This window comes from Mercenaria mercenaria, chromosome 5, assembly GCF_021730395.1.
Source record: "Mercenaria mercenaria strain notata chromosome 5, MADL_Memer_1, whole genome shotgun sequence".
Classification (NCBI taxonomy): domain Eukaryota; kingdom Metazoa; phylum Mollusca; class Bivalvia; order Venerida; family Veneridae; genus Mercenaria; species Mercenaria mercenaria.
This window is the reverse complement of record NC_069365.1, coordinates 10,380,828-10,645,014: the sequence shown is the minus strand read 5'-3', so window position 1 is coordinate 10,645,014 and position 264,187 is coordinate 10,380,828. Positions and strand designations below refer to the sequence as shown.

The 264,187-nt window shown below is 35.2% G+C and overlaps 13 protein-coding genes and 1 long non-coding RNA gene across 22 annotated transcripts; 8 read left to right on the top strand and 6 right to left on the bottom strand.

Moving 5' to 3' along the window:
* The first annotated feature begins 1,429 nt into the window (after positions 1–1,429).
* On the top strand, positions 1,430–7,686 carry LOC123556436 (transforming growth factor-beta-induced protein ig-h3-like). Its single transcript, XM_045347110.2, has 6 exons — positions 1,430–1,680; positions 3,420–3,616; positions 4,037–4,301; positions 5,837–5,938; positions 6,192–6,299; positions 6,791–7,686. The coding sequence occupies exons 1-6, from the start codon at positions 1,533–1,535 to the stop codon at positions 6,922–6,924; spliced, it is 954 nt and encodes a 317-aa protein (XP_045203045.2). The 5' UTR covers positions 1,430–1,532; the 3' UTR covers positions 6,925–7,686.
* A 9,601-nt stretch (positions 7,687–17,287) lies between these two features.
* On the top strand, positions 17,288–25,054 carry LOC123556435 (transforming growth factor-beta-induced protein ig-h3-like). Of its 2 annotated transcripts, none has more exons than XM_053542645.1 (6): positions 17,288–17,525; positions 20,246–20,445; positions 20,765–20,976; positions 21,179–21,276; positions 21,968–22,078; positions 24,830–25,054. In XM_053542645.1, exons 1-6 carry the CDS (start codon positions 17,378–17,380, stop codon positions 24,949–24,951), a joined length of 891 nt encoding a protein of 296 aa, XP_053398620.1. In that variant the 5' UTR covers positions 17,288–17,377; the 3' UTR covers positions 24,952–25,054. The 2 variants fall into 2 exon arrangements, with proteins under 2 accessions (XP_053398620.1, XP_053398619.1); XM_053542644.1 differs by having other exon boundaries at positions 17,291–17,525; positions 20,765–20,972; positions 21,175–21,276.
* Positions 24,760–53,149, bottom strand: LOC123558105 (ATP-binding cassette sub-family C member 5-like). 3 transcript variants are annotated; one of them, XM_053542642.1, is made up of 31 exons: positions 52,711–53,143; positions 52,347–52,514; positions 51,891–52,013; positions 49,833–49,997; positions 49,204–49,351; positions 48,720–48,867; positions 48,405–48,490; positions 47,909–48,082; positions 46,950–47,097; positions 45,914–46,062; positions 44,788–44,895; positions 43,901–44,054; positions 42,780–42,856; positions 42,563–42,634; positions 41,537–41,661; positions 40,688–40,760; positions 40,045–40,248; positions 38,973–39,123; positions 38,445–38,576; positions 35,034–35,218; positions 33,942–34,142; positions 33,508–33,637; positions 32,951–33,233; positions 32,356–32,542; positions 31,869–31,958; positions 31,344–31,527; positions 30,520–30,679; positions 30,289–30,367; positions 26,919–27,032; positions 26,392–26,556; positions 24,760–25,432 (listed from the first exon to the last, which is right to left on the bottom strand). In XM_053542642.1, exons 2-31 carry the CDS (start codon positions 52,505–52,507, stop codon positions 25,334–25,336), a joined length of 4,275 nt encoding a protein of 1,424 aa, XP_053398617.1. In that variant the 5' UTR covers positions 52,508–52,514; positions 52,711–53,143; the 3' UTR covers positions 24,760–25,333. The 3 variants fall into 3 exon arrangements, 2 of the variants coding, with proteins under 2 accessions (XP_053398617.1, XP_053398618.1); XM_053542643.1 differs by having other exon boundaries at positions 38,445–38,570; XR_008370877.1 differs by lacking the exons at positions 24,760–25,432; positions 30,289–30,367 and having other exon boundaries at positions 26,417–26,556; positions 52,711–53,149.
* A 10,513-nt stretch (positions 53,150–63,662) lies between these two features.
* Positions 63,663–84,370, top strand: LOC123556434 (PDZ domain-containing protein 11-like). The gene is made up of 7 exons (XM_045347107.2): positions 63,663–63,825; positions 70,040–70,126; positions 71,249–71,305; positions 75,912–75,962; positions 77,275–77,322; positions 79,800–79,860; positions 81,413–84,370. The coding sequence occupies exons 1-7, from the start codon at positions 63,745–63,747 to the stop codon at positions 81,481–81,483; spliced, it is 456 nt and encodes a 151-aa protein (XP_045203042.2). The 5' UTR covers positions 63,663–63,744; the 3' UTR covers positions 81,484–84,370.
* Positions 84,371–112,769: 28,399 nt separating this feature from the next.
* LOC128556856 (uncharacterized) lies at positions 112,770–114,089 on the bottom strand. Its single transcript, XR_008370876.1, has 2 exons — positions 113,430–114,089; positions 112,770–113,273 (listed from the first exon to the last, which is right to left on the bottom strand). It is a non-coding gene; the product is annotated as an uncharacterized LOC128556856 (long non-coding RNA).
* Positions 114,090–114,184: 95 nt separating this feature from the next.
* On the bottom strand, positions 114,185–121,458 carry LOC123556433 (cytochrome P450 2J2-like). Its single transcript, XM_045347106.2, has 7 exons — positions 119,349–121,458; positions 118,705–118,834; positions 117,801–117,969; positions 117,306–117,442; positions 116,766–116,859; positions 116,362–116,565; positions 114,185–115,388 (listed from the first exon to the last, which is right to left on the bottom strand). The coding sequence occupies exons 1-7, from the start codon at positions 119,951–119,953 to the stop codon at positions 115,204–115,206; spliced, it is 1,524 nt and encodes a 507-aa protein (XP_045203041.2). The 5' UTR covers positions 119,954–121,458; the 3' UTR covers positions 114,185–115,203.
* Positions 121,459–123,415: 1,957 nt separating this feature from the next.
* LOC123556431 (cytochrome P450 2U1-like) lies at positions 123,416–131,092 on the top strand. The gene is made up of 8 exons (XM_045347103.2): positions 123,416–123,886; positions 124,518–124,743; positions 125,228–125,348; positions 125,801–125,978; positions 128,897–129,033; positions 129,344–129,449; positions 130,083–130,289; positions 130,606–131,092. Exons 1-8 carry the CDS (start codon positions 123,508–123,510, stop codon positions 130,785–130,787), a joined length of 1,536 nt encoding a protein of 511 aa, XP_045203038.2. The 5' UTR covers positions 123,416–123,507; the 3' UTR covers positions 130,788–131,092.
* LOC128556855 (uncharacterized) lies at positions 129,765–133,988 on the bottom strand. Its single transcript, XM_053542641.1, has 3 exons — positions 133,404–133,988; positions 131,228–131,427; positions 129,765–130,992 (listed from the first exon to the last, which is right to left on the bottom strand). Exons 1-2 carry the CDS (start codon positions 133,646–133,648, stop codon positions 131,235–131,237), a joined length of 438 nt encoding a protein of 145 aa, XP_053398616.1. The 5' UTR covers positions 133,649–133,988; the 3' UTR covers positions 129,765–130,992; positions 131,228–131,234.
* A 13-nt stretch (positions 133,989–134,001) lies between these two features.
* Positions 134,002–146,706, bottom strand: LOC123556430 (kyphoscoliosis peptidase-like). Of its 5 annotated transcripts, none has more exons than XM_053542638.1 (10): positions 146,275–146,705; positions 142,631–142,772; positions 142,116–142,297; positions 141,253–141,404; positions 140,822–140,899; positions 140,327–140,619; positions 138,366–139,837; positions 137,924–138,085; positions 134,482–134,517; positions 134,002–134,180 (listed from the first exon to the last, which is right to left on the bottom strand). In XM_053542638.1, exons 2-10 carry the CDS (start codon positions 142,743–142,745, stop codon positions 134,178–134,180), a joined length of 2,493 nt encoding a protein of 830 aa, XP_053398613.1. In that variant the 5' UTR covers positions 142,746–142,772; positions 146,275–146,705; the 3' UTR covers positions 134,002–134,177. The 5 variants fall into 5 exon arrangements, with proteins under 5 accessions (XP_053398613.1, XP_053398614.1, XP_045203037.2 ...); XM_053542639.1 differs by having other exon boundaries at positions 134,142–134,159; XM_045347102.2 differs by lacking the exon at positions 134,002–134,180 and having other exon boundaries at positions 134,366–134,517; positions 146,275–146,706.
* Positions 146,707–159,891: 13,185 nt separating this feature from the next.
* LOC123558104 (zinc finger and BTB domain-containing protein 24-like) lies at positions 159,892–160,515 on the top strand. The gene has a single exon (XM_045349981.2). The coding sequence runs from the start codon at positions 159,892–159,894 to the stop codon at positions 160,513–160,515; it is 624 nt and encodes a 207-aa protein (XP_045205916.2).
* A 1,093-nt stretch (positions 160,516–161,608) lies between these two features.
* Positions 161,609–162,235, top strand: LOC123558103 (zinc finger protein 227-like). Its single transcript, XM_053544429.1, has one exon. It carries the CDS (start codon positions 161,609–161,611, stop codon positions 162,233–162,235), a length of 627 nt encoding a protein of 208 aa, XP_053400404.1.
* A 6,454-nt stretch (positions 162,236–168,689) lies between these two features.
* On the top strand, positions 168,690–169,397 carry LOC128557246 (gastrula zinc finger protein XlCGF67.1-like). Its single transcript, XM_053544428.1, has one exon. It carries the CDS (start codon positions 168,690–168,692, stop codon positions 169,395–169,397), a length of 708 nt encoding a protein of 235 aa, XP_053400403.1.
* Positions 169,398–169,686: 289 nt separating this feature from the next.
* On the top strand, positions 169,687–170,304 carry LOC123558102 (zinc finger protein 454-like). The gene has a single exon (XM_045349979.2). The coding sequence runs from the start codon at positions 169,687–169,689 to the stop codon at positions 170,302–170,304; it is 618 nt and encodes a 205-aa protein (XP_045205914.2).
* A 9,744-nt stretch (positions 170,305–180,048) lies between these two features.
* On the bottom strand, positions 180,049–233,035 carry LOC123556423 (uncharacterized). 2 transcript variants are annotated; one of them, XM_053542634.1, is made up of 35 exons: positions 232,667–233,035; positions 232,185–232,331; positions 227,271–227,480; positions 221,973–222,176; positions 219,294–219,530; positions 213,739–213,951; positions 212,897–213,040; positions 211,829–211,951; positions 210,740–210,862; positions 210,434–210,571; positions 210,034–210,171; positions 209,749–209,886; positions 209,333–209,470; positions 207,362–207,499; positions 206,880–207,017; positions 204,588–204,725; positions 201,945–202,082; positions 200,552–200,661; positions 199,165–199,213; positions 198,448–198,656; positions 198,229–198,316; positions 197,434–197,510; positions 193,891–193,927; positions 193,412–193,509; positions 192,854–192,973; positions 191,917–192,074; positions 191,010–191,145; positions 190,258–190,404; positions 188,867–189,002; positions 186,563–186,636; positions 185,678–185,806; positions 184,593–184,718; positions 184,185–184,333; positions 182,596–182,731; positions 180,049–182,361 (listed from the first exon to the last, which is right to left on the bottom strand). In XM_053542634.1, exons 1-35 carry the CDS (start codon positions 232,734–232,736, stop codon positions 182,287–182,289), a joined length of 4,629 nt encoding a protein of 1,542 aa, XP_053398609.1. In that variant the 5' UTR covers positions 232,737–233,035; the 3' UTR covers positions 180,049–182,286. The 2 variants fall into 2 exon arrangements, with proteins under 2 accessions (XP_053398609.1, XP_053398611.1); XM_053542636.1 differs by having other exon boundaries at positions 191,917–192,071; positions 232,667–233,034.
* Positions 233,036–264,187: the final 31,152 nt, after the last annotated feature.

Genomic DNA, 264,187 nt, shown 5'->3' with positions numbered 1-264,187 from the left:
CTGTCGCGTTTTCACCATCAAACTGCCACATTAACACCATCGTACTGTCGTGTTATCATCATCGTACTGTCGCGTTATCACCATCGTACTGTCGCGCTATCACCATTGTACTATCGCGTTATCACCATTGTACTGTCGCATTATCACAATCGTACTATCGCGTTATCATTATCGTACTGTCGCATCATCACCATCCATCGTACTGTCGCGTTATCGTCATTGTACTACCGCTTTATCATCATCGTACTATCGCATATAGGTGCCCATGCGCACAGAAGAATTTCCCCTCCAGTGTTCTGGTTTCTATTTGTCTTGTTATGTAAGCAGTGGTAAAATTCAAAATGATTTTTATTGCTTGTTCATGAGTTGTACAACGTTTAATAGCTAAACCCAAATATGTAATTTGACAAAAACTTTGCAAAAACTCGCTTTGAGTTTTCTATATAGTATAAGATTAATAACAACAAAAGAGGGATAGTTATTTGTCATTTGCTATCCGTCTCCTATACAACATGACACAGCCTTAAGATTTTGGCTCTGTTGCAATACTGACTTGAGGCAATTATGCACACTTGATAAACCGAAAGTGATGGTGTAACGTCATTTTTCCGGATAACGCAGAATAAAGCCTGGATTCGGCGTACGGAAATGAAAATAAATTTAAGGCAACGCGCAAGTATATCTATTACAACGGCAACGCTACTCTCTTTCTCAGTGATATTAAACATCGTTACACATTCAAAATGATATCTTAAAAGCAGCTTGAAATGTGCGGATTACTTTAATCTTGGACAAATATCCCAAAAACAAGTGCACGGACCTATACATTTTATTTCACCACTTTATAGGTCATATCTTTATTTACGAATTTGAGAAGTTTCATTTAAATCTACATTATAGAAAAAAAATCTATTCGTGAAAATGTTACGAAAATTGAAATTTTCACATTGACTTCCTTTATGAAAGATTTAAGAAAGGTCCACATTTTTCAAATCAGTCTACTAGTAGCAGAAAATCAAGCACACGACCCTGTCTTTTTTATTCACTGAATTTTCTAAGTATATTTTGAATTTTGTTGAAGAGTTGAAAAATCAGGGTTTAATCAAATTCTAAAATGTAGGAAAAAATATCCGAGCGTGCAGAACTACCTTAAAAGTAGCATGATTATGTAAGTGCATACTCTTTCTCTGTAAATGAATAGCAACGGAGCTAGGTTTAACTTACGTTATTGTTTCTTATATCACTTTTATCTCTACAAAGTTAGGGGTTTCAAGTCCTCTGTTTACGTATGAACGAATTCCAGTGCAAAAACAAACAATATCTAGGTTTATATCTTGGCAGAACAGGGTCAGGTAAACACAAATTAAGGTGATTTAAGAATTTTTCGTGCTCCTTATGGTCGTTTAACCCACTTGTAAACACGTTTTATCATTCTTTTGAGGAAGCACGTGGCTTTCAGCCGAAATTACGTTATATAAAATATCGACATTTCAGTTATTTCGTTTTATTTTGAGTTTATTTCTTTTGCAAAAATGAGGTGTATTATACTGGTGTGTCTGTTAGGATTGTCATTTGGATTTGAGGACAAGACGGTAACCGAGTACCTTTTTGATAATAGTTACACGGTTCTCTACGGAGCCTTACAGTCAACGGGTCTCACGGCGGCTCTAAATGGAAGTGGTGCGTATATACCTCCGGATTTTAAACTTTGTTTTCTTTTAGGAGTCTTGCATATTATTTCAAACACTAGCATGTGCAATGTCTCGTAATGGCCAGTTTTTGAGCCTAACAGATAGATGCTGCTCTGACACAGTGCTGTACAAACCTATAGCATGTAAATTGATTGCATGTAATTCACTACATATTCGCGTCCATTCTAGAAGAATCGCATGTTTCTACATGTAGATGACAGTAGAACCATTTAGACATATGTAGTTTAGCGATACCAACAATAATACTATAATACAATGTACTTCTTGGGCGAAATTAGACATTTTAATATAATTATTCCAAATGGATTTATTTCCACATGAAATAAAATTGTTACATCTTTCTGACTTAGGACACTCTCATTATGTGCACTGTCATGAATTAAAAATGCAACATCCATATAATATTATGCCAAATGTTTAATTCATGCAATCTGTGTCTAAATATTTTTGATATTCATTCATGATTATTAACAAAATTTGATAAAAGCCAATGGTTTTGAAACGTGAAAGTTGTAAATCTGTGCACGTTGCGCTCGCTCGTGCTGTAATACTTCCATACAATGTTCAGGACGTACAATAAAAAGTAAACGATTATTACATGCTTACACCAACATCAACTGAACAGCATCCATTTTCTTTAAAATTGCCCACATTTTCTTGAAACAAGTGAATGTTATTCTTGCCAAGAGGAGGCTTAATCCACTCTTAGTGACGCGTGAGTCACTGAAAGTATACTAGGTATGCTGTGATCAAATGTTCATGTACAGCAAAATCTGGACAACGGCTTTCATTACATAACGTCAACGTTGCCGCCGTATGCATTTTGCAAAATGAAAAAGATCAGCCGTTTATAGTTGGTAAGCTTGGTCGATTTATATTCTTTAAAGGTGCCACGACCCTTACCAACATCACGATCGATATATGTTACAAACGACATCCGAATAAAACCTAAAACTTTAAAGGTGATTTATATAGTACATTCTGTATATGGCAATTCCATATTTTCTGTTTTTATAATAAGATCGGTTAGATATCTAGGTAAATTCACGTGGGACAAAAGACAGATTTTAGAGTTGACATTTAATATTTCCTTGATTATTTCGCTTTATAAAAAATTAAAATACCTAAAAGTAATTTGATTTTAGTGCGCAGTGCACTAAACTTCTTAGTTTTAACACATAAGTGTAAGTCAACACTTTGAGCCATTTTTCTTTACAGAAGTAAACATTAAGTCTATAATCCAAATCGTGCATTTTTGTTTTGAAATTCTAAAAATAATGCAAGATTTTTTTTGTAAGTTTATGGCAAATAAAATTGAGATCTCTAAGGCTGAGTACGTTTATAACTTACAATTATCGTTATGCACTTAGTTTTATCTGCTCAATACATGCCGTGTATGTAGGTATCTATACTGCTTGACGCTCCTTTCGGGTATAACTGTGATTAGGAATTTTGAAAAAGTTTGTTGTTCATTAAAATTTCCAAAAGATTCAAAGACAAGTCACTTTTAAAAACTCAATGTACCATTTTGAAATATATAATGCGTGTGTATAAGTTTGTTTATATTGGCCCCTCTTTGAAATATCAGTGAAATAAGTAGGGACGGAACCTACAACCACTGCTTCAGAAATCTGATGTCTTAGCGCTAGGCTAGTTATTCGCCCTTTCTGCTTTTGACAACTAACGAAGATTTTTCTTTTTATTCAGGACCATTTACAATATTTGCGCCAACAGATGATGCATTCCGAGGCGTTTCCTTAAATGGCCTAACCACAAACCAATTGGCCAGCATACTGAAATACCACGTAGTGGGAGAATTCGTGCTAGTCCCTATGATTTCCCAGTCCACAACTAAAACAACGCTTGATAATCAGGACTTGATCATTGAACCGTCGGGAGGAGGGGTATGTATTCTTCAGTCAATATACTGACACACTTGTTCCAGCTGTCGGAGGTTTGTTCACTTCCCGATCTACTACCAGGTACGATCACTAAGGCTAAGAACTTCCCCTTAACCGGTATGCTTGTTTTCGAATGTTTTGTACTAGACTAGGTATGAAAACAGCGTCCCTCGATTTTTTACATTTATAGAAAAACGTGAATATGACGGGTGAGGTTACACAGTGACCCCTTACGGTGACGAATTTTGACTTAAAAGAAGGGGCATTTCATGCAGGTCATACAGTAAGCTAGACGGTATTTCTGAACATTTTCATGTTTTCAAATAGTTTTATATAACTGACAGCCTTCGTTCTAGATAAATTTATTAGCTAGGGGTTTTTTTGTGTGCCTTTCACATACAAACACACTTATTGTCTTTGTAGAGTTTGTTGATCAACAGACTGACTTCTAATTCAGCAAATGTAGACGCTGGAAACAATGACATCATTGTTAACAATGGTGTCATACAGCCAATTGACGCAGTTTTGATGCCTCCAGTACTACCGACTGCAGCTCCAACAACACCACCTCCGACCACACCATCTCCTGCCGTTTACAACATATACCAAGTCTTGATTAGAGAGGATACACGTTTCCTGGACCTTTCCTTGGCTTTGTTGCTTGCAGATCTTACTTCTGTCCTAGAGAGTGAGACAATATCATTTATTAATTGCAAGAAAATATTGAGCAATATTGAGCATACTTCTTAAGTATGCACTAACTGAATAATGTATCGGATGATTGCTCATTCATAAGGAAAATTTATGTCAAACTTTGAATATGAAGTGGAAAAAATATGATCTTGAAGCGGTTAAAGTGAAATCAAAACAGCTTAAAAGCAACCAAACATACAACAAACTGTCACACGTATTCACCTTTATACACAACCCGACCAACCTCCTGTTCAATATCAATATCACAATACTTTGCCACTCATGCTTAGATATCGCACCGTTCTGCCACTAATGCTTAAATAATGCAATATTTTATCAATCATGCTTAAATCAGGCAAGGTTTTGTCACTACTTCTTCGATATCACAATATTTCACGCTTTTATATTGCAATGCTTTGACACGCGTGGTAAGATATCAGAATATTTTTGCTCTGGTGCTCAAGTATCGCAACTTTGGCACTCATAATTCGATATCACAGTGCTTTTTTATATTTAGATATCATAATGCTTTGTCATACTTGGATATCACTATGCTTTGGCATACATAGATATCAGAATTCTTTGTCACATACGTCATAATGCTTTTTCTCTCTTAGATATAACAATGCTTTGTCATTCTTTGATATCGCAATGTTTTGTCATACTTTGATATAGCAATTCTTTGTCATTATTGGAAATCGCAATGCTTTACCATACTTAGATATCACAATACTTTGCCATACATGGATATCACAAAGCGTTGTCATACTTTGATATCACAATGCTTCGTCATACTTGGATATCACAATGCTTTGTCAAACTTGAATATCACAATGCTTTGTCATATAGAGATATCACAATGTTTTATCATGCTTAGATATCACATGGCTTCGTCTTAGTTGGATATCACAATGCTTTGTCATACTTAGGTATCACAATGCTTTTTCATACTTAGATGTTACAATGCTTTGTCATACTTGGATATCACAATGGTTTGTTTAGCTTCGATATCACAAGGCTTTGTCATACTTGGATATCACAATGCTTTGTCATACTTAGATATCACAATGCTTCGTCATACTTTGATATCACAATGATTTGTCATACATTGATATAACAATGCTTTGTCATACTTTGTTATCACAATGATTTGTCATACATTGATATCACAATGCTTTGTCATACTTGGATATCGCAATGCTTTGTCATACATTGATATCGCAATGCTTTGTCATACATTGATATAACAATGCTTTGTCATACTTTGTTATCACAATGATTTGTCATACATTGATATCACAATGCTTTGTCATACTTAGATATCACAATGCTTCGTCATACTTTGATATCACAATGCCTTGTCATACATTGATATCACAATGTTTTGTCATACTTGGATATCGCAATGCTTTGTCATACATTGATATCGCAATGCTTTGTCATACTTGGATATCACAGTGCTTTGGCACTTTATTCATCTAAATGCACGGTATACCTTACCTCGTAAACAACTTCTTTATTTATCTGCAGGCAGTGAATACACTTTGTTTGCACCGACCGATGCCGCATTTGCAGTTTACAAAGACAACTTACTCAGCCCAGATTCTCCCAATGCACAGACAATATACCAAGGTAAGAATGTTAAAGGCTAACATATTAAACAATTATGGTATGGATGATAAATGTTGTTAAATCGTGGGAACAACATCTTCATGTAACACATGTATATCAGTCATTCTCAATGAATCAATGTATACTGAATGTATCAGTAAGTCGTTACACATTTATTTTAGTGAAAGTGAATTTTAGAAATACCATTTTGACAAGTTTTATTATTCCAAGGAAATTCATAAATTCAAATTGTATTAATATCTTTTTGATTCAGAGGTTTTAAAATACCATGTTGTTCCTGGTGGCCGACGCGCAAGCCAACTGAAAACTGGAGTACTTTATACACTGCACGGAACACCACTTAACGTCACCGTTGGATCAGGTACATTCTTAACATAGTTATTTATGGTAATAGATTAAATGATTGAATGATTTCAACAAGAGACATTCTTTCTTCAAACGTACAATGTTCCTATAAAAAGCGTAACCTTAGATATAGATTATAAAACTATTAGATTTTATGGAGGCAATAGAAAGGAAGTATGCAGGTCACAATATCACAAGGCAAGTTCAAAACTTACCAAGTAATGAATACTGAGTAAAACGAAAAATGATATATGTATTCTATGCATCGGTCATTAATTAATCTGTAAAAGTAACATACAATAAAGATGTTCTTTACTTTTGCATGTTGACCATGACGTTACCTAATGTCAATATGTATAAAATATTGGTTACAAAGTTCACTACATCCACTGAAAAGACATGGTACGCAGTAAGAAATATTAAGATAATACGTGTTAATATGTCATTGGGTATTAAACGAAACAAGGTGTGCTTTAATGTATTTCACGTAAATATTTGTTCTGACAGGTGTGATGATCAACAATGCTAATGTTATTGATGCAGACATTATGGCAACAAACGGAGTAATTCACGCTATTGACAAGCTTTTGATACCTCAAGACATCAACCAGATAGCCGGTGGTACTAGTGGAAAAAAATAAAAAATAAACATTTTATTAACCTGTCAGATATATAATTGTATACGTAGTCAGAAAGCTCAGTGTTACAATCAAACGTAAATATTGATTTCTGAACACTTGCTTTTTGATATTTTCATTTTATTTAAAACGTATTGAAATTAATTAACTGTACAGTAACAGACAAGTATTTTACACAAGTTGTCATATTCTAATTTTGTTGAATAACCATTAGATGGCAAAGTTAATTTTCCTAATGAGGCTCGTTTAATGGGCATGGGATATTTGGCGAAAATGCCCGCGAAAGATCGGAAGAATTCAACTTTGAGGAATATTAGTAGGGAAAATAGCGTATTTATTACATAATTATATACATCACATTATCGCATGGCATTTTCAACCTGCAAATTCAGTCGATTATACATAAAAAACGAGTTAAGATACTGGTTTCAGGACACTAAGTTTTGAGGCTGAAAATAGCTCAAGCTGCCAACCAAATGAGACCTGCACTGTATTATCTTCAAACGACTGACCTAAATCGGATATAATATTTTAGTAACATAAAACTAGACGTAAACAATGGTGGTCAAGAAAAAGTGACGATTAAGCCAAATTTGAGCTGCATCTGGTATTACCGTTCTCGTTAGGCTGACAGTCGACACCTCGGTCTAGATTTCGGACCCGGCCGACTTGAAGCATTCTGTCTTTTGTACAGCGACAATTCATTTGTGGAATCCTTGGTTCTATAATAATCATAACCAACTGAATATAAGAGCCTGAAAAATATATCTATTCTTTTTATTTAGAAAAAAGACCCGCGACTGGATCACAGAACGAAAACTAAAGATTTGTAGTAATTTAACATTCACTTAGGTGTATAAAACATTTGTTCTCTAAAAAGGCTAGCCATGAACAGGATCAAACCTAGGCAGTCTTACTGGATTTTAATGTTAAAAATCATTTAAGACTTAACGTTTTATGCTATAGAAGGATATTTTTAAACATACACACTTACTTAGCTCACAACTTGAAAACTTATGCAAGTAGCTATTAAAAGTATGAGGCACTGTTAAATTGCGGGGCTACTTTTTATAGTCTCTAGACATAATTGAAAACTGAAAGTAACCACATGTTACCATACTAACAAGTTCGTCAGATCGACATTAGCTGAATTATTACCTCCCAAGAATATCAAATCATCGTATTTCTATAAAGTACCTACATCACTATGTTATGTACTTCATTGTAGTTAAGTAACTGAAAAAAATAGACAATTCAATAACAAGTATAGGTACTTGTGTTATAGGTCATTTATTGACCTTCTACTTACATCAAGGTTTGCAGTAACGGAAAGTTGTGAAGGGAAAGCAATAAGTTAATTCATTAGTAGATCAATGAGTGATCAATAACCTATTTGTAGTTTAACAAGTAAAATTGCTGGTAACTATCTGCCAACAAAATGGTTTACTTAATAGATGAAGTGAGTCAAAATATGAAAATCTCTGGTTTACACTTAATAAACTGTAATGCATTCCAAGGAATCACGGAGTACATTCAATTTTACTACAATAGAATTCCGCTTAAGCCGGTATTAGGGGTTGTGAGGGGTGCTGTACATTTTACTACAATAGAATTCCGCTAAGCCGGTATTAGGGGTTGTGAGGGGTGCTGTACATTTTACTACAATAGAATTCCGCTAAGCCGGTATTAGGGGTTGTGAGGGGTGCTGTACATTTTACTACAATAGAATTCCGCTTAAGCCGGTATTAGGGGTTGTGAGGGGTGCTGTACATTTTACTACAATAGAATTCCGCTTAAGCCGGTATTAGGGGTTGTGAAGGGTGCTGTACATTTTACTACCTTTTTTAAAAAAGCTCAGTCAAACCGACTCTACTATCAACATTTGTATTTTGCTATATTGTTTATATGCTGGTTGAAAGGGTACACGTCATTTACTTTATATCATACATAGACAATGATCCTTACAGTCACGTTCAATAAACACTGTCCACTCAAACTGAATCCCTATAGCAGAAAATGAAATTCAAATGAAAACTTTTTTTCCGGTCATCTAAAATCCTTACACACCTTAAACACTTAATATTAACAATTTTAAAGGGTATTTAAATACAAAATAATGTATATATAAATAGCAAGCCCAACGAGCTATAAACGCATGTGCTATTAAAGGCCTTTGCAGAAGACAATTCATCAACAGTAACACCATAAATGCTCTATGAAACATTATAGTAGACGCAACTTGACCGCGATGGTTGACCTTAGGCTGATTATTCATATCGATTATTACATTATAGTAATCAAGGGTGCTTAGGGTAGCCATGTATATTTATATTGAATAAGTGTGTATACATTGCAGTATCAAAGTATATATACTTACATTTGATCAGTTAAAACTTTCAAATACACTAATTTATTTTTACATAAATTTATATTTCCTTCTTTTCGTGCAGCTCGTCTTTTACGTACAGTCCTTTTCAATAATAGGTTGTGCCTCATTATGTATTATAATGCAAAGGTCAACCATCGGGGTCAAGTTGCGTCCACTATACCAGACGATAGATATCAAAACAGCTCTGTCCCAGCGGATATAAAGTAATGATGGAGTCGTCCCCTTGTTCAGTCAGACAGTCAAAGAGGACAATTTTTACGACAGACTGCGCCGAGATTAAATGAAATAAATTCAAAGTTCTCTAAAACAGACGCACCTTAAAAGATGTAAAAGGCATCATCTAAAGAGTGAAGGAACATCAAATGATAGGAAAGTCAAAAGAGTTGCAACTGACAATTATTTTGTAACTGAAATTGCTTGAAGTACACATTGGAGATCAAAATTTATTTCGATGTAGAATCGTCTGAGTCTGTGGTACGCAGGGACAAACATAATAATGAGCCGTGCCATGAGAAAACCAACATAGTGGGTTTGCGACCAGCAAGGATCCAGACCAGCCTGCGCATCCGCGCAGTCTGGTCAGGATCCATGCTGTTCGCTAACAGTTTCTCCAATTCCAGTAGGCTTTAAAAGCGAACAGCATGGAGCCTGACCAGACTGCGCGGATGCGCAGGCTGGTCTGGATCCATGCTGGTCGCATACCCACTATGTTGATTTTCTCATGGCACGGCTCATATACATAATACTTCACAATTACTTCTTTTGTCTTGTTTCATGGGTCCTAACTGAGGTCAGTTTAGCAACAAGAGTTAAACCCCGCTAAAATTGAACTGTAAAAGCATTGACATGTCTATTTTATACCTTCAATAACTTCAAAAACAGAAAACGACTATACCATTCCAACAAAATGATGCATGGACATACTCGCAGAATTCAAAATAACTTACTTACTTGATGGAAAAACCAACCACGGGTGATGTTTTGTGACGTTATATCACCATTTTTGCAAGATTACAATCATTTTGCTCGCTTGAAATATGTTTGCAATTACTTCACGACCTGTCCCTCATTATACAATGTATAATATATTTGACATTTAGAACTCTTGGGTTTATTTCACGCTTTCTAAGTAAATGTGGTTTCTTTTTGGAACCAAAATAAGACGTCTTTATAGTTAAAGGCTCATAATGCCTTCGTTTAAAATGTGGCTGCCACATTATCGTTATGAACATAAAATGTATTAGTTTTTTTTAAAAAATCCTATTTGCAGTAATTGTTTTCTCTAATACTTGTCAAAGATTTGAATATTGATGACCATAGTAGAAAGCTTTATAGATGCTATTGTTTTTGATTACCCGCCCCCCCCCCACCCGCCCCCCACCCCCACCCCACCCCACTCCTTGATGGCTGTAGCGGTAAAAGTGCATGAGCAGCGCTTTTCTAACCATGTAGGTATGCATACCATCTATTTGGACAGCTGCTTCATCTGTTTTTTTAACATAAAATTTAAAGCCTTATGGAACTTCAAACATGACGTGGCTTGTATTGGTATTTTGCGATTGTCTTGGGTTATGATGACCGTGTAAGTACTCAGTACTTTGTTGACAATAGGTATTCGACTCTCTACAAGCAACTACAGAATGTCTGTCTAGATTGATACGATACTAGCTGATTGTTTTACTTACATAACAACTTTTATACTTGTCTGCCTTAAACATTTAAACAGAACAAAAATGCATTAAGATCCTTCAATAAATTATGGTTCCACTTTGAAAATCAAAGGATAGTAATATCATTACAGTTGATTAATTACTTGCAATCAAGGTATATGTTTCAGCATAACAACGCGGACAACTGTGTCCGTCAGTACGACCGCCCTCGATGAGATAATACTAAGCTGTATCGACTTCTTCCCTTTGTTAAACGTGACATATGTACGACTGACCCTGTAAATTGTAATGGTCTTCTTATCGAAAGATTATTTTATTCAATGTTGTTACATTTTCTAGTCCTTGGGATCATTGAGTGCACTTCTTTATACAATAATAGAATTCCGCTTAAGCCGGTGCTAGGGACGTGAGGATTGTTGCACTTTCCATTATCTCAAGCGAACAGATTCAGTCAAACCGAGTCTGCTATTATTTTGCTTGGTTGCATTCTATGCTTCCAAAGGATCTCTTTACAGACTTTTTTATTCGTGATCTCTCTCGAACGTGTATATTCAGAAATGCTAAATTCTTTCTCAGCGATGATCTGATCGGGATCTGTTTGAGTTTTGTTGCCAGTCCATGTTGTTAACTTGTACTGTTTATTAGTTACTTTGGTATCCTTATAATAGTTATGGAGTCTGTAATGCAATCCCTTTGTGGCAACTTATTCATTGACTTCGTTTTTTATCTAATTTTTCCCGTGTGTTTCCTTTACAAACATATCATACAGTGTTTATTTTTATATATCCGGATGCTTATACACATCACTTTGGTGCTTTGAAAAAAAATCGCGAAAGAAGCCTTACGTGGGTATCTCTCGACTTTTTTTTCACTAAAAGGTACAAGAACAGCTTAGTTTGTTTTGGCACTTCTTTTTATTTTATTTATTTAATTATTATGTTTTTGCAAAAGATAAAAAAGGTGCTCATGTCACTTTTATGTCATCGTAGTAATTTTTGGGTTTAATTGTATTTTTAGTTTAAAAAAAGACACTCTCGGTTATTTTTAAGTTACTGGCAAAAAAGCAAATTGAAGATAAACTGTTTTGTCACATATCTTTACTACAGTGCTCAAGTATGGAAAGCATTAGTATCAAGTTGGTCGAAATTTCGACTTGCAACCTCAAACTTTCCACTTACTTTACTCAAAATTTTGGCTTACTTAGCCTACTACCATAGATGAACGTATCTATGCATAGGTCCTGAACAGTAATATAACTTACATGGCATTTTTTTCGGCGACGCCGTCTAAATTCGTTTTCGTTTTCCTATGCCACGTGACTTCAGTTTGCCAATCAAACTACTTGATAACGCATTATAGATAATTCATCAAAACGGAAGATTTATGCAACACTCTGCCTGATTGGACGAGAGTGTCAATTTCTTTCACTCTGTTGACTGTGCTACGCTGAGTGAAATGTAGACAAAGCGTTTATCCTAAACGACGGTGCTCACAGTTTTAAAGCTAACTTTGGCTCAGTATATTTAGCAAGAATATTGATATATCTCAAAATAATAAGTAATGTTTAATAAATATGATAAAAACCTGTTCAAATACCATCATATATCAAATTAAAGAAAGAGCTGATACGGTTCTGGTATCACATGAATAAGGGATGTGAAGAGTCTTTTATGTAAGAAGTGCTTTTTAAAAGATTTTCCTGTTACAATGTCGTCTTATATGAAAAGGTTTCTGCTTTTGTGACTTAGTTCGTTTGCATATTAAAATGAGTACTTGTTTGCTTGATATATTTGTTACAAATTATTTAACTGATTTGTATATTGAATTTTTTTTGAGTTTTGTATGTCAAGTATTGCAACTCAGCTGAAATCTGTTTCATTAATATGTATGCTATTAATGACTGAATTCTCATTTAAAATGAAATGAAGGTACGTTGCTACAGTTTATCTATGTGATATAACCACGTCAAACTTTGCTTATGCGGTCAAATTTGCTTATGAAACAGAAATATTGAAATAATAACAATTTATGTTTTGCTTGACCTTCACTTATTTATAGGTGTGACGTCATGTCCAAAGATACACGAATAGCGAATATGCATTTGTTAAAGCGGATCATTGGCCAATTTTAGAAATAATAAAAATAATAAATAAAAAAAATCTTTAATTGATTTTTTCTCATGTAATTCTAATCAAACTGATTGCAGCATTTTATTAGGCCCGCAGCCAACTTTGTTCAGCTGGGACATTTGACCCCTTTTAGGGGCTGCTAGGCTAAAACTAGAAATGCTTTATACAGCGTCTCATGAACAGCTTGGTGGATCTTTGTCATACTTGGTCTGACATCATATAAGGTCCTCTTCCAAATTTATTTATATAGAATTGGGCCTATTGGGGACACTACAGCTAAAAGTAGATATGCCTTTCTTCGCATTAACACTAAAATGTAATGGTTTTTTTTACAAACTCAGTGTAACATATGTAAGGTCTCCTGCTATTTTATTACAATGGGGATAAGGACCAATTTAGTAAAAATATAACACGTTTAATGACCTCTTCTATGGACCGCTTTTGAATCTTCATCGAACTACTGGTTAAATATTCGTCTAAGATAAACGAAACAAAATTGCAACCTACGAAACCTTTGCGAAAATTAAAGAGAACCATTTAAATTGTTAAAGTGCGGTGTTTAGTTTTGCAATTTGAAAAATGTTAGATGAAAGATGAATGTTAGATGAAAAATTTATAAACTTCTTTCCTTATTACAATTCGCCGACCATCATTTTTAAAGATATTTCTTGTTTTTATTTACTCTGTTATCAGCAAGCGAACGGCGAAGACAGTGGACTTCGTCCAGATTTCATCAAAAATTTGCGAGGATTCAGTCGATTTAAATTACAAACTAATACCTGTCTGCACCACACAAATTCATTAGCATTCGCTCTCAATCAGTTTTATGACTCGATCTAAGACCGACAGTGATTCATTCATTCGTTAGACTATATTTATGTATTGAAAATATGCACGAGTTCTGCAGTGGAAATATTGCGTGACTTCAGGTGCGCAATATTATTCCGCGGAAGAACAACTGCATATTTCTCGATGCAAATTTAATAATCTTTTTATCACATACGCATCTGTACTCCTAATTATTACATAAATGATAAACATTTATTCTTAAGCCCGAGTAAAATTGATAATATTGTCGACGCGGTGAAACACAAGAAACTGACGTCACAAATGGCGTCACACACCCGATAAGAGGAAAATTATTGACGTTTCAGCTTCCACTGAAACTTTGAGTTTATAAATGAGTAGGGGACTAGTGACTCTAGTTACCCTAGTGACTCTAGTTACCTCCCCTGACGGTCTGTCCACAGAGTTACAAGTAACGACTATTTAAAGTACTTCAATCCTTTAGCTATAATTGCTAGCATAATGAAGATTTTATGGCGAAAAGAAAAATATTTCTGAATAGCAAATTTATTATTGGGCTTGTTTTTGTGTAATACGTGATAAGTCGTATCATGAGTACTTCGCAGTACCCAAAGAAAGTCACCCACTGACCTATATTATCAATTTGTTTTTAGCCATTGGTGACGTCACAGCTTTATAACGTCACTATTGACGCCTTTCATTCACTGCCATGTACCGTACCGGATAGCAGATAATGGGGAGCACGACGTCTCAGGCTAATTCTAAGTGTATTAGCGCAATATCATTTATATAGTTACAGTATCAAAGTTAAGTTACAACATTTGAAAACAAACGATCGGGAGAGATCTATTAATCTATTTCTGTGCTTGTTCTTCATGAACACCGAATAAGTTTGGTGAACAAATCGAGCACGACTTCAAACTGTGCTAAATGCTGTAAGTTCATGCACATATTTGCATACCTGTCAAGTTTCCAAAATATGAAAGAGTGAGATTTGTGTGAGTCGCGAAGCGACGAGTGGGGGTGGGTGCGGGAGGGGATGTGCCCCTCCCTCTGGGTGTGTGTGGGGGGAGGGGATCCACCCCCCTCCCACCCCCAAGAATTTTTTTCAAAATATACATGAAAATATACATTCTGGTGCTTTCTGAGGCCATTAATATGAATTTCAGGTCCACCCTTTTTTGCCTTGCTAAATTTGATAGCTGTTTTTCTTTGGGTGTTATGCAGAACATGTCAAATAACGTTTCTGTTCATGAGATAAATGTATTACCTACAGCAAATCAAAATATTTCTTTCGTTTTTTTATGCTGTGAAGCTTAGAAAATTTATGTTTGGATGTTAATCATTAATGATTAAAGCCTGTTTTCGGACGTTGCTGAGTTGGAAATGAAATGAGTGGTAATTACCGTTCAATTACGTTACGAGTTGGACTAGGAACAAAGTTGTACACTTGAATAGAGCAGTCAGTTTTCCATTGATTATTAAACAAGTTGCAGAATGTATGTTGATATGTTCAACGGACTTTTTTTGTCTTGAGTAAATGACCGAATAAATATCTACGGTCTCCACCAATCATTAAAAGTTTAAAGGGACTTTTCGCGGAGACCATCTGGGCTGGGCGCTTTATGGCAGACAGATTAAATGACACTTTTTAACTTGACATGGACACATAGGTACACGTAAGTGTCCGTTTTGTGTAAATTTCCCTGTGGATGTTTTTTGACATTTTGGTAGAATAAATGAGAAAGAAGATTGTATTTGTAGTTTCAGTAAGTGTGTCAGCAATTTATAGTCATTTAAACGACGGTGTCTACTTGTAGCAGCGATCCCTGGCCAACTTTATAGTGCTGCCTCACTGGAATAATACGCCGTAGACACGTGACATGATACCCCACCCAGTCACATTATACTGACACCGGGCTGATCAGTCCTAGCACTATCATCTTAATGCTGAGCTCCAAGCGGGAAAGCCACTAGTGCCACTTTTACGACTTTGGTATGACGCTGTCAGGGACCGAACCAACGACCTCCCGCACTCGAAGCGGTGCTGTACCACTAGGCTACCGAGGTCTTTGTTTCATTAAAAGTCAGTAGATTATGAGTAGTAACGGTACCAGGTGAAAACATTTTCATGTTCATTTAATACTATAGTGAGTAAACGTAACAGAAAAAATCTCATAGAAGATAAATCACCCCAACATTTTCAATTACCTTAAGCCTCTTCAAATAAAGTAAGGGATTGTAGTGTGAAATGGACCCAGCTATGTGACAGCTTTATGAATATAGAACGTATAGGGAAGAGTATTTAGTTACGATGAATTAGAAACCTGAAGAGTCGTCACATGAACTTCTGTTTGTCTGAATTCTGAATACCCATGTCGGCTATTTCTCACTTTACATCCAGATATAATTAAATTCATCAATTTGTAGTAAAGAATCCGTTTTGAGAACTGAAAATTGAAGAAAGCATGTTATATCTAAAGGCAAATATAAGCTTTAACATGAAAATATTATTTTCGGAAAGACGAACAATATATTTATTTCACGAGAAACGCTGCATTAATAACATGATATAATGATTGCACACTGACTAAATAAATTTAATACATGAAAATCATTGTTTTTCTGGTATTCATGTGGAAACAATATTATAATTCAGTTCTCTGAGACAAATCAAATTTTGCTATATTTTACAAATAAATGTTATTTGTGTTGTAACTGAAATTCGAAAACACCCACGAACCATCGGAATACTGCAGCTGTTACAGATAAAAGGTACGCGATTTACACCTAAATACACCGTTAATTAACATTTCAATTTATCTCAAAATATTCAACTGTTTGATGCTAAGTTATTAGTCGCACAAACGACAAGTCAAACGTCCTACTGCTTTCACGACGTTCTTGACGTCACGTCTCTAAATGCGTCCGGTGACATACTTAAAAGCATTGTATATCTTAAAAAAGTGAAGATAATTTCTTCAACGGTAAAAGAATTTTCTATATGGCAATTTGGTTACGTCAATGTTGATTTTTTATCATTGAAATATTGTCACCAACGCGGTTTTGTCAAATTCCATATACCGACTCCCACTAATCTTTTGTACCCTTTACATCAAGAAGTTCTATGGATATTGAAATTTTAGTTACGTGTGCTGAAAAAAAAATCAGTGGTTTTGAAAATTAATTTAATTTTAAAAGCTGGTGTAAACCGTGGTCGGATAAAACGCAGTTGGAATACATTTGATAATAACTGATGGGATACGTTACATTTTTACCTCAATAACCTAATAAAGAGAGATTCAGGAATGTTCACTTGTGTTTGAAGTTATTTCTTTTCTTATCGTCTAACCTTTGCATGACCCCAGTCACGCCGCCACTGATTACGAAACACTTCATACAGCATAAACGGGGGATAGTTGCTTTTCTGTTTACTGTATTGCGAGAGGTGCAAAAACGAAATGAAGATTTTAATATTTTCGTGTTTGGTGGTGGTGGGTTTGGGCTTTGAGGATAAAACCGTGACACAATACCTAGCAGACAATGGCTTCACAACGCTTTCTGCTGCCCTCTCTACTGCTGGTTTGTCAAGCGCTCTCGACGGAAGTGGTATGTAATAATACAGCAATTTATAGAGTAAATTATTACAAAACTTTTTTAGTTTGAATGCGATTTCGCAGTTGACAGAGTCTTGTTATTATACCGGTGGAACGTTAAAAATACTAAAATTAAGTTGGTACAGCTATATAGTCATATGCAAAACGTACCTATTCTACCTACAAACGAAATTTTCCAGAAGCTCAGTGCTAAATCATGTAGATCTACATTAATATATACTATTGACGGCAAGCCAATCAGTACGTGTTTTATTACACACATCAAAAATTAATTTTCGCAAATTATAATAAATGACTTATAAGCCCAGTAAATTTGCGTTGAATATAAACTGTTCATTCTGGAAGAACTATTGGTCGGTGATAATGTAAAAAAATATATTCTCAGATGAAGCATATTTCCGTAAAGTAAAACATAGGAATCTGACGTCACGTTGAAAAGTACTGTTATATTTGATCTGCTATTTTATATGAAAGACGTTTCAGAATCGAAATGATATAACCAAATGGTGTTACACTTAATTCGAACAGACTGTTATTAGGCGCGAAAAATAATTCATCCCCTGTCAACGCAATCTTAACTTATTCCGCGGGACGTGTTACTTCCCGTATTTCAACAGTATAAAAACCAAGCTCCTCACAACAGTTACCTTCCCTTGCGTTCATTATAACAGCTGCATTCATAAGATACCACGTGACGATGAGAAAGTCACATGACACTGCAAATAATAATATCAGTGAGTAAAATACATCAAGGAGTATTGTACACTTTATGTTCAAAAGTTATCTGGAGTTCTAGGTTGTGATTTATGTTTTTGATTATTATTCAATATTTTTCTGTTCTGTTCTGTCAACCAAATCTGGTTAAAACACCTCGTGATTTGATTTATGTACCGTAAGGGGAAGTAATATGTGTCAGTTCAAAATATTGTACAGACAGTGATATCATCAACAGATGTGACGTCATTGTTGTAATGGCATTAGGTATAATGATACGCAAGCATCTTGCCAGTATTCTTATTTACTTTTACACCAGCGGAGGACTCTTTGTCTGATAACCGATATGTTTATCGTAATTTGTATCTCTGAGGATATTTAGATTAATATTCTATTGGATTTAACCAAACCTCCACTGAGATGTTTGTTAAAGTTCATATGTTTCCTTTTTCGTATCAAAATTGTCAAATACAAACTTTCATCTTTTTGTGTCTCGGTTATTGGCTACATGTTAATTATGTATCTGCGAATTTTCTGTTTTAAATACGGTATATATTTTAGATCTACTAACGAATACAATTTTGTATTCAAAACAAATCGTATATGGAAAAAAATTCAATGGCAAAACTATCTGCTTTAGTTGTGACGTAAAATAAGACATTTTGACGTTACATGCGTAAAAAAAGTTCTCCATTTTAAACGCGTACATGGTCTTATTTTGTAAAATTATAGTCAGTTGACTATAAATAGGTATTTGTATATATAATATTAAAAATTCATCAAAACAGTAGACTCTTCAATGATATGCAATGATGCGTTAATCTCACGTGGATTCACCAGGTTGGATCACACTCGGTGTAAGTGCAATTATTATCATTATTACTACTACTGTTATTATTGTTATTGTTGGCCTATAGATGGGTTTAATAAGTATGTCCTCACTCTGATTTACCGAATTGTTCCGTATCTGACACAGTAGTACACATACTGTCGTAGCTAAGAACGGGATTGACTTTGCTGACCAACCAAATACTACAAAGGAATGCAAGTGCAGTAAACACTTGACAAAGATCAACCAGTGCAGTTACAACTTCTGCTTAAGTCTTTTAGCTTTAACACTACCTCCTTAGTTACAAATATAGACATATTGTACATTCTACTCATAGCAAACAGCTTTAAGCTTGTGAAAAAGGCTCTTTTTCAACACTAAATTAAATAAACAATGCGGGAGTTATAAATAGAGTACGATAACGAAAACATTATCGGAAAAGTCGATTATGTCTTTATTGGTAATTCAGGGTTTACTTCATGGTAAATCAGGGTTTTCTTTATAGTCAATACGATTCAAAAGTAGTACAAGTATTTTGTCACGGATAATGGTTTCACTACCCGGTTCTCCTTTTCTCAATAGTAACATTTAACATGTTGTTGTTACAAATACCGTGCGAGAGTAGTACCATGGTTACTTAGAAAAAATATCATCCAAACATACCGTTTCTGCAGTTAATCCATTTTAGTCTGTAAATAAGAATAATACTATGAAATGATATGGATAGTCAAAAAGGAGAAATTTGATATTTGAAGATTTAAGTTAGAATTAAAGGAAAATTGAATGGTCATACAGATCATAAGAAGGTAAAATGTGCAGGAACATGTAATTCTAAAGCTTAATTAGAACAATTAGAGAATTACTGGAGAGCGCACAGTGATACCTCCTGATTGGTAAACGAAAATATTTTCATTGGTATACTGGATTTAAGTAGTTTTCGTATATGTACGAGACAATGCTGCCAGTGGGAGGTTCAGATGTAATTTTATCCCTGCTAAGAGAATGTCGCCAGAAAAGTTATTACTTAAAGTAAATAATGCGAAGGTAGAGGAAAGTGTGCCCTTAAGCTTTATTGCAATCACTTTCGGACATTTGGTGCTTAGAAACGCCCACGTCTGCATTTCAACGTTCGGGTTTCCTTACAAGTATAACACATGTTTTGCTTGCAGGACCATACACGGTATTTGCACCGACAAACGCTGCTTTCGCAGCCCAAGGATTTAACATAAGCGCTTATACCAGGGAACAACTCGCCACAGTTCTAAAATACCACGTAATTGCAAAATTCGTATTAGTTCCAATGGTAACCACACCAAGAAATGAAACGACATTGGAGCAGCAAGCCTTACTTATAGAGAAAGCTGGAAGTGTAAGAAAATGCCAAATTCTGCTAAAATTCAAAATTAATGATAATTATGTAACCTGTGTTCGTCGCAGGGCGTTTACATTAGAAATAATAGTATGAAGTTAATCGAATCCCTCAGACTTTGTTGTGTTATCAATAAACTATAGCCGTTTAAAACTGTTTAAGGCTAAATGTATATATGCAGTATTTCTTTGAGGGTTCTAAAATGTAGAATTTTCCTGTTTTGCTTGCTTGACGCTTTCCTCCTTACAAGATGTTTCTGCTAGCATGTGCAACCTAATTAGTATACTTGTAAGTAAAATGTATACTGTCTTATTTTCAGAGCTTGTTGCTCAACGGTAAGGCCAGAGTGGACAGCTCAAACAACGACATCATCGTTAACAATGGTGTTATACAGCCTATAGATACAGTGTTGTCTCCTCCAGTTTTTGTTACTCATAACATATACCAAGTTCTTCTAAGAGAAGACACCAAATTCAACGATCTTTCTCTTGCCCTTTTGCTATCAGGATTGGTTTCTACAGTAGAAGGCAAGTTTACTATAAATGAATAACGATAATCTTTCTATATTTTTGATACTCGTGATAATGGTGAAAAGAAATAAATATGACGCATTCGCTGCTGAACATAGAAATATTGCAAAAGATATTTTGAATCAATCAATAAATGTTTTACAATTTCTTATTCACAATAGCATATATATATACATATACAATTTTATTGTTAAAACAGGAAGTGAATTTACCTTCTTTGCACCTACTGATGCAGCATTTGCTGTTTACAAGGACAACCTTCTAAACCCTGCGGCCCCGAATGCACAGCACATATATCAAGGTAAATGTTGAGATGACATATTTACATCTGTCACAGTATTAAATAAAATGAGCCGAGCCATGAGAAAATCAACATAGTGGATTTGCGACCAGCATGGATCCAGACCAGACTGCGCAGCTGTTCGCTAACAGTTTCTCCAATTCCAATAGGCTTTAAAAGCGAACAGCATGGATCCTGACCAGACTGCGCGGATGCGCAGGCTGGTCTGGATCCATGCTGGTCGCAAAGCCACTATGTTGATTTTCTCATGGCACGGCTCAAATGGATTACATATAGATAACTAGTAATACTATCTGCAGATTTCATGTTGCAGCTATTATCTATATTTGTAATACATGTTGTACTTTTAAGGCCAGGCGCATGTAGACATTTTCTATTGCTACAACTTGTCACATGAACATGATTAAATGTACAATGAAAATGAATGGGCGAGACAAAGCAAAAACATGTATGCAAGTCATATTTATCATGATTCTAGGCTCAAATTCTCTTGCTTGCAAGCCTAGCTTTCTTTAATCGTTATGAAACTGTAACATCACAGGAAACAAAATGTACGACCAAAGTGTCACAGATCAAATACCTTTATACGTTTTTCTACAATAAATATGCAATAATCACCATTTATTCAATCTAACTTGCAACGATAATCTTGTATTTATTAATAACAAATTATGAACAATATTTATCACAGAGGTGTTGAAATATCACTTAGTGCCTGGGGCAAGACACTCTTCTGAACTGAGAAATGGACAAAAGCTTTACACACTACATGGAACACCCGTGAATGTTACAGTCGGTGCAGGTAAAATATCAATGCAAGAGATCGGTAGTATATTTTTTTAAATCCCATCCGTTAGCTTCTTCTGCACATCTTCGTGTGCAAGTGTAATATGCTTTCTTGTATAAGACTTTAACTTAAAGTAGATATGTAATAAAAACACGAAACTTGGTGCCTTTTCGAATCAGAAATATCTGCTGCGAGTTTTTAATATGTGATGTAAATATTCGACTACGTAGATGTTACGCTTGACACGTACGCTTAAAAAGTGTTGGTCCAAATATAAGCATTTGCCAAGATATGACAAACAATTCTGCTTCATACAAAATGAGCAGCTGGACAGCTACAAAAGCATGTCACTACAGACGAAATCTTAATTCTAGCACACCGGACTGGCATTTCCGGTGATTTTACCCATGCCGGCAAAACCCATCTGGTACCCCCCATTCCAGATGACTCTCGTGCTGTTAATGAAAACTAGTGGTTCATGCACTGATAATATATTGTTTATGTAAAAATACGAAAAAAGCAGGTATCTTGATAGTTTCTCTCCGTTCCTTATAGTATATTTCTCGATTCAAAATACGTTAGTTTACCATAAGAACATAACGTTACGCTACAAACGATAAAACTTAAATAGAACTTTGTTATTGTTCGTAACGCAAAACATCATGACGTCACTTCTGCTTACGGACGCTCTACTATAAGAAAGAGTGCTACAAAGAAAATATTTCTGCCTGTTATTTGTAAAATACGGTATGCAAGAAAAATAATCTGCCAGAATAAAATGCTAACATGTAGACGATATGCAAGAAAAAGTTATCAGTCATGTGTTTACGGATCGGATGAAAATATCCGTCCCTCGGCCACCTGCGCATGGGCGGTAATTCGGCAAGCCTCATTACCGCCCAATGCGCAGTTGCCCTCGGGACGGATATTTCCATCCGATTCGTAAACACATGACAGATATTATTAATCAAAAGAAAATCGTAACGATGAACGTGGTAGATAATTAAAATATTTCAACGTCAAGCCCATTGATATATTTATTCTAGTGTTGATATAACCAAGAAATTTAAGTTTTAAGTATTTCAGTTATGCCCGTCTATCCAAGTATTTTGCGTAATAATAATATTTTGGAAATGATACGTTTCTTTCCTCTTTCATTAAAATTGTTTTAAATCTAAGGTCTTTATTCAACAGTAAAAGTGCACAAGAAACTCTTTACCAGGTAGAGACAGGTCAAAATTCACCTAAAAATTGGACGTAACATGCATATTGTACCACAGAAAAGTGGTGTCGATTTTTCACTATGGCCAGAAATAAAAATGTTACAATCTATTTATAGTAAAACAAAGGGAAGTAATTCTAAAAACAAGGCTTCCTCATGGTGTTGAACATTTGTGCCAAGTTGCATCAAAATCCCTCCATGCATGAAGAAAAAATGTTCCGGACAAAGTCTTTCTTGAATTTGATATTTGATCTTCATGTGTAACCTTGACCTTTGAGCTAGGGTTCTGGGTGTTGCGCATGCCACGTCATCTCATCATGGGGAACATTTATGCCAATTAATATTTAATACCTTGATGTATGACAGAGTTCTGGACCGGACAGGAAAATAAACTATTGACCTTTGACCTCCAATTTTGACCTTGACATTTGAGCTTGGTGTCCGGGTTTTATGCATGACAAGTCGTCTCATCATGTGGAACATTTGTGCCATGTAATATTAAAATCCCTTCATGAATGGCAGAAGTATGGGCCGGACAGAAAAAAAGCCCAACTCATGTTGACCTTTGACCCCCAATTGTGACCTTGACCTTCGAGCCAGGGGTCCGCGTTTGCGCATGACACGTCGCCTTACCATGGAAAACATTTGTGCCAAGTGAAAGTAAAATCCCTTAATGAATGGCAGAGTTACGGGCCGGACAGGAAACACACACTGTTTATTCCATGTGACAGCCAAGTGTGACCTTGACCTTTTAGCTAGGGGTCTGAAAGCTGTGCATGACACATCTTCTGATTATGAAGTAGATTTGTGCCATGTAATATTAAAATCCCTTCATGGATGGCAGAGTTGTGGACCAGACAGGAAAAAGTCCTATTGACCTTTGACCGCCAAATGGGACCTTGACATTTAAGCTAGGGGTTCGGGGTTTGCGCATGGCACGTCATCTCACCATTGGGAACATTTGTGCAAAGTAGTATTGAAATCCCTTTATGGATGACAGAGTTACGGACCGAACACGAAATTTCGGACGGATGGGCGGGCGGACGGGCAGACAGACGGACGGAATGACGGACGGAAAAGCGCATCCTACAGTCCACGAAACTGGTTTTCAACCAGTAGGGGACTAACAAAATACTCGTATATACAATTTTCAGAAAAGAGCGAATGTACTGCATACACTAAGCACTTCATCATCTGACATTTTCAGCCGCTTATATTTTATGATAAAAACGAGTAAAACTCCGGTTTTAAAACACAAAAGTTTGATTAACAATGATTAAGAATTATCCTAGAAACTTACTTGATTGTCAAAATCAAAGTAAAGTAAGTAACATATCCCCGCCTCAAATCTAGACTGTCACTTCTATCAGTGATATAACACTTTGGCCGATTTTCAGTTATCCCATTTACATACTTTATTGGGTTTATAACATTGAAACAAGTATGATGATCAAACTAAAATATACATCTTACATATATGTATAAGTAAGACTTTATTGTGTTTCAGTTGAATCATGCACAGTCCACATTATAATATTTTGCAGGTGTCGTGATTAACAATGCTAATGTGATTGAAGCTGATATGCAGGCGTCCAATGGAGTCATCCATGCCATAGATAAGCTCCTGGTTCCACAAGATATCTACCAAATAGCTAGCGGGAATTGACTGTCAGTTTCTAACTTATCTAAGAATCCAGATATCTTATGATAAGGAATGTCTTTATTCTCTAAATTAACGTTACAAGCAAATAAAGACTTATATCCGCAAATATCAAAGTTATTGTTTCATTTTCTTTAGTTTTCAACAAACAGTAAATTATTATACCAGAAAAAGCTTTTTTGCAAGCCTCCATTTTTATAAATAATATTATTTCAAAGAGATAAATGATGTGTTCTGCTTTATAAACCATCCACTTAATTTCAGGACCTGCAAACAATAATGATTCTTTGCTTCCTTTAGAAAACATTTCGTCTGATCATATTTTTCCTAATGACTAACATTACATTGTTTTACACATTAGTAAAGTCAAGAGCAAACATAGTCACTGTTATGGCGAAGGTGTTTTAACTGACTGGGCAGATATCATAGAGTTGAAAAACGAATGTGGATTGGACAGCAAGTCCTGTGGTGAAGCACATTCCATGACCTGAAACATAGAAAATGGTTGGACATAAATTACATATTTAAGAAAATATATTATGGCTTACATGAATAGTTAAAAAAGATTTCTTCTTAATCTTATACAGAAGCAAGTAATTTCATTCTGTTTGTGCAGAATGAAGTTTACGATGTACGCACGATACAGGTTAATTATGTTCTTGTTTATAGTAAAAAACTGCTTAAAATGCAGACTATATCGTTAAAATACAAGTTATAACTTTATGAACATTTAAAACAAACAAACTTATAAGATATTAAACAAGGCAGGTTTAGATTAACAAATTAGAAAAAAAAGTATATTGCATTTTCATGCCTCATGAATATAGACCGTGTCACTTCATATATAACATCCAGCTTCTTCGAATGGACAAAAATTGTTGGATTCTAATTTTAGTCAACATACCTGTCGTCCAGAATCGAGCACAATGAAACATACCTGTCTGGAATCGAATACAATGAAACATACCTGTCTAGAATTGAACACAATGAAACATACCTGTCTAGAATCAAGAACAATGAAACATATTTTCCAGAATCGAGCACAATGTAATACAACTGTCTAGAATCGAGCACAATGAAACGTCCCTGTCTAGAATCGAGAACAATGAAACATACCTGTCCAGAATCGAGCACAATGAAATATACCTGTCCAGAATTGAGCACAATGTAACATACCTGTCCAGAATAGAGCGCAATGAAACATACCTGTCCAGAATCGAGAACAATGAAACAGGCCTGTCTAGAATCGAAAACAATGAAACATACCTGTCCAGAATCGAGCACAATGTAACATACCTGTCCAGAATAGAGCACAATGAAACATACCTGTCCAGAATCGAGAACAATGAAACATACCTGTCCAGAATCGAGCACAATGAAACATACCTGTCTAGAATCGAGCACAATGAAACATACCTGTCTAGAATCGAGAACAATGAAACATACCTGTCCAGAATCGAGCACAATGATTTTGTCACTGTGTAAAACTGTATTGAGTCGGTGTGCAATTGTGATAACAGTACAATCAGAAAAACATTCTCTGATGGTTTCTTGAATCATTGCATCCGTAGAAGTATCTATGTTTGCTGTAGCCTCGTCCAGAAGTAATATCTGAAAGCAGAACAGAAATGTTGTGCGACATCAACTGACGTTTCTCTTTAATTAACAAATGTAAAGCAAATTAGTGATTATGCAAGTTTTATTATAAACACATTCGAAATAATCAACAATGTAATGGTACTGGGCAATAGTCTACATTGTTGAGACATTTTAGTCATACAATACTTTATCTACTATATGGGTACATATCTTCGTTTTCAAAAATAAAACACTCTGTTGTACAGATGCTTTATGCAGTAAATAGGAACATATAAATTAGAGAAAAGTTCATGTTATGCATTATTCAGAATCCATACACGCGCATTAGAATGACTGATTATACAATAAATAGGGATAACTGATTCTGAACTCACTTTACTACTACGAAGAACAGCACGTGCCAAACAGATTAACTGGCGTTCCCCGACTGAAAAATTCTCGCCGTTCTCCTCAACAATAACTTCTAATCCTTCATCAAACTGGACAATCTGAAAAAGTGTAAACAGTCAATATAAATGATGATTTATATTGTGTATGTATATCTCCGTATCATTTCTAACCAGTGGTCACAGCTGCGAATATGGACCTCTGCTTATCAGCTAAACCATCCAGATGCAACCAAGCACTTTAATATGCGATATCTCAATACTTAGCTTTAGTTGCACTGACCGCCAAACACTACTGGATGCACATACCATTAAATATGGTTAAAACCCTGTAAAATATCCATTAAAATAGGAAAAACCGTTAATTAACCCCATTAATTCTTGCATCTCTTTATCTAACAGGTTTCACAATATCTATGGGTTACATGTTAAAATACCATTAAAACACCCATTTTTGACCATGAATCATGCCGTTAAAAATTTAGTTCGGTAGCTAAAAAAAGTTAATGGCTTTGAAAAAAATAGTGAAATTCTGTATATTTTGAATTTAACGGGATTATTCATGGCCCTTAATTTTGATTTAATGCCCATTAAATGTTCAGGCTGTGTACCATTTCTTTTAAGAGTAAACTTAATGGCCCTTAACAGCAATGTGATGCCCATTAAATCCTACATTCTGTAAAATGTGATTCTTATATTTTCAGAAGCACATTTTATTTTTGTTGTTTTCGGCTTGCACTCGTCCCATTGAATTCCAGTCCCATATTGTTCTAAAATGGACTTTAATCACAATAAATACATACTACTCACACATCGTCTATAATATATCATGATGTTATATTTAGTTGCATTAAAGTTATTTCCCCTTGATGCAGTTACGCCATTTTTTTCAAATGTTTGCCAAATTGTGTTCCTACAAAAATATCGTATTTATTTTAATGAAAGTCGGATAAAAACATATTAATTTATTTGATAACAGCAATCTACATTAGTTTGGTAAGGGTAAATACGTATTGATGCATGCCACTTTTTCTTTTTTGTTTGTTTTTCTTGTCCAAATAATCAGCATTTGTAAAGTGGGTGGGGTAAGGAATTTACATTATAAAATGTATTCAGACCAGTTTAGATTTTCAAATTTTCCAATCCTTGAGTAGAAACTAAGGTTTATAGAGAGGTTAACAGTACACATGATTGTGAAGATTTACAGTCTGATTTAAATTCATTTGGGGCATGGGCAGATCAATGGCTTCTTCGTTTCAATTAATCAAAGAGTGTGGTAGCTTGATTGGGGGAAGCTACTTGTGACGCAATCCCTCAAACATTTGCTCTTAGCTGTTTAAGTGCATGCACCTGGGCACAAAGTACTGAAGACGAGCTAAATTGTGATCGCCCATTTTGCGCTGACATTGTCATCAACAGTTCCTTTTTGAATACACCTGAAGCCTAATGTATGTACCAATAAAAATTTGGTCAGAATGTTTGTCAATATAAAAATGTTGAATAGTTAAAACTACCCACATGGTCACTTGATCTATTGAACCGGTACCTGTTTGTTTGTTTGTTTGTTTTGGGTTTAACGCCGTTTTTCAACAGTATTTCAGTCATGTAACGGCGGGCAGTTAACCTAACCAGTGTTCCTGGATTCTGTACCAGTACAAACCTGTTCTCCGCAAGTAACTGCCAACTTCCCCACATGAATCAGAGGTGGAGGACTAATGATTTCAGACACAATGTCGTTTATCAAATAGTCACGGAGAACATACGCCCCGCCCGAGGATCGAACTCACGACCCCGCGATCCGTAGACCGACGCTCTACCTATTGAGCTAAGCGGGCGGGCTGAACCGGTACCTGTAAACCCTTCTCAGTACAACACAATACAATACAATATCCATTTATTTTCTCATTTCATATGAACATGTGACAGAATAAGGATACAATATGACAAATGTTTGTACGAGGCTGTTACATGTGTTTACATTACAAAATAATGAGAGAAAAAAGAAGAATCAAATATTCTTCTAGCATTTTATAAAACAGTACATATGTATAGATACTATTACGTGTGTAGTAATACGTAGTTTAAATCAATACGGCAGATATCAATATGAAGTTGATTATCTTAAGATGTCTAATTCTGATGGCAAATTTTCATGGCCCTTAATTTGATATACCATTAAATTTTACGAACTCATTAAAATTGAATCTGACATATTTAATGAGACCATTAATCAATTTTTAATAATCAACGGCCATTAACAGAGTATCAAAAAATTAATGGCCCAATTAGTATTTACTAATTAATGTGGAATTAAGGGGTACTTTTTAATGGCACATTAATTTCATGCCAATTAAAATTTTTCATAGAGTTTTAAGGAGCCAATTAACTTATTTTAATGGTTTATTTTAAGCAGCTATTCATGGCCATCAAAGTCATTTTAACAAGGTATATTTTACCAGGGTTTTAATATACTTATTTCATGGCATTTTAATATATGGCATTAAAAATATGGTCATGAAAATCCCATTAAATAGTAAGAAGTAATGGGTGAATTTAATGGTGACCTGTTAAAACTCTGTTAAAAACGTTTGAAAAAAATTAAGCCCAATTTCATGATCCTTTTAATGGCATGTGCATCCAGTAGTGAAAGTAAGAAAGTTAGTCCTGCAGTCGAATAGAGCAACATTAACATTTAATCTGATACAAATTATGCGTTAACAAGACATGCAAGATAAGAGATATGATACTCAAACAAGAAGCCATTTCAAAGTTTCAAACCATCTGCCTTTATAGATATACCACAAACAAAAGATTGTATGCAAGCTACGACTTTTACTTTTCAGATAGTCTTAATTTTGAACCAAATCACATAATTGAGATGCTGTCTAACAAATGTAACTTTGATATAGAGAGACAGACATACAGGTCATTAAGTTAAGTTTTGATAACAGACAATTACATATACCAGGGACAGCTAGGATTCTCATTTATGGTATTGTGTAATTATGAATATAACACGTATTGCACCAAAGATTCTCAAAGCTTGGTAACGTCGTCATATGCATTCGATGAACGGAATCAAACAAAATATCTGGTAATGACCTATCAAAATAGATTAAGTAACGTAACAAAACATTTGAAACAACTTGTAGTAATTGATATTCCAATTATCTTAAGTCCAATGTCTTGAGTATGTATGGTCTGCATTAGCTATGTACACTACATGACTACATATTCTAATGACAGACACTCTTCTAGTTAATGCCGTTTAGAATACGGAGTTCGCCATGCAAAAACGGAGGGAAAGCAATGTTACAAAAAACATGTTGGGATATCTGCATATATGGTATTGTCAAACCTTTTCCTTTATGTGAACTTTATCTAATGCTTCCCAAATACTGTCGTCCGAATAGAGGGAAAATGGGTCAATATTGTACCTTAAAAAACAAAACAGTCAAAACCATTTTGGCAATACATTAAGTTTCAATACATTTAAAATTATTACGATACATAGAATATGTGATTCTAATTCAAGCTAACGGTTGTCGTATTATTTTTAAAGGTTTTATCTCTTACTACCTCACCATACCTGATAGTTCCAGCAAATAGCACGGGTTCTTGTGTTATAGTAGACATCTTAGATCGTATTGTGCTTAGATGAAGTGCAGATATGTCCTCCCCGTCAATGACGATACTGCCAGCTCCTAACTCAACCAACCGGAACAATGCAGCTGCCAATGATGATTTTCCTAGAAACAAGAGTTAGTAAAAGTGTAACGAGAACCAACAATTATACTTATTCGATGCTTTATATGTACATGTAAAACATTTTGCAATTCGATGACCGAGCGCGAAACTCTTCTAGCACCTTAAAAATAAAGAACAAGATACAATGGTTTCGCGCTCATTCCTGAAATTATCTTTCTTGTGAGACCACAAAGTTCAGTCATGTGTAACACATAGGTCCACAGTTATTACACTAAATTAAATGTAAGTTAGCCTTGATCAGTTTCAATACTATGTCCAGACACGGCAAAACAAAAACTGGAGTTTTGAGAATCGTGTCCGAACTCGGGCTAATAACCTTCGACCAATGTATGTAGTCAATTAAACGAACTAAATTTAATATGTTTAATATTTTCCAGCATTACTAAGGGAGAAGGCATTGTACATAAATGTCAAAACTGTCCATACAGACCAACCGTTCTTGACGTCTTTAATGGAATGTAGTCTTTATATACAAGTTAAAATACACTATAAATGTAAAAATAAGAAACTAAATAACAGTCTTTACTGCTAGGTGGTCTCTATTCAGACGTTGTTTTATCAAAGGTTTGACTGTACATTATACGAAATATGCTACAGCTTTCGTGGTTGTATACACGAGGACAACGAACTTGAACGGTTGATTACCTGCTCCAGTCCGACCAACGATACCGACTTTCTCCCTCGGACTGATGACAAAATTGACACTGCTGAGGACTGGATCCATGTCTGGTCGGTACCGCATCACGACATTATGGAACGATACTGAACCATTCTCTGGCCAGTCTGGTTTTGCAAACTTCTTTGCATGTTGTGCCTCTGATGATAATGTCTGTTACAATGGTAATGATATAACCAATAAAATGTTATTTGTCCTTATTTTTACTAAGTTTAGCTATAGGGATAATTAAAAAATATTTTTAGCAGAGATCTGTTAATAATTTTATTAATGCCGTGTCACTGATAAAATCTTAAGCTGTTTGGATTGGTTAACTCTTGATATTAAAATATGCTATCTGTATAGATTGTATTGTAATTTCATTTAGAATAAATCCAGTGATAAATATTTTAGTAGTAAAGGAAGATCAAATATTAGGCCAAAAATTTACAAAGTGGGTCACCTTTACAAGATACGATGCGAATGTTGCGACATTTATCATAAAACAGACTTACTGTATTGTATTCGTGAAGTCTCTCCACTGATGTGAATCGGGCCTCTGTCTCATTCATTAATCTGACCAGAAACTGAACAATACTCACAGTCTAGATGATAAAACAGGAAAGATATTTCAATTTACATTTATATGAATTAACGTATAACATGATATCTGACGCCTTGCCCTATCTATAAATTTAAACTGTATTCAAATCGATGACACCTACTTTGATAAATATAATTCTTCTTTTTATTATTATTTACGAATATAATAGTAACAGAGATTCAAAAGAGGGCTATGGTCTAGTGTTCAGAGTAGAGGGCGCTCATCCGAAAAGTCGTGGTTTCCATCTTCTCATATAGCACCTGTACTGATTGTCCCGAGAGTTAGATTCGATGGCGATTCGGTTAAGGTTCCAGCTTTCGAAAATGATTCAGTAGTATAAAGTTAGGAACATGGTGCGAACAAAAATATAACATATTTAACAGTAGATATAGCCTCACCTTTCCACATAGTCCAAGAACAAGACCAGCCGACGCAGGAGGAATAAGACCCTTTGTGAGAACAAAAATAAGACTGGTTGATACTGTCATCATTCCTGCCATAAGGTCAAGTCGGAGTCCAATCCATCTCATACTTGCATCAAACAGGAAGATGGACATGGAGGCAACATCCCCGACTCCTGTACATCTACATCAATTAACAACAATATATTTACAGCAATGAAATAGTATCACGTTGTCAGATTTATCAGTTTTTTTTCAATACGTGTCATTTGCATCTTCTTAAGCATAAGGTCGCCGACTTCAAATCACTCGCTCCTATCAATGCGTGTTCGAGATTTGCTTGGGGCTTAGAATTGTTCAAGTGAAAAAGCCATCCAGCTGACTTACAGAAGGTAGACGGCTCTAGCAAGGTGACCCGCCTGGACAAATTAATGCCCAGAGGTCTTCCTCCACTACTAAAAGCTGGAAAGTCCTCAGGGTGTCTTTAAATGTGTTCACGTGACGTTTAATCTATCAAAAGCGAGATTTAGAGACCTTTTAAATTTTGATGTTAATGTCTTTCTTGTAGATGCTGAAAAAAATAAATACGTACTTTTCAAAGAAGCGTTCCTGTTGTCTGTATGCAACGATTGTCGGCAGTCCTTGGGATGTCACATTCACGTGACTTATAAGTGGAGATCGTGATATATTCTCTAAGCGCTTGAGCTGCCGCACAGAAACAGTAGAAATTTGTTTCATGATGTAAAACACAATAACCATTGGTACAATAGCAATCAAAATCCACGGTGTGATGAAAGCGGACATTGCGACCGATAATAGAACCAGCGTAAATATTTGTAAAAATGAGTTGGTTACTTGTGGTATAAACACATCACCTGAAATATGTACAAGTAACGGAATGAGGCAAACAAAGTGAAAAATTAAATCTTGTATATGTAACTGATACATCACCATGCATGACTCTCTTTGGTTCACTTAGAAGCTTTAATATGTAAGAATTGTTTTTGAAAATACATAAAGTTACAAAAGACACCAAAAGCAAAGCGTAACATTATTTTACTTTTAACCATTATCATTTTTCCTCTACATACTGCATAAATATCTATTTCATGTAAAGTTTATATTATGGACTATTTATATAGAAATTACCTTCGTCTAAATCTTTTGAGAAACGATTCAATATCCTTCCGACTGGGTTTGAATCGAAAAAGGACATTGGTGCCTTCATTACTTTATCCAGACACTTTGCGTGTAATCTGTTTGACGCCACAATTGAAGCCTTAATAGAAAATGTAGAAGTCAATTTGTACAGTATATGTTTATTAAACTCACACATATTTTGCTGTTGTAAATTTACCAAAAACATATTAAACTATTTTAGAAGCATTACAGTTTAACTTTTAATTTGCATTATATACGTGTAAAACCTTGTATCTTTTGTACTAAACCTATTTATCTGTATACATTATTAAAATTTTATATATCTTTATTGTGGTATATGTACTGTCAGAATGACTTATAGGCGAAATTGCGACTTTATAATGAGTTTATATAAATTAATACTATTAATGTATTTGGAATACTTTGGCGCCGATGAAACTCTTGAAAAGCTGGAGAACAATGATGCCAGCCAGGGATGAAATATACACAGTAAAATACGTGTCGTAACTAAACATCCCACTTTCTGAACCTTCCGGTAACTGGGCTGTGGTTCCAATAGATGCAGTGTATGCTGTACTCTCTGTTGTAGTATTTCCTTCCTGGAGATTATTCGGTTGCGAAGGCTGCAAAAGAAAGGGATAACGCTAAAAGCTAATTCATTCCACTATGTGTTTATAGCTCTTGTTCCTCATTAATGTTGACTTTAATGGGAGTACAGATTATGCATATGAAGTCAATACCTTCCGTAGAAGTCCCCTGCCAGTACATAGTGCAATGTCTACTTAAAGATATTACATTATATTCGTTTTTCACTGAAATATTTGCGGTGAACGCCAAGAAGAAGAAGAAGACTGAAATATTTTATCATTAGATATCAATTGAACATTTAACATGTAAAAACTGAGCATTAACTACATTTATCTTCACAAAATATTAACATATAATGAGTTTGTGAAGCTCCATTCTAATTCTAATGTCATGTAGTAACTGTCATTTCTTTTAAGCACAGTATAGGCTGATAAAAAATCTCTTGATATTGATGTAAAATTTACACATACATGTATATTGCTAGAAATATCATAGAAATAGAAATGTTCTATTTCGAATATCTGTATTAACCTATTGTTTATGTACTGTCCAGTAACATATATCAAAATATTACATATTTGATTATATATTATTATATATTAATATTAATAGCTATTTGCTCCTGGGAAGAGGATTTCTGCCATGTAGTTTAAACCTTTTTATCGATTGTAGAGAAAATTCTCAAATATCACATTAACTACATTGATTTCTGATCAGTACTCGCGCTTAAGGTCTGATCTCCCTCTACTTATGATTCAAACCCACAGCCCGTCGCTCTAAACCTGGCACACTGTATTTTTAATCTAGCATTATTGTGTATGAAAATTCACATTCAATTTGTGTTAGAATACCAAAATACCAACAAGAAAGTAATCGACAGTCTCTGCAAATCTGAACGCATTTTATCATATTAAAGAATGACCTACTAAACTAAGAGACGAGATCCATTCACTTAGCCACCAGTCACTGAACACGAGAGATCCAGCTGATACAAAATATGCAAAAATGACGAGGAAAGCAACACACCAACCACCTGCAGCAAGTATGTAAGCATTATACGTGCCGAAACCAATGTTACCAATAGCTGCTTCCTCAGTCAACACAAGCTTTCCTAGAATAAACAGAATAGTAATTGCATTAAACAGAACAGTGACTACAATAAACAGAACAGTGACTACAACAGACAATTGCAGTCACAAGAAGGAAATATCTTTAAAATCGATGTATGCTCCCCGAAGTATGATTACTGCATTTTAAAAGAACAAAAGCATCGACTGGGCAGATATCTAATCTTCTATGAAACTGTGCTGAATTCCAGCGGGTAAATGCTGAGAAATAAAACAGTAAAAAGCGCCCGACCGATCGTAGCATGAGGATAATAAGAGTATCTCATCTTCAGTTGACAGTGAAGCTTCCTATGAATTCCAGACAAAGGTTGCTGACAATGCTAAGGACAAGGATGGCGCTACAGTTTACAAATGTTGGATAATCAAAGAGCAATAACTCAGTGGAAAATTGCTGAGAAATACTCCGGACAAAAAATGGTACTTTAATAAACATACGTCGGATAATCAGAGGTCAATAAGTCAGTGAAAAATCATTCGGCCGGACCAAAAAATATGCACATCTCCTCTCGGGCTGGAATTCAATAAAACTTCATATAAAGTTTCTCTGCTAAATTCCAGCCACTGGTGGTTTAGAAATACCTCGGATACGAATTGTGGGATGGACGGACAGCCATACGAAACAGCGAAATATATAGATTACAATATACAGAACTGTGATTGCAATAAACAGAAAAAACGGCTACAACAAGAGCTCTGCAAAGCGGAAAATATACGCCGAAATTCTAGATCAGAGGAGGAGGAAATAAAATTCAAAGATTTTTTTATTTATGTCGAGTTAGGAGTGATTTAATGTGGCAGTGGCTGGGGGGTTGGGAGCTTTGTGTGGCTGTGGTGAAGGAATACTAAGTCAAAGAAACTAAAAATGATTTTGGGGAGGAGGCATTCTGTGTGAGGGGACGGGTGTGTGTGTGAGGGGGGAGGGGGGGTAATACGAACTCAATTTGGGACCTTTAACTTTGATCCACCACCCAAGTTCATGTATTCTGCACACCGTCCCATCATATATGGCAAGTTTGAAGTGGTTATTTTGTTATGCTTTGGACACAAAATATGATATACATATTTGACTTTGCTGTAACCCTGACTTTTGATCTAACGACCTGGTTCATGCGCTCGAATACAGAGGCACAATAATATAAAATTTGGGGCGGGAGGTTGGGAGAGGTTAATTCAGGGGAACGGTTGGGGTTGGGAAGTAATGAGGATTGTTGCACTCCTAAAATCAACTTATCCTCACCCACCTTTATTGTAAAAAAACAAAGACAAATATCAAACAGGGAATGCCACGTACCGAAATCGCAGCCTCTCCAAAACGAAACCTACAGCACGCAGACGTGCACACCACAAACACACACACACACATACACATATACGTGCACACAAACAAAGCCAACACACGAGGAAAACACGAACAAACAAAGGAACACACACACATACACGCGCACACACACAAAGCCTACACAAGAGGACAAAACGAACAAACAATGGAACACAGTGGGGCACCGCCTTGGAACGGTCAGTGGCAAAACAACCACTGTAAGTTCAAAGTCAATACCTTGAATCTTTTTGAAGTTGTGCTGCTAGCACAAAATACAAAGAACATATTTAATTAGTCGTGACCTTGACCTTTGACCTAGTGACCAAGTTCATGCGCTCTGTACATCATCCCAACACCACAAGTTGCCTATATGCCAAGTTTGAAGCTAATATCTTGATGTTATTCCCTTGACACAAAATATGACAGACAGATTTAAATGTGCTGTAACTTTGACTTCTGACCTGCAGTCCTGGTTCATGCTCTATGTACATTGTCTTATCACCACCTACCTATATACCAAGATTAAAGTCAATACCTTGTGTGGGTATTAAGCTTTGTTCCGGACACGAAAATTTAAGACAGTTTTGACCTTAGAGCTCTATTTGTGACATTAACCTTTATTTTATCGGCCTAATTGATGCACTCTGTACATCATTACATCGCCATCTGCCTATATACTAAGTTTAAAGTCAATAACTTGAACAGTTATCAAGGTATGCTATGTACATTTTATAGGAGGGTCAAATCTGAGCCTTAATCACCATTTTTGACATTTATCTTTGACCTACAGACCTCATCGCTACCTACCGATATGCCTAGTTTAAAGCAAATTCGTTGAATGGTTACTGAGTTATGCTCTGGACTAAGACGGTCAGACAAACTGAAAGATGGACAGACAGACAAACGCGCATTCACATAAAACGTCCGTTTTTTTTTTCAAAACGGGCGTATAATAAATAGATCAAAGAATACAGAAAACAGAACATTGATTGCAATAAACAGAACAGTGATTACAGTAAACATAACAGTTATTGCAATAAATAGAACTATGAAATGAATAGTATTGAATACTAACATGATCTGCATATAGTGACGATAATTTATCGTAAAATATTTCAATATTCAGTTAACGATGTTGCTGATTGCAGACCTGGAGCGGTCTTCTGCGCAAGACCAGAAGTGAGTGTCAGTTGGAGAGCACGGCAAAAATATGCAAATTATTGTATGTCCACACGCATTTAATGTTTAATATGCATGACATTATATTAACAGACCGCCCAAGGGACTGCTAAAAAGTGGTCTCTTAATGGAATAGTCTCTTAAGGAATTTCAGTCAGGTGAAAGGAAAAGTTATTTTTAACTGTTAATGTAACTGTATTTATTATAAACATACATATATGTATATGTATTTCACAAATTGTGAACATTATAGCTGTATTGTTTGTCAGTTCGGCTGTTACAAAGGCAAAACGTGCTCGCTAATTACACAAGTGAAGAAATGCCCGGCGGAAATTGGTACCCGGTTGCTTAATAGATACATTTGTCGAATACTTTACCTGTCGGGACTACATTAATGTGGTCGCTATTCGTTTAATAAAAAAACCGTTTAATGGAATGAATTTATGTATGAAAACGTTCGGGAGGGATTTTGACCGGTCGTTTAATACAAAAATCGCTTAATAAAGGTGGTCGCAAGTACAATGTCGACTGTACTGAATAAAGGTTAGGGTTAGTATTATCAAAATATTACAAAATGTATACACTAAAGATACTTTTCATTCAAATTGCTTAAATCCAGTGTATACCGGAGTCTGTAATTTATACAGGCGCTCCAGGTCTGCAGTGAGTGACAGTCAACAGTAAATAGTCAGGTCAGTGTAAAAGATACTAACCTTTTCCTCTCTTCTTTGATGGTTTTAGTATTCCATTTTTCTTCAGTTCGTTTTCTTCAGGCTTTGTACTTGCTGCATTAGCACCTTTATGCTTGATGTATGACCCCGGTTCTCCATCCCCTGAACCTGCATCTCATATAATATGCTTACATAAATAAAGTGTATTGAACTACTATTGTATCGAAAATATGATTTATAAATTGTCACGTTTCATATAAAGAAAGAAACACTGGAACTGGAGCGTCTACAGTATTCTGCACTATCCTCCCATTAAAATGTACATACAGTTTTCTGGAGGAGCCGAACGCACGGGATAACATCGGCGATAATAAATAAGCTTACACAAATACAGAGTTTGAAGTAGCTGAGAATGGTGTCTCAGATGTCGATTCTATGCCATGTTGAATAAAAAAAATATGATACAACATGTTGATTAACTTAAAAGCTTATATAAATAAACGTAAACTTAATAATATAAATAAACGTCTATTTATGCTTAATAATAAAATAAAACATTCGAGTACTTACTCTCTGGTTTTCTGGATTTCATGGTAGTTTGATCAAATATTCTAAACATATTGGAGTACAATCCATTCATTGCAAGCAGTTCTTGGTGCTGGCCTTTTTCTTCTATACAACCCTCCTCCATCACTACAACTTCATCACAATGTTTCAAGTACTGAATACAGGAACCATCAAAATAAAGTTAATATTTTTATTTTGTAGTATGTATGTACCAGCAGAGAGTAAATACAGGTATCAAACAAGAGTCAAGGATGCGGAAGCAAAATGCTATACCGGTATCAGTTTTGGTCGAGCAAATTTTATCAAAGTGAAAGGCAATGTTATTCTCAATGTTAATTCTGTCTGCTATGATTTCTCGAATCATTTCAAAAGTGAAAGAATTTTCAAAATAGGCTTTAAAAAAAGAAAATTATGAGCATTTAAATATTTGATCATTATGGCGGCCCTTTTATTTCCATTGCAACAAAAAACAAAAAGGCGGATTTATGACTTTCTAGATATATATTTGAATTATATTTACTTATTTCTTTAATAAATTCTCTACTTTTTCAGTTATAATGAAAACAAAATAACCATATGTTACATCTTACACTAAAGAGACATATGAAATTAACCTATTTTCTAAATAAAGAATTCAGCAGTGTGTAAATGGTGAGATAAATGCACTTAGATGGCTACATCTATGATCAGCCATTTTCTTAAATTTCAAATTGCCATATCTTTTTCAATAGTGGTCCGATTTAAAAAAATCTTTCCGCGTTTATGAATGTTTTTAGGGTGGCTTTTGTATAAAATTAATTGCCAGGCATTCCTTGCCCCTTAAAGAAATGATTTATAGCAGAACCATGTTTAGCATACCTCAACAATACGATGAGATTATACGTCTGCGGGCTAATTTCACGAGGGCGTGGACATTTATTGAGAATTTTTCGCGCCTGATATACCCAAACAGTTTGGACCTGAAACATCATTTATAGTAGATCAAATGTGTTAGCACTTTTTTCAGCGCCTGTTAAAATACGTTGGAAATACTTTATAATTTTCAGAATTATATAGAATTTCCCATTTTAAGTACCTGTAATTGATGTGTAACCAACAGCACAGTTTTATCTTTAAGCATGCTTTTAATGCATGTATGGAATATTTGTTTTCCAACTTTAACATCTAAAGCAGACAAAGGGTCATCCAAAATAAAGATGTCACTGTGACTATACACTGCACGCGCCAGATTCACGCGCTGCTTTTGGCCTCCACTAAGGTTTGCACCACGTTCGCCTATCTGCAATTTAAAATAAATTCACAAAAGTTTACCTTCGTGGTTTCTAATTGTACTATTTTACCAAGGTAGAGATAAAGATGTTTTATACTATAAAAGAATATTCAGAAGCTTTAGATTTATCAGGAAAATCAAGTCACAACACATTAAACTGAGTTGGTGAATCAGAACTAGGACAAAAATCTACAATGAACAGCAAACCTTTCAAAAATTGCCCAAACACTACATGATCAGTAGATGATTGATATGTCGGTAAACATACTAGTACATAGCAATAGAGATTGGAAACAAGGACAAAACAAAACAGACAGTACAGTGGACACCGTTTGGAACGTTCAGAGTCAAAAGCACCATTTGATAGGTATATGGTGATTTGAATATAAAGCCTTTCTCAGAAGCCATTCATTTTTGAGATTCATAAGAACTTTAAAATGAAGTGTACCTCTGTCTCATCTCCATCAGAAAGCAATCTTAAATCTGGCTCCAACCCGCAGCAGTTTATCACCTGTTTATACCTGGAATAAACGAAATAAAATTACATTCTATTCTTTTATCAGTGTTACACGTCAGAAGCTAATCATCCAATTCCGTAAATTAAATTGATATTTCCCTTTCATAGCTTTCTGGGGCATTTTCTTTGGGTACATTTCTACAAGAACGATATTTTAAATCTGGTGTGACAAAATAAGGTTGATAATTTGTTGAACCGGCCCCACACACACCAGTTTTTGAGAGGGGTGGGGGCAGTACAATCTTTTGCCCCCTACCCAACTTTAACCCTAAAAATGATTTTTGTCAGAAGTAACAGTAGGTGAAGATAAAACAGCATTTAGATGTTCTGATAAAGATTTGTTGTTATGTGTATTTTCAATAAAGGGAAGAACGTTTTTTTTATTTGTTTGTTTTTTTGGGGGATTGTTAGAAATATAGGGACAAAATGGATAGGTTTAGCTGGCCGGTCCCCCATTGCCCCCCACCCTTTCCTCAATATTGAGATCGCTCCTACGCCTATGCAATAAACAATGCCTTCGCGTGGTTTACTGTCCGACTGACGGTTCAGATTTAATATGTGCAGGAGTTGAACCTCCAGGGTGTTGGCCCGAGTGTTTAAATATCTTAATGACAAATGATAGTGTACAACTATTAGACTGTAAGAACCTTTCGATGGTTGAAGGTGCAGACTGAGTCTGTCCAACACTAGCAAAAAACTCGAGAAAAGCATGTCTGCCATGCCAGAAATATAGTTATAAACCTATAAATTATGCTAAATTGGGAAAATGTGAGAATATACCTATCTGCATCGAACTCTCTACCAAATAAAATATTTTCCTTCAATGTGGCATTAAATATCCAAGCTTGTTGTGCAACATAGGCAACGTCGCCATTGACAGCCAGGTGACCTTTCTGGAGCAACATCTAAAAGCAAAATTAGTGTAGTGAATGTGCTTGAAATTTATTTGTATTATGCAGTGCATGCATGTTAAACGGTGAGGTTAATTTATTTGATTATGAGGCGCCGCTTTAGTACTTTTAGACGTTTTTTATACCAAAACTTCATTTCAAGAAATTGTGTTCTTAACATAGATAATTATTTATCAAAACTATTTCTTGATATCGAGAAATTCATGTTCTGTTATCAAACATTATTTTTGATATTAATACATACATTTCTGAAATAAGATAATCAATATATTTTTTATCAAAAATTCAATTTTATATCAAGAAACAAAACCTAATTTCATGATTACGAAAGACACTTTCCTTCATATTAAGAAGACATTTTTAATATATTGTAATCAGAAATCCAAGCCATTAGTTGAATTCAAAATTGGATTTTTTTTTATATCAGAAAATCATTTCTTGATTCTTTGATATTTGAGAACAAAGGAAGTCGGGAAGTATGTCACGGTTTTAGATTTGATTCAATCTGGGAAGAATATTTGTAAGTGGTCTGAATTATTGATATAAAAATGTCTGAAAAGTAGTAAAATAGCTCCCCATATTTGATTTGTCTGAAATAAATCAACTAACTATACCACTGAAATACAGTCTAAGCCTATGTCAGACGATTCATCAATTAAGTTATGAAATAAAGAAAATTGATAAAACACTGTTTTGAGCAATGATATATCATCTAAATTTTACTACAGTTAGTTAAAAAATCTAAACTCAACGCACTCTTTTCGTCCCTGTAGCTGAAATTGTACAAGCAGTCAAACGAGTTGTAGTGATTTGGTTGTACATATACAACAAAAAATACAATTTCACGTCCTTGAGACGTTTGCCATTTCCTTACGGCCATTATTAAGTATCTTACCCTTCCCATAACTGCCGACATAAGTGATGATTTCCCGGACCCCACAGCGCCGCAAATACCGATCAGTTTTCCCTAAAATAAAAACGTTGAATAAAAATTCTGACACAGATTTCCAAATGTTAGCTATTTAAACAGAGTACAAATGTTTTCATTTTGATATGTATAAAGGGCCAATTGGGCACGAAACAAAATTTTAATGATATTGTGAGACTCATACCTGTTGTACTTCAAGATTGATGTCCGATAACGCAAAATTGCTTATACTTTCTCTCCTTGACAGGTCAAGACTTGTAACTGAAACATTAAAAAACATCTGAACATAACTTTTTACATATTATATGTCTGCATTGTTTAAACAAAGACGATGAGTATAAAAAGCACAGTTGCTATACATTTTTGTGTTATTCATTTCTTACCACTTATATCTAAGTTAAAAAGAAAGAAAATTCGTCTAAATATGTGCCAAATTCTGTTACATAACCGAAAAGAAAATAGACATGCAACCATGATTCAATACTTCTACATTCCTGGCCATTCGGAAGTAAATACAAAATATGCATGTGCATTCAGGACGGTGAGGCGCTAGTGGGAACACTATTAAAACGTTTTGTAGAACAAACTATTTGCATTCCATAAGTATTACAAAGGGATAAATAGAAGGAATAATTATGGCATTTCGTAAGGAGTAATTGTAAGAACCATAAGAACCAAACATTCTAAGTTTAGAGTTTCAGTATTCATTAAATTCATTGGTGTCAGCTGATGTGAGATATCTTCAGAACACTTGAATCAGTCCTTCAAATCCAATGTTTGAACGCTTTGAGTGGAATATCTAAGTAAAGATAAGCTTAATTCATGAAATATTCGAGCAAGAGTTATTGATCTTGTCACGATATGATGAGGATGGTTTTGCGAAACAACAGTTATTAAGTATATGAAGTCAATCCATATTTAACTCAAAAGTACACGAACAGTATTACCAACTATTCTTAGTAAAAAGGGCAAAATATTAGGAATATTATGGATATGATTACATAAGATGCAGACAAGATGACTAACAACACTTTAAAATGGCGAAAATACATTGAGTGATTTCAGAGATAATAGGAGCGTTTATCAAAACTTCCATTGTTAGAAAAATGATGGCGTAAGTATCAATGATGACACAGAGATGAGCAGATTATCTCTTCTTCCTTTAGTTTATCTAAAACATGTAGACAACCAATCTTGATAAGATAAAAATTAATTTTGATATACATGTACATAAAAACTGGTACATGGTTAGAAATAACCATGAAGTAATTAACAAAGACTGATAAAAAATATACGAATAAATACCGCTTGACTTTCTTTTATTTTTTTCTGCGTCTAATTGACTACTTTGGTCTAAAACAATGTCCCATATGAAATTGGCTGCTTTTATCTCTACGACATTGTCCTTGTTAAATACTTCAGTAGAGGGGATTGAATGTTCCTCCATCAACAACAGACGCTGCAAAACACCATGTAAAAAGGCAATGATAATGTAATACAAATGGCAAGTACTGTGGCTAATTTCTGCAAGCCTCGTGTTGGCTCGTCGGCGCAGAACGAATAAACGAGATGCCTCGTGTTGTCACGTTGGATGTGTGACATTTTTACAATGTCAAATCTCGTTTTTTTCGATCTGGTGCACAAGCCAACACGCTAATCTACATTAATTAAACTTCACATTTTCGTCCGGATGCCAGTGCCAACACCCTTAATTGAAACAAATTGTCTTTTTATGAGTCCGCCTTAGGCTCTAACGCTTTGTAAAGGAAAACTGAAGTATTTCCGTTCGGCACCTAGGATGTCAACTCCTTTTACAATAAGTCAATTCAAGATGAAGAACGGATGTTTTTCTAAACCTAGTGGTAACAATCTGTTACTTTCAATTATTTTATGACTTACATTTTTATATATAGTGTTATATACACTTACGTTCCAATAAAAGTTGGTTAAAAAGCTCAATAAAACTAACTTCTATTTAAGCATGTTTTGACGACTTGAAATATAACATATTTTTTGTTCTATCCAATGCATTCCGTATAATGTGGCAAAACTATGTATGCTTAATTCCGTATAACCATATGCGATGTTTTCATTTTTTCCTATATTTGTAAGAAAGACATATAAACGTACTAAGTATATTATCTCCGCTTATATATATTCAGAATATTATAAACTGTATTTAATAAACTTACTTTTAGTCTCGCAAAACTGACTTTGGCTTCTCCATATGCTCTCAATGAAAAGGGAATGAGCGCAACAATGATCCTCAAAAAGTTCATTGTACCTATAACAGCGAATGCCTACAACAAGAAACAGTAGGAGAAACAATTTACCACATTAATGATAATAAATACATGTATATATGCTCAAAAATGCTAAATAGAATGCATGACACAGTATGCAGATTACCTTATAAGAACAGAAAAATACCAGGGTCTACTTGGAAGAAAAACATTAAACTGACTTACCTATGATGCAGTGAGATAACTCGCGACAGCAGCGTAAATTGTTATTGTAATTACATACTGTTGACTTACCATAGAAGTCGTGAAATTACTCCCGGCAGCAGTGTAATAATACACAGGTAACTTACCGTTGACGTCGTGAGATATTCCAGGCCAAAGTGTATATTTTTGTGTTTGTTATAAATAGATGACTAACCTCTGATTTTGTGAGAATAAGCCCGGCAGTGGTGTAATGATATACAGGTGACTTACCGTTGACGCCGTGAGATTATTGCCGACAGAAGTGTAAATTATTATTGCAATTACAATTGTATATAGTGTAACTTACCGTTGACGTCGTGAGATTATTGCCGGCAGAAGTGTAAATTATTATTGCAATTACATTGTATATAGTGTAACTTACCGTTGACGCCTCGAGGTTATTGCCGGTAGAAGTGTATATTGTTATTGCAATTACATTGTATATAGTGTAACTTACCGTTGACGCCGTGAGATTATTGCCGACAGAAGTGTAAATTGTTATTGCAATTACATTGTATGTAGTGTAACTTACCGGTGACGCCTTGAGATTATTGCCGGCAGAAGTGTAAATTGTTATTGCAATTACATTGTATATAGTGTAACTTACCGTTGACGCCGTGAGGTTATTGCCGGCAGAAGTGTGAATTGTTATTGCAATTACATTGTATATAGTGTAACTTACCGTTGACGCCGTGAGATTATTGCCGGCAGAAGTGTAAACTGTTATTGCAATTACATTGTATATAGTGTAACTTACCGTTGACGCCGTGACGTTATTGCCGGCAGAAGTGTATATTATTACTGCAATTACATTGTATATAGTGTTATTTACCGTTGACGCCGTGAGGTTATTCCCGGCAGCAGTATATATTGTTATTGTTATAACTGACGCTATTGTCGGTGTGACAGGAATGATTGATCCAATAACGGCATTCAACAAGGCTGAGTACAGCATGTATTTCTGCTCAGACTTGCGAACATCTGAAATCGGAACGCAGAGTTCTTAAAAGAGTTTTATCTTTCCTCTGTGGTATATTGGTTAAGACCGCAGGAAAAGTTTAAATACTGTGGCGACCGGGGTTTGATTCCCGACTCGGGCATTTCTTGATTTGGCATTTTAAAGATAATTTACAAAACAAAAATGTTCTTATATTCATAATTTGACCAACTTTCAGTTTCAAAGTAAAGGTTTTAGCCGGCGACGCGATGATAGCATCAACGAATAGCTTTTTTCGCGTATAATCTTTGAAAGAAACATGATAGCAGTATCAATTCTCCTATGCTGAAATTTTATAATTTTATAGATACCTCTAGAAGCAACACTGAATGGCTTAATTATCATGCCTATATTTGAATGATTTTGACAAATACCAGGAAAGCATCATTGAATTGCTTCTCCCATGCAAACATATTAATGCATTTTAATGACCAAACAGAAACCTATATTATCATAACTGAATAGGTTCTCCGCTGCGATAGCATCCTTGAATGACTTCTTAAATGCCTAAATTTCAATGAACTGATAGATATCTATGATGAAGCATTCATTGTCTTCACCTTAACATAATTGGTTTGTGACATCGATCTTAGTGTCCTTTTCCCGGCACAAATGGTTAGGATTTGACAGATTTTGATGAATGCATCATTTAAAGAATTCCTTATGCCTACATTTTAATGCTTTGGAAGATATTATATCAGCAGCGTAGAACGACTTCTCACGTGCATATATTCATATGATTTGACAAATACCTATGACAGTATCATTGAATGGCTGCTCCCATGCCAACATTTTAATGATTTGAAGGATATTACAACAGCATTGTAGAACAACTCCTCACATAAATGTATTCAAATGATTTGATAGATACCTATGATAGCATCATTGAATGGCTTCTCCCAGGCATACATTTTAATGAACTTCATGCTATTCAAAATTTCTCCCATCCTTCTTACTCTCAAATCTGTGTATTGTGCACATTGTTTTCGCAAAGTCGAGATGAATTTTGTCAGGAGTGTCTGAAAGCAAAAACAATGACTTGATTAATAAACGTTGATACTATATAACAATGTATTGACAAAATGTGTAGTAACATTGAACTGAGGTGATGACTGCAAAGCAAAGCAGGTCAGAAATTTTCTTATGATGAAACAAATATTTCAAGACTTTTCGTCGGTAAAATTTACAATGTGGTTTGATATATGGCAGATGATTTAGACAGTTCTATAAGTATAATGATGTTTTTTATTTCGAATGCGTTTTATGTCTGTGAGTCAAGACGACAACGATTAGAAAAGATTTACTTGTTCTGATTGAATGATCCATATAATTTAAAATGTATGATAAATATGATTTTTATGAAAATAATAACCAGAAGACTTTCGTAATAAAGCAAGGATTGTATTCACAAATGTCACATTTTCTGCTTGCTGTAAACTAATTAGACGTTGCCAGACTATTATAGTACATTTGTATATACTGCCATATATAATACTGCACATCCGTGCATTTCTTCTCAGGGTAATAATGTGTTTGATTGGAGAATATCATGTTTCTTATGTCTACACTTGAAGCATGTACGTGTTGTACTTTAGTGATACACACCATAGAAAACAAGATACTTCTGTCATTTTGTCCCTAATGTAAACGAAACATTTCTGAGGAGGAGTCAAAGCGTATGGTACCAAACTCCGTACACTACCGGATGCTATGCTGGTGAAGTGGAAATATTGACATGGTTTAGCAACTATATTTTTCAATTGGAGACAAACACAATTTGACAAAACGAGATATACAGGAAAAAAATGTCAGAGGGTAAATGGAAATTACCTGCCCAAAATAACAAACAACAAAAGTTCCAATTGAGACGAAACACCAGTAGCCGATCAAAGTGTAGCAATACACGGTGCCAATAATAAGGTAGATTGGTACAGAAATCAGGAACGTTACAGCCCACGTAGCCATGTATACACGGTAAGAATCAACGCTGAATATATTTATTATCTGCGGAGAATACAAAGGAAAAGAAGGCTGTAAATCAAACCTTGTTTCATTGTAGTAAAATTCACAATAAAAAGTTTAGAAACGTTGCTGCATTTATAGTATGCTATATTATTACAAGTGCATAAAAACTACACTGCGCATTTTTTTGCCATAACAATCACATAATTATTTCTTTTATTGAAAGTTATATTTAATTCTATCTATACATCGTGTACGTTTTAGTCTCTATCTTACTTCAAAAGCATTCTGAAAAGAAACGTTAACTCTATGAAAGTTATTTTATTGTCCCTTATAGAAAGATAAATTAATCATGCGCATGAACCTCAGAGTTCGTTTTTCCTTTGACCACTCTCAATTTAAGCAGCTTATCGTACATGATTCCCATAAACCCTGACCGGAACCTCGTTCCTAGAATACAAAATTGACAAACTTATCATTCCTTTATTACATAGATAATTTAAACGCATTCCTTTAGCATTTCACAAAATATCGTGTTTTTTCTATCTTTTCTTTTTTCTCTTAGAACAGTAACACTTAGCGACAAGAATAGAAGTAGGAAGAGTTTTATATAATCACATCTTGGATTAAACAGCCTTTCACACAAAGTTATTGGGGCTTAAACTTATAAAGTTATTACCAGTCTGGGCACTGAATATCATAAGTGTAGAAAATGAAATAGCTCTAATCATTTCACAACCAAGCATTGCCGCTGTCAACCCCAAGCCGAATGCTATATTGTCTTCCGTTGACTCCAGGTATCCAACTACTTGATTTACGAGGAAAGCCTGCAATCAGAATAGATCCCCATATAAGCAATTAACAACTCTGCAAAAGAGAAGGCAAACAAAACTGGAAGAACAAATCTTTTAGATCCTGTTTGAGGCAGCCATTGTTAAGCATAAGTCGTAGCAAACGCAGTCGCAAGGGTCTTAGTCGTTCCCTCAGTCGTACACGTAACATCGTATTTCTCGTCTTTAACATAGCAATTATTGAAGTTGTAGAAGAAAGAAGGAAAAATTCTCAAATTATTCGTAGCTTTTGAAGCCGCGTACATAAGTCTAAATCTAGTCATGGTATTTCTTACAGGGATAGTTATAATAGTGATAATGATGATAACCTACTGAAGACGTAAATGTGGCCAGAGCGTTTAGAGTAAGAATACTCAATGTTATCAAAGTTCTCGTGCGAATAAATTGTATCCACACATTTATAAAGGACGCCTTTTTCTCTCCACGTTTCTCTATCTCTTCGTTCCAAAGTCGAACCATTCTGTAAAAGAAAATAGTGTTATCATTACCATAACTTGAAAATATTGTAAAGAGGACAATACAAATATTAAAAAAAGGAAACTTTAAAATAGTTCTCAAAGGATTTTTAGCTAAATGACGTCGAAACATGCCCTTACAGATAAACTGTATTGTATTATAAATGTCATCAGCATGCTACCACTTTGCTATAAAAACTCTGTTGGTTGACAGCTGACGCAGTGATTTCCATAAGGAAGTTCACAAATGATAGAATTTATTTCCAAAAATAATAGGATGCCGGTCCATAGTTTGTGCTGTATGACTGGTCTATACTCTAGCCATGTGGGTCAAAAGTCTGATGTCATGTAACAAAACGCACAACCGGTCAATAGTCTAAACTATTAACCCTTACTTCTGACTGACCTGTAAGCCATTCGATTAGTAAATGACACAGTTGAATAATAAGTTAATTTTCGATATTCAGTTATTGTATTCTGGGATACCTTTCTGTGTTAGCAGCAACGCCTTCCTGATCTGAACATTCCCAAATATCGCCTTCAGCTACAGGCTGCGATCGATTCCGAAACATTTTCCAGACCAGGGGAGATAACCATGTGACAAACAGGTAGGAAAAGAATCCTACTTTATTGATAGGCAGTTTACCGTCTCTACAATATGAAAATCATATTTTTGTTGAAATGGGGTTCTCTTATATATACACTAGTTTGAAAGGTGGGAAAACGCCATTTGTATCTACACTTAAAGCCTTGCTCCGCTGCTATTCAAATTCTTTTGTGTGTATGCAACCCATGAATACAATAGGTAACAGTTAACGGCCATGTGCCACACTTTAGCATGCAAAACCACAGGTATTTCATATAGAATTTTATATAAAATAGACTCTATTATGACAGGCGTCACTGTTCAGAGTCAGGATTTCCATGCTTTATCAGTGACAATTCAAGGTTAAAAGGTAGGACGGGAGCAGGGCTTTAAACAGATTTATGAATATTAATTATTGAAATTAAAACTGTTGTCTTTGTTTATAGCAGCAAATAAAAGTGCATCGTTGATAAGCAATTAGGAAGCGAAAGCGGTAATCTTTCCAGGCAGGTTATTTTTTCTGTTTTGAATCAGATGGTTGTCTTTAGTAAAGCTTCGACTATTTCTCTACACTAAAATGTACCGGGAATATCTTTCTATCAAACATTTAATGATGACATTAACATGCTGTACTAACAAATGTCCAATAAGTTTCAAGCGACTATTATTTCTAATAAAGAGAATCAGGTGCTCCACTTAAACGGACGTCAAACTACATTTTAGTCATCAGACTGAGCATAAATACAGAAAAATATACATGTTTCTGTTTTGTTTTCTTTTAAGGTTTAGGAGGATGTAAAAACATATTATACAATTATTGCCTTTTAGTGAGATCGATAAGCGGATTTATCGACCTGATAAAAGCGGTATGCGCCCTCGGTCGATATCGCTTTTATCAGGTCGATAAATCCATTTACTACATACTCGTTTCTATTCCCCGTTAAGTTACACTGGTACCGGAAACGTCAATATTTTTCCATACACTTACGCCTGAATTTCATATCGGGTGCGTGACGTAATTCAGTGTGTGTTGTTGCACTATTTTTTCTATTTAGTTCAGAATTGTCAATCCTATTCAGGCTATTGAACATATTTATGATATTTACATAATATTTATACGTGTATATGCGTATGTAATAAAAAGGTTATTATCTTTGCATCGGGAAATATGCACTCGTTCATCAGCGAAAATATTGCGCTCCTTAAGTCGCGCAATATTCCCGCTGAAGAACTCGTGCATATTTCCCGATACAAAGCTTATAACTTATAAATATCGACCGAACCTAAAAGGCAACAATTGTTTTATTATTAAATCCAGTCTACTTATAAGTATAAAAATTAAATACAAATATCTGTAGCCTTTGGTAATTTTTCGTAGTAAATTGTGTATGACGTCGCATTGTCTTGACGTTAAACCATTGTTGTTTACCGTGATGATACTGTTATACTTAGGTGGACTATAAAATATTTTATCAGGTGGGGATGATAACTATTTTTAACATTTTACAACTTCATGATGAAATGAGCCACGACATGAGAAAACCAACGTAGTGTATTTGCGATTAGCATGGATCCAGACCAACATGCGCATCCGCGCAGTCTGGTCAGGATCAATGCTGTTCGCTAACGTTTTCTCTAATTGCAATAGACCTGAAAGCGAACAGCATGGATCCTGACCAGACTGTGCGGATGCTGGTTTTCACATGGCGTAGCTCAAATTATGATGGTATACGACGTGCCTGATTGCGATATGTACGTCTGGTTTACTTAATAAGTAGGACGATATTCCCTTCCAAACTCTACGGCGTGATCTTGCATATATTAGAACAAGATATAAGATTGACACTAACATTATTAAAATAATATTATTTTATCACGACTGTAATCAACACTGGCATGCTTTGGTCAATACATATACGACAAAGTATTGTCATATAATAAAACAGAGGTTTACTCACTTTGAGGACGGTCTAAAAGGTTTAAGAGTCTGCAATGCCACGGAATATTTTCTTTTCATAGGTTTGTCCACACCGTATCCAGACATATCCAAACCCACTGCTGGTAGCTCAGCAAATCGAACTCTGAAATGATATTTCATGCTACTTTAGCATGTTAGAAGAGTAATTGTCTGGCTAAAGCTGAAAAGTTCTTTTTTTTTGTAAACACACGTACATTTTTATACAGTATATCATTTGGTAGCAGACTAAATTCAGAATAAATGCTAAAGCGATGTGTTATAGTGATTTCTCATAAAGTAAAATGATAATACTGTGGTTCGTATATTTGAGTTTTGTTCAGAGGGCGAATTATGTGTATTTCGCGGTTTCGCAAACATCTACTGGTAAAATAAGATCCCGAATAGAAACTGACTTGAGAGCTTCTATTATTCTTGTATCTGAATTTAAAACTCCTACCTGACTTTACTTTTGTCTTCATCTTGTTGCTGACTGTTGACGGAAACATCGAGTACAATGTTTGAGTAACCTGTCAGTGACACTCGTCTGTCGGTCTCTGACTCCGGGATCACCAGGCTCCCCGCGGAACTCCGCCTCCTTGCTAATCTTGAACTTGACATTGATTTTCTGTAATTGGAGAAAGATTTGTTCAACAAAATATACCATTTTACAAATAATCAAAAGACTCGCTATAAAAAATGATAGGTTTGGATACTTATGAATATAATGTTATAGTGGAAGATATTCAATGAATTTCAGCATAATTTTGCTTAAACATAAATGAGTGTAAGGAAAAGAATATACAAAATGAAGAAACACTTACCGTAACTTTCTGTAGCTGTTTTATTGAACATTAATGAATTTGATCCAGTATGTGATGAAATTTTATTTAAATACAACGTTAATCACCAGGTCACATCTATTCTTAGTGAGTGATGCGGCACGTTTATTAAACTATCCCACATATTTATACAACTTCATGTATACGCATTCATTAACTCGCAGATATTGTCTGATCGCAGGATAAATGACTCTGAATTCGATTTTTCTGTACTTGAAAATGACCATCATTTCACAATATGTCCTAGAAACTGCACGTAAGTGGTGAAACATCCCGGTTTCATTCTTTCCAACTCGGCAGTCCGTTTCGAATAGCAGTTGTGTGTACGCATCATCTCATAAACGTATCTCTGTAATTAAAGCCAAGTTCAGTAGAACGTTATATAAGTTAACTATCAAATTACAGACGTATGAATTAAGAAATAATTTATAGCAAGAGTGTTTTAACACTATTAACTTATGCACGATGGGTGGTTATACGCCGGGCGTAATAATTTCACGAAGGCACAGCCCTCGTGAAATATTTGTACGACGTATTACCGCCCAAGTGTATAAATAGTGTTAAAACACGATTTTGCTATCCATTATTTCGATTATAAAATGCCATTAATCTAAAACTGTAGATAAAATATAGTAGCGCTCTTTCTTGGTCGCAACAAAAACATTGACGTCACCGCACGTTAACGTGACGTCATTCTAGCTAAGTGTGATTTAAGGATGACTACCCATAATAGGCCTCAATATCACCAAAAGCATACATACAACTTGATAATGCAAGCTTTGAAAATGTCAAACGATAGAAATAAGGTGCATATTGACAAGTTAAATAGTGACAGAAGTTCTCAAAAAAATCCTTTAGATTACCTCCCCTGATAATTTTGGTTTTTCATGAGTTATCTCCCCTGAAAACTAGAAAAAGATAATTTTCTCCTTTTCCCTACGGGGAATTTTAGATTTCTTTTTGAAATTTGGATCAGAATCATATAATGCAGCTTTCTACCTTAAAATTTTCTCGAAACTAAAGTTCAGATTCTCATAATCAAAGAAATTATATATTTTCCATAGACATCAATGTTAACTTCAATACGATTATCTCCCCCCAAAATGATAAAATTTGAAAAATCTCTCGGTGAAACGTTTTTAATTTTGAATGTCTTTAAAGTGACCAAATTTCATTTGAATATTACCATCCAGTTACAAGATATGAAATATAGCTATTACACCATGTTATCCTTAACAGAGACATGCATATTAGAATGTATATATAAATGCAAATTATTGTGTTTTAATGAAGATCTTGTTTTCATTTATTACAAGCTAAAGGCTGTCATGATAGCATATACCTAGCAAGTTCTAAGCGACACCTAATTTTTACACATATAAATGATATCATGCACATGAGTGTCTTATTATATTTAATTTATTGAATGAGTAGGCCTAAAACAAAATAATAAAATCATCAGCAAAGCTTCCAATTTTATTCAACAAGTTTAATAAATTCGCTATTGAAAAGAGACCACTCATGGTAATAGTCTGTTTAATGCATTCTTGTTTGTTTGTTTTTTTTTCTGCTGAGACATAAAGATTTATTCTTTCTTAACCTATTTTATATAGAGATTTTACCAACGAGATACTTAATCCGACGTCATTGCACTTGTAACATACATATAAATAGATAATATGATAAGGTTAAAACACATGTAGTTATCAATCAAAGTTTTGTTTTGCGCATACAAAAATGACAACAACAACAACAACAACAACAAAAATAACATAAAAATAACAGTTAAATGTTCAAAGATAAGTTTTCTTTAATGCATTGTTTGTATGAAATTTTATTAATAATGTGTACCAATAACGGCAACAATCTCTGCATAGCTTCCTACGATAGTTATTCTCTCAATTAACTGGAATGGTGGCAACTTCTTGTACATAATGGTTCTGTCAGTCCACCTGCTTACTAACCTGTCTACAATTTAACATCGGAAGAGGAGCACTGAATACATTCCAGTTCACATCCATTCATGTATCTATACAGTAATTAGTATAAAAAAACACTACAAAAATTCTCGTGTCGTATTTTAACACGACCGTCTTAGAACTTGCGTCTGGACTGGACAAGTCCTCAGTAAATATTCTGTGTTTCAGCTGAGTGTCGTCTTCGCCAAGGAAGCCTCCTAGTTGTTCTTTCCAGTAACTTCCTAGTTATCTATCAGCGATAGGTCCATTCCATCATAGGAGAGTGATCTTACAAACCAGGATGTAAGACGAGTTCTTCCAGCCTCGGAAAAAACACACGGGAAAATCCTATCTGTCATGCAAGAGATGAACTGTTGACACGTGTGATATGTTGTTCGGACCTAAAGATTACACTTTTCTGACATACATTAATTAAAAAAGAACAGGCAAGCCTTTCTTTTGTATGGCGTAGTTGAATCGAGCGTGGTGATGGGACTGACAGACTGATGTTATCAATTGCCTTATGTCAATACACTAGATCTTTTGGTCACATGTAAAAATTTAGTACATTCCACATGCAAGCACGTAACATTGAATTTACGACCATGCCTTATTGAAGTAAAACACTAGCAATACACAGCAATAAATATTTATCGCTAAGTCAATTCTGCCAAAACGTTACTACAGCTTGAACACCATGGCATTTCTTTATCGTGCCATAATACACATGTGAATGTACCATATGGAGAATAATAACATATTGGACTAGACAACTGACCATCGCCTCAAAGTTAGCATAGTGTACAAGTAAATATTCGTTCTGTAATGCCTCCTTGTGATTTATTTCTTTAAGTACAGTCATAACCATGCCTTGCGAAAAGATACTGGCAAAAGTCATTTCGTTCAATTCGTTGCCAAATTCATTCAGTCTTACAGCTAAAGACTGTATAGTTTCCGCCCGCCGTTCTCGGCCAATTGATGTGACTTTACCAGCTTTCACAGCCATCCCCAGCTTTTATTATATTTGACTGGCTTATCGTAGTAGGTTGTTCCTTGAAAATTATCCGATAATCAATATTGGTTTCCCTATTAGTATTACTTTGAGCAATAGATTATATAGGAAATTTATTTTTAATGATTAATTTCAAATATGTCTTTTGGTTTGTGAATATTTTACCAGATATGACAATAAACTTCAATTTCTTTTCTTCAATTTAATGTGAAAATATTTATTCTAACTGAACATCTTCTTGCTTCCAATTTTGTTTTAAAAGTATCACCGTCGCTTATATTGAACATATAGTGCAAAACAGTAAACTGTTCAATTTCTTTTACTTTAGAGGCAAATAAATCATATTTTCCAAAGCATGACAATTTATTATCACATATGTAGGTATTCTTGACTTTATAAACACTACAATAATATAATTTTAAGTGTAATAGGGTAAAGGCTTCTTGCTTCCATTTTACTTCAAAATGTATCAAGAAATAAAAAAAAACCTGTGGATTTCTTAAAGTTCTGATGTAACTTAAACCTTGTTAATTTACGGAACTGCATTTACCAATAACTGACGTACGATTCAATATAGTCTTTTGAAATAATAACGTTCATAATTGTCTAATTAGTAAAAAAAAATTGAAAAATTGAAAAGAACAAAATAGAACAGAGCTTTGATTTTTCACCAAACTGTTTATGAGAACAATACGAATCAACATAAATTACATAATTTCCGACTGAAAGCTAAATATCTTTGGAATATTGAAACATTCGACGACAGGAAAAAAATTACTTCAACGAATAATTTTCTAATGAAATAGTGTAATTTGCAAGTTAGGCGCTCATTGAACGCTGGTGAGAGGGGGGAGAGAATGTGTACATTTATTTAAACAAAAGACACAGCATGGTTTCCACGATGTGCAAAGAAAGGGTGAAATTAACAGACGCGCAATATCATGTCTATTTTAGAAATGAAATCCAAGCTTGAAAAAAAAAATGGCACGCTTTCCATGAGTTTGCACGGTAGGATTATCTCTTTAGTACGACCTACATTTTTTGTCACGGTTTTGTTCGTGGGAAGCATGAAAAACAGCCACCTTTACAGCTAAAGACTTAGTTTACACGATAAATTTTATTTTATGATTGAATTGTATAGTATGTACAAACACATATCTGAATAGCATATTTGATTTATGTATAATCAAGTAACTTAGACACTATAAATAAGTAGACAGGATGAATCAAAGCTAATTGTTTAAAAAAATGAGTTAGAATCTCTATGATACACTTGCAGCAATGCTGATCAGAAAAAAATCAGAAACTTTATTCATAATTCAATCGATTCTTTCTTTCTTTGATTTCTATGGAAAAGCTTGGATCAAGACCAGTTAATAAAACATGTGTGTGCGTGTTTTAGTAACATGTATGTTTTTTTATGTTTGTTATTGCCTGTCAAATACAGTATTGCTTAGTTTATTACTTTATTTTATCATGTTTTAAAGAGTAAACTTCTAGGCATGAAAGTTAAACAAAAGTACCGTTATATGGACAAGAACAGTCAGTCAAAATGGGAATACATGTATCTTCACACAAGTTTCGTTTTTCTCGAGGAAAACTATTATGTATACATGTGTTTGTGGGAAAGCTCGTTTATGAAATAATTTTCGGATTTCAATGTTTGCCGGGATTCAAAGTTTCAAAAGAAAAGAAATTTATTTAAATGTTTTCATTTTCTGTTACATGACAACACGAATTTCGCAATATCATAAGCTAACATAATGGTTTTTTACAGAAATGTTTTATATCTTTACATGAATAATACTTCTATATGAATCTATAAAACAACATGATTTATATCAAAAACTGGCTACATGTTCTGTTGCTTTCTATGGAGCAACATGCGAGCTTAATTTCCGTGTATCACCTAAAGCAAAATATTAGATCAATGCAAAATCCATGACAAAGAATTATTGATTAGGTCACGAATGACACGACTTTAGCTAATGTAAGGGAGGCAATCCATTTGAAGGGAATTGCTTTAACACGGTCAATAATTAAGGGAGAGAATTCTTGCAAAATCTCGGTAAAAGCTGACCATGAAGTTAGCAGTGACGGCGAACATCAAAGGCTGGTTTCTGCGGTCTGGCGGAGCTTGAGTGAACGAGTATAGTTTAAAGCCAAAGGACCTATGAAATTCAGTTATAGTTTTTTATGGGCGGCGGTAACCGCCAATACACTGTACTGACTGACTTGTTTATGAATGGATTGTATATTTACTAATTTTGGCGGTTACCGCCACCCATAAAAAACTATGACTGAATTTCATAGGTCCTTTGGCTTTGGCTAAGGTCACTCCTAAACTCGTTAAGAGTAACACTGGATTTTACGTGATGTGGTAGGATGTTCCACTAGGAAAGAATGAATTCATGTGATACTGTGTATGAGAGAAGGGAATATGAAATTTATTGTTCCTATCTACACAGACAAAGGAGTGATAGATTTTATACAACATAATTTGGGATGTGAAATTTCTCCTTGTTTCTAACGTTTGCCATTTAAGTACAGATAACATTTCAGTGACACTTGATCTAAAGTCATAATCGTTGAGAACATATCTGGCTGCAGCCCTCTGCACTCTTAATTTCATGTTAGATTTTTTTTGCCATGGATGCCAAACAGTTGAGCAATATTCTATAGGGAGAGGGGGCGAACATGTGTTTTATACGCAGTTTCTTTAATTTTTATATTGTTTGTTTGAACATTTCTTTTTATGTATTTAAGGGTATTGTTTGCCTTGTTTGATGCATTTTGTAAGTGTGATTTCCAGCTAAAGTCCTCACTGATGCATACTTAGCATTCTAGTAGTTTTTAATTCTTGGTTATGTAACTTATATGGAAAGGTGATGGTTTTTCTCCCATTTTTTGATATCCTAATCACTTCGCACTTATCAGGGTTAAACTCCCTGGACCAGGTCTTTTCCCACAATCCTGCTGGAGAGTCTCACAATCATGAATGGTATTAATAGTGAGGTAAACTACTGTGTCATCAGCAAAATAGTCTTACACTACTTTTTAGTGAATCTGGCAGGTCATTGATATAAGCTAGGAAAAGGCAAGGCCAAGAACAGATCCTTAGGGTACCCCTGACATTACAGGTAGAACATCTGATAGACTTTATCAAACGTTTTACTAAAATCCATTACAATGAGATCTGTCTGTTTACCAGCTTCAAGGTTATCGAAGATTTCCTGACTAAAAGCAGTTAACTAAGATTCACAGCTGTGCTTTGAGCGGAAGCCATGTTGGAAGGGATTAAGCAATTTTTATCATCTAGATGATTCATAATATTTGATACTAAAATATGTTCCATCAATTTGGATGCAATGCAAGTAATAGAGATGGGCCTGTAATTGCTGGCTTTGCTGCGTGGGCCTTTTTTGTATACTGGGTCCTCCAGTCTTGCGGAACACTGCCAGTACTAAGTGAAGACATGAAAATGTGAGTCTAATAAGGGGCAATTTGTAGGCTTGTTTCTTTTAAGAGTCTTGGTGATATTTTATCTGGACCTGAGGCCTTGTGAGGATTTAGGTCTTTAAGCAGTTTTTAAGTACCCCTTCATTTTCAATGGTCGGATATTAGACATGACATCTTGTAAGGGTTGAGTTTTCCCAGATTCAAATAATTGATAATTCAGACAAAACTTTCAGACTTAAGGGTTTAGGTTTTGAAAAAACAGACTCAAACTGTTCATTTAATTTGTTTGACAAGTATATGTTATTCCATCAGAATGCAGTGGTGCTATTCCACTGTTTTTACTTTTCTTATGTTTTACAAAAGAATGAAACTTCTTTTTTTCCTTTGTTGAATCACTGGTAAAGATAACATTTTCTAAATAATTCCAGTAAGACTCTCTTATTTACCTTTTGATTTACCTTGATGTTGATAGCCGTCTTCTGAGTTGAAACTCGTGTTGGCCCAATTTAAATCATACATTCACAATAAAAGTTTATGTTACACATGTACGACCACATTAAGGCTGGTGAAATATTTTCATAGTCTACTGAAGGGTGAATTTATTATCTTTATTTTTCCATTCTGTGTTTAGTGCACTCTTAAAGGCATTCACATTTTCTGCTACTACTGTCTGTTGGGACATATTGTTCCAATTATTTACGACTCTGTTGGAAAACCTATGTTGACTCACTAGACTGTTTACGTGATTTTTAGATAGTTTGTAACAGTGACCTCTTGTAGACGTAGATGTTGAAAACTTTATGTTAGGAATATAGGCTTTGTCATATCCATGCATTATCTTAAAAAGTTGTATAATATCAGCTCGTTCACGTCGATAATACAATGTGGGCAGGCCTAATTTCTTAAGTCTCTCTTCATATGTAAAATCCTTCATTCCGCTCACAAGTTTTGTAGCACGCCTCTGGACATTTTCAATTGAAATAATGTCTTTTTTAAATTTTGGGGTCCACACTACACTTGCGTATTCAAGATGAGGTCTGACAAAACTCTTGTACAGAGGAAGAAAAATATCAGCATCCAATGAAGTAAAGGTGTTACGGATCATCCCCAAAGACTGGTTGGCTTTTTTCACTTTTTGTGCAATATGTTCATTAAAACTGAGTTCGTCATCGAAGATTAATCCTAAATCCTTTTCTTTTTTGATATTTTCAATAGGGGTATTTCCAGAGCTATCAGGCATATAATACTGTGCGCCACTGTTATTCTTCCCTAGATGCATACACTTGCATTTCCCGGCATTAAATTTTAGTTGCCATTTATCTGACCAAGTTGATAAAGCTGATAAATCCGACTGTATACTCTGTCTATCCATGTCAGTTGATATTTCACGATACAACTTAGTGTCGTCAGCAAATGATTTTACAATATTTTCAACAACCTCAGGCAAATCATTGATGTAAATCAGAAATAATGTAGGGCCTAAAACACTGCCCTGAGGGATACCACTTTTAACTGCAGCCCAGTTAGAGTGCATATTACCGACGCGGACTTGCTGTTGACGATTGTTTAAAAAAAATTCAATCCACCTTAACACACTACCCCTAATGCCATAAGCATACAGTTTATTTAGAAGCCTCTTATGTGGAACAGTATCGAATGCCTTCGCAAAATCCAAGTATATGCAATTCAGATCACCACCCTTTTCGAGGATATCTGACCATTCCTCAATTACTTCCAATAACTGAGTAACACAAGATCTGTTTGACCTAAACCCATGTTGTTGCTTTGTAAAAAGATCAAAGGTTTCCATATGTTTCATAACTGCATCGCGAACAAACGATTCTAAAACATTACATAATATAACTGTTAAGCTTACAGGTCTGTAATTCGCACATACATGTTTATCCCCTTTCCTAAAAATTGGTGTTACCTGTGCCTTTTTCCATATATCTGGTAAAATCCCAGTCTCTAAAGAAATTGTAAAAAGCTTAGAAACTATGTCACTAATCTCAGCACTGCGTTCCTTTAAAAACAACGGGTGAATCTGATCCAAGCCTGGAGATTTATTGATTTTTAAAGCATTTAATTTCTTTCTTACAAGCGATGCATCCATGTTAATACTAATTAATGGGCCAATGAACCCCCTATCTTCAAGTTCTGGAACATTATCCAAATCTTCATCGGTAAAAACACTTGAGAAAAACGAGCTCAAAAGTTCTGCCTTCTGTCGATCAGAATTTGATAGTGATCCATCCTCAGTTCTCAAATCGCTTATACCACTATGAGTTTTTGACTGTGAACGCACGTAATTCCAAAAGGATTTACTATCAGATTTAATGTTCTTTGCAAGAAGGCGTTCAAAATTTAACTTTGATTGACGACAAATCTTTGTTGCTTGATTTCTTTTAGCAGCGTATTTTTGATGGTTTTGTTTTGTCTGACACATGCGATATTGCTTCCAAATCTTCTTTTTTGCCTAGATAGCGGTTAGTGCTTCCTTATCAACCCATGTTTTTTTCTTTGTTCTGTTGGAGGGATTTACTTTAGGAATGTTCGCATCGACGCATTCATTTAATACAGATGTGAAACTATCCCAGAAAGTGTTTATATCGTCTGACTCAATACTGTCCCAATTAAAATTTGAGAGTTCCTGCCTCGCAGAGGCGTAATTTCCCTTATAGAAGTTAAATCTTGGTTCACTTTGGACCCTTCTTGAAATATAGCATGTGAAGTTAAAACAGAGACACGCGTGGTCACTATATAGCACCTATCGGTGGAAGATACTCTAGATCGTTAATCATATCACATTCATTAGTAAAAATCAAATCTAACCTCGACGGTGATTGGCCCTGCCTATGCCTAGTTTTCCCCATCACACGCTGATATAAAAAGTTATCCTTGATGCACTCTATAAAGTGTAAAGTGATGTGGTCAACAGAGTCATTAGACTGCAAAGCCTCCCAATCAATACTTTTATAACTGAAGTCACCAACTAACACAAAATGGGTGTCTTTACACTGAATTGCTTTACTAATAAGCTCGTGTAATAGTTTACTGTTTTCCTTAGTAGAAGACGGACTACGATAAATATTCCCCAACAGTAGAGTGTCACTACCTTTCAGATTAATGCGGATCCAAATTGCTTCATCAAAATGAAAATCATTGAGAACTTCTACCGATTGGGCATATAAACATGTTTGAAAATATATAATTACACCACGCCCTGTTGTCAGGGATTTAAGTACAAAGTCATATCCCTCAATAACAAAGTCTAAGAGAGTAAGTCTTTTTCTCTTACGTCTCTTTTTAGGCAATATTTCATTGAAAATCACTATATCAGGGTCTTTTTCATTTAAAAGAGTTAAAATTTCCTCTTTCTTATTACAAATCCCACTGTCAAGATAGCATATACAATTTTTAAAAAAGATAAATCATCTTCCTTATTTACATTATTAAAAACTGCAGATTGTCTTTTATTTTTACGCCTGAAATGAGTGGTCTGGCGAGGGATCAGAAATTTCCACTACCTCCCCATGCCGGAGTACAACATTTTTACCTTCCGACTGTTTTCTTAGTTTTTCCTCATATAAGCTTTTGCTTACTTTCCTCTGTTCTTCAGTGAGGTCCCTAGACACTATAATGTCTTTTAACATGGGGCCCGTCAACTTAGAAATATTCTTGGAATTTACCAAAAACTTACGGCGCTGCTCCTTGACGGGAAGTACTACTTTCAAGGGTTTGTCAGAGCTTATCCCAACAGGATTTTTCTTGCTTGTCAACCTAAAACAAGTTTTAATTGAGATATCCTCACTGTCTGTGCAGATTTGGTGATACAATTTTTGGACAAGGTCTATATCATGTTGTTTCTTTATTGACGCATCGGGCGAGTCTGAAGTTTTCACTTTGAACAAAACTAAATTGGAAGCCCTGTTCTTCCTGTCTTCTACTTCTTTCAGTCTTTGCTCAACAATTTTTTCAACAGTCTCTGTTTTTCTGTATTTCAGATTTTAATACTGACAGTTTGTTTTTCAGTGTTGTATAATTTAAATTTCCTTTTTCTTGTTTGACTTGACAATATAATTTATCTCTTTTATGAATTTTTCTAATTATTTGTTTTGTTAGCCAGGGAAGATCACTTTTTGGCTTAGTTTCTTTTGTAGGAATGTATTTGTCTGATAATTCTGTATCCTTATAATATTTATTTTTCTTTTAGGCTGTAAGGGTCTTCCAATTTGCATTTTTATTTCATGAAAGCCCAGGGAAGGGCCAGCCCGCTAATGTTGTTTAAACTTGTGGCCCAACCCTTTTGCTTTTATATGTAATCTGTATATCCATGCATTTATGATATTCTTAAATTTAGTTCGTAATATAAAATATTAATATATGATTAAATAATAATTTATGCAATCTGCAGACTGCAGAGAATGTCTGCAAAATAGGGAGACCCTGATTATCAGTTAGTAGAAATTCTGTTGCATCGATGATGGTGACAATATTTTGCTGATGCGTTAGCCTATTAATTTCAAAATGGAGGACATCGACTAATTTACTAATTAGTTTGGAATTTCCTATTTCTTGTAGTCAAAAATGAATACCGATACAAGAGACTTTGCTCCTCCATATCTGCCTCCATACGAGCACCCGCCGGCATGGATTCCGCCTCATGAGGTACTGATGCTAGCTAACGTTTCTCTAGCAAGCTTAATGTATTTAGTTCGGACAACTCCACTTTCGGATAATAAATACAGCCAGTGTTTTGATTTATTTTTAACTTGAAAAAGTTAATGATATTTGAAGTTGATAGTAGGAGTTTGGTAATGGGACACCTAGCCAGAGTTCTAGCATGTAAGGCCTTCCATAAAGTTCAAACATGCATATGATATAAGGCAGTGGCTACGATGAATGTGGGACTTTATGTACCAGTCCACTTATGTACCAGCCCTTTATGTACCACTTTATGAGACTTTATGTACCACATATAAAATAAAATAAAATTAAAAAAAAATCCAGCATTAATTGACTCTATGAATTGTTCCCAGGGGTCCTGAAATAAGCTGTCCGAGTTGTCCGATTCGTGGATTCCTCGGTCCGGACAAGCAGTTTTTAGAAGCTGGCTTGTCCGGGGACAAGTAAAATTTCCGTGGTAAATATTTTATGAAAATGAAACTAATCGGCGACATCTGTTATTTCCGCATGCCTAAAGGCAATATCTAATCTATTTGTGATCATTTATGACCCTTAAATTTATCAAAACAAAAATGTATGCAGCCATTTATAGACACGTGGACTGGTTTACTACATTTAATGATCATTATTGGAAAATTAAACCGTGAAGTTGAAAATGAGTGCCAGTCTGGGGATTCCCGTTATCTACTTTCATTTTTGATTTTCAGAAAAACGATTAGCTAGGTTGACGCTATGTAGGCATACAGACACTAAATAGAAAAATGGCGCGAAAAAAAATTGTAGTCGCATAATGGCGGATACAAATAGTCCTCAGTTTTTTCGCTGTGTAGAGCTATTTTCCTTATTTTCTTTGCATTTTTTTTGGTAAAATCACATGACAGATCTATGCTTGACATGAAGATAGCATTTTGATCATGAAATAACACCATGACAAAATTTTTCATGGAAACTTAGATCATACACCACCAGTATAATTTGGGGTCTCATTTTTTAGCTGATTTTGCAGTTTGTGTGTTTGACTGAAATTTTTTTTCTTGCATCAAACATGACCCCCACTTTTCTTTTGATTTTTAGTTAGCACTGACAATATTCTTCAAGAAAATGTAAGTTACAGAAATTTAAAATGGGTCCTGATGTGTGATGCGGTCATTGGAAATAGGTCAATTTTATATAGAATAAAGAACAACAACTATTTAGTGTGTTATAACCTATGTAAAAAAGTTTAGTAGCCAAAATTTGTGGCTTAATTTTTCGAGTCGATTGTTTTGACATTTAACAACTCGGACAGCTTATTTCAGGACCCCTGAAAGACCAGTGCAGTATTCATTGAATGTAATGGGACCAGGGTAGAAATTCTAGGCATACATACATGTACTGAGATTATTTTTGTCAATGGCATGTGTTCAAGTGTTCTTAATTATTCTCTACTCACTAAACTTGCTAGTCATAACATATTTTCAAGTGGATGTTGTAGTCACTTAGCTTGCTAGTTATAACATATTTTCAAAAGGATGGTTCTAGTCATAACATAAAAACTTTATATAAGTTAAAATAGAAGTCAACAGAAGTGTTTGTTTGTATTATTTGTTTAGTAATGATAATGCTGATCCTTTCCTTTTTAAACTAAAAAGTACGGACAAGTTCTTCTTTGGTACGGACAAGTGGATTTGTGGGCCCAACTTGTCCGTGGACAAGTAGACTCTGAAAATATTTCAGGACCCCTGGTTCCTTATTCCAATTTTGTGAAATGCATTGTTAAACTGTTTAATCACTTTAAATATTTAATTTAAGTCAATTTAAAATGTTGGCCCATATTGTTGATTTAATCAATTTCACAGTAAATTACAACCAAATTATCACCTATTATCACCTATGCACAGTAGGTATATAGGTAGAAAGTATAGCTACTATATAATATATGTGGTACATTAAGTCTCAAAGTGGTACATAAAGTACCTGGTACATAAATGAACTGGTACATAAAGGGTCGCACCCGGCTACGATTACGGTACTGTAATCGTAGCCTCTGATGCTAGGATTACGGAAGTTCCGTATTCCTAGACACACCTATGAGGATAGGCTAGGATTAAGCAGAGCAACAGATAAGCTGCGTATTTCCTACGGTACCGTAATCCTATTCCTAGCCTCCGATTCTAGGATTACGGATGTTCCGTGTTCTTAGACAATCCTTTTCATGGAAAACTCGAGTGACAAACTAATCTCAGAAAATTTTAAGTATAGAATTTTCAATTTTTTTTAATTTAACATTAACCCTCATATTTCTATAATATTGCCGCGCCGCCATTAATATATCGTTTAAGTTTATACTAACCCAAAATGGCGGATCGATAACACGAAATACACGTAACATGGTAGGCATGAAATACCCAATTCTCATCCTAATGCGTGTGTATCTTTGAAATACTAAATATTTTGTCAGCGTATGTCTACTGTTTGAATAATGTTACATTTGTCAGTTCTATCAGTCTCGGGCACTCGATAACAGCGATACAGTCCGAACCAATCCTTAGATCCTACTTTTCATCTGTATGATCAATAATGCGCGAACAATAAGCGTCTGTTGGCAAAATGGCATAATCGGGGTAGAAAAAAAATCCAGATGAATTAAAGCAGTCTAAGTGTAATATAACCAATTTTTTCCTGTTGGTCTCAGATGGGCAGAAGGTTGTTTTACATATATTAAATGATACTATTTCTAGTTGCATAAGTTATTCACCTGTAAACGAAGTAGTGAGTGATCTACTGGACCAACTACTGGACAGTTTGATATGCGCAGTAAACAAAAAATCTTATATAAAATCTACACATTCCAGCGTACATGTCAATAAAAAAAAGTGTGTGAATGAAAAATCAATTGTCCATGGCTGCTGATTAAAGACGAGTCAGATGGAATGAGAATGCATGGAAACCCAGTAAAAGTAAACATCTCGGGGTAATATGTGTTAGAATACCCTATTGATTTTAGGCAATACCCAATTAAAACCAAAATGATGGGGTAATACCCAATTCATTCTGAAAGCTTATCTATTGCTCTGGATTAAGGAAGTATTTAAGAGGCATCAGATATATTTTTATATGTTAAAACATGCATAAATGATGTTGTGAACTTACTTATTTTCACTTACAATAGCGAAAACGGAATACAAAAATGTATATGGGTGTTGATTTCGCCCGATTCTGTATGCTTGGAAATCTAATGTGACAGGCAAAATCAAATGTAGTTTTTAAGCTGTTTGTCATCTGTCACACTTCTGTATAATGTATGAAATCAATATCTACTTTCTAAGCACTGGAACTTTTGTCACATGGAGTGTGTTTTTGTTTTCTTCCATGTTTGCACACTTTGTAGCCTGTTTAAGTTCTGAAACTCAGGTGAGTGATCTAAGGCCACCATGGCCCTCTTGTATAATATTGATGAAATTTCAATTTGTATTTTTTACCATCCTGAATTTCCTTAAGAAATTTGTTTGAAATTAATGAAGTCAAGTTCCACAAAATTTTATTGACTTTTTAAGTCTGATATATCAGCATCTGTAAATACTACAAAAAAAACAACAATAAAAAGTTGAGATTAAAATCACCAGTTTGTTGAACATGACAGTTTAAGTATATCATCAATAATTATAACTATATTATAAAACACAGGTATATGAATTACATTGCCTCTGTGACAAATGGGCCCGCCCGCTTAGCTCAGTAGGTAAGAGCGTTGGTCTATGGATCGCTGGGTCGTGAGTTCGATCCTCGGGCGGGGCGTGTGTTCTCCATGACTATTTAATAAATGACATTGTGTCTGAAATCATTAGTCCTCCACCTCTGATTCATGTGGGGAAGTTGGCAGTTACTTGAGAACAGGTTTGTACTGGTACAGAATCCAGGAACACTGGTTAGCTTAACTGCCCGCCGTTACATGACTGAAATACTGTTAAAGAAAGGCGTTAAACCCAAAACAAACAAACGAATAAACTGTGACAAATGTAAGGTATCATCAATGTTTATCAATGTATAGACATGTATTGAATTGATTGAATACTTTCATTCAGCTTTAATTGTATATAACCATGATGTCTCTCACATGAAGTAGGGAGGACATATTTATCATGTGCAATCTGTCTGTTCGCTGGTCACAAAGTTTGTCCAGGCAACTCCTCAGATACCTGCAGGTGGATTTACTGAAAACTTCGCAGTAGTGATCATTGCCAAGCCAAGCCTAGTTGTGCATATTGTCTGCAGTAGTTTTCCGGTTCACTGACTACGTGAGCTTTTGTTATCATCAGTCGTCTGTACACAATTTCTTGTTAATACGATATAGACCACATTTTGCAACCAATTTTTAAATTAATTAAACTTGCAAACAACTTGTATTTGCATAATATCTCTGATCCTGTTGAAAACTGGCCAGATCTCATCATGGGTTCCAGAGTTATGGCCCCTTAAATAGCCAAAATTTGCTATTTTGGCTTGTGCACAAGATAGAGACTACATTTTGCAATTGATTTTTTATCAAATCTGCACACAACTTTTATTAGCATGATATCTCAATTCCTTTCAATAACTGGCCAGTTCCCTTCATGGATTCCAGAGTTATAGCCCATTAAAAAGCAAAAACTAAATATTTTGGCTTTTGCAGCCATATAGAGAGTTCATTTATAGTTTGATTTGATACAGACTTGTGAAATATCTTTAAAACAATAGATCTTGGATTCCATGATGAATTCTTCAGATCCAACTATAGGTTCCAGAGTTATGGCCCCTGATTGACCTCTGAAAGAGCCAAACTTTGTTAATTTCTACCTTGTGAACATGATAGGAGTGACATTTTACATTCAATCTTAACCACACTCACACACAACTTAGGTTACAATAAGATCTTGGTTGCTTTTGAAAACCAGCTAGATTCCGTCATGGGTTCTAGAGTTATTGCCCCTGAAATTAGCAAACTTCTCCATTTAGGCCCTTTCAGCCATATAGAGGTTTCATTTATGCTCTGATTTGATACAAACTTGCACAGAATGTTTATCTTGATAATTTCTAGGCCAAGATAGAAACTGGGTCATGTAGGCTTAAAAACTAGGTCACCAGATCAAATTCAAGCAAAAGCTTGAGGCCACATTTATGACCCTGTCTTCATCAAACTTTGTCAGAATGTTTTTGATGATTCCTAGGCCAAGTTCCAAACTTGGTCATATGGGATGAAAAACTAGGTCACCCCATCAAATCAAAGGAAAAGCTTGATAAAACACATGTATGACCCTCCCTATATTCATGAAACTTGGTGAGAATGTTTATCTCGATGATTCCTAGGCTTAAAAAATGGCTCATTTGGGATCAAAAACTAGGTTACCTGCTGAAATCAAAGGAAAAGCTTGTTAACACCCTAGAGGCCATATTTATGATCTAGTCTTCATGAAACTTGGTAAGAATGTTTATGCTGATGAATTCTAGGCCATGTTCGAAACTGGGTCATGTGGGGTCAAAAACTATTATGTCTCCACCCAAATTAAAGGAAAAGCTTGTTAACACTGTAGAGGCCACATTTATGACCCTATCTTCATGAAACTTGGTCAGAATGTTTATCTTGATGATTCCAAGGCAAAAAAATTAACTGCTGTGCAAAAATTAACTGGTGAACTATGTAGGGTCATCATGACCCTCTTATTTATATTTTACAGTATTTACACTATTATACTTTTATTATTTGGCTAAAGTTCACCAATTGAATGTGTGATCAGTGTGAAGAATAGTTAAGTGCATATCATTGGCATATTCTAGGTTTAAGTTTTTCAGTGGAGTTACGGCCTTTGATTTGTTACATTTTACATTGTCAACGCAACTGTTGATATACTATCAACTGGTATTACACCAAAGTTCACAAAAGTGATCATTGCAAAGTCAAGTTGTGCATGTCATTGGACTGTTACACTGTTCAGTGATATTCACCGAGGGAGTTATGTCCCTAGATTTGTGGCATTTTACATTGTCTGCCTAGTGAGTGGTAGCAGACGTACGTTGTTTTTTTTTTTCTAAAAAAAAAAACTAAACGATGTCAGTGCATTGATTAGTTCATACAACCAACACAAAACACAATTAATTATTTTTTTTATCAAATTTAAGTAAATAGACATTGATTACAATGTATATTTACAATAGTATCATAATGTCATTTTTATTACAGAGAGACCATCACCCAGATTATTGTTCGGATATTGAAAGATTCTTACCACGTAACATCAGTTTACAAAGAAGCAAAACTTCAGAACAGGTTAGTATACCGGTATTATCATATGTAAGTATCCACTGGAAAGAAAATTACAGCAAGACAGCATGTGTGTTTTATACATGTCATGCTCATAGTATACAATAGGGTCCGGCTGTAATAAATGGAATGCTGGCCAAAACTTGCATAAGTATAACAGTGTCACATATTTTGGTAAGCTTATTTGTTCTGTTGTAGACCTGTATTTAAGCTGTCTTGATTTCAGCCGACACCATCTTGTTTGTGTTTTGTATGATTGATACCGAATCACTCATTAAGTTTATGTAGATGGTCATTTTTGGTATTATTGCACCAGTGTCTCTAAGGAATAGTCAAAACAACGTACCAGTAGTCATTTTTGTCAATATTTTCTCACTTGTTTGTCACTCATTCAGATTATTTTGTTTGTTTAAATGAGGAATTCCTTTTAACCATATTCTATATAATACACAGACAGGGTATGACATGTACAAATCATGATTGTTTTGTTGTTTGTTTCCTCTTGGTCTGGCACCATTGGTCAAAATACCAGTGGTCAAACACCAGTGGTCAAGTTATCAGTTATGATCATGGCACCAAGAATCTAAAAAGTACAACAGTTTTTATGTTGTAAAGGCATGCCTTCTCATCATTATATTACAGATTTTGCTGAAAAAAGGGCACAACAATAGTTATGGTGTAATTTTACTGTTTTTAAGATGTACAATGTATATTGTGTTTAATTTGACAGGGTCAGTGTAAGTGTCTGTTAAAGTTATAAATGAATTGCATGATCTATACATACAAGTACAATTTAGCATTTTGTTTAACTTACTGAAGTATAATATTGTGCATTTATTGTTTATTACATTGCCTTAAGTACATCTGAGCCATGCCATGGGAAAACCAACATAGTGGCGGCTTTGCGACCAGCATGGAACCAGACCAGCCTGCACATCCACGCAGTCTGGTCAGGATCCATGCTGTTCGCTAACAGTTTCTCCAGTTGCAATAGGCTTTGAAAGGGAACAGCATTGATCCTGACCAGACTGGGCAGGCTGGTCTGGATCCATGCTGGTCGCAAAGCCACTATGTTGGTTTTCCCATGGCGCGGCTCATTTTCTAATCATGAAATATCATACCTTACAGCTTGGTTTCAACATCAGAGGTGGAAGGGAACACAACTGTGGTATTTACATATCCAAGGTAATAACATATATTTTCAGTTGCAGTGTTAGACTGAATTTTTCTCTGAATATAAGAGTTCTACATCTACGTCTGTATGTGATGCTGTCAAACTTGACCATTATATCATGGAGTTATCTGCTTATCAGGTGGCTGTAATAAATATGACATTTCAGATGTGTCCTACTCTATATCAGGTCATACAGACTGTTTCTCTTGTATGTTGGCTAATGTGCAATCATTACATGGGCATCCAATTTTGTGTTTTTTTACCAGAACTTCTGTTTCATCAGAATATCAATTCATGGATTTCAACTACCAAAGGTTAATTGAAAGAGGATTTTTATGTTCCCCAAAGGGTGAGCATATAGTTGTCACTTTGTCCGTCCTTCCTTCCGTCCGTCACACTTTTGTCCAGAGTATAACTTAAAACGTATTAATGGCATTTGATTGAAACTTCACAAAATCATAGAGGCCATTAAGACAAAGTGCATTGTCAAAGAATCATAACGTTACCTTATCTAGTTTTTGAATTATCTCACTTTATCATACAAAATAAGACATGTTCGGAGCATTACCTGCAAAGTATTAGTGGCATTTTATTGAAACTTCACAAAATGATAGAGGATGTTAATGGGAAGTGCAGTGTCAAAGAACCGTAACTCAATCTAGTTTTTTGATTATCTCCCTTTATTATACAAAATAAGGCTTGTCCGGAGCATTACTTGAGAAGTATTAATGGCATTTCATTGAAACATCACAAAATGATAGAGGCCATTGAAAGGAAGTGCAGTGTCAAAGAACCATAACTACTTTACCTTGTTTTTGAATTATCTCCCTTTATTCAATTTTCTTCTTTTTTTTATCTTCATTTCTTCATTTTTAGCTCATCTGATTTTTTGAAAAAAAAAGATGAGTTATTGTCATCACTTGAGCGGTTGTCTGCGTCTGCGTTGCCTGGTTAAGTTTTATGTTTAGGTCAGCTTTTCTCCTAAACTAGCAAAGCTATTGCTTTGAAACTTGGAATACTTGTTCACCATCATAAGCTGACCCTGTATAGCAAAAAACATAACTCCATCTTGCTTTTTGCAAGATTTATTGCCTCTTTTGTACTTAGAAAATATCAGATTTCTTGGTTCAGTTTTATGTTTAGGTCAACTTTTCTCCTAAACTATCAAAGCTATTGCTTTGAAACTTGGAATACTTGTTCACCATCATAAGCAGACATTGTACATCAAGAAACATAACTCCATCTTGCTTTTTGCAAGAATTATTGCCCCTTTTGGACTTAGAAAATGAGTTTTCTTGGTTAAGTTTTATGTTTAGGTCAGCTTTACTCCTAAACTAGCAAAGCTATTGCTTTGAAACTTTGAACACTTGTTCACCATCATAAGCTGACCCTGTACAGCAAGAAACATAACTCCATCCTGCTTTTTGCATTATTTATGGCCCCTTTTGGACTTAAAAAATATCAGATTTCTTGGTTAGGTTTTATGTTTAGGTCAACTTTTCTCCTAAACTATCAAAGCTATTGCTTTGAAACTTGGCATACTTGTTCACCATCATAAGCAGACATTGTACATCAAGAAACATAACTCCATCTTGCTTTTGGCAAGAATAATTGCCCCTTTTGGACTTAGAAAATCAGTTTTCTTGGTTAAGTTTTATGTTTAGGTCAGCTTTTATCCTAAACTATCAAAGCTATTGCTTTAAAATTTGCAACACTTGTTCACCATCATAAGCTGACCCTGTACAGCAAGAAACATAACTCCATCCTGCTTTTTGCATTATTTATGGCCCCTTTTGGACTTAAAAAATATCAGATTTCTTGGTTAAGTTTTATGTTTAGGTCAACTTTTCTCCTAAACTATCAAAGCTATTGCTTTGAAACTTGGAATACTTGTTCACCATTATAAGCAGACCCTGCACATCAAGAAACATAACTCCATCTTGCTTTTTGCAAGAATTATTGCCCCTTTTGCACTTAGAAAATCAGTTTTCTTGGTTAAGTTTTATGTTTAGGTGAGCTTTTATCCTAAACTATCAAAGCTATTGCTTAAAACTTGCAACAGTTTTTCACCATCATAAGTGGACACTGTACATCAAGAAACATAACTCTATCCTGCTTTTTGCAAGAATGATGGCCCTTTTTAGACTTAGTAAATCATGGGTAGGGCAATATTTCTATTATACAAAAAAAATCAGATGACATTAGCACCTGCAAGGTGGTGCTCTTGTTAGCTTATCTGATTTTTTGAAAAAAAATGATGAGTTATTGTCATCACTTGATCAGTGTCGGCGTCTGCGTCGGCTTTGCCTGGTTAATTTTTATGTTTAGGTCAGCTTTTCTCCTAAACTATCAAAGCTATTGCTTTGAAACTTGGAACACTTGTTCACCATCATAAGCTGACCCTGTACAGCAAGAAACTTAACTCCATCCTGCTTTTTGCAAGATTTATGGCCCCTTTTGTATTTAGAAAATATCAGATTTCTTGGTTAAGTTTTATGTTTAGGTCAACTTTTCTCCTAAACTATCAAAGCTATTGCTTTGAAACTTGCAACACTTGTTCACCATCATAAGCTGACCCTGTACATCAAGAAGTATAACTCCATCTTGCTTTTTGCAAGAATTATTGCCCCATTTGGACTTAGAAAATCAGTTTTCTTGGTTAAGTTTTATGTTTAGGTCAGCATTTCTCCTAAACTATCAAAGCTATTGCTTTGAAACTTGAACACTTGTTCACCATCATAAGCTGACCCTGTACATCAAGAAACATAACTCCATCCTGCATTTTGCAAGATTTATGGCCCCTTTTGGACTTAGCAATATCAGATTTTTTGGTTAAGTCTTATGTTTAGGTCAACTTTTTCTCTTAAACTATCAAAGCTATTGCTTTGAATCTTGCAACACTTGTTCACCATCATAAGCTGACCCTGTACAGCAAGAAACATAACTCCATCCTGCTTTTTGCAATAATTATTGCCCCATTGTGACTTAGAAAATCAGTTTTCTTGGTTGAGTATTATGTTTAAGTCAGCTTTTCTCATAAACTATCAAAGCTATTGCTTTAAAACTTGCAACAGTTTTTCACCATCATAAGCGGACGCTGTACATCAAGAAACATAACCCTGTCCTGCTTTTTAGCTCACCTGGGTGAGCTTTTGTGATCGCCCTGTGTCCGTCGTCCGTCGTGGTCAACAATTTGACTGTTAACACTCTAGAGGTCACAATTTTGGCCCAATCTTAATGAAACTTGGTCAAATTGTTGCCCTTAATAAAATCTTGGACGAGTTCGATATTGGGTCATCTGGGTCAAAAACTAGGTCACCAGGTCAAATCAAAGGAAAAGCTTGTTAACACTCTAGAGGTCACAATTTTGGCCCAATCTTAATGAAACTTGGTCAGAATGTTACCCTCAATAAAATCTTGGACGAGTTCGATATTGGGTCATCTGGGGTCAAAAACTAGGTCACCAGGTCAAATCAAAGGAAAAGCTTGTTAACATGTAGAGGCCACATTTATGACTGTATCTTCGTGAAACTTGGTCAGTATGTTAATCTTGATGAGCTCAGGGTTTAATTTAAATCTGGGTAATGTAGGATCAAAATCTAGGTCACCAGGTCAAATCAAAGGAATAGCTAGTTAACACTGTAGAGGCGACATTTATGACCATATCTTAATGAAACTTGGTCAGAATGTTAATCTTGATGATCTATAGGTCATGTTCAAATCTGGGTCATCTGGGGTCAAAACTAGGTCACTAGGTCAAATCAAAGGAAGAGCTTGTGAACAGTCTTGAGGCCACATTTATGACTGTATCTTCATGAAACTTAGTCAGAATGTTAATCTTGATGATCTTTAAGTCAAGTTCGTATCTGGGTCATGTGGGGTCAAAAACTAGGTCACAGGGTCAAATCAAAGGAAAAGCTAGTTAACACTTCAGAGGCCACATTTATGACCATATCTTAATGAAACTTGGTCAGAATATTAATCTTGATGGTCTTTAGGTAAGGTGAGCGATACAGGGCCTTCATGGCCCTCTTGTTGCAAGAATGATGGCCCTTTTTAGACTTAGAAAATCATGGGTAGGACAATATTTCTATTATACAAAAAAATCAGATGAGCGTCAGCACCCGCAAGGCGGTGCTCTTGTTAGCTCATCTGATTTTTTGAAAAAAAAAATATGATGAGTTATTGTCATCACTTGATCGGTGTCAGCGTCTGCGTCGGCTTTGCCTGGTTAAGTTTTATGTTTAGGTCAGCTTTTCTCCTAAACTATCAAAGCTATTGCTTTGAAACTTGGAACACTTGTTCACCATCATAAGCTGACCCTGTACAGCAAGAAACGTAACTCCATCCAGGTGTATTGAAGTGGTTTCCTGTTGTAAAACGTTTAACATTAGTTGTGTTTAATAATTATTAAGAATTCCTTTAATGCTACAAGTGCTGATATTAAATAGGACTTACATTAAATTTGAACATTTCCTGCAGAAATGTAGTTGTCGTGGTTTAATTTTCTAAATTGAACATTATAATCGAAACAAGAGTTAGAGAAACTGGTTTTACATCTATAGATCGTTATTGCTCATATTCACTTTTCCTAATTAGACCGTCTGTTTATTACAGGTGATGGCGAACAGTGAAGCTGACAGATTAGGACTACAGGAAGGAGATCAGGTAACTAGAGTAACTTTACTCTCACAAAATTAGCAGGCAAATATGCAGTTAAACACCCAGTCATTTGAGGTTGCAATGAGATGAGGGAATTCCTTGAGTTATCAACAATTACCTTACACAATTTCTTTAAAAAAACTTCTGCTCCTAAACCACTATGCCAATTTCAACAAACTTCACACAAATGTTCCTTTGGGGGTTCCCTTTCAGATTCCTTCTAGGTCATCCTTGTTGAATTCTGGTTGCCATACCAACTAAAAGGCTAAGATTAAAAATTCTCCTGTACCGCTAGCACAGTTTTGAAATAATTTCACAGAAATGTTTCTTTGGTGACTTTGTACTAGATTCCTTCAAATTTGAAAAAAAACTCCTTCAAATCAGTCTGTTATGTTTAGAAACATGGCTGCCAGGGATGAAAGTGTGGGGATCAGTTTCCAAAATGGCTATATGGAAAACTTTGAAAATCCTTCTCGGAAACTGCTCTCCAAATTTCAAAATAATTTCAGAGCATTGTACCTTATGTGAACCTTTACTTACTTCCTTCAGATAATTCTTTTTCGCCAAAAGACATTGCCCATAGCGGGTGGTTTTCTGTATGTGGCTTCTTCTCTAACCTGCTGGTTTGATTTGAAAATAATTCATAGAAATGATCCTCAAATCTTTCGTTGAAAAAACATGGCCCCAGGGGGAAGGCTAGTTTTCCCTATATATCTATATGGAAAACTGAAAATCTTCACTTGTCAAACAGTGGTTGGATTTCAAAATGATTTGACAGATTGGTGACCCTGCACAAAATTCCTTCAAGCCATATTGATTTGTTAAGATACATGGCTAACTGTAGGCAAGGTTACTTTTCTCTATATGGCTGTCTGGAACTTATTGTCAGATTGACACTTCTGTAACACATCCCTGTCTCCAAGCACTCTTACATAACCAAGTTGATAAAAGTTTTGCAAGCTGTTTCTCAGTGACAGTAACAGTTACATAATATATGGATTGAAACTTCTGCATGGCATTCTTCACATCAAATGTACTGACATAACCAGGTAAGAGAACACTTGGTTAAAATGATCTCAAATTATGGCCTTCTTTGACTAAGAAACTTTGTTTGGATTTTTGTATGCAAGGTATTATCATTGCCATAATAAAATCTCAAATTGTAATAAAAATAACTTGGTAACATAAGTGCAGTTATGTCCCTTGTTCTCCTTTATAAAAATGTTGAATTGTCAAGCATGCCATTATATGAGTAGCTCCTGTTTAGTAAGCAAATATGTATTATTTTATTGTATAATCCATGTAATATCTGTTTTAGATTCTGTCGGTAAATGATCAGAACTTTGAGGCCATAGACCATAGTGAGGTAAGTGCTTTACATCATCCTTTTTCCTTGCTTAATTTACAGATTGAAAAAAACTCTTATATTGTTGAGAAATGAATTGTGGCGGTTTTGATATGAGTATAAATTGAGCCGCGCCATGAGAAAACCAACATAGTGGCTTTGCGACCAGCATGGATCCAGACCAGCTTGTGCATCCGCCCAGTCTGGTCAGGAGCCATGCTGTTCGCTAACAGTTTCTCTAATTCCAGTAGGCTTTGAAAGCGAACAGCATGGATCCTGACCAGTCTGCACGGATGCAAAGCCACTATGTTGGTTTTCTCATGGCATGGCTCAATTACATTGTGTCGGGTAGAAGAGACCTCCAACATACTTCATGCATACACAGCAATCAGTCAATATGACCTACATGTTTACAGTTCTAACGAGTTCATGTGTCTGTGATGCCACATAAAAGCTAAGCATTCCAGATGTCACTTAATGGACACTAAATGAACTGAAATACAGTTGTTGTTAGTGGTCCTAGATGCAAGTGCACTTTTGAACCCCCAAAATTAGGGGAGAGGTTTTGTGCCCTTGTCAGGATGTCGGTATGCCAGAGTTTATGACATGCATATCTCTTATTTGATATAATTATAGAGTTATGAAACAGGATTGTTTTTCAGCATGTGAAGATTTGCATCTCGGATTTTGTTAGATATTCCAGTGGGCCAAACCAGAGTTATGGCCCTTGATTTAGTAGAAAAAAGTATGAATAAAAGGCCTGAAAGTTTGTAACATATGTATCTAAAAAGTATAATTTAAAAGTTCCACAAGGCTCTTGCTTTTATGTTAAAAACAGATTAATATGTTGCTGTCCAAATAGAGACTACACATAAGTAAATAGTTAGAAAAGTGCTACTTTTAATATTACACATGAAATTATGAGATGAAGGTCACAAAGGGAGATAATCAAAACAGTGCATTTTGTAGAACTTTCTATTATGTTAGCAAACCTACAACAAATACATGAGAAAATAATTATCAAACATCTGATTTAACAGGAAAATAATATATTTGAGCTGCACCATGAGAAAACCAACATAGTGGCTTTGCAACAAGCATGGATCCAGACCAGCCTGCACATCCGCGCAGTCTGGTCAGGATCCATGCTGTTCGCTAATGGTTTCTTTAATTGCAATAGGCTTTGAAAGCGAACAGCATGGATCCTGACCAGACTGCATGGATGTGCAGGCTGGTCTGAATCCATGCGGGTCGCAAACCCACTATGTTGGTTTTCTCATGATGCGGCTCATATTATATTTTATGTTCATTACAAAAAATGTGGCAGCCAAATTTTAATCAAAGGCATTATGACCCTTTAACATAAGGTCATTAATTCTTGTTGGAAAGTTGTTCAGCATGTGATGTTGTGAACCTAGGGTGTTGTTTGGGATTCCATTCAGCCAAACCAGAGTTATGACTCTTGACTTTAGTAAAAATCTGCATAAAGTTCCTGAAAATTTATGTCATGTTATCTGAAAAATTAATGTATTTGACTTAGAGCCATGAAACCATGAAGTAATATTGATAAGCATGAGAAGTTGTACACCTGGGGTTTTGTTTGTTATTTCAATCAATCCATAAGACCAGCATTATTACCTTTTCAGCATATTCAAAGGTATGCATTATGGGCCTAAAAGTTTGTGCTGTACAGCCATGCAGTCTGAACAAGATCTGCACTGTTCGCCATTCAGTCATTTTGGTAATCACCCCTTTTGACAGTTAATATTACTGCCCAGATTGAAATGCAGATAAGTTTATTATAGAAATTTAGCAGGGTAAGGGTTAAGGACATAATGCAGATTAATATTATCCAGTCTACAATTATTTTCTGGAACCAAGATCTAGACCAATCAGATGTCTGAAAACTATGTCTATAACTAGTTAACTTGGAGTCATGAAACTATAGGAATGTTGTTTAGCGTATGACGTTGTTCACCTAGGTTTTCATTTTGGATTTACCTGCTCCCGTCAAAAAGAAAGTAAATTTTTTTACTAATTCAGTTTCTTTTGTCTTGCGTTTCTTGATGATGTTTTGTATTATACTCCCAAAACCCCCACCCCCACAGCCCATGACTCACACCTCCAGCCTCAGGTCATATGAAAGTTTTATCTTTCATTGTCAAACATCAACATAAGACCATACAGTGATGGGATGCACCAATGTCCTATGGCACATCTCTTGTTGCTGGAAATATTAAAGCTGCTGGAATTATGAACTGCAGTCTTTTAGCAACAGTTATGTCAATAAATAAGTCTTTTGATTTAAACTGAAGAGACAGATAAAGTCATGTCAAATACATTGTATATGAATATTCGGTACATTCCTAAATAATGTTTCATGACTGCATTAAATTATTGAATGAATATTAGCACATTTTGTTATGTGGTTTTTGCTTGTACTTATTTGAGTGTGAGGCTGTAATTGTATTTAACATACATTCTAATGTATTTTACAGGCTGTGAAAATATTGAAGATGAACACGTCCATATGGATGGTTGTTAGATATTTCCCATACGGTAAGGTTGTTCTTTATATATCAAGGCACACTATCCAATGTTAATCTTTCTTTCCTATTACATAAACCTTTAATAGCTCAGTAGGGATACTAGATGTAATATTTAGATAACTGGCTTTGCATTTCAGCCATGTAAAGTTTAAAAGACTTCTTGGCTTCCTTACCTGTGAACCATTTTCAAAGTTCTAAACAGTTGTATCCAATGAAAGTTGCTGCCTTTTGAATTAACTTTACATGTATGTTATGCTTATTCATTCCTATGTGTTTTGGTCAAGGAGTATGAATATCTTTTTAGCTGAAGTGCTTGGTTATTTCTGAAAATGAATAGAAACAGAACAATATATGAAATAAATACATAATGAGCCATGTCATGAGAAAACCAACATAGTGGCTTTGCAACCAGCATAGATCCAGCCCAGCCTGCACATCCGTGCAGTCTTGTTAGGATCCATGCTGTTTGCTAACAGTTTCTCTAATTTAGATAGGCTTTGAAAGCGAACAGCATGGATCCTGACCAGTCTGCATGGATGCGCAGGCTGGTCTGGATCCATGCTGGTCTCAAAGCCACTAATAGTATGTTGGTTTTCTGATTGTGCCGCTCATAAAGACACCATGTTTTGATCAGACCTGAAAAATTCATGCATTTAGGAAACTTATCCTGTAAAAATCATTGAACTTAAGAACTCGTGATTTTCATATGGAGTAAGGAAGGAAAGTCCTCAAAAATTATTATAATAGCTTTAAATTTTAAAATACGTACTGGAAATTACATATCTTTTTTCATCAAAGAAACAAAGATCATAAACATGGCCTGAAATTGGCTGTATACACATTTTTATCATAGACAATTTTCAGGGTTGATAATTTGAATGACACTTGATTTCACAATGTTTTAGGTAACCAAAAGCATTTCTTGTTTTTCCATTTTTTGTTAGCACGTAAAATGCCATGGAAAACTGAAACATACCCACTATTCATTGAACCTTTTTGTCAATTAAAGTCTGTGTGAACCTTGACTCTTTTTATCAAATTTATAAATATCATGTAACTGTGATATACAAATGTTAAATTCCAGATGGTGACAGGGTTTACATAGATCATGAAAAGTCCTTGAATTTTATTTTTAGTCCTTGAAAGATCTTTGAAAATGATGAATACCCCTTAGGCTAGATATCTGAAAAGGTTTTGAATAAAAAAAAAACTGCTTTAATTTCACCCAAAACTCCAATTTATTGTTTTGGGAAAACATAAAAATTTTGAAAAGAAACAATAAAAGAAAATATGGTATTTCATCTCTGATAGATTTTAGTATGCACAAATAGCATTTTATAGCAGTTTACACAAGTGTGCAATTTCCCCAGTAACACAATTGATAGGTAGTTGATTTCAGTTGTTCTGACCAAGATTTCAGGAAACTGTTTCTAGAAAAAGAGTCCTTGAAAAAGTAAAGCTTGTACTTGATCAGTTCTTGAAAAATACTTGAATTTTGTCTCAAATGTCCTGTATGAACCATTGGGGATAATGTATGTTTCAAATTAAGTTCAATTTTCCAGGTTATAACCAGACATATTACAAAGGTCGAAGTCCATCGGGAGCACCAGACAGTCCACAGGCTTACAGATAGCACTTCATCTGAAAATGGACATATCCATTCTGTCAGAGAGATCATGCAATTTTTCAGCATTCCAAGTAGTTTTGACATTCCGTTTACTCCATGAAACTTTGGAACACTTGCCAGGAATATTTTGTGAAACATTCATATCTTTTATTCATTTGTCAAGACTAAGGAATTAACATTGCATTCATAATAAACATTTGAACATTCCATCTGAAATTTTCAGAGGATTTTTTAAATATATCAATTGTTATATTTTTAACTCTTCAAACATTCTTTTTCAAGATATGATGCATTTTGTAAATAGTTTTCTGGCTGGTATCAGGGCTTTATGAGTTAGGTTGATGCAGTTAATGGACCAGTGCTCAGCAGTTGTTGAGATATCTGTCTTACCAATTTGAAAAATTCCCAGTTCAGATGTGAAAATGTTACACAGAAGTTTAGATTGCATTATGAGACTGCCTTGATGTATCAGTTTCCTTTATTTTGTACTTGTTAGCACCATCACAGTAAAATAAAGCCATTTAATATTAAATTTTTTGTTACTATTTCCAGTGTAATACTATTTTCACTTTGACATTGTTTTTTAAAAGTAAAGAAGAATTGGTCAAATTGACCTTTTTATTCGTAAAGACAGAAGAAATTTTGATTTTTCAGCAAACTTCTGGAAAAAAGAGCATTTCATTTGTGTGTTTCTCTATTTTATCATTTGTTCTACTCGATATATAAATTCAGTATATGAAATGAAACTTTTTATTGAAGAGTATAAAGACTGTTTACATTTTTACATAGAATACACTAAATATTTAACTTTTTACATAAATTGTTCCAGACATTATTGTGCAGACATATTTTTCAAGTTTTCATGTGGGTCGATTTATAATACAGTGAATAGAGGCACCATTGTACAAATGTATGTGCAAAGTTTAAATAAATAAAATAAATTGTATAATATACAATGATATACATAACAAGTTCTCAAAGTCCACTCCTGATTCTTCTTTCAAATATTGACATGTCTTAACGGAAATGGGATAAACTGTCTAGTAGTCATTTTATTAGCTCATCTGATTTTTTGGAAAAAAAGATGAGTTATTGTCATCACTTGATCGGCGTCGGTGTCGGCGTCGGCGTTGCCTGGTTAAGTTTTATGTTTAGGTCAGCTTTTCTCCTGAACTATCAAATATTGCTTTGAAATTTGGAACACTTGTTCACCATCATAAGCTGACCCTGTACAGTAAGAAACATAACTCCATCCTGCTTTTTGCAAGATTTATGGCCCCTTTTGTACTTAGAAAATATCAGATTTCTTGGTTAAGTTTTATGTTTAGGTCAACTTTTTCTCTTAGGCTATCAAAGCTATTGCTTTGAAACTTGCAACACTTGTCCACCATCATAAGCTGACCCAGTACAGCAAGAAACATAACTCCATCCTGCTTTTTGCATTAATTATTGCCCCTTTTGTACTTAGAAAATGAGTTTTCTTGGTTAAGTTTTATGTTTAGGTCAGCTTTTCTCCTAAACTATCAAAGCTATTGCTTTAAAACTTGCAACACTTGTTCACCATCATAAGCTGAACCTGTACAGCAAGAAATATAACTCTATCCTGCTTTTTGCAAGATTTATGGCCACTTTTGGACTTAGCAATATCAGATTTCTTGGTTAAGTTTTATTTTTAGGTCAACGTTTTCTCTTAGACTATCAAAGCTATTGCTTTGAAACTTGCAACACTTGTTCACCATCATAAGCTGACCCAGTACAGCAAGGAACATAACTCCATCCTGCTTTTTGCATTAATCATTGCCCCTTTTGGACTTAGAAAATCAGTTTTCTTGGTTAAGTTTTATGTTTAGGTCAGCCTTTCTTTTAAACTTTCAAAGCTATTGCTTTAAAACTTGCAACACTTGTTCACCATCATAAGCTGAACCTGTACAGCAAGAAATATAACTCTATCCTGCTTTTTGCAAGATTTATGGCCCCTTTTAGACTTAGAAAATATCAGATTTCTTGGTTAAGTTTTATTTTTAGGTCAACATTTTCTCTTAGACTATCAAAGCTATTGCTTTGAAACTTGCAACACTTGTTCACCATCATAAGCTGACCCAGTACAGCAAGAAACATAACTCCATCCTTTTTGCATTAATCATTGCCCCTTTGAACATAGAAAATCAGTTTTCTTGGTTGGGTATTATGTTTAAGTCAGCTTTTCTCATAAACTATCAAAGCCATTGCTTTAAAACTTGGAACAGTTTTTCACCATCATAAGCGGACACTTTTCATCAACAAACATAACTCTTTCCTGATTTTTGCAAGAATGATGGCCCTTTTTAGACTTAAAAAATCATAGGTTGGACAATATTTCTATTATACAAAAAAATCAGATGAGCGTCAGCACCCGCAAGGCGGTGCTGTTGTATAAATATAAACATAACAGCAATAACTGTTGGACATAAATTCATTTACCCTCAATAGTTGCAAAACAAAAAGAACTGTGATCTGCCGGATTAGATAATTTTTTTGGCCAACCTTACACTTGTCAAGGGATTATTGGAACATGGGATATTATGCTGCTAGTTTACATTTATGTTATCAGATCTATATCGAGATATATGCACAAGTTCTGAGTTGACAGGTGGAAGACGGAGTTCACTGTATCCAAAGATTTTTATATGGAATAAAGCAGACAAAAAATCAGGAAATAAGAAAACTGTTGTATTATACAAGAGTTTGCTTTGTCAGAGTTTTATAGTTCTATGCCTTTATCACAGTATGTTTTTATAACCAAATAATATATTGTTTACATATGTGTCTTTATCTTTACTTGCAAGTGAAACTAATTTTGTTACTCGAGTTTGTAAAAATCAGTATCCATTGTATGTATTAAATATATATTTTTTGATGCTTTACTTACATTTTATCCCCCGCCGATGAAATCGGGAGGTGGGTATTGAAATGGCGTTGTCCGTCCGTCATGTCCGTGCATGCGTCCGTCCACAGCCATTTCTCAGTAACTGTCAGGTAGAATTTCATGAAACTTGAAATAAACATGCCCTAGCATTCTGCGATGATGCCCGTCAAGTTTTATTTTGATTGGTCAATTTTCCTTAGAGTTATTGCCCTTGATTTAATGAAATGTCCGTCCACAGCCATTTCTCAGTAACAATTAGGTAGAATTTCATAAAACTTGAAATAAACATGCACCAACATACTGTGATGATGCCCGTCAAGTTTTTTTTTTATTAGTCAATTTCCCTTAGAGTTATTGCCCTTGATTTAATGAAAAATCCACGTCTGCAGCCATTTCTCAGTAACAAGCTGGTAGAATTTCATTAAACTTGAAATAAATATGAACCAACATTCTTTGATGATGCCTTTCATTTTTAGCTCACCTGTCACAAAGTGACAAGGTGAGCTTTTGTGATCGCGCGGTGTCCGTCGTCCGTGCGTGCGTCCGTCCGTGCGTGCGTCCGTCCGTAAACTTTTGCTTGTGACCACTCTAGAGGTCACATTTTTCATGGGATCTTTATGAAAGTTGGTCAGAATGTTCATCTTGATGATATCTAGGTCAAGTTCAAAACTGGGTCACGTGCCTTCAAAAACTAGGTCAGTAGGTCTAAAAATAGAAAAACCTTGTGACCTCTCTAGAGGCCATATATTTCACAAGATCTTCATGAAAATTGGTCAGAATGTTCACCTTGATGATATCTAGGTCAAGTTCGAAACTGGGTCACGTGCCATCAAAAACTAGGTCAGTAGGTCTAAAAATAGAAAAACATTGTGACCTCTCTAGAGGCCATATATTTCACAAGATCTTCATGAAAATTGGTCAGAACGTTCATCTTGATGATATCTAGGTCAAGTTCGAAACTGGGTCACGTGCCTTCAAAAACTAGGTCAGTAGGTCTAAAAATAGAAAAACCTTGTGACCTCTCTAGAGGCCATATATTTCACAAGATCTTCATGAAAATTGGTCAGAACGTTCATCTTGCTGATATCTAGGTCAGGTTCGAAACTGGGTCACGTGCGGTCAAAAACTAGGTCAGTAGGTCAAATAATAAAAGAACCTTGTGACCTCTCTAGAGGCCATATTTTTCATGGGATCTGTATGAAAGTTGGTCTGAATGTTCATCTTGATGATATCTAGGTCAAGTTTGAAACTGGGTCACGTGCGGTCAAAAACTAGGTCAGTAGGTCAAAAAATAGAAAAACCTTGTGACCTCTCTAGAGGCCATATATTACATGAGATCTTCATGAAAATTGGTCAGAATGTTCACCTTGATGATATCTAGGTCAAGTTCGAAAGTGGGTCACGTGCCGTCAAAAACTAGGTCAGTAGGTCAAATAATAGAAAAACCTTGTGGCCTCGCTAGAGGCCATATTTTTCATGGGATCTGTATGAAAGTTGGTCTGAATGTTCATCTTGATGATATCTAGGTCAGTTTCGAAAGTGGGTCACGTGCCAACAAAAATTAGGTCAGTAGGTCAAATAATAGAAAAACCTTGTGACCTCTCTAAAGGCCATATTTTTCATGGGATCTGTATGAAAAGAATTTTTATCTTGATAATATCTATGTCAAGTTCAAAACTGGGTCACATGAGCTCAAAAACTAGGTCACTATGTCAAATAATAGAAAAAACGACTTCATACTCAAAACTGGGTCATGTGGGAAGAGGTGAGCGATTCAGGACCATCATGGTCCTCTTGTTTTTTTAATTGGTCAATTTTCCTTAGAGTTATTGCCCTTTAATTGTTTAAAAATCTATAGATTTGTACATAACAAACCAACCAATTGGTAGAATTTCATTAAACTTCTTTCATTCTTTTCCATGAACATTTATTATAAACATGTGAAGTTGTGTACCCACACCTGGTCACCACCTTGTCTTGGTCATCTCCCAGCCCCCCCCCCCCCCCCCCCCCCAAAAAAAAAAAAACCCAACAATTTTTTATTCCTTCTTATTTTATTTTTTACAAACCTTCCATGAATATTTATCAACATGCAAAGTTGTGCCACTCCCAAACCTCACTCCTCCACCCAGTCATGCCCACCACCTCGAGCATGCATCATGCCGCAGCCCCCCTCCCCCCCCCCCCCCCCCCCATTTTTTTTTTTTTTAATTTTTAAATTTCCATCAATATTTATAATCAACATGTTATGTTTTGTACCCTCACCCAGTCCCCCACTTCCACCCCCACCCCATTCTTCCCACCAAAAAATAGCAGTCATTTTCTCTTAAATTGATTTTGACTAAAGAAATTATATTTGCCTCTGAAGAAACATCCTTAACTTTTTGCCAGATATATTGTTTTGCCATTCCTCACCACAAACCCTTTCGGTGGGGGATACCAATTCATCGAATTTGCTTGTTTAACCTCTTTTGTATGAGAAGTTGAAAAGTTGTAGTCAGGTTATACTGATCATCCGAGGTAAAACAGGTTCTTTGTAAAGTATTTAAGATTGAATATGGCATACCTCATTACAATCAACATGGAAGACCGAGATGACAAAAAAGTACTATGTGAATGATATCGCTGGCAACTTTTCTCAAAAGCATACCATTTTTAGCTCACCTGATTTTTTGAAAAAAAAATATTGAGTTATTGTCATCACTTGATTGGCGTCAGCGTTGCCTGGTTAAGTTTTATGTTTAGGTCAGCTTTTCTCCTAAACTATCAAAGCTATTGCTTTGAAACTTGCAACACTTGTTCACCATCATAAGCTGACCCTGTACATCAAGAAACAAAACTCCACCCTGCTTTTTAGCTCACCTGTCACAAAGTGACAAGGTGAGCTTTTGTGATCGCGCGTCGTCCGTTGTCAGTGCGTGTGTGCGTGCGTCCGTAAACTTTTGCTTGTGACCACTCTAGAGGTCACATTTTTCATGGGATCTTTATGGAAGTTGGTCAGAATGTTCGTCTTGATGATATCTAGGTCAAGTTCGAAACTGGGTCACGTGCCATCAAAAACTAGGTCAGTAGGTCTAAAAATAGAAAAACCTTGTGACCTCTCTAGAGGCCATATATTTCACAAGATCTTCATGAAAGTTGGTCAGAATGTTCATCTTGATGATATCTAGGTCAAGTTCGAAACTGGGTCACGTGCCGTCAAAAACTAGGTCAGTAGATCTAAAAATAGAAAAACCTTGTGACCTCTCTAGAGGCCATATATTTCGCAAGATCTTCATGAAAATTGGTCAGAACGTTCACCTTGATGATATCTAGATCAAGTTTGAAACTGGGTCACGTGCCATCAAAAACTAGGTCAGTAGGTCAAATAATAGAAAAACCTTGTGACCTCTCTAAAGGCCATATTTTTCATGGGATCTGTATGAAAGTTGGTCAGAATGTTCATCTTGATGATATCTAGGTCAGGTTCGAAACTGGGTCACGTGCGGTCAAAAACTAGGTCAGTAGGTCAAATAATAAAAAAACCTTGTGACCTCTCTAGAGGCCATATTTTTCATGGGATCTGTATGAAAGTTGGTCTGAATGTTCATCTTGATGATATCTAGGTCAAGTTTGAAAGTGGGTCACATGCCTTCAAAAACTAGGTCAGTAGGTCAAATAATAGAAAAACCTTGTGACCTCTCTAGAGGCCATATTTTTCACAGGATCTTCATGAAAATTGGTCAGAATGTTCACCTTGATGATATCTAGGTCAAGTTCGAAACTGGGTCACGTGCGGTCAAAAACTAGGTCAGTAGGTCTAAAAATAGAAAAACCTTGTGACCTCTCTAGAGGCCATACTTTCATGGATCTCATAAAAATGGTCAGAATGTTCATCTTGATAATCTATGTCAAGTTGAAACTGGGTCACGTGCCTTCAAAAACAAGGTCAGTAGGTCAATAATAAAAAAACCTTGTGACCTCTCTAGAGGCCATACTTTTCATGGGATCTGTATGAAAGTTGGTCTGAATGTTCATCTTGATGATATCTAGGTCATGTTTGAAACTGGGTCAACTGCGATCAAAAACTAGGTCAGTAGGTCTAAAATTATTAAAATCTTTTGACCTCTCTAGAGGCCATATTTTTTCAATGGATCTTCATGAAAATTGGTCAGAATGTTCACCTTGATGATTTCTAGTTCAGTTTCGAAACTGAGTCATGTGCAGTCAAAAACTAGGCCAGTAGATATAGAAATAGAAAAACCTTGTGACCTCTCTAGAGGCCATTTTTTTCATGAGATCTTCATGATAATAAGTGAGAGTGTTCACCTTGATGATATCTAGGTAAAGTTCAAAAAAGGGTCCCGTACCTTCCAAAACTAGGTCAATAGGTCAAATAATAGAAAAACCTTGTGACCTCTCTAGAGATCATATTTTTCAATGGATCTTCATGAAAATTGGTCAGAATGTTCATCTTGATGATATCTAGGTCAAGTTCGAAACTGGGTCACATGAGCTCAAAAACTAGGTCACTATGTCAAATAATAGAAAAAACGACGTCATACTCAAAACTGGGTCATATGGGAAGAGGTGAGCGATTCAGGACCATCTTGGTCCTCTTGTTGTGAATATGACACTTTTCGGTACACACTGCCGAATCTGTACTATGAATGGTGTGTTTGTCCATGCTATCTATATAAAGAAGATTATGATGTTTTGTAGCTTTTATTCGTTGATGATAAGCAAAGCAGTTCTTGCACATGTACTCCTGACAGTCCACACAAAATCCATGAGCTTCTATATGTTGACCAACAGCCAGGCATGGTTCACAGCTGTGGTCAAAATCCGCTGCTGAACCTTTAAATACTGATCCTAGAAAATCAGAAACATTCCAACCTGACATTGCCATGATTTTAATACTCGATTATATTATATCTTATGAACAGCTTCTTATATTCTTTGTAATTAAAATAGTTTTTTGCTTATTTTTGGTTAAATAATGTCCTAGTTTTCACCTTTAAACAAAACTTCGTGTTGTCAAAAAATAGATAACTTCCTGTTTGTCTGACTAAAATCACAATTCAGATATTTACACCTGTTTAAAACTTCCTCTTTTTCTGTCTGAATGCACAGTCCAGATATCTACATGCTGATAAACTTAAAATATTTCCTCTTTTAATCTCACCTGTCACAAGAGACAAGGTCAGCTTTTGTGATCACGCAGTGTCCGTCTTCCATCCGTGTGTGCGTGAACTTTTGCTTGTGACCACTCTAGAGGTCACATTTTTAGCTCACCTGTCACAAAGTGACAAGATGCGCGTTTGTGACCGCTTGATGTCTGTCGTTCGTCGTCTGTCAACAATTTCTAAAAAAACCTTGAAAACCACTGGGCAGAATTACACCAAACTTCACAGGAATGATCCTTGGGTGGCCCCCTTTCAAAATTATTCAAAGAATTGAATTCCATGCAGAACTCTGGTTGCCATGGCAACCGAAAGGAAACACTTTAAAAATCTTCTTGTCCAAAACCACAGGGACTAAGGCTTTGATATCTGGTATGTAGCATCATCTAGTGGTCTTCTACCAAAATTATTCAAATTATCCCCCTAGGGTCAAATTTGGCCCCGCCCCGGGCGTGACATGGGTTATATAGACTTATATAGGGAAAACTTTGAAAATCTTCTTGTACAAAACCACATGGCCTAGGGCTTTGATATTGGTATGTAGCATCATCTTCATGAAAATTGGTCAGAATTTTTATCTTGATAATATTTAGGTCAAGTTCAAAACTGGGTCACATGAGCTCAAAAACTAGGTCACTATGTCAAATAATAGAAAAAACGACGTCATACTCAAAACTGGGTCATGTGGGAAGAGGTGATCGATTCAGGACCATCATGGTCCTCTTGTTGCATTAATTATTGCCCCTTTCGGACTTCATCAAATCAGTTTTCTTGGTTGAGTATTATGTTTAAGTCAGCCTTTCTCATAAACTATCAAAGCTATTGCTTTGAAATTTGCAGCAGTTTTTCACCATCATAAGCAGACGCTGTACATCAAGAAACATAACTCTATCCTGCTTTTTGCAAGAATTATTGCCCTTTTTAGACTTAGAAAATCATGGATAGGACAATATTTCTATTATACAAAAAAAATCAGATGAGCATCAGCAACAGCAAGGGTGTGCTCTGTTTTATTACGTGACAGGGTGAGCTTTTGTGATCACTTTCATATGTCGTCCATCCGTCAACCCGTTGTCTGTGCGTCGTCCACAATTTCCTTGTGAACACGATAGAGACCACATTTTGTATTTGATTTTAATCAAACTTGCACACAACTTCTAAAGGTAAATTATTTCTGTTCCTGTGGAAAACTGGCCAGATTCCATCATGGGTTCCAGAGTTATGGCCCCTTAAAGGGCCAAAATTTGCCATTTTCGACTTGTATAATATCTAGGTTCTTTTCAAAAACTGGCCAGAACCCATCATGGGTTCCAGAGTTATGGCCCCTTAAAGCCATTTTTGGCTCGTGAACACAAGACCAACTTTTATTAAATTTGTACACAACTTGTATTGGCATAATATCTTAGGCCTTTTCTTAAACTGGCCAGATCCAATCATGGGTTGCAGAGTTATGGCCCCTTGAAGGGCCAGAATTTACTATTGTTTGGTTTAGAATGCTATAGAGACAAAATTTTGCAATGGATTTTAATCAAACTTGCACACAACTTGTATTGGCATGATATCTCAGTTCCTTTCAAAAATTGGCCAGATCCCATCATGGATTGCAGAGTTATGGGCCCTTAAAGGCCAAAATTTGCTACTTTGGCTTTTACAGCCATATAGAGATTCATTTATGGTTTGATTTGATACAGACTTGCAAAATATCTTCAACAACAGTAAATTTTGGATTCCTTGATGAATCTGGCAGATCCAATCATAGGTTCCAGAGTTATGGCCCCTGATTGACCCCTAAAAGAGCCAAAGTTTGGTAATTTTTACCTTGTGAACAAGATAGAATTGACAAATTATATATTTGATTTTAACTTTAGTCACAATAAGATCTCGGTTCTTTTTGAAAACCGAATAGATTCCATCATTACTGCCCCCTGACAGGGGTAGAATTTTCTATTTTGGCCCTTTCAGTCATATTGAGGTTTTCTATATTAGCCCTTTCAGTCATATAGAGGTTTAATTAATGCTTTGATTTGATACAGACCTGCACAGAATGATTATCTTGTTGATATCTAGGCTTGCATCGAAACTGGGTCATGTCTGGTCAAAAACTAGGTCATCAGACCAAATCAAAGGAAAAGCTTGTTAACAACCTAGAGGCCACATTTATGACCTTGTCTTCATGAAACTTGGTCAGAATGTTTATCTTGATGATATCTAGGACATATTTGAAACTGGGTCATATAGGGTCAAAAACTAGGTCACCAAGTCAAATCAACGGAAAAGCTTGTTAACACTCTTGTTCATTTGATGTGCATGAAACTTTTTCAGAATGTTTATCTGCGTGAAATATCGAATTTATTTTTATCTGGCTCGCGTGGGGTCAGACACTAGGTCACCAGGTCAAATAAAAGAATTAGCTTGTTCACACCCAAGGGGGGCACATTTTTAGCTCGACTATTCGAAGAATAGTCTAGCAGCTATTCTACTCACCCTCAGCCAGGCGTCGGCGTCGGCGTCACACCTTGGTTAAGTTTTTGCATGCAAGTACATACAGCCATCGATTAAAGGCATATATATATTTTTATACGCCCGTTTGAAAAACGGGACGTATTATGGGAACGCCCCTGGCGGGCGGTTGGGCGGGCGGGCGGGCGGGCGGGCGGCGTCCACAGACCTTGTCCGGAGCATATCTTCTACATGCATGGAGGGATTTTGATGAAACTTGGCACAGTTGTTCACCATCATGAGACGGAGTGTCATGCGCAAGAACCAGGTCCCTAGGTCTAAGGTCAAGGTCACACTTAGAGGTCAAAGGTCAAATTCAAGAATGACTTTGTCCGGAGCATATCTTCTTCATGTATGGAGGGATTTTGATGAAAGTTGGCACAATTGTTCATCATCATGAGACGGAGTGTCATGCGCAAAAACCAGGTCCCTAGGTCTAAGGTCAAGGTCACACTTAGAGGTCAAAGGATACAAGAATGAAAAATTCAAGAATGACTTTGTCCGGAGCATATCTTCTTCATGCATGGAATGATTTTGATGTAGCTTGGCACAGTTGTTCACCATAATGAGAGGGAGTGTCATGCGCAAGAACCAGGTACCTAGGTCTAAGGTCAAGGTCACACTTAGAGGTCAAAGGATACAAGAATGAAAACTTTGTCCGGAGCATATCTTCTTCATGCATGAAAGGACTTTGATGTAGCTTGGCAAAATTGTTCACCATCATGAGACGGAGTGTCATGCGCAAGAACCAGGTCCCTAGGGGTAAGGTCAAGGTCACACTTAGAGGTCAAAGGATACAAGAATGAAAACTTTGTCCGGAGCATTTCTTCTTCATGCATTGAGGGATTTTGATACAACTTGGCACAAATGTTCACAGCATGAGACGGAGTGTCATGCGCAAGAACCAGGTCCCTGGGTCTAAGGTCAAGGTCACACTTAAAGGTCAAAGGTCAGATACAAGAATGACTTTGTCTGGAGCATTTCTTCTTCATGCATGTAGGGATTTTGATGCAACTTGGCACAATTGTACACCATCATGAGACGGAGTGTCATGCACTGGTCCCTTCTTTAAAATTACTTCCCTTTGCTGTTACTATAAATAGCTTATATTGTAACTTTTTCATTACAAGTCGTAGGGAAAAATCGAGACCACTTTTCTGTAGTACAACATGCATGTTACATCCAATTCTGAGGTGTATTTTGAGCTATCTCTACCTGGTAAGGATTTTTGTGTGGACTTGTAATTTTTTTTTTTTCGATTTTTTTTTTTTTTTTTTTTTTTTCTCTTTAAAGATTAACTTCCCTTAGTTGTTACTATAAATAACTTACGTTGTAACTTTTTTATAATTGACCGTAGGGAAAAACCAAGACCACTTTTCTGTGGTACAACATTGATATTACTTTCAAATTTTGGGTGTATTTTAAGGTATCTCTACCTGGTAAGGATTTTTTTTGTGGACTTAGAAAAATAAAAGAATTACAATAATTTCTAAAAAAAACAACATTGTAAACAACTAGAAAATTAAATTTCCATTTGTAAATACAGGTGCTAGTGTAAACAAATTTGCTGTGACGGGCGTATATTGTGACATTCTGCACCCTTGTTTTTTGTTGGATTTAATATCGCACCGACACATGATAGGTCATATGGCGACTTTCCAGCTTTAATGGTGGAGGAAGACCCCAGGTGCCCCTCCGTGCATTATTTCACTAGAACCACCGACCTTCCGTAAGCCAGCTGGATGGCTTCCTCACATGAAGAATTCAACGCCACGAGTGAGGCTCGAACCCACATCGATGAGGGGCAAGTGATTTGATGTCAGCGACCTTAACCACTCGGCCACGGAGGCCCCTCGAGTTATATTTAGTACGCAGTTGGAGTATGGATGAGTACGAACGTAAAGTCAAGCTTCCAAGCTGTTTATATAAATTCTTCGAGAAATTAGATAAAACATAGCGACTGATACTTACCAAAATCATAAATATGATTCCTAAAAACAAAGAATTGCACAGGTAAACACGCGATTCTTTAACATTCACGGTTGTCTACAAAATCTGAATCGACGCTGAGTTCTAAAAGGGAAGTAAACAAGGGAAGAAACGAGTACGAACAATGTTGGGGGCAGCGCATTTTGCGTTAGTTACTGATAGAGTAAATCATTCTATGGTTTAGATTGCATTTTTAATGCTTCAAGAAAAGTTTTTTATGAAAGAAACAAGACCCAGATGTCAATCTGCGCAGAATTACATATACGTCCCTGGGAAAGCATTTCAAAAATAAAAATCGCGTATTAACAGCACGTGAATTGCCTTGTTTGCACACGATTTTTCTCCCGTTAATACATGGGCGGATCCAGTGAAAAAAGTAGTTTTTATGCAAGAATTTTGGTTTATGTGAATTTATCTGGTTAAACAGATAAGCGGTTGTAAGTGTGTATTTTTCAGTTACTAAAATACACATTAAGTAACGTATCATAACGTACGTTACAATGTCAGTGCTGTTAATATGCATTTTTATATTGGACTTGATAAGATACTTGCATAATCTAAGTTTGAAATAATTATAAGGATTACATAAACAATCTATTGACTGAGAAATGAAAATCTATATATCGTAAATTTTAGTAACGTATATAATAATGCTAACGTACTTGTTCTTAAAACTGTTGAACAATAAATTTTTAAATACTAATGTATTGTGTATCTGAAAATACTATACTTTAGACATATCTGATATTTTCTGACAATTAAACCTATTGAATTAATTGATACGAGTATTTTTATAAATTATAATGGTAACGTAAATTACAAAATGAACTGATCGATTTAGAGAACAAAACTAGGCGGGAACATTGACAACAGCATATTCTGCATATCACTGAACCAACTTGCTAATGGTTCTGGTTGTTTCTACCATATAAATCACCACATTTCAGTTTCATTATTTAAATAACTGTTAAGGTAACGTAAATAACAGGCTGAAACTCATAGAGAACCCACTTGCCAGATGGCAGAATTCAGAAATATGATCTACATACAAGGGGCTTCAAAACTAATGGGGTCTACAAAAATCCCTAGAAGGGGTAGGGTTTCACTTTCCAGCTCTAGGCCTATGATCATGTGACAAAGTTGTTGAAAAATTAAAATGGAGAACGGATCGTAACGGGCCGTAACGGGCGGATCCTTTTTACCCTAAGACACACCAAAACACCAAAAAAAAAAAAAAAAAAAAAAAAAAACCATGTCACCCAGCATCAAAATAATCACTTAATTTGATTCAGTGAGTGGGTAACTATATAACTTGATAACTCAAGGGGAACAACCCAAAACCGCTTAACTGTAAATAAAGATGTTGCAGTTATTTCCCTCTAAATTGGTGCGATTAAAGTAGTTGCCATTTGACAGACAAACAAACCTAAAAATGAACACTGGGAGGTCCCGGGGTATAAAGACCCCCCCCCCCCCCCCCCACACACACACACACATCCGGGTCGTAACGGTCTTAAAGATGGTGATGTTATGAAGAAACACAAAAAGCGTTACAATAACAACATCAGTGATTGCTATTCAATAATAATATTGTAACCTAAACTGTCTGAAGAATGAACTATGTATAATTCACTATGACAAAAGATAACGAGTTGTTAGTACTGTTGATATTAATGTTTCCATGCAGGTATAATTGTCACTGCTTTTATGCAATGTGGGATGAGCACAATTAATAATTCCAATTGCCCATAAACACTACAAACAGAGCTGCTTTTTAGAAAAGGGAATGTCTCCCACAACTGCCTAAACTTCTAAATTGCAAGTCAGTCTTTATATACTGTTTACTCACTACAAATCAAGGGCCCGAACTCCAAAATGCCTGGACCGCTTTGGCTCATTATCGAACTTGTCCGAGGTCTTATGGTCAAACACATTTTGTACAAATTTGGCGAAGATCGTATTAGAAATGTTCGACTTAGAGTGCGTACAATAGCAAAAAGGCCGATTTTTCTGTTATTCAAGGGCCGTAACTCCAAAATGCCTGAACCGGTTTGGCTAGTTAGCCAACTTGGCCCTTTATGGTCAACACATTTTGTTCAAGTTATATGTAAAGCATTCGACGATTAAGAGTCTTCTTGTATTGTCTTTTGTGACATCTTGAAGGGGTTTGACAAAGTTTGGCAGAAAGGTGCTTTATTTAAACTTAAATTACTGGTTCTTTGTTAGCTTGGTTTTCACATCTCGCAGGCGTTTGACAAAGTTTGGCATAAAGGTTTTTTTTTTCTTTTTTTTTTTAACTTAATCAAAATGGGATTACTGGTTCTTTGTTAGCTTGGCTTTTAGATTACCTTATAGTCCGATCGATTCGTAACAGAAAATGCCAAAATACTTCAGAAAATGGGAAAAGCACCAAAATTGGCACAGCTTTTTATTAAAGCATAAAAAAAACATTTTTTCATGGGACCCATTTGAAATCTGTCACGATGGCCGATACGGCGGCCATTTTCCAAAATGGCCGCCAAAATTCAATATTTACCTTACAAGATTCTACAGAAAGGTTATTATATTTACATTCATCCCTAAAATGCACCAAATATAAATGTATATGACAAAATAAATCCTAAATTTGCATCAAATGCAAAAATAACAATTCAAATGATGTTAGTATCTTTCTGTTTCCATGGTAACGGCTAAAATCTAGCCTTTAATCTTTAGTTTAATATTATCATTGTGTGGGTTTCATATTTTAAAGGATATTTTGTTTTCCCCATCACTTCGTTTTCAACCAGCAATGGGTAAGATCGCACATCATTAGGAATTGCCACATAATCAAGGACTCGGCAGCACTGGCAGCTTGTAGTAGACTTCTGGACCTTCGTATACCGTTCCAGCTGCCTTTGCTTTTTCCACCACGGCTTCTCTATAAGACTGCTCTGATTTCTTCGTGGGGGTGGTGGGGGGAGTTGAGGGCCTGTCGTATATTGTATTTGAATGTTGTTGAGTGTGGATGCGGACACAATAACTTGCAGAAGGAATGAAAAAGAGGCGCGTGGCGTAGTATTTATAATTAGCCGACGAACGCAGTGAGATGGTGATAAGCGTATGGTTAAAGCATGGTAAGCGAGGGGTGCAATCTGACTGTTCGTACTAAGAATGTAGTAAGAACGCATTGGACGTTAAGATGCGCGTGGTAAGAAAATTAGTACCTGGCAAGGATGTTGTAAAGGCGCAGTATGAACTTTAGAACTGCACATTTTTCGAGTTTGACCCACATGGTCTGTCGCACTAACAGAGTTAATGAATTATATATTTTACAAAGTGTCATTAGTTCTCTTAGTGTAAATAAATTGAAATGAATACAGCAACACTAACAAATTCTGAGTCGCGGAAAGTAATGACAAAGTGAAACACATGTCATTTATTCACTAATACACACTACAGACAAACTTCGTTCGCTAAAACTCTGATAATTCGAACACCATTCTTCACTTAAACCTATCCTCAGGTCCCAACCAAATTCCTTATAATATATTCCTCGATCACTCAAACTACCGATTATTCGAATACATTTTGTCGGTCCTGACGGGTTCCAGTTAACGAAGTTTGAATGTATTTATAATAATTTACAATTGTTTTAAAGTTCTGCACTGGACTGTTGCCATTTTAAACATTCTTGATATGCCAGTTACCATTATATACTTAATTTTGACTCAAATAAATGCATTCTGACTTTTCTTCTGCTTAATAGCAAATTTTATCAAAGGGAGACAACTTTTTTCATTTTTGTTGGAAGAGCGCTATTTTTGTTAACATAATATGTTTGAATTTATTCAAACATGTGATTTTAGCTTATTATACTGATGACTGTAAGTGTCTATAGAAGTTTTATAGATAATATTAGGTATTTCTGAAAATATATACATGCATGGCGGCCATCTTGGATTTTTCGGCCATATTGGATTTTTCGGCGTGGATCTCATGCTCATTTTTAGTGTTTTGCCCTAAAGTAGTTATGTACCAAGTTTTGTGCTTTTCCCATTTTCTGAAGTATTTTTGCATTTTACTGGACTATTAGGGAATGAAATCAAAAAGTATTTATTAATACATCTTAATCTAGTATTAGATACCTAAACGCTGGAGTACCATCAGGGTCAGTGCTAGGTCCTTGGCTTTTTCTTATTTACGTTAATGATATAGCTGACAATTTGTTGAGTCTATCAAGGTTATTTGAAGATGATAGTTCTCTTGCCATCTCAAACTGTAATGTAAACATAATTGAAAGTATTCTTACCAATAATTTAAAAAAAAATAAACGAATGGGCGAAGCAGTGGTTGGTTCAGTTTAAAGACTGAAGTTTTTTTATCACTGATAAATAGTAACCCTTCTAAGGTAGTATTTAATGACGTACCATTAGATATTGTCGAAAATCACAATCATTTTGGTGTAACCTTTAGTCAAAACGAAACATGGCTTACCCACATATCAAATATTGTTCAATCTGCACCTAAAGTATTAGGATCAATGGGAGCATTTAAATTTGAGATAACTAGAAAAACCTTCAGCAAATATACATTTCTTATATGAGACCAATACTTGAATATGCGTCAGTTGTTTGGGATAGCTGCACACATAATGAACGAAAAACAATTTAAAAACTACAATATGAGGCAATCAAATCCACGACCGGTTTAACCCGCTCAGTTTCAATAAACAATTTAATAGAATAAATAGGCCGGTACTCTTTATCCGATCGGCGTAAAATACAAAAACTGATAAAACTGTACAAAGGGAAGGACGGAACATTACCAGTCTACTTAAATGAACATATTTCATTACCTCTTAGGAACAGATCAAATCAAACCGAGTCTGCTATTATATTGCTTGGTTGCGTTCTACAGACATTTTACAGAGAGCTATTTCCTTAGCAACGGGAGACTTTTTTCGCGCATGCGCACTCTACGTAGGACAAAAAGACATGACCGCACAATAAATTATGTTAAAGTTATATTGCTTTTCAATCCATTTGATCAATAATTAGTTCGTTTTATAGTAAAAATTCCACCACAAGATAAGTGAAAATAATCAGCTTATTATTTTTTTATTTCTATCGATTCTTTGAATTTGAAAGTTTTTATTTTGCAAAATCAAAGTGATTCGAATGGTGAATGCAGCGGCCAGATTATTAATTTACGGGTAACGAGTGCGCACGATACATTTTCGATATGAAAATGATCCAGCATGTGTCATCGCACAGCATACCCGAACCACAGAGACTTGGGGTTCGGACCCCCACGCACCCCATTCTCATCCGCCTCTGGTTAAGTTTAGCAAATGTTTTTTTAGCATTTTACCATGTATTGAGCATAGGTGACGATCATAAAACGCATTTTGTAACATTTCACCGTGTTTTTTAAAAAAAATGTATTTTTACCATAAGTTCTCTCAATATTTCAAGATTTGAAACATACCACGAACACTAGGGAAAGAACAGCCTTTAACTTTTAAATGAGCCCCTACCAATGAATCACCGGCATCAATCGACTGGTCTGTTGCCATTCGATACCGGTCCCGACAACTGTCATTTGTATTCTGACGAGAAATCAATGAATATTATAAATCAATCAGTCTAAATTTTATGGAACACTTCCTTGCGAATTGATCCCTGCTTTGAACTGCGCATATCGTTGCCGGGTACCACAATCAATGCGTTTCGGCTGCATTATACCGGATTCAGCACGTGTTACACGAGGTTTGCTTACATAAAGAAGTGATGATCTGGTTTAACTTAGTTGTAAGAATATTAATTGTGGTTCCCGGTTTATGACATGCGCTACACAAAGCGAGGGTCCAGCGCAAGCAAGTGTTCCCATTGTTCGTGCGATGTTTCAAATCTTGTAATATTGAGAGCATTGATGGTTAAAAAATACATTTTTTAAAACACGCTGAAATGTTACAAAATGCGTTTTATGATCGTCACCTACGCTCAATACATGGTAAAATGCTAAAATATTGGCTTAACTTAACCAGGGACGGAGGAGAATGGGGTGGGCGGGGGTCCGAACCCCAAGTGTCTGTGACCCGAACATCAGAGATTTAGTTACAGGTGACAGGTTAGTAACTGTTAAGGCATCGCCTACAGTGGCGGCCATTTGACTCAAAATTTTACATGCAAATTTTCATAAAAATAAAAGATGATTAAGTGGTAACAATAAAGTCAATAAATTTGTCATAATTATGTTTTAAATATCTATGTGAACATATGCAAGTAAACGGATGTGCATTTCACTACCTGTATTATGCCTTTATTCGATATTTTTCTATGACAAAATTTTGCAATTTTACGTGCAGTCAAACTCAATATATATTCAATACATTGCAAAGATAATTACAGCCAATTGTAAAGCAGACTGTGAAGAATAAAGTCTTCAGAAATTATTTTGAAATTTTACCTGATTACTGAATTATACACAAAAATCCCAACACCATCAATTTATTCAATTTGTGTTAACTGTTCACATATAATTTACATGTATATAAACAGGTGATATTATAGGATTATGTGTAGGTTTACCTGGCTACCTGTGGTCAGTAATGCATGTACAAACAACAATTTAAATTAAATTTACATGGGGTTGTCTTTTTGTGTCTTATGCAATAACCAGAAACAATTTCGACAAAAATCCATAGGAGTTTGCAGTATACATATTGTACTATGAAATTTACAAATTTTGTCTTTGTAATATTTTTTTTAGTTTGATGATAAATTTCAATATTTGGTAATTTTCGGTCTAAAATAGACTCTAAATTTTACAATGGATATGTACTTACTATGCTTTATGTGATGAAATTGACAGCTGTGAAGTTTAGTGCAATTTCAAGAGAAAATACTCGGCCTGAAATATGAATGATTACTGAGTTGTGACTGTGCTATGATTAATACAGGTAAAGTAGCAATAGTAAAAGGCAATAACGACTTTGGGTCCAAGATCAAGAACGAATAACAGCAGTACACTGATATTTAGATTTCATATGTATTAATAATTCAATACAATGTGACACAATTCAAAGCCAAAGAAATAAAACGCGTCGGTCCATGACAATTGATCATTTCATATCGAATGACTCGTTCAATTACAATGTGACAACAATTACAAGACCAAAAGAAATAAAACGTGTGTCGCGTCCTATGACTCATGTAAACATAAGAGATAAAGAACAATAGAAATTTATATTAGGTATTTTCCTTCAGTATGTAGTTATAGTCCTTGATTTGATTCATATCTTACGAACTTAGAGATTTTTTTAACTTCACTTTCATCGTTATAAAAATCAATGTCCATTAAATTTCCAAAGTATAATTCTTATAGATTTTAAAACACTAGTCTAGATATCACGTGGAATGTTTATTTTTGATTCACAAAACAGCTCCGCCACGCGATATATAAATCCGAGTGCCTTCGTGACCGAAGGCGTTAAGGTAGCAGTTGGTAGTTTCCAGCCACAGATTCGAATTGGCCAGGGTCAAAATCTGTCATTAGAGATAAAACCTTGAAGTGAAGGCAGTTTTGATGTTTGAAATATTTGTTGATGTGAGTTTGTGATTAACAAGTTTAAGAATGGTATGTTGCAGAAATTCTGGCAGATGCGAATGTAAGCTTGATGGCATCATTTTCATATAACTGCTTGAAATGCATATATGCCACTATCAGCATTGAGCGTCTCGTGAACTGTCAAATGTCATATAGGCCTCACACAGTTGAAAATAGTGAAAAAAGTAACCGGTTGGCAGGTATTTTTGTCCAGCTCTGCAAGTAATACTTGAAACTGAGTACAGAATGCAAGTGGCCATTTGTCTCTATCCATTCCCCTAACATTTTAAGGCCAGTTGGAGATATGGCTAATTTGGGCTGAAATGTCATGTATTTTCGCGGGCTGAAATTATCTTTCAGGTGGCTTGTAGATTTAAAAATCTGTGCTTTGTATGAAGTTTACTATGTATTTTATTTCTTCTTCAAGTAAGATGTAAACCGGTATCTTTTTATTTTCAGGTCTGCATCTCGTAAGATATCGGAAGCCGTCTGACTTGGCCACATCGCTCGGAAGTCCGAAGTACTAGAAAAAACCGCCATCTGCTACCTAAGGTATTTCCGCAAATTGAAATTAGAAATTCATGTGAAAAATCAGAACCCTCGAAACAGCTTTCGAAATGCAAGGACACAAAAAATGTATGATAAAAGTTGAAAAGATATATCTGTAGGTAAACTTGCGAGCATGAAAGCTACGCTGAACCCTATCTCCACGGTGTTTTGGAAGAAAATGAGTGAACATTTTTGGTGCAAAATTTTGGTATCGTATGCAACCTAAATTGCTATAAAATATTTATTTTCAAATCAAAGAAATGCCAAAATAGTGCACACGAGCGTTACTTTTTCAAGAAAATGTCGTTAAACATTCTAATGCGCAAAACACGTGCACAGTTTTTCTAAAATATTTCGCCGCCATGTTTATTTCAAGGAATAAAATATATGATTGTTCTTTTACCTGAGATTTCCTTACTGAAATATGTATGTCTCCTTATTCATGGTTAGAGATATCCATTTAGTATAGTTTTTCACTGTCCGATCTCCTTAATCTGTTACCGATCCTTCTCATTTAAAGAATAAACGCAATGTGTAATGATAGTTTTTCGCTTTACACACCTCCCTTGGACAAGAAAGCCGTTTCACTTAAAATTTGTAAGCATCCGCTGACAAAATATTACTGAAAGATCGAAACTTTTCTTAAATAAAGTTGAATTTCAATCATTTTCAAAAACTGGAATTATTGCACATTGTGTTGAATTTATAAATAAAACAAAAATCCCCAAAATAAACCATTTTAGATCTTTTCCGGGAACTATACGTTTCAGCCGAACAACGCATTTCAAGATGACACAAAACTGATTTATCTTCGTAAAAAATGTCAAAGTTCACCTGAGGAACATTGCTGAAAAAGTAAAAGTGCTTACTTGTTTCAGTTTTACGTCCTGTAGAAAACAATCAACTTTCAACTTGAAATGCATAGATGTTCTATAATTATTCCAATATAAAAAACCGTCCGATCTTTTCCGTGAGAAATAAAACGAAGCAAATTTAACTATTTGTTTACACTTCAACCATGTGAAATTAAAGGCATGTACTATCACGAAACTCCCGTCCATTTTGAACCTCGTGGTGAATAAACTGAATTTACTTTAAAGTATGATGTCTCAGTTGAGCCAGTTATTTGTTATTTCAGAGAACATACATTAAAGGAGTGTTTATGAGATTATGCATGTGTACGAATATTTACTAGTCTACTTTATATTAACGACGATAGAAAACAAGTGTGCACTCGGCAAATAGCAAGTCTATCATTTTCAGGTTTATACTGAACACTGATCCCAATGTTCATAATTTTCGGATAAATAACTCGTTTTCCTTGGTTTCGTAGACAGTCTTAGTACTGGACCGCTGTTTCCGCTGTCAACTCCGCAGTAATGTAAAGTCAATGTGCATTTCTATGCCGGAATTTCAATGCACATTTATTATCAGTTTAAATCTATGGAAGTGTGAAAAAATATCATTGTTTAACGAAGAACCAAGATGCAGAAAAGCTACTTTTGAGATATTGCTGATTTTAATCATCAGATTTTCGCGTGAGAAGTTCAACTGATTGCATTTTGTAAAATGTTTCGTAGTTATCTACAACTGTATACAAATTGTATTACCTCCTTACATATTTGGCTGTACATTTTTTCTGCGATTTATTCTCACTGTGTTTTCAAAAACATGCTGCAGTATTCTCATATTGTTTAAAAAGTCGATAGATCAAAATTGGCAAGTTTTCGACGCATGAAACATCTAATAAGGAATCACTATACACATCGAACTTGTCCCGGACCAGTATGCGGAAATACTGTGGCCTAATGTTTCAAGATTGTCTAAAAATATTTGCGTATATCGTGATAAAGCAAATATTTCGATTGTTTTTTATAATTTATAAATATACAATCACGTATGAATGAGAAAGTTACGTTAAGTAATTTCGGTAGTTACCGCAGGAAGTGCCGAAAATTCCATTTCTACCAAATTTTCCGTGAGATAAGCAGCGCGTAAGTACATAAATTCCACTATAATAAATTAAACCTTTCTTATACTTGCACAGTCCTTGAAAAGAATTTTGGATCGTCGCCAAATCTTGTTCACATTAAGTCTGAGACTTGTCTTACAATTTTAGGCAGTTTGGTACACCATACGTACAAAAATCATTGTCCGCACATTGCACTACTTTTATGTATGCTGAAAATAGCAATATGTACAGATTTATTTTCGTTTTAATACATGAGGTGGTCAGATTTGAAAACAGATTTTGTAATAAGTTTAGTTCTATTCAGTAAGACAATTCTCCTATGCACTAATTGAAACTTTGAACTAACTTTTGCCATTCATGAATTATTAATAAAGTATTTTGAAAGGATTTATAAATCTAACCAAAAAATTGGAAAAATACAGGTAAAATATCTTCTTTTCTTTGTTTATTTCCAAATTTTAGTTTTACTTTTTATACAGCTACTTTTAGTTCAGGTCTTGTAAACTGAGCTGTTTTTGTATTCTGGAACAGCTGCATTTGAAAGCTTTTGTTCACTATATTTTCACACTTCAAATGAAGGTCACTCTAAATTCAAGATGGCGGAAGTACCTTAAAGTATGCCACATCAAAGCCCAACTTATATGCTTCAGTATCTTTTATGATTCACTCTAATTAGGTGACACCATCAAAATTATGTTAGATTCTTGATTACCTAGATGACATATGTTTTATCATGCCATTTGCATAATAGGTCCGTAATAATTTCCGATAATTACTTAAAACAGCATCTTCTGTGACATGGAGCCGCGACCCCTAAGTATGTAGAAGTCATTCAAGTCGGAGAAAAATATATACAACAACTATTTGAAGGTTTGGAAAAAAGATAAAATGAAAGAAAATATGACATTTTTAAATGCAAGGAACAAATTTTATATTTGTATGATGTTTGGACATAGACTGGAAATGTGTGTTCTTTTCTGACGAAAATAAGAATAAAGCAGGCTTTTCAGGGGAGATATAGTTAATAACATACATGCCTTTAATCAAAGCATACTGCATGAAAAAGAACATGACTGAAATAATCTTTATAGTGGCATGAATAAAGACAGAGTCCTGCTTACTTCTTACTGCCTACTGTTTAAAGCGTCCTGCTTACTGCCTACTGATTACTGTCATGCCAGCATTCTATATCAAACCGACGTCGTTGTCTATAACGGACCGATATCGGCTTCAATTTCGGCTGCAAATAAAAATGATGTCGGCCCGACGTCGGCAGACGGTATCGGGCCAAGATTATAATGGCATTGGTCCGATATTGGCAAACGATATTTGGCCAACATCAAAATGATATCAGCCCGATACTTGCAGACCATATCGTGGCCGCGAAATAGCGTGACATGCAGTGTTTTATCAAAGTTTTCTTAATATATACACTTTATGAATTCTCAGAGTAATTTTCTTGAGAACTGATGTGGCTCGCATCATGTGTATGATGATTATTTAATCTTATTGATAAAATATTTTTCACAACTATAAATATCATGCTTTATACAGTTACTTAAGCTTTCTGTACATTTTTAACAATATATAAATTGTTCAATTAGAATTTTAAACATATTTATATTTTCATTTTTTTTTTTTTTGCAAATGTAAATTAAAATATTTCTACAGCGGCATTTACATAAAAATGAAAATGCTTCTTAATTATTACCTCCCTTTATTACATATAAAATTTTGATAAATACCGTCTACAAATTTTGTTTGGAGCCTAGTTTGATTAATTCTGGCATACATCATATTTGCGTTATAAATCAGCACATATTAACTATTAGATTACGTTTTCACGTTTATCAATAATATTTAAAAAAAAAGATAGAGATAGTTATATTAGAGCATCTATAGATCTATAAATATATAGAGCTATAGATTTTTTGCCAGCTGCTGTTCACTTTACACAACCTTTTGTCAATACGCATATTTATACAATTGAATGTTTGCAAACATTCTTACACACATGTTATCGTGGATGAACTAAACACTAATACAGTTTTATATTTTTATTTACGTCTCATTCTTGCATACGACATATAATTACAGTATACACTTACAACAAACTATTGCAAGACCATTCTATTTAAGAATCATAAGAGACTGCAAATATAATATAATTTCTGTACATATCATATAAAATATTCAAGTAATTTACAGTTAAGATTCATGAATAACAATACTCGACTTTTCACGGTGTTTGCCTCTGAATAAGAGCTTTGCCATTAAAAGGGGCATAAATCTCTCAAATTTTTAATCAGAACTATGGGAATTGTTTATAATGGGGTAACCTTTAATAGTAAACGAGTATCTAATTATCAATTCAATGGCTTGATAGCAACAGAGATCTTGGACATTATGTAAAAGGTAAAGAAAAATCTAAGTTTAAAAGGAAAAAAAAAAGAAAAAAAAGGGGCACAACTCTGTCAACACTGAAATCAGAGTTGTGGGGATTGTTTCTCTTTGGGCAGGTTTTGATAGCAGAAAAATATATGAAGTTCTAAGTCAATAGCTTGATAGCAACAAAGATACTGACTTTATAATATATAGACTTAAAAAGGGACATACATCTTTCAAAATTCAAATCATAACTATGAGGATTGTCTCTCCTGGTGCAGACTGTAATAGATAATAATTATATAATTGTAAGTTCTATGTCAATAGTTCTGATAGTAACAGAGATATTTATCAAAATCTTTAACCAGCGGGACGCCAACAAGTATGCCAACACTGGTGTGAGTGCAATAGCTCTACATTTTCTTCGAAGTGTCGACCTAAAAGCTATGTGTAAAAACCGAAATGCTGGCATTAATCTGGGCCTTTCACTGGCCTAAAAACTGCCATAAAACGATTCAGTTATCTAAAAAACTGATAGGCCAAAACAACACTAATGTGTATCTGGTAAAAAACGGTTTAAAAAATCAAGTATTATAACAGATCAGATCTGTTGTAAACTGATTAATACCAGCCTCTCGTTAAAACATACTTTTACAACATTTAATCTTGTAAGATTACAACAAACATGGTTTAAACAATTTGTTGCATTACTAATGTAGCTTAACTATAAAAGTGGTATTTACATATCACATTATAGATATATTACAGTTAAAATTAACTAACATGAACCACAAAGCATCAAATTAAGATTTAGTGAATAATTGTACTGTTCAGTAATAAAAAATTATAAAGGACTTTAAATAATTCGATAGATCACAGTTAATAATTCAAATTTTCAAAATTGAATATCGATCTTCAGTAATAGAAATTAACATATGTTGATGCTTTATGGTGCATTAACTATACAACAAGTTGTTTCTGGTTTTTAAAATCATATAACAGGTTTTGGCACTTATTTTTATCATGGCTTCATCAGATAGTACAAATACCATTTTTTCTTCATCACCTAGGTTATTATAATTACTATTAACTTCACAGGCTTTGGTACATAGGTTAGTCTGGAAACTTTGATAGGCATTACAGTGGAATAAAACATGTATTTCATTTTCAACACTATTCCTACAAAAAGGACAGAGACGCAGGTTTTCAGGAATATTCTCATATCTACCCGTTTCTAGTTTTAGAGGTGCAACACCACATCTAAACTTGGCAAATGCAGCTTTATGTTTAGCTGGAATAAAAGCACTAACATATTTTTCCGGTACAAAGTCATGTTTAAACATTTTATAGGTTCTCAGTTTATTTCTTCCTCTACCAGATGGACCAGAATCACAGTTAATAGCTTCTTTCCATGAAACAATAAACCTTTGCATGGAACAAGTCACAACCCTATCACAAAAATATTTAGAAGAGGTTGTATTACAGTTAACAAGCATATCTGACAAATTTATATCATTCATATGTTTTCGTACTCTAAACTCCCAATTTTTACATCCAGAGTTACTCTTAGTATTACAACAAGCAAAAATTTTATGATTAATTCTATCATTATCCATTATACTAATTCTATGCCAATGTTGTGCAACAGTCTTCCATTGTTTAACAACATGTATAAAAACATTCAGCTTAATTGTTCATTGGTCAAGATGGTCTGGAGGCGGTGGTGGCGGCCGAGGCAATGGTCGTGGATCTGCTCTTGCAACACCCAGCCGTTCAAAGTCCCTGCGATTTCCGCCTTCTACCACTGCTCCGTGCGGTCTGTCTTGCTCGGGTCTGCCCATCCTATCCTGCCCGGGTCTGTTCAGCCTATCCTGCCCTTGGTTTTCGCCTTCGTTTCCATCGGCAAACTTAGGTTTCGGGTAAACTCCTTGACCGGCTCCCATTATGTCTTTTTGTTAATTGAAACGATGTAAAATTAGTCAACAAATGTACACATCGAGTGTAGAGTTTTATAATCCATACGTATATTGTTTTTGTTTTAAAAAATGTGAACGGATTTTTCTCCTCTTTACCGCAAAACGGGTTTCCAAATTTAATGGTAGCGTACAAAATATCCACTTTCAGATATATATTCCAGCAATGATTTTTTATCGTGCACGAATGCAAATATTAGATAAGTTTGAAAACAATAAGATCGGAAATAAAATATTACAAAACGGAAGTCGATCCTCACAATTATAAGCACTGTACTTTTGTAATAACTAACGTTTCTAGACCATTCTGTCTTCCGAAATTAACTGCCAATCTCTAGAATTTTGCTGATTTCAGATGTAGTCATCTGTCACAGCGAAAAAGCAAAATCCACATCATTCTTTACACACTGAACGGGCTATAGTTTTTTTTTGCCAGCTGTCACAATGATTACTTTACACAATCCTTTATCGATTCCCACATTTATGCAACTGAATATTTGCAAACATTTTTCCACACATATCCCTGTTAATGAACTAAACACTATTACATGATGTTTTTTTTTTTCGTCTGTGTAAATAGCTTATTTTCTAATAAGGCTTGATAAATAGCTTTTTTTCTAATAAGACATGACAAGATACGACAGCAGCGAAGAGCATCAGTACCAGCTGCGTGTTATTTCATAAAGTATGTCCCTCGAAATTTCTGCATTTTGAAGAGTTTGAGATATCTTACTTGAAATTTTGTCTAACTAGCTCGGCATTTCATATTAAGTAACTCGAAAATTGGATGAACTAATATCTAATATCTAATACTCAATATTTCGACCTAATATCTCGAATTTCGACTGAACAACTGGATTGTGATAACGGCCATTGCGGGTTCGATCTTCAGCTGCCGTACAAACAACGCTAAATATTCATAGGTTATTAGCTTTGTATCGGGAAATATGCACGAGTTCTCAGCGGAAATATTGCGCGACTTTAGGAGCGCAATATTCCTCCGCTGAAGAACGAGAGCATAATTCCCGATGCAAAGATAATAACCTTTTTATTACATACACATCTTCACGTATAAATATAATGTAAATATCAAATATCTGTTCAACAGCCTGAATAGGATTGACAATACTGAACTAAATAGAAAAAAGTAGCGCAAGAACAAACACTGAATTACGTCACTCACCCGATATGAAATTCAGGCGTCAGTGTATGGAAAGTATTGACGTTTCCGGTACCAGTGTAACTTAGTGGGGAATAGAAACGTGTATGTAATAATACTTATTACGCAGCCACACGGTGACCGTCCAATACATTGGTCGTAGCCATTATTCGGAATTATATGATTGATCGACCAATAGTCTTATTTTCCGTTTTCGGGAGTTACATGACAGACGCATGATCGACCGACATAGAGTTCTAATCCATGTTCCATATTCGTATCACGTATCGACCGTATATCATTACCACATTTGTCATATCGTTTTAATATATTCGAAAGTAGCTTTTCACATATGAGGAAAGTGGATTGATATTCCACATATCTCTGTATGCTACCATTTTTAGCTCGACTATTCGAAGAATAGTCTAGCTCGTATACTCACCCTGGCGTCACACTTTGATTAAAGTTTTGCATGCAAGTACATATGGCTATCATTTAAAGGCATATAGCTTTGAAACTTATTTTTTTTTCTTTTTCTAAGTCAATAACCAACCTCAATGGGTCAGGTCCCATAACTCTGACATGTATTTTAAGCAAATTGTGCCCCCTCTTGGACTTCTGAAAATCCTGGTTATAGTTTTACATGCACGTTACTATCTCCAGTACTAATGCAGATATTGAATTGAAACTTCACATGTGTCTTCGGGGTTATAAAACTAGTTGATAGCATCAAGTCCCATAACTCTGATCTGCATTTAGCCTAATTATGCCCTGTTTTAGACTAAGAAAATCTTGGTTAAAGTAATGCGTGCAAGTACATACATCTATTACTAAAAGGCATATAGATTTGAAACTTATTTTTTCCTTTTCTAGATCAATTACCAACCTCACTGGGTCAAGTCCCATACCTCTTACACGTATTTTGGGCAAATTCTGCCCCCTTTTGGACTTAATAACTTGCATGTGAAACCAGGATTTTCTATCTTCAAAACTAATACAGATATTAAATGGAAATTTCACTTTTGTCTTCGGGATTATAAAACTAGTGGATAGCATAAAGTCCCATAACTCTTACCTGCATTTTGGTCAAAATATGCCCCATTTTAGACTTAGAAACCCTGCTTATTTGTGCGTGCAAGTGCATACATCTATTGCTTAAAGGCATATAAATTTGAAACTTACTTTGTTTCTAGATCAATTACCAACCTCACTGTGTCAAGTCCCATGACTCTGACAGGCAGTTTGATCAAATTAAGTCCCCTTTTGAACTGAAATTTCTATAGATATTTTAACATTTAAGGTAGTATTTTCCTGCTTCTGGGACAATATTTCGAATAGTCGAACATTGGCCATCTCTTCCAGAGGCGAGTTAGTTTCTGATGACCAGGAAAGGCTACCGTTTTGAAGGATTTCTTTGCGCAGCAATCCCATATCGATGATTCAAACGGTCTGACGTGTATTTTGGCCACATTATGCCCCTTTTTGGAGTTAGAAAATCCTGGTTAAAATTTTGTGTGCAAGTTACTATTTCCAAAACTAATGCAGGTACTTGAGTGAAACTTCACATGTGTCTTTGGAGTTATAAAAGTAGGCGATAGCATCAAGTCCCATAACTCTGACATGTATTTTAGCCAAATCATTCCCCTTTTTAGACTTAGAAAAAGCTGGTTGAAGTTTTGCTTACAAGTTACTGCCTAAAAACCTAAATGCAGATATCGGATTGAAACTCTATAGATATTTTAACATTTAGGGTAATATTCCTACTTCTGGGACAACAATCTGAATAGTCGAGCATTGGCTGTTTTACAGACAACTCTTGTTAAAAGCGGCATTTAAAGTCAACTTTTTTGACGTTTACTAGCCACTGAAAATCTCCATTTTAATTGTTTATTATATAATATAAGAGTGTTGAACTTAAAGAGTTTCCGTACTGCGGGTGATACCGCGATGGCCGAGTGAAATTTTAGTCGTAAGTTATAAAGTAAAAAGATACTATTGATACAGATATGGCGCTACATTACATCTAAATTTAAGGCTATCAAATATACGCTCGTCTGCGTATGCAATTAATTCAGTTGCCATAATTTTGTTGTGTAGGATATTTAAAGCGCCCTATAAAATATCTGCTTACTACATAATTTTAAAGGTAGTGTTTCGAAAACAATGCTTATTTCACTTGGATTCAGATAAGAATAAAATTTTGTTGTTCATTTGGGATCATAGAGAATATAAAAATCTGCTTAAGCCTTTGCTAAGGGGCGTGACGGCTGTTTCAGATTTCATTACATCTTATGAACAGACCCAATCAAACCGAGTCTGCTATTATGTTGCTTGGTTGCGTTCTATACTTCCAAAGGACCTTTTCACAAAAATTGATTGAAATGCTCTCTGAAATGACAATCACTATCTAGAATTCAAATTCGGCATAAATCGCAAATGTCTTATACGCATACGCCAACAAAAACATAAAGCAATGACAAAACAATTGATGCACTGAGTTTACATAAATTATTCCAAACATTTTCCTTTCTTCATCTGTTTCAACTGGTACATATGCTTCAAAAGCACGCATGATAAAAGTAACAGCCTGAAAACATTTGAACATATTCGTATGCATACTTATGCAGGTACGTGTAAGGTTTTGCAATTTCAATACGCGCCTATAGCTTCAAATATCATAAAACTGTTATTTGTAAAGCTCAGTCTAACCCCGCATATTTTAACCTTTTTCGTTTACACACTTACACTTGCTATGACTGGCTGTCCATACTGTAAATCTAAACTCTCATAGTATTATCTCAGAACCTCTGTTGAACAAAGTAATGAAAAAATTGAAAGAAAAGATTGGACCGATGGCAAATAGTCTTTACTATTTACCAACAAGCTTCAGAACGAAGGCACAGAATTTTGTCTAATGATTGGAAATTTATTGAATAAATGTATTATTACTGATCTCTGAAATATATTTTCCTCAGGTGTTTTCTTTATCCCGAAAAACTTGTGCTGAACTATATACTGGTCAATAGCACAAACTGTAAACCGGCTATTTATACGTGGAATCATGTAATTAAATACTAGCACTATGTTGGTATCATATAACACAACATAACACAACATTTCTTTTCTATTATACTTGTGAATATTTTTTATTCATTTTTATCAAAAAATGTAAGATAATTAATTCAAGCTGTATTCTCACAATGAAATGGTTTTATATATAGTAAGTGTGTCCCCTTTTCCGATCCTCACGCGAAGAGTTTAGTTTTACTTTCCTGCTTAGGTCACGTTTCTTTCCAGATTAATTAATATGATCATAACGAGTGAATATTGAATAGTTTTAGATCAATTGATTACAACTAGCACTGTAGCCGAATGTTTTGTCTGATCTGTGTGCTATTCTAACTGCAACTTTTCAAGCCCTGTCCGAAGTTTTAGGTATTCCGGCGATGTGGTCCCGCGGCGGTGGAGCCGGTGGCCGTGGGTTTGGTCTTGGTAAAACATCTGTAGGTTTGGTCTTCGGCGGGGGTGATAAACTGGCACTCATATCTCCCGGAGAGAATCCTGACCGAACGTTTGGCAAATTCCTCTTTTTATTGTCTTCCATACTTTATTTCTGTTAAAACAATTGTAATTTTAAGTGATTATTAGATGTGATTACGGTCGCTATTAAAACATTACTGACGTATTTAATATCCTCTATTATTTCATTGTTCTCATTTCAAGTGGATTCCGATTAACAATTATACATGTTCCTTTTACCAAACCCTACCTGTATTTTCCTTTCTTCTTTTCTGTAAAACGCAAATACTTTGAATGTGTTTGACTTGTATTTATTTTTGAAATTTCATAACAACTCGATAAAAATAGCTTAAACACATCAAGCTATAAATAGCTACAAGCAACCCATGTAGACTATATAGATTGTTCAAGGATCAATATAACATTGAATTGATCTGTTTCACGGTAATACGAAAGATCTTTAAAATGTATATTTCTCAACCTTTGTTGTATTTTCTTTACAATCAGCGGTTGCCCTAGTCTCGTGGCCTATTCACTCAGGTATGGAACGGGTACCCACCCGTTACTAGGACGTTAGTATACAGCTGTCTACCAAATTGTCAAATAAGCTGTAATAGCGGCGTGGCTGGGCTAGGTCTGACCGACCAGAGGGTAGCTATAACCAGCATAGACCCAATCATGTCGTTATATTTCCGTTTTGTAGACATTCTGTTGAAAAAATGAATAATATCAATTTTTTTGGGGAGCCTACGGACAGACACGTATCTTGGTCACGGCACTTTTTATGTTACCGTTAGTTTAAGTTTGATTATCCACTTGCAAGATAATTCATGAAATATGCATTTGAAATTATTGCAGCGCTAATAAGCGCTTCGTTATGTATAAGATACAAAGCAAATAAACAATGAAAAAAAAAAAAAAAAAAAAAAAAAAAAAAAACCGACAGGAGAATGATGTTGCATTCAGTTGTAATGAGACACACATAAATATGTCATGACAGATTGTACAACGTCAAATAATACTATGAAGGTCAAAGATGAATTCATATTTTAAGAACAAAACATACATTTCATTTCCTATTTCAGCATTACATTTATTACATCTAGTAATATTTACAATATAAAGCAAAAACAAGTACAGGTGTATCAAAACGTATCATTTATGATAGTAAAAGTTATAATACATTCATAACATTTGAAACGAAGTATAACATTGCTAATAAACCGAAACATATACAGCAAATGTCGAATGAAATTATAATTGTTCAGGTAAATTAACATTTGCCATACAAAATACGGAATTTGAGAAACAAAAAATGTAGCACAGCTTCTCAGCACAATTTGATAAGTTTTATCAAAATTACAAAATACGTATGTTTGGTAAACGAAAGCTTATGAGTAAGAAATTTAAAAAAAGTTTCTTTCTTCAAATTTGTTACAGATATATCGTGGCAAATCATATATTTATTAGTTATGTGTTTTAGAATGTCTGAAAGGCTACAACCTTAGTCGTTTCTAAAAGCTTATATACATAAAACACAAATAACAATATGATATGTCTGTATGATTAAATCTGTTCCATTATATTCATAATATATTTTGGTAACTTAGTATAAAACCAGTATTGTTCGTATAGCAAACAAGGGTCTGTCAGAGCTATGCATTTCGAGAAATGAAAACATTAATATTTCTAAGCCATCTGCAAACACTGATCGAGATTCATAAATTTCTGATTTCACAAATGTATTACCAACTAAATCTGCACGATTATGTTCACCATCGAGAATTGTATTCTTATCTCGTAAATAAATGTGGTATACGTTTCACTGTATTAGACTCCACACAAGACAAATTGTGAGAGATATACCGATATATTTTTTTCGTTTCAATATAAATGTCACATAGATTCTAGGTCTATAAGCAGCGCAAAATTTGATAAATTGTGTCAAATTTTCAAAACGCTCTTGTCATGGTAACTTAATTTTCGGCACTGAATATCTAGATGGCATTGTACTCTTCTTTACATCAAGTCCTGCTGATTGGCCTTGTTTTATACGGAAGTGGAGCACATGTTAGCTGTTCAAATATGCATTCAAAAGAATGTCTCGTGTCTTCATTCTCTGCTTTAAACGTGAATCTTTGAAGAAAATTTGTAAATGTCAGAAATATTTCCATCTTGGCAAGATTTTCTCCTAGACACATCCTAGGACCTGAAATAGAATAAACAACCACTCTGTGCCAGACATAAACAAGTGAAATATTAAGCATTTTAACAAGTGTTGAAAGGTTCGTTGATCTTTCTTTTTACTTCGAAATACACTTTGGTATATCTATTTTATTCACAAAAGAACATGGATATGTATATAAATGCTTCAATTAGGAGACATAACACTAAAACAAGCAATAAATAACACACAAAAAGAAGTGAATATATGTGATTTCATTCTACGAATCGCCATGTAATACTGGATCTTAACAGAATGAGACACGTAATCAAAACTTGTGCAACTCGTCTCTTACATTGATATAGCGTGGGGAGGTACGCAAATGACTCATTATTCCTTCTCTTGATTATTCCTTCTCTTGAGAAGGAATGTTATAGTTCAATAAGTCACACTTGACTGAGCTACTGATACTGAAAGCTGTTGTCATTACAAGCTGGCCAATAAAACTCCGTGACCTTAGAAATAACCTCTGATGTTAGACTACTCTTTTCGAATGGAGGCGACTCTCTGACTGAACGCGTTCCGTGGATTACATACTATTTCCTCCATTCTTGAGGAACATAACATACATTCAGTCGACCAGATAGACATATATCAGCAAATTTAAATGTAAACAACTAAATATTATCGTTACCTTGAAATGCATAGTTAATATATGAAAACAAACCCCATTGCGACCCTCTAATTATGCGCAACAAATTCACGCATTGAATCGTAATTGATTGACCGGGTCAATGTCTTATTGCCGTATTTACTCTACTGAAAGTGGTAACAGATTTAATTTGTTATTGGATTTAACAATTTATGTTAAATAACTAGCGTAAACACTTACTTGAAATTTTTTGGCAGTATAAAACAGACATTGCAACCAAAAGTTTACAAAATGATTATTTTATATTTATATATATATGCCCTAGAAGGAACTTTTGCTATGCTTTAACTTGTTTATAATACATACCAACACTGAAAGGCATGAACGCTTTGTTCTTCTTGATTTTCCCATCCTGAAGAAATCTTTCCGGTTTGAATTGTTGTGGCTCATCCCAGTACCGAGGGTCCATATGTGACGATAGCAAATTTGCCTGAACGATAGAATCCTTCGGTATTCGATAACTCCTTAATGTTGCTTCATTTTCATTGGTATGTGGGACTGAAAATTCAGCTGAAATGGAAATTTTCCTTGTGTGTGATAGTAATCCAAGAAAATGCATTTGTGCGGTTAGCTGAAATCTTCGAATGTGCAGGCTTACAATGAGTGTTGCGCTTATAGTAAATGAAACATTATGCATTAGAAATGTTTACAGAATAACTACTTATTAGCTAGTCAAAGAAGCCATTACTTTAAATCTTATATGCACTTACCAATATTTGCTACTCTCTGTATCTCCAGAAGTGTAGCCTCTACATAGGGAAGAGTGCCTCTGTCTGCCCACTTCACTGGACGTTCACCATATTTCTATAACAAAGAATTACTTTATTGTATTATATCTATGTGCATCGGGAGGAATATATGCTGTACATATTCACGTGTTCGTTATTGCAGTCGTGTTGAGAACATGTAGCATTGCCACGATAGTATGAAGGCAAAGAATTGATGAAAGAACAGTACTGAGGGCTTGACGGCACAATGATAAAGACGAAAAGTAATATTACGTTTTAGTCATCATGATGTCTTGGAATTGCTCCGTTTTCGGAGGTGCCCGTTAAGCTTTAAATACTGCATTACCATGCCATATCGCGTACACATTTCTTCAAAGGCAAGCTATATACTTGGTAACACTGTGATAATCACATAATTAATATACAGCTGAAAGAAAATGACTATTTTTACTAAAATTGGCTGAACTTTATCCACAGCTGACAGGTAAATAATGAACAAGGTGGCAACTTGTTATTACAAACCTCTTGGATTTCATTTTGACATTTCTGTTGTATCTCGGGATACTCCTGCATGTATAAAATAGTCCAGTTCAGTGTGTTTGAAGTAGTTTCTGACCCGGCAATAAACAAGTCCATGATCACGTAATATAAATTGTCCACTGAAAAGAAAATGCAAGCCAGTCTTTCAGAAGCTGAGGGGCAATGTCTACAGTGAATAACAGTGATTTAGATACTGAATGTACCTCTAATATTTCAGTCTTTCGGACTTGATATTTCAATAATAGAGATATGTGGATACTGGGCCAGTGGCAAATACATACATTTAAATACTAGCACACACGATTGTAAGAAGTTTACTGCGTAAATATGTTCTCTGATATAACAAATACAAGCTGTCCTCTGGTTCATATGTATAAATTCAAATTAAATTTTGCTACCACTAAATTCAATTTAAGATGTGAATACGCAAATGTTCCCATCTGAAAAAATACAAATATAGAACCATTAGTTACTGACAAGTAAAGAGATCTTTCTCCGACTCTTCATATTTAGCTTGAATAAACAGATCAACAAAATCTCGGATGCTATTTGCATCGAACGTTTTCTCGTGCTCTTCTATTTCTTTATTGATATGGTCTTTCACCCATTTAGTAGCTTTGATGTTGGCAGCTTTCCCTTGTTCTCTCTGTAAATATTGAAAAATAGTTACCGTTATACTTGAATTTTATTAACTTATGGACGTTTATTGAAGTGCTATAAAGGATTATTCAGGGGCCTCCGTGGCCGAGTGGTCAAGGTCGCTGACTTCGAATCACTTGCCCTTCATCGATGTGGGTTCGAGCCTCACTCGAGGCGTTGCATTCTTCATGTGAGGAAGCCATCCAGCTGGCTTACGGAATGTCGGTGGTTCTACCAAGGTGCCCGCTCGTGATGAAATAATGCAGGGAGGGGCACCTGGGGTCTTCCTCCACCATTAAAGCTGGAAAGTCGCCATATGACATATCACGTGTCGAAGCGACGTTTAAATCCAACAAAAAAAAAATGAAATAAAGGATTATTCATGCGCCACTATTCGCTTTGACTCCGAAGATGGAGCAATTACATTTGATTATTTAGTGATTTTAGATCTTTCTTCTTAAACAGTGTAAGTTTGGAAGTGAATACCACACTAATATGATAAATACTTGAGCTAAAACGTGGATTTTATAAAGATGGCCATACCATTATGACTTTCGAATAGAGTATGTATGACTGAATTTAAACATAAATGAAAATTCTTAGACAACGACTCCATCTTATTTTCAAATATGACAAGTTTTACGCCTTTCACAACAGAGAGAATACTTGGTGTAGCAACAGACATGTCCACTTCTTCATGAAAGACGAGATTGTAAAGATAAAATAAACATTATAATATAACCTCTTTATTCTGCAAGAGTTTGTAAACAAACTTTGGTACAAGAGATGCAATATCTATCGGGGCACCAGCATGGAAAATGGTGTCAAGATTTTCTATAACTGTTCCAAACTTGCTGTCTGTATACTCATACCTGAAAATAAAACAAAAATATGTGATACATGTACATCTTTTTATTTCAAACAGACATAAGTGAAGCATTTATACTTTAATGCTTTCATAACAAAGATATCTTTCTTTAACTCTCTTAAAAGCATGAAACCGTTACATCTGATAATTCATTTTCATTTCGAGTAGATATAAAAGGACTTTTCTCTGAATTCAAGTACTAGTCCGCAAAAATATAGTATGTAAAACGATTTATTAACATATATAAGAACATTGAAGATGACCGTGGACCACAGGAACCTGAAATTCTGTCCTTAAGTCAACGCAAGTCTACATAAAAAAGACCTAGGGAGGTCTTTTTATAGACTTGTTTTGGCTTATTGATAGAATTTCAGGTTTCTATGCCGAGGACCGATGTGCTATTTTAATATTTTTGCCCCCAACAAGAACAAAATGTATACTTGTATTGATATAATTTTGAATAACAATCTGTGTTTACTGACAATTGAACGTTTACAGTAACGATAAGTGATTATTACCTCTTTCCAAAGATTATTCCATAAATGACGTTAGTTATGATCATGGATGTAAGGAGCCGTACATCAGTAGGGCTTCCATTTGCTTCTTTAAGAACAGCTGTAGCTGCATCAATTTCAAAAGCTATTTTTTCTTCTAAACTTGATTTACCAACTCCAAAATCCTTGAGCGACTGGAGAGTAAATTTCCTCAATATTTTCCAAGGTTTCCCACTTTGCATCACTACCCCAAGTCCATCCTCGTCTACAGTTTTCATTAAACGACTTGGTCTTGAGCTGAAATTAGTTGCATTAGCAACAAACGCTTCGTGTATTGCGTCGTATCCATGAATAAACACAATGTGCTCTCTTCCCAGAGTGAAATGCATAACATCCCCATAGTCCTTGGAGGCCTCAAACACCGCCACAGGTAGACGCTTCCTCTTTGACTGCTGATATAGCAGCCACCATGTGTTTCCAATCAAAGGAATTCTAAGTGGTCCCGGAGGCAAGTTCGACCGGTAGAAAACAATGTAGCAGATTAAAAAAGCTGCAATAAACACTAAAATTGAAGATGGGGTGACTTCCCCAACTAACTCACTAAGCTTGTCACTTGCCGCGTTCCCCATAGTCTATGTAACTTTACTTGATATTTCTCCTCTTAAGTTACTTTATACAAACTTGACAATGTTTAAAAGCGTTATTGATTTTATGAACTGAAGGTATATTTATATAGTTAAGAATTTAGTCCTACATTTTAACCTAGCTCTACTTTTGTGATATAAAAGTAGACCAAACACGAATCAATATTTACATGGAGATTTTTTTGTCATTTTCGTCCCACCATTTAACCCTTCTAGTTCTACACGTGTCGATTTACTCATGCATGTTACAGCCTTAAAAGATTTTACTTACTTGTTTAGTATGCAAACGACGAACATTATATCAGATAAAGGACGTTTTACCTGTGTAGGGGGACATCTCAATGTATCCACCTGTTCTTTCGGGCCCAGTTAGACGAGTAAATATAGCATCTGCTTCTTTTTAAATGAACTATATCATAATAGTAACATTAATGCCTAATCGTGTGTATCTAGTAGACGAGTGAAACTATAATTATTTTGTGACCTTGTTGCCCGAGACAAATGAAAGATTGTAGTGTACAATAAATAGTATTTTTACTAAATAACTTTAGAAAGTATTGTAAAAAGATTACTGCATAAGTAGGCGTTGTGTGTTTTTGTGAAATATTTAACTCGACATACGTTCCTACCTATAACTCGATATTAAGCACAGGATTAACTCGAAGATGTGAGATAGCTTAAGTTTCTCTAGCTCAAAATTTCGAAGTAAGTAACTCGACACTTCGACTTACTTGCTAACTCGACATTTCGACTGGCTTACTTGATGTGTTTAAAATATGCGATAACATCAATTGCTATTGGTTGTGGGGATGTAAGAGGTCGAACCCGCAATTGATGTTATCGCAGAACGTTAAAAGGTGGGACGCCACTCTTGACAAAAATATCAGGTTTATTTAGCTCAATCTAAAGAGCAAGACAGGTTAATTTCGTTATTATTAACTAATATCAGAAAATCAGACTGGCCGTGGGGAAGTTGCGGTTGGCAGGCTAATTGAGTTAGATCGGGAAGTCATCCCGTCTTCGACTCCTGTGTTTACTACACAGCTTTTTATCCCCTGTCGTAGGTGGAATGATATAGTTTTGGCGTTGTCCGTCCGTACACTTGACCATCCGAAGCCATATCTATGTCATAGATTGTTTCGTTTTAACGTTACACCGAAACAGTTATGGGCCATAAGGCGAATTTCCAGCTTTTGTGTTGGAGGAAGATCCCGGAAGCCCTTCCGGCCTATTCTTTCAAGACTGGCTGGCACCTGTGTAGAACCACCGATCTTCCGAAAGTCAAATGGATGGCTTTCTCACATGAAGAATTCTACGCTCAAAGCGAGGTTCGAACCCACATCTGTGCGGAGTAAATAATTTGACGTCAGCGACTTTAACTTCAGTTAAAATGGTAGCCATCTTGAATGAGGAGAGATATTTTGAGCCTACTTCACTTTTTAAATGCTTAAGGTCCGTTGAAGTATTCTTGAAAGTACAATCATGTTTGTATCATCATTTTGTACCATCTTCCGCCAATAGAAATGTAATCTACGACTCGAGTATCGGGAAGTCAGTCATGTGGCTACCGATCGCGTGATATTAGTTAATAATAACAAAAATAACCTGTCTTACTCCTTAGATTAAGCTAAATAAACCGGATATTTTTGTCAAGATTTGCGTCCCACCTTTTAACGTTCTGACTAAACTAATGACGTGCACTACATATCATACATGCGTCGATTCATTCATGCATTTTACAATGTTAAGCAAACTACTATCTTTTAATATACATTATGACGAGTATTAAATATCTATCTTCTTGTGTAGGTGCACATCTGACGATGTGGGCCAAGTAACATATAACTGTTTCTTTCAAAAGTTAATGCTGGAACATCAACTGTTTGAAACAAATTATCCGAGCATAACATTAATTAAGATATCAACTGAAAGTAGCTTTTAATTTCTAATTATAATCGTCCAAGAAAGATAAATGTTACAAATATAAATACTCTTTCATTCATAAGTGTTGAATAAATTAACGTATTTTGACAACATACATATTGGCATATTGAAGAAGACAGCAATATACGGAATAGCGTTAGCACTAGCTGTGTGCTCTTATAATTATGAAGTATGCAAACGCACATTTCAAGATACGTTACTCAAAATTTTAGCCTATCTAACTTGATATTTAAAAAAAAAATAAATAAATCGAATACTATTTCGGCATACATGCTCGAAATTGCGACTCACAAGCTCGAAATTGCGGATCATGAAAGTAACTCGACATTTTTGCTTTCTTTCTAACTTAAAGTTGATATTCTGACTTTTAGCCGATGTCTCTCCGACTGCACGGCTAGATGTCGGTCCGATCGCACGGCTGGGTGTCGGTTCAATCGCGCGGCTGGGTGTCGGTCCGATCGCACGGCTGGATGCCGGTCCGATCGCACGGCTAGATGTCGGTCCGATTTTATAGCTAGATGTCGGTCCGATCGCACGGCAAGATGTCGGTCCGATCGTACGGCAAGATGTCGGTCCGATCGCACGGCAAGATGTCGGTCCGATCGTACGGCAAGATGTCGATCCGGTTGTATGGCTAGATGTCGGTCCGATCGTACAGATAAAAATAAATTGAAATTGAGTCGCAACATGAGAAAACCAACATATTGCATTTGCGACCAGCATGGATCAAGACCAGCCCGCGCACCCGCGCAGTCTGTTCAGGATCCGTACTGTTCGCTTTCTTTTTTTCAATTGCAATAGATTTAGAAAGTAGGCTGGTCTGGATCTATGCTGGTCGCAATTGCACTATGTTTTTTTTTCTTATAGTGCGACTCAGGTGTCGGTCCAGTCTTACGGTTAGATGTCAGTCACGTTAGTACGGATAGATGTCGGTCCGTTCGTGCGGCTAAATCTCGGTCCGGTGGCATCATGTTTGCTGCGTTAAAGGTCTGATCATAGGTGGTATTTGATTTTTACATCTTTTTTGATAGTGCTCGTTTGTGTCTCTTTCTGTGTTTAGTAATTTATTCTAAATATTGTAGTATTTAAACCATGGATTAGCAAAAACAATCACGTTTTTAGACTGTATATAAATTAATTTTATTTGGTTCAATGAAATACTAATATGCACAGTATTTTACATGTTCGTAAGTTGTGTTATAGATCATTATGTCTTATAATTCAATTATAAATGGAAATGTATGTCTGTTAAATGTTTATTTTTAGTATACACTACTGTACAATAATAACACAATAAATGTTAAACACTAAAACACATTTACCTTCTGCCATCACATTGTTTAGTATCTGACCACAATACTAAGTGACTTTATTTATTTTTTCCTTGTTACTGTTGTTAAAACAATGATAAGTTTGTAAGTAGGTAAAGAAATGTTAGATTGATTAAAAGTACGGATTTCCTAGATACTTCGCCACCCTTTCAATTATTGTGTTATCTCTTCCTGCTGTAGAAGCCTGAGCTACAACTTTCAAACGATTACAAACCATGTATTTCATTCCGCTTCAAATATATTGTGATAAGGTGATAAATTACGATGGAAGCTGCTATATTCAATTTGTTCGTTTATATTTTAAGTTTTCAGTCATCACTGTTTGCTAGTGTGCTTGCAGGATTCCTTTTATTGATTGTATACAGCTATATACGACAGCGAAATATTCCACCAGGGCCATACGCCTTGCCCATTTTAGGGAGTGTAGGATTTTTTCGAGCTTTTAAACAAAGACGACATCTTGTACTTTCTGACCTGGCAGAAAAATACGGAAATATTTTCAGTGTATATGCAGGTACTCGGCTTGTTGTTTTTCTTAATGGATATGATGTCATTCGCGAAGCGTTTGTGAAAAATGCTTTAGTCTTCAGCGAGCGTCCGAACTGGTTACCTTCATTACAAAATGGATTATCCGAAGGCAAAGGTAAGTATGTCTGTTTTTATGAGACAGTAAGTTAATCTTATTGTATAACTGGAAAATTGTCAATTTATACTGTATTTATCCCTTTCAATGTCTCGGTTACTATAGCTCCCTTTATTTCCAAATACTGGTTAGTATTTCTGTACATCATTTTCATTGGAACCTAAAGCCATGTATTAATAAAATCTATGGAAGCATAAAGCACAACCAAACAACATGATATCAGTGTCTGTTCATGAGAGGTAATGAAATGTACAACACCCCATGCTTACTTGAACCTACTTAAGCGGAATTTTATTATTATAACAGTGAAAGTGTATGCACTAAGTGACCTCTTAGGACCAGGAAATACAACAGCAATAAGCAACTGTTTTAATATCGACAAGTAATATGCACTCAAGCAGACGAACATTTTACGCATTATTGCTATAACAATCCATTATAGATTAAAGGTTCTTCACTTTTTATGTACGGAATAACTGATTTTAAACAGAATTATATCCAATCTACAAAACTATCTAATACATGTTTCAAGCAAAATTTGACTGAACTTGACCACAAGATGTCCTGATTTCTTTAATTGATTTTTTTATACAATGTATAACTGAACATCAATTTATCACTAAATATCTAGGTCTGGTCTGGCAGGGTGCAGGTCACGCAGGCTCAGCCAGGAAATTTGCCGTTCAAGCACTGCGAGAATTCGGACTTGGAAAGACAAGTCTTCAAGATAAAGTGCTGCGAGAAATGAATGCTGTCTCGAGTGTTTTCAAACAAAGAACTGGCAAACCATTTCGCATGAAAACAACATTAAAGAAAGCGATTACAAACGTTATACACGATATTGTATTTGGTAAAAGGTAATTCGAACAGCTTGATTTTAATCAGTACGTTAGGATTTCATAGAGAACATTCTGTTTTATTCTATGATAAACAACAGATAGTTGGATGAATGAAATGCATGTTAATCCCTGCAGTATCACATAATCATGTGTAATATCTCCTTGCTGTCTAATTCGCCTACATTTTCCTCAATTTTTATGATTTGTTCTTTACTTTGCCAGAACATATTCATGTCAAAAGTATTTCTGTCATGTATCTGGAAATATGTTATTTGAAAGTTTAATGCGTTTGATTATAAAAAAAAAATGCTGTCTTGTGGAGCAGTTTTAAAATTCATAAATGGAAAACACAATAATGCTGTTGCAAAGAACATATTCATAGAAAGATAAAAGGCCCCAGTATTAGTCAATTTAATCGCCTACGGAGACCATAATTAAATGGCGTATTTAGTGTAAGGGGGCACCCAAAACAAATACAGAAACTTATGTTTTATCTTTGCAGATTTAACTTGGATGAAGATGGATTAAACAGACTAACATTCTTGATTGACGAATTCTTCAGAGGCGGAATTTTCATTCCAAAAAACTTCCTCCCAAAAATTTTAAGCACATTATTGCCGAAGGTATTTAAAGTTTCACGTATTTCATTTGATTAGATTTCCCCGATAAATGATTACATAATACAAATTGTTGAATGAGAAAAATCTATTTTCTTAATGTTCACATCTTATTTTGCTGATGCAAGACTGCTTACGCCTTTTCTGTTCCAGTTGTCTTAAAAGTTGAATGAATTTCTTTATCTTTAAGCTTTAAAGATTTTACTCCTTATTCACTGGCGTTTTAGCTATATACTTATCAGCATATAAGTCGATTCCGTTCACATGTTGACTGCGAACAAGGCAGATCATGATCAGACTGCACGGACGTGTAGGCTGATGCTGATCTACACTGGTCGCAATGGCAGAATCAGTAGTGTCCAGCATGATAAAGGTTAAGACCAGATTCCCTTTGGCGCTTTATATATCGTCTCGTGAATATAATTTCTAACAACATTTTACACCAATTGTTGTTCCAGAATGAGGAGGAGTATCAAAGGAAACAGAAGGTTATTGGTGAATTGAAGCAATATATCTATGGCAGTATAGCAGAACACGAACAGGACTTTGACAGCCATTCCATCCGAGACTTCATTGATCTCTACATTAATGCATCGAAGCACAGAAATGATGTTGATTCTAGTTACATACCGACAAGTGAGATACGAGTATTATTCTAACAATTAAGTTATCTAATTTGAAACCATGTAATGTTTTCGGCAAATTAAATATTCAAAATATAAATACACGTGATTACAGTGCATGTTCGAGGGATGTTCAATAAACACCCACCCGGAAGACTGCTCTCAGTTTTTCACTTTCACTTACCATCCAAAATGGATAAATGTGTTATCTAATGTAGATAGGGAAATATTTAAGTATTTATCTAAAGAAATCTTTTTGTCAAATAATTTTGTAAATACTAGTCTAAGTGACGACGTTTTCTAATTTTGCATTGACGTATGTAGTAGAAGTGATATATTCCGAACAGTGATCTGTCGTTGAATAAAATCATTCTTTGGAATTCAGACCCCGTGTTCACAAAATAAAAAGGGTGGAAACGCACAGGTCACCCAACATGACATAAATGAAAATGTTGCTGGCTCGGGTTGACTGAGCCTGTTCATGGACGATAGTGGAAGTGCAAGCTACTGTCCACGCCCTCTAGCCCGGGGTTGAGCAGAACCCATCATTTACACATGTACAGAATGTAATTTAGAGACATCCGTAGATGTATTCATACGGCGGTGCACATGGAACCTTCAATGATGCACAGAACGCAATTCCAAAGCGGCGTATATCCCCAGATAAAAGAATTGCTGTGCCCTGAAAGTGAAAACAATGGGCAAAACTAAAAAAAAACTGGAAGTTAGAGAGGTGATCTGTGGTTATGAAGCCTGCATATCACAGAAACTGCAAAAAAAAAAACAAAAAAAAAAAACAAAATAAAAAAAAAAAAAAAACAACAGAATTAAAAAGCAGGCACTATATCCAAGGGGTGATTAAACAGTACCCAAAGTTTTTAAAGCGGGAGTATTGGAACCATCCAGGCCGAAAGGCCCAAGCTGAAAAAAGTAAACAGTACACTAACACAATATAAATGTCATGCTGAACGATCTGAAGAGATCAAAATAAAACAGCTCTGATTGAAGGTATTTGGAGACCCCACACGGCACAAACAACGCTGGTGTGGTAATAAGCTAAAAACGTGTAAAGCCACAGGTCGCTCAACACAAAACATTTTCAGAAATACCAGTAGAATATTTGACCGGCAATTTCAGTCTCAGCTGAGTTTGATAATAAAACTTTATATGTCATGCATATCTAAATTGAATTTTAAGTTAATTTTTATTTTCAAGCGGCTATTCAGTATTGATGGTCAGTCTTAATTGGACTTTAACCTTGAAGTTTAAGTAAAACTGACATCAAAATTTCAAGCCCAAACTCAGCTAACACCGAAAAATGTTCTGTGAACACGGCGCCAAAAGCGAAGGAATCATGTCATGTGGACACAGCCCGATTGATATAATAATACGCATCTTATCGACAAACGATGATTTTATTTCAGAACAAATCACTGTTTGACATATAAATATATTATAATGATTCTAACACGTTATCAAGTGCTATTAAGTGCATCGTTGACAACATCCACCAAATATTTTCCAGTTTTAGTGGGTTTGTTTTCCAGCGCGCCGCTTTGACGTCTGACGCTATGACATAATACATTGTGACGTATAAACAGTGAACTATTGCATAATAACACACAATGTTCTGCAGGAAAACAAACCGGGTCGTGTTAGAATTTCTCATACTTTAGCTTATTTTCCAAGCTACATTTTCTTAAGCTCAAAAATATTAACGTTAAAAATTCAATGTCATAAAATCTTAAATGAAATACCAATAGAATATTTGACCGGCAATTTGTTTTGGTCATCGTCTGAAAACAATCGTTGAACATAGATCAGTGATAAAGGATGGTGTTTTGGATCGAAATTCAAGAAAGTAGACAACTGCTATGCAGTATAAGGTGTTAATCCCATAATCCCATGAGTAAACCATTTAATCATTTGATATGGAAGATACAAAAGTGGCCTGATGAGTAGTATTGCTGACGACTCGCATATCAGAAGACAATAGTGTCTAATGTTTTGAAAAATAAAGAACCAGTGCATCAGAATTCAGTATCCCATGTCATCGTCTTTTATTTTGGACGAAAGGTGTAGAAAAGCCATTTAGTGGCATATATATCACTGGTATTTTTTAATTGTATTAATTGATTCTGTTTGATAATTAATGGTGCTGGGCTGGGTTAGTAGAAAAAGTTCAGAAATAGGGATTTTAGAGCACTCTTCCCGGTATCTTTAAACACTGCTCGCGCATTACATTTATGGGAAAATATCTCCCGAAGTATCCAAACAGAAATAGTAGAAACTCGACAGGTCGTTAAACACGACACAAATGAAAATGTTGCAGGCTCGGTTTGATTGAGCCTGTTCATGGACGGTAGTGGAAATGCATGCCTCCATCCACGCCATTTAGACCCGGGTTGAGCAGAACTCAACATTTACATGTGCTACATGTACCAAAAACAATCTAGAGACATCCGCAAATGTGTTCATACGGCGGTGCACGTAATTCTTTAACATGAAGTTAACATTTCCTACAGATGTCTTGTTTAGAATTTTATTCGTATCCTACATTGGTAGGAATGATTCTTTACTGTTTAAAACCAGTGTTAAAATCTTTGACCAAAGACTGCGATCATAATTGGTTAAATTCAGGTTCTGTGCCACTGTTATCACCTATGTAAACCATACCATTTACTATTTCTGTATTTCATACATGAAACTCGGTTGAAAAGTGATAGTTCTGATACTTTTATAAAGACAATTGTACAACCATGCCTAATCCAAACGAGCAGTAGTATTAGTTTATATGATAATTGTAGAGTTCATGTTATACTTTGCTTTCATCAACCGTCATCTCTTGATACGTTCATACAGAGTTTAGCTTTACAATAGTCAGCAGTATCATAAACAGTTCAGTTACTTCAGTATTTCTTTACATTTTAGAAGGTGAAGTATTCCGAATTATCCTCGACCTGTTTTTGGCGGGGTCTGAAACAACAGCAAGCACGTTAGACTGGTGTTTCATGTTCATGGTGAAGTATCCAGACATTCAGGAAAAGTGCTACCAAGAAATAACACAGGTACTGCACTGTCAAAGTTGACAGTTTAAAAGAAATGAAATGTTATTAATTTATAACATATTTAGTTCATGGTACCATAATAGATTTTCGCTGATGTTTCATTTAAAAAGTTTAAACAACACGGATAACAAATAATACGTGTGAGAAGTGTGCGGAGACATAATAATTTTATTACATTTACTGGAAGGACTTGTATGCATCAGAGTTTATTTTCACTTTTGCAATGTAACAGGTAAAAACAACGTGACCGCTTGAAGAAATACATAAACTATATTCTATATGGTAAAACTGTTTTCTGGCTTGTTTACAGTTGTCAGGTGTTTATTCTGATAAAGCTCACATAGACTGGGCACGCAGACAACACCTTCCGTATGTGGAAGCCACTTTAACAGAAGTTCAAAGACTCGCCTCAATAGGTAAAACTTTTATCCTTTTTGCATTTTAACCAGTCGTCATGCAAGCTAATTTAGTCTTCTTGTAGCGCCAGACCTCCTTTTTATTGTAAAATTAATATGGTCAGTTTCTGTAGTATCTTCATATTGGGCTGCGCCATGGCAATTAAGAAGTATATGTGAGCTGGTACTGTTTTTAAAATGTTTGAGTAAACCGAATAGCGTCCTTGTTGAATTACTAGTAATTGAATAGCGTCCTTGTTGAATTACTAGTAATTGAACAAGTACAAACATGAAATAGAATCAACATGAATGTTTTTACATATAAGTTCAATTAAATTCATTCAAATGATTTATTATATTGTAACGTAAACATATACAGTTTCTTGTCCCATACAAAACAAATATATTAAAATAATAATTATAATAATATTAGTATTAAAATAGAGAAGATGTAAATTTGTGCAAATAGAAAAACTTGCAGTCTGAACGACATTTTGTCCGTTGAAAATGACAACTTATTTAATTAAATGCATTCTAACACAGAAGTATATCAATACTCGTATATCAGAAAATCAAGAGTCACTTTTCATATTGTTGAGATCTTACAGAATGTCAATAAATTGAGAACACTCCTATATATTGTATCTTTTACAGTGCCACTCGGTCTGCCGCATGTAACATCAAAGACTGTTGCATTGCAAGGATATGTTATACCGAAGGACACAATTGTCTTTGCCAACCTCTACTCATGTTCAATGGACAGAATTGTTTGGAATGGTGTTAATGAATTTAATCCAGAGCGACACATTGACGCGAACAGTCAATTTAAAAGGAACGAGAAGCTGATTCCATTTTCTATAGGTATTGCCTTATATGTTGTGAATTTATGTGAACTATTTGCAGACTTTCAGGGTTCCTAATGATTAGCTGTTCATATCCGAACTTTGTCTTTGTTCTTTCTTTCCTTCATCCTTATTATTTAATGAGAACACAGTTATCGTATTTATACGAAATAAGTTAGTGAGTGTCGTTTTGTAATTAAAAGAAAACAGTCTGACTATAATGGTGCGGTATATATTAAAGATGACTTAAACATTCCAACGAATGAAAAAGTAAACAAATAGGATTTTGAACGACTCATGTATTTGTTAATCGTTGCTCTGTTTCTTGTTTTCAGGAGCAAGGATGTGCTTAGGAGATTCAATGGCTAAGCTTGAAATATTTATCATGTTTACAAATCTTATAAAACGTTTCAAATTTACAAAATTTGGTGATAGTGATCTATCTGTAGCACACGTTAAGGTGGATCATCCTGTGGCAAGTGCAGAAAACTTTGAAGTAATCATAACAGAGAGATGAATTGTCGTATGCACGAGGCAGTACATTCATGAACAACATATTTCTAGAATGCAGTACGCTGTAAAATAATATTAGTCTGCTTTTTTATTGTCTGAAACGTACGCTTGTCTAGAATTCAGAGTTTTCGGCAACGTTTCTGTCACAAAGTGGAGAACGCAGTGAAGACTGTAATATGTTGATTGCATCGACATACATCGTTTTACCCCTGAAATGACGAAACGTAAAAATAATGTTTTGACAAAATGTACTTTGTCGCATAAAAAACCAGGACGGAATGAAAAACGAATAAAATATTGTATTTAGAATCTCTTTTTCAAATAATTAACGTGCATGTCAACAAGGTACATACATGTATATGATTCAGTTATACCAAAAATGACAAAACATAAAAATGTATGCTTCTTATAAGGTAACTGAAAGTTTTAAACATTATAAATTACCTTCACATTATTTGTATTTAAGATTTAATTCTGCGACTTCAGTTTCTAATGTTTTTACATCTGTCTTCAGTTTTGATTTCAGCTTTTCTCTCTCTGCTCGTCTTCTTTGCTTGGCGTCACTTAATGTTTCTTTTTCCATTTCTAAACGTTTTTTCTTTTTTATAAGGTCTCGCAACTCGTCGTCTGACTCATCACTTTCACTGAAATGAAGATATGACCATTTGTATTGATATTTTACTGAAGTTATTTACGTTAATACAGGCATTTAAGTGATGTTATGAACATTTTTAGCTCGACTATTCGAAGAATAAGTAGAGCTATCCTACTCACCACGGCGTCGGCGTCGGCGTCGGTGTCGGCGTCGGCGTCGGCGTCGGCGTCACACCCTGGTTAAGTTTTTCGTACCAGTCCACATTTTGACAAAGTCTTTTGAGATAAAGCTTTGAAACTTTCAACACTTGTTTACCATCACCATGTCCAGTTATAGGCAAGAGTACATAACTCTGTCAAGCATTTTGACTGAATTATGGCCCCTTTTGACTTAGAAATCTTGGTTAAGTTTTTCGTACCAGTTCATATTTTGACAAAGTCTTTTGAGATAAAGCTTTGAAACTTTCAACACTTGTTTACCATCACCATGTCCAGTTATAGGCAAGAGTACATAACTCTGTCAAGCATTTTGACTGAATTATGGCCCCTTTTGACTTAGAAATCTTGGTTAAGTTTTTCGTACCAGTTCATATTTTTTCAAAGTCTTTTGAGATAAAGCTTTGAAACTTTCAACACTTGTTTACCATCACCATGTCCAGTTGTAGGCAAGAGTACATAACTCCATCAAGCATTTTGACTGAATTATGGCCCCTTTTTGACTTAGAAATCTTGGTTAAGTTTTTCGTACCAGTCCACATTTTGACAAAGTCTTTTGAGATAAAGCTTTGAAACTTTCAACACTTGTTTACCATCACAATATCCAGTTGTAGGCAAGAGTACATAACTCCATCAAGCATTTTGACTGAATTATGGCCCCTTTTGACTTAGAAATCTTGGTTAAGTTTTTCGTACCAGTTTATATTTTTTGTAAAGTGTTTGACATATGGCTTTGAAACTTTTATATCTTGTTCAGTATAATAGTCTCTATCAATACGCAAGAGTACGTAACTCTCTCCTCTTTTTTGGCTGAATTATGGCCCTTTTTGAACTTGGAAACTGGTTCTGTTTTGTATATGTCCATGTTTTGTCAAGACTATTTGACATATGTCTTTTAAACTTTAAACACTTGTTTATCATTATGATTTCCATCTCTAGGCAAGAGTACATAACTCTGACAACTATTTTGACTGAATTATGGCCCTTTTTGGACTTTCAAATTTGTTCAGTTTTTCTTACAAGTCAGCGTTTTGTCAAAACTATTTGAACTGTGGCTTTGAAACTTTTAACACTAGTTTATCAACATGATTTCCATCTGTAGGCAAGAGTACATAACTCTATCAACTATTTTGACTGAATTATGGCCCCTTTTGGACTTGGAAATTAGTTAAATTTTTCATATAAGTCCATGTTTTGCCTAACATATAACTTAACATATTTGCCATCATGGTCACACATTGCCATTTAGTGCAAGATTAATCGAAATCCACAAATACAGGAACATTTTTTGTTTAATCCATTTTTTTGTTTAGTCTGAAAATCTATGGAAATATTTTGATCCCATTCTTCAATCAATTCTTCGAATAGTCGAGCGCGCTGTCATCCGACAGCTCTTGTTCTTGCCGCTTTACTAAAATTATGAACGTCTGTATTAGCATTTCACAGAAGAAGAGACACTTATATCGATATTTCACTAAATTTATATCAACACTTGTAAAAACATTTTATAATCATTAATATACAGTTTAATCATTTAAGTCGCTCTTAGTCCAAAGTTACTAGCACCTCATGATAAAGGAATAATGAATTGTGGCTTGGCTACCATGACACTGGTCAAGTAGCACATACAATGTCCTTTATATATTAATAAATATATGTATTCGCAAGGGTTGTTATTTACCAAGGATAGTGTAAGTGTCTAACAACATGGTTACGGTGGTTTTGAAGACAACAATATTGTCATTGTTTTACATTCCAAATGAATGCTAATATAAACTTTAAATGAATTGATTTTTCATATTAGCCATACCATAGTCCATTCCGGGCTACAACATTCTGTTCATCCGTTTTGGCAGTATCCATTTTGTCACCATTCCTTATTGCCTTTTCTACCTGTTCGTCTCCACTACATTCTGCAGTCACATCAACTGGGTCACCGTTGATACTAACCGTTTCACCTTGTTCATCTCCACTACACTCCGCGACTTTGTCTTCAACATCAAAAGGTTCATTGGCCTTGCGTTCTCGCCTATTTGCTGCTAAAAGCTGTTTCATCTTAAAATAAAACTAGCAGCATTACTCGCCTATAGAGTCAAAGCATCAATAAACCGGATGATAGATCATACTAACTTAGAAAATAAGAGATAGCAAGCTAGACATTAATCAGAGCTAATTATATTATTTGATATTGAGTTATGTTACGGAATTTAGAACAAATTAGATACGCAACACTACACTTCTCTTTATATGTATATGTCCGTAAGAATTACCCTGGTTACATTTAACAGGTACTCGTCTTTATCTAAGTATTTAAATGCTAAGGTAAAATGATTTATCGCTTCTAGCTTCTTTGCTTATCAAATGTTGCATTTCAAACAACCTTAAAATACAATCAACAAGGAGGTAAAGAAACAGAATTATTTATCTTCAGCAGGATTATTTATGTTCAACAGAAAAGAAATATGAAGTTAATGTTTACTTATCTGATTTATATGCCGTGGTATTAGTGTATCTATCTATCAATCAGTTAGCAAACCAATCCATCGTCTACTGTTATCTGTTATCACTAAAACGACTTTTCATGTTACTGTGAATATTCAAATTCCCTGTGACATTATATTTGTTCTATATAAACAAGGATGCATTTCGTACAACATTTTAGACGTGTTTTAGTTATCAGGCGTGTTTATCAAGGTTTTCAATTATGTACCAGTATGAAATCCCAATGAACTGTGATGATAGTTCACGAAAAGTGAATCGAAGTAATTATGAAGGATAGTGTTGAAGTTATCATGTAAGCAGAGGTAAAGGTCAATAACAGATACTAAACTTAAAATCTATTTTCATCCATTGAACAAAAACGACTTTGTTAAAATATCAAACAATACCTGTCGACAAACATGCAGATTCCAATTGACCGGTGTCTAAAAGGGTACAACATAAGAAAATTATAAAATTTTACTGTAACACTTTTCTGCTTACTCCCTCATCACGGCCTATTGTTTATTTTCTGAATTTGCCGCGTCTAGCATTCTGAAAGGTGTACCTACAGTATTATCTGATTTAAATAACTTAATACCTAATTCTGTATTTCAGTAAATTGTGCACAGCTAAGAACAGTTCAGTTATCATAGTTTGAGGTTTTTCATGTTATACATTGATTTTCGTACAGCCATTTGTGTTATTTTACGTGTATGTTATTATTTTTAACAATATGCATTTTATTTATGAAAAACTTTCATAATAATTATGTTTAACAATTCATGGTGATACATCAAGACTAGATGGTAAAATAAATAGGAAAAACTTCCTCTAAATTTAAGAACCTTGACTCACGAGTAAATAAAGAAAAAACAATAACTTTGAGAAACTGTTAATATGCATAAAATCAAATAGCTCTAAATTCTTCTTCCGAATTCAACAGCGCGGACCAAAATGGCACGCATCTAGTGCATAAGCTATCTGTCCATTTCTGTTAAACTTCTAGGGCCCATTTCATCAATAAGGTCTACCGATTTCAGCAATCTATTGTAAGAGTACGGAAATATACTCTCTTACCTTCTTGAAATGTTTCAGTTTGTGCATCATACGATAACTTAAGACCGAATAACTTGGACCTTAAGATAATATAACGGTATAGATATAAAACTGTTTGTTGACCTAAATTTTATTTATAATCTATCCGAACGAACCTGTGACAGCAGACACCTTAACTGCCTTTAACTTGAATACCGTTTAAAAATACATGAATGTAGTGAGGACATTTTATCGAGACAAATCAACTGAAAATCTGAGGCTTTGTCTTTGCTAAAGTTGAAAGGAAAAACTGAAATACAACAAATATATATGCTTTATTGAAGAAAACACACAGTAAAAATTTGAGGTCTCAAAAATTAAACAGACTTACTTTGGCACATTACGGAAAGAAGAAAAGTAGCATAATGAAAAACGTAACAGGCATAAAAATGGATATATGGTAAATTCAAAGCAGTTCTGTAATAAATGTAACACTATAAAACGATGTTATACTGCATATTTGAATTTCATTACTTTTCATAAATCTTTTTCAGCAAACGATTTGTACTACTTCTTAATCAGTTTGTCAAATAATATGTAGTTACTTGAAATATGTCTTTTAGTTAGAATGCATCGAATAAGTACATAAAGTTCAAATTAACATTAGATTGATCACCGCTATTATTTATCAACACTTGCTACATAATTTATACAAATAACAATTATTATATATTCAAGTTTCTGCATTCATTTTATCATTCAATTTTATGGCTTCCAGCCAATTCCTTAGCTAGTAGAAGTTGTAGATATGATCGTAAAAAGCAGATATCGTGATACTTGCGGTATCGTACCTTCGACAGAAAAAGTTAATTCATGAACAATAAGCACTTTTACGCTACTGATAATAAAACTAAGCCGGAAGTGCCTTTGGAACGTCATGGCATCATTTTTGTTAGTAAGGAGAACATCCAACGTTTCTTTAAAGGTCAATAAAGGCTTACACAGAGCAAAAGAATCACATATACATAAGATTAGCAGGCACGTGACGAATTTGAATGATCGCTAACGACGGCTTGTCATCTTTATCCAACACTTGCATACATACTAATATAGACAGCAATTGTACAATCAATTCTTATATTTTTCCAGTCTTTTAACGATTCACATAATGGAGTTCTTATAAAACATACGAAACAAAACTCAAAACAAAAGTCCACTTCATTAATATCGTCTTAAATTATTTACAAAATGGTGGCAGTAATATCTTAACAGAGCTTTTTTACACCGACACACAGTGTTTTGTTCTCCATATTCAATACATAAAATGTGGAACAGTTCGGTCATGAGTTTTCACTCTCCGTAATACAGATACTGACTGGTGAGCTGGAGATCGGCTGTAAGCAGGGTCAACACTGTCTGGGTACACTTTGTGTTCTCCTGAAATATTTCCGGGACAAACAGATTAAAATGTTATCAACTTTATAAATAAATACACATTAAAATCTCTAGATCTCGTTATATTCACCTGTTTAAATACATCAATGTATCTGATAACAAATATGTGCATAAGTGCAATAAATAAATGAAAAGTATTCAAATAAAAGCTATGAAGTGAATAAATAGAGGCCCGCAACCTTCTTGATATATGATATACAAAGGAATACATAGAACCTTTGATAACACAACCGTTTAAATCTTCCCTCTAGTGTAATAAGTGCATACTTAAGAAATGTCTACTTGAAAATAGCACTTGGACTAATTCCAAAAGCAAATGCGAAAAAAAAAGATTTAGTAAATGATAAGTTGGGCAGTCTGACAAGTCATGTTTTACTAAAATTGTACCGTTTATTCAGTTATATTTAATCTGGCATATTGAGTGTGCTATTTGGCTAGTCTTTTTCGGACTTTTTTTTAAAAAAAATGTATAAATCCCGTGCTTTTACTAGCAATCAAACCATTAGTGTAATGGAAAAAATGGTGTACGAAATTATCGAATAGCTTTTTTTTATTATATGTTAAAAATATTTTAACCCTAATTTACCCTAAAGATACTACGTATAATATGTTATAACAGGCTATGAGTAAGTTTCAACATACATTTAGTTAGAGTATAACTATAAACCCTCCACATACCTTACAGAAGAAAAGAGGTATAAATATAATCTTGACATCTTAATATGGTATCATAGCTTGATATATGAAAATTGCGTATTTTCAACAGATAAAGGTACCAAACGAGAACAAGATTCCTTGTGACCTTAATATCCCAAGAATGCGGTGTTGCAAAGAATAGAATACTCATGATACTCACCCATACACCAAGCTATGCAAATAGAGAAAATGTTTGCACGAATAAATGTGGCTTTGATGAGTTCTGCAATGTGGTAGAAGCCATGAAATCGGTTAAGCGCGTTGTTTTGCGACGTTAAGCAATGACATTAGCAGCGTGTTAGAAACGGTCACAGTGAAAACTTCTCGTGCAATAGAAAGTTACTGATAAACACGGTCTAACATAGTTCATTAGAACAAGAAAATGATGTAACAGAGAAAGCTTTACTACATATCATATTAAAAATGTTGTATTACGATAACGTTTATATATCCATACTGTTTAATGTCTTGAGATGTAAAATTACGGACATGAATATGAAATAACATTGCATAAAACGAAGATGAGCTCTCACAATCCCTTGGGAATACTAAAAGTTAATGAAATCAACAGTTAAAAACAATATTATTTAAAAAAAAAATTGCTATGACAAATATAGGCAACATAATTGTACAATTACATACAAAACCAGTAATAATACATACCAGTTCTTCCAGATCCTCGTCATCTATGTCTTCCAGTTTAGACCAGTCAAAATTTTTTGGCAGTTTGCCAGCTTCACGCAATGCTTCAGCTCTAGCTACTGCCTCTTTGTAGCGATCTAATTGACGAAGTCTCTCACCAACAATTTCATCTCTGTCTATTACCTGATTCAGAATAAAACCACTTTTTGCTGACCCTAGTTATATCAATTTAAAATTATGACCTCAAAGTAAACGAATAATGAATTATAGGTGTACAAACTAATGGAATCATAAACTTATTTTCAAAATAAAAACAGTAGAAAACTACAGGTCAAGTTTTTACTTTTGAATTCTTATACAGAGTGCAAAGTAATCAATTCGACGTAAGATCAGTATTTAATTTACACGATACATTAACGAACTGCCGGTGAAAACCTATTTAAACAGTAAATGAACAGTTTACCTTGTAAGTGAGGATATAGTGATAATCATCTCTATCACTGTATCTCACTGATATCGTCACTACAGAGTCTTCATTCCCTGCCAACACTTCACCTTCCCATATACCTCCGGAATTCTTCTTTAGCAGCTTGGACCCATTACCGCTTGTTACGATTAGTTCATATGCCTGTGAGAAATCTATTTCAAAACGAACCATTTCTCTCGCGGCTAGAACTCCAGAGAGAGGTCTAAGCACATGGCATTCAGGTGGCCAGTCAATAGACTGTTGTGGACAAGGAAGGCATTGTTTCTTTGGAATGATGGCGTCAATGATTGAGTGAAAAATTGGAGTGAAGTTTTCGGCGTCAACTGATGGCTTAGCTCGGATAGCCAGACTATACATTCCAACTCTCGGTAGAGTAATGTAAAATGTAGCCACTCCAGCCAATATATCCCACATCGTGTACTCAGAGAAGTCAGATTTTGATCCATCGTCATTGTGTAACAAGAGTTCTGGTATGAACACGGCATCGTGTGTCAGTTTAAATTGCAAAGTGACTTCTCCTGTCACAGGTGCTAACATCAAAGCTGGCATTATGGAAATATTCTTCATACCCAAATCTTCAAAGGCAGGAGTTGGACCAAGTTTGTCCGATCCCACGTCAGGGAATGCGTGTTTATCTTCGGGCTCTTCGTCACATTTCAACAGGTAATTGCATACATTAGGGTACTCTCCCTTCTCTCCCTCTTCTCTTGCATAAACATTAAAAGCATACTCTCCTTCATCTGGGACTCTTATATTAAACACAGCCTCAGAGTTCTCAACACGGTGTATGACTCTGTTTGGAAGTTCCTGGTCATCGCCTGTAACTAGTTTATGCTTGAATTCTACTGGTTTAGACATACCGAACCTCACTTCGGCTTTTCCGTCATCTGTCGGAACTTCCCCTGAATCGTGCGTTATTGGTTCCAAGCCAAGCTCTTCTGTCTCCAAACCAGGGCCCCATTCCCCTCTTTCATTTTTAGGCAAAGGTCGGCAGTTCTCAAGAGGGCTTAGGACATCAATGATATATGTAACGGTGTAGTAAAATGACCGCTCATCATGCTCTTTGGCTAGGATCTTTAGTTTGTATTTTCCAACAGCGGGGAATCGCATTTTAACATTCAGAAGGTTTTCTTTTGTTACCTTCTCCAAGAAAACGTATCTGTCAAGGCTAAGATTGTGCAGTTCCTCTAGACTTCCACCATCCGATTCAACGTAAAGTTCATATTTGTAATTCGTCTTTACATCATTGGGAGTAGAGAAAGTTACCTGTACCTCCCCATCATCGCATTCGATGACGTAACGTGGATGCGAAATGATGTCCATTCCAAGGCTGAAAAAGTTCCTTTTCAGCAAAGCCATTCGTTTAGCTTCCTCAAGAGTCACGGGCCTTGCCAAAAGCTGCCATTTCTCATCGATCGGAAAATGCGAGTATATGAATTGCTCTGGATCTGAATTGTATAAAACTAAAATATTTATGTTGAAACAGCTTTTAGACTTTTATCGACAAGTATGAAATGCCATTGCCACCGAGTATACGATATAAAAGCTAGATAAATGTGTTGTTGTTGTCGCTTACGCATAGCCTGCGCGTTTAAAGCCAATTTCTGAAAACTGCGAAATGGAGTTGACTCTTTGACTCAGTGGTTAGAGCACAGGACTAGCACCCGAACGACCCAGGTTCGAATTCCGGCACAGACAATCGGTATTTTTTATCATAAAATACTGTGCTCTTTGATTTGTTACGTCTAAAAGTCGTAAGAAAGTATAATGTATTATTACTAAGGTATTATATAATAAAATTTGCATTCTGAAACTGAATAATGTTATCCATTGTCCTATAAAACTTCAGCTTATTATATTCACCGATTTATCATTATTACTTTTACCGGAGTAATTTTTGGCCATGAAACATATTAATTTATGTAATAACTAATAACCTGTCAGAAAATAATAGTCATTGTATGCGTATTCTGTCTTAGACACTTTTGGATGACCACGTGGTGTAGAAGCCAGAGATGTAATGTCACTCTGACCATCATCGATTAATTCCCACGAGCTATCTCCCGAGTGTACACGATGACATGTAGCCCAGTAAACATCGAGAAGGCGCCAGGACCCGTCAACAAGCACGGCTGTCCACGTTGAGTCACAGTCTGTTAGTTCTTGGCCCAATCCGTAGTCCACACCTTTCACATAACCTCGAATTTTTACACAGTAGATGTTCGCTAAACTGATAAAACAATAATGCTAACAGTAGAGTATTGTGTCTTAAAGGTTACAGAGATGCAGTATTTGTTAGTTTCTAGTTTTCATTAAGTCGGAGATCATTACATGAAAACAGGTACGCGTGGTATCTAAAAATGAATTGCATAAAACTATAATATCATGAGTTCTATTTTATTTATAAAACTTAATGTGGCACTGACAAATACCTGCACATACGCTGTAGAAGTTGATTATGATTTGCCTTCTTGGCTCTTATTCTTGCAAGATAATAGGCCGCTGAATCCCTAAAACAGACAATATGAAAACTTTGACGAGACAAAATGCAAAATGCAGTATTTTGTTATAATTTATACCGAAATACAGTAGTTTTATGCATTGAATTAAGTTTTTATCATTTGCAAAATAGTTGGTTTAGTTTTAATAGAAATGTAGGAACAGACAACAATATAAAATTAATGTTGCAGTTACTTATTTTATTTAATTAAATAATTAACAGCATTTGTTTTGTGAAGAATTGTGATCGTGCTGTATTTTTTTAATCTGTTCTAGTTTCCCAAGGTCACTTTGGCGTTCACGAAAATAACGCAACATCGAGTTTCATGCAATGTTTAATATCAGGACTGGCCAAGCAATGTACCTGTTGAAGGAAACCTCATCATGCCACTGCTTGAGATTTTGTGAAGCTATCCAGCGAAATATGGCACGTAGCCGCTCTACGTCATTGTTACATTCTCCTATCAGGTACTTCACCAGCTTGTACATGTCTTCGTAGGCTAGCACCCTAGGTGCCTGAAATGATTCAGATCCATGTAACAATCTGACTAAAGTACATCTTCTATTACGCTATGCTTAGGATCTGAAGACGAACTATTGATAGCCTCGTTCTGAGGACCCTTCCGCTTGCCAATCAGAGCCTTAATTACAACATTTTCTAAATCTATCTTTGGCCTAGGTTTTTCATCTTTACAATTCATATGACGACCGCATCGCGGCTACGCCCTCGAGTTTTAAGAGAAATCATATGTCATGGTACGCACTTGGTCACGTCAGACAGCCGGTTAGCTCAGTCGGTAGGGCAGTCGCCCTGTTAGCGCGGGGTCATGGGTTCGAGCCCCGGATTGACTGCACATTGTTCTTACTCTTTGACATTCGATGCTATTTTGATGGTTCAGCCAAATGCTTGTTGCAACAAGTCGTCTGATTGGTTCAAATAAAAATAGATTTGCGAAAATAAAAATAGCAATATCGGAAATCCAAAATATACAAAAGACAAATGTGAATGGGTCATTCTGAGATCTTCGTTTGGAAGATCAAGTACTTTAGTCAGACTGATCCGTGTAAATACAATATAGTTTTCATAGGCCTGAACCTATTACACATGCTCAGTATCAACAGCAAATCTTGCCTGTTGGAATGCAGGTAAATATATAAACAGATGTTTCTTGTTTGAGGTTATGAATTACAATGTACCGCTATTTTGATAGTAATATACTGACATACCCCTAATGCATGGCAGTCAATGGTTTCAATAGCATCTCTATCAATAATGTCAGCTTTACTTGTTAGTGCAGGATACGGGAGGGGTTTACCCGTGGCATCTAGAGGTGGATCTAGCTTGATACTTCTGTACTCATCTTGTGCCTCACGAAGAAGTCTTGGCGTTGGAGCTTTGTCATAGAACCCTGACATATATATACAGAATTTCATTTCAGCAAATCTGTCTTTTCATACCTGGGCAGTAATTTTGTTGGACTTTTTTTAAGGTCAACGTTTCCTATTTCATATAATAAATGCACTGCGGTCAATAACACGTTTCATTTAAATATGAATATTATGCTTATACCATAATTATTGCAAACTGTTAGAGTTGATTACAATATTGGAATAGGACCATCTATGTGTTATCGATAGATTTAAAAGGATAATCAAAATTACGCCAAATGGCTTAACACACTTTTAAATTTGTTGTATTTTATAATTATTCTTTTCTGTTTTGAAAATGATATGCATCAAACCTTTATATGTAAGATGACTCTTTATAGTTTCCCAAAATTCCTTTTCTTTCCGTCTTGAAGAGGCGTGGAACAGAATCGGTGGACTCGTAGCGTCCATATTGTAAGCGTTCATCATTTTGACGCGTCGTTTTTATAGGTCTGTCTGAAAATATTGTCAAACGTTATGCTTACAAATACTAGATGGACTGCGCCGTTTTATGGACTGCGCCATTTTATTTATTTTTTATTTTTTTTTTTTTGAAAACAGTTTTCAAACGTCTTGTTTACACGTACTGAAGATTTACCACAATCAAGAATAAATGTAAAAACACTCTTAATTTTAGTTCTAATGTTAACTATTCAGCCTAAAAGCATAAATCATTTAAAGTGATAATATTGACAAAATCACGATTTCATATTTGAAAAAGCATATTTTCGCACAATGCTTGTTTTTTTACTTGATTTATTGAACAAGTATATGAAAGATTTACAAACAAAAGCATTTTAACATCAAATAGAAAAGTTTACAGAAAACATTAGAATATGATTCATGCAAACAACAGTGTTTGCGGTCATTTTCTATTTTGTATAATACATATGTTTACAATAAATAATAGAAAATGAAGGTATTAAGATCACTTCATTTACTACGTAAGAAGAAGCTGTGTCACTGATTCAAAGTTACATACTCTGTGACCTGAAAACTATTTTGAACGCTAATAAATTACTTGTAGCGTTTAATTATTTATTCAGTTTATTGTTTTGATTACTTCTTTCCTTTTATATACAGTTTTACAGGCGCAGCATGATTGTAAAATGTCATCGTGCTTCTCAGGCGAGTTTAATTTGATTTAGGCACGAATATCTTAGAACTGTACCTCTTGCGCATTTATACGTTCTTTTCGAGTTGTTAATTCAGTATTCTATTATCATTGACTCTGGTTTGCATTTTATTTTCGAGTTGGTCAAAGTCTAAAATAATCTACATGTGTTTTCTAAATTACACATTCAATAAAAAAACCCATACATTTGCGTGATATATAGACATAAACTCACACAGAAGTAAATTAAAAAGGTATATCTCAACTAATATCTAATCAATAACATGCCCTATCCTATTTTTCTTACCCTAAACAAATGTATGACTGACTGATATATCTTATTTTAAATGTTTCATACTTAGAAAATAAGTAAGTTCACCTAAATACCAACAAATGACCATAAAACTAATAACTGAAATGGAGTAAACCTAAACAAATTACAGAAATATTTTGCAATGGTTCAAAGTAGTATAGACACAGAATCATCGTCTTTTTATAATTGATTAAACTTGTCTTTTGAAAATTAATTCAACTTGCTTACATTAAATTCACACTTGCATAGAACATTGCAGAAATAGTACTGACATATTCTATAGTGCTAGTAAAGCTTATCTATGTTTCTACCGTTCACGAACAATCGCCACATGTTAACACACTGCTGTCTCTAAATCTTACGAGGGGTCGAGCTACATCATGTTTGGAGCTACCAAATTGTCGAGATGTTAGGTGCCCGTTCGAGCCTGGAATAATGCATGGATTGGCACTTAGGATCTTTCATGTCAGAAAAACTAGTGGAGGAATTCGGTTGCACGTAATATCATATCCAATTGTACAAATTCACATTGTCTAAATTACAGAACGGAACTTTGACAGCATGGTGGCGCCAAGCCAATTATGGATATTCAAGGTCAGACAGACCCGGACACACCCTGATAAGTTAAAACTAGAAAAGAAATCGTAAAAGGTAATTTGTGGCTGTACCTGCATAGCAGCATTGCGTAGAATAGAATCATTTTTCAGTATAGAACAGAGAAGCGTTTTAAGTGAGAATCTTAAAGTAACCTTGAATTAACGGGTATAAGAATCATTGGTACGCTTTACACGCAAAATATTTACATTTAATATCCGCTGAACGATCCCTGTAGGTAAAGAAAAATACTTTAAATTTGCTCTGTTTAATTAAAACAATACCATTTATTGATTACGGTGATAAAGGTTTAAAATCACAGGAGCGTTTTATCATAGGGCCTAGTTTCTGTTTAACTCTAGAAGATTTAATTCCAATTTAAATAAACTTTAAGATAAAGATTTAACATAGCGTTGTTACATTTCAATATATCCCCAAGTTGGCGGTGCCTGGATATATTAAAGGTTTAGAGAGATTTATGAAGTCGGGGTAGGGCAAGCTTATCAGTTACATTCATGAAATAATAAGATCATTTTATATCCTTCTTCAAAACGATTTCTGTTGAAAAAGATATTTCAGATTGCTGTAGACATTTTCTAACAGGTCATAAATAAAAAAGCTACTATTTAAACCTCTCCATGGCCTTTATATCATTAGAACATGTCGGGGTATCGAATAGTCCCAAAACAGATTCTAACAACTTCCTTGGTAGTTTTCTTCTAAACATGCATGATATTTAAATACCTACAGCTTTTCAACCGCATCTAATTCACCTTCATAAGTTAAGAATTAAGAAATACACTTTTACTGAGTCCAGTTTCGACAAAAGGAAGAAGAGAAGAAAATTGAGTGTTAATAATGGAATCGGTGGGCAATAGTTGTATTTCATTTCACCGGGCCTTCCTACGTCTCACATCTTCCCTATCCAAAGAAATACTGCGACATTATGTACGGTTTTTATATTTTGTTTGCTATAAGATCACGGAAAAAAACATTTTTTGTGATAGATTTATATATGCTGCGTATACAGCATTATTGCACCAAGGAAATCTAAATATATTAGTACATATAAATCTAAAATTAACTACTTTAAATATTTTACCGTGTACATATTTGGATACGCATTTGCATGATTATCTACATTGTACATACAAATGTAAAAGATATATTTCCACCTTGTAAACAAACGAATAGCTATTTCATATAACTTTAGTTATTGTACTTTTGTATAAAAACGCAAAGGAACAAAAGACAAATGAACTTGAATAAAGATATGTGACAACATTATTCAATTTACCTTTACTCCTTAATTATCCCAAAACAACATATATTGAAAAATTACAGTTTTTCTAAAGAAAACTATTCGCATAACAATGATTATGCTGCCTTGTACCATAGATTTGTGCAGTATAAGGACACGAACTCTTCAATCGTTTACTTAATGTAAGGGTTGCATTCAATTAATTATTAACTCCTTGTAAAATTTCAATTAAGTGTAAAAGAGAAAAGATCAGGTCAAGCATTAGGGATTTTACCGCATTAAGTGTATACCTCCTAAATGTTAATCCATGAGAAAGTGTTTACAAGTACTTAATCGTATTGAATGTTTTATATAAATGTCAGAATCAAGTTACAATTGATCATTCTGTTTGTTTAGTAAATGTCAATTTGAAATTCCTTAAAAAAGTACCTATATATTAATCAAATTAAATGACATAGTTATTTGAAACATATAAGATTTTTTTAATAGTTATAAAAGTTCTATAAATTATTTATTCAACTGCGATTTCGCCGATTTTTCAGTATTTATATTGGACACAAAATAAAACAATTTTTAATGTGGTCATTTAAAGCAACATTTACAGGCTTTAGCGTTTTGATATTTCCTAATACTATTAATATTATACGTAAATAAAATATAATAAACATTATTATACCTTCCGTTTGAAGTTTTCTTTATCCAGCAATGTTCACTGCAGAGAAATATTAATTAAATAGTTCCACCTTCTGCCAATTTTAGCTTGTTTTGCATAATTTATTTTTAAAATCCGCTTGAATGACAATTCAAGTTTATTGTAATTGCATACACTCTCCAAAAATACAATTAAAGTCCCTTTATCTACAATCACTCTTTGAGAAATAACAATAGCAGTACAATAATAACTGTATGGAACAATGCCGATTTATTGGCTCGTCCTATAGTCTCCCTAGGTCTTGTATATTTCATTATCTGTTCAACTTTTTCAACGGTGAAACAATGACCAACACAATGAAACCGCGGAAACTATTGGCACAAATTCCATTATGAGGAAAAATAATCATTGTACTCTTAAATAATTAAACTTGTAATGCTACCAACTTGTCAACCTACCCAGTTTGATATTATTTACAATCTGGTTTAAATGCCACTGCATACAATATTTAGGGTACATGATAATTTATCAATATTGAACAGGCCTTTAATCCACAGAATGTAAACAATGAGAATCTAAAATCAATTTATATTTCAACAATTACGTTGTAATTTATTTATCTTTCGACTACGTGTTTCAATGAGGCATTGAGAAATTTATTAGAAAGTGTAAATTTTAATCAAGTGAAATTACATCTATCTCTTTTAATACTTTTTTTGTGTAAAATTTGCTTTTAAATTTTAACAGAATAAAAATACTTACCTTTATTTTTAAAACACTACAAATCATTTTATACACTGGAAAAAGATCGCATGGCTAGCACACAGACGTTATGTCTTCCCCATTTCAAATTGATCAGTAAGTATGGTGGTCATTTGTATTCTCAAAAGGAATAGAAAATTTTAGAATGCTGGTCATGTCATTTTGTCCGGTACAACTTATACATAAATTAAATTTAGCGGGTTTCCCGCATACTATCAACAAATTAGCATATCAGTATGCAGACGAGTATTCATCTGTTGATATGTTGTATTTTCCATGTACGGTGTCCTCGGTCCTTTTCACTCAAATATGATAATTTAAGAACGAACAGGTTGTTTGGAAGCTTCACTGTGATACGAAATTGATCTTACCTTTATTTCGGCCCGCCTCGGCGGGACACATCCTGGATATTACAATAGGAATTTTATATGAAAATCTACGATTACGTTTGAAAATCTCGGTTGTGGAGAAAAAAAATCTTGATTAAAAGGTTTCCACCAAGGAATCAAATTCTCTACGTCGGATCAGCTGCGATGCTTAATCGTCATCTGAAGGTCTTGCTTTCAGGAATAAAGTCTCTTTGCTGTGACCTCTCTGTCTCTGTCTCTCTACGTCTCTCTGCCTGTCTCTCCGATGGGGCTCTCGATCCGGAGGCGAACGCTCTACCACTGAGCTATCTTCGCACACGATTCTATTTTCGGTGAAGTAATTTTGTCTAATGGTAGAGCGTCCGCCTCCGGTGCGGAAGGTCTCTGATTCGATCCCCGGTCGCATACCAAGGATGTGAAAAATGATACCAGTCGCTCCCTTGATATGCTCAGCATTATGCGGATAGAACAGGCTCTTCTCTCAAACTCGTAACCTAGCATAAATGAGATGTGGAGACTGATGCCTAAATTGGCAGAATTTGTTTCAGGAGTCACCTTAAATTAATTAGTGTAAAAATAGTTATTTTTTTATCTGGTATATAGGATCCGATACTATTTTCGAGTTGATTATACCTGTAAATGGTATGTTGTAATGAGCATCGATGAAAATTTCTGGTAAAATCACGCAAACCCTCATATCATAAATACATTTGAACGAACTTTTTAGAAGATCAAAACATGTTAAAGTAACACGAAGTTAAATCGACAAAGGGCCACATACTAACTTTTTTTGCTTTAAATTTACAAAGCTAAGATTGTTTAACAATACAACAAACCACGTTGGTTGGCTTTTACGGCGCCGTGTTACCAGGTATTGACCATATCAGTAACGTTTTCTGTTCCTCTTCCTCTCATTCAGGTCAGTTTAATTCATCACTGGAGAGGGTGTTTGCCCGCAGACAGATTTTGAAATATACTTTTGTCTATTCAGAATACTTGAATTGGTTTTATTACGCATACACGCACGCACGCACGCACGCACACATATATTATTTTTGTCAAAAGTGCGGTCTTTGTTCCTTTTTTGGTGCATTAGATGGTTAAGATGTATTTCAACAGTTTCCCAATAACAAATATTCCACTAGATTTGCTGACTGTAACTCTAGGTAAGCGTAATAAAGAAATCAAATTACAGAATAGTGTTACCCGCATTGTTCACTACGTGTTAATTCAATTAATCAATGACTAGATTACAAATGTACAAATTATATTGTTGTTTAATTTTCGTGCCCTCTTTACTAGGTTATAAACATCAGTGAACAAGCATTTTCTGATTGGCCATGTGTATAAAAGCGAACAGATTTATACTTTATTTATAGGAAGGGGAATCTTTCATTTCATGTTTGGCACGTTTACATATATAAGTTCAAGGATATGGTAGAAAGTGGTCCGTCATAAATAAATTGTACTGCTCCTGATCGCAAACACCATATTGATAGAATAAAAATCTTTGGGCATGAAATGTAGCAGGAAGAATTATGTGAATTCTCTTACGGTTGCCTCCCCTCAATGACTGGATCTGTTTTATTGTACAGTACAAATTAAAGCTTTCTCTCCTTTCACATACAAAATAAATAGAAAAGTGGAAACTTCACAGGTCGCTCAACACAACAAAAACGAAAATGTTGCAGACTCGGTTTGATTGAGCCTGTTCATGGACGGTAGTGGAAATGCAGGCTACCGTCCACGCCCTCTAGCCCCGGACTGAGCAGAACTCAACATTTACACATGTTAAAAGTACAAAAAACAATTTAGAGACATCCGCAGATGTGTTCATACGGCGGTGCACATGGAACCTTCAATGCTACACAAGTGTGTAATTCCATGATAAACGGCGTATAGTCCCCAGTTAAAATAATGGGTTTGCCCTAAACGAGAAAACAATGAGCATAACTAAACAAACTGGAATTTAGAAAGGGGATCTGAGGTTATGGAGCCTGAAGTTGAGATCAAACAAAGACAATTCTTTAAGCAGGTATCTTTTAACAAAAACGTTGAAAACGATTGATTGTCAGTTTTGTTCGGTGTCATTGAGGCATTTGGTAAGGAACAGTTGATTTATATATAGATGCGTGAGCTGAGGATTCGTCTTTCGACAAACTACTCGTAGGCACTTTAGGCACAGACCTGCACATTTTGAAAGTTTTGTTTTCAAAACGAATTATTTGTTCCTAGATATATCGCAAAACGCTCTTACATTCCCTTGACCATTTTTCTTTTGGAAGCATGCCCCGGTCCTCATAGCATAAAGGGCCTGCACATATATTCTGATCTGGAAACGCCCATGTTCTAGTCATAGATGAAGCAAACATCGCTGTAACTGCACATAAAACGTGTTTTGTCCGCTTATACATACTTTGAAATAACTCTTTATGTAATAGCGTAATTCCACAATTTTATATTGTACATTTCATTTATATTACCGGAACCAACGTATTTCTACATCTACATCTATATCGTAAGTCAAACTGTTAACTTTGACCATGACTTGACGGTGCGCAAGAAAGGACAACAGTTAAAAAAAACATGAAGTAAAGTACAATACAGTATAAAAATAGAAACGGTCAAGAACGTGATGCAAAAAATTAAGACCGCCTCGGTAGCCTAGTGGTAGAGCGTCCGCTTCACGTGCGGGAGGTCGTGGGTTCGATCCCCGGCCGCGTCATACCAAAGACGTAAAAATGGTACTAGTAGCTTCCTCGCTTGGCGCTCAGCATTAAGAGGGTAGTGCTAGGACTGGTCAGCCCAGTGTCAGTATAATGTGACTGGGTGGGGTATCATATCACGTGTCTACGGCGTGATATTCCAGTGAGGCAGCACTATAAAGTTGGGCATTGTGCTCACTGCTACAAGTAGACACCGTCGTTTATATGACTGAAAAACTGTTAAAAAAGACGTTAAACCCGAACACACACACACACACACAAAATTAAGTAAGAACATAAAAGCATGAGAAATGCCTTCTACTACATACCATCTTAGTGACCAATCCGGCTTGCATGACGCTACCAGGACATCAGGTCCCGCCGGCAGTGCTCCCTTGTCATTTGAGATGTATCAGAAAGGTATACTGATCCTTTAGAATGGCTGGGACGATAGCTCTCTCTTGAAGGATACCAAAGAGAGACCCTCAGCGACACTAGCTGGAAGTCTTTCCACATCGGGATGATTCTAGGGACGAAGCCGATGTAGTCGGTTGATGTAGAGTACTGGTGTAACTGGTTGTTATGTGCTGCTCTTGTTCTAAAAGCGACAGGTGTGAGATATGTGGAGGCTGGAATGTCGACTAAATCATGCACGATCTTGTAGAGCATGATGACGCGTGCCTTTTTTCTCCTTGTTTGGAGGGACTCCCACTGCAAGTGTTGGAGCATACCTGATACACTGCTGGTGTTTCGATAGCGATTGGTGACAAATCGCGCTGCTCTGCGTTGAATCATTTCTACCTTATGGATCAAGTCCTGGTATGCACTCCAGATTGAGCAGCAGTAATCCAGATGTGATCGGACCATGGCGTTGTAGGCACCTGTCTTTGTGTCTTCTGTGGCTTTGTGTAAATTCCGTCTTAGGAAGCCCAGCATGTTGTTGGTTTTCTTGGAGATGCTGTTTATGTGATGCCTCAAAACTAGGTTAGATTGTAAATCCAAGCCAAAGTTTTTCGTGCTACTGTCGACAGTAAGACCTACATCTTTCAGGTAGTATGTATGGGCTGTGGCAGTCTTTGACCTCGAGACTCTGGGGACACTACACTTCTGTGGGTGGAACTCCATACCCCACTTTCGTTCCCATGGGGCAAGAGAATTCAGGTCTTCTTGTAGTTGTGCTTGGTCCGCTGCTGACTTGATATGGCGGTATAGGATGCAGTCATCGGCAAACAACCTTATTCTGGATTTGACGCACTTAGGGAGGTCGTTGATAAAGATTAAGAAGAGGAAAGGACCGATGACAGATCTATGAGGTACGCCACTGACGACTGGTACTGTATCCGATGTCTGTCCTGCAACAAGTACTTGTTGGGTCCTCCGTGTGAGGAAAGCCTTAATCCACTTCTGGATATTTTCTGTAATGCCATAGTGATCAATCTTCTTTAGTAAGCGTTGGTGTGGTACTTTGGTAGCACTCATGGAGGGGTCATCTACATCTGGAGGTCGGTAGAAGGCTCCGACATACAAGTTACTGGTTCCTGTTACTTTCAGTTGGGCCCATAACATCTCTTAGTTCTTCTGGCTCATATCGGATCAAAATGAAAACTCTGCCTCCTTTTGTGTTCTTTCTATCTCGTCTGTAGAAAGTAAAGTTGTCTGTAAATATCTCGGGACTCAGATGGTTTTCTGTCAGCCAAAGTTCTGTCCCAATAATGATTTCGGCTCCAGTGGTTTCGATCATTGCATGTAAGGATGCTTTCTTTCCCGGTACTGACTGGCAATTTAAGTTTAGTATTTTCAAAGCAGTGTCTTTGCGTTGTTGTTTACTGACCTTCATTGGTATTGCGGTGTTGCTGTTGTTGAGAAAGCTGTGGTGTACCAGGCTGTTCAGGCTCACTAAGTGTAGACTGGAATGTTAACAGTGAGGGGATACGGCTTCTATTTGGCGTAGCGACTCTATCTGGAGATGACGTGGCTCGCTGATTCTCAAAACTGGACTCTAGTGACTTGTTTCTCACATCTGCCGAGAATGGTTCGAAATAGGTTGATGTTTCGAAGAGTGTTCCGCTGAAGAGAGTGGACGAGAAGTTCGGTAGACCACATTTTACACATTCCTAATAGCAGCTATGTAGGGCCTTATAAACGTTGTCATGCATACCCATACAGTGCTGGTGGTACCATATCCTACATGAATCACATCTCACCCAGGTGTAGTCAACTTGACCGCTAGTTTACATTTTCCGCAAGGGTATTTGGGAGCTCTTGGACCGGGCTTTCTTTCTATAGTTTCAGTCAAAAGAAGGAGACATAGGTAGAGGAGAACAGATTTCTCACGGCAAACAGGACCTTTCTTCTTGGACATTGTTGACTGCATGGACACAATCAGGTGCACACTTGGCGATAGAGAGGGGGATATTGGTCTATCTGGCATGATGTATTACCGTTTTATGTATTTTCGTCTGAATACCTTTTTGGGTCGAGTCTTGACGATATTAAGGCTGCTGTTAGTACAAAAATGTAAACAGAATTCTCAAACATATTCAAACTTGGTGCAAAATTTCATTCCGGAGGTAAACAAATGGCCGACTTCAAAACGAGGCTCAGATACAGGCTACTGCAAAAATTGTTTTACGCTTTAATTTCGTGCAAGCGGGGGAGTCTGGGTTACTTCGTACTCATCTCGTACTAATTACCAACCATTCTAAATTAAAGATGGAGGGGGATTAGATTGAAAAGAAAAAATAAGCATTTTCAAAGACCAAAGCGAAGGTGCGCGCACTGCACCGAATGTTGCTATTTTACTCTTGTTAATATTGTATTATACTCTTGTAATATTTCCTTGAATATTTTTTTTTGCCAAAACGTTTGATATGGTGACTAAATATATGCACTTGAACAGCATTGCACAGCAGACATATTTTTTTTGTTGGATTTAACGTCGCACCGACACATGATACGTCATATGGCGACTGCACAGCAGACATGGAACGGTGCACGCAACCACGGGAAAAGGTATGACTGGAAGCAGCTTGTACTGTAGAAACATTTGAATATGAAAACAGATGTATTAATACAATTGTTTTATGTATTAACAGAAAAACTCGTATGCTTATGATGAATGGTATAACCATCTGTCCACGCATCCATCAGTTTGTGTGCTAAGTGCTTCTTCTAACTTTTAAAGAATTTTGTTTATTGATAAGATAAAACACTACGAAAAAGCTGATAACGACAATTGTTAAAGAAAAGATAGACATACGGTCCTTTGATATTATCGAGCTATGTATCATTTAAACTTAAAGTTTATTCAAGTTAAGATTGCTTTCAAATACCAGTAAATTCAACAAGGAAGTTTCATATTCCACCCAATCCTCACGTGAATTGCTTCACAAAAAGCGGTTACAAGCTTATCCATTGTCTATGTAACAAGACGTTTTTACCCGGAATATGGGTACATGTACTCAACTGCCAAATAGTTAATCAGTGTATGTGAATTAACACTTTTTCAAATCGTGTCTTCTCGCATTAAAGAAACACTTATCCGCTTTGTACTGAGGTAACCTTTCTAAGTAAATTTTGATTCCTGAAATAAGATATTCAATTAAAACCATAAATAAAATAATACAAGGAAAATGCTGTGTGATTAGTAGTAAATACATGCCCAGTCTTTCTTGAAAACAGACTGGAACTAGTTTGTAAATCACATAGACCTTTCAGTTATGTTAATGCAAGGTTTAAAGTATTAGTGGGAGCTCAGTTCTGCTCAAACCAGGGCTAGTGGGCTTGAACGGTAGCTTGCATATTTACTACCGTCCATGAACAGACTCAATCAAACTGATCCTTCAACATTTTCGTTTATGTCGTGCTGGGTGACCTGTGGTTTTCCACTTTTAATTATCACAACGGCTTTGTTTGCGCCGTGTGACGGCCGTAAAGAAGTATTCCCGTACCTTCAATCAGAGCTGTTATATTTCTATCTCTTTAGATCGTTCAGCACGACATTAATAATGTGTTAATGTACTGTTTTATTTTTAGCTTGGTTATTTTGGCTATATGTTTCCAGTACTCCTGCTTTAACAGCTTTGGGTATTGTGTAATCTCCCCTTTTTTACCTTTTGGAAATTTCTGTGATATGCAGACTCCATAACCACAGACCCACTCCCTCTAAATTTCAGTTTGTTTAGTTCTGCTCATTGTTTTCTCTTTTAGGACAAAGCCATTTATGTATCCTCAAAACAACGAAGTTTTAAGGGAGTGTATACTGGTTTCAGGTTTGCTGTCTGTCTGTCTGTCCGTCCGTAGACACAATCTTCTGCGCACCAGCTCTCTTCATCCCTTTGACACAATATAATGAAACTTCACACAAGTGATCAGAACAACAGTAGTTGTGCAAGGTGCATGTTAGGTTCTTTCATAATTTTTTGCAGTGTTGCGGGACTTTTTTGTGTTGCTATACTATATACATAAAGTCTGCATATGCAATCTTGTGCGCTCCTAATCTCCTCAACCTATGCACACAATTTATTGAAACTTAACACAGATGATCAGTAGTAAACCTAGCTGAGCATGGTGCATGTTAGGTTCTTTCAGAAAATAAAATCTTGAACTGAGATGGAGTCATCAAAAATTGGAATTTTTAGACACGCTGGTTAGGTTAGAGAATGGTAATATCTATACTGAATTGTACAGAAAACCATCAGACAAACAGCTCTATATACAGAAAGCTTCATGTCATCCGGCACATACCAAGAAGGCATTGGCCTATGGCCTAGGTATAAGAATTAAAAGAATTTGTGAAAAAGAACCTGACTATATCAAACACAGAGGAGAACTGAAACAACAGCTAAGAAAAAGAGGATATAGTAGTAGAGAACTTGAACAACAGCTGCAACGGGTCGATAAATTAGACAGGCAGGAATTATTAAAAACAAAAAAGAAGACTGAACCAGAAGAAAAGAGGGTCCCATTAGTGCTGACCTATTCCAAAATGTTACCAGATATACGAAACATCCTGCGAAAACATCAAAAAGTACTCTATAATTCAGAACGTATGAGAACTGTCTTCCAGGAACCACCATTGTTAGCCTTCAGAAGAGATAAAAACATCCGTGATGTATTGGTACATGGCAAAACTAACAGAGCTTTTAGATCTTCTCCTGATATATGTTCCTGCCACATTTGCCTATTGATATTTAAAGGTGAGGTAGCTGACACCACAAACAGACACACATACCAGACGGTAACACATACCAGTTGTAGTGATACCAATCTAGTGTATGGATTACTATGCAAACCATGCAATAAAACAGTATATGTTGGGGAAACTGAGAGAAGTCTGAAAGAAAGAATAAGTGAACATTTGCGTGATATCAGACAGCAGGTTGACAAGCCTATTAATCGTCGTTTTATAGGTCATACTGAAAGGGACTTGCAGGTGGTAGTACTGCAAAAGTTATACCATGAAGGCCGCCTTTACAGACAGATAATAGAGGAGAAATGAATGAAGAAGCTTGCAACGAAATTTCCACATGGTTGCAATGTTAAATATAACACATAAATTGAGTGACAGACACATGTGAAATAATACGGGAAGTGACGTAACGTCGTTTGACGTTGTGTTTATAGGAAATGACGTCACGTCATTGAGACAAAACAAGTATTATAAAATGGATGTTACATAGCTGTATCAATGACTTTTCATGTTTTGATAAAGGCCAGGTGGCCGAAAATTCAATAAAAGAGTGATTTTTAATGAATTATTACATCTACTTCCCTATGGAAGATCTTTGAATGAAGATATTGTAATAATTTTTGCACAGGTCAATATCTCTCCTCTATTAAAGAGAGGGATTCTGCCATATCATGAAAATATCTCAGAATCAGTTCTGACGTCAAATTATTTGGACTACTGTACAGGTAACCATGAGCTCATGTTAACTTGTTGTATTGTATCCGACTTAAAATAAAACTTCCTGTATCTTATACCCTTGAATTATACTATATATACGCAGGTTTAAACAGGTTAGTTCTGGCTTACATCACTTAACTGACGCTGTTTTTATTTTCTGATGGTCGCTTCCATTAAGTTAAGGCGAAACCCCATTTGGTTAACTAACCAATGTCAAACCGCAAGATATCGCACAATCTCCAATGAGAACTGATGATGTCAGGCAAAAGTTCAGAGCACGTGGTTATTTTTGAAAATCACGGTCAAAATTTTGTAAATTTATGAATCTAATTTAATCAGAAATAAAACAGGTTTTGATAAAGCTCATAAAATACATACCTTAGACTGTTGTTTTAGTTCTCAGAGAATGGCAATAAATGATTTCTATATCGCCTATTGCTTTTAAAAAGAAGAGTACCCTGTTAAGATGACAACTGCAGTGGCGGACAAAATATTGCAGACAAGTGTACCCATTAGAAACTTGTGTGTATAACTTGGGCTAAAAATATTTTGCATGGATTATTTTATGCCATATGAAAAAAAAATGGATTAGAAAAATTTTAACATAAAAGTGAGTCCATTGCATTTCATTTGTTAAACTAATAGCCTGACAGACATCTGGCACGACTCTTGGTTAGGTTTCAGTACGGGATTCATTTCAGCTCGGAGATCCGTAACAGCATATAATCATCTCTGAGCTGAATTATTTAGCTATAAACAGGTGAAACTATCGTTATTTTTAATATATTCTAGTGATATCGTGTTAAAATTTACCCTAAACACCATGGAGCTATATATAAGATATGGAGGTAGCTCGAAGGTACTTCAAAGACTCTATGTTTGGAACCGCAGTATTGTTAAACCTATATCAATTATCTGTTAGTCAGTGATAAGTGTGTTTTAATTATCTTCAGTATGGAGTTTGCCGATAAGCTATCCGTTGACAACTGCAGCATTAGGATGCAAAATCTATAGAGGTTCCGTCAAGTTCTGTACATCGGTGATAGTAAAAAATTTTAATATGTCCTTTCTCTTAAGGTTTCAACCATTGAATGACATTGTTATTCTTCAAAATGTCAAGTAAAATGATCAAATAAAGGAACCAAAACTTCTCTTAATTAATTTGTTATCTACACATGATTTCTCACCCGATGATGACATTTATAATCAGTTTGTAGGCCGTTTTTGAGGCCGAAATTTGGCCCTATTCTCCTGTCAAAAAGGTATGTTTTCCCCCCTATTTCTGAAAATAAAAATCCCCTTAAATGTATTTTTTTACACATCCCAACCAACAAAACCCTTTCTTGAGTTGTACATGATAAAGTAAACTGTACCATTTAAAACATGAGTCAATGTTTTTTTAAATCATTTTCTTTTTTATTGTAACATACCGGTATTTATGAAAAACACTGCTTTTATCACGACGCAATTTTCCCCCTATTTAAGTGGTTACGACGCAGTTTTCCCCTTCTCACGGGTCCCGCCACCATTCCCCTATAAAAGCTAAAAAAATACTTAATAATATTAAAGTTTGAATATTTTCCAGCCTTACACAACACTCGTACATAATTTTCCAGAACATAACATTACCCAGTGTTCCTGGATTCTGTAACAGTACAAACCTGTTCTGCGCAAGTAACTGCCAACTTCCCCACATGAATTATGAAAGGTGGAGGACGAATGATTTCCGACACAGTGTCTTTTATCAAATCGTCACGGAGAATATACACCCCGCCCGGGGATCGAACTGGCGACGCTGCTATCCGTAGACCAATGTACACAAAATACGAGTAAGGTACATGATGGTTCTGGGACTGGGCATATGTAAGCTGGTATCTCAGTACCCACTAATGGGAATGGATTGAAACTTCACACACTTGTCCACTGTCATGAGCTGAGAAGCACTATGCAGATTCCATAACCCTGTTTTGCATTTTTACTTAATTATGCTCTTTTTCGACTTTTGTATTCATTCAATTAACAAGACTGTTGAATAGTCGAGCGTTGCTGTCTTACGACAGCTTTTGTTATACTTGACTTTTGAATGGCGTTATTAGATGCAGTCAGATATGTATAATAGAATATGACCATTTTTTTAAAAAAACAACCTGTTGGCATGATGCAATGAAAACCTGGTTTTCGTGGAATTTCCCCGTTGTCTTGATCTTAAAAGATGCACCAAAATATAAGTAAATAAGTAAATAAATTTTATTATAGTGACATCGTGTTATGTACAATACCAATACATATAAATTTACAATTTACAACACCCGGCCACGTTGGGCCTATAAGTCACTTTAAATTTTAAAGTTTCGAAAATCAATGTACATGATGATAAATACCAGAAGATAATTAACATGCGAAAAAGTGGAAATTTATCAACAGGAAAAATTGCATTATGTAATTATGTGATAAATGTTTTAATAGTATTTCACAACTACATAGCTACTCAATATGTAAATGTAATTTAATTATTTAAGTAGTAATCTAATTTCAAATAAATTTCTGTTTCTTAAGTACTTAAAATGATCTTGCTAACATATCTGCCATCTTAAATAAAAGATTCAAAATACTTGAAACACAAGAATGTTTACATGTACATATTTCATATATACAAATTCTGAAAATTTGATTAAACATAGTAACGAGTTGCTAAACATATTCACTAGCTAAATAGTTCATTTTTTTTGGTTTCCTATTAGTTTCTATAGAGATACAATCTCCGTCTATTCATACTTTCAACTAAGAATTTTGAAACATAAACATAATGATTTTGTACTACATAAGTAAGCTTTCCTAAGTCTGACAAGTTATCGAAATTTCTGTTTGATTCTCTAGATTTACACAGCAACTTTATTCTTAAATCATTGTATTTTGGACAATTTAGTAGGAAATGAGTTTCAACTTCAACAACATTTTCAGTGCAAAAAGTACATAATCTGTCACTGGCATTAAGGCCAGAATATCGTTCTCTCTCAATTCTGAGAGGTAGAATGCCACACCTAAGCTGCGCTAAATGAGAACGTTCAGTCTTTGTTACAGAAGATAACATGTATTTTTCAGTTTCATAATCTTGTTTAAAATTGACATATGTTCGAAGTTTTGAAACATTTCTAACATTTTCACACCAGCTTCTTTTATGTAATAAAAGTAATGAATCTTCAACATCTTTCAAATTTACATGAAGTTTGTTATCATAACAATTCGACATATTCACCTGTTGTAAAATATACTTAATGTTAGAACACCATGTATTTCCAACAGTGTTATAATCATAAAGAAGCACTTTCTTTGTCAGTCTTTCATCACACATATTTACAACACGGTTCCAGAACCTAAGCATATTGACCCAGCGTCTGTGTTGAGCTGAAATCCAACCCATATCTCCAGTAATTGCAAGAATTGGAGCGAATCTATGCACACCCATATAATATCTTATTGCTCTATTTTGTGTCATGTCTATCACATTATAATTCTTGAAACCCCAGATTGATGAACAATAGTCAGTAACAGGTACCACACAAGAATAATACATTTTAGAATATGTCTTCAAACCTACATCTTTATTACTTTGAATTTTCGATATAAGACTGGACTGAAATTATATTTAAATAATTTTTTTTCAGCATACCAAAGAGTTATTTTGTCTTGTTAAAATTTGAAAATAGACAAAAGTTTGTGATTTCTTGTTCATTCACCACAGAAGAAAATATTGGAGATAATTAGCAGCTTAGCAATTTACTGACCTTACCTTGGACTGTCCTTTTATAGTGTATCATACATGGACTTAATCGTTTTTCATGTTGACATTCCAGAAAATCACATTTAAGAGGAAGTTACAGTGTCAAGCACCGAAATCATGGAAACAGAATTGAAGGTACCTGGGAATGGTCAAGGGATGTCAAGCACTGAAAACATGGACAAAGAAGTTAAGGTACTTGAGGAAGGTCTAAGGATGACAAATGCTCAAAGTATGGAAACAGATGTAGAAGGTCAATTGATGACAACCACCCAAACAATAGAAACAGAAGTAGATCTGAATAAAGAAGATCTTGTGTCAGGTTTTAAATCCACTGTTTGTGCTCAAGAGTCCACAAGGAAAGAACCTTTGATAAAAGACATAAAAAATGTGCATTTAGGTATAACAGGGACGGTCACATGTAATATTTGCCAGCGTGAATTAAGTGATAAACACAAATTGAAGAGTCATATTGAAACAGTTCATAAGCCAAAGGATAATCTGATGTGCAGTATCTGTAAGATGAAGTTTACTTCAGATGGATGTTTAGAGAGACATATAAGAGTTGTCCATCTTTCTAGGAAACAGCTGACATGTGAGGTGTGTGAAAAAGTGTTTAAACAGAAAAAAGAATATAAGAAACATGTTGCTACCCATACAGGACCAGAGTGTACACTTTGTAAGGAGTCATTTGGCTCTATAAGAATTTTGATGCAACATAGAAGGACAAATTTATGGCCTTGACAGGCCTTTTGAGTGTTCTATATGTAAGAGGAGCTTCAAAACTTCAAGCAACCTTGGTGATCATCTTAAATATCATATGGGTGAAAAAAAGTTTGATTGCAGTTTTTGTCAGAAGGTGTTTGCCAGGCCACACCATCTTGATGAGCATATAAAAATTTACACTGGAGACAAGCCTTTTAAGTGTGAGAAATGTGATTATAAATGTACTTCAAATGGCAATTTAAAAAAGACATACACGTGTTCATACAGGAGAAAAGCCTTATCAGTGCACACTTTGTGAATATGCATGTTCAGAAAGATCAGTACTTAATGTTCATATGAAAATGCATCTTGATATCAGAGAACATGAGTATAGTTTTTGCCAAAAAAAATAATTATAAGTTCATCAAAATTTAAAACACATATGTAAGTTCATACTGGGGAGCGAAATTACAAATGTTCAACTTGTTCAAAATCATTTCAATGTTTAAGCAGTTTGAATCAACATATGCTAAAGCATTCTGGAGAGAGACCACATAAATGTGACGTATGTATGAAGGCTTTTATAAGAAGTCATGAATTGAAAGTTCATTATCGTGTTCATACAGGAGAACGTCTATATTCATGCAAAATATGTAACAAGTCATTTAGGGAAGGAAATGGTTTGAAGAAATATATTATTATTATTATTGTACCAGATTTATATAGCGCCATTTTCATGATCAATTTCACGTTCAAAGGCGCTTTACATAGTTCAAATGCAGCCACACAGGGCGCATAATTCATCCTCTACTAGTACAGACACAGAGCGATCTGACCAGAGGGACAGATTGAGACAAAGCCCCCATGACAGAGAGATCAGAAATCAGATACAGGCTTGTCCGGCTAACTTAGCCTAGCTCGTTGCGAATAGACAGCCTGGTTCTTTAACGTGCCCAGTGTATAGCACTGATACACGCAAGGATTGCCTGGGTTCCTGACCAGTACCCCTCTAGTTGGATGGGAAACACTGAAAAGCTTTTCTGAAAATTCCCGAGTAGCTGCCGGGGATCGAACCCCCGACCTCAGGATTGGAAGGCCAGTGTGCAAACCACTGAGCTATCCGTCCACTCATATGCCAGTTCACTCTATGGAAAAGGCATTTCAATGTGAACAATGTTCAGCTAAATTTACACATAAGGAATCATTACGTATTCACTTGAAAGGAGATTCTGGTATCAAGCCTTTCCAGTGCAAGGAGTGTGGTAAAAATTTCCTTTTAATGTCTTTGTTAAAAGACCATATGCGGAGACATACGGGAGAAAGAAGGCATACCTGTGGAGATTGTGGGAAAATGTTTTACAATGCAAGTGAGCTTGCAGGTCATGCAAGAGTACATGCTGGCCTTAGACCGTATGTCTGTCAAATATGTAAAATGACCTTCAGGAAACCAGAAAAGTTAAAAGAACACAGAAGAATAAATCACGAGGGAGTTCGAGCGTTTCAGTGTCAGATATGCAAGAAAGAGTTTACATCTGCCGCCCTTTTCGAATCTCATAGGCATACGCATTCTTCTGATCGATGCTTTGTTTGCGGTATTTGCAACATGACGTTTAAGCGCAGATCCACCCTAGAGAAACATACAAAAGTTCACAAGGAGTCTGAAGCATACGATGTGTCTTGTGATATTTGTAAGAAAACATTTGCACACAAAAAAACACTTGATATGCACATGAAGTCTCATGTAAAAGATGGCGCGTAGGACGATTGTGCTAGTGAGTGGCTGGCTACATTAAAAACAATTCTTATCACTTTTTTACTTTTATCTGTGTGTTTGCTATAAAAGGTCGCTGTTGTAATTGTAATCTGTTGGTATGATGGTGTTTAATCATGGAATGTGGTCACTCAATTTAACTATATAGCATAGTTCTGATTTAATGCTGATGTAAAGTGGGACATGATTACACACAATTTGACTTATGAGCCGTGCCATGAGAAAACCAACATAGAGGCTTTACGACCAGCATGGATCCAGACAGTTTCTCTAGTTCCAATAGGCTTTGAAAGCGAACAGCATGGATCCTGACCAGACTGCGCGGATGCTCAGGCTGGTCTGGATCCATGCTGGTCGCTAAGCCACTATGTTGGTTTTCTCATGGCGCGGCTCATATTTCTTTGCATCTTTTAAACAGACTCAGTCAAACAGAATCTGGTGGTCGTTGAAAGTGTTATGTGCTTCCAGAAAATTGACAGTTTGCATATGATATACGGGGTTACCACTTACCTTGAAAAGTTATTAGGGAATAATGATTTTTTTCAATGTCAGTGAATTGTGAGGGAAATCATGATAATGCTTAGTGAAAAATACAATTTTAGAAAAGTCAGGGAAAAATGAAATTCTGGGCCCATGTTTTTTAAATGTTCAGTGGCTATGTCAGTCTTTAAGCAGTATTTCCAATCACATTTTGGTGTGATTGTGTACAAACATAGTTAAGATGTTTTTGAATCAAATTTGTTTTTTATGTTAACTTTAGAATTTGATATTTGTTAATGAATGTTTATTATATCTTAAACAAAATAGATATATATAATAACAGTAGCTCGATCTGGGATGCCGTATTTGGCTCGAGTGGATTTTGCCAGATCGGATCTCGCGAGGCGCGCAAGCGCCGAGTGTGATCCGACCTTGCAAAATCCACGAGAGCCGAATATAAAATCCCAGATCTAGCTACTGTTATAATGACCTTTTTATTATATACCTTTACCTTTTTGTTTGTTGTTTTGTTATTGAACGAAATCTTTAGTGTTTATCGATATTGAAATGGAACTAAGTGAAGTTTTTATGTGCGCTATTTATAGAACTGTGTCAGGTCATGCATATTAATGAATGTAGTCCGGCAGCATACAATACGGAAGGTACAATACGGAATTTAAAAGATACAATACGGATTTTTTTCTACCTGTCATATTTAATTGTGAAATACAAGCCGATTTCTTTACAGAATTAATATAGGTATATAATAAAAGGGTGGATTGGATGGCTGTAGGGGAGGAGGAGGCTGACAAAATATTCTTATTTGGTATCGGTCAGTGACAAGTATGGTTTAATCAGGGAAAAGTCAGGCAAAGGTCTGGGAACTTTTTTTTTTCAACTTAGTGGCAACCCTGTTACAGTTTTGTCAACATAAGTATTTCAGGGTTTTGTCGTGATGGATTTAATCACACCGAAACAGTCAATGGGCATATGGTGACTTAAAATGCTTATGTTCTATAGTGTGTATAGTGACACTGTTACAATTCTTAAAGAAATACCCTGTTCATGTATATAGTAATTGTGTTTTAAATTGTTTTTTGTTTGTTCTCAGTACTGCTCATGTAGATCTATGTTCTTGTTGGAAATTGAAATAAAGAAATAAATCTTCAGTCAAATTTCATTGTATCCTTATGCAATAGATAATTGAAATGTACAGCTGCAGTTATTTTTTTCTTCTTATTTTTATTATTATTATTTTGGCATTAAGATAAAAATATAAAAATTATATATTTCATTATTAACTGCATTTACAGTTACAATAAATCTTTTCCTTTTAAGGGTCTTTAATAGATCTGAAAAATTAAAAAAACACTGGGTTCAGCTAAGATACATTATATAAAGTCCAGTGTTTGTCGACAATTTTTATATTACTGAACGGTCTTAGTAAGTATGTCTCCACACCACTGTGGTGGGAAACATATTGATTTACTCTGGTCTGTGTGTCCGTCCGTCTGTAACAAATATTATCCGCATTTACTGTCAGCCTGATCAGTTGTTGGGAAAAAGCGCTTTTTAGTTTCTGTTTCAACTTTAAGCAGCTTTTATGTTGGCTTCAGTTTATTTGTCAATTCAGAGTTGCTCCCCTTGAAGCATAGATGTGTTGTTCATAATTTTCTTCAGTTCATTTCATTGTTTTAAAAAGGTTCAGTTGCTTTACACTTTCGAAGTATTTTGTCTTGACTTTCAGGTGTATTTCGCTTCCAACAGTGTAACAGAAAGGATCACTGTCATCAGATTTTATCTAGTTAAAGATCTGCTCCGGTCCTACCTTTTAACCTTAAAATGTCACTAAAAAGCATGAAAAACCCGACTATGAACAGTGACGCATGTTAAAATAAGGTCTATTTTATATACAATTATATAAAATACCTGCGTTTTTGCATGTTCCAAGTGTGGCGCGTGGCCGTTAACTGTTACCTATTGTAATAATGGGTTGCATACACACAATAGAATTTGAATAGCCGCGGAGCAGGGCTTTAACTTTAGAAAAATCGTAAACTGCCTTCAATTTGTTGTAAGGCGAACAACATTAGAAATCCACATCAATTTACAACAGACAAATTGCATAACAGATTTCATAACGTTCATAACGTTTGAATGGAATTTTTACGTGGACCTCATATGAGCCGCGCCATGAGAAAACCAATATAGTGGCTTTGCGACCAACATGGATCCAGACCCGCCTGCGCATCCGCGCAGTCTGGTCAGGATCAATGCTCTTCGTTAACAGATTCTCTAATTGTAATAGGTTTTTGAAAGCGAACAGCATGGATCCTGTCGCAAAGCCACTGTTTTCTCATGGCGCGGCTCATATATCTAAACAATCAGTTATCATCTGCTTGAGTGCAATCATGAGCTAATGGTAAAATGCAGTATGGGTTTGTTTACATTATAAAATCCCTAATAACTGTTTGGTATGGTTTTGGTAAGCTTGTAATAAAGAGCATAACATTCACATTCACTCGGGATTTTTTAAGAGTTTTTGACTAGTCTTGGATTTTGAATTCACTAACAGACAAAAGATTTTTTAGTATATCCTCTTTCAAAGCGCTGTAAGCAGATTAAACTTATATCTTATTTACCCGTGGAGCCTTTTGATACTAACTATAATTGAAAAAAAAATCCCGAAATTAATGGAAAACAGTTAATGCAAGCTTTGTTTTTGGAGGGTTCGTGTCACTTGAACTGATGCTGTTGTCTGTCCGTCTTGCACCATATCTAGGAAGTGGTTAGGAATATTCAAATACAACTTCATATACTGTGGTGTAAGACTTTGTCCATCAGAAATTTTATTCAAAGAATTTAAGATGGAGTTTGATTAGCAAGTAGCTTACAAAAAAGCACTACTTATGTACAAATCTGTTAATGATAATTCCTTTCCTGAGTAAACGGGAGAAAATTTACTCTCAAGAGATGAACGACATTATCATAATCTAAGGTCTGAAAGCAACAATGAACTGGTAGTTCCTAAACCAAAGCTAGAAAATTTTAGAAATCTATGGACTATTCAGGTCCAAAATTATGGAATGATATTCCTCTGAGTACATGTATTAATACTTTCTGAATCACTTGCACCATTCCAAGCATCATAATTGAGCCGGGCCATGAGAAAACCAACATAGTGGCTTTGAAAGCGACCGCCCAGGCTGGTTTGGATCCAGGCTGGTTGAATGCACAGACTGGTCTGGACCCATGCTGGTTGCTTTTAAAGATTTTTGTAATAAGAGAAACCGTTAGCGAACAGCATGGATCCTGACCAGACAGCGCGGATACGCAGGCTTGTCTGTATCCATGATAGCCACCCCTCACCTCAAACCAATTCAGCGGGGAATACCAATTGGCTTGTTGATGGTCAGCTCAAGACAAATTATATCAAACAATTAGCGTATTAGAAAAAAAAAAAAAAAAAAAAAAAAAAAAAAAAAAAAAAAAAAAAAAAAAAAAAAAAAAAAAAAAAAAAAAAAAAAAAAAAAAAAAAAAAAAAAAAAAAAAAAAAAAAAAAAAAAAAAACAAACAAACAAACAAAAAAAAAAAAAAAAACAAAAAAAAAAAAAAAAAGACACAGCAAAGTTGAAAATTTTCATAATAAAACATAAAAATTCAATAGCACGTATATGCTTCAAATAAAAGTAAGCGTTTTAAACATAACTAACACATTGTTATCACTTAGTTTACAACAGGTTATCTACAGAATCTATTCTGTTACTACATTCGGTACACTAAAGTGGTAGTTTGATAGCTTGACCTGTCATTAAATGGTCATTTATAGCCTAGGGTGGTCAGTATAATGATCTGTCATTTACATTTTCATATGTCATATGGTCAGGGAAGATGTTGGTCATTCTTGTATAAATCTTGACATAATAAAAGTACATGTGTGTTTGTACTTAATATAGATATGTATTTATGGATTGTCTGGACACAATTATTACATTAGGTAATTTTCCTGCATATAAATTACTAAGGTTGGTTAATTACAGTGATAGGTTTTTGTGTTGATTATTTTTGTGACAACTTGTCAGTTGAGAATACTTGAAATTAAACTTATACTGGGAACTGATACAACATTAAGGAATTATTAGCTGATCAGACCATTTCTTAAACCTTCGTTGAAAGTTTGGGCTGAGTCATATACTTGTTAGACAGACAAAACGTAATATTATACATGTATGTGTAAGGTAATATCTGTACTTGAACTTATAATACAAGATACATTTGATAGACAATTGGTTTTAGCTCGACTATTCGAAGAATAGGGCAGCTATCCTACTCGCCCCGGCGTCGGCGTGAGCGTGAGACGGTGAGTGTGAGCAGGAGCGTCACACAAATGTTAAAGTTTGCGTACCACCCAAAATATTTTCAAAGTCCATTGAGATATTGCTTTGATATTTTGCATACTTGTTAACCATCATGACCCCAGTCTGGAAAAAAGGAGGAGGAGACTCTATCAAGCATTGACTGAATTATGGCCCCTTTTCGACTTAGAATATGCTTATTGTAATGTTAAAGTTTGCGTACCACCCCAAATATTTTCAAAGTCCATAGAGATATTGCTTTGATATTTTGCATACTTGTTTACCATCATAACTACAGTCTGTAAAATGAGGAAGCAACACAGTCAAGCATTTTGATTGAATTCTGGCTCATTTTCGACTAATAATATGCTTATTGTAATGTTAAAGTTTGCGCATCGTCCCAAATATTTTCAAAGTCCATTAAGATATTGCTTTGACATTTTGCATACTTGTAAACAATCATGACCCCAGTCTGTAAAAAGGAGGAGACAACTATCAAGCATTTTGACTGAATTATGGCCCCTTTTCGACTTAGAATATGCTTATTGTAATGTTAAAGTTTGCGTACCAACCCAAATATTTTCAAAGTCCATTGAGATATTGCTTTGATATTTTGCATACTTGTTTACCACAAAACCACAGTCTGTAAAAATGAGGAGGCAACACAGTCAAGCATTTTGATTGAATTATGGCCACTTTTCGACTAATAATATGCTTATTGTAATGTTAAAGTTTGCGCACGTCCCAAATATTTTCAAAGTCCATAAGATATTGCTTTGACATTTTGCATACTTGTAAACAACATACCCAGTCTGTAAAAAGAGGAGAAACATCAAGCATTTTGACTGAATTATGGCCCCTTTTCGACTAGAATATGCTTATTGTAATGTTAAAGTTTGCGCACCCAAATATTTTCAAAGTCCATTAGATATTGCTTTGACTATTTTGCATACTTGTTAACCATCACGACCCCAGTCTGTAAAAAGGAGGAGACAACTATCAAGCATTTTGACTGAATTATGGCCCCTTTTCGACTTAGAATATGCTTATTGTAATGTTAAAGTTTGCGTACCAACCCAAATATTTTCAAAGTCCATTGAGATATTGCTTTGATATTTTGCATACTTGTTTACCATCATGACCCCAGTCTGTAAAAAGGAGGAGGCAACTCTATCAAGCATTTAGACTGAATTTTGGCCCCTTTTCGACTTAGAATATGCTTATTGTAATGTTAAAGTTTTACTCATAGCTTATATTATACTATCAAGCAGTGAGAATAGTCGAGCGCGCTTTCCACTAACAGCTCTTGATTTTTATTATTACTTCATTTTTTTCAGCAATGAAGACTTTTTGAGCATTCTTGGATGTGAACTTTGATATTGCTGTAAAACTACCTGCAGCGAAAGTAATGGTGACCGACATGGAAGTAATGAAAACAGAAATAAAGTTAATAGTACACGGGGAAGATCAGGCTGTAAACCTCTGGAAAATAAAATGAAGCCAAATTAGGAGGATGCAATGATGACGAACCCTGAAATCATGAAAATAGAAGAATTGTTACTAACAGATAATGCTGGGATGAAAAACCGCCGGACTGTGAAAAACTAATGATAAGATTACAGGCAGGCGGTACAGTGATGGCAAGCAATAAAAACATAGAAACAGATCTAGAATCAAATGATAATGTCAAGGCAGTTTATACATGCAGCATCTGCTCTGTTGAGTACACTACAAAAGGAGATCCGTTTAGGCACAAAGAACACGTACATTTAGGTAAAACAGACACTTTGAAATGTCACATTTGTCAACGTGAACTAAGCAATAAGCATAAGTTGAAGAGGCACATTGAAACAGTTCACAGGCCAAAAGAAAATGACACAGAATCATGCTATATCTGCAAGGCGAAGTTTAAAACCAATGGGTATTTAGAGAGACATGTAAGACTCGTACATCATCAGAAACAACTTTCTTGTGATGTGTGCAGCCAAGAGTTTGGTGCAAAAGAGGAATATCGGAGACATATTGCTATCCATACTAGACCTAAGTGCTCTCTTTGCAGGGAGTCATTTGTGTCAATCAGACGTTTGATAGAACATGAAAAAACAATTCATGGCAATGAAAGACCTTTTGAGTGTTCAGTTTGCAAGAAATCTTTCAAAACTAAAGGTAACCTCACTGAGCATCTAACATGTCATTCGGATGAAAGAAAGTTTGAATGCAATTTATGTCAAAAGTCTTTTGCCAGGCGACCTCATCTTAAAGAGCATATGCAAATACACAGTGAAAAAAAAACCATTTCAGTGTACCAAATGTGAATATAAATGTTCCGCAAATGGCAGCTTGAAAAAGCATATGCGAATACATAAAGGGGAAAAACCTTATCAATGTAAATTTTGTGATTACCAATGCACTGATAGCTCTGCATTGAATGTGCATACCAAAAGACATTTTGATATTCGAAAACATAAATGCAGAATTTGCCAGAAAGATTTTATAACAACGACTGGTTTGAAATTACACATGTTAGTTCATACTGGAGAGAAAAACTTCAGATGTTCTGCCTGTTCAAAATGGTTTGGAGATAAAACTAGAATGAATTAACATATGCGAATACATTCTGGAGAGAAACCACATCAGTGTGACATTTGTGAGAAATCATTTATAATTGGTTATCTCCTGAAACTTCATAAACGTATACATACCGGAGAGCGTCCTTATACATGTGAAGTTTGTAAGAAGTCATTTAGGGAAGGAAATGGTTTAAAAAGACACATGGCCGTTCACTCGTATGAAAAAGCATTTCAGTGTGAACAGTGTTTAGCTAAATTTTCATATAAGGAATCCTTACGAATTCACATGAAAGGGCATTCTGGTATCAAGCCTTTCCAGTGCAAGGAGTGTGGTAAAGATTTCCTTTTAATGTCTTTGTTAAAAACTCATATGCGAAGAAGACATACAGGAGAAAAAAGGCACACATGTGGAGATTGTGGGAAAATGTTTTATGAAGCAAGTGATCTTGCAACTCATATCAAAGTACATGCTGACCTTAGACCGTATGTCTGTCAGATATGTAGAATGTCCTTCAGAGAACCAGAAAAGTTAAAAGAACACAGAAGATTAAAACATGAGAAAGTACGAACTTTTCGTTGTCAGATATGTAAGAAAGACTTCACGACTTTGACTAGCCTTGATTCGCACCGGCGCATTCACTCTTCTCAATAACCTTTTTACCGTATTTGTTACAAGATTTTTAAGTACAGAAACATACAAATATTCACAAGGGCTTTGAAATGTCTGCTGGCAATTTGTGAAAGCATTAATTTAAGTCTCATAACTTTGAACTGCATTTTAGCCAAAATATGCCCCCTTTTTGACTTGGAAAATCCTAGTTAAAGTTTTGTGTGCAAGTACATGCAGCTATTACTAAAGGGCAGATAGATTTGAAGCTTATTTTTCTTTTTCTTAGCTTGAACTAGCATGCTTGATAGTATCTTCTCACAAAATATATTGAGACTGGTAGATGGGTCAAACAAACACACCTATAGATGAAAGAAATTGTTACGCATATGTTATTCAATAAGAAGAATTCCATTTTATACTGCAGTAAACGCTGATTAAAAACTAGATATGTGCCCCGTGCCTGTCACTGTATGCATATTTGTGCTCCCCAAACTTTTCTTTTTTTTTACGGGTGGGAGGAGGAGGCATGGAGTGGGGGGGGGGGGGCATTTATAGTTGTCATCGTCTGTCCGTCCCTACTTCCAGGTTCTCAGGGTCCAAGTTTGTGTTGCATGTATCTCAAAAGGTATTTGAACCAGAATTATGAAAATTACAACAATTTAATTCAGCATATGAAGCTGTTCACCTAGGCTTTTAGAGATATCACATGGCCGCATCAGTTTCACTTAGATAAAATTTGCATAAACGGACATAAAAGTTTGTGTCAAAAGTATTAACCACAAAATATCATAAGAGTATTATTCAGCATGTGAAGTTGTGCCCTAAGATCTGTTGCGTATTGGTGTCAGTAAGGTCAGGGCTATAGCCCTTGATTGTAAAATTATGCATAAAGGACACACAAGTATTGTGTCGCATGTATCTCAAGAAGTATTTGACTTAGGATTCATTAAATTTTTGGAAATTGTTATATGTCATATGAAGTTGAGCATCTTGGTGTTCGGTTTGGTATTCCACTCATGCAGACCAGAGAGGGACACAGCACAACAATCATCTCATTCGATCGTTTGAATAGAGATGACCAAAGTCAAAGTTAATAGAATAGTTAAATACAGTTAAAGAAAAGGTATTACCGGTAATTCTTACCAGCTCAGTTTTTCGTTCCGGAGATCAATCTGTTGACCTTGTGTTTCATTTTGACAAGATCAATGAAGCATGGACAACAAAACACATGGTAGTGTTCAGTGTTGTTATATGATTTTAATAATATTTATGAATTGTTGTACCTGGATTGCAAGCTATACAATTAGCTTTTAATATAAATTGCACCTGAATTGATGTAGAATTATGCATGTATAATTTATTTTGTATTTTTATCTAATCATTTTTAGTATATGTATAAATAGTTGCTGTAGCATTTCCCCTTGATGTTGTCATATTAGAATGTTTTCATGTGTAGAAAATTGTGTATTAATAGCCTTCGCTGATTTTGTAATAAATTGCCATTGTCATTACCTTGATTGTTAACGTTATTGGACAGTTGGTCTTAAGGAATATTTGAAATAAACTTATTAAACGTATCATCTATTGGCTATATTGTTGACTTTCTCTGAAAACCTTGTATGATACTTCTGTTGAAAAATATTTATTCATTCTTTCAACGGCATTGTTCTGCGAAACCACCAAATCGAGTTCATAACTGATCGAAATGTTGCTAAATAATCTTGTGTAAAATACAGAATATTTTATGTTCACACTGGTCAGTCTCATTGCAATAAACACAAAATTTCCGCAGATTAATTTTTATACGCCCGAAAGGACGTATTATTTTATACTCCCGTTATCCGTCTGTCCGTCTATTAACAATTTCGTGTCCGCTCTGTAACTCTTGAACCCCATGAAGGATTTCGGAGAAACTTGACACAAATGTTCACTACGTCGAGGAAACGTGCAGAACGCATGTTTCTGATGGCTTGCTGCAAGGTCAGGGTCACACTTTTGGGTCCAAGGTAATATGAGTTTGTTTCGTGTCCGTTCTATATTTAAACTCTTGAATTGTTTGAAGTTTTCAAAGAAACTTGGCACAAATGTAAACCACATCAAGACGCTGTGCAATTTGCATGTTACGGATGACTTGCTTCAAGATAAAGGTCATTCTTAGGGGTCAAAAGCCGCATGACTTTCACAAATGTACACCGTATCGAGGCGACGTACAGAGCGCATGTGATGGATTGCTTGCTTCAAGGTCAGGGTCACATTTAGGGCCAAAGCTCATATGACTTTGTTTCGTATGTATATTGCTCTGCATTGCGGTGTTCTTGTTTTTATTTGGCAGACCCCTCTTTTGTTCACTAACAATATTATTTTTGAACTAAGTCCCTTTTACTTTTCTATGAATAGCTTATTTTGTAGCTTTTTTTATTATTGGCTATAGGGAAACCCCGAGACCACTTTTCTGTGGTACAACATTGATGTACCTCCAATTTTTAGGTGTACTCTGACATTTCTGACATATATCTGTACCTGGTAAAAAAAATTTGTAGACATAGATTTTTTTAAATTTCTCCCCTTTGTTATTCCAGTCCTTTAGGCTTCAACAGTCAAGTTTTTTAAATTCTGCTCCCATCCTCTGATATAACCCTTCGGGCATATATTGCCCCGCTTGGCGGAGCTCTTGCTGTTGCATCTCTTAAGAAGAATTCCGAATTAAGTATGTCTTTTTAATGAGGTTCAAAGTATTGCAAATATATAAAGTTGTATAAAATGTAGCATTGCTGTTGTTTATCGAAGTAAGATTGATGGAGGTGTAAGTCTGTAAGAATGTCGGTGTACTGAACCTTAATTCAAAATGTCTGTTTTAATGGATGTATTATCAAATCAAATTTACCTTATATATGCAAACAGTACATACTCCCTGAGAACTGTGAGTGTTTTTTTCGAAATATATGCATTTATGTTCTTTTATGAAATAAATGCTCGTTATTTTTAGTAGGATTGTTGTATCTTATATCACGCCTATTCGGCTTCTATTGTTCCGTTATTTACCCATCAAATTTTATTCGTATTTATAATATAGCACACCTTGTTTATGCATTTCACGCACGATTAATTTCGTGTACTTTTATAAGTCAATCGTAAACGGCTCATTCTTTCTCTTCTCTTACAGCTGTAGAGGACACATTGCAGGAAAAATCCCCACCCACCTCTCCCTATTTTCTTTTCATTGTTATAACATAATTTCTGCCGCCTAGTTATATATTTTTCAGCTTCAACGCCCCAGGTCATGCCATATCCGCCGGGTTAACATACAGTGCCAGATCAACCAGTCTAGAGCCGGGTCAATATACAGTGCCGGGTCAATGTACAGCGCCGAGTCAATATCGAGCGCAGTTACCTTGGGACATAATATTGTGATTGTGACACAAACAGTGCTGGTAATTTTATCAGATAGTGAATTATGTATTCAGTTGTGAGTTCTGTGGATGGACGATACGGATATGTCTGTAACTAATTTAAAGTGCTAACAACATGTATGCACATGTATATAAACTTTTGTTGTATCTTTGCAAAAACATTTTACATACCCTAGCTGTTTGAATACTCATTCAACTGAATTTATGTAATTGCCTTATTTATCAGTCGTGACTAATATTTTATTCTCTCTTCTTAACATCATCGTAAAACAAGTATCATGCAAGTTGTAAAGGAGATACTGGTCTAATGCACTCGTACAGGAGAATTAATTTCGTTTGTTTGTTCAAATTTTTTTTTCTCCGCAGTTCCTGTTGATCACGTGAGCTATATAAAATTTATATGATCCACAATTTTGGCATGCCTTTAAAGGTTTGATACTGCGGTACTATCTTAAAATTTAAGCTCACTTCCTAGGTTGGCCACTAGATCAGCATCTTAAGTTTGGCGTTCGACTGGCCTTCACTTATCATTGGTGTTAAGGGCGTGCGCTTCTTAACCGTTAGAGGGGGCCTTGACCTATATGGTCGGCCGTTCAACCAAATTCCTCGAATTGACTGTATCTTATATTAAACAGGGATTACAACTCTTCGGCCAATTGATCTTTGATCCGTCGAAAGTTGTTGATAAATGTGTACTTGTAAATCAGTACTCATTGCATATTTTATATATTTGTGGATCACTTTGCTACAAACCTCTAACACTTGGGTATGTTGAAACAGACATCACCCCCCTGTTTATGTTCTTGAGTGCCGCTTAGTGCAGTTGATTGCTTGGAGGGTTAACCATTGCGTGGCACAATGTGCCCGATCCTCACCTTTGCTTCCGTATCCGTAGCGTACAATATATAATTAAACGGATTTATTTATATATTTACCTTTAAATGGTAATAATTTATCAGTTTTTATAAAAAAAAAAATAGTATTCTCCTGTATTTTTGCGTTAGATATCAATTTATCCTTTCAGATTCTTACCTATAAGGATGAAAACATACAAAAAATCAGTTAAACAGAACGTCATCATCATTATTTAAGAGAAGTTGTTGAGCATCTTGGCCTCGATTTCTTAGTAGTTGTTCCTGCCTAACTCTATGTACATGTATTTCCCCCTTACACCGTTTAGTGCAGGTCTAGCTTATTGAATAGTTCTTCTGCACCCTGGCGTTGGCTATTCGGTCTCTATGCACCTTGGCTGGAGACTTTTCCTATCATATTCCATTTCATCATTGTTATAAGTCTTACATGTGCCATGATATTTCAATTCTTTTAGAACTTGCTATCTTATATAAATTTAAAAAATAAAGTCGCGGCCTTATTCCACTGAATAAGATTTTGTTATTTATGTTTAATAGCCAGAAGCGACGGTCATCACTTACTTGTTCAATTAATTTCAAACTTATAAAGTTGTCAAATTTCTCTGGTTAAGTCTGGCTCTCATCTTTGGTAAGTGTTTGACCGTTGCTTCTTATATTCAGTCCCTACTAATAAAATAAAACATATGAACTAAATAACTAAATAAACAGCAACACGTTGCCGTGACAGCCTTGTGATATATCATTTATGTAGAAAGAAAAAAATGTGGGACAAAAATACACGTGTCCTCATCATCGTCCGCGGCAACTTATTTTGAATACATAATTCTTTGAACTATGTTAGAATAAATGATGAGCATTAAATCGATGTGTACAAATGCCGAGTGATCATAATAATTAACCTTGAACAGCATGTGCATGCTAGATCTTACAAGCAAGTTTACATCCTCTTCAAGCAGAATCTATATTAACTTCTTGTGTTCACATTTCTTCTGTTATTTTACATACATAAATATATACACGTACAATTTTTACTAAGCAGACCCCGATTTTACGAAATGACTAAAGTTTGTTAATTGACTTACGTTCGTTAATTTGCTTTAGAAAAGTAAAAACTTTAGCAAATCAACATACTGAAGTCAATAAAAAAACTTAAGCATTTTCGTGAAATTAGGACCTGATGTTCGCAGTGAAATCACATTCACTTTCTGTCCTTTTTGTTTTATTCGTGAAATCATGTCACTTAATATCATTTCCATACGCAGTTCATGCACATTTCCGTTATAACACGGATTGTCCCGAAGATATATTGTTTGGCATCATACAGGTCCATAGAAAGAGTGCACCCACATTTGATCTTTTCTGTTTAGCCAACCTGTCACGTATTGACAGGGTGAGCTTTTGTGATCGCATTTTGTCCGTCGTCCGTCCGTTCACGATTTCTTGTGAACATGATAGATACCACATTTTGCAATCATTTTTATTCAAACCTGCATGCAACTTGTGTTGGAATAGTATCTCGTTGGTTTCCTTTCGAAATCTGAACAGATCCCGTCAAATTTGCTATTTTTGGCTTGTGAATACGACTGAGACCACATTTTGCAATTTAATCAAACTTGCACACAACTTGTATTTATCTCGGTTCCTTTCAATAACTGACCAGATCCCATCATGAGTTCTAGAATTATGCCCCCTTAATGGACCAAAATTTGCTATTTTGTGCTTGTGAACACGATAGAGACCATATTTTGCAATCAACTTGCACCTAACTTGTATTGGCATGATATCTCTGTTCCTTTCGAAACTGCCCAGATAGGTTCCATAGATATGGCCCAATAAATGGCCAAAATTTGCGATTTTTGGCTTGTGAACAAGAGAGAGGTCACATTTTGCAATCAACTCTAATCAAACTTGCGCACAACTTGTATTGGCATGTCTCGGACTGGCCATATCCCATTGTGGGTTCTAGAGTTATGGCCACTTAAAGGGCTTTGCTTTTTTGCAGCCATTTAAAGACTTCAATAGACAGAACTAAACAACCTGGGATCTAGAGAGGGCAGATTATAGAGCATATCTATATCACATCACAGATACTGCCAAAAGACAAAATTGAAAAAAAATGGCTTCGTATCTAAGAAAATACATGTACCCAAAGCAATGAAGGCGGTAGTACTGGAACCCCCAAGACGAAATGTTCAAGCTCAATAACCAAACATTACCACTAACACAACATAAATGAGGCGCGGATAGATCTGAAAAGATCGTAAGCTTTTCTCCTACTAATACATAATAAATAAAATCTTTAAGAATCTTTAGAAGAACAAAACGCAACAAACCAATACAATTGCAGACTCGGTTTAATCGAATCTGTTCATGAAAAGTAATGAAATGTGTAACACAACCACGCTCCATAGGACCGCCTTATTAAGTGGAATTCTATTGTCGTAAATATTAACTGACGTAATGAACACGAAGGACAAGAAAATATAACAATACTGAGTCTAAGTACTGGTATGGGAGAATCACTCCGTTTAATGGCTGCTGTTGTAAAGTTAATCAAATCTGTAAGAAGATCCCCTGGAAACATAGAACACAACCAAGCAAAATACAAGCAGAGTCGGTTTGAATGAGGATGTTAGTGCGTGGAAATGAAATATGCAACGCCGACTTAAGCGAAAACTTATTATTAGAGTATATACTTTTTCAAATGCAGCGTATAGTAACATTAGCTCTGTAAATCTTAAATTTTCTCCAAACTGATACCGTCACCCTGCCCTAACCAATAAACCGAATCGGCAGTGTGATCCCTCAAAATGTAGATCAGACCATAAAGTTCAAAGACATATCTTCAGTGGTAGAGAGGGTCAAACACCAAAGTCACAGTAGCCCGATATTAAAACATGCTTGTAATGCGATTTCTATATTAGCTGCGTTGAGTCGTATACGGACGCATTTTGTGAAAAGCTGATAAAAAATTAACAAGTGTAATATAGCTTTCATACACAAAGTACAGTAACATTTGCTCTGTAAATATTAGTTTGTAACTCCAAAGTCATGCCCTCCTCTGTGAAAGCTGAAAGAGATGGAACAGCCAGTATCATATATATTTTTTTTCAAATGCAGCGTATAGTAACATTAGCTCTGTAAATCTTAAATTTTCTCCAAACTGATACCGTCACCCTGCCCTAACCAGTGATCCGAATCGGCAGTATGACCCCTCAAAATGTAGATCAGACCATAAAGTTCAAAGACATATCCTCAATGGTAGAGAGGGGCAAACACCAAAGTCACAGCAGCCCGATATTAAAACATGCTTGTAATGCGATTTCTATATTAGCTGCGTTGAGTCGTATACGGATGCGTTTTGTGAAAAGCTGATTAAAGATTAACAAGTGAAATATAGCTTTCATACGCAACCAACAGTAACATTTGCTCTGTAAATATTAATTTGTTACTCCAAAGTCATGCCCTCATCTGTGAAAGCTGAAAGAAATGGAACACCCAGTATCATATATATTTTTTCAAATGCAGCGTATAGTAACATTAGCTCTGTAAATCTAAATTTTTCTTTAGATTGATACCGTCACCCTGCCCGTATTGTAAATATAAAAAAAACAGGCTGAATATAGACTCTTTAAACTACTGTCTCCACATACAAAATGTTGTAAGTAAGGCTCTGACTGGCTAGTGGAAGGGTTTTCAGAACGAGGCTATCAATAGCACGTCTTCAGATCAAATGTGTGTAGCGTTAATTGGAGATGTACTTTAGTCAGATTATACTTTGTTTCGTAGTACCGCACCGTATAGTAAAGCGTTCAGCTTAGATATCAAAACATTCAAAGCAAAGTAGTGACTATAAAAAGTAACAAATTTATACTTGAAATTCTCCTGTCATCATACTGCTTGATGCAGCATCATATTATATAATTGCCCCCAGGGCTATTATCGATAGCGCGAGGAAAAATGTAAACATTTTGCTGTCTTGACAAGTTTTTCTACAATTCCATTAGGTATCATTGGAAGTTAAATAAACAGGACAACACAGCAAATACTCACGTTTCCGGAATTTCTTAATATTCTTAAATGTGTCTGGTGTTTATTGACGATGTACGTGCATCTTGAATATTTCGATTCTTTTGATAGTATCAATGTACTGAAACGTTTATGGGTAACGTTAGATAACGCAATTTCATTGAGTGCCTAAGTGCTCGTATACTACCGATACACAGTGTATCCGCATGTTTTCTAGAGATACCATACGTTCTTATTTTGTTTCTATGTTCATTGTAGGAGACCCAAGATCCACGCATACGTATTTAATCATAACCAAGCACACCTCTCCTACATCACCTGATCACTGTCATTGAAATGACTTTGTAATTGTATGAATGTAAATATATAAAGTATCCAGTTTACATATAGTCGGGTTGGGTTAAGAACTTGCCTTACAAAATAAAGAAAAAGATGATTTATATCGACATATGTTGAGATATCATTACAGCTTACGCGGATCTCAAGAAAACAATTATTAAACATACTGAATGCAATATGTCGATATAAATATCGACTTGTTATAATATGTTGATTTCTTGCGAAAACATGTCGACATTTGCATTATCTAACACGATATTGCAGAATTTTACCACTACAGTTTCACTTTAAAATCTTTAAATTATAGTTCACTTGGCGTGGTTATCCCTTTCATTCTGGAAACACCATGGCATCCGGTCACGTGATAAAAATGTTTAAAAAAACGTAAGCTTTCTTTGATCCAAGTAAGCTATACGATAGTGCAACGAGGATACTGGATTCTGCAAATTTGTAATAGAATGTTCATAGTACAATGTACATATCTTCAGACAGGAATTTCACTTTGAAATAGCAGCACATTTGCCTTTACACTATTTATATGATCCTTTCAAATTAACGTTATTTCACAAAACTTTTTTCATTCCAATAACAGACATTCATATCGACCGTAGATGCAATTAGGCTATCAGGAGTCAATGTGATAACCATTTGAATAAGAGCCTTAATACTTAAGTATGTGTTTGAAAAAAATCAATACGATTTTGCGAAGACAGCAAAGGTGTACGATAGGGTTATTATAAAAGTATATATATCGATCCGTTATGTTGTAATGACTCAAATGGATTTTGCCTGGCTGTGGCCTTTATCCAACGAGGAACCTGAAATGTCGAGTTTTTCCATAGTCCCAATTCAAAAGGTAAGAATGAAAATCGAAAAATTTACTGGGATGGTTATTTCAATATATAATAATGCAGAAGGCTTCACACTGGAGATGCCAAATAATATAACAAGTTATTAATGAATAAAATTTGTCATCAATCATGGAATTGTTTAAAAGAGTATCAAAACTGACAGCATGTTAATTCTGTTGTGGTCAGTTTAAGTGTTTATCCTGCAATGATAAACTTTTAGTTTGAGCCAAAACGAACAAATGTGACTGAATAGAGAGAAAGGACTGAAACTGAAGATAAAATAAATTCATGTTGTTGCACAAATTTATTTATTGAATCTTGAAATGTTACACAAAAACAATTAAGCAGAAGCATGGCACGCAATCCAAGAAAATGACAGCATTGTCTGTTAATAAAATATTACGAAGCACTTAAGTGAATGCATGACGAAACAAAATGAACTACATCCTCAAAAGAGTATATGTTTGTTTTATTTTTTATTCTTTTCTGTCAAACAGATGTTTGTAGCTCGAGATAGAATAAACTTTAAGTTAATGTAGAATGTTTCCTTGAAAGTCCATCAAAAGAAATTTAGCAAATACTGGAATAAAATGAAAAAAAGCACAATAAAACAATTAAGTGGCCACAGTTCCCACTCAATCATCATTAACCCTCGTATGTTTTGAAAATAACTGCAACATTCTAAAATGCTAAAGCTCATTGGATGTATGATAAAAAGTTTTTATGCTAAATGATTGAGATATTAGTGTATAACAATATAACAAAAATATTCCGAATACACAGGAAAAAATCATAACTTAATGAGATATACTTTGGCATACTGGAACACAGGCATGATGTTGCATATCTGTTAAAAAAACTGGAATATTCTTTATCAGAATATATGCATTTTTAAATATGCAAACAAAGACAGATCTGAAAAAAACAATCAAACCATTTGAAACAGTTCAAAAGGACACTTACTATGTCACAACCTCAAAAACAGTATTTGAGTTTAATTTATATTTAAATATACTGAAAGGTGATTGATTTATAAAAATTTTTAAGGAGTACATAATCCACAAATTATTAACAATATAAATCAAATTTGTGAAAGATCTTTTATAAGCATACAATAATTGCAGACTCCTTTTCATCGAGTCTGTTCACAAGCGGTAATAAAATGTGTAACGCCCACTAGCACACACACAAACTAAACTACCTTCATACATACAACATCTTTCTGAATAATTTGTATGGCTCTATCGCTGGTTGAAAGTACGGATGGAAATACATGTATCTGTCGCGAGGGTGGTTGTTAAGGTCGGAACGAGGCTCTACCGAGTTATTACAAAACAATTACCCGAGAGCCAGATATTTCCATCTGCATCTTCAAATAAAGACCGATACTGTTTTGTATACAGTATTCTGTATTTGATAAAAAGAAATGAAAAAAAAACGCTTTTCTTTTGAGAACTATCTTGCAAACTTACTTATGAATTTATGCGTACATTCATAAATTGCAACACGTGAGCCATTTTACAACCCGGTGAGTTTTTCTAGCACCGGCAAAATTTCTTGACAAAAAACACCTTCCTGACATGCAGGAATATCAACAATCTAAAACATTAATAGAAGTTATCTTTTCAAAAAAGTCTACTTATAAATAAATATCGCGGGTGTTTTTACAAGGACAGCTACATCAAATACTTTTTTTTGGTTTAAATTTCGATGAAACATCTTACTCTTACACGCAAGAAGGTTAAGTAAATAAGTATTTAAGTAAAGGCTTTTTATGAAATTATATAATCATTTTGTTTGTTTTGCATACATCATGAATAGATGACACAAAATGACACCTGTTTAATATCGTACTATTTTTTGGTGGGGGAATGGGGTTACGTATTTTGTAACGTTATATTCTAGGAAAGACATAAGGAACATGAATAGAATAAAAATGACACTTACATGGCGCTGATTGGTCGAATCATTCACATATGATAAAAATTAATGTTTACAATTTATTTCACTTAAGATGATAAAATCTCTTCACATGAAATAATAAAGTTTTATCAAGTTTTTAACGGTAACGAATGGTAACAGTTATATTTCCTTAACGCCCCACGTCACAGTAATATGCTTTACAAACATTGAACTTTTATTCTGCAGCATCAGCTCCAGTAGAATTCTGTCATAAATTTACATTTAATAGATTTCCTTATCAACTACAGAGATCTACACTTACAGTGTATATCTTTATAAAAGTTATATAATGTACGAAGTACCAGAACGCCATTATTGTTCATGTATATGAATTTTATGACAACACTGTTCTTATTTCTCTTCTGAATAAAACTCACATGATCATTTTATTTTTCAACTTCAAACGAAATAAATTATACTAATTCTAGACTCGGTAATATATAAAGCCATGTCAGCTTGAACTAATGTGAAATGTGATATATTTCATATTAAGTCTATGTCTTAGGTCACTCCAAAATACCATGTAACAGAGCCAATTAACAGGGTCATAATGTCCGATCCTTACAATACATTTGCATAAACACTGTGACTCTCAAGGTAGTGCTGAATGGTGTTATAGCAGAATAGATACTGGTCCTGAAATGCAATGAGGATTGTGTTAGTTATTTTAGCCGTTACGCATTTATATTTGTATATGGATTAACAGTGGCAAAATATTTTTTTCATGAAATAAGTATATTCACGTATCTTGAAATGAAAATTGCAACGTTACATTTCACGTCTAAGCAATGACACGTATCTAAACAATGACACCTATCTAAATTTGCAAGTGATACACTGTCTTCAGATATGAGCAAAATAGCTGCTTACAAAGTTGTCGATGGCTTGCTTCCGCCTCAGTCTGACCAGCCTTACAGTTTCTGCAATGGCAACCTCCCTGTCTGTTTTCATCCTCTCCAACACACAGCACAGTACACACAGGAGCCCGCTCTTCTTAGCACCGTCACTTTAATCAAAGAATAAACAAAACTATAGTAAGCAGTAGATGATATCAGTCCTTTTATTCATCGAGAACGTTGACTTTCCTCCGTAACGTTGAAAGTAATTTGTATGTCAAAGATAATAAAACGTATGGAAAAGATTTTTTGATGATCTTATTGCATGGCGCATAATGCATATCAATAAAAAGACAACTCAAACAAATTAGTTGGAAAAGAGATAACTGGAATAATTCTAAAATAAGGAATGAAGATACAGTGGTTTGTTACAAAGAATGGCTTGAAAAAGGCATCAAATACTTAGAACGTTTATTTGATTATAGAAATAATGATTTTTGTCCGTTTGAACAGTCAACGTACTTAAATATCTACGGAATAATGAATTCCTAAAATTGTGTCAAATCATTTCCAGCATTAAGCCAAACCTAAATTGATCATTGGAAGATAAAAAATTCTACACTCCAGAACCTAACCTCAGAAGTTCAGACAGCTAAATTCTAAATATTTAACTACTATACACAAAGCAGTTAAAGGTAAAATTAAAACCACATATAAATTCTGGAAGAAAACGTTGACATGTGGTACAATTCTTGAATTCAAGCAATGGCATAGAATATGGAGCATAGTTTATGAATAAAGTTTAAAAGTAACAGTAGATACCACAAAATCAAATCCGTTTCAGTAAATTTTTAATAAGAATATTCTAAGCTGTTCTTCAAAGCAAAATAGCAAAGCACCAAATAGTGCAATTTTTGAAACATATAACAGAAAAGTATAGGGATCATTTTCTTGAAGTGTAAGCGTATTCAAACTTTGTGGAATAGATGAATTAAGACAATTTTAACAGCAAGCGATATATCGATTATTTTCAATATATGACATACAAGTTTTGGTACATTGCAAAAAGGGTTTGAATATTGTTATTATATTAAATATTTAAATAGTTTATTTTTCAAATAAAATACAGACATAGGGATCCCGTTTTCAACCAGATTCTATCCTTTTTACAAAAGTTAACCATTTTAAATAAATCATGCACAAAGACACATGCGAACAAATATAATATATAAAAAAACACTTCGATAAGAATAAATATTAGCACACATGAGTACAGTCGGTTTTGTTTCTCCATCTGGTATTAATCTAACACCATTTGTCTCTCCAACATAGAGGATAAAATGTTTATACAAAAAATCAATTGAAAACTTGACTTTATCTTGCACAAACTATAACAAGCTGTAACATTATTATCGTGATTTAAAGGTTACAACCGTAACTAGACATATAATTTCTTTACAACTTGTGCCGCTGCTTAATTGTGTACACACACACAATTTACCAGAAAGTGTTTTGTGTTTGTTCAACGTTCATATATTACGTAATTTCTCAGCATTGGTTATTTAGCACTTGTAATTTGCATAAACATAACAAGACATGTTATTATTTCGAAATTTTACTTACTGGCATTGTACGACCAAGGGAGAGGATGCGTCCTCGATTACGTTTTCGATGTCGGTAATCATGTGTAAGATGGACTCTGTGTTGATAGGTGTAGCACTATCTTTTGGCCATGCTGTAAAGTGGAACTGCTTAACAACCTTTTCCTCAGTCTAAAATAATAAAGATCCAAATCATGATAAACTGTTAACAAATGCTTTGTTGCACGACATAATGCCGACATACATTCAGTTAGTTGTTTTCTTGATTTTTAAATGTATGTTTTCGTACGACTTCCTATTAGTTGTCTAAGCTTGACATATAAATAAGTACAGCGTAAACCCAACATCTGGAGATCGTAGTTACATCATATGTGTATATGAAATAAAGTTATCAAACTTATTGAACAGCGCTCTTGGTGTCTGTTCTTACCTTTCCTTCATATGCATAACGAATTGTTCTCAAAACGTAGACATCTTCTCTCGCTTCATTTATAAGTTCCATTTTGAATGGTCCAACTGACTTTATGTTCTTTTGCGTTGTCCAGTATTTCACGTCCTGTCAATTTAAAACATTATCAATATTTTCCCCAAGTAGTGACGTAATTAACAGGTATACAAAAAATCTCCCGTTTAGTTCAACAGGAAGAGTGCCGATCTATAGATTGCGGGATCGTGAGTTCGATCCTCGGCTGGACCGTATGTTCTCGATTTGATAAGACGTTTTGTAATAAATCATTCGTCTTCCACTTCTGAGTCATTTGGGAAGTTGGCAGTTACTTGTTGAGAATAGATTTGTACTAGTACAGAATCCAGGGACAATGGTAAGGTCAACCGCTTGTCGTTAATAACTGAAATACTGTTGAAAAACTACGTTAAACAAAACTGGTTCATTTAAGAGACCAGTGGTATTAGATTTATATATAATTATTATTAATCTATTGCGTAATAATGGAACTCTGAGGTCACGCAGCAATGCCGCTTCACCGCCTGTATCTAAAAGGATTTCTGGGGGCTTTGTTTCACTCTGTCTTTCTGGTCAGATCGCACTATGTCTGTGCTAGTAGAGGATGCATTTGGCGCACTGAGTGACTGCTTTGCGATATGTAAAGTGCATTTGAACGTGTTTATCATGAAACAGGATGCTATATTATTCGGTATGATAATAATAATCCATTCGTAATAACTACTGGAAGTCAAGCAGCACTCAATGACAACGTTAGAAAAGTTTCTACAGCCCATGGTATCATATACAAGTTTTACACTTAGGAAATTATCCTTTATCCATTTTATAGTGACAATTTCAATGGTATCAAATGATATGTTTTAAAATGGAAGATCTCTATGTTGTATTTATTTCATCTCTTACTATGTATTTTACCCATACATATCTATTGTATGATCAAACTAATAATATTGTAATTTACTTACGCCTGTAAGCTTTACACAAAAAAATCATTGTACTTAGATTTGCGTAATTTGAATACCTCTCCTTCGTTTATTACGAAAGTTCTTTACCTCAGATGCGTCATTTTCTAGCAACACAACTGTTTTGACATCAAATTCCCACATCATTCTTATGAAATCAACAACTGTATCCTCAGCTGGCAACTGTGTTAAGATCATACGATCTCGCTGTCTAAAAGTCTGAAAATGACAGTAACTTTTAAAGGTTCATAAGGCTTTACATTTTATGTTAAAAACTGAAGAAACAGCTGTCTAAATGAATGTTATTCACATAAACATGGTTATAAAAGCGCTACTTTTAATGCTACACATGAACCTCTACCGTAAAAGTCATAAAGGGAGGTTAACAGAAAGATTCAACAAAACTTTCTACTAAGTTCATTTACATTCAAACCTTTGACAAATATTAGAAGAACCATTTACCGGAAATTGGATTCAACAAAAATTAAACATATCCTTTGTTCATAACGGAAAATGTGGCAGCCGCATTTGGAACAAAGACATTATGAGCCTTTAAACAAGAGTTACAAGAGTGCCAGACTGTCACAAAATACGCCCGTTGGATGAAAACTGTTCGACTTAGAGAGAGGACAAGGCTCAATTCGCAGTTTTTCGAGTAATTCAAGGGCCATAATCCAAGAATGCCTAGGGCGATCTGGCTGGTTATCGAAAACGGTCGAGATATTACGCCCACAAATATTGTCAGCAAGTTTGGTGAAGATCGGATGAAAACTGTTCGATTTAGAGAGCGGACATGCTTTAGACGCAATGGACGTTCACATAATACGCCCCGCTCTTTCAGAGACGGGCGTATAAGATGCTGGAATATTAAAAAACCAACAATAGAAATGTAATGTTCATCGTTGTTGTTTGATTTATCTCTATATAAATTAATATGCTCGTATATATTGAATGTTATTTTGAAAATATACGTACTGGCACAAAAACGGCATTTATGAAATCATTTCTACCGTCAACAGTCATACTCAGTCTTGGTCGATGATTATCCGCTGAAAACAGATGGAGAAAATTAAAATTGCTAATATCATATGTGTGCATGTGTGCAATATTCTGTAGATTTTGTTACCTTTTGTAACACAGATTTTGCGTTTACTGACGTGTAGCATTTTCCTGTTATAGATGAAATGCAATTTTATATAGTCCCAAGAATGATATATTCTAAAAACAGTGGTTTCACCTTTATGATAATTTTACATTTGTTTTATTAGATAACTAAGTATTGTATATAAACATAACAGTAGGATCACTTTAACCTGTTTTACCTATTTTATTATTATGATATCAGCGCATCAGTTATTTACTATAATAACCTTTACTTCTGTGTTTATTTACATCGTAAGATGTGTAATAGAAACAGTAGGGGTTCACGAGAATAATTAAGTTATTAAATGATTATTCGAGCTAAGCCTTCGAGAAAAAACTTCACTGTTCGAGTGGCCCCTACGTAATGCCCAGGCAACATAATTTATCTGCAGATTATCTACATCTAGTATGACAGTTTGATCCAGTGCTTGCTCGTGGGTTGTGATAACAAAGACAATTGTCCTACCTAGGTAAACCAAATCAAAATTTTTATTTATGGATGGATTTTCTAGAACTTATTCATGTTTGGAATTTTACCCATACATCTAGTGGTCTAGTGGTAACACGCTTGACTGTCAATCAAAGGTCAGGAGTTTGAATCCCGGCCCAGGCACTGGAAATTTCCGAGATGCTCTTCGGTGTCTCCCACCTAACTAGAGGCCTGTACTGGTTCTTCGCAGGAAAGACGGCTTTGCGTGTATCGGTGCTAAACACCGGGCGCGTTAAAGAACCAGACTGTCTATTCGAAAAGAGCTAGGCTAAGTTAGCCGGACAAGTCTGTATCTGAAAAGTTCTCTCTGTCTGTTCTGGGGGCTTTATCTCACTCTGTCTCTCTGGTCAGATCGCTCTGTGTCTGTACTAGTAGAGGATGATTTCGCGCCCTGTGTGGCTGCAGTTGCTTATGTTAAGCGTCTTTGAACGTGTTTATTATGAAAAGGACGCTATGTAAATCTGGTAGAATAATAATAATACTAGAGCTATCACTAAAGGTGATGAATGTACCCCCCGCATGCACTGACACAGTACACTGCAATTTGACGCACACAAGATTGCATAATTATGTGGGCTGTATGTATATAGACTGTATGTATACAGTATAGTAACAAAAAACAAAGCCCCATAACTATGCAGAATATTTATCTAAAAGAATGTAACATGCACCATGCACAACTAGGGTTGGTACTGATCACTTGTGTGAAGTTTCATTAAATTGTGTGCAAGGGTTTGGTAGATTAGGCACGCACAAGATTGCATATGCAGACTGTATGTACATAGTATGTTAACAAGAAACAAAGTCCCATAACTCTGCAATTTTTGTCGCTGAAAGAACCTAACATGCCCCATGCACAATACTGTTGTTACTGATCACTTGTGTGAAGTTTCATTAAATTGTGTCAAGGGATGGAGAGTGGTGCGCACAAGATTGATTGTCAATGTATATAGTATGTAACAAAAAACAAAGTCCCATAACTCTGCAATTTTTTTTCTAAAGAACCTTACATGCCCATGACAATACTGTTGTTACTGATCACTTGTGGAAGTTTCATTAAATTGTGTCAAGGGGATGAGGAGAGATGGTGCGCACAAGATTGTGTCTATGTATATAGTATAGTAACAAAAAAACAAAGTCCCATAACTCTGCAATTTTTTTTTCTAAAAGAACCTTACATGGCCCATGTACAACTACTGTTGTTACTGATCACTTGTGTGAAGTTTCATTAAATTGTGTCAAGGGGATGAGAAGAGATGGTGCGCACAAGATTGTGTCTATGTATATAGTATAGTAACAAAAAACAAAGTCCCATAACTCTGCAATTTTTTTTTCTAAAAGAACCTAACATGCCCCATGCACAACTACTGTTGGTACTGATCACTTGTGTGAAGTTTCATTAAATTGTGTCAAGGGGATGAGGAGAGATGGTGCGCACAAGATTGCGTCTACTGACAGACAAACAGACAGACAACCTGAAACCAGTATACACCCCCTTACAACTTTGTTGTCGGGGGGTACAATAAGCCCAATATGAGTGTAGCAGACATTACACTGATTGTTCTTCTTGTTGGTATATTGTAAAATTTGAGCTATTCATAAATCGTTCTTTTTTTTTTTTCCTACATTCGAATAAAAACTCATACCTGGAATTATATCAAGATTTCTTGATTTATGAACATTTTCTGTCCGTTGAGCGTCTTTCATATCTCTGTCCGTGATGTTGCTGTACACAATTTCCGCTTCAGATTCATTATCCGTCTCCGTGGTCTCGCACAATTTCTGAAAATATTTGGAGTTTACATTATCGACTGGAGACATAAAACAGCCATCAACGTAACTCTTTATTTTTGAAAAACGTATTGACTATCACTTTAATGGCAGTTTCTGGTTGGTGCATCTTTATCCGTGATATTACAATAGCGGGAGACACTTTCATTGATACAGTGATGTATTAATGACATTTTATAACAAGGGAGCCACGGTGGCCCTATATCGCTAACTGGAGTTTCACAGCATGCTTGAACACTTTTGGTAGAGGGTCACGCAGGGGAAATATCTGTAAATTGATTTCGGCATTGTTTACTGACAGGAAGATTTTTAAATTTTCCACCTGGTAACGACACTGTATTTTTTTTTTTGGGGGGGGGGGGGGGGGGGGGGGGGGAGGTGGGGTAAAATAATGAGTGTAAGTAGAGAGAGTAATGTTGAGGTTGGTAGAGAAGTGGATAGGATCATATGGACAGTGAGTGATGATGTAATATTAAGTGACAATAGTAAGAAACTTAAAGTAAAGAGAAAATGTGGGAGTGGGATGCGTGATGTGGTAATGTGGGTGAAAGCCTGAGGGAATTTGGTAGAAGTCATCCTAGAGACATTTTTGTAAATTATTTTTCAATCGGGACAACGGTTTAAGAGGAGAACAGTTGGGGTTTTTTTCTATACAGCCTTATGGGGAAAACTATCATGAAATCAGGCCAGCAGTTCCTGAAAAGAATATTTTAAAGATATTCTTATGAAGTTGATATGGTAACCAGAAGTTTGCATGGATGGCCTAAAATTAAAGAAATCAGAAAAATGGACTATCAATTCCTGTGAAGTTTCGTTGAAATGGGCAAGGTTGTGTAGGAGGAAATCTTCTTTAAAGAAATTGTTACGACGGACGGCGGATCTTCAATGATCCTGAAAGCTCACCATTAGCCCTTCGTGCTCAGATGAGCTAAAACTGAATTCTGGTTTGAACAAATATTACAAACATTTTCATATTAAAAACGTTTGCTTTTTTGCTCATTTTAAATGTCATGATTAAAGTAAATACATTATGGACTATCAATTACATAACTCAGGTTTGTATACACCTCTCCTGAATTATTTACACGAAAGCTATTGGCATTACGCTCTTTAAAAGAACTTTATCCCTTAATTTAAATGACGTGTAATAAATCAGTATGTTTACTTTTTTAAAGAAATATGTGTTAAGAACGAAGGTGATGCTAAAATGAGATAATTTCTATCCTGAAGTTCAAGAACTCGCTACCTTGTACTCGTCAAATAAAGTCTCCTCAACTGTTTCTCTGTTATTCATTTGCTTCTGATAAATTGCACTGAACTGGTCAGTCTCACAGACAGATCCAATCGGATCAAGAGCCTCTGCTGTAACTTCATGTAGGTACAGATACTGCTCCTAATAAAATCAATGATTACAAATATGTTGATAAAAGTTTTTGTCTAGAATGTTAGAATACACTAACTAAAAATGGTATCAGAAAATATAGTTGTGTACAACTTTTGTACTGAAGTTTTTTTGTGCGGACAAATTTGCACATGTATTTCAAAAGAAATATTCGCGGATTTCAACGTCAAGGCCGAAACGAGTATCAGTAATATTCGAATACGTATTTCAGAAGACATACTAGTGTGAGTACACATTTGCTTAGATCATTTCCTATAGGATGACCGTAGTTTCAATTCAAAATTTAAATAAAAGTGTTACGGCAGTTTTACACATACATGGACACAGGAAAATAATGAATGTAATCCTGTAATGAATTTGGTTCGGAGCTCTCATTCCATGTCGTTTCTGCACACAATTTACCTTTGGTATATAAGTAAGCAAAACGTTCATATTATTCCAATTTGGTTCATTTATATACAAGCGTATATTGTTTTATACCAGAACACGTGTGTTTGTTTAAATATCAATCTCTTCGAAAATAAAACGAATATGGTTCGCTTATCGATGATGGGATCTTATTTGCATTTGTATATATTTTACAATGACGATACTACCTTCATTTGCACCATATTCAGACGCTGTTCTCGCAGGCTGTAAACAACCCCTTTAACATCAACTTTTCCTTCAGACATTCCTTGATCATAAAGGTAGTCTAGGGCAATGAATGTCCCAGTTCGCCCTACACCCGCACTAGAGTTCGATAAAGAACAGAGTGTCAACAAATAGTATTGTATATTTTACAATATTATTATAATACTGTGAATTTACATGGTTATATCGATAACTTGTCACGCAGCATATTTTGAAAAATTTCAGTATTTACTCTGCAAAACACTTTTGTCTTTAAGAAATTGTAATCGTGTGTATTGAATTGGTTTGAGAGCTAAGATCCTCAAGTCTATTAAACATAAAAACTGTTTGTGCGGTTTCAATTAAGATATATACCCTTATTATGCTGAAGACAATTGATTCTGCCTTTGTGACTAGTGTAGATCATGATCAGCCTGCACACCCGTGCAGCCTTATCATGACCTGCACTGTTCGCTATTCAGTCAGTATCTCTTTGGTAAGCACTCCTTCAACAGTTAATGGTACTGTCCAAATTGCAAGATCGACAAGGTCATTATAGAAGTATAGCAGGGTAAGGGTGAATACATTTGCGTACAGTATGACGTAACAGAATAGTAAATCAATTCGTTTTATAGCTTCGGTTTGCTAGCAGAAATAATCAGAGTATCACGTTTTACACACTGGCTTGAATAGGTCATATATCAGCTGATCCACTCAAAAGCATCATTACGATATATGTTTAAGAAATTGAAACATTTCAGAAAAAAAGACACTATTTTCTGTTTTAATATTATTCATCTTTAATTCATCACTAAAATAAATTCAAAAATATTTTTTTAATTTTCCTAAAATGTGTTATAATTCTTGTTTTGATAGCAAAACGATTTTTACCTGCAGTGAATTAGCCAAGGTGTATTCTTTGCAATGTCATTCTTCCTTACCGTGTGCCAGAACTGTGCAAGCGACAAAGCTGTATCTGGAACGTCTTTGTCTGGCCAAGCTGTGTAGTGGTATTGCAACACCGTCCGTCGTTCCAGGGAATCTGTCTGCTGAATAAATGTTTACGTTAGATTTCGCTATAAACGATTAATACCCACAGACGCCGCTTTGATAAAGAGAAAGTAAAATGCTGTGACCGGCATTTTACCTTCAAAAATAACCGTGACTGTCGGCGAAGAGACGTTGTTAAGTTTTTTTAACATTTGTTAAAGTGTGACCTTGACCTTGTTCAAAGTAACTTGGCTTGTGTTCTCTGTGCGCCGTCTTGATGAGTTAAATAAGTGATGACAGTTGATGAAAATCTTCACAGCGGTTTAGAAGGCACAAAGTTTAGCTATTTAACTTAAGACATATAAGACTGATCTTGACCTTGGTCGTAACGATCAAGCTTTTGCACTCTGCATGTCATCTTAATGAGATAAACAACTAATGCTAGCTCTATGGACGTTTTCTAAGTTGTTTAGACAAATTGAATGGACACGAAGCTAATCTATTCTACATTTGACCTCAAGGTGTGACCTTGATTTTGGACCTGGGGGCCTGGTATCTGCGCATTTTCCATTGTCTTGCTGTGGTTAACAACTGGTTCTAGTTTATCAAAATCTTCCAGATATCGGACGGAGAGTTCGATGTTGAATGGCGCTCAAAACGACTAGTGTGGCGCCTGACAGCATGTTCTGGTAGATATGTTTAATAAGAATGCAGCAAAAATAACTTAATTTGTTTTATAATGCTCTGATTTATAATCGATTTAAATGAGGATTAGAATATTACATGTTGAATGGAGGAGAATAAATATGAATTTAGCAGACGTTATAATATCTATTACCTTGGAACAGACAAATGTCCTGATTTCAAAATCAGAATATTTTTCGACTGATGTGATGTTGATTCTAATGTCACCATGCTCAAATTGCCCTTCATCTGACCAGTACTGGAAGCATTTCATCTGTAAATGAAATGTAAGTGTCATATATAACAAACAAATGTAAGTTTAGTGTGGATTAAATTGACCTTTCCGATAAATGTGACACACCTGTTAATAAAGAGAATATATCAAAAACAATTACACCAGCCGTTTATTATTCTATAACAATACAGACGGTACCAATTTTCTTGTGATACTGCTTTTAATAATATGCCTATATCCTCTGTGAACTCTGCTTGAAATATATTGGTGGTAAACATGATTTCGTTTTATTTTGAAGGCGTAAACTACATTTTACACTTAAAAGTTAATGTACGCCTGCATAACATATACTTGCAACCTGTTCAAACGAACGTTTTCAATTATAGTATCATTTTTTTTAAATCTAATTTCATTCATGTAACTTTTGACGAGAAAGAGTTTCAATTAATGTAAATGCATAACAAATATAAACTATACCCGGCCTAATTCGTAGCATCTGGTAAGCATAACTATGACAGTAATCCCCTCTGACCATACCATCCTCCATATATCATGAACTGTAGTTCCTAGGGCGCCTGTACAATGAACAAGAATTCGTATAAATAATAAGACAATTTTTTAAGTAACTTGCACACTTAATAATAAATGCAAATATAAAATAGGTGTACCTGTGTGCGTGTGTGGAAGTAACACGGACGGTGTGTAAGGCTTTTATAATTAATATGTAATATCACTTTTTAATGACTTGGCTAGATAAGAACTTTAATTCCTATTGCAGCTCTACATTTACAGTCAGCTTATATGTCTAAGCATGTTCAGTATATTTGATTGGGAGTTTTTGATGAACCCAAAACAATGATAGATACATGCGTTGAATGTAATAAGCAGAATAAAATCATTGTAGAGAAACAAAAATTCTAGTTGGATAAGTTACAGTTGGGAGATGATATACATACCCTGTGCGGCAATATATTTCCCAGGAGATTGGTATCCCTGAAATGTCAAATAAATGTTTCTGTTGTTTACACCACTAAATCCATTCATTTGATTTCATTATAGAGTGTCGCTTAAACCAGAGATAATTTGCATATTTCAAAACCCAGTGTAAACAGACTCAATCAAACCAAGTCCGTTATCATTCTTCTTTGTTTGCGTCTTCTTAATTTTCTTAAAACATAAAATGTAAGAACGTGGCATATGATTAAAAATCAACATAAGCTACAGAGCTCTTGTGCGACTCGCATGATATCTAGTATTACCTGGGCCTATTATACCCTCTGGTACTACCCTTTAACACTGTGTGACATGTAAGAAGCTACCAGTATAATTACATGGCTTTTGGTATAACGCGGTCAGGAGTAGAACATCCGGCCTCCGGAATGTAAGGAAACACTTGACCATTGAGCTACTGTGTGTACAGTTCACTTAATTGTCATGTATGAATGAGTTCCTAGAGGATGATATTTTATGGCATTTCACGTTAAATCACTCTAAAAGAACGATTTCTATTACTATGAGTCTGGTGTTAGTCTGTTGGTTTGCGATCTGTATTTTAAAGGATCTTCTCATAATTTAATTTACTGCAAATGCCGTATAACTGCTGAAAACATTTGCCTCGTACTTTGACGTAATGTTAGTACCATAAGCAGACCTTTGGGATTGCAGATTCATTTCGATTGCAAATCTATAACGAAATTCTTCTTAAGCCTGTAGGTCAGAGACCACCAATTCAAAAAAGTACAGGGAACTTACTGGGAATGAGGTAAGTGTATACCTGGGAATAAGGTAACGTCTGTGCGTTCTGATTGGTCAGTCATGTAAACAAACCCAGGAAGTGATTATTTTTTCAAAATTGATATTTTTTCACTGCATTTACAGTATTTTTTTTATACATTTTGAAAAAAATTGCTACATTTTATGTGTATTGAAAAAAAGTTTTATCAAACGAATTTCTCCCGACATGTCAATGATGTAAACAGTGGGTCATCTCATTCACACGAAAATTACATAAATAAAGTATCACTATTCATATGTTTTTCGTCCGATATTTTGGTAGAACTAAGATAGTTCTTGAAAAACTTGTAATTAGATATACATGTTTCGATGTATGGAAGGCCGTACACGCCATAATGTTACAATGTAAGTCTATGGGAAAACAATTGGTGGTCTCTAACCTATAATAGAGCTAAAACATGAGTTTCGTCGGAAGCCATCACAGGTAATGTAAATGGCCACAAATCTGTCGTAAATGATGTAGAAAGACGTTTTCATGCAAAAATAAGCGTGAAAATTGATTTTTTTTTTTAAATTGTGGCCTCTTTTTTTAACAGGTGTGCCCATTTTTATCTGAGCTTTTGGGCCAAAAAGGATCATTTTTATCTCTGTAATGTTAGAGAATGATCAAAATTATTAGACCTTATTTCTATTTTTTACGGAATGAATCGTATTTCAGCTTCAAAGTCAAATCAAATGCAGATAACTGAAATTTTCACGAAAAAGTGCAATCTGACGACAACAGGGACTGAATCTGGGCATATAAATCGACAGGGGGTGACCTCAGTAAACTGTCCATATCTTTCTTAAAAATGAATGTTTCTTGATGAAACTTTGTAAGACATTTAGTATTGGATCATGTTTCACAATATCACTGTAAAATTGGAAAACGTGATACGAAACATTCATCTATAGGTCAGAGACCACCAATTCAAAAAAGTACAGGGAACTTACTGGGAATGAGGTAAGTGTATACCTGGGAATAAGGTAACGTCTGTGCGTTCTGATTGGTCAGTCATGTAAACAAACCCAGGAAGTGATTATTTTTTCAAAATTGATATTTTTTCACTGCATTTACAGTATTTTATTATACTTTTTGAAAAAAATTGCTACATTTTATGTGTATTGAAAAAAGTTTTATCAAACGAATTTCTCGACATGTCAATGTGTAAACAGTGGGTCATCTCATTCACACAAAATTACATAAATAAAGTATCACTATTCATATGTTTTTGTCCGATTTTTGGTAGAACTAAGATAGTTCTTGAAAAACTGTAATAATTAATTAGATATAAGTTTCGATGTATGCAAGCCGTACCGCTAAGTACAATGAAGTCTATGGGAAATTGTGTCTACATATAAGTAACTGAGTTGTCGAAGCTCAAGGTAGTAAATGCCCATCTGTCAGATGTAGAAACGTTCATCAAATAACGTGAATGATTTTTTTTTTTAATTGTGCCTTTTTTACGTGTCTTTATCTGGTTTGGGCCAAAGGCTTATCTCTATGTTGAATATAATTAACCTATTTCTTTTTCGGAAGATCGTATCCTCAAATCAAATCAAGCAGACTGAAATTTCACAAAAAGTGCATTGACGAAACAGACTGAATTGCATAAACGCGGGGTGCCTCATAAATTCAATTTCTAAATATTCTATGAAACTGTAAGCTTAGTTTGATCAGTTCATCATAATTGAACGGATACGAACATCATTATGGCAACACCATTAAAAGTCAGAATTCTGGATGAGGTAAGTAACTGGAATAGGATCGTGGTGTGTCGTCTTAACAAACCAGGAGTGATTTTCAATATATTTTCACTATACATTTATTAACATTGAAAATTATTTTAGTGTATTGAAAAAGTTTTATCAAACGAATTTCTCCCGACATGTCAATGATGTAAACAGGGGGTCATCTCATTCACACTAAAATTACATAAATAAAGTATCACTATTCATATGTTTTTCGTCCGATATTTTGGTAGAACTAAGATAGTTCTTGAAAAACTTGTAATTAGATATACATGTTTCGATGTATGGAAGGCCGTACACGCCATAATGTTACAATGTAAGTCTATGGGAAAACAATTGGTGGTCTCTAACCTGTACTTAAAGGCTTAAAGGGCAGGGATTTCCATTTACCTTATGATTAGCCTGAATCAAGCCGAGTCTGCTACAATCTTCTTGTTTATGTCATATTTTTCGAAATAATCTTCTACTCGATTAAAGGTCCAATACTAAGGAAAGTGAACATTTTAATTTCTTTTAAAAAGCACAGAAACTATTTCATTTTATTGGAAAATGAAAGTTGGTATGTAGAAATTCGAAATAAATCGCAGTATATGTACAATTATTTTTCTATGAAGTATGAAGAAAGTTAAAAAGACCTGGGGGGTCATTCTGTCGATTCATTGAAATTTCAACATAATACACATACATTTCTTTGAATTCCAAAGACCTTCTGTAAATTTTGACCTGCCAATCTTCATTATTTAGTGTCTTGCAGAAGTCTATGCACTGGCTATGAAAAAAATTGCCAACTCACTTTCCCTTAGTAATGGACCTTTAAAACAATAGTTACAACATCGGGTAAACATGTTGTATGACCGTCGAAACTCTTCCTGTATTATAACTGATGTATATTATTAGTTTAGGTTCTCAGCAGCAACGAAGTCCATTCCATTGCACAGTATTATGAAATATATATAAAAATGATAAAAACTTACATCTATACGGCTTGCATTGATGTAGGTTGATCCCTCTGTACCTGGGATTTCCGGCAAAAGAACTCTGTTAGCATTGTCTGAAAAAAGTATTTTCATCGAAGGCGGAAAAGACAAATAGCTTTATTATTTATGTACATGATACAGATATTTTCAGCTTTGATATTTATAGAACTGTACCAGATATATTGAGGTTTAAAAAACATGTCTTCAATAAAAATATTGGAGGTAAGGAAGAATAGAGCACAGAAACCACAGCCACAGGAGCTCGCCTGTGATGAAAGAATGTACGGAGAGGCATCTGGGGTCTTCCTCTACCACCAAAGCTGGGAAGTCACCATATGTCCTATAATTGTGGCGGTACGACGTTAACAAAATAGATAAACAAAATTTCTAACTGACTTTACAAATATTTGATTTAAAGAAGCATTAAGTTACAAGTTACATCCCTATAGTATACGGTGTGTGTAAGACTAAGTTTTAGAAATGCTTCAAGGTTGTGTTATATTTCTTTAACTGTTCGGATGATCGGTAAAATTAAGTGAAAGCCTTCTACAGTTTGTGATGCCGGTAATCCTATTGTAATAACGTTTTATAATTATAAATCTTCTATGAATAAAATCGTCAAACTTGGAGTAATCTCTTGCAGAACGAATAAGTTTTGATATAAAGACACCGTATGACGTTGCTCATGGGACACCTCCATGAATTTGGGGAAATGGACATTTTCAAAATTGTTAAACATATGCAACCCTTAATAATTATTAAAAACACAAAGTTTATTGATTGTGTACATACATGGATACATGTCCTTGTATCTATTTTTCGATCTGTGTCGTATGTCCTTTGCTTCTGAGGCATCGTGTTGCAAGCCATACGGCAAGGTCTGAAATGATTGTTATAGTGATATCAATGTACTACGAACAGCACAGTTCCTTTTACACGAAACTTGTGAGAGATTTCAGGTTTACACGAAATGACGAAGATTACATTTCTGAATTATTTTTGAAAATATACCTTAAATTCTGAATAGCAAGTTGTAGGATCCCTTTTGGAAGTAATGCAAATACTTCGTAGTTGTGATATTGGAATAGCACTGTCCTCCTTTTGATTGTTACAATATATTGGCTCTAAATGTCTTTTTGATCCCTTTGTCTCGGCAGTGGTGTTAGATAACGTCACTTGTTGTGGAGTCTCTTTTTGTGAGCATTCTCTAGCCCATAACACTGCAGTTGAATAAGTTGTTTATTTCTTTTTGTATTTAACGCTGCTTTTCAACAGTATTTCAGCTATGTAACAGCGGGCATTTAACCTAACCAGCGTTCCTGGATTCTGTACCAGTACAAACCTGTTCTTCGCAAGTAATTGCCAACTTCCCTACATGAATTAGAGGTGGAAGACAAATGATTTCATGCATAATGTTCAAAATTGCCATGGAGAACATAGGCCTCGACCGGAAACCAAACTTAAAACCCTACGAACTGTTGATCTGCACTCTCCATATTTAGCTAAGCGGCCGGTACAATAGAATATGAGGCAAAAGAAAATCAATGTTTTTATGGAAAATGAGTCTGTAATGATGACCACTGAACAATTATATATAAATGATATCATAATGCATTAAATCTCTGAGGGCCAAATTGAAATGTTTAGTTTTAAGTACAAAATGTATCATTGTATTGTAATTAGATGATGAGAAAGCTTGTAGGTTTTCAATATGGTGTGTAAAGTTACCTTGGGGATCTGAACAAGTATTGTTTTCACTGCTGTCTTTCTTCTTTGACTGCCTGGAACAAAAAACACAGAAAATAGTTTATATACTTCGTTCAAAATTATAAATGTTTTAAGGGAGGCCTTAATACACATCCTTGCATAATTATTGTGTCATCTGATACACCATCATTAAGATATACGAAGGTGCTTTTCAATATTACTACCCAAACTAGGACCTATTCAGTGCTACATTTATCATGTAAATTGCTTTAATAGCTCCACTTTAATTGTATAATTAGAATGTTTGCTGCAAATATAACCATCTCCTGCCGACAAATCTAGTACATATTTCTGATGTGAAAGACAAGATTTGAACACTAGTTGATATTATCCAAGTACTGAGTAATACACCGAATTACCTGGATTTTATTTTACTTATTAGCAACTTTACTGTATAAAATATGGTAAATCAGTATTAATTTTCAACTTTAAGTAAGTAAGAAAGTTTTGGATTCTACATTTTACTTTTAAGAAGGAATCCAAAAACAAACAGACGATGTCAACACTAAATGTGACAGTAAATCAAACTCTGATGTCGATATGCAGCATCCTATGGGATATACTAGTATATCTTTCTTATTACTTTTGTCTCGCTAGATCTTAATCTAATTCAAAAGATATTAAAAAATCGTCTTTAGACAAACTTAGAAGATACAAAACGGCTACCATTACTCCATATTATGGGACACGTTCGCTAACTTTTATCACAGGTTGTCTAGACACTCAATTAAAAACATGTTCAATGTAAACTTTAACCTTTAGCCTGATGGCCTGGACTTTTCACTTTTCATTCGGAAAAATTTCAGTGAACACCCCTTTAAATAATAAGGGTACTGCCCAAACTGACTGATTGACAAGTCAATTTTAAGAAATTTAGCAGGGTAAAGGTTACGCCTTAGAATTACAAATACAGAAATGCAAAAATGACATTTATTCGCAGAAAATACTCGTTATCACAAGAGCATACAACTCTAATCCCACTGTAACGTAAAGTACGTGACTATTCAAAAGATAACTTTTCTTTACTTCTATATATACCGAAAACTATTTTTTGACTTATGTTTATCTCCGATTGGCCATATTTGTATTATGAACAACCGGCTGTCATTAGTCAAGTAAGGTTTCAGTTAACGCTAACAAGTTTCATTTAGGTTGAATGTGTCATCTGTCGTCGACCGTTTCGAGGCGGCGTTCTTTCTGCTTTGCCAATATTGTTAATATACAACAAACATTAACACTACTTACCCTTCTTTTAAAAATCGTTTCGCAGATTTAACCCTAAAAGTATGATTTTGTTCAGATTTCTGGTACAAACATTAATCTAGATAATTAAAAAATAAGACTTTACTTGCCTCCTTCGCCGCCGTTTAAATATCAAAAGTGCAGCTACTCCTACCGCTAAGGCAATTATCACTCCAGCGACTGAGCCAACGATAGTTCCTACTGGGGGCTCTAACACTAAAATGAAATAACTTTTTATGGTCTCTTAACTACATAGACCAAACACACATGTCTGTGTAAAGGATAGGTTGGGGTCTGGGGGGTAGTTTATCGAATGTTGTAATATTTTTTCAGACATATAAATGACGATGTCTCCTTTTTTAATATTACGCCGTAGGCACGTGACATAATACCTCATCCAGTCACATTATACTGACACCGGGTTGACAAAGAATGTCATGCCAGCAAGGTACTGATACAATTTTCTAGTTTTGGTACGAAGGGACCAGAGAGCGAACCCTCGTCCTCCCGCACTCGAAGCGGTCGCTCTACAAGTGAACATCGGAGGCAGTCCTTGAATAAGAAAAGTGTTTAATTTCGAATGCTATTACTGCTTTGTATACATATTTATAATATGCGTAGCCATGTATTGTATTTTGTTGTCGAAGTTTATCATGACTAAGATTTGGTACAATTACTAAAAATTGCAAATTATGATAAAATCTATGATATCAACAACTATGATATTAATTAGTTTGTAGGGCTGTCTGAAGCACATCGAGTCCGACTATTCGAAAATGTTTACCAACAGACAAGAGAAAATTACAGTAAATATAATAGAAAACTGCATTTTCTAACTGGCGGGGTGGAGTAAGGAACAATGTGGTGAAACATATGCTGTACAAGAGTGTGTCTTGGTATTGTGTGTTTTAAGTTAGTATAAGGTATTTAGTAAAACAATTTACTGTAATGTTTAGTACATATCGGGGTGCTATGTCTTAATTTGAAGAGCGTTGGAAGACATGAATACACTAAATGCGTGCGTCAGTGTGTGTGGTAACTGACTCTTGCCTAAGACCAATCCTTTCATGATGTATGATGATTACAGGGGCAGTACTTAACATATTGTTATATTGAGAAACTTTTCAAAAGCTTTGCCTTCATTGTTGAAATATTTGAACCGACAGAGCTTGTGTTTTTGCATGTCTTTCTCTTATCAAAACCAATCACCCTTCAGTGAAGTTGATTATAACAAGATCAGTAATTAAGATAGTAGAGTAAAACTAAGAGGCTTGCCGTAAAAATCATAACCTGAAATCAGGTAGGCTTCCTTATCATTTTTTTAAAGTCTAGTAAAAACGATTTTGATAGGTTTCTATCCAAATGTTGCTGTTATTTTGAGCCTTAAACGAATGACAATATCATTCTAGACTTTTAAAAATGCACATATTTAGACATATATTTCATAGATCACACAGAAGATCCCGATTAATATTACAGCTGAGTAAAATAAAGTTCACCTTCAGAAATACAAAGGTCGCCCTCAAAACCATCCAAACATCCTAATGGACATGTTCCCGTTGTGTGTGTACAGGTTGAAGTTTTGCAGTTTCCACAAATCTGTGAGCAACCTAGTCCATATGTGCCGGTGTCACAACCTGTAAATCGAACAAATCCATCATATGAAATGAAAATGCTAAAATTAAAATTCACATGTTTGTCAGTGTTAGATGGTTATTGAAGTGAAATCTATATAATTATATAGCTAGTATTCAAAAATATTACCCAACTATAAAAAGATATGAAATTGTATGATATGTAATTTAACATGCAATAAAAAGAAAATGTATTTGCTTTAAATGCAAGATCAAAATATATTTCACTCATGGATACAATGAATAAAGACAAAACTCTAGAGCTGTGAATGTATAGATATTAGTACGATAGACATAATTAAATCTCATTAGACGAGGTAAAGCATATAGAGAACAAAAACACAAGCGTGAAGGAACTGCCTTAGAACGGTTAGTGGATAAAGACCAGATGGGAACCTAAACCCTGCAAGCCATCGCTTTTAACCACACTGCAGGACGGTGTAATAAAAGTAAATTATGTCACGTGAATCCATTTCACACGCAAGGGTAACAAAATGAGCGCTATGTAATGATTTATCATATTATGAAAATCCTAAAAAACTACATGCAGTCAACAAGCTGCTTAGGACAGGCAGTGACTAAAAGACCAGTTCGGAGCTTGAATTGACTGAATGCGTACAGACCATCGCCTTTAAGCACTGTCATATTCAAAAGTTGCAGAACTGTGCAGTAGAAGCGACTTCCGCCAGGTGAACCCAGTGCACACGTAATGGTAAAAAATGAGTGATATGTGATCATTTATTCTTTTTATAAAAAGTCCTTAAGAACTACATAAAAATCTATAGCATTCTCTCTACTAACATTTTTAATTAAACCAGAAAATGCAGAAAAGTAGCATATAAAGTACATAATTGAAGATAAAGCATTGAGCACAGTCAAACAGCATCGAATGTTTTCAGCAAAGATACATGACACAAATGAATAACATCTACTTTGACATTGATGCACTCTTAACATATCATATACAAATACGTTCTCACGTTTCTTGCATAGAGAACCGTTCCATCCTGAAGAACACCCTGTCAGGCAATAACCGTTATATTTGCTGCAGTCAGACATATTCAGACAATTTCCACAAGTCTCCTGGCAGTTTCTACCATACTGGCCAGTACCACATTCTACAATAGGAACCCATACGATTAAATGTAACGCACACTTTTTTAACCCATTACATATATAACCATATTTATATAGCCTCCTTTTCATGATAATCACGTTCAAAGGCACTTTATACGATATAATATGATATAATATAAAACTACATTGATCCTATCATGACACCTATTGAATTTGCAAATTAACTAAAACACTAATTTAGAATACGCTTGAATACCTTGTTATTTATCCTTCTTCTCTTTTCAACCTCAATTAACAAGTTTGTGTTCATCTTGTAACAAAATCACAAAACTCATAAAATCATATTAGTGAAACATTTACTTTCAATTAATCACATTACATTTAAATGATATATACCATCAACAACAGAAGTCACATTTTCAGCCTTCTTTGCAAGCTTTTTTTAAAACAAAAGACATTTGCACGGTCACAGCTCACATTGTTGAGACAATTTTCAAACCCGTTTTAACCACTGTGCGTCTTAAGATCCATTTTTGCATGCTACAAAAAGTTGTATGCATTTCGTGAAACAGAAAAGATTGATATTTCTTTGCGTATCGATACATATTTTTAGAAATCATCTTTAAACCGTTTTTACCCTGTTTACACTTGACCCCACGGTTGCCCGGCTAACAACCATCATGACAATAGCTAGTTATGTGTTCACATATAAGCGGTCCTAAGCAGCTTCCACACCTCCCAGAACTGTTATATCTATCCATATGTTCTGTAATCACATTCTAGGATGAGCAGCACGATATATTTCAGAACGATGTCACTTAATCGTATTGTCTGAGTTCTCGCATATAAACCCAGCAAGACGCAGCGGATGTGTGATCGTACTGACACGTACCAATGCGACAATATACATCGAACGATTCTAGTTTAATTTCAGGAGCATCTGTCAGTGAGTGTAACCACCGACCTTTCGCAAGCCAGCTAAATTGCCTCCTAACATAACAATCTTAGCAAGCCTCGAATTTGATAAGATTTAGAACATTTTTTTTTCAGATAACTGACCAACTTGCAAACAAAATCCCGTTAATCGTAAGTTCTTTCATTTGTTTTCAAGTCGCATTCCGTAGTAATATAATAGCATAAATTTTCTGATCACAACTGTTAGGTACGACAGATAACAGTTAATTTTGCAGATAATGTTTTGGGATCAGTAAAAATTAGCTTTGACATTGATCTTTGATCGAATGAGCCCAACAACAATCGGGGTCACCAAATGACCTCAACCTTTTATGAAGACCTAAGCATTCATCGGAAACCAAACAGTGCACAGACTGATTGGCGGCCACGCAGACAGAACGACAGAACGAACGAACGAACGAACGAAGGGCGGATATTGAGCAATATCTTTTTCAAATAAAACTCAATCGATATTACCTTCAACACAGATTTCACCCTTCCATCCTTCTTGACAACCGTTCTCGCATATTCCATTTACATGGTCACAAGTTGCATTGTTTAGACAATTGCCACACTCGTTAGAGCAATTCAGACCGTACGATCCGCTACTGCATTCTACAAGCATATATGTACAAATTTTTAGCAATATTTAGAATGATAATGTTTAAATGCTATAATGTATGAAATGAAGGTATGTATGTATAAACTTAAGGTATGTTGAGTCGCATATGTTGCAGATCGAATATGTTACACTTCAGTGAAATGATATTCGACCGTAAAGCTGACATTTGTCTTCTTTGACATATTCGACTGGTCATGTTTGATAGTTTACATCGGAACGCATTTGTATATGTCACATTAATTGTAATATAAAAGTGCATGAATCTACAAAACTAATATTTTTTTAGTGAATCCCATTCCAGGAAGGGGATCTGAATCCACCCATCCCGGACCCCCTGCTTCCACCCCCACCCCCCGAGGAGCCGGCCAAGCACATGTTTACTCTGCGTTTAAGCTGATCGCTTTGAAATAAATGTATTGTTACGGTCGCACGCGTGGCTGGGACTTATATAGATAATACCGTTTCGACTCTGTAGGCTTTTATGGGGAAAAATGGAATGCTTATAGATAGTTCTGAGCACCGTTACCCCGATAAAATGTAAAGTGATGTTTTATACTCAATGTTATTTCGAAAACTTGTATACATAAGGGATTACTGATGTTGTACTGTCATGACATGCGCCAATTGATACTGTCGCATAGGAAAGTAAAAGGCAGTCCATAAAAAATAAGTACAGTATTTTATTTTTATGATGTCACTGTTTGGAATAGCGTGATAATCAGCGGTATGGCAAAGAAATTTCAAACAAAGACATTTCAAAAGGTAGTTGCAGTTGTGATGGTGGTAGTGGTAGTGGTAGTAGTGTTAGCGGTTGTGGTAGTAGTAGAAGTGGTGGTAGTGGTAGTGATGGTGATACTTTAATGGTGATAGTAGAAGTTGAAGTGGTGGTAATGGTATTAGCAATGGTTGCAGTGGTGGTAGTAGTACTGTTGGTGGTGGTAGTAGTGGTAGTGGTGGTGATAGTAGTAGTGATTGTGGTTGTAGTAATGGCAGCAGATGTGTTAGTAGTAGTAGTGATGGTGCTAGTGGTAGTAATGATGGTGGTGGTGGTAGTGGTTGTGGTGGTAGTAGTTTTAGGGGTAGTGGTTGTAATAATGGTGGTGTTGGCAGTGGTTGTGGTAGTAGTTTTTGCGGTAGTGGTAGTAATAATACGGGTAGTGGTGGTGATAGTGGTAGAACTAATCTGGACAAAACTTGACACCGATCATACGGCCATTTCATACAGCAATCGAGTATGTATCATCGAGTATCGATTATCGGTCTTTTTTCCAACCAAGGCAGTTGGGACATTGCTACATGATCTATTCACGATTTCTTCACGAACCCTTGCAAACCGACCGCTACTTAGTTTTATCTACCAAAAATATTCGATAAAAAGATAAAAAGTAGACATTTAACGAACATTCCGATATGTTGCGAATCAAGCTCGATCAGTTACCGACATTTTCCCAATTTCTTGCCAGTGTTTACACGTCCGCCACCCGACGGTCGCACGAACGCATTCGATAACTTTCCGAACCCCTCGGTCGGCAGTTGATCAAAAATTATACAAATCATCATCCAAATCACACTAGTCCGGTTCCCGAACTATGTTTTGTGAATGATCGAGCCGATCCGGTTTGCCTTGTGAATTGATTAGCAGAATCAGTGTGGCCTAACTGAGATGTGTCAATTAAATATGACTGTTTTAAAACCCCAGACTGACAAGAATATGATGTATTCATTGAAAATTCGTTTTTCTTAGCCCGTTTCTGCATGTGAGGTATTCGGTTTAGTTTGCCTATGAAAACTAACGTCCAACGTATGTATTATATACGTTTTATGTGCATGGTATTTTCGAATGAATGCGTCACAGGTGTCGGAGTTTTCATTCGTGTTATATATTCGTTCTGTGACATATACGGCTCAACAAAGGTAAGCTACAATTCATGACTTGACATCTAGGGCTTCAATATTTGATAACAGGAACATAGTGACCATTTATGCGAATACGTACATGTACAGTAATTAATATCTCAATCATGAAATAGTAATGCTTGAATGAAAAGTGAATTAATCAAGCTTATTCTCGAGTAGAAGAACCATGTATCACTTTCGAAATACGTTAGTGACATACACTGTCAACATTTTCAAAAAACAATTATTACCGTCTGTACACATAATTCCATGGTAACCTGGCCTACAACCTTCATTACAATGTCCAGTAACGCGATCGCATGTACCTTGTCTAAGGCAGTTTCCACATTGGCCTGAACAGTTGAGTCCGTAAGTGCCGATTTCGCATCCTGTCACACAAATTGTAATTAGAATATATTTGTACCTAATTGATTTCTTTACTTTGTAATCTCAGATTTCTACACTAGCCTAAAACTTTATTACTCGTATCTAAATACAAAAACAGAGAATAAAACTGATGCTATAATGCCTACTGGGTCTAAAGCAAAATTTCGAGGCGCTATATTGTTATTTTTGCCTATTATTTTGTGTTTATTTTTCTGTACATCAAAAATGTGTACACCCTAAAATTTAGAATTGTGAGATAACATATTAAAAATACGCCATACCTAAAGAATATTCTATTTAAATGTAATATAATATATCATCCTTGGCAAATAAACCATACTTTCACCTTCTATACAAAAATGTCCGGTATATCCCGACTCACATCCCTGTTCACAATATCCAGTAACATGATTGCATACAACTGACCCGAGACAATTTCCACAATCATTCGAGCAATTAAACCCATATGTTCCATTTTGACATACTGTAATTTAAAACGAAATGCTGAATGTGTATTCGTGCACGCGTAATATTTAAAGCTAACCGTGAATCATATGTATGCTATGTTATTAAACATGATTTTCTAATCGTTTAATAGGAGCGATATAATATTATAAGAATGATGAAACTATGGCGCCTTATTTTCAGCCATTTCATGTCTTCAATGCAGCGAAAGGAATACTTGTGACCACGAAAGGACGAAACTGCTAGTGTTTTTGTATCTTCGTGTCCTCGCGAGGCGAAGACACGAGGACACGAAATGCTTAAGGCGAAATAACATAACTTCTTGGGCTAACTCAGGGAATATTCTTTTATTTGCAAATGTGTTCATGGTTAAAAAAGTGTCGTATGGTCAGCCTTAATTTGTAACTTAACAAACAGGTCCATAGAAAAACATTCTAGGAAATGTCCTTTAATACTTGTTCCTGGAAAATAACGTTGAATATATCCTTCCCGTAGCCGTAGTGTATTAAAACGTATAAGCCTCTGATGGTCCTTTCACGCTTTCGTACAACCCACATTTATTGCTAAAATAGTTCTGACATGTCTAGGTGTGCTGCTCTCAAGTACGATAATAACTGACATCCAAAGCATATACTGACACTTTTAGACACAATAAAAAAGGACCTTTTGAACTATTAGACGAAGTTCTTAAAATCTCCATATACCCTTGCTCCGTTATGGACCCTGATTAATGTGTGTGTGTGTGTGTTTTTCTTTTTCGAAGATGACGTGCTAAAGCCCATGTATTTTTAATCGAAGAAAGTGTTGCATAGCAAAAAAGAAACAGAACTTAATAGAGAAGAAGTTCACGCGCATACATTTAAAAGGAGTGACCCCTGCGCGTGGGCCCTGACTATAGACCAATGCAAATGCGGTTTTCGTTTTCAAGTTTAGTCTGTGTACTATCATTTTCTTTACTTCCGAGAAAAGCTGAAGATTGTTTGACGTCATTTTTCGTAATGTCAAAAACATACGTATGCCTGGCGAGATTGTATAAAACTGTGCTGGCCCTCCTAAGGATATTGCATATTTGACATTTTAATTAAACAACAATTCTTACAACAATATACAGAATTAATTCAATCACTATCCTACGGTGGCATAGAGGTGACGTAGATGTTTTTATACTTATACGTGCGCACGTGATAACTAATGCGTGCACACGTAAAACTAATACGTGCACACGTACTTGTATAAAAAAAACAACATCATTGCACATATCAGTACGTGCGCATGGTACTAGTATAAAAGCATTTTCGCATGTATATAGTAACATGGGCGCACTAATAGCTATTACGTGTGCACGTAAGAAGCTATATGTGCGCAGATGTTTTTAAACGATGTTTTTATACCAATACGTACGCAAATGTTTCTTAAACTAATACGTGCTTTCATATTAGCTATTATGTGCGCACGTAATAAGTCAATATCATAATCTTCTCCGTGTCGCTTATTGACAATACATTTTCGACGACGACTGAAATATAATTATGATAAAATGCGCTAACTTTCAATATGCACCAGTCTTGTGGGTAACATCTACAAGATTAACTGTGTTACCAGTTTTTGCATATCAAATTGTAAACGATGCCTTCTGGCAAGCAGATGAAAGATTTACATTATAACAGAAAAAAGCATTTGTCGGAATAATCTTTTTTTTTCAGAAGATAATGCTTGTAAGCATATTATGTACTAAAACGGATATCAAACGTCTAAAAGACAAGAAATGGTAGATATCAGCCATTATATGAAACAAATTTGAATTTAAATAGTCAATGTATAGATACAGCCAATCCCTATAGTGGCATTTTACCATCAACACAAAGATTCCCTTTCCAGCCATCTTGGCAACCATTTTCACACCAACCATTGACGTTGTTACAGGATGAGTTGTTTAGGCAAAAACCGCATTCGCTTGTACAGTTGGTACCATACGTTCCGTTTGTACAGACTGTAAATATTTATAAATACAACACCTTATATAACAGTTGTTAACCTTTGTAAATATGTAGAATTATTTAGCATGTCTTCTCTAGTTTGCTGATTTCGTTTATATGCACAAATACATAAGTGACTGTTCAAACTAACTAAAGGTTTGTTACTAATGTGTACATGTAGAGGTACAGCCACAAACAGACCTTAGTTAAGAATATTTACCAATATATTGTTTACGGAAGCTATATGCATATTAAACAAACACACACACTTGTACTTATGATATAAACTTACCATCTGTACAAAGATTCCCAATAAAGCCCGCTGCACAGCCATCAGGACAATGTCCAGTGACGTGATTACATGTTACCTCTCCAAAGCAAACCCCACATTTTCCTGAACAATTTAACCCGTATGTTCCATTTTCGCACTCTGAAGTTGATAAAAGGCACATATTTAATGATTCTCAAAAGTATATTATAAACGTATTATTTATATTTAAAATCTATCGGGAGTCGGCATTTACCGAAATGATTGTAATGTTGCAGTTTAATGTATTTCTGTATGTCAGTATTTTACCTTTTTTACACAGATTCCCTCTATAGCCGGCTTCGCATCCATTTTCGCAATGACCATTGACGTGGTTGCAGGTCAGCGAGAGATTACAATTTCCACATTTTTCAGAACAGTTATAGCCGTACGTCCCGATTTCACAAACTGAAATTGATATGATTTGGTATCAAATTACTACTGACTTTTCGAAGTTTCAGTTTTGAAATGTTTGTGTAATCTTACTTATACCAAGGCTTTAGCAATAAGCTTACTGATACATGTGTGTGGGTTGACCTTTGTATAAATGTTAAATTGTTCGTTTGAATATCGTAATATTGAATAATTATTAACCTCTTTCAGGACTCAAACAACAAATATATCAATTTCCCTCGAAAATTATTTTTTCTAAAAGAAAAATCCTACCTACCGAATGTGCAATTATCGAGATACCAGCCATCATCACATCCGTCCGGGCAAATGCCAGTAATAATATCACATCGGACGCCATTTCTACAGTTTCCACAATGGTTGGAACAGTTTATACCATATGTGTAATTGTCACAACCTTTACGATGTAAAGGATAATTTCAAAAATAACAATTGCACGAAATATGTTACATTTATTTATCTACCAGATTATAGGAATTGTTTATAAAGAAAATATAAGAATTTAAAATAGATGCATACCGATTCATTTTGATTAATTAATTTATTTTATATCTGTAGTTCATACCTAGAGTACAAAGAGGTGGATACCATGGTCCGTTACATCCACTAGAACATTCTCCGTTGCCTATGTTACATGGTTGCTCTAAACAATTACCACATTCATGCTCGCATTCATCTCCCCAACATCCTGTGATGTTATTAAGGTCTTATATACCAAGAAGATAATTACGTTCCCTACACACTTTCAAGCCAACTCAAAGTGGAATTCAAGCTTGACCATAAGTGGATTATTATCATCATTACTATTGTTATTTATATAATTATACTGCTTTTATTCAAGCTAGGACATATAAATGCCAGTAATAATATCACATCGGACGCCATTTCTACAGTTTCCACAATGGTTGGAACAGTTTATACCATATGTGTAATTGTCACAACCTTTACGATGTAAAGGATAATTTCAAAAATAACAATTGCACGAAATATGTTACATTTATTTATCTACCAGATTATAGGAATTGTTTATAAAGAAAATATAAGAATTTAAAATAGATGCATACCGATTCATTTTGATTAATTAATTTATTTTATATCTGTAGTTCATACCTAGAGTACAAAGTGGATGGATACCATGGTCCGTTACATCACTAGAACATTCTCCGTTGCCTATGTTACATGGTTGCTCTAAACAATTACCACATTCATGCTCGCATTCATCTCCCAACATCCTGTGATGTTATTAAGGTCTTATATACCAAGAAGATAATTACGTTCCCTACACACTTTCAAGCCAACTCAAAGTGGAATTCAAGCTTGACCATAAGTGGATTATTATCATCATTACTATTGTTATTTATATAATTATACTGCTTTTATTCAAGCTAGGACATATAAATGCCAGTAATAATATCACATCGGACGCCATTTCTACAGTTTCCACAATGGTTGGAACAGTTTATACCATATGTGTAATTGTCACAACCTTTACGATGTAAAGGATAATTTCAAAAATAACAATTGCACGAAATATGTTACATTTATTTATCTACCAGATTATAGGAATTGTTTATAAAGAAAATATAAGAATTTAAAATAGATGCATACCGATTCATTTTGATTAATTAATTTATTTTATATCTGTAGTTCATACCTAGAGTACAAAGAGGTGGATACCATGGTCCGTTACATCCACTAGAACATTCTCCGTTGCCTATGTTACATGGTTGCTCTAAACAATTACCACATTCATGCTCGCATTCATCTCCCCAACATCCTGTGATGTTATTAAGGTCTTATATACCAAGAAGATAATTACGTTCCCTACACACTTTCAAGCCAACTCAAAGTGGAATTCAAGCTTGACCATAAGTGGATTATTATCATCATTACTATTGTTATTTATATAATTATACTGCTTTTATTCAAGCTAGGACATATAAATGCGGACTGAGTATATCCCGTCGGCGTGCTTTATTCGGGGATGTTAAGTGGTGCTACAGATGACGTAAGAGGCTCTCTAGGAAGCGTTTATTTTGAGGAAGCATTATATTGTCCTACAAATATACTACATCCTTAATATTTCATTTTCCTTAGTCTTAAGTGCAGGTGTGGTGATTGTGAGGATATGTTAAATATTGTAGGTAAAGACTTAAAAGAGTTGATTTAGACGGAAGGCAAAAGGATATTACAAATACGCCTAAAAACATACCAGTAGTTGAAATCATGTAAATATGGAAAAAATAGGAATTTAACTCCTGCATAATATATTTTGCGAAACAGACAAATGTTTCGAGAACGAAGGACTCTACAGGTTCAATACTATTTAACTGAAGTTTCAGAGGACTGTTAATATTGTTCAAGTTTCTACTATAATGTTTGTAAATATTTCTGTTGTGATGCAGTAAGTTAATGTTATTTTGCATGATTTTTATGACTTATTAAAATGGTTTTAATAAAATATTTTCAATGTAAGATTTTTTTCTGACAGAATATGGTACTTTCTATCTGTGCTCAGAATATTTCAAACGTAGTCCTGCTTTACATCCTTATTATTTTAGAAACATTAAAGCTTGTAATCCTTTTCAGAATGAGTATCAGCTATAAAATTCACTATAACCTATATTAACCTAGCAAGCACACAAACATGAAAAGTCTTTAATGACGGAAATATATTTCGATCTAAATGCCCATTTAATCGATAACGAATTTTGAAAAATACCTGTATCACATTTTCCATCATTTCCAGTCCATCCATAAAGACAACCGTAAGGACACAAACCCTCGATTTTCATATTTCCAGTTACTTCACCTTGACAATAGCACGGTAAGGAACAATGCCATCCACATTCATTTGCAGGACAATCTAGAGAGAAATTAAAGCTATTACATATGACGTATCAATATACAAGTGCATGGCGTAGTGACAGAAATTAATAAGGTTTTACATTTAAATCGTGCGGCAAAACTCCGCATTTCATACCACATTTACACTATAGAGTATATACTATAGCAACAGTTTCTTCCAGAGTAACAACTATTAAACTATTAAACAACCGTTTAAGATCACAAACGGAGGACATGTGTGTCATTGCTTTACTACTTTAAAACTATTTAAGCTGTAATAATAAGAAACAAGAGAGCCATGATGGCAACAGAACGCTCCTCCGAGTTACACAGCCTACTTGAACAGTTTTGCTAGGTGGTCATTCAAGGAAAATTTCTGTGAAATTATTTTGAAAAATCTTTAAAGTTTTCCACAAACCCATACACTTAACACCCCTAGGCAGCCGTGACTTTTGACGAATCAACATGGCTTGAGGATTTATACAGGGATACCCAAGGAACTTTATTGAACTGAATTGTTTTGAAATCGAACCAGGGGTTCGAAAGGAGAAGGTTTTTAAAGTTTTTGGTATAAGCATAAATGGCAAACCAACCTTGCGGCCATGTTTAATATCGAAATAAAGTAATTTGGAGGACTTTGGAAGAAGATCATCTCTTTACTTGTACAAGATGTCTGAATGTGTGTGATTAGATTAGAATAATATCAAAGTGACATACCCGCAAACGCGAGAACTTCGCATATAGTTATTAAAGCATATCTGTTCAATCTTCTTTCAACTTTCAAAAATTGACCTCTTTCAATATTCTGAAACTGTGTTTCTTTAGGCTGATAAGTACTAGCTGCAGTTCCAACTCCATCATCTTGATATACATCTTTGGTTATATCTGATGAATTTCCAACTGATAAAGTGTAATTTCGAAATTGTTCCTCTGAAATTTGTGCAAAATAGACTTAAAATTCCATGCGATTTCTTCGTAGGTTAAAAAATGAATGGTTGCAAACGAACAAAGTTTGATAAGACAGTCAGTTTCCGAATGCAGTGTATATATTGGACAGGGGATTTGTATGTAGGACAAAAGTGAACGAACAGTAACAATTGATATAATTTGACAACTATTGCTGAAAGTTGTTCTTTCAAATTCAACTAAACATCTTTAGTAATTAATTACATCTTGCTTTGTTAAATATGAAAGCCACTTTCGGACGAATGGTCATCATACTTTTGACAATCCTGTTTTCGGTCATTCTGCAATGTGGCATAATACATTCGTTTGTACCGGCTGTTGGTAAACTTACATCGTGCGCTCACGATAGTCTATAGTGTATATATACTGATGATATGAACATAAATAGTTCCATAACTTGGCGAATGAACTGTTTTTTCTTCTTTTTCGTGATCAGAGATCAGCTCTGAGATGTTTATTTGCCATTACGGATCTCTGAAACTTAATGGACGCAACCATCAAAACATTAAACAGCGCCAGTAAAGTTATAGTAGCCAGAACTAGGGGTGTGGGAATTGGGGATTTAGGGAAATCACCTCCTAAGGTGATCGGGTCCCATATAAATGTTTAAAATGCTACATTCTGGTGGGTTCTGAAGGCACAAACTGTATACGTATTTAGTCTGTGTAAGGCAGCTGAACTGGAAAGCTTCAACTAAGCCCCATTCATGCACAAACAATATGGGCACATTGGCACACAATGGAAAGTTTACCTAGTCCTTTGAGTATCATTTATGTTTATTCTTTATATATAATGATTCTTTTGATCACACCTGCAAATAAAATTGCCCGAAAAGTACAAAACAATCGGGTCGTGAAAATATGTGATATTTGGCATCACACTATTGAATTACAGTTCTTGTTTTTTTTGTCAACAAGTGTTTGATGCTGTAGTCAATCGGCCATGTTTCTAAAAATAGAAACAAGACTGGATTTCCCGATCATTTTTGGGTTTAATGTGCAATACAGATATTTATTATGCTAGAATTGTCTTGGTAACAATACTATTAAAACATTTGGCCTGTTAATATATTTCTCAACACATTCGCGTTATTTTCAAATTTTGGAAATTCGAAAAAAATGAGATTTTTTTCACTTCGAAAAATTAAATATCAGATTAAAAACAGATATAGATCTAACCTAGACTCTGATTAAAGATATTTTGATATTGTCGACTGTTAGGTCAGTTGATATGTTTTTACAGATAATTATATTTGCGGTAAATATAGACGGCAATTTAGGTTTCATAAGCAAACTGCCATGTCGTCTGCCGAATATAGAGTTGAATAAAATTTGCGTTGGCGTTTCAAAATGTTCCCAAAAAGTGGCCTGCCAGTTATTCTGATTGATAGCATTATTTGTCGTCTGCACCCTATCGCCTTAGGCAATGTTTTAGGCATAGTTGACACATGTTTGGAATATATATGCAAAAGTCTGTACCGGATCAAGTAAATTAATATATTATATTTGCCTACCGGTTTCGTTTATACTCATCAGGGCAAATAATACAATATGACGCCATATTGTATTATTTGCCCTGATGAGTATAAACGAAACCGGTATATATATATTGTCGAAGCTTCCGGTACTCAAATTTATAAGGCTGGTGTCAAATCGAACCTGAACGCATATAATTTAATTGAATGTCTGTTGAAATGCAATTCTTTTCTACAAATGTTGTCACAAAGATATGACAAACTTCTTTTTACGTGTCATCAATATAATTGTTTCAACTCGTAAACGTTTCAAACATGTGCATTGGTTACTGTAAATGCCAAAAGTGTGCTCGGTCAAAATTTCGCGAATTTGTGTTCGCGAGATGCTATATTCACGAAATTGTATATTAAAAAGTGTATCTGTTTGTTTCGGCTTCCAAAACTCTCAAAATTAAACTAAAATACAAAGAAAACAAGTTCTGCTTCCTGGTGGTTACGCAATTCATCAAAATAAAATAATCTAATGGAGTTTCGTAGAAGGCCACACAAGGCGCATTTGTGTAAAAAAAATGAACTCAAAACAACATTTTCTGACAGATTCTCCAAGTTTTCACTGTAGCTATATAAATATGCAAACTCCATTACCTTTTAACGATTATTTTTTACTTTGCGGAACGATCATAAAGATATTGATGGAAGACGATATACATTTTCTGAAGTTTTCATTTAAAATATAAGCACCATTTTCATCGAAGAAGCTTTCAAAATTTTCCATACAACCACATAAAGAAACTAGCCTGACTCCCAGACGGCCATAATTTTAACAAAAGTAAATTCAGAATGGCTTTAAGGAATTTAGTAGGTGACTCCCTAATGGACATTTTTGTACAAATACTTGAATTACTTTGAAAGTTTCTCATATAGCCACATAAACAGACCCAATAACCATGTATCAAAACAAATCAAAATTATTTTAAAGACTATCATAATGATAGGTCACCGAGGATACATCATTACAGTATGACATTGCAGTAATCTATATGTGATATAACTAGAAACAAAACCAGCTAATCATATTTTCGGATGTTCTTAATTCCGAAGGTAATTCAACATGACTCTACGACATTTGCGATTTATATGATCTTTAAAAAAAATGCACACTGTTACGGAAACGGAGAAAGTGATAATGCAGTTTTTTTTTTTTTTTCTTCTTCTTTATCAGAGGTAAAATCTTGCTATATCAGCGCTTACCTACCGTATCCGCAAATGAAACAAGTGTTTGCACTGATAGCTGAATGCTAAATTTGGACTGCGGTGTAAAGTATAATGCTTACGATTGATCAGGCCATGAAAAATGTTACTTCAAATCTGAGATGATCACCGCAAAATGTATAGAATTTCGCCAAATGTGGTTATTATTATAGAAATAATTTTTTTATAGAAATGTTTCGAATAAATAAAAATTCTACAAGCTTCAGATGAACTAGTTTTATTGTACGAGTAAGAACTGACAATGTAACTTTTAAACTATTAAAGATATGCCCTCAGAAATATTTACCCTACTGTACTGTGGATAGCCGTATGATACAATGAGGATAGTTTCCATGATGACAAATGTGATGAGGATAACATGCAAAATGGGACAAAAACCTTGTATGCTAATTGGCAGTAACAACTGTTTATGTACAATATAGATCTATGTCTATTTCAAACATTTTAGAAAATATATATCATACTTACATCTAACACTAGTATCAAAATGGTGTGTAAGTTATAGCAAGACGTATCACATTTTATCAGAGGCGGAAAGGGCAAGGGCTACGACCTTTAATTCTAAAGCTTATTCAAAATAAATTGTCACTATCCTTCGTCCACTTAATAGATATATACCCCGTACTGTTATTTTTTGCTTCATCTATCCCCAGTTCACTTTCAGTTCATCAAAAAGTATGAATATCTCCGTAACGACAAAACATATCGTATTGATATCTTACATAATACCGGACAATTTAATTACAATAAAATCGCTCGATTCAGTTTTTATTGTTATTTTATATTTGTTGTTTTATGTTTAAAAACCTATCACCTTACTGAATATTTCTGGGCACTCGGGGAACTTTCAGCACGAATTATGCCATTTTATAAGAAAGACGACACATTTTTATTACAGTTGTATACTGCACAGGATCTAGCTATATGAAACTCTTCGATTTTGATAAATATATCACCACAAAATACAAAAATATGGTAAAAAAACTTACTGTGTGTCAAAATCAAACGACTATTTATTATCCACTTTCTGAGCTATATCCGGTGGCCGTTTTCCTACAGTGATGCATCAAGATATCTAATTGTGATTTCACGTTTGATATTATCACCAGCAATGTTAATCGAATGTTTAAAACATTTGTTCAATTGAGGTCTGCTGCCAAACATAATAAATTCAGTTTGTTTCTATTCATCCAGTCATTGGTTATAACTGTGCACCGTTCGAGGTCTCCGACCGCATGTGATTCTATGTAAGCAGATGTGAGACGAAAGCTTTTATTTGCTATCAGATCATCAGCAAAAGCGTTTACTGATAGGGATTCGGGAATGATATAAAAAAGAGTTCCAGCGTAGGTGAGATACAGCCACGGACCAAGACAACTGCTTGGGGCACACTGCATTCAAGATGGCGGTCTGATGAATATGCATTGTTAATATTAACCTTACAAGTACGAGGCCTTAAGTAGGAGTCTACCAACTGAAGAGCTGTTTTACAGACACCATATTGTGCTTTCGGAATATCTAGCAGAATGTCGGCAGTATCAAATGCCGCACTTAATTACAATAAGGGCCATGAATTTCTGTTTCTCCATATCACTTAGATCATAATCCATTCGAAGCAGCGCAGATTCACAGGAGTGATATTTCTATATGTAGACTGGTTCTTTTGCAAAAGGCAGAAATGACCCAGTTTCAAATTTGATCTAAAAATCATCAAGATCAACATTCTGGCCAAGTTTCATAAAGATTGGGTCACAAGTGTGGCTTCTAGACTGTTCACAAGCTTTTTATTTGATTTGACACGGTGACCTAGTTTTTGACCCAACATGACCCAGATTCGAACATGACCTAAAGATTAACAAGACAAACATTCTGATAAATTCTTTTGAGTTTCACACTTAAATTGTGGTCTCTAGAATGTTGACAAGAGTTTCCTTTCATCCGACCTAATGACCTAGTTTTTGACCCAACATAACCCAGTTTTAAACTTGACCTAGAAATCATCAAGACAAACAATCTTTCTAAGTTTCATAAAGTTTGAGTCAAAATTGTGGCCTCTAGAGTGTTCACAAGGCAAATGTTGACCGACGACGCACGTGTTCACTAGCTTTTCCTTTGACTTGACCGGATGACCTAGTTTTTGATTTCACATAACCCAGATTCAAATTTGACCTAGAACTCATCAAGACAAAATTTTTTACCAAGTTTCATTCATATTTGGTCACAACTGTGGCCCTAGAGTGTTCACAAGCTTTTCCTTTGATCTGACCTACTGACCTAGTTTTTAACCCTATATAACCGAGATACAAACATCACCTAGAGATTATCAAGACTAACATTCTGACCAAGTTTCATAAAGATTGGGTCACAAATGTGGCCTCTAGAGTGTTCACAAGGTAAATGTTGACCGACGACGCACGACGGTCACAATAGCTAACCTTGAACACTTTGTGCTCTGGTGAGCTAAAACATCGGTGGTCTTGCATAGACTGTATTCAAATGATTTGTCCAACTATTACCTATTAGATTTCAAAAAGAACCAAGCAGATAAGTGGCGATTTACCTTTATCTTGTCTTCCAAAAAAGTAGATATCTTCAATGTCGAAGACTTCCCCTAGATTTACATACCACCAGGGATTCATTTCACCGCCATTAGTAGCCGAGCACGTTCTGCTTGTAGCTGATTCAAGGTTACTTCCAGAATACTGCGAAAGATCATGTCCATCTACACTTCGGAAAGAATGAAATTGCTGGTAGGTTGAGGACTGATCAGTTTCCATATTGAATGATGTCTGTCTTCCTTAAATTTATGAAAACTGTTTACAGTATTTTGGTATTATCTAACAATAGCACGAGGGCTGCTGTGCTTCTAATAATCTCATTCAAACTGAGCCAGCAATATATTTTGCTCAGTTGTGTTCTATGCTAACAAATTTACATAAAAATAAAGAATAAAAATTTTCAAAAGCTGAATAGTGTTAAAAAATAATAATTAAATCTGAAGTTTACAAAATAAAAAATATCTGGTAAAAAAACCTTGAATAACTCTTGGCCACGGTGGCAAACCCACGGATTTATTAGCTAAGGTTGCGAGTAAAATCAAACTAAAACTGGCTCGGATCAGGTAACTTTTTTTGTCGTTTATTTTCTTAATACCCGAAGGATTTTCACAAACCAAAGACGGACACCTGTTCCATACAAAGATACATCCTCGACAGCCGGAAATATCCAGGGAAATGCTGAAATGCTGAAATACTCGCAACCTTAGCTTATAAGTCACGTGGGTTTGCCACCGTGTTGACTAGTTTTGCATTTATCTTCGGAATCGATTTCGACGAGATATTCCCTTCGTTGATTTCATCCACTTTATGATATCAAATAAAATTGAAATTTTAATACTTGTTACTGCATATAATTGATTGCTATAAAACTTTCAAGACATCTAAGTTAGCACAAAGGTATTAACACTTCCGCCTGAAATGTCTTGAAATTTCGAAAGAAGTATTTTTCACAATTTTGTCGTGATTTTACAAAAAAAAAACAACGTTGCTGGCAATAAAGTTTATTCAAGAGACGTCTGACAAGAAGGCCATGATGGCCCTAACTCGCTTACCTGAGTCCCATTGCTTAAGTTTCATAATGATTGTTGATTAAAAGTTGTGTAAATCAGACCAGTGGTTTGTAATAATTATGAAAATAAAGACTGTGCCCTCCAATCTCAAAATGCTTCATACGGGTCAGATGTTTGTCATAATTATTGAGGGTCCTCAGCTCATTACAATTTAAAAACCTATGAATTATTATTTAAAAACTGAACTTTTTCCTCTATTAGTCCAAGTAACACAAAATTATCCCGGGCGGGACTTTAAATAACCCCTGGGTGATTATTTAAATAATCTTGGTAAATGCCCACTAGACAACTCAACATGCAAAATATGTAAGCTCTGTGCCTCGCGGTTTTAGAGAAGAAGTTTTTTTTAATGTTTTTCCAATAAAGCTCTATGTAAAATCAAGGGACTAAGGGGTGGGCCAATATTGACCCTGGAATAATAATTTGAACAATCTTGGTAGACGTTCATTAGACAATGCGAAATGCCAAATATCTAAGCTCTAGTCCTTTAGGTTTCAGAAAAGAAGATTTTTGAAATTTACAAAATATCAATATTAGAAAAATTAGCCCCATCACGTGGCGGTCATATTTTACGTCTGCTAAGCAGCAATTGTAAAGGGTCACTTAGAGATCATTTCTACAGAACATATTTGAAATCTGGCAGAGAGTGTCTGAGAAGAAGATTTTTAAAGGTTTTCCTTTCGGTTACCATGGCAACAACAGTTCTGCATGGCTTTTAATTATTTGGACAATTTTGAAATGGGTCTACCAAAGGAAAATTCCAGTGAATTTTGGTGTAAAACTGCCCAGTAGCTTTGAAGAAGAAGAGTTTTTAAGAAGTTGTTGACGGACAACGACGCACGATGGACGACGGTCAGATGAGCTAAAAACGTCCTTCTCACATCATTAGGAACCGTCATAACATGTATATTTTATCTCGAAAAAAAAGTCAGAAGGTAATCCTATGTCTTTTTATTTGGAATATTAAATTTACAATTATTGGTAATTTACATCTTACAACGTTTTCGTACTACATTACCAGTATCATTTTAACTCGATCTATCCGAATACTTTGCTAAAACATACACTTGTGTAGCTTTTTATAGCTTAACACTTAATTCAGATGAAGTACGGAAAATGTAATCGTTGACATGTCTCCACAAACGTTCTGGATATATATTATGTCGTCTTGTCTGTTTCCGTACAGCTAAAGTTGTGCAAGAATTTATCCAAAAAAGGCAACTAAATGGGTTCTCAAAAGAAGTCATCGTGGCAAAGCTAAGACAAAAGCTCAGAAAGTGAGGAACAGGAGAACTTATACTAATGGTACGAAAGACACGTCAAAGTGCAGTAAAACGCCATTACCTTTATTTCACAGCAACAATCCTGAAACTGGTTGGAATGCAATAACTCTTTGAAATGTTGTACTAATAACGTATTTGATAAACAGTTGCTGTACTATTAGGATATCTATATTTATGTTATTGCGTTTTTCACTGAAAAATAACAATAGCATTTAAGGATGTCTTTGTCATTTTGTCGATTCGTTTTAGAAACATATGCATTCATGTTATAAAACGTACAAAACAATTTTGTAATGAGCTAATATTTATATAATGCTAATATAATTACCTCCATAAACCTCAACCTCACACAATCTTATAGGTACATCAGGAATAGCTAATATCACTCTGAGATGTCTTGTTCTCACGGACTGCTGGCACATTATCTCCATTTCAACAGAACCCGGAGAATCCGCATGCTGATAACATAGTGTTCCATAGTCTGAGTTCGTAGGTCCAGTTCCTGTCTCGACCAGAAAATTCCTAAACGCGTCTGAAAAGGATGCCTGACTAGTTTAACAAGATCAGATATTTTAAATTTTAGAACTTAACCTATTTGAATCACTAGAGCTAACTTCAGTCACCCCGCGGAAACTTCGAAAATTATGTGAAGTCGAAATTTTATCTGATACGGAGCAACCAATATTGCAACACCGATAAATTACATATATCTGATTGTGTAACTGAATTGCTCAGTATTATATTCAGTATAACATAAAACAACTCACAGTTCTTACGGCATAATTTATACACTTTATATTTCACTGTTCATCATCTTACCTCACATTACATAGCTCACACGTCGCAGTTCAAAGTTCATATTTCAAAGTTCACACTACAGTTTATGCGTAGGATATACTTTGAGACCCTTTGAATAAGCTGCTGTCACTTCTTTTCTGTGACTGGCTAAGAAATAATTATCGAAACAAATCCTTGATTTGTTTTCAAGATAAAAATAAATACTAAAATATAATAGATAAGATCATATGAAGTGATCTATAAAATGTGATTTATGAGTAAGAACCGTACGGTCACCACCGGGATGTCGATTTCGCTGAATTATTCATTAATGCTATAATAAAACGTTTGTTGCACTGTGTATATATTGGTTAGATATTCTCAAGTTGTGTTTATCTATATAGAAGTGAATTATAATTTTGAATCTACTTATATTTCCATATATGCACTTCATGTTGCAGTTAGATCAGATTGGGAACAGGAACAACTTTCTCAAAATAATCATTGCTGTGTTGTTTAACGGCAATGGCATGCCTTTCTTGTTATATATGCACGAAGGTTCGGCCCGATTGTCAATATAGGCTGAAGATTGCTGTCACGTCATTGCCGTTTAATGTGTTCTATATGTGAATATCTAAATGCGTAAAATTTCTACATTTATTGAAGAAATGAAACTCTTTTATTCGGTGTTGATGCGAAATGAACGACAGAATAGGATCGGTGGCGATTCATGTTTAATTTGCCGATCCTATTTTGTCGTTCATTTTGCATCAACACCGAAAAAAAAAAAGAGTTTCATTTCTTATATTTACAAAATATTTCCTTTCCATTTGTAAACAAGGTAAAATTATAAATTGCACACATTTTGTGGCATTTAACATTAAAATCAGCTTCCCGGTCATTCTGTTCACCAGACGGAAAAAATGCGACGTCATCCAAGGAACGTTCTCCCTGACTATACGCGGACGTCCTCAAAACAGCAATCGGGTATCACTAAACAGCGATGACGTAGCTTTCTCGCTTTTCCTTATGCTATTCATAAGAAATGAACGTCATAATTTCCAATGGAAAAGAATAGGGCGAATGTAAATATAAACCTTTCAACGCGCCGTCACGGTAAAGTTTTCTTAAAAATGACGTAGCACATCTGTCCACCTGTTATTGTACATTCTTCCGTTATTATGATAGGTTATAGGATTCTATTGTTACTTTTATGGTAAAGTATTTTACATTTTTTCATTAGTAGAATCATACATTTGAATCATACACTATTTAAATTGGCTTTTAAACTGGCTTTAAAATGTTAAAAGTTTGACCAGATCGAATCTGATTTGTTTTCTTTTAAAGGATCTTTTTACAAAATATCTGCCTTTTCCAGAAAAACTACGTGGTGTTTCTCTGCTAGGTAAAGTTGGTAAGTCGCCATATGACCTCAGTTTTGTAAATCTGTCTAAACGTAACAGTAAAAACCAGCGAAAAGGTAGCAACGCCACTTGTTTAAGACATACATTCACGGATTGAGCTCCTGAGTTACATACGCGTGTGATCCGTTGACATCTGGAAGCATCACTTTCAGGTCGTAAAAGTCTGTCTTAAAATAGGGAACATCCGTGTACGAACTTTTATCCGTTTTAGACCATGTTTAGTTCCTATTATATTCGTGTGGTCTTCTTAGCACGAATACATGCAGACATACACGGTTTAACTACGGGTAAAATGAGAATTAGGTACGGACATACGGTTTTTGAACAATCAATTAAGATTTTTTTTTCAGGGAAATCTATTTGAATAGTAACTGTCTTTTACGTTATGACACGATTTTGTCCCGAATGTATCTGAATTTCACCAGAATTTAACTCACCTCTCCTTGAAACATATGAAAGATGACACACTATTAAATAAAACGGATGTCAATATAAAATGGAAAAATCTTTTTGGAAAAAAACGTTTTTCATTCAAAAATATTATTTCCAATTTATAAGGAAAAGGGATTTGTAATTCAAACTACACTCCATGGAGTCCAAGTGGACCACTTTAATATGAAATATTCAGTATTGTCATTCAGTCTTTCAGAAAAATTGTGCCATGGTGGACAGATCGAAACAAACTTCCACTTCTTCTTTGAATGCAGATTTTTTACCGACTATCGAAATATTTTTTTTAATAATGTACGAAATTTCGATATTAACTTGGACACTGTTCTGTTGGTAACCCAGACCTTTCTGATCAGGATAACATGACTTTATTTACTCATGTACAGACTTACATATCCGAAAGAAAGAGATTGTTTTAGCTACCCTGAGTCTGTCTCATTTCCCCCTTTTCTAATGTTTTCTCTTCTATCATATATGTCCCTTTTCTACTGTTTACATTAATAACGATTATTATTTTCATGTTTTAAAACTATGTTCCTAGTCCCATAAAATATTAAGCTCAATATGTCCGTACAGGTTCTATAAGACTTGTCTCAGCATTCTTTGCTTTGATCAAAGTATGACATATGTATTAGTGTTTGTACTTTATTTTCTAGGAATAAATACATGTATGTTTAAACTAGAAACAAAGATCGCATATATACTAAGTTCTTAACAGTTATTTACGTCACTGTCTCTTTACTCCCTGATTTTCCATTGGGTCTGCTGAACCTCTTTGTATGAGCAGCTTTCTTTCCCGATCCCTATTTTGCACCCTGGGGCAAGGCAGTGCTAAGCATAGAATTTTAGCATCTTTGATATGTCTGATTCAGGACTAAAAAAACGGAGGCTAATATTGCCAGAATACGGTCTGTGTCACAGCCGACGACAGCCCAGATGAACTCGTAACTACCTATAACAATCCGCCGCATTTATGCCAGACAGAATACACCTTCAAGACCGTTTAGAAGTCGGGGGCATCCGGGGGCAAGGGTGCGAAGTTTTGAACATACTCAAAATTTTGCCATGGATAATATATCCGTAAGGAATACGTAATAAATTCGTAACAGTTCTGAAAAGATAATAACAGATTTTAAAAGATCGTAACAGTCTGATAGACAATCACTGTGGTCAAAAGAAAACGAGCTATCACGGTTTTATCCTGGTTCTATTGAGGTTAATTAAGGTTCTGTTACGATTGCTTTATTCTCAAAACACTTTTTTCGGCGTGCCGTATTAAGCACGATTTTATGACCTCGTATGACCTTATGCCGCCTGAATAATGTACCAATCGGATTGCTTGGTGAGGTATTCTCGGTATTTTCAGCCATAATGAGAGATTTTGTAAGAGTGGCGCTGATCGAAGGAAAGGCTAAAAATGCTTCACTCAGAGTCATGTGTGACACTGAGTGAAATGACAACGCGTTCGTCATCTATAACCTCTATAAGTACAGCACCATCGAGTTGTATGCGTACCACTTGAACAGGTGTGCGTAACCAAATATTCATCTGCTCATCCGGAGATATTTCTCTTTTGTTAAGTTTTCTTGTTAAGTTTCCTTTTCTTAAGTTTTGTTTTTAATAAAAAAAGGTTATTAGTTTTATACAGTCATTAACTCTTACCCTGCATTACAGCAACAATTTCTAACCAATGCAAATCATTACTAACCTGCAACAACATGTCCGATACTGTTAAATTTTAGACTCCAAATTTTAAATTAATCTTTCCGGTGAAAACAGTACTGTACATATTCTGAATGATAGACAAATTTGATAATAAGCAGAAGTAGGGTAAGGGTTCATGTTGCGTCCTACCATTCTAAATAAAGTATAGAACGTATTTCAATATTGTTTGCTTACTGTTACCATCTTTTAAGCACCAAAGACTCAAAGTGAGCTTTTGTGATTGTTTGGTGTCCGTCGTGTGTCCCTCAACAATTTCTAAACACAGTCTTCTTCAGAACTACTGTCCTCATTTATACAAAACTTCACAGAGGCCCCTTTCAACATTGCCAAAAGATTTAAAATACAGGTTTCTGCCTATATATAACTTGTGCTTCAGTTACATCACGCCGACCATCTTTTTAAAGATATTTCTTGTTTCTTACACATACGTAGCAATCCGGGGATGGAAATCCGGAACTCATCCGCAAGCCCAATTCTAGCTTAACCAATTATTGACTACAAATAAATCAAATACAAATGCAACATAACAAAAATTTCCGTCTTAATTTGCTATAAATGGAACTAATAGATTCCTTAATTCGATAAAATTAATGTAATTGTGAGTGTGTGTTGCCCTCGTTGATTTGCGTGACTATATGTAATGTTTTCTTTAAATTCTTGTATTTGTCTCATGTTTTTGTATGTATACAAACTGAGAATTTGTTGAATAAAACTTGGTAAGAAAGGCTTGATTCCGATTGAAAGAAAACCAGTTAACTACACATAAAGCACATGTTCATTTAAGGCGGACAATTTAATATATACTTTATCCATAATGAATTGAAAATTTATCCCACTTTTAAATGTATAAAATCCACTTTTACGTGTCGAGCGACTTGTACCAGAAACTAAATCACTAATAAATGTTCCTTCTATTTTACAAATATATATTATAAAACTGTCCCGCGATGAGTTTAAAAGAGATACTTTTATGATAGTGTACATTTTCAACAAACATATGGATGGGTCCTTAGATCAACCGGCAACAGCTGTTTTTATCTAGAGGGTTGAGAGGATGAGAATAGAAGTTTTAAGATAAAAATATGTTACGATTTAAACTTTGAATAAGATTTGCTTTACTCTTCCAGACAACTGAATTGACACAATAGTTTCTATGATGAAATACATGCAATAATTTAGTTATTAAGCATTCCATATGATATTCAGAAGTTATAAAACACGTAATAATATACAATTTTGGTAAAACTCACCAAGATTGTCTGATGGAAGTTTTAGAACGAGACCTTTCACAAGGAATTCTCTGTCCCATTCGATTCTCCACCACTGTAAACCTGCAGTATGACTAGGTTCTGACTTGCAACATGTTTGAATGTCACCATCGACCGCACTCACTGCATATTCAGCTTGTATACCTGCGTTTCCAATCACCTTGACTGTTTTTTGGTGTTTTGCAACGTTACCTAAAAATCAATGGAAGTAAACAATCTCTCACGATATAACTACATTTTATCCCTTCCCACAGTACACATGTATGCTCAGCTAACTTTATACTAGACACATGTTTCATATTTGAACATATGAACAATAATTAGATATATAGTTTATCATCAATTTAAAACACTAAATAACACAGAATATATGTATACTACGCCTAGATTTCTTTTTGCACAAACAATTGTTATTTTATGATGTTTTCTGTCCCTCTTATTTACTTAAAATGACGTAAACTGATATCGTTATCTAGTAAATAAATTTCAAATACTATTTGTTAATGTTTGTAGTACCTTGCGGATGCTTCTCGCAGCAAATTAAGACTCTTCTCAAAGACACTAGAATTATCTCTCTTGAATATATTAGAAGCTGTTATGTTGTACCTCTATTACCAAATCTAGTTGATTGCATGTAAACTGTTTCATATACTAGTAAATGTAAACACACAACGAAAGACTTCTTCTCATTCGACCTATGTCTGTGACAAAAAGCATATCCGTAGTATGTTTGTAGTATGTTTCATACTACATCAGCGTTCAACTTGACATATTGTTTTGATAATTGTATCTAAGATTGGAGTCATTAAATGGAAAGACAATGTTGTTCTTATGTAAATTTTGTCTGCTAGGATTTCTTGAACCATTTAAAGAACTGACTTCTTTTCAAAATTGGCTTAGATATGAGCAAGTTATGAGCATTTAAATATTTGATCAAAATGACGGCCATTTTGCTTCCATGGCAACAAAAAACAAAATGTCGGATTTACTAAATCTCTAGATTCATATTTGAATTGTATTTATTTATTTCTGTAAAACAATTTCTCTACTTTTTTCCAGCTATAATGAAAGAAATTACCATGTTTTACATCTGACACTAAAGAAACATATGAAAATAATTTATTTAAAAGGTTATTTGCTGAATAAAGAAATTCAGCTGTGTGTAAATGACGTCATAAACACACTAAAATGGCTGCCTCCGTGATCAGCCATTTTCTAAAATTTCAAACTGCCATAACGTTTCCAATAGTGGTCCGATTTTAAAAATTCTTTCAGCGTTATGAAAGGCTTGATGATGGCTTTTATAAAAAAATTAACATATTTTCAAGCTTTCCTTGCCCTGTAATTAAACACTCCAGAGACAGCTCCAGCTTCCTCATATGTACCAGTTTCACTATCCAGCATCGAAATAGTCGAGCGCCCTGTCTCTTGTGACAGCTCTTGTTTCTAAACTAACTAGGAGCAGACTTTCTCATAGCGGGTGACAATTGTTCACTAAGCTAGCGTGTTTAAAATTCAGGTCAGTCAGCAAGGGATAATAATCATAATGTGAACGTCTCTGAAAGAATACTATACAAGGTTCCGTAAAATAAACAGATAAAGAAGGAACAGATGCTCCGACTAGAATGTGTCTGTAGGACATAATGTGTGCCCCACTGGTACATTTGTCACAAATAAGGGACATCAATTGTTTGAAGTCTTAAGGGGGCATAGGCTCATCACACATTTTGTATAAAATTGGATTCATTATTCTATGCCATGTACATTTTAAGCTATGAGTATCACAAACAAAATATCCACTACTTTGGCTATTTCAAGGCCCGTAACTCTGCAATTAGGCCATACCAAATTGATTTGTCGTTCGTCGGAACTACCGCATCAATGATTTCATTCCCGAGAAAAAGAAAAAAAAATTCACCCGCCCGCACATACATAAAAATCGCCGAATTTTGTTGTTTTTTTTTCTGATTACGCGGTCCGGAATGATAACGGTAAACAGGTTTTATCGCTGTTTTAATGCGTCAAAGTGATATTGATCGGAATCCATGCGTTCATAATACATGTAGCTGATGACACAAACTCAAAAAGTCATGAATTATGGTGTTGTTCATCATTTGTTTTAAATCTGGAGTGTCTGTGCTAGTGCCACACATGGCCTTCGATGTGCCGGTAGGTGATGAAGTAGGCACGTTCTGCGATTGTTCAAATTATACAGTGAAAAGAACAAAGCCCGACTTGTAAGACGTGCACGGCCGTGGGGATTCAAATTGAAAATATTTGGATTAAACATAGAAATATTGTTCAGATAAAGTTTTCAAACCATTTGTTATCGGTTGTTTAGTTAAATATTTTAGATCTAGAGCCAAAGCTAGACAAGCTTACTGTCGCTGAGTGGGTGCTTTTTAATTTCTGACTTTTGCAGCCACCGCGACGTTCGACTAGAGCCAAAGCCAGTGCTTTCTTGAAAAAAAAGTTTGTTCACAGATCCTGACTGATCCATCACATTAATTGTCTCGGGCCCAAATCGTTTTGAACGTAACTTCTTTAGTACGGCAGTCAGATATTCTATCAAAATGCATATATTCATTTTTAAAAAATGTTTACCTTTTCAAAAAAGTTGTGTAGATATAAAAAATAATTTCTTTCGTATTGTAACCCCAATTTTCCCTGTTTGTGTATTAATTGGCTGTGAATTGATTGAAAGAAAGAATCTGAAAAAACAGACCTTCCCAACTCAAAATTTCTTGGTCAATCAAAGCACAACAAATAACACTTTTAAAGAGTGGCCATATTGGGATCATTTTTTGTCCGTCTGTTATCATTTTTGACTGAAATGAACCTCTACCACAAAAACTTAAGCTACATTGTAACCTTATCTGTTAAGAAATTATTCCAATGGATTCGAGCAATGTCGAAGCATATGTGTGCCCAACTCCGTTTGGTCTCATTGGTCAAGTGATTTATTACTTTCCCCTCACCTCTACCGTTTGGAGTTTCACTAGGGGCACAAAGTTGCTCTTGTGTCGAAGCCATCAAACTGGGTTTCAGAAGATATGTTATTCCACTTTGGTGCCCGTTTTGTCTTAAATATTCCGCATCCTCTGCCGTTAAATGGGCACGCGTTCAGATTAATGTAGAAAAATCAAAATTAAAAATAAGACACTCATCCCTCAGTAATTATAAATACAAAATAAAAACAAAGTGATTCAGTGAGTTTTAGCAAGAATTTATTTGCAAAACCATTCATGTAGTCTTTAAAACATACAGAAAAGCTATCTACTGTCTTAGTCACACTGTAAATGTTTAAGTTCTGTGTTATTCTTAAAGAAATGTTAACTTCATGTATAATCATAACTGCAAAAAAAAAAAAAAAAAAAAAAAAAAATACCCGCTCGCTCCATGTAAAAGCTACCCGCCTCTGAAAAAATCAAAATTGAGAAGAAAAAAAAAAATTCGCTCGCTCGCTCCCATTTTTTTTTTGAAAATTTTCCGAAGAACTATTAATCAATTTGGTATGGCCTTAAAGGTTAAATTTCAAGAAGAAAAGACTCACGCAAGGTTTCATGTACGTCACATGGTGAAAATGTGCATTTTTTTTACTATTTCGGGATCCATAACTTTAGAAATAAGGGGTGCAGCCAGACAAAAAGTAGGAGGTGCAAAAGTACCTATCATCATAAAGACTCAAACAAGGTTTCATCAATTTATATAATAAACTTTTTGAGCTAGGCGTGTAACAAGGTGAAAGCCGAGTTTTCATCTTTTACTATTTCAAGGGCCGTAAGCCCGGTAGTAGGGGAAAAAACAGACGGAAATGTAGAAGGTGCACAAGAACATATCATAATAAAGACTCACGCAAGGTTTCATCAATTTATATAATACACTTTTTGAGCTAGGTGTGTCACAATTGGCCATAACTCTGGAAAAAAGGGGTCGGGGCCAGACAAACAATAGGAGATGTGCAAATTCATATCATGATAAAGCCTCGTGCAAGGTTTCATCAATTTATATGACAGGCGTGTCTCAAGGTGAAAATGTGCATTTTTTTACTGTTTCAGGGGCCATAACTCTAGAAATAGGGGGCGGAGCCAGACAAAAAATAAAAGGTGCGCAAGTTCATATCAAGATTAAGACTTATGCAAGGTTTTATAAATTTATATAAAAAGCCTTTTGACCTAGGCATTTTTTGAATATTTCAGGGGCCATAACACTGCAAATAGGGACTGGGCCAGACAATAAATAGGGGGTGCGCAAGTTTATATCATGATAAAGACTCATGCAAGGTTTCTTAAATTTATATCAAGTAATTTTTTAGATAGGCTCGTCACAAACTTTTTCGGACGGACGGACGTACGGACGCACGGACAAGATTAAATCTATAATTGAGCCGCACCATGGGAAAACCAACATAGTACATTTGCGATCAATATGGATCCAGACCAGCCTGCGCATCCGCGCAGTCTGGTCAGGATCCATGCTGTTTGCTTTCAAAGCCTACTGCAATTAGAGAAACCGTTAGCGAACAACATGGATTCTGACCAGACTGCGCGGATTCGCAGGCTAATCTGGATCCATGCTGGTCAAAAATGCACTATGTTGGTTTTCTCATGGTGCGGCTAATATGCTCACACCACTCATAGTGGCGGCACAAAAATTAACTCAATTACACATAGTGATCGTGGCTTCTAAGTAACCAAAAGCCCGGTTAGCTCAGTTGGTAGAGCACCTAACTTGCAAGAAGCGGATCGTGGCTTCGCGTTCTGGTTAACTCATAAAAATACATGATTACAAAATGTCTATCGAACGTTTATATGTACTGAAATCTACCTAAAGTAAGAAAGCAATTGGATCAATGGAGTAAAGAAAGTGTAAGTTATATTTATCTGGAAAGCTTACGGTATTGACATCCGGGTCCCATCCATCCAAATTCACATCCACTTGAACAGCTACCAGTCTGTTGATCACATTGCTCATCATTCTTACAGTGGCATCTGTACCGACAGTCCATAAATGTTGGTGTAACAGGAAAGACATTGTTGCAATCTGTTTGTGTATAACACCATTACCTCTCCGCAGAAAATGAATTTTTGTTGACGTAATATCATCAGACAGCAGTAAACCACTAACAAACAGCCGAGAGAAAGACACAAACGGTGTTGAACGGTATGGTCTTCAAGAATGACTTTTCACTCGAGTTAATCGTTTTTTAACAATTACAAATGTACACAGCTGATCTTATATATATTTGGATATAGGTTTAAATACGACATGTTATTTTAACTATGTATCTCAATAATAATATTTTTCTTCTTGAAAAACTGAAAATGCAAAACCGGAAAAATCGCGTAAACAAATACTCGGGAGGAAAAGACACTTACCAGCCTCGGCACATTTCAGACAAATGTCACTGAGAGCGACCAGAATAAATAAGTGTATGTTCATCTCCATTTAGCAATTCCAATCAGAAATCAAAAAGCCAAATTGTATATCCGATTGTTATAAAATAAGTTAAGAATAAAACTAGCAGATGCGCATTAAGAAAACAGATATCTTCATCCACTTTTACTAATGTTTTCTACTCGACCTATATCATATGCCTGCAATAACTAGATGAAATATTGGTTCTTTCTCATATGGCAATAAACTAAACTGAATAAGAGCGAGTCTCAAAGATAAATATATTTATACTGACACACTGTCTTAAGTAGATTAAAGTAGCCATAAAAGTATAAAACTCATAAAATTTTAACAGGGTTAAATCCTTTCACTTCCCTGTCGGTATCCTGTTATAGTTTTATCCTGATTGTAAATTATGCAAACACACACTTCTTTTGAATACTTGAATGCTGGCTATTCAATTTTAAATTTACACGTGTTTGTTTTGTCTCAGTCGAGTTGGGAAAAAAATGTCAGCGAAAGTTATTGGCCCATAAAAAAACAACATGCATATCTCATGTTATTGACAAAACCTCTGGATTAATGTAACTCTTAAAGTGACAAAATACCCTTGTTTATGACGCAGCTGTCACCTTTTATTTATAAACATAAAATGTACAAAATTGATATATGTCTTATTTAAAAGATGAGCTATCGTTTAACATAGAGGAAGTGTTACTGAATTCATTGTTTCCAATTACTTCCTTTATGACTCTAACAGAGCAAGTTCAAATGCAATTTCAAAATAGTACTTTTCTGACCATGTAATATTCTCTTTTTTGGATAGCTGCACATAAGGTTAAAACCATAATGGAACTTTAATAATACACAGCTACTAAACCTCATCTCCACCAACATAAATACTTCTTTACCGCGTTAAATCCAAAGAAATAAAACAAAACCACTATTATGAAGAGCTATCGACAGTTCCGTTGTGCAACTATATATCACCGGCTTCGAACTGAGATATTTACATTCTGTCTTATAGTTCAATAAAACTTTTTTTTTTCAAAAATCGGAGAATGTAGCGTTGTGTTAGAACACTTTTACTATAGATTCACTGTAATTTTGTTAAAATATTATATAACTTGAAGTGTCAGGAATTTTATCAGTAGTCAAAATGTTTTACACGGCAATTTTTACACGGCAATTAATTCTCCGATTTTCGAAATAAGTTCTTACCAATAAAGATATAGAATAAATTGTAAATTTTACTCACCAGTTTACATGTTGAAATTGGTGATAGCTGCACTATGGAAATGCCGACAACTCCTTTTCTTGTCACCACTTTTTATGGTGGAACGAGGGTTTAGTATCGGTTGAATAGACATGACTATAGTATATGCTAGGCATGAAACAACGTACAAATTACCTTGGATGATAAACTTTTTAGCCTCATGAAAGTTTAAATATGAAAATTTACGTCACGTTACGTCACGTCATGTTATGTCATGTCATGTCATGTCGTCATATTATTCAGCGCAATACATGCGCCAGGAAAGTGTGCCACCACCTTGATCTCCTTTTTTTTTATACAAAAAGACGTTTCGTAATCAAAAGATGGAAGCAAATGTTGCTACACATTCTTCACATAGTGAATCTATCCTTGAGCACAGAATAATTCATTAGACGTCTACTCAATAATTATTCCGAGGGACGGGTAATCGATCCGCTATGTCAAATATCGTTTTAACGCTGATTTCGTAACTGGCGCCATACATGTGTTAGGGAAATAGCGCTTATTTTTCAACCATTTTTTTCCATGAAAGACATATGATAATGCAGAATGATTAAACACGACGAAGAGGTTGTACGCCACGTGGAATGATTCAGTCGAATTTCGCTATCGTGATGGGTAGTCTCAAGCCATACAAGGTACAGCCAAATATTAACAAATGAAACAGATATCTGACCATCAACAAAGTGACCGTTGAATTTGAGCCAAACGAGACAAATCTCTTTCTACTTCTATTAAGAGTAGATCTTGTTTCAATACTTTGAAGAGCTGAAAAAATGGTCCAATGACAACACTGTCTGACTACGAGACCAGGGTCTATAAGTTGGGATAAGAGTCCAGTGTATGGGTACTTTACACCTGGCAAGCGCAAAAAAAACTTAAAGCGTCTCTATTGAACTTACGGTGTTCCGTTTGGACCATCGATATCTTTATTTATGTAAAAATGAATCTTTATCTTTAACATATTGTATCTGATATCTGACCGTCAACAAAGTGACCGTTGAATTTGGGCCAAACGAGACAAATCTCTTTCTACTTCTATTAAGAGTAGATCTTGTTTCAATACTTTGAAGAGCTGAAAAAATGTTCCAATGACAACACTGTCTGACTACGAGACCAGGGTCTATAAGTTGGGATAAGAGTCCAGTGTATGGGTACTTTACACCTGGCAAGCGCAAAAAACCCTTAAAGCGTCTCTACTGAACTTACGGTGTTCCGTTTGGACCATCGATATCTTTATTTATGTAAAAATGAATCTTTATCTTTAACATATTGTTTACACAATTTAAACGTGCATCTCATACTGATATTTAAAAATTATATAGTGCATATTACGATGTTCCGTTTAGACAATTGTGACTTTGAAAGATAACTCCTGCAAACACTTGATTCAGGATTTCCAAAAAATACGATCACAAAAAATTTGAAATCTCGCTTTCACTTTTTAAACATAGCTTATTGTGTTGTGTGACGGGTTTCCTAAATACTGTATGATTTTTAAGACAGGAAACTGTGCAGATTGGAAATTATACACTGTTTTTCAAAGTGAAAGTACCATGTATTTAAATGGGACTCAAAAGTTCATTTTCATTTTTATTGAATGGATGCGTAATCTCTCTAAAGAAACTAGGGAAATCTTCCTTTCTTGTAAATAAATAAGTCATATCGAAATAAATCAAATACATATAGCAGAAAAAAATGCAGTTAGCTGTGGTCACTTTTGCACAAAAACCTGAAAAATGTGTTACGTGTCAAAATCTAGGACATGACTTTAATACCCTATACATCTTTATCACTAAATTGTATGGTCAAAAGCACAACTGATTTGTCATTCATACACATACAAGGGTCTAAAAACATATTTTTTATCTTTTAATCTAAACGAACAAAATGTGTTGGTTGTTGCTACATTAATAGAGTCTGTTTAATATCCGGTCCAGAACTCTACCAAGAGATTACAATATGAATTGACATAAAGTTTCTCTATAATCAGACAACACGCCCTGCGCAAAACCCCTAGCTCAAAAGTGAAGGACACACATGGAGATGAAATATCAATCGGAGTTTTCTTTCCTGTCCATACCTCAGTTATTCATTCAGGAATTTAAATGTTCACCACGATAATACGATGTGTCATACGCAAAACATGGGCCCGTAGGTCTTAGTTCAAGGTCACATTTGAAGGTCAAAAGGTCCTATCCTGTCTTTAACTCATTAATCCATGAAGGTATTGTTACAACTTGGCACAAATGTACCAATGATAAGATACTGTGTCATCCACAACTTTAGGACCCCTATTTTAAAGGTCAATGTCACACTTGGTAGTAAAATTTTAACATGGCATGGATAGGATCTGTTTGGTGGTAAAGATGTTCCCCATAATCAGACAACGTGTTAGGCGTGAAACCCGGACCCCTAGCTCAAAGGTCAATGTCACACTAGGATATCAAAGGTCAATAGTTTTTTTTTCCTGTTCGGTCAATAATTTTGTCATGCAAAACAGGATTATAAGTTGGCATAAATTTTACCCTGTAGGAGACAACATGCTACAGGCAAAATCTGGATCCCTAGCTCAATGTCAAGGTCAAACTCATAGGTTAAAGATGAAAAGGGCAATTTTCCTATCCGGTCTAAAATTCATCAATTCATAAAGGTATAAAAATAATTGACACAATGTTCTCAATAATGATGACGTGTCTTGCGCAACACCAAGACACCTATGTAGAAGATGGTAAAGGTCACAGTTAAGAGATCAAATATCAATATGATCAAAGATCAATATGGTAGTTTTTCCTGTCTGGTCACTTAGCCACATCCTGCACCCTACAGTTACCAATTACCTCTCCCTATGCCCTTTTTTAATTTAGCTATTATTGCAGGTTGGCGTCATCAAACCTTTCTACGTATATGTCTGACCTTCGATATCATGAATTAAAAATGTACGAAAAGTCTAAAAAAATGCATAATATTTTTGTTGCTTTCATTAGTGTTGGTGAGAACCACACTACATTTAGTATTTTATATATAATACATTTAAATATTTCTAATTGCCAATGTTTATATTGGATTGTTGACTTCAAGTAAACAATAAAATGTTAATTGTACCAAACTATTTTTGCAAGGGGAGGTTTTAGAAGTAGCACATAAAAATCTTCAGTTAAAGTATAAATTTATGTATAAGTCCAAATCAATAAACATCCCGTAAAGTGTTCGTTTTGTACAGGAATTACTTTTTCATGCACAGCTACGATTTTTTCATCACTGTAAACTGGCACTGTACCTTCAATAGCTTTTTAACAAACAAAGATAAACATATAAGACCAACAGCCGAGTGAAGATAAATTAAATGGCCATCAACTGGACGTTATCGTTTGAAAATTCGTACATAATAAACACACTTACAACAGCAAAACGTGTCCTCTGTTATGTCAAAAAGTAAACAAAAGACGCCATTTTGAACTGCAACCAGCATTTTTCTCGCCTAAAAGCAGCAAAATACAAAATAATACAAAAAACGCCCCCCCCCCACCCACACTGATAAATGGAAAAATATTGTAAAATTGTGGCAAGGCTTTTCATTATAATTTTCATATCTTTTTGAATATATAATTTTCATTCAAATTTCTTTAATGAAGTTAACAGTTACTGTTTTAAATGTTACAAGTATGAAATGTTATAATTTTACAGACGACACATTTACAATCATGCAATATATTTCGTGCATTTTCGTTACCTCTCTTTGCTATCAATTGTTAAGGGGAGCGGTGGTCTAGTGGATATTGTGTCGGCCGCTCAGTCCAGGGGTCGTGGGTTCGAACACCACTGGGGTCACCACCTTGACTTCTCATATGACACCAGTACCAGTACTGGTTTTCCAGGACTCGACAGTGGTTCCAATAATCTTTCAGCTTTCATCCCAATCTAGCTAAAAGAAATTAATATAAACTATCCATTGCGGCAATAAAGCATTCGCGGCAATATCAGTTGAAGCCTCCCGCCCGGTCTTTATGGTGTTTCTTTGTTGCTCTGTCTTCTTTACCAAGTGCATGCGTTTATAATTCGCTAGGATTTCTTTCAATACTTATTTTGCTTGTTGGGGATTGGTTTTATTTATGCTATCGTGAGTCTTTGGAAAATAGTGATTATAAAAGAAATGTAGTTTATACATATAGGCTCTTATTACCCCAGTGGCGTAATTTTCACTGTTGTAGTTCAATAATTAATAATAAAATATGATATTTTACTCAGTATAAAGCATGATTTATATGTTAGATAGATCAGTTTATTAGAGTTTCTCTTTGCATGATTTACAGACATAAGATATGTATAGTATGATTACATACAATGAATACAAAATCATGTAAACCTTTCAAAAATATATCGACTACAGGACCAAAACCTAGAATTCACTTATATTTACCTTATAAGCATTAAACATTCAATATGACATAATAACATTTTTGCAGGACCAAGAAAGTGTTTCCTACATACATAAATGCTCAGTACATCTAGAAACGCAACGTTTTTACCCTCGATTTATTCATACTTCCTTGTTCTGAACGTTGTGTAGTAGTATTGTAAAATCGTGTAGAAACCCGACCATCATCCAAAACAATATCAAACAAAAAAATCAAAAGTGCAGATTTCTTGTTATTTATCAGGTTATAAAAGTATTGACTCCAAGTGTTGCGTTTCTAGATGTATTCAGTATAAATTATATTTACAAATTTACTATTTACCAGTCATATACTCAGTTAAGACTGCAAAGTGTTTGTACAACATTTTCCGAAGAAATCCCCATGTACAGGCAACTGTATGAGGCCTTGCATAATTTATATGAATTCCATGGTGATGTTGAAGACATGGAACTGCCACACGACTCAATACATCATTCACTTAACGTGGAACATTCTAATTCAGCCCGATGCAACAAGGTCCGATAACTCCATCCGGACCATGACCTTTCTACCACCAAAACGGTCACGTTCAAGACTACAGTGATATACAAAGCTTTCCTCCCTGCCACTGTAATCACGAACCTTACTGTCTGCAAAACTTTAACAGAACAAAACTCACCCTTGCCTATAGTGTTCGTGTCAAGCGTAAATAACACCTCGCCAAACACAGAGATAACCGGTAAGAATATTTCAAACGATTGCATTTATACATTTGAATGTTTCGGTACATCATAATGTAACAACAGAACAAACAGTATGTTGATATAATTCATGGAAGTCCACCAAAAGCCATTGTTATAGACATCCTTGTTGGCTGATTGAGCTACAGTAACTGTGAAATATAAAATTGGTGTTCTTCCAGTTCTGAAACCAAAGGCAGGATAATTGATGGGTTATAAAAATGTACAATATTGGAGTTCGCAGAATTTACTCTCATAATATTGTGTACACACTTTAACAATCAACAAAACCATATTTTGTATTATGATGAAGAACTCAGTTGTATCATATTTTGTAGATCAACCTCAGATGCAGCTATAACAGCAATATCACTTGTATACAACAGAATAGATACATTTTCACCACCTATATCAATCCCTGAAGTACATACCGTAAGCGTCAAAGTTAAATCATTTATATTAAAAAAGAACTGGTGACAACAAAAAGAAAGAGAGGTAACACAACATGACAAAATAAGCCCTGTTTAATGGCAAGACAATTATTTTTACCGAAATTATTTATTTCATGTAAGAGATATATATTTGATATCGTATGACATATATATATATATATATATATATATATATATATATATATATATATATATATATATATATATATGCAGAAATTCACAATGTTAGCAATAATAAATGATAAGTTATTCCCCATTAACTATGGGATGAAAAACCTGAAAAAAGTGCAAGAAACGTTATTAAACAAGATTATAAAGACGGAGGCTTAAAAATGATAAAAATTAGGTCATACATTGCATCCATCAAATGCAGCTGGTTAAAACGAATATTTAAGGATTATACTGCTTTATGGAAACTAATTTATGTAAAAGAAATTAAGGCTTTTGGTGAAGTTCCATTATTTGCAGGAAATTGTGCGAAAGCTGATTTGACAAAAAAAGATACACAACAGATTTTCAAAAGATATTGCAAGAAGTTGGGCTGAAATAAACTTTGAAACCGAAGTAACAGATATAAACAATCAAATTATCTAGAATAACCCGCATATAAAACTAAATCACGAAACGGTCTATTTCAAAACATGGCATGCTAAAGGCATAAATATATAAAAGCCCTTTATGATACAGACAATAAAAAGATGCATACATTTGATGGCTTAAAAAGATTGTAAGATATCCCCATAACTGATTACTTGAAATATCTTTCTCGTATCTCAAGCATCCCTAAACAATGGAAAATAGACTTAAAAACGAAAAGACTTGAACAAACAAAAAGTACATACATTCAACAGGTCATAAAGTTACGTAAACCAAATAAATCTTTGTACTTGACACATTTGAAACGCAATACAAGAATAATTAACAAATCTGAAAATAAATGGAATAACTTATATGAAAGCTTAGAATGGCCTATAATCTATATGAACCCCTTTCGGAGTACCATCGACACCAAACTAAGAGCTTTCCTATACAAGTTCATAAAACGCATCCTTCCTACAAATGACTTCATTCGTAAATGCAAAATTGTGAATTCAAGTCTTTGTGACCTGTGTAACATGCACACTGAAACACTCATTCACTTGTTCTGGGAATGCCCAAATGCTCAATCATTCTGGTCAGACGTCACACATTTCCTACATGACAATAATATAAAAATACTGCTTGACTACAGAATAATAGCTTTTGGTCTAGTATGTAATGCGAAAACAAAAGATATTGCAAATTTCATACTAGTAATGGCCAAACGTTTCTTATATAAATGCAAACTGGACAAGCACAAACCACATATTGCAAATTTCCTATCAGAAATAAAACAACGAAAACAAACTGAAAGTGTCTTAGCACAAACTAAAATCAAACTAGCTACGCATAATGCTAAATGGAGCGATATAAATATTTAACAGATAACACATACATATAAATACTCGTTACGAAACACATTAACATCGCTCAGACTAAGAATTCACATAAACGCCAACACTCTTCTACTCTCCTTTCCTATTTCTAGTACCGTATTTTCCGGACAATAGGCCGAGGCCTATACGTTTAAAAAAGTGAAATTTTCATGGGTGCGGCTTAAACATCGAAGCGGCCTATACGTCAATTTATTTTTTCTAAATGGGCCTTTTATGCGGCCTATGCAACTGTTTTAATTTTTCACTTGCATTTTGAAAGCCGATCAAATCATGTAAAATGTACAGAATGGACAATTTCGCCGAGAGGGCCTTTGAAAACAGCTCAAGAAACTTACATTCGGACTTAACAGTTCACTGCATTTGATGGATTAGCAAGTGTGATTACCTGTAAATACAACCGATTTCAATCACTATTTATCGAGGACAGTCTTTATACGACATAGTCATGTTCGCCGCATAGTGGTGTATAGACCGCTGCCAATATGCCGGAGCGGCCTATACGTTAAATTTTATTTCTGATATAGTTAAAACATACGGCTGCGGCCAGTACGGTGCAGCGGCCTATTGTCCGGAAAATACGGTACTGCTTTTTTCTTTATTCTGTAAACAATGCCGATTTCAAGATTGGTAACCTCGTTTTGTACAACAACAACAGTGTTAAATGCGTAGAATATTGAACTTTCTATATTGCATTGTATATATAAACTTTAAATAAATAAAAAGAAAGTTATTCCCTATTAAGTATAAATTTTATGTCATTTGTTTGAAACTATTCCTATGTCTAACATTTACGTAGCTTTAAAGATTTGTGTATTTGTGAAAATAAGTAATTTAAAAGAGATTTTATCTAAAGTATGTGTTTTTTCTGTTATGTTTTAACTCATTGCAGATAGACAGACAGACAGACAGACAGATAGATAGATTACCGTGCTTTGTTTCACATACGTTGTTAGATTTAAAATCAATGAAATAAAACAAGTTAATAAGTTTAAGAATTTATTAGTAACTTATTTGTTTCCCATAAATTGAGGGTCATTTTCTTATATAAATCTTTTGGTGTTATTTGATAGAATCTTGCTTTTCTCTGTTACACTAGAGAAACAAATCTAATACAATATTGAGCACAGAAGACTATTTTAACACAACGCACGTATGCGCGTAAAAACAAACAAGTTCAAAAAGCATAAATTGTCATTCTCTCCTTCTTTTGCGCACATTTATCTTGTACCATTTCCACTTCGGTGTACATGTAGTTCAGAATAATATGTACCTGAAAGTAAACATAAATATGCATATTTGAAAAGCGTAAAATGATACGGAAATATTTCATGTTGATGGTGTCCTTTAAGACAATCAAATGGTTTAATTAATTTTGGCAGATTTACAGCAAGTAATTATCGTCTCCTCCATGTACACAACATTTAGAATGAACGAATTTAGTCTTAATCATTATCATGCTGGACATGATTGATTCTGCTTTTGCGACCAGTGTAGATCATGATCAGCCTGCACATCAATGCAGTCTGATCATGATCTGAATTGTTCGCCATTCAGTCAGTACCTTTTTGGATAGCAGCCCTTTTAACATTTAACGGTACTAGTAGTATATAACAATCGATTTCAGAGCCTGCCTCCGAGGCTCCGAGGCTAACACGTGACCTATGACGTCAACAATGACCGCGCACGAACAATGGGGAGGGTATCCTATGACCGCGCAGGAACAATGGGGCGGTATCCTATGACCGCGCACGAATAATAGGAGCCTCGGAGGCGAGGTTATCACATTAAGCGGAAAAACCCATGACGTCACAATCGCGCAACAAGATGGCGGACGAGTCAATGCCCTAGAACAATGGGAAGCCGCACCCCGGTATCCTATGACCGCGCACGAACAATGGGGACGAACAATACAGCCTCGCAGGCGAGGATATCACGTTACACATGACGTCACGATCGCGCAACAAGATGGCGGACGGGTCAATGCTCTAGAACAATGGGGAGCCGCACCCAACATTCCAAACTAACAATAGAGACTAGGTGAGTCAATCGGAAATTCCCACGACGTCACTGCCGCACCCAACATTCCCAAAACAATAGAGACTAGGTGAGTCAATCGGAAATACCCATGACGTCACTGCCGCACCCAACATTCCAAACTAACAGTAGGAGCAGCCTGACCTTCAGTTGAATCATCCGGGTCAAGGTCACCTCGGTCAATGCCCTTACAGGCCCAACCCAACATTCCAGACTTATTATTGTTTCTTAATCTATTTTCTATTGTCCTATCATAAAAGAATTGTATAGACATAAACCTCACCCAATTTCACTTTATATTACGAGATATCAATTACAATCAAATTCATTAACTGATATAACAATAACCGGGGATCAAATGACAAAGTGGCCACGGTCTTTTCACAATTGACTATTCAACTGGTTTCAATTACACTGTGTACGACAAGGCGGAACATGATCTCTTCTTAAATACCTGGTGAAGAAAAGGTCAACGAACTTTGTAATTTTGATGTTACTTTATTTTCATTTTTTATATTATAGTCAATTTTATTTATTTATTTATATTTTTGTAGACATAGCAATAAATCACCTCCTCATTCAATAATAGTAATCGCTAGATAAAACAAAGTCAAGTTTACAGTTTAATTGTCTCTTTTTCTTCAACCACTTTAATAACGTTTTCCAATAATGCATATTCGGGGCTGATTTTTTAACCTTAACAGTTCGCTTTCTGCCCAACGCTCGACCCTCTGCGCCGGCCCCTCGGCGTCTATCTGTGGCACTCTTCCAGCTCCAACTCCAGCTCCATCCTGTTGAACTGGTGCTATTTCCGTTATTTCTGGAGTTTCGTATCGTTTTAGAACATTTTCAAAAAGATAAATCTTTTTGTTAATCGCATACTTCCACGCATCCTCGATAGGGTACCCATCCATCAACTCCAGATCCGATGCATTTTCCTTAATGGCTCTATAAATAGGATCTTCTTTAAGGGCGCGGTACCATAGCATAACGTTAGCAAAGGTTTTCGCTATCGTTTTTTCTATATTTGTCTCTCATGTCGCGAAAAACGCGATTTCTGTATTCCCTTTTTCCTCCACATAGCTTTGAACTCTTTCACTGTATTCCGGTTGCCACTTTTCAAACGTTTGATCTGTAATGATACTCCACGGGTGCTCTGTTTCATCAGAGGAGGAGGAGGAACCATCATCATCCTCTCTATAATCAATTGTGTTTGAGAATTCATTATCGCTCTCATCATCCGAGACGTCCATTTCCTCTGTATTGACCGATTCACCGCTTTCATCGTCGTGCATCATCTTCTTAAGACGTAACATGTTATCTCGTCTGCTGAAAATCTTGCCACAAACGTCGCATGTACTCATCTCCGCGGTCGGTTAAATTATTCCGTTCTCCAAACACTTTGAGACAAATATCGCACTTAAACAGCTCACTCGGCGTCCAAATTACGAATGAGGAGGAGTCATATGTGCATTCATTTAAATACTGACAGATTGTGCTGTTATACACATTTTAGCGTACACGTGTATTGTTGCGAAGGAAGTCTGTATAGTTGTGAGGCGAAGTCTGAATAGTTGCGAGGGAAGTCTGTATTGTTGTGAGGGATGTCTGAATAGATGTGAGGGAGACGTGGGGGAAGGTTGTGGGGGAAGACTGTGTAGTTGTGAGGTAGGCATGAGGGAGGTTTTTATTGTTGTGAGGGAAGACTGTGTAGTTGTGAGGTAGGCATGAGGGAGGTTTTTATTGTTGTGAGGGAAGTCTGAATAGTTGTGAGGGAGACGTGAGGGAAGCTTATATAGTTGCGAGGGAGATCTGTATGTTTGTGAGGGAAGACTGTTTAGTTATGAGGTTATTTATGAGGGAGGTTTTTATTGTTGTGAGGGAAGACTGTGTAGTTGTGAGGTAGGCATGAGGGAGGTTTTTATTGTTATGAGGGAAGTCTGAATAGTTGTGAGGGAGACGTGAGGGAAGCTTACATAGTTGTGAGGGAGATCTGTATGTTTGTGAGGGAAGACTGTTTAGTTATGATGTAGGCATGAGGGAGGTTTTTATTGTTGTGAGGGAAGACTGTGTAGTTGTGAGGTAGGCATGAGGGAGGTTTTTATTGTTGTGAGGGAAGACTGTGTAGTTGTGAGGTAGGCATGAGGGAGGTTTTTATTGTTGTGAGGGAAGACTGTGTAGTTGTGGGGTAGGCATGAGGGAGGTTTTTATTGTTGTGGGGGAAGACTGTGTAGTTGTGAGGTAGGCATGAGGGAGGTTTGTATTGTTGTGAGGGAAGACTGTGTAGTTGTGAGGTAGACATGAGGGAGGTTTTTATTGTTGTGAGGGAAGTCTGAATAGTTGTGAGGGAGACGTGAGGGAAGCTTATATAGTTGTGAGGGAGTTGAGGTAGGCATTATTGTTGTGAGGGAAGTCTATATAGATGTGAAGAAAGTTATGAGGGAAGTCTGCTTAGTTGTAAGGTAGGCGAGAAGAGGCTTTTATTGTTTTGAGGAAAGACTGTATCGTTGTGAGGGAGGCATATATAATTGGGAGGGAATGTCAAACTATTAAATAAATCGCCTTAAGTTTTTGTAGCAGATATACCCTTGCAAGGTATTTACAAAATTTCGCAGACAGCGCCAAAAGCGCATGTATGAGCGCCAAGAGCGCCCACCTTATTACTCATTTTACCTCCTCATTACTTATGTTACCTCCTCATTTACTCATTTTACCTCCTCATTTACTCATTTTACCTCCTCAATTAAGCATTTTCCCTACTTCCCTCGCTTTTGGCTACCTCACAACTACACAGTCTTCCCTCACAACAATAAAAACCTCCCTCATAAATAACCTCATAACTAAACAGTCTTCCCTCACAAACATAAAGATCTACCTCACAACTATATAAGCTTCCTTCGCGTCTCCCTCACAACTATTCAGACTTCCCTCACAACAATAAAAACCTCCCTCATGCCTACCTCACAACTACACAGTCTTCCCTCACAACAATAAAAACCTCCCTCATGCCTACCTCACAACTACACAGTCTTCCCTCACAACCTTCCCTCACGTCTCCCTCACACCTATTCAGACATCCCTCACAACAATACAGACTTCCCTCGCAACTATTCAGACTTCGCCTCACAACTATACAGACTTCCTTCGCAACAATACACGTGTACGCTAAAATGTGTATAACAGCACAATCTGTCAGTATTTAAATGAATGCACATATGACTCCTCCTCATTCGTAATTTGGACGCCGAGTGAGCTGTTTAAGTGCGATATTTGTCTCAAAGTGTTTGGAGAACGGAATAATTTAACCGACCGCGGAGATGAGTACATGCGACGTTTGTGGCAAGATTTTCAGCAGACGAGATAACATGTTACGTCATAAGAAGATGATGCACGACGATGAAAGCGGTGGATCGGTCAATACAGAGGAAATGGACGCCTCGGAGCACCCGTGGAGTATCATTACAGATCAAACGTTTGAAAAGTGGCAACCGGAATACAGTGAAAGAGTTCAAAGCTATGTGGAGGAAAAAGGTCTCACGATAGATACCGCTAGAAATCGCGTTTTTCGCGACATGAGAGACAAATATAGGAAAACGATAGCGAAAACCTTTGCTAACGTTATGCTATGGTACCGCGCCCTTAAAGAAGATCCTATTTATAGAGCCATTAAGGAAAATGCATCGGATCTGGAGTTGATGGATGGGTACCCTATCGAGGATGCGTGGAAGTATGCGATTAACAAAAAGATTTATCTTTTTTGAAAATGTTCTAAAACGATACGAAACTCCAGAAGTAACGGAAATAGCACCAGTTCAACAGGATGGAGCTGGAGTTGGAGCTGGAAGAGTGCCACAGATAGACGCCGAGGGGCCGGCGCAGAGGGTCGAGCGTTGGGCAGAAAGCGAACTGTTAAGGTTAAAAAATCAGCCCCGAATATGCATTATTGGAAAACGTTATTAAAGTGGTTGTAGTAAAAAAATAGACAATTAAACTGTAAACTTGACTTTGTTTTATCTAGCGATTACTATCATTGAATGAGGAGGTGATTTATTGCTATGTCTACAAAAATATAAATAAATAAATAAAATTGACTATAATATAAAAAATGAAAATAAAGTAACATCAAAATTACAAAGTTCGTTGACCTTTTCTTCACCAGGTATTTAAGAAGAGATCATGTTCCGCCTTGTCGCACACAGTGTAATTGAAACCAGTTGAATAGTAAATTGTGAAAAGACCGTGGCCACTTTGTCATTTGATCCCCGGGTATTGTTATATCAATTAATGAATTTGATTGTAATTGATATCTCGTAATATAAAGTGAAATTGGGTGAGGTTTATGTCTATACAATTCTTTTATGATAGGACAATAGAAAATAGATTAAGAAACAATAATAAGTCTGGAATGTTGGGTTGGGCCTGTAAGGGCATTGACCGAGGTGACCTTGACCCGGATGATTCAACTGAAGGTCAGGCTGCTCCTATTGTTAGTTTGGAATGTTGGGTGCGGCAGTGACGTCATGGGTATTTCCGACTGACTCACCTAGTCTCTATTGTATTGGGAATGTTGGGTGCGGCAGTGACGTCATGGGAATTTCCGATTGACTCACCTAGTCTCTATTGTTAGTTTGGAATGTTGGGTGCGGCTCCCCATTGTTCTAGAGCATTGACCCGTCCGCCATCTTGTTGCGCGATCGTGACGTCATGTGTAACGTGATATCCTCGCCTGCGAGGCTGTATTGTTCGTCCCCATTGTTCGTGCGCGGTCATAGGATATCGGGGTGCGGCTTCCCATTGTTCTAGGGCATTGACCCGTCCGCCATCTTGTTGCGCGATTGTGACGTCATGGGTTTTTCCGCGTAATATGATAACCTCGCCTCCGAGGCTCCTATTGTTCGTGCGCGGTCATAGGATACCGCCACATTGTTCCTGCGCGGTCATGGGATACCCTCCCCATTGTTCGTGCGCGGTCATTGATGACGTCATATGTCACGTGTTAGCCTCGGAGCCTCGGAGGCAGGCTCTGAAATCGATTGTTATATACTACTGGTACTGTCCAAATTGAAAGATGGACAAGTTCATTATATGAACTTAGCAGGGTAAGGGTGTAAGGGTTAAAGTAAATATATATTATACATATTCATGATCACATTGTTCAGATATTCTCTATTAAAAAAAATGTAATGTTGCAATGTTTTATAAAATTGTTTTACCAAGGTCTTGGTTTGTACGACTGTGGTCGGGAACATCATAATTCAGTGAGTCTGCAGCCGTTCCGTTAGATTCTTGGCTTGAGTACACATTCTTGTCCCTTTTCCTTGCAAAATAATAATAACACATTTATCACACAACATGCATAGGTCTGGTAGTAGGCTATATGCATTTTGGATGAAAACAAACACATATTCGAAAAGTTTTCAAGCTTTTATAAGAAAGTTTTATCAGTCAAATATCACTAAAGGTGATTTAGAAGCCGCAATGAAACCGGGAAAGTAAAATGATGTGATCATGTCCTTTGACCTTCAAGTGTGATCTTGAGCTAGGACCTAGGTTGAGTACAATTATCGATTCTGATTTTATGAAATTCATTGTAGTGGTCTAGACGATATGGATTAAGCACAGATTTAAGCTATTTCATATTGACCTCAAAGTGTGACTGTGATTTTGACTTACTTTATGAAAATATTCCAACCGACTAAGAATATATGGAGCGAACACGAAGTTATGCTCTTTGACCGTGGCCTTGTCCTTTGAACAATAAAGATCAACGATGTGCACTCTGCATGTCGTCCCGACGAGGTAAAGACTTGATGCAAGTTTTACAAAAATCTTTCCTGTGGTTACGAAGATATGGAGCGGATACGAATAACAGACGGACGGTCGGAACGACAGGCATGAGTGACACCAATATAATCCCCATACACTTTTAATCTGGGTGTTTAATAAACTCGGAGACTATTAACGTCAATGAAAACTTCTTACCTTGTTTTTATTCCTCGAAGAATAATTACCCAGAGTAAAGCGCCAGCCAGTCCAACAAAACCTAGGGCAGAAACGACACCAACGATTACCCCGCAACGAATGATGGTCCTTGTGCCTCATGCTGAGATCCGTCAGTGATAGCTTTAACAAAATAAACAAGAGATTAATGAAATTGAATCTAATTTGAAAAGTGATAAATTAGTAAGATTACAGATGCTCAAAAATGAACATAAAAATCTCAAAGATTTGCAATTGCAAGGATATAGTTAGATCTAGGGTAAAATGGGTCCTGGACGGAGAAAAGCCTAGCAAGTACTTTTGTAGCTTAGAAAAAAATGGTTATATTTCAAAAATATAAAAAAATATAAAATACAAAATGAAGACGGCTCAATACTTAAGGACCAAAACTCAATACTCAAAGAAATCGAACATTTCTATGAAAAGTTTTTTCAGTCAAAAACAAAATTTGAAATAGTTGAACAATTTGAAAATTTTGTCGAAAATATTGATTCACCAGTCCTAACTCAGTCAGAAGCAATAAAATTAGAAGGTCCAATAGATTATAATGAAGCAACTGAAGTTTTGCAAAACATGGCAAATAACAAAAGTCCAGGGACTTCTGGGTTTGGGGCTGATTTTTGTAAAGTATTTTGGAATAAGTTAGGAACCGTTGCTGTTAGAGCCATAAACCATGCATATTTGTCAAAACAGTTTTCGGTTACAGAAACACAAGGTATTATTACATGTATCCCGACGGAAGATAAGCCTAAACAGTTTTTAAAGAATTGGAGACCTATAACTCTTCTTAATACAGTAAAATAGCTGCAGGATGCATAGCAAATATAATTAAACCCAGTCTAAACAAATTGAAGAAATAAGCAAAGACTAAACAGGATTCATAAAAGGCAGATATATCGGAGAAAATACAAGACTAATATACGATATAATAAAGTATAATGAAGAAAACGATATCCCGGGACTACTTCTTTTAATATATTTTGAAAAAGCTTTGATTCACTCTCATGGGCCTTTGTTCAAAAGACACTGTCTTATTGTAATGTTGGGCCATCTATTAAAAGCTGGTTTAACATTCTTTACAAAGCTGCACAATCAGCTGTTAACCAGTGTGGCTTTCTATCTGATTTTGTTAAGATAGGCAGGGACTGTAGACAAGGTGACCAACTTTCATGTTATATATTTATTTTATGTGCTGAGGTTTAGTCCTTAAAATAAGAAATAGTAAATATATTAAAGGTACAAATATAAATAACGTGGAACACAAATTGTCTCAATTTGCAGACGACACAACAATGATTTTAGACGGGTCAAAGGACTCTATAAATCAGACTCTGCATGTTTTATCTGATTCTACAAAGTTATCAGGGTTAAATGTAAACTTTGATAAAACTAAGGTTGTATGGATAGGAAAAAATAAATATAGTAGTGACAGTATAAAAACACGATGGAAGCTGTCATGGGATCAGCATAGCTTTAAAGTATTAGGCATAAAGTTTCATGTAGATCTTAATAACATAATAGAACTAATTTATCAGGAAAAACTAGAAAGACTTCAAAATTTGATAAATCAGTGGAAAAGGAGAATTCTCACACCTATTGGTAAAATAGCAGTAATAAAAACATTATTAATTTCACTGTTTGATCACCTTTTTATTGCATTACCTACGCCAACTGAAGCAGATATAATAAACAAACTTAATAAAATGTTTTTTTGAATTCATCTGGCAGGGGAATGTCAAAAATAAGTAATGGCATGGTTAAAGATTATCCTGAGGAAGGTTTAAAAATGATTAATATTACTGCTTTTATAATGGCATTAAAACAACATGGTTAAGACGAATAACAGGCATTGGATAAACATTATTGAAGAAAAAATTGAATTGCAGAAATTATTTCATTGTGGAAAACATTATATTGCTAAGCTAGTAAAAGAAACAAATAACATGTTTTGGAAAGACACTTTTACCGCCTTTTCTACACTTACCGGATCAATTCCTATTGATGCAAACTCCATTGGAAAACTTCCATTATTTTATAATATTAATTTGTTAATAGGTACAAAAAAGTGTTGCTCTAAAATCATGGTTTAATGCTGGTGTACATTACATAGAAGATCTTATGAACAGTGATGGTTCTTTTTTATCAGTAGAAGAATTCAACGAAAAATACAACCTTCAAACAAATTACCTAGCTTTTCAGGGAATGCAAAATACAATTAAACACTGTTTGAAAAAATTTGGTTTTACTGTAAATAACATAAGTGTTAGTTACGGACCAAAGTTACCACCATACATTAGATTTATAATAAAACATACCAAGGGGTCAAAAATAATGTATGACATTTTAAATGCAAAAACATCAAAGCCAACGAGTCAAGAAAAATGGATAGAAAAGTTAAATTTGGGCTTTGACGAAAACGAATGGAAATATATCTACGAATTAACTTTTAAAATCACGAAAAACACAAAGACACTATGGTTTCAGATTCGAATTCTACACAGAATTATAGGAACAAATGATCTGTTGTACAAGATGAACTATAAAGATAGGCCGTTGTGCTCTTTTTGCAAACAGGAAAACGAAACAATTGAACACTTATTCTGGAAATGTGACACAACCAAAAATCTTATAAGTCAGCTGTTGAAACCAACAACTCACCCATTTTCTTCCTTGAATGAAAATATAATGATATTTGGATACAGCAAAAATGATGAATCGTCAGCAGCCAAAAACCTAGTACTGATCTTTTTCAAAATGTACATTTATCAATGCAAAATGCTTAATTCGCCACCTACAGTAATAGAGCCAAAAATTACATATTATTCATTTTTAGTATTAAAAAAGAAACGGCAACACTCAATAAAATATCAAAATTTTTAAAAACACTTGGAAATCAATGAAAATCTTTTGCCAGAGCTGTGCTAATTAAGTCTGAAAGAAAAGATAAAATAACCTCCAATATAACAAAATAATTCATATAGGCCTAAGAGGTGTTTTTTTTTTCTTTTATATTTTCTAAATATCTCTTTTTTTCTAATCCATTCAGCCAATTTATTGATGTAAATGAAAAAAATATTATGTATCCATGTAAAAGTAAGAAGGGACAGAGGGAACCAGATTAGCCCTTATGATGCTAGACACGATTAGATCTGCCTATGGGACCAGTGTGGACATCTGTGCAGTCTGATCGAGATCTGCTCTTTTCACCATTCAGTTAGTATTTTTTGGGTAATCACCCCTTCAAATAGTTAATGGGTCTATCCAAATTAGAGGATGGACAAGTGCGTAACAGAAATTTTGCAGGGTATGGGTTAATATATAAATAGAGATAAAGCAGACAAGTGTGAGAGGTTTTTTTCTATTATTATTTTACAAAAAAACATATCTTTAGGAAAAGAAATTAAGTTTAAATTTTCTTTTCTATCAACATTGGAAAAAAGTGAATTGGGCTCTATTGCTTTTTTATTCAAGCAAGAAATAAAACCCCTATTATAAAAATGTATTTCCACATGACATGTACCTATTATTGTTATAATGTTATAATATCTTGTAATTTGTAAGACTACTAGGGGGTGTGCCTCGACCCTTACTAGTCATTTTGACGAGGCAAATAAATGGGGTCACCTTTCAATAGGGCCCGAAAAAAAAACAAGAATTTTAAATCGATCGTTGTCGATATCAATGAAATATTAGAAAATGTCATATGGTGAAATATAAAATGATCTCACAAGTTAAAATATACATAAACCCAGAACAGAAACGTACACTTTATTTCAGAAATGTTCCTCATCCATGTAGAATGAACACTAAAATTTTAAGACAAACAACATTCTCATTTGAAAAGTTTATAATATACCGAAAGAAGATTGACTGAGAAACAAAATGCTTGCAACAATTTGCAGAAAAAAATGTGAAAACTCGGGAAGACTCTTACATTGTCCATCGGCAATACTATAGAATAGCTTTATTATAACTGCATCATCGGTATGATTTCAAAGTGGGTAAAATGTAAATGTCTGTCTTTAAAAACAAGTATGGTGTCTTACGTAAATGTATTTTAAAAAGATTTTTAATGCACATATTTTTTAAATCGCATAAGTACGTCTTATATACGGGTTGTTTTCGGTAAAATTTACAGACAAACTATTACATTTCAAATGCCACTTATTTTGGCGAATAGCCGGAGTAAAAGAGATTTTCATTTCTTTTTAATTAACATTAACATTTAACTTCTACGAGGCATTAACGTAGGTGTCTGTTACTGTATTTTCGCGAAGTAAATTAGATTCCGAACAACACGGTCGATATACAGTTATACAATGTGCGTGCGATAAAAGCTGGAATAACTTCTTTCGGCGAGTATTAGCGGTACGGCTTTGGATTGGATCCATCACAAATATATTTTATTTCACTTTATATCTCTGAATCAATGCGTTTGAAAATTAAAGGTCAAGTTTAACCTTTTTGATTGACTGATAACTTATAGAAGTATGTTGGGAAACATATCCAAATCAATCCAAAATTTGTCTAGATAACTGAATAGTATTGAAGAGTTATCTTTCACAGGTTTCTGTTTTCCAAGTCGGACATTTTCTCAGGATTTTTATCTTTCAGTATGACAAAGGTGTATTAAAGATAAATCTTCGTAAAATTGGGGTATCAAAATTGCATTTGAATTTTGAGCCACAATATCTATCTATTGTACATTTTTAAACGCGTTAAGTTAAGTTAATGACAGACGTTTAGACAAATTTCTGACAGTGTTTTTACAATAAAGATTTTTGTACCAGTCGTATGATGATGAATTCGTACATTTCACAGACTCTGTCAATTTCGCCATTAGGAGCTAGACAAATATTTTAACTGTGAAGTTTCCTTTTACTTACAAGTCACTAAGGCTGACTAGTGTATAGTCGTTTTCACATAACTGAATCGCCAACATTAATCAAAAGGCGACACAGATGTCTCACAATAATAGAGCGCGGGTCAGCTTTCAGTTAACTCATCATTGTGTCAACTTTGTCCGATATTGTTTAGTGTAAAGAATTCAAATATGTGTTCAATATATTATCAGTAAGTATTGACCTGGTACTCAAGAATATTCTGTATATTTTCGTAACTTAATTTTCCGTGTCCGAACACCTAAATAGTGAAATAACTATTACACATATATTTCTTTACAAATTACTTGTCACAAGTGTTCCAGAAAAAATAAATACACTAAAATTCATGGAATATTTCACATAAAATGGTGAACGTATAAAAACAAAACCGATCAAATTACAGTACATTGAATTTAAAAATTATCGATTTCGAACCCATCGTAAGGTGGGTGAAAGTCACTTGACCCGAATAGGCCATTTTAATAATAGAGATGTTTTCAGGATACAAATGTTGCGTTTTAACTAAAGAAAACGCCCTAAAATATTGGCAAAGATTAATCAGTGCCAGGTCAAATGGGAAGAGATAATTTGACAGAACGAGACCGGGTTAAAGAAAGGGCTAAGGAATTTGAAAGATTCAGAAGGACCTGGAGTGGTTAGGTTACTGTAACATAGAACTTTTCGGCTTTACAAATATAAATACATTATTTACAGGTTTGGCGTTGGAGGAAACTCTTAAATAAGCTGATGTATTTTTATACGTGGATCTATTCTTAGTTTAATTCATCTTGTAAATAAACTTGTATATGTCAGAAACTGCTGACTTCATTGATCTATGCAGACTTTAAAGGCGTGTGGTGTTACACACGATTTTTCTTCGTTGCATATATTGGGTTGAAACTTCAAACACAACATTTAGTTATCAAATCTACTGAATTAAAATAATAAAGTTAGAAAGCCCTTGGCTGAATTTTAGAAAAAATACTTTAATAATACGATTGAAATTTTGCGGCAACTGACTGTCAAACTGTTTGTGACAGCTGTATGTATTTGACTGAAACTTCAAACAATGCTTTCAAGTCATGACCACTGCTCAAAATTCTAAATTATATAACTCTTGGTTAATTTCATACACTATGACCCTTTTTCGGATAATCGACTACTCTGTCTTTTGTCGTTGTATCACAATTTTTACAGCAGCGAATTTAAAACATGGTCCTTAAAAAGAAAAATTAAAGACGCCGTTACGTTTCAAAAGCAAGTAACAATGCTGAGTTGCGGTTCTGTTTTACAGGTAATAATAATTCTTTAAATAATATATTTAGAGAACATAAACTGATAAGTATGTTTACCCGAACGCCTTCTTACAAACAAACGATCAAATTACAAATATTTTTTGTAAAACATGATTTTTTTAGTATTTGTATTTGATTTAATCTAAACTTCGTTTGAAAATCGGATAAAAGTTTTCACATACTGTAAAGTATTTGTATGCGACAGTACATATAAGAAGATAGTAAAGCAAGGGTTGCGGTGATTACTTAATAAAAAACTGTTAATTATACGTCATTTGTTTACCTCTGAAAAACTTGTATGTTTTCTCTTTAATCTATCCAGGTACAATTCATAGTTATAACTTGTATATAAAATTAACAGCCAAGTTACAAAATACCTTCAACACAAATGTCGCCAGTCCAACAAGCTTGGCATCCGGTTTCGCAAATTCCACTTACAGGATTACAAGCTACATTCTTCAGACAGTTACCACACTTGTTGGTGCAGTTCAAACCGTACGTTCCGTTACTGCACTCTGCAAACATATTTTCCCTTAATTTGGTACTTATAGATAAATGAATGTTTGAAAAGGGATATGATGCTTAGCTAAAAGTTGTTTGAAGGAAACATAGTTCTCAACTACAAAGTTATAAGTATGTGCTAAAACGTGAATCGAGAGCTTCGGAGAACTAGAACCTCACATTTTCATTACGAAAGTTACCAAAAGGTAATAGCTCAATAAAAAGTCTGACGGAAAAGGTTTACGGTGTGCGACCTTATCCCTTTGAAAGTTATTTACCATAAGTTTAATGAATACGTGATAAGGTAATAGATTATAAAGATCTTTCTTTAACCAATGACCAGACTGGAACAGGGCGATATGTGCAAATACATTTCATAGGTATGGATCATCTAAAATGTCGCAAATGGTATTCCTTCTCCGAGGAGCCGACCCCGGTTCTGTCAAACGCAATGTTTAAAGGTATATGCTAGACGGGGGAAGGTAAAAAGCAAAACATAAATACAATTACCGACAACGTCTAAATCCGCAGCTATTGAGATTAAACAACTTCACAAATAGTATTGATATGAAATTATCACAATACGAGTAGCAAAACATCGACATACAAGTTCCTGAAAATTCTGACTGGAAGAAGTTGCAGAGATTATAGCCCTACCATTAAAGTTTAATACAAAATCACCAATATCAACTTATTAAATGTTCTTGTGTACATTTTGTGCATTGTGAAAAACGTTACGTTGCAAAATCCGTTTATACTTATTTGTCCTATTAAAACAAATGTTTGGCAAAAGGCAGAAAAAGGACAGTGGCTGGCTTTTGGTAGGTTTTGCAAGATACACACGCTTAATGTGCATATCTAATGCCTTACATTGATATTACAACTAAGGCTACAGTATCTACGAAGACATATACTACGATTTTATATATTGATTTTTATTTACTTATGTTCTTTCATATTATTAGTTACGACATTTTAGAACATCCAAACCGGTCGAACATATTATAGCCGTATCGATTTATATCCAAGATTTGATCAAAGTCTGACGTCATAACATTCTCCAGCTGTGGTCCAAAAAAAAAAAGGTGACACAAGAGATTCTACTACTTCATTAGTTATATTTCTTTATATTTCGTGCTGTGTTATATGTAACTTATATCAATTTTAGTACAACAAAATTAATATTATCGTTTGTACATGTGATTCCAAAATAACCCGGCATACAACCATCAATACAGTGTCCAGTAACGTGATCACATGTGTGTTGCCCTATGCAGTGACCACATTTGTTTAAACAGTTATTCCTGTAACTCCCGTTTTCAATTTTTGTAATATGAAACGTGTTTAGTGTTTAGTTTTTATATCAACAAAACCATAGATTTAGTATAATTGTTCAAGTCGCAATGTATCTATTGGCAAATATAAAGATATCCGGTGTGTCCAGTAATACGATCACACGCAGTCGAGTCCAGACAAACGCCACAATCATTCGAACAATTTAGTCCGTAGTTTCCATTTTGACATACTGAAATTTAATGTCTGTTAGATTGTGTTTCTTTCAAGTGTTCGGTAACAATTGGAATTTCTTAAACAATGTTAACAGTTCGACTAGAACTGCATGTTTCAAACATGTCATGTTTCTGTATGGATATGAATATTTAATGCCATGGAACACTTTAAAAATTAGACCTGCATTATTGCTGATGATTAACATACCTTAACCAAAGTCAAGCAGTGTATTATTTGACACACGCATACAATTTACCTTCTATACAAAGGTTTCCAGTGTATCCTGACTCGCATCCCTGTTCACAATATCCAGTAACATGATTGCATGCAGCTGACCCGAGACAAGTTTCACAAGCATTCAAACATTGAAATCCATATGTTCCATTTTGACATACTGAATTTAGAAAGAAATGCTGACTGTGTGTCAATGCCAGTCAAAACATAATATTTCAAGCTAATGGTTGTCTGATAACTTGAATTGGGGCCTCCGTTGCCGAGTGGATAAGGTCGCTGACTTTAAATCACTTGCCCCTCATCGATGTGGGTTCGAGCCTTACTCGGGTCGTTGAATTCTTCATGTGAGGAAGCCATTCAGCTGGCTTACGGAAGGTCAGTGGTTCTACTCAGGTGCCCGCTCGTGATGAAACACTGCACGGAGGGGCACCTAGGGTCTTTCTCCACCACCAAGGCTGGAATTCGCCATATGACCTATAATTGTGTCGGTGCGACGTTAAACCCAACAAAAAATAACTTGAATTATATGTATAACATGTTATCAAACAAGATAATCTAATCATTCAATAGGAGACAGATAATAGAATACGAATTATGAAACTATGGCGCCTGATTGTCAGCCATTTCTTTCTTCCATACGGCGAGACGAAGACATGAGGACACAAAATGATGAAAAAACTGCTAATTTGCCGTTACTTTGTAATCAAACGTGTCCAGGTGAGGCGGAGACACAAAGACGGCGGTACGGGTGAACACAGGGAATTTTCTGTTCTTGGCAAATTAGTCCATAGCTAAATAACGTCGTGTGGACGCCCCTAATTTGTCAGCATAGAAAAACATTCTAGGAAATGCCTTTATATATATAAACTTAATTATAAACTTAATTTGTCAGCATAGAAAAACATTCTAGGAAATGTCCCTGGAAAGTGACGTTGAATTTATAGCATATTTGACAAAACAATATACACTGTCCTTGTTATTTTATCTTTTCCTTCCATTTGGTTTAAAATACTGAAAAGTAAATGTCATAATCTTCTCGGTGTCGCTTTTAATTTTGATATGCAAGATATATTTCCGACATCGACTGAAACTTGATTATCATTGTGGGAAACGTTGACATAAATTACATGTGATACGAGTTTCGTCGTATTAGATTGTAAACAATTTCATCGCATGAAAGATTTACACCATAACAGAAAAATGCACTTTTCGAAATAATCATGTTTAGCAGATTATGCTTGAAAGTATATTCTGTATTAAAGAGACGTCAAACGACATGAACACAAAATGGTTGGAATATGTCACCATATGAAACAAATTTGAATTTAAATAGTCAATGTATGGATATCATCAATCCCTTAAGTGACATTTTACCATCCACACAAAGATTTGAATGCGGTTTTCAGCACATTATAGAGCAATTTATTGGACACAAAATGCAATAAGAATGATAAAAATCGGCAGATTCAAAGTAAAAATATAATTATTTCAGTGAGGTGTACTCATGTATTTTTGACCATAGCAAAAATAATTATAACTTTGGTTTGTCCTGGGCATCCAGGGTCTCAAAATAATAGTATAACTTGTAAAATCATAAAATTCTATCATTTTTCTACGAGGTACAGCAATTTGTGATGAGTTTGAGTTTGTTTATTTACTTATTGCGTTTTTCAGTTTACAACACAACTAAAACATCTAAACTCGAGGTTGATTCCATCTGGAATGAGTCTCGAGAGCGATTTATCTTAGTGAACAGGCTTATTGTACTCAACTTATCCTTTTAGGAGTAAAAATATACACACTCCATTTAATACTATTAGCATTTTTTTTTCGTTTTCAAATGTTTATGTAAAGATGATGATTTGTTTTAACTGTTCAAACTGAAAATTGAACTACAGTTCTGGTTGTTGAGTAGCAGAATCGAGGAATTGCATATTACAATTTCAATATTTTGGACACAAAATGGTCCAGTATACCTGTGTACACCTCACTCAAATCATTATATTTTTACTTTAAATCTGCCGCTTTTTATCATTCAGATGGCATTATGTTTCCAATAAATTGCTCTATAAAGTGCTGAAAACCGCATTTAAAAATAACCACCGGTTACGGAACTACATACGGAGTATCATTATTTATTGAACGCTCCTCGTATAAATATTCATAAACACAACAATTTATATAACCGAAAGTGAAATACATGTACCTAGTTACCTTTCATATTTATATAATTATTTAGCCTTTCTTCTTTACATTTTGTTTTGCTGCTTTCGTTCAAGTGCACCAATACATAAGTGACTATGCATGAAAATGGTCTGTCAAAACACCTATAATGATTAGCTAAAATTGTGTTACTCATGAGTATATGTACAAGCATAGCCACCAAAACATACCATCAATATTTATATTTACCCATGTTGGCTGTAATATATTGTTTATGGAAGCTAAATGTATAAATTTAACACATGCACCCTTGTATTAAACTTACCATCTGTACAAAGATTCCCAATATAGCCCGCTGCACATCCAGCAGGACATTGTCCAGTGACGTGATTACACGGTACTTCTCCGAAGCAATACCCGCAATTTCCTGAACCCATAGGTTCCATTCTCGCACTCTGAAGTTAATAGTTAATATAAGGCACATATTGCATTGAATGATATTTTAACAAGAGTTCGTAGAACACGAAATGCACCCCTTGATGCATTCCGTAATTGCACAAGGAACGAAAATTATTTGGTCACTGTGCACCAAAGTTCTACTGTTCTTGGTCAAAGCGACCTTGACCTTTGACCTATTGACCTCAAAATCAATAGGGGTCATCTGCTAGTAATGATAAACCTCCCAAATAAGTTTCATGATCCTAGGCACAAGCATTCTCAGGTTATCGTCCGGACATATTATAACTGCTCCAGGTCACTGTGATCTTGACTTTTGATCTACTGATCTAAAAATCAACAGATGTCATCTGCTGGTCATGGTCAGCCTCCCTGTTAAGTTTTGTGATCCTAGGTCCAATGCGTTCTCAAGTTAACATCTGGAAACGGTTATACTGTTCCGGGTCACTATGTCCTTGACCTTTGGTCTACTGACCTCAAAATCAATAGCGATTATTTGCTGGTCATGTCCAACCTCCCTATCAACTTTCATGATCCTAGGCCCAAGCGTTCTTGTGTTATTATCCAGAAACCATTTAAGAGTTCCTGGTCACTGTGACCTTGACCTTTAACATACTGACCTCTAAATCTATAGGGGTCATTTGCTGGTCATGACAAACCTCCCTATCAACTTTCATTATCCTAGGCCTAAGCGTTCTTGAGTTATCATTCGGAAACCGTTTAACTGTTCTGGGTCACTATGACTTTGACCTTTGACCTACTCATCTCAAAATCAATAGGGGTTGTTTGCTGGTTCTGACCAACCATCCTGTCAACTTTCATAATCTTAGGCCTAAGGGTTCTTGAGTTAATATCCGGAAACTGATTGGTCTACATACCTACCGACCGACCGACATCTGCAAAACAATATACCCTTCCTTCTTCGAAGGGGGTGTGGGGAGGGGGTGGCATAAAAACATATGTATTAGATACGTTGCATTATTTATATTCAAAACCTATCATAAATCAACATTTACCGGAAAAAATTGCAATTTTACAAATGTTCATATCATAAACGTTTTTCTTATATCACTAAATGAAGTGTTGGCGATTTCTTAATCATTGTCCTTCAGATATAAAACTTACATCATTTGCACTATCACAATTGAGTGAAAATAAACGCAAAAATATTTTTGGGCCTTAATGACAAATAGTGTATATCCGACTGTGTCTTCTTCACGTGTTTTGTCAGCTTAATCAATTGAATTATCAACTTTAACGATCTAATAATAAAGTGAAGTATCACTCAGTATAACGAAACGGCACATTTATGAACAATTGTTGTACAGCGTAACATGCACAACTGCATAACTTATGCCTGTCTTGTCTACGACAGTCAAATTGCAACTTGACTTTCTCATCACTTACAAAAGTAACTATGACCTTTCACAATCCAAAGAAAAAGTAACAAAAAAAAAACGTCTCCCCAAAAGACTTGCCTGTTAATGATGTAATATGGTTAAAAGATATCATATAGTTAATCCACAAAACAATAACTAAGTGATTTTATATTGGCTTTATATTTGGCTTTGCACTGTCATGTTCACCTTGGTGTAGAGACCAATAAATCAAAACTTTTGTTAATTACAAGTTATTTAGAAGACGCGTGAAAACCAAAATTTAATGACATTGCCGGCCTGAAATTTATAGTTGCTGCAAGACATTCACTTCATATGAGAGAATTCTACAGTACACATCATATTGGCGTTAGTCTAAATTTATCGATTTGGATATTAGAATAATTTGGGTTTATGAAGAATTGCCAATAATCTGACATTGTCCTGGGCGTCGTATATAGTAACTGAGTGTATATTTCTGAAACAAGTAGCACTTGGTCTGTTATATTTTACCAGGATCATGTTTATTTGGTTGGGGATGAGTGCCGTCATTGCAAACTGACTTTAGTTTGGAAGCTTGGCTGAGTTGGCAGCAATATTGTACATCACACAGAACTCAAAGAACGGTAAGTCGATTCGACTTTTTCGTCGTTGAAAGTAGTCGTGACTTTTAATTACGGCGCAGTTTACATTCCGATATCATAAAAATGTCTTTTTGTTCTCTTTCGACTTTCACATTACAGTTTTAGAACTAAATAATGTATAATCTTCTTAAATAAATATCGTACAGTTATATAATATAGTCATTACTAAGGATTTCCCAGCAGCCTCGGATGAATAACGAATCCAGTATGAAGTCACCTAATTTGTAACATTATATTGAATATTTAAACGTAGGCTTTAAAGTATATCAAATTCATATAAATCTTTGTTAATGATACTTACCGACAGTGCAGTTAGGTAGACGCCAACCATCATCACAGCCTGCACGGCAAAGTCCAGTAACAGTATCACACTGAACGCCATTTCTGCATTTGCCACATTTGTTGGAACAATTTTTACCATATGAGAGGTTGTCACATTCTTGACAATGAAAAGAAATAGAAATTTGATAAGTTCAAATTACAATTTCATGAATCGCTATATTTTCCAGTTTTAGCTTGAATAGGTATTGCGATATTTAGCGTTGGTGTTGTGACATATAACGGTGGACAAATTCTTGCGACATTTGGCGTTAAAAGTGCGACATATAGCGGACAGATAATTCTGCGACAATTAGCGATGGCTGCGACATTTGATTAATGTCAATCTTGCGCATTTAACAGTAACTGCGACATTTAGGAAGCGTTGCGACATAATGTTTAAAAAATTGCATTCGCTCGGTATATTCTTAAAGTTTACCTTGCTTCGCACTGTGTTGCAATCTTTAAACAACTTTTATCGTGCTGTTTTATTTATAAAATTTGTAATATTTATGATATTTCCTCAAGTTCAAGTAGAGAAAAATTTCAAAGTGATGTCCACTGTCCAAAATGTTTGCAGAGAATTCATTTTACCATTCATTTTAAAAGAAAATAAAACTGTCAATACCATTTTCTCTAGCGTGCCTCAGCTCCAACATTGAAAAATTAAGGTCGAGTTCAGAGGGAATGTTTTAAATTTTGCTCACTTTATTCAAAAATAACCTTTGGGCAGAAGTACCTTCATTTCTTCCACAGTATGTAAACTAAAGAAGAATGGTGAAATAGCGAACTTTACCGCATGTAGCTCAGTATTCTCCTTCTTTTTCAGAGGTAAATTCACACTGAACAGCAAGAAATCACTTCTCAAATGAAAAAAAAAACAACCCTCTTTTAACAATTAATCAATAATAAGTCTTGAAAAAAGGTAAAACCTTACTAGAAAAAAGACATATAAGGAAAAAAATGGTACAAGTGGGGGTTGTACCTCTGCTTACTTGAAAAATTTAGACAAAGCGCAAATGTAGGTTAATGTTAGGAATTGAATATTCTTAAAAAGGAGGTACACTATTATAGTGTATAATACCATAACATACAGCTTAGTTTTTGTATTCATTCGTTATTTGTGACTGGCTCAGCTGGTGTTACGTAGGCGCCTTTTCCAATTATACATATTCACTTGCTTTTTTGGGCGTAGCCTTGAGTTGCTAATGTTGTACCAACTTTGGCCATACCCATTCATTTCAGTATTTCGTAATTGTAAAATTATAAGAATATGATTAAACTAAAGAAACACGAATAACGTCTTTTCTAACCCTAATACACAAAACTGGAGACTGACTGATCAGGACATTTCGTTATGTCGCCTTGAGGCGCGCGTTGCCTTTATATCATATTGCATTGTGTTGTCCTACCGCATGTGCGCGCAACCGATCCATAATGAAATTATGAAAGTTTATGTGTCGTTTCGAACATAGGAAAAAAATGAAACTTACAATGCGGCATAACGAACCATAGAAAGTGCCAGATCGAAACATTTTATTTCGCGCTGGCGTGTGCGCTTTTATTACGCTAAATATCGTTCGGCCGCGTTCTATGCCTCGTTTTCTCACTTTATTAGTTTTGATTTGTCGCATATGCGCGCGCGCCAGAATGACACTTGCAACTCTCAAATTCGTTCGAAAAGTCCTAAATCAGCCAACATACTTTTTCCATTCGGTATATTACATGGTTGTTGTTAACAATTACCAG

Excerpts from the sequence above, each read along its gene's own strand:
- LOC123556435 (XM_053542645.1), top strand. The coding sequence starts at position 17,378 with ATGAAGATTTTAATATTTTCGTGTTTGGTGGTGGTGGGTTTGGGCTTT. Across the intron at positions 17,526-20,245 it reads AAGCGCTCTCGACGGAAGTG|GACCATACACGGTATTTGCA; the intron begins GTATGTAATAAT and ends TTTTGCTTGCAG. Across the intron at positions 20,446-20,764 it reads TTATAGAGAAAGCTGGAAGT|AGCTTGTTGCTCAACGGTAA; the intron begins GTAAGAAAATGC and ends TCTTATTTTCAG.
- LOC128557246 (XM_053544428.1), top strand. The coding sequence starts at position 168,690 with ATGATAAGATTACAGGCAGGCGGTACAGTGATGGCAAGCAATAAAAAC.
- LOC123558102 (XM_045349979.2), top strand. The coding sequence starts at position 169,687 with ATGCGAATACATTCTGGAGAGAAACCACATCAGTGTGACATTTGTGAG.
- LOC123556431 (XM_045347103.2), top strand. The coding sequence starts at position 123,508 with ATGGAAGCTGCTATATTCAATTTGTTCGTTTATATTTTAAGTTTTCAG. Across the intron at positions 123,887-124,517 it reads TGGATTATCCGAAGGCAAAG|GTCTGGTCTGGCAGGGTGCA; the intron begins GTAAGTATGTCT and ends CTAAATATCTAG. Across the intron at positions 125,349-125,800 it reads TAAGCACATTATTGCCGAAG|AATGAGGAGGAGTATCAAAG; the intron begins GTATTTAAAGTT and ends TTGTTGTTCCAG.
- LOC123556434 (XM_045347107.2), top strand. The coding sequence starts at position 63,745 with ATGAATACCGATACAAGAGACTTTGCTCCTCCATATCTGCCTCCATAC. Across the intron at positions 63,826-70,039 it reads CATGGATTCCGCCTCATGAG|AGAGACCATCACCCAGATTA; the intron begins GTACTGATGCTA and ends TTTTTATTACAG. Across the intron at positions 79,861-81,412 it reads TGTTAGATATTTCCCATACG|GTTATAACCAGACATATTAC; the intron begins GTAAGGTTGTTC and ends TCAATTTTCCAG.
- LOC123556430 (XM_053542637.1), bottom strand. The coding sequence starts at position 142,745 with ATGATGAACGCTTACAATATGGACGCTACGAGTCCACCGATTCTGTTC. Across the intron at positions 141,405-142,115 it reads TTGACTGCCATGCATTAGGG|GCACCTAGGGTGCTAGCCTA; the intron begins GTATGTCAGTAT and ends GAATCATTTCAG. Across the intron at positions 139,838-140,326 it reads TGACTATTATTTTCTGACAG|ATCCAGAGCAATTCATATAC; the intron begins GTTATTAGTTAT and ends TATACAATTCAG.
- LOC123556436 (XM_045347110.2), top strand. The coding sequence starts at position 1,533 with ATGAGGTGTATTATACTGGTGTGTCTGTTAGGATTGTCATTTGGATTT. Across the intron at positions 3,617-4,036 it reads TTGAACCGTCGGGAGGAGGG|AGTTTGTTGATCAACAGACT; the intron begins GTATGTATTCTT and ends TTGTCTTTGTAG. Across the intron at positions 4,302-5,836 it reads TCTTACTTCTGTCCTAGAGA|GCAGTGAATACACTTTGTTT; the intron begins GTGAGACAATAT and ends ATTTATCTGCAG.
- LOC123558105 (XM_053542642.1), bottom strand. The coding sequence starts at position 52,507 with ATGTCAAGTTCAAGATTAGCAAGGAGGCGGAGTTCCGCGGGGAGCCTG. Across the intron at positions 48,083-48,404 it reads AAGGAAAAACGAACTCTGAG|ATAATAAATATATTCAGCGT; the intron begins GTTCATGCGCAT and ends TATTCTCCGCAG. Across the intron at positions 30,368-30,519 it reads CTATTTGCTGGAACTATCAG|GTACAATATTGACCCATTTT; the intron begins GTATGGTGAGGT and ends TTGTTTTTTAAG.
- LOC123556433 (XM_045347106.2), bottom strand. The coding sequence starts at position 119,953 with ATGGGGAACGCGGCAAGTGACAAGCTTAGTGAGTTAGTTGGGGAAGTC. Across the intron at positions 118,835-119,348 it reads GGAATAATCTTTGGAAAGAG|GTATGAGTATACAGACAGCA; the intron begins GTAATAATCACT and ends TTTTATTTTCAG. Across the intron at positions 115,389-116,361 it reads GTTCATGCCTTTCAGTGTTG|GTCCTAGGATGTGTCTAGGA; the intron begins GTATGTATTATA and ends ATTCTATTTCAG.
- LOC123556423 (XM_053542634.1), bottom strand. The coding sequence starts at position 232,736 with ATGGAGATGAACATACACTTATTTATTCTGGTCGCTCTCAGTGACATT. Across the intron at positions 193,510-193,890 it reads GAAATATATTGCCGCACAGG|GCGCCCTAGGAACTACAGTT; the intron begins GTATGTATATCA and ends TTCATTGTACAG. Across the intron at positions 184,719-185,677 it reads TAGAAAATGACGCATCTGAG|GACGTGAAATACTGGACAAC; the intron begins GTAAAGAACTTT and ends TTAAATTGACAG.
- LOC123558104 (XM_045349981.2), top strand. The coding sequence starts at position 159,892 with ATGGAAACAGAATTGAAGGTACCTGGGAATGGTCAAGGGATGTCAAGC.
- LOC123558103 (XM_053544429.1), top strand. The coding sequence starts at position 161,609 with ATGCCAGTTCACTCTATGGAAAAGGCATTTCAATGTGAACAATGTTCA.
- LOC128556855 (XM_053542641.1), bottom strand. The coding sequence starts at position 133,648 with ATGAAACAGCTTTTAGCAGCAAATAGGCGAGAACGCAAGGCCAATGAA. Across the intron at positions 131,428-133,403 it reads GTAGCCCGGAATGGACTATG|TGAAAGTGATGAGTCAGACG; the intron begins GTATGGCTAATA and ends TCTTCATTTCAG.